This window comes from Acinonyx jubatus, chromosome B1 (genome assembly GCF_027475565.1).
Source record: "Acinonyx jubatus isolate Ajub_Pintada_27869175 chromosome B1, VMU_Ajub_asm_v1.0, whole genome shotgun sequence".
Taxonomy (NCBI): Eukaryota; Metazoa; Chordata; class Mammalia; order Carnivora; family Felidae; genus Acinonyx; species Acinonyx jubatus.
In genome coordinates, this window is record NC_069382.1 from 162,616,375 (window position 1) to 162,904,732 (window position 288,358).

Genomic DNA, 288,358 nt, shown 5'->3' on the forward strand with positions numbered 1-288,358 from the left:
GTTGGTGAAATCCAAATCCCAGCAGGAAGCGGGGGGGGGGGGGGGGGAGGGAAAAGTGGAGGCTAGGCACTGCTGTGGGCGGGGACCCGCTTAGGGTTGGGGGCGGAGGACGCCAGGAGGGGCGGAAATCCAGAGTTCAAGGTTGGGAAGAACTCGCTCAGCCTTTCCGTGCCAGCGCGCTGAGGTTAACCTCGGAGGCTCCACGGTGCGGGCACGAAAGGGTGTTGAGCGGTATACATAGCTCTCCATACACATTGAGAGCTCAGCGAGAAAAGGAGGGGGCGAGGAAAGGCAGGTTCCGCCTCCCCCTGGCCCGCGTGCACACACGCGCCCACCGCGGCTCGGGCTGGCTGAGCGCGGGCGAGTGTGAGCGCGGGCGAGTGTGAGCGCGAGTGTGCGCACGCCGCGGAGAGCCTCTGCCCTCGCCTCGCACCCTGCTCAGGGCATCTTGAGAGCCTGGAAACGTGAACAGGCTTAAAGTATGGCATGTTGCAAAGATGGTTTCTGCCAAGAAGGTACCCGCGATCGCCACGTCCTCCCGGGTCAGTTTCGCCCTCCTGCACTTCCTTTGCCTGGCGGCTTGGTGAGTTCTTTGGGGTCCTGAGGGGCAAGGGTGGAGAAGTGGCCAGCTCCGAGCCCCCTCCGGCCGCCGCCCCTCCCAGGGCAAACCAGACCCTCCTGTTTCCGCTGTAAGGTCAGGGACCGAAGCTAGGCTTTTCTGTGACCGCGTAGACGCGGAGAGCAGAAGGGGCACCGGGTGCAAGAAGAGTGTGGGTTTGGGGGTGCGTGTGCTCAGGGTGCGCCTTTCCCGACCATTTCTCTGTCCCCCCATCCTTCAGACCTGCCTCTTGTAGCTTGGGGCAAAAGTCTCTTTCCCTAGAAGATAAACCTGTTTCCACCTGTTCTGTAATCGATTCTTAAAACAACCCCTTACGCCGTTTTCTTTTTTCTTTTTTTTCTTTCTTTTTTTTCTTTTTTTTTTTTTTTTTTTTTTTTTGCGTTTGCAGTTTAAACGAATCCCCAGGACAAAACCAAAAGGAGGAGAAATTATGCCCGGAAAATTTTACCCGCATCCTGGACAGCTTACTCGATGGTTATGACAACAGGCTGCGTCCTGGATTTGGGGGTATGAAAGATTTCAAACGCTCAAGTGTGTCCTGTCTGTCCCTCTCTCGGTCTGCCTGTCTGTCTGTCTGTGGGAATATCATTAGGTATGCCTCGAGTGCAAAAATGGAAAATCTCTTCCCCTCTCTCTCTCTCTCTCTCCCTCCCTCCCTTCCTCTCTCTCCCCGCCCCCCCACCTTGATGAGACCTCTGACAAGAAGACCGCCTCCACCCTTACTTTCCCATCTCCCTGCAGACTCAGAAGCTTTGCTCTGAGTCTCCCCCACACTAATTACCTTCCGGGACCTGACTGCTGGGTGGGGGAGGTTGGAGAGAAAGAGTCAAAAACGGGAACGTGGGGCTCGGCTGCCCAGCTGCGCTGTGCCCTGAGAACGGACTTCCCCTGCACCTGGCCGCTTCGCTCAGAGCTGGTTGCACTTGAGGCAACTGATCCGAAGTCCCTTGTCCTCCCACGTGGTATTTGTTCCTCTGCCAAAACCTCGCCACCGTGCTCTACCTAGGACAAGAATCTGGGGCACGAAGCTGCCTGCTCTGCTAGAGAACCCAGTCCTTTCCTGTTCTCTTACACAGTGGGATCAATTTTTACTTCATTTGGGGAGAGGTCATTTACTTCCCTCCCAAGACTTTGGAGTTAGAGGTGTTTCAGCTTTATTTCTTCCTTAAGTATTTTACAGTAGCTCTAATTAACCCTACTGCGCATCCATTAACCCTACGGTTGCTCCTTTTCATATTCATATTCCATTTGCTTATATAATGAGAATTTATGTGGCAAGCATTTTGCTAGGCACTGTGTTCACAGAATCTGAAGATACAATTCTTAACCTCAGACACCCGCTGGGTCCAGTTCAGGGAGAACACGTGACTTCATCCCAAGTGTCAGTTCAGGACCCGACCACCAAGTCCCTCTTCTTTCCAACTACTCTGAGCCTACTGGGAAATGAGTTGATCAAGACCTAAGCTGTGTCTTAAAAGAGCCTCGAGTAGGAGTAGGAGTAGGAGTAACAATAATAAGCACTAATATTGTATTTATTTATTTATTTATTTGAATTGGCATATACACCAGGCATTTTATAGGCATTACTGAGAGTAAGTTATTACCATCCCCATTTTATAGATGAAGAAATTTAGGCTTGGGAGGCTAAGTAACCAGTTCAAGTTCACAGTTGGTAAGTGGCATGGGCAGGATGTGAACCCAGGTCAGGTTGTATATTTATAAGAGACAAACCCATGACGATGGAGATGATATCAGATGCTATGTGGTGAGCATCACATGATGTTAGCAGCACAGGGGACTTCAAGCTTCCTCCTGAGAGTGTATAAGAGATAGGATGATGAGAGAATAGAGAAAGTGAACGGGAGTAGGACATTCCTGGGAATGAAGACAGAATTAGACACTGTCTGTGGTTTGAAAGAATTATCAGAAGTAAAACAGAATTGGATAGAGTGGAGCTGGATGATTCTTTGGAGTCTGACTAGTCTGGTTCTCCTCATTTGACAAATGGGGACACTGAAGATTAGAAATGGAAAGTGATTTTACAGCGACACATAGCATATTAATGGTTGTCTGGAATCAGGCTTTCTGATCCCCAACTTTTTTTCTGGATTTTATTGAGAAGGTGCTAGGGGGCCATTGAAGGTATTAATTGATTTTTTGGCGTGTTGACAGTGACAAATATGGATGAGAAGGATGAAAGGTTCTCCTCACATTGCCTCAGCAGTAGGATGCTCCGCACTGCATTTGCCTCCGTGCAAATCTGGAAAGAGGCTTCCTTACAGAAGTGAATCATTTGCCAGCGCATGATCTTTCACAAGTGATGGGGAAGTTATCACTATATATCCCACCCCCCAAGAAAAAAATTTGCCGAGAATATTTCAGACAATGTGATACCATTAAAGACTATATTGTCTCAATAAAAGAGGATTTATCTGCCCGTAAAAGTTTTAAACCTGACATTTGAAGTAAGGGGGAAAAATAACAGAAATACGAAATCACAGGAGTTTAAATATTTATTGGAGAATTGATGTACCTGCACATAAATTAAAGTGAAAAGTTACAACTGAAATGGTATGGTTTTATTATTAAATGGCAAAAGTTACAATAGTGTCTCCCCCGTTGGTTATAATGCAAGTATAACTCAAAAAGAAGAAGGTGTCCGTTGCGGATGAATCCTTTTGAACCATCTATCCTCTCCCATGATATTATATAGACAATAAAATGAATGAAATCAGTCAACATGAGCCATTACTGGATTTTGGCCAGCTGCAATATGGCTGAAACGTCTCAAGGGCATTATTAGTCATCTTACTTGTCACTGCTAGGTGATGTACATTACCCACCTGGAGATACTTTTATAGCTTTATGGGAAGAGGTGGAATTCATGTTACTTCAAGTGTTAGCAGTTGATTAATCATTAAAAATGTACGGTGTCACACAATTTTTGGGCTATGCTCATAAATATTTGTGGTAAATGTGATTCATCTTTTTAGAAATGGGTCATTCTCTGTAAATTCACAGCATTCCAAACATGACAGAGGGATAGTAATTCTCACCTGCAGAAAACTGTGTAATCTGTTTACAGGATGTTATAAACAAGCATCGCTGAAAATAATAAGAAAACTCACACTTAGCACAGACTCTTGGATGTGCTGCAAGTTTGGTCCCTTCTTTGACATTTCAGTACTTTGTGGCAAGTTTGGCATTTTAAAAATAAAATGAAAACAATTCGGATTTTGACCGGTATGCTATAAATACAGATTTACTTCCTGGTTCCTTTAATCCCACTTCTGCTCTTTGTAGAGCGTTTACTTTATATCTGTTTATACAACTTAGCTGTGTTCCATTTAAAATAAAGCTAAAAGCAAAGATTTGAATTGAAATTGGATGGTTTGTGATTGCTCAGTAGGCCGGCAGGGGTTGGAATAGATTTGGAAACTAAATTACATATTTTTAATTCAGCAGCACAGCTTGCAACCGGGAAGTAAAAGGAACTGAAATGGTTCTCTTCTTTTCATCCCTCCAGGGTCTCCTCTCCCTTGTCTCCCACGTTCTCCCATTGGAGAAGAAAAGGGGAAAAGGTGAGAAGAGAAGGAAGGAGGCATGGTGAGAGAAGCCAGATTGGGACTTCTGAAGGGGTATAGTTCTTTTGGCCTCTGACAAATCAGTCTGCCATCATCCTGAAGTAGCTTGCACCTGCTTAGAAGTGGCTCACAAGTGAAGCTCTCCACAAAGAAGCTAGAAAATCAGTCCCCTGTGCTCTTAGCCACTTTCCACACTGTTACATGTGGTCTTAAAAATGCATAGCTAACCACCAGGAGATCGTTTAGGAAGTCAGCCCTTACCCACTTCCATTTTACTGCCGGATTACGCTACCTTTGTGCATTTCCATCTTTTGAGGCACGTGGTCTGGAATAATAAATGCTTCAATTGGAGACAGTTGCCTTAGATCCTCTTGCACAAACTCCCTGAAATGGGAACTGACCATTAGGTCAGTTTTGCAAGGTTGCTCACCAACATAGTAGAACTCCACATTAGTGGAGTCCTCTATAGTTTGGAATCATTTTTTTTAAGTTTATTTATTTATTTTGAGAAAGAGAGAGAGAAAGAGAGAGAGAGAGAGAGAGAGAGAGAGAGAGAATCCCAAGCAGGCTCCTCACTGTCAGCGCAGAGCCGGATGTGGGGCTCAGACTCACGTGAGATCATGACCCCAGTGAAAATCAAGGGTCCCACGCTTAACCAGCTGAGCCTCCTGGGTGCCCCAAAACCTTTTTGCATATAATGCTTAATAAGATTAGCAGAGATAAGCAGGGTGGGCATCCTCCCTATCTTAGAGGGGTGGCTGAGAAAAGTTCCAATGAATTGCTCTCAAGAACCCTAAAACTACTCATAGACAAGGCCACTAATACACCAGGCAGCTGGTCTGTTGCGACATCCACTTCTAAGGCTTTTTCAAAACATCCTCTGTTTACCAAGAATGGAATTTTCATTAACATACCTTCTTGTTTCTAATTAGGTTATTAAAATAAGCAAAACTACATTTCCCTCAAAGGAGTGAAATGAGAACTTTTATTCTAAAGCTTTAATAACATTTTAAAATGGGAAAGCAAATATGGAGAAGTATATATACTTTGGTATATTTGGAACATCTTTACTATAGAAATAAAAATATTCTTGCAATGTTTCACATGATCCATATCCTAACCTGAAAATTAAATTAATTCACTAACCTTGTGCTAGCTTTATTGAGTCTACAGAGAATATATTTTTGAAAGTATATAGATGAAAGAACACTTAAAATCCACAGGGTGACAGAAAAATAAAGCTTCATTCTCTTTTGATTTGTCACACCCACTTATGCATTCATTTGTTGAACCAATACCTATTGAGACCACTATGTATCAGGAACAATGTGAGCTTGTAAAGATGTAATTCTGAATCAGACACAGGCCCTCGTGAACTATATGGCTAAGCAGTGTAGTAGAGAGATAAAACTACAGAGAAACAACTAAATAATTAAAGATCTCCCCATGGGACAATCCAATAGCATGCTAAGATAGAGAATAAATTGGATAAGGGGTCTATTTCAGCACAGTGGTCAAGAAAGTCTCTTAAGCTGAGACCTAAGGGTGACAGATATAGAAAAGGTAAGCAATAGTTGTTCTCAGATAGAACAAAAAGGCAAGTTTAAGGATCCTAAGGTAGATAAGAATTTAGTGTGATATAGGCAATGAAGGGAGTCCGGGAAAGGGAGTTCCATGAAGGTAGTAAGAAAGCAAGAGGAAGATTCTCACAGTTCTAGCTTGTGATGGTAAACAAAGACCAGATCATGCAAGACCTTTAGTAAAAGAGTTTAGATCTTTCTTTTAGTGAACCCGGAAGCCATTGGAGTTTTTTAGGTGGAGAGAATGAATGACTTGGTGTGACTTTGTATCATGATTCCTCTGACTGCTGCTTAATAAAAGGAAGGATATAGAGGTTGGGCAATACTGGAAGCAAAGAGACCAATGAAGAAGGTTTGTGTGTGTGTGTGTGTGTGTGTGTGTGTGTGTGTGTGTGTGTGGTGAGGGATGGGAGGTTCTCTGAAGTTAGTGGTGGGTTGTAGTAAATGTAGATGTAGTAAAATGGAGTTAAGTGAAAAAAATTAAGATACATTTTGGAAATATAATCGAACTATTAATTGGTGCTGGATTTCATAGGGGTGGTAAAGGAAAGTGAGGAATCAAAAAATGACCCCTGGATTTTTATTTTGAGAAAATGGGCAGAGGAAGGTGTTATTTAAATTAGGGAGGTGGGGAGGAAGAAGAGAGATGGGCGTGAAATCAAGAAATCATGTGTGGATACGTTGAGTTTAGGATACATATATGGAGTCCTAGCGGTTGTACTTGTTTGGATATCAGACAAGAGTTTTGTTTAGAGATATGCAAGAGTCACCAGCATATAACACTGTGAGAATAGATGCTAAAGAAGAGTATGAAGGCACAAAGAGCCCTGAACCAAACCTCCAAGAGCATTAACAGTTGAGGAAAGGTAGAAAACAGAATTGCCAGAGAAGGATGTAAAAGAGGAGACTGTGATATGTAGGTGGGCACTAGGAGAGTGTGAATTTCTAGAAGTCAAGAGAATGGAATGTCTTAGGAAGGAGGGATGAGAAAAACCTTTTTCAAAACCTTCCAAGACGTAAGTAAGATAAGTCTGGCCACATGAAGATATTTCATTTGGTTCACTTTTCATTAACTACTTACTAATCATATAATATGTGCCAGGCATGATTCTAGGATGGCACTGGAATGCATTAGTGAACAAAAGAGATGCAGTTCCCTACCTTCATGAGCTGACACTTTAGTGAAAGGGACAGAAAATGAACAACAGAAATAAATAAAATATAGAGTGTCAGAAGTCGATAACTGCTATGGAGTAATATAAAGCAGGGAGGAGTTGCAGTTTTAACAAAGTTGGTAAGAAAGACTTCGTTGAGAAGGTGATTTTTAAAGTTTATTTATTTTGTGAGAGAGGGAGGGAGAGAGAGAGAAAGAGAATGAGTAGGAGAGGGCCAGAGAGAGAGCGAGAGAATCCCAAGCAGGCTCTATGCTGTCAGTGTAGAATCCCACGTGGGGCTTGAACCTAGGAGCCGTGAGATCATGACCTGAGCCAAAACCAAGAGTCAGGCACTTAACCGACTGAGCCACCCAGGCACCTGAGAAGGTGGTATTTGAACAGTGATTCTAAGTATAGGTAAAAGCATAAGCCACATTTGGGTTGAAGGAACTCTATGTGCCAAAGTGCTAAGCATGGAAATCAGTGTCGCTGCAGTAAAGTTTAGCAGGACTGAAGAGTAAGAAGGGGTTAGTGTGATACAAAGATGAGGTTGTGTAAAGCTTTGCAAGCTGGTAAGGACTTTGCTTTTACTGTGATTCACATCAGAAGTGATTAGAGAGATTCCAACAGGGGCAAAACCTGAACTGCCTAATTTTCAAAAGCCCACCTTGGATTTTGTATTGACAACAGGCACTCAGGGTCAAGGGCAAAGGCAGAGAGGTCTTCACAATTAACTAGGTGAGAGATGATGGATATTTTGACCAAGCTGGTGGCAGTGAAGCTTGTAAAGTTGGAAGAAATGATGGGTTTCTGGCTATGTTTCAAAGGTCTAGTCCACTGACGACAGCTAGGATGTGGGATGTGAGGAAAAGGGAGGGGTCAAATCTGACTCCAAAGTTTTTGACTTGAACGCCTGGAGAAATAGATTTGCCGACACTGCGGCAGAAGCAGATTTGGGGTGTGGATGAACAATTTGTATGTGGATATGTTAAATTTGAGATGCCGATTGGACATTAAGTGGAGGTAAGTCTGAAAAGCAGGGACGATTGGTATGTCACTATATATGGTATTTAAAGCCATAAGACTAAAGGAATCATCAAGAGATTAAGGATGATAGAGAAGAGGTACAAATATAGGACTCTGAAGTCTCCAGTGTTAAGAGGTGGGAGAGAAGAGGAATCTCTGTCTCAGGAAGACCAAGTGAGGAGTGGCCTTTGGGTAGGAGGAAAATCTCAGAGTATGCATACTGGATGTTAAATTAAAAATATATAAATATAAATAGATAGATATAGATATTTGTTTAGAATAGGAGGTGGGGGTGCATGGGTGTCTCAGTCGGTTAAGCCTCGGACTCTTGGTGTCATTCAGGTCATTATCTCAGAGTTCATAAGTTCCAGCCATCTTTGCTGATGGTGTGGAGTCTGCTTGGGATTCTGTATCTCCCCCTTTCACTGCCCCTCCCCACTCTCTCTTCTCTCAAAATAAATAAACTTAAAAGAAAAAGAGGACTCCCTCTCCCCCCCCTCAAAAATAAACATTTAAAAATTTTTAAAAAAAAGTGGTGGGGGGGGCCTGGGTGGCTCAGTCAGTTAGACGACTGACTTCAGCTCAGGTCATGATCTCAGCATTCGTGGGTTTGAGCCCTGCCTCAGGTTCTTTGCTGACAGCTCAGAGCCAGGAAACTGCTTAGGATTCTGTGTCTCCCTCTCTCTCTCTGCCCCTCCCCCACTCACACTCTGTCTCTCTCTCCCCAAAATAAATAAACATTAAAAATTAAAAAAAAAAGGAGGTGGGATTGATCATTTACTTCTTAATGCTCCTGACAGATTAAGAAAGATAAGAACATAAAATTGATCACTACATTCAGCAATATCTGCATGGTCAGTGATTTTGACAGGAGCAGTTTTGGTGCTGTGATGGGTGTGGAGGTCTGATTGGGAGGCATTGAAAGAATGGGAGGAGTCTTTGGACATTTGTATTAAATTATTGTACGGGGCAGCAGAGAAATGGGGTGGTAAATGGAAGGAGAAGTAGGATCAAGAGAGCCTTTCTATTTTCACTTATTTTTAATATTTCTAATGCTTATTTTTTTGAGAAAGAGAGAGAGAGAAAGAGAGACCGAGACAGAGTGCAAGCAGAGGAGGGTAGAGAGGGAGGGAGACACCGAATCCGAAGCAGGCTCCAGGCTCTGGGCTTCAGCACAGAGCCTGATGCCGGGCTTGAACTCACAAGCTGTGAGATCATGACCTGAGCCTGTTTAAAAGTGGGAGAGATTAGGGGCGCCTGGGTGGCGCAGTCGGATAAGTGTCTGACTTCAGCCAGGTCACGATCTCGCGGTCCGACTTCAACCAGGTCACGATCTCGCGGTCCGTGAGTTCGAGCCCCGTGTCGGGCTCTGGGCTGATGGCTCAGAGCCTGGAGCCTGTTTCCGATTCTGTGTCTCCCTCTCTCTCTGCCCCTCCCCCGTTCATGCTCTGTCTCTGTCTGTCCCAAAAATAAAATAAAAAAAAAAGTTGATAAAAGTGGGAGAGATTAAATTATTTTTTTAAATCTGTGGGAATTGTGTCAGAGATATGAATGATATTGACAAAAGGGATTTTCGTGGATCCTGGGCATGAAAACCAGGTTATGAGAGATGGTAGAGTGAATAGAAAAGGAAGAATGAGAGGCAATAATGGATTTGTTTTCCCCAGAAGTTCACGAGATGAAAAGCAAGAGGAAGAGGGAAGGTTGCCTTCTTTTCAGATGAGAAATATCAGAATACATCTGTAGGGGATCACCTAGTAGGGGGTACGTTAATATTACAATGGAGGGAAGGAATAACTGAGAGAAAGACAAGGGACTATAGAAACCAGAACAGGAATGTACTTTGTTCTCTCAGTTTAGCAAAAAAGATGTACTGCTGCTCTCTATCGTATATTTGCATTTTCTTTCGGGCAGGGCAAGGATACGCAACATGCCTTTGGTGTTTCCCAAAGTAGGCCCTGTAAACTCTAGATAGAGCCTATTTGCAACTTTATGGATATTTATTTAGATAATATTTCCCTGGGTTGTTAGTTTCCTTTTAGGTGAAAAATACATCAACCGGCATGATATTACTGCCTGGGCCTTTTTATTGTATTTATTTTTAAAAGCCTCTTTTGCACGGAATTGGATTCTGGATTAAAAGTACTTGGTTCACCAATAACATCCATTATCGGTCCACACATAACCTTATTTTTAACTACCCATCCATCTATGGACTCATTCACTGCGATAGAGTAGACACCAGTTCAATCATTAAACTGTACAACTTTGATAACTTCCATCCTGCTATGTAGTCTCCTTCATCTTTTCTCCCTGTCTGCCCCATCGGAAGCAACCACCGCTCCAAGTCCTTTTTAAATTATTTCATAGGTTTTCTTTGAATCTCATTTTGGCTCAATTTTTAAATTTTTAAATTAGGAAATGTATTGGCTTGGAACATGTTATATATGAGCTTTTGGTGTTTTTCTCCCCCCACTTAATTGTGTATGCTAAGGTTCATTCTTGCTGATGCATATTGCTATGGATCATTCATTTGACTGCTGTGTGATATTCCCACTTCATAGGAACTAGTTTATTCATCTTCTCTGTTGGCAGTAGGCATTTTGCTTGTTTCCAAGATTGTGTTGCTGTGAATATTCTGGCCCAAATTTCCTGCTGTAAATGTGCAAAAGTTTCTTTTGCATATACATCCAGGAATGGATTTTTCTGGATCTTAGTGTAAGTGGGAGTTCAACTTGATGAGATAATGCCAAACTGTTTTCTGTGGTAGTTTTACAAATTAAAACTCTCATTTACAATGAATATGAGATTCAGGATCCACAAACCCTTCAACCATACTTGAAATGGTCTTTGATTGTGAAATAATTAGAATTTTCTGGTTTCTAATGTGGTTGGATGTCTTCTCAAACCTTTAATGCCTACAAAGATTTTCTTTCTGTGAATTGCATTTTTCATCTTTGGCCCTGATTTCATTGGTTTTTTAAATGCTTTTCTTATTTATTTAAATACTTTAATTATTTAAAAAGGTGACCTGGGTTGATAGAAGGATCATAGGACATAGGAAGCACTAATCTTTAATGTCATTTAAGTAAAACTCTATAGCATTCTGTTTTCTCTGTGACATCAATGGATACCTTTTCTTTGTTTACCAGGCAGGAAGGCTAGCATTTCTGTATTTTTTGATGACAAACTAAATTATAGATTTCTTTAAATATATCACTCAAGATTCCTTGTTGTTATTGTACCTCCTAAATACGTTAAATCTCTTGAGTTTTGGAAATACATCAGCAGTGTTTTGTAAGATGTAGCTTGATGCATGAATTTAAGTGGCTGGAAAACCATAAATATGTCCTCAAATGCATAGCTGGGGACAAAATGTGAACAGGATTAACCATTTCCATAATCAGCCAGACACATTAGGTCTTTTTCCTGGTGTGACAGCAAATTGGACCCTGTTATTGGGCAAGAAATTAAATCGTTATATCCTTTGACCAGGTCTGTACAGCTGAAGTAAAGTTAATAGTGGAAAATTATCTCATATATTATTAATTGTCTTCCTACTTTGCACCCACGTTAGATTCATTAATAAGATGGGAATATTCCTTTGCATTTGATCTTAGTAGTCTTGGTTCTTTCTTTCAAAGACTATTGCAGATCACTTTGTTTGCCTTACAAAATGCCAACTACATTTTGCAGATTAAAAATCACTTCCCTATTACCAAAGAAGTCAGATTTTTTAAATAAAATATGTCTTTGATGTTACACAAATGCATGTAACATTATGAGAAGTCCTTCCAAGCTCAAAATTATCTGGTTTCTATGTAATTATGCTCTTAGTAAGGTTGATTTGAACATCCTAAACAGTAGTGTTAGAGGAAGCGTCTCTAAGAATTGCTCTTAATTACATAGCGACCATTATTCATAGAAAACTGATTTATTGGAAACCTATTACGTTTAAGGCCGGAGATTAGTTCTGGGAAAGGATACAAATATAAATAAGACACAGTTTCAGCTTTAATCAGGAAATATTTTTAGCTTAACTGGTGTAACACATGAATCCAAGTAATTTTTCTTTTTGGGAAGTTTTTGAATCACTAGTGCGGTGATACTAAGAACACGGACACATAGTTATTGACCACCTAGTATGTGCAATGTGCTATACTAGTTGGGAACTTCAAGGAGCATTAAGATTTCATTTTACTGTTAAGGGGAGAAAGAAAGAATCAAACAAGCTATGATAAGAGCAAAGACATAGAAAGAGATGCAAGAACACAGTTCAGAACTTAAGCATAAACAAAATTTAGGTGTAACATAAACAAAATTTAGGAAATTTAGGTATGGCATGTTATGTTGTAGATAGAAAATTATATAAGCAATTAATTATTGTTTCTTATTTAATGATGTCATTAGCATAGTAAAGCCAGAACATATTTTGGAGATCACTACAAGGGGGTTATAATTCTGGCTCTGGCTTATTATATTTAAATTCTGTGAGCTCAGTTTCCAGATCCATAAAATCCTCACGATAATATCACCCTGGGAGGGTATTGTGAAAATTAAATGAAATAGTATATGGAAAGAGGCTAGTATCCTGCCTGGCATGTAGTAGGCCTTCAATACATAGAATATTATATCTCTGTTTATTGCTCTTTGGAAAAAAACCCATTCCCGGTGAGTTAGTTTCACACCAGCATGCCCACTGATCTGTCCACACTCCATCCCCACTGCCATATTCCCAGTATAGACCACCATCATTTCTCGGCTAGGCTAGGCTGCTGTCAGCCTCTTATAAGAGCCCTTCTTCTACACTTGCCTCCCTATAATTTATTGTCCGTACAACTGCCAGAGGGATTTTATAAAAAATATAATTCAGGTCACATAATTTCCTTACTTCAGACTCTTGATGGCCTCCCAATGATGAAGGGATAAAAAACAAACTTCCTCACAGCCTAAGGCAGAGCTGTACTGAATATCAGAGGGAGAAAACGTTGGGAAAGAACAGGGAAAAATTGTTTCTTTTGCATTTCTGTATTCTTTTGTTTGGGCTGCCATAACAAAATACTACAGACAGGGTGGCTTAAACGGCAGCGAGTTCAAGATGTCAGCAGAGGGTTGGTTTCTTCTAAGTCCACTCTCCTTTGCTTGTGGATGGCTATCTTCTCTGTCTTCATTCACATGGTCTTTCTTCTGTGTGTTTCTGTGTCCTAATCTCCTCTTCTTAGAAGGACACCAGTCACATTGGATTAGAACCCATCTTAATGACCTCATTTTAACCTCATTCCCCCTTTTTTTAAATTTTTTTTTCAACGTTTTTATTTTTATTTTTGGGACAGAGAGAGACAGAGCATGAACGGGGGAGGGGCAGAGAGAGAGGGAGACACAGAATCGGAAACAGGCTCCAGGCTCCGAGCCATCAGCCCAGAGCCTGACGCGGGGCTTGAACTCACGGACCGCGAGATCGTGACCTGGCTGAAGCCGGACGCTTAACCGACTGCGCCACCCAGGCGCCGCAACCTCATTCCCTTTTTTAAAGACCCTAACTCCAAATACAGGTACATTCTGAGGTACTGGGGGTTAGGACTTCAACATATGAATTCGGAAAGAGCATAATTCAGCCCATAACAACCTCTTTATGTGTTGCCCATCTGTCACTGGGATCTCTAATAGTTCTTTTCCATGTAGTTTTAACAACTGTCACCATAATGTGTAGTATAAATATGTTGCTTAAAAGATGCCACTTTAGAATATCAGCTCAGGTGCGGATCTCTGTCCCCTGACTCTGGTTTTCATTCTGCTTATGCTTTCATTTCTTATCATTTTCTTCCTTACCTGCTTGGCCCCAGCCACACTGGCCTCTTTCCTAGTCCCCAAGCACACTAAGGCCTCTCCCGCCTCTAGGCTTTCTTCCCTGAAGTTCTTTATGGCCTGTGATGCAATTCTCTCAGTTCCTCCAATGCCTCATGCTTACCCTCCAGGTCTCAGTTTAAAAGTTACTGCTTTGAAGAAGGGCTACAACATCTAGGCTTTCCCAGTCTCTAACTCAATTACCAGCCTGTTTTATATCTCTTATGAATGACAAGATCCTCCCATGTAATTTATTTCTTGATTACTTATACTCAGACTTCTCTAATAGCACATTAACTCCCTGAGGCAGGAAGCTCTTAAGTCTTGTTTCCTACTGAAGCACCAGGGCCTAGTATGGAACCTGGCACACAGCAGGTGCTCACTCAATAGATGTTTATTGAATGAATGTCCAAATGAAATCTCTTTACCAATCATATCTTCAGAATCTAGCTTGTCTGAAAGACCTATGTGATCATATAAAGCAAATACTGAATAATGCCACAAACTAACTCAACAATACTAGGATTGTAATTCTGAAGGCAAACGTTTTTCAAGAATCATTAAGAAAGAATTATGTAAGAATTTGAAAATAGCCATTATTGGGGTGCCTGGGTGGCTCAGTCAGTTAGGCATCCAACTTCAGCTCTTGTCATGATCTTGCGGTTCATGGGTTTGAGCTCCACTTCAGGCTCTGTGCTGCCAGCTCAGAGCCTGGATCCTGCTTCAGATTCTGTGTCTCCCTCTCTCTCTGCCCCTTCCCCATTCACACACTCCTTCTCTCTCTCTCAAAAATAAAATAAACATTAAAAAATATTTAAAAAAAGAAAATACCCATTATTATCATGGAATCATTATAACTATAAGAATTAGTATAACCCCATGCACCTTAAAATAAATTTGTAAGTAAAAATTACGTTGGTCTAATTCCTCTCCTACGCTTCTCTCACTCCCATAGAACACTTACGGTCTTAATATTTTATAGGACATATTTTGGTAAATACTATTCTAGAAATCAGATGAGCATTGTCCGTAAACTAGAATAACGTGAACAGCATCACCTAGGAACCTGTTAGAGATGCAAATTACCAGGCTCCACTTTAGGTCAATCAGCAAGTGTAGGGTGGAGCCCAGCATTCTGTGCTCTAACAAACCTTCGAGGTGATTCTGATTCAGTTCCAATTTGAAAACCGCTGCCCTAAATTGATCTTTGAAGTAACTTTTAATTTCTCAAGAATCTTGTCAAACAACAGTTCAGTTGTCAGGACATATGCAACCTTAATTGTTCTAAGTAACTTACCTCCTTTGCTCTGACATGCAGCGACTTAATGCTTTTGATACTTTAGTGGCTCTTAAGAAACTAGCAGAATAACTTGTCCCACTCTTGAACCACTTTGAGTTAAAAGCTCTGTTTTCTAAAATTCAACACACATTATCAGCTTCTTGGATTGCCTATCTATTCCCGGAACATTTTGGCTTAATGAGCTTATTGCTACCATATTTTTGTTGTTGTTTATAATTGCTCATTCAAATGAAAATTCAGTTAACTTCTCACACTTATTTTCTCTGCTTTCCAAAGGTGTTAGTATTTTTTTTTTAATGCAAACTCATTGGGGCGCCTGGGTGGCTCAGTCAGTTGAGCGTCTGACTCTTGATTTTGGCTCAGGTCATGATCCCAGGGCCATGGGATTGAGCCCTGTGTCAGGCTCAGCGTGAGCATGGAGCCTGCTTAGGATTCTCTCTTTCCTTCTCTCCCTAGCTCATGCTCTCTGTCTCTAAAATAAAATTTAAAATAACCTATTTATAAATGAAAAAACCTCTGATAGATCAATCTGATCTGTACCTTTTCTTTCACTATACTTACAAAGGATATATTTTTCTTTTTTAAAAAATATATTTATTTATTCTTTGGCGCAGGTCACGATCTCACAGTTTGTGGGTTCGAACCCTGCGTCAGGCTCTGCGATGACAGCTTTGAGCCTGGAGCCTGCTTTGGATTCTGTGTCTCCCTCTCTCTTTGCCCCTTCTAACTTGTGCTCTGTCTCTCTGTCTCTCTCTCTCTCTCTCAAAAATAAATAAACATTAAAAAATTTTTAATTAATTAATTTATTTTGAGGGAGGCAAAGAGAGTGTGAGTGGGGGAGGAGGGGCAGAGAGAGAGGGAGAATCTCAAGGAGGCTCTGAACTGTTATCATAGAGCTGGATGTGGGGCCCAAACTCACGAAACTGTGAGATCATGACCTGAGCCAAAATCAAGAGTCAGAAGCTCAACCAACTGAGCCATTCAGATACCCCTATTTGTCTTAAGATAGTTATTCAAGAAAGAATTTCTAATTCTCCTTCAAACCATTTTTTTTTTCCTGTGGCTCAGTCTTCATCCTATACAGGGAGAAATATTCTGATTCATTTTTATGAGGATAACTTTAGACCTAGGGCATTAAGCTATACTAACTGTTATTTGTCTTTTTCTTTTTCTTTTCTTTTCTTTTTTTTTTTTTTTTTTTTGGCATAAATCCAATTGTCCAACCAGTATCCAAAGGAAATAGTGCATCTTGATAGCAATGTTATTCTTTCCAGTATACAGTATCTAGCTTCTGGCCATACCATGGTATAAACCATCATTTAAGGAAATGATGTTCAAGAGGGCAACAATTTTTTATTTTTGTTAGGAATAAAAAGGTATATATATCATAATGACTATCATTATTGAGAGCATTATGTTCTAGAGACTGGGGCAAGTCATTTACACTTATTATTTTACTTAATACTCATTAAAACCTTAACCTATTAGGATTCATGACTTGACTAAGATCGTATATTTAAAAAGAGCCAAATTTAAATTCCACAATTCCTGATGTTAAGCACCATGCTAAACCCAGATTGTAGGAATTTTCCTTTGTCTAAAATCTGTGTCAGCCCCATTATCATGATGCTCCCGCCTTTTCCCTTCTGCCAAACACACCCATGTATTTGTTTCTGAACCAATGCTATTTACACCTAGGAAAGAATCTCAGTAGTGGCGTTTATCAGAAGCCAAGAGAAACTACTACTTAATAAGTACTCTTATGAGAGAGTCACTGTGTTCAGGGTCTTATGTGAGCAATTTCACTTGATCCCTATAGGTAGTCTTGCTTGATATGTGCGATTGCTGCTTTTGAGAGGTTCAGTAGCCTGCCCTTGATCAAACAGCTAGTAGGTGGCAAGAGGTGAATAGGTCTGGCTTGTAGGAGAGTTTGTCTTTAATCTCAGTTACCGGTGGATGGTGTGCCTACTGTTAAAGGTGCCATGAATCATTTTTGTGCTCTTATTTAAGTAGAATCCTCAGCTTTCCAAAGACGACCATTATGGTTTTTCTCCTCCTCACTCTTGTGGCTAAGTTCCCTCTTTTTAACAGCTTGCTTCTTTACTAAGGGCCAATCAGATGACGGACTATAAAAAATTACAAAGGCTAAGAGTTTTTGTTCCCTGCACTGCCTTTCACAGTAGTGACTGGTAGGTGATGTATTTCTTTAAGAAACAATGTTACCCTAAGTAATTTTTTTTTTTGCCTGTAAATAAACACTGCTTTCTGGTTCTGTTATTCTTTTGTCTACATTTTTTTTTTTGTAGAGGTGCATTATCTCACTAAATATTTAAGATGCCAGTAAAAACATGATATATCTGTATTTGCTCTATTCTCCTTGCCTGTAATATTGGTATTTTTTTTTCACTCCTATTTACTTCATACCTACTAGGTCCTGTTACAGAAGTAAAAACTGACATATATGTCACCAGCTTTGGACCTGTTTCTGATGTGGAAATGGTAGGTATTTAGGAAACTTCATGTACTTTTTGTCTTTTGAAGAAAACATGCAGAAGAGAGGGCAAATGATATTTATCTTGTTAATCGCACACAGCTAGAAAGTCAAAGAGCCTCCTAATTAGACTTAAAGGTTTATAAGGATAAGACATTGAATTTACATTTCAGCTCTAATATTTGAGTATATTTTGGTTTGGAGTTATTCTCAACAAAGAAAAAAAAACCTTACTATTACTTGTGTCAGTGGTACAACCTTTTATGTAGTGATTTTTTTTCCTTAGAAAATTGTTGAAGTGGAGAAAATTGAAGAGTGTAATTAGTTTTTGTATAAAACTATATTGTAGTCCTAACTGCATTTAGTACTCCATGTTGGCCCAACTGCTCACAACTTGCCCCCCCCCGCCCCCCCATGCCTTCTCTTCCTGCCTCTTTCTCATGCTTAAAGAGGTTAGAACACCAAACACTGGTCAGGATGAATTCATCTATTCAGTTGTGCCCTCTAAAATTAAATATATGTAGTTTAAAGGTTAAAGGACCTACTTTACCTTTTTTCCTTGGCCTTAGGCTCCTAGGCTAATTTTAATAAATTTTGTGAATATAAAATTGCTTTTTACATATTTTACTTGTCTTAGAGATGCCTACAATTTTATGATTAATAATACAATGATATTTGTTACACTTTTACTAATTTTGCTACCTGGTCTAAAGCACAACTGTAATTACTTTGTGCTGGTAGTTTTATTAAATTATAGTAATTAGTCTTGAATGATTCATGTGTATGGTAATTTATTTACCTGATGAAGCAGAAGATTAAGGTATCAAGATGGACACAACATGCTTTAATTGCTGAGAATCATTTAGCTCCATTGATGTAAGAACATTTCTGCTCCTATTAATTTAGTTTTTATTTGGGTAGGTTTTTTTTTATGAGTGGGATAGAGGCTAGAATTTAATGCATATTTATGTGTAGTCATCTGTGATTTGAATGTCACAAACTAATTTCCCTAGGAATACACAATGGATGTGTTCTTCAGACAGACGTGGATTGACAAAAGACTAAAATATGATGGCCCCATTGAAATTTTGAGATTGAACAATATGATGGTAACAAAAGTGTGGACACCTGATACTTTCTTCAGGAATGGAAAGAAATCTGTTTCACATAATATGACAGCTCCAAACAAGCTTTTTAGAATTATGAGAAATGGCACTATTTTATACACAATGAGGTAGTCAATTTTTTCTTTTTCCGTCTTTCCTTTTTATGCTTTCTTCCATTTTTTCTTCCTTCTCTCTCTCCCTTCTTCTGTCCTTCCTTCCTTCTTTTCATCCTTCTCATTTTAGGTGTCTAAAAAATCATTTTTTAAAGTGAGAGTTAATTTTAATCGCATTTTTCCATCATAGACTCACCATAAGTGCGGAGTGTCCCATGAGATTGGTGGATTTCCCCATGGATGGTCATGCATGCCCTTTGAAATTTGGAAGTTGTAAGTTACAATAAAAGTATTGTTAGAATTTATTAATATCTAACGCAAGCTGATATTTATATGTGTGCACAATTTCCCATAATCCATAAATCATTGTTCATGACAATAACTGTCCAAGATTTGACTTTTAGGAGACTCTATTTTACCTAATATATTTAAATAAAGAAGTAAAAACAGCCCCTTTTCCAAAAACCAAAAATCAGTTTGGACAGATAGCCTGGGTAAGCTGACTCATAAATAATAGGTTGGTGGTCAGTGGTGAAATTAAGGACTTCTGAACTCCATGTGTTGGTGGTATAACAAAGAAAGTACAAAGGATTTTTAGGGGAGGGAGAGGGAGTAATTTAACATCGTCTGTTACAAGCAGAATTCTTTATGGCAGATTTGAAAAAAGGTCAGAGAGGTTTCAGGTCTTCTTGAAATGACCAGGTTAAAATAATATAAGCAGCACTGTTAGAACCAAAGTGGCTGAAGCATGATGAAAGCATCATAAGAGATATGGTCTGATATGTAGACAGATCCAGATCATGTAGCATCTTATAGACCACATTAAGGATTAGATTCTATTGTAAATGCTACAGAAAGACTTTGGAAGGTTTTACTAGGGGATTTGGCATTCTTTAACATTTTACAATTTCATTTCAGCTTTTCTATGGAGAATGGATTGTAGGGAGACTAGAGTAGAAGCAGAGAAGAGTGGGAGGCTATTGCTTTAGTACCATCAAAGATGGCAGTGGCTTAGACAAGGACGGTACTAGAGGCGAAGCTATGAAGTAGATGATTTGCAAATATTTTGTGGAGGTGAAGGCAAGAAGGTGAAATGAATGGGTAGTAAAGAATATGGAATCCCTTCCCCCAAGCTCCCTTTACCTGAGATGGTGGAAAAATGAGATTGCTTCTTCTAATGTGTGCCTCAAATATTTGATTCACTCAGAATCTACCAAAAACAGGTGCTGGCTTTTATTATTGCTTTGGATTCTTAGTGCACTGATTGTGAAACTGTTGCCTGCTCTTACCATTGTGCGTAACTTAATGAGAACTGGCATTCACCATTCTTTGACAACCCCTAGTAATCACAGTGTTTGGTGAGCTAGGTTAAAGCTAGAGAGTCATTTACTCACTGACCAGTGACTTAAAGAGAGAAAATTAAAAAGATACATAGACAGAAAGGGCGATCTCACTGGGGCATAATTAAAATCCATTTGTACTGTAATAATTTAAATTCCCCTACAGATCGTTCTTATCTATGGGAAGTTCTTTCCCACCCATCCACCTCTGCTGCCCATCCAGACGCACTCTTCAGAGCAACTTGAACATAGTTGGCACCAGTCAGGGTTTGTACTAGATAAAGAAATCACTCCTTGGAAGTTGGTTTGTTAGGTTGGGAATTAGAAAGAGACATTTTTTTATCGCTTTCACCCATTTTGCCCACGCCCCCACTTCCTGCCTCAAGTATCGAATCATTAAGAGAAAGGTTATTCTACCACGTTAGGATAGCCAAGAGAAGAATACCCGATTTAAAATATCATGGGCAGGAACATAGCATTCAGGGTCTTTTAAATGTATGTTGAAGCATGAATATACTTCAGGAGAGAAATGTTGACACATGACTCTATACTGCTAAATGACAACACAAGCCTCCTAGTTTGTTTTGAGAAGCTGTTTGTAAAAATAATCTCCCTAGGTATCAACTCGTGTAGAATTAAGCTTTCACTGAGGACCTACTGTGCTGTAGTCACTTCAGGAAGGTTTGTGGAGGGAACCGATTCATCTTGGTTCTTTTGAACTTATTTGTGCGTGAGCCAAGCTATCTGTTGTGGGTAGACTGGTCAGCAAGCAGCTGGTTTCCATTTGAGTTGAACACCAAATAATAGGAAATGGGCTTAAATTGCCTCTGGGAGGGATTTGTTGAAGATGGAAAGGAAAATGTCCTGATTGTAAGAGTTTAAAGGTAGTGGAACTGGTTGTGTAATTATATTCCCTGGAGAGCTCCGCAAAGAGCAGAGCCAGTTGTCACTGCCAAATTGTTCCCAGAAGGCACGGGGACTGCCCAGAGGCAGTGTGGAATAGGTGACCCCCGGAGAGCTCTCCCAACAGTAGGGTTTGTTTTTGTTTTTGTTGTATTATTATAGGCGGCATCTGGTACATTTCTAATTGGCAGAGTTGCCGTAGGATGGAAGGAGTCAGTGTTGGTCAAGCCCTGGAAGTGAGTGAGAATGGAAAGAAGTACTTTTTGGGGGGAGGGGTATTATTTCCGCTTTTCAACTGCTTCTCCTATTAGTATGGAAACGCATCCAAGTGCCCCTCCTCCAATTTTAATCTCTTCTCCAATTCTCTTTTTTTTTTTTCAACGTTTATTTATTTTTGGGACAGAGAGAGACAGAGCATGAACGGGGGAGGGGCAGAGAGAGAGGGAGACACAGAATCGGAAACAGGCTCCAGGCTCTGAGCCATCAGCCCAGAGCCTGACGCGGGGCTCGAACTCACGGACCGCGAGATGGTGACCTGGCTGAAGTCGGAGGCTTAACCGACTGCGCCACCCAGGCGCCCCTCTCCTCCAATTCTCAACATAAGAGCAAGAAACATGCTGAGTTGCAAGACTGTTTATTTAATCTCTACAGTTTTCTAAGTCTTAAACGTGTTTTAATAAATCATGATTATTGTTTACTTTTATTCCATCTTTCTTGAACATGTGTAATATTCTTAAATGTTGACCATCAGTGCTGATGGGAAAGGACCACTGACTTTAATCACATTCTGGGCTCTCATTCAGATGCATATCCGAAGAGTGAGATGATTTATACATGGACAAAAGGTCCTGAGAAATCAGTGGAAGTTCCAAAGGAGTCTTCCAGCTTAGTCCAGTATGACTTGATTGGGCAAACTGTGTCAAGTGAAACTATCAAGTCCATTACGGGTGAGATGTTTAATAATTAAAATCAATATGCTACTTGGCATTCATTCTCGAGCCTGCAAGTGGGACTGAAAACAGATTCTGGGATTTGAGTCTTCTGAATCCTGGGCTTCAGAGTCTGAGAATAAGTCTACTGCTTCCTAAGTAACTTTCTTAATTGTTGCTTTCAGATGTAATATTAAAAAGTACTCATCAACAGCCATTAGAAATCTTAGTTTGTTTCCCTTATTAGCTTGTCTAAATGCCCATAAAATATACCTGAACTCAGGGATGTTAACTATGGTTCTATGTTATATGTTTCTCTTTGTATTTTTCTTTATATATATATAACATTTAGAAATATAGCTGTTTCTGAAAACTAAGGCAGTATTTTCAAATGTGTGTGTGTTTCCATTTTTTTTCCTACTGACTTTCCATAAAAGTTCGGTCTAAATTCTGCTCTTAGAAAATGCTGAAATTGAATGGTAATTGCTTTTGCAGTACTGGACCTTTAATATAGACAGCGCTGCAAGAATTTTTTAAAAGTTATAGCTTAATGTATTAAATGGCTTCATCACTGTATAGAACAATAATTGTGTTCAGGGTCATTTTCCCCATAGTTAGGAACTATATATTTCTCAGTTTGCTTGCTATGCACAACAGATAATTCTTTGTCTAAAATGCTCTTTTTAGGCTGAAATATGATTATGAAGTTATTGACTAATTGCCTGCATAACCAATAATACATTTTCCTCATGTTTTATTTGTAGGTGAATATATTGTTATGACAGTTTACTTCCACCTGAGACGGAAGATGGGTTACTTTATGATTCAGACATATATTCCGTGTATTATGACAGTGATTCTTTCTCAAGTTTCATTCTGGATAAACAAGGAATCAGTTCCAGCTAGGACTGTGTTTGGTAATTGAGATTCATTTTCTTGGGTATTTTTTGTTCACATTATATTTTGATCACGATTCATGGGAATAGCTCGTAGACATAATTTTTTTTCTAAGAAAATATTAAGCGGTAATATATCAAGCTGTATTCAGAAAAGAATCACATAAGCTTTCCATTTTTCCCAGCCAAGACGAATAAGGCTTGAGGGGATATGGGCAGTCTATCCCTTCCTTTGGGGCCCCATCAGATTTCTCTTATTAAGACCCGGCAGATGAAGACCAAGTGTGAAACTGGATATGATTTCACTTTTGGTGACATTCTTGGGCCCCTACCTTAATGTTGTGTAATTGAATTAAAATCATATCTAGGTGTTAAAATGAAATGCACTGGGAACTTACAATAAAACAAATAAAAGTCATGGCCGAATAAATATGAAAGCCTTAGAAAAATCTGCGTTTTAATGAAGAGGAACAAAATGCAAGTGGTTTAAATGCATTGAGTTGGATGGTATTATACACCTAGTTTATTAGCTTATTGTTATATTCTAGTTAAATCTTTTTTTCTGAACACACCATATTTTCTTCTTTTCATTTTTATAGTGGCTTTCTATATATCATATTCTAAGCTATATGAGGTCCAGAACACATCAGTTTTAAATTTTATAGCTCTTCATAAGTCTTCTACATATCAGTCATGCTTTTAAATAATATAATTAGTTATAATGGTATTTATGTAACTTAACAAATTTCTCTATTCTTTTTCTATTGATTGTGAGTAGCACAAACATTCAGTAGCAGGATAAGAAAGAAAATGTTCCCAGTTGCTCTGGACTGGAGGTATAGTCCTCACAAGAGATGTCAATCTCCCTTTGCCTTTTCTAGTTACTAGGATTAAAGTCACGGGAGAATATTCCTTATCATACAAGAGCTGAGGGGATGAATGCTGGTGAGAAGAAACTGGGGGAAGTAGGAGCTTCTCATCTCACTTCCCCATCCTTATAGAGAACTCATAAGGTGTCTTAGTGTCCTCAGTGCACGTGAATGTGAGGACATTTTCCATAGACACTGCACCCACCCTCCTTTAGTCTTAGGTTTACTCAAGAACCCTACTGGGGAAACCACTGCATAAGGTCAATCCTGGGGGCAGGGTATGACCCCAGGAGGGTAGTGAGCAGGTATCATGGCACTGCCTTCTTCATAGAGTTGCAAAGGTTCAATTAAAGAATAAATCCATGTTGCAAGTGTTGAATAAATTTTACCTATTAAAAACGTATGTAAAAATGAAACAGAAAATAACAAATCTAAGCTTCGCACCATAACAGATTGGGGTTTGAAACTGGAATCTGGCACTTATTTACTCCATCCATATACATATCCATGCTAATACATCTCTCTTTCATAGACTAGTGAGGATGTGGATTTATGTGCGGTCCTCATCACAGGGCATATGGTGCACTTAGTACATATTAGTTACTCTCTCTCATACTTCTCTGACAGAGAGGAGATTTACTTTGTTGTGACTTGATTTCCTTGATTTTTAGTTGCTTTTTCAAGAGGACATATATTGTTCTGTTGTGTAATTCCAGGCACTCTGCTACGTCCTTTATGCTCATTATCTCATTTAGTGCCCATACTAATCTTGGGTGTTTCCATGTCATGTTGAGTCAGCCTGACTGGGCAGGAAGTACCTGCTGAGGCTGAGCATCAGACCAAAGTTCTTTAACTTTCCCTGGAACCAATAATATCAATATTTCAGGAACTATTTCATTGATAATAAAAGTAAAATCACTTATTTTTATCATCTTTTCTCTGTGGTCTTAAAGAACACCTAGAACAGAAAATACTGACCCATCATTTGTGCATCTGATGAAGGTATAATAGTATCTTAATACAGATGCTGCAGCCAAGGTTCTAACCACTAGGTCTGCCACTGATTTGCTGACAAACCATCAGTGAGTTGCTTCTGCTCTTTTCCGCATGTGTTACAACAGGATACATGGTTGTACCTACTTCACAGGGTTGCTATGAGGATTAAATAAATTAATTTGGATAAAGCACTTGAAGGAATGCCTATCACACAATGCATTTTATTTCAATGTTGATTATTATAAGTCTACCCTGCCACCTACCTCATTTGAGACCACCACTTGATACTATAATTAAAGCTTCTCTGTAGTTTATGTTTATTGTGATTGCTTGATAAGCTTTGGGTGCTTTTTCGGTTCAACACAAACTGGTAGCCACTGTCTCACTTGTCCCCAAATAATGGAAATCGCCAGTGGTGCGGAGAAGGATAACATTGATTACAGCTGTAGCCACCCAACATTTCCTACAGATTTCTTGATAACGCAGACACTGTGAGGAAATTAAGTAGCATGTAGTAAGGATAAGATGTGCCATCTTGTGTAACCTTCACAATAGCTCAGCAAGGTAGGTGTTATTAATTTTTCATGGAGAAGCAACAGAACCCAGAGAAATCAAGAAACTTGTATCAAGTCACCTACTTATAAGTGATGGACCCAGGACAGTTTCTGTCTAACGTTGAGAACTCTGCCATTTCTACTCTGTCATTCTGTCTTCACAGGAAGTATGATGTGGGCACTTGTGGAGTATTCCAGAGCTACTGAGTGAGATTGTATGGATGTGTGCTGAAGATAATTTGTGGGTAGCTTTTTCCATTTGAACTGTGACATTTGCCTGTCTTGAGCTTATGTGCCGAGATGTTGGTTTTGATTGACCAGGGAAATTATGCACAATAATGAAGTCTTGAAATGTCTAAGATGTGTCAGGATGGTAGTTATTAAATTGTTCATTGAGGCCCTGAGATGGTATTTTCCTAAGGAAGTTAAGTTTAAAGTGTTTGGGGGATCATTGGCAATCTATTTCATATGAGATCCAAGTAAAAAATTCATTCTGGATTAATATTTTTTCCCCTAATTTTCATTTCCCTCTTCATTCAGGGAGAGAATTTTCTGGGTCAGAGATATCACTGGAAATCATGCAAAAACAGACTCCCCCTTCAAAAAAATTAGTGTAACTATGAGAAGCAGAGTGTTCTACATTCTCTCCAAAGGCCTTCTATCTGCAAAGTTGCATGCCTTTAAGTCTTCTAATTATTCCAGTATAGTAAAATGTTAAACCAGAGTAAATGCCAGCTGGCATGTCTAAATCATTACTAGTTCATTTTCTTGGAGTGGCCGGCCAAAAATTTACTCTTGTGCACAGTCTTAGCCCACTCTTCCACGTCCTCTCCCAGCTCCCGGGCCAGCCAATATGGTACATATTCAGCATTATAAAAGCAGGTACTGGCATCAATACTTGAATGTGTCAAAAAAAATCCTGTGGTTGTTGAAGTGTTTTGAGGGTAGATGCCAGCAAAGCCATTTAGAGCAGATGCAATGTCTTCCTAGATGCAGAGGAAGCATGGCTTCTTATCCAAAGGGTTGGCTTCTGTTTGCAATTCTTTTAGTATTTATTGAACCAAATGCTCTGTCTAAAAACAGCTGTAATAAGCACATTCCTGTCATGCTAGTGCTTTCTTTAAATTTGATCACCAGGCAGACAGAACTTTTTAATGTCTAAAGAAAAGGATGGCAACTTCAAACACTTAGCCAATTGTTTATGCAGGCTACCTTTCCTAGCTTTGCCAATAGTCAGGAAAGATGAACCATAGTATCATATACCCTTCAATGGCTATTCTACAAACTTAAAACTAAATTGACTCAAGTCAGTGAAAAAGGAATGGAAAGTGGCCACATATCCAGGATTTTTTGCATTTATGTCCCTAGCATAATTTAACATCTTCATGAAACTGGGGATTTACCCTCCTTAATGATCGGAAAGTAATTTTGGGGTTCATGGCTCAATAATTGCATTAATATCCTACTTACATTAACAAAGGAATTTCTTTCTGTGATAGCAGGAGAAGACCATTACTTGAGGTCTGAGGGAGAAATTGTTCTAGTACAAGAAATAAATGTTCAAAGCAACATGGGAAATCCCAAATTGCTTATAGTTGGGTTTGAGTTTTCCTTTTTTGTTATCACATGCTCTGTGGAATTTTCTGAGTTCTGAGTAGTATTCTTATTTAGGCTGCACTGTTCATGTTTTATTCCCAAGTGTTTTCAGCATAGTTTTTCAGCAGAGTAGTTTTCAGCATAGTAGGGGAAGTAAGGAAGTTGTAGAACATTTTTGAATTCTTAATAGACCATTAAACTTAAATTTTTATGAATAAGAAGAAAAACTTTGTAGCTAAAACTATGTAGCTAAAAATGTTAAAATTTATTTACATTTCATAGGCAGCATGGGAAAGCTGCCATTTTTTCTGAGATTCAAAATGGAGGCCTAAAAGTTCTAAGGTCTCTTTCTGAAATGAAGTCCAATAAATTCCCAATACTCCATTTTCTAGCTATTTTCATATCTCCTTATTTCACCAAGCATACATTTTAAAATCTGTTCTAGACAAATAAAACCCTAAAAAAAAAAAATCACCATTATTTTTTTAAAAGGGAATACAACCAAATCCTCAAATTTCTTTCTCTGTTTATGGAATCTTTTTAAAAGATCTATAGTTTATATACTGCAAGTAGCTTTAACTTTTTTATGTTCTAAAATTGACAATTAAGAGGGGACTAGAGAAAAAAATGGGTTGGTGAGGAGGTGAAAAAATGAGTTTTTATTTCTTATGCATTCGTCATGTATCCAGCACTATATGAGGTATGGTCTGTCCTGAAGAAATGTTAGACATTTATGCCCTCAAGGAGGCTACACTAAATCAAGTTGTGGAAACAGGCTTCCATACATGGAATCATTAGGGAACAAGGAAGAATATAATTAAATGCTGAGTTGAGGAGACAATATAATTTCTCCCTAAACTCAAATATTATTATTCCTTTACTTGCATGGGGCTCACTTTTTCTTCAGTTTGACATGTATTGTTTGGCTTTCAACTAAGGATTGACATGGATTGGAATATATAGTTTAGGTGTCTCCATCATCATCATCATCATCATCACTATCTTCCTCCTCCTCATCCCCCGACATCTGGGTGTGTCAATTCATGAGCTATCCTGAGCATTATATAGAATGAGTTTAAATGGATATAGTAAATTCTCACAGAAATTTCCAAGCTTAACTAGATAACATAGATTAAATATACAGATAGACAAAGATGCAGAAAGAGTCAACTATTAGCATCTTTAAATAATGTATTTCTCTGTAGTTCTCGTGGCAAGTGGAATTTTTATACTGAGAATGGGGACTAACCTTTTTTTTAGGTTGAGGAGAAGGCTTCCCTGGAAATGATATGCTTTGGAAGCCTGTTGATGAAAGTGAAGTACTTCTATTCCTTTTGCAAAGATTTTCCTGCCTACCACGAACTGATGCATGGTAGATGTCCAATATTTAAAACAAAATTATTCTAGAAGTCAATTTTTTTCAGAAATCTACATGTACTGCCTTTTATAAATTAAGCTCTTTCACAACTAGATTATTATTATTTTATTATTATCTTAATTCAATAGGTAATATTCACTTAAGGATTGTAAATATCTATAATTCATGCTTTTTCTGGTAATGATTCTCAATAGCAATGGGCCATACCTATCCCAGAAATTTTGATGGTCCAAATTACAATGCTATCAACTTCTCACTTCTGGTTGAGAATAAGCACTTCAATAAGTCACACATCCTGTTAGATGGATGTGTTGACTTTCTCAGGTATGTTGGCTCAGATACTAATACCAATCCAATATATGACAGGTGCCTTATATATTTGTAATCTTTATAGCAACCCCAAAAGGTAAGTATCAAATGAAGCCCAGTGAGTTTTCCTTACTTAATCCAGGTGGCACTGAGCCAATGATTAATATAGAGGCAGGATTTTAGTTATATCTGTGTCTTACTCAAAAACCTGTGCTGGAGCGCCTGGGTGGCTTAGTCGTTTAACCATCTGACTTTGGCTCAGGTCATGATCTCACCGTTCGTGAGTTCAAGCCCCACATCGGGCTCTGTGCTGACAGCTCAGAGCCTGGAGCCTGCTTCAGATTCTGTGTCTCCCTCTCTCTGCCCCTTCCCTGCCCACGCTCTGTCTCTCAAAAAATAAACAAAACATTTAAAAAATTAACAAAAAAACCTGTGCTAATTTCCTGAACCACTAGGATTCAAATCTTCCACTAAAGATGGTTTGGTTTGAGATATTGAAAAATTTGTAACCCTTATCCCACCAAATCCCTAGGTTTGTTGGTTTGTTTTCATAGAAGTAATGGTAAAGTATTTTGTCTCTTTGCTCTTTTGCTTTTGAAGGGATAACCACAGTCCTCACCATGACCACACTGAGCATCAGTGCCCGGCATTCTTTGCCCAAAGTGTCCTATGCTACTGCCATGGATTGGTTTATAGCTGTCTGCTTTGCTTTCGTATTTTCCGCACTTATTGAGTTTGCTGCTGTCAATTATTTTACCAATATTCAAATGGAAAAAGCCAAAAGGAAGTCATCAAAAGCCCCCCAGGAGATCCCGGCTGCTCCAGTGCCGAGAGAAAAGCATCCTGAAACACCTCTACAGGTATTTGACTTAATCTCCTTCAGTTTAAGATTTCAACTTTTTGGGCAGATTTGCATTGCCAGGGGAAAAACTGAGAATTTGAAAATCCCAATAACAATTTGTGAGTTATTTAAAGTCTGGAAAAATATAAAAGGATAATTGTAAATTTCAACTTTAACACGGTGATTAGTGGCCTAAAAATTAAACAGATTTGGACGAGCTAGATTTACATGGAGCTAGTTGTTTGTAACTTGCTGCCAGAATTAAAAGATTTTTGACAGGCAACATCTTAGGTATACTCTTTTATTAATTTTTTTTCAACGTTTTTATTTATTTTTGGGACAGAGAGAGACAGAGCATGAACGGGGGAGGGGCAGAGAGGGAGACACAGAATCGGAAACAGGCTCCAGGCTCTGAGCCATCAGCCCAGAGCCCGACGCGGGGCTTGAACTCACGGACCGCGAGATCGTGACCTGGCTGAAGTCGGACGCTTAACCGACTGCGCCACCCAGGCGCCCCTAAATCTTAGGTATACTCTTAAGAGGAACCTATGGATATCTTTAAGTGGGTTGACAAAGCATTTTGGTAGAGTTCATTGAACAAAATAAAGCAGCGGTTCTTAACATGATCCCACATTAGCACTATCCCATGGGGCTGGATGGGGCCTGTGCCCTTGTATTAAACGAGAAAATAAAACCAATAAACAAAACACCCATAGTTGTAGTCGATGTACACCAAAGACTGAGAATTCTTATCCTAAGGGAACAGACCTAAAAGGATGTAAAAACCTAAGAGCTACTGTAATTTACATTGAGCACATTAGTGATTCTGCAATAAAAAATTCAACCACAAGTAATGGTTTAAAACTCTTTTGCCCAAATCACAGTATATATAATGATCGACTTTATTGTGTGTAGATAATAACTTATTCCCTGTATTTGTTAAATCATTCATTAATTCCTTCATTTTCTAACTCCAGCAAATACACATTCATTGCCAACCACGTGACAGACTCTGTTTTGGTCTGAGAATCAACAGTGTAGGTAACCCCCCTCCTAATCAAATATCCGGCTCTATGGAGCTTACATTTAAGTGTGTAGAATGAGGAGAGGGAGACAGATGGTTTAAAATCATCTGCATGAATAGGGGCACCTGGGTGGCTCAGTTGGTTAAGCATCAGACGTCTGCCTAGGTCACAATCTCTCTCAGTTCTCTTGCGGTCCATGAGTTCAAGCCCTGCCTCTGGGCTCTGTGCTGACAGCTCAGAGCCTAGAGCCTGCTTCGGATTCTGCCTCCCTCTCTCCCTGCCCTTCCCCCGCTCACTCTTTGTCCTTTTCTGTCTCTCAAAAATGAATAAATGTTAAAACTTTAAAAAACATGCGCATGTTAGATGCCGACAGTGCTGTGATAGTGCAGAAGCACCTAAGAGGAAGGAAGCGCTGCCGCATTGTGAGAGGGCTGGGGTGCCATTCAGAATACAAGTGGTTGGGGGAAGTCTTCTGCCGGAAGGTGCGTGGGGGGGGGGGGGTGGTGGCATGCAGGTGGTCGGGGAAGTCCTCCGCGGACACAGCGGTAGAACAAATCAGGTTCCATGCTCGCTCTAGCAGGGATTAACTGGTGAAGTGTCAACAACCTATAGCTCCTACGAGCTCCAGGCACTGGTTCTCTAAGAATAACACGTGAGTAGGTAGGAAAATTATTGCCCTTTCCATTAAGTCCATTTGAATTGACTTAATTTACATTTTCCTCTAGAGTAAACCGTTTCGAAAATTTTTCAAAATCATTAGAATGGATTTTGTACACTGTATTCAGTTAAAAAAAAACTGATTATCTGCCGTTTTAGCCCTTTCCCATTACCCACGGGTAGATTTATGCCCTCTCTGACTTTTATTGTGATTTTAGTTGTTTTGCTCTCTTGTAGGCCTTGGTAGAAAAATTCTATTTACTATTTCTTTCAAAAACAAGTTAAGTCTTGGATATTTGTTTATGTATGTATGTATTCATTTATTTAACTGTTTCTGTGTTCTAATTGTTGATTCATGATTTATTTTATTTCCATCTTTTTGTAGGTTAATTGTGTTACTCTTTTCTAGTTTTTTGGTTAATTCTTAGTAATTTGTTTTCACTGTTTCTTCTTTAATAATAGTTTCCTTTATTGCCATGAGCTATATTGCATACACCCTTATCCATAGTTAATAACTTTTGATATCTATTACCATAATTATTTGCAAAACATTCTACAATTACATGATTGTTTTTCTCTATGATATTTGGAAGATAAAATTTCCAAAGTGGAATTGGTTTATTTATTTAGCTCCACTGTCCATTTCTAGTTGTATCACATTGTGTTCAGAAATGTTACCTGTATAAATGTAAATGTTATCATACTTCCATTGTGTTCTGTATTATGTTAAAAACTTATAAATGTTTGATGGCAATTTGAAAGAAGTTGATTTTTAGTTATTAAATCAATTTTACTTAAAACATTATTATTTCATTTGTCTAACAAATCACCTCTTGTCTTCTTGATTTTTCAAATACCAAGAAAGACACAAAAAATTCTCCCACTAATATGAGCCTGTGTCAAATTTTTTTTTGCCTTTTAACTTTTTTTGTTTTATACACTTTGATACCCTGATATTCAACATGTAAAGATTCATATCTGCTCTATTTTCGTATCCTTATATATATTTAATTGTAAAATAACCTTTTTTTGGTCCCATATAATACGTTTTCCCTTGAATTCTATTTGGTCTGATTTTTATATTTTTTGAATTCTTTCTTAATATTAGCTTTTGTTATATCTTTCTCACAAAATTTCTTAGTGTTTATTTTTTCATGTACTTTGGAAGCTATATATATCTTTATATCACTAGTGGTTAATTTTAAGTATTGAAACAAGATATTTCTACTAATGATTTTCTAATAATGTTGAAAGCGTAAATCATTCTGACTCTCCCATGTAGCTGCTAACTTCCCCCAACCCCAGGATGCTCAAGTCCAGAGATTCTGGATTTGGAGACATATTTTATATACATATTTTTTCTATTTGTGATGAGTTGGCATAGTTCTTTTCATTTTTGCAAAGTGAACTTGCCCTAGTGCTATAATGGAATGTTATCAACACTTAAGTAATTTTGCAGAATTTCCAAAGGTGGGAAGAGAACCAATAATCTTCTATTTGTTCCCTTAAATATATCACTTGGTTGGAGTAGTTGCCATTGTCAGTAAATGCTTGGTTGAGCACATGCAATTGGCTAAGTCCACTCTGATTCAGTAACTCCTCTTGGCAGGCTGGGCCACAACCTGTGTGCAAATGACATACCCAGAGTCAAGAATTCATAGTATTTAAAGGTTGGGAAGGAAATCTGGTCAAAATATGCATCGTAGGCTTCCGGTCCTCTACAATATGTGATTGTTTGTGTATGATAACCCATATCTCCACAGCAGTTTACTTGACGAATATCTGTGTTCCAAAGACAGTGATTAATGGGTTAGCCCATCCTCCTAACTCCAGATTGCTGCCAGAGCATAGCTGACATTGCAATGTCAGTTGTCATTGAATGGCTTTAGTATCAAGTTCAACTTTGAAGGTTGAAAACACATTAAAATTGAGAGAAGGAGAGTGTGAGGAACAGAGAGAGAGAGAGAGAGAGAGAGGGAGAAGAAAATTTAGGAGGAGAAAGAATATCTTAAGAGTAACATTTTAAAATATGTTATTGGAAGGAAATATTCTAAAAATATATAAGGTTTGGAGTTTCAGTAGAAATTCTAATCAGACAGCTGAAATTTGCTTATTCAAATATGTATTCCAGCTTGTGTGACTGTTTACTTATTTGAATGAAGCTGCCTTTGTTTAAAATATGCTTAAACCCCTTATTTGGAATTGCCCTCAGAGACTACATGACATTTGGTAATTCTGTCTTTGGGTAAGGTCACTAGTGGTTTGATTCATTGTCACTATATGTGTCCTATGGCCAGTTAATGGCCTAGCAGAGGTGTATGGTGACCACTTCTATTCTTTGGGAATTGGAAAGCGTATGGTTTATGGAATATTCATGAAGCAAGGAGAAAAGGCCGATTGGCAGAATCCAAGGGCAGCTATGGGCAGCTTGAATATGTCTTTGGGCATCTCAAGAGGCAAAGCAGCTGTTATGCTTCTCTTACCTTAATTCTGCCTTTGATTCTGTCCTTCCAGTATTTGAGTTGATCTTCACTGTTGTGGTTGTACCCTTTCATATCCTCACTACTTCTTAGAGTATCTACTCTCTTACTGATGCAGGTGATTTGGATTAATAGGATGGTTTAGAGAATAACTATAAAAGGAGAAGATTTCTCAAAATCATATTTTAAAAACTCATTTGAAAATATATCCTGTAGTCATTGTTCAGTTAGAAAGTATGCATTTATGAGTATATGTGGTATCTTGTGAAAAAAATCCAATGATACAATGACTAAAATTACTTTGGCTTTTAAATTGTGTCAGGTACTATGTGATAGGCTTTACATGTGTTGCTTAATTTCAAGATCATGATAACTATTTTAAAAATGAAGAAACTGAGGCTTGCAATTGTTAGGTGATGTAGTCAAGAAATGGTAAACCAAGGGGCGCCTGGGTGGCGCAGTCGGTTAAGCGTCCGACTTCAGCCAGGTCACGATCTCGCGGTCCGTGAGTTCGAGCCCCGCGTCAGGCTCTGGCCTGATGGCTCAGAGCCTGGAGCCTGTTTCCGATTCTGTGTCTCCCTCTCTCTCTGCCCCTCCCCCGTTCGTGCTCTGTCTCTCTCTGTCCCAAAAATAAATAAACGTTGAAAAAAAATTAAAAAAAAAAAAGAAATGGTAAACCAATATTTAGATTAATTCAGCTGCATCTGAATGTAAAACTTGTTCTCTTTTATTAAAACTCTGTTTTGTACTATTTAATTTATGATATACTTATGAATAATAGTCATTAGAATGTATATATTATACACATGCATAAAATGATCAGCCCAATAATCTTTTGCTCATATTTCTATGAATAAATAACAATGGCAAAATATTCTGAATGGTTTTTACATGTCAGTGACAAGAACTTTTACAGACATTGTATATATAACTTAATTTTAAAAACTTACAAGATGTGTCCTGTTGGAATCCATGTTTTACCAATAAGGAAATTGATAGAGATCAAGTGATCTTCCCCAAATCATTTATCTGGTAGGTTGCAGGGCTGGGCCAACAAAACCCATACTTTTAAGCCTAAAGCTTTAACGATGGATTAGAAATGTTGAGTGACAGAAATGGAGGATGAGAAGGTGGTGGCATCATTCACTAGAATAGAGAAGAGCAGTGAACCACATTTAATGAAGAAGCTAAATTAGTTCAAGTTTAGATAGTGGCAATTCTGTAGCAGGGCATTGTCTCCCTTCACACGATAATGATTTCTGTTTTCAGACTGCAGCATACCTTTCCATTCCCATCCACTCAATTTCTTTGTCTGTTTCCTTTTCACCATAACTATTCTTCATGGACTTTTCATAGATTCTTACAAGGATATTTTTAAAATATGTTTTTTAATTTATTTATTTTGAGAGAGCAAGAGCGAGGGAGGGAGGGGCAGAGAGAGAGAGAGGGAGAATCCCATGCAGGCTCTGTGCTGTCAGTGCAGCTCTGCTGGACTGATGGGGCTCGATCCCACGAGCCAGGAGATCTTGACCCGAGATGAGACCAATACCCAGATGTTTAACTGACTGAGCCACCCAAGCGCCCCTTTTACAGAGATATTTACAAAAATTAAAGAGCTATTTGCTCTACTTAGAGTCTTTAATAAAAAGATGATATAAAAAATAAATAAAAAATTGAAGGTTCCTCTTGAATTCAGTAACTCAAGTGCACTCATGAGAATCTCCTTTTTTACTACCCACTGTTCAAAGTCAAACTCAAGCCATATTTCCCATGTATGTGTCTCATTCTGACTGAGCTCAGGAATCTCAAGGACATGGTCTCAAGGATCCACATTTACAAACTGGGGGTGATGAGAGAACCTACTGAAAAGGCTTATCATGAGGGTTTAATAACATCATACATGTAAAGTACATAGTGCAAGATTAATGCCCAGTAAATAATTGTGTGATTATTATTATCCTTTATTTCTTGAACCATCTTCAACATTTAAAATATATATCACAACATTTATCATTTATAATATCCTAAAGTATTTTGCATTACTAAATTGTTTCATATGTGATTGCTGTATTTACCTAGTTTAGATGGCTAGCTCCTTAATAACATTGATTGTGGCTTTATTCTGTTTTCTCACACAACACAGTGCATAGTGTTTAGAAATTACAGTTTATTGATGGATTATAAGGAGTCAACTATAGGAATCAGACAATGGGAAATGTGGTGCCTCTGAAATTATATATTTATCAACCATGTCCAAAAACATTTGTATTTTATGTAACATTCTTCTTGTCAGAGTAAATATGAACATCAAACAGATGTTAGTAGTGAGCTAGAGCCTGGTTACTGTGAGCAGCTATAACAACTGATATTCAGTCTTAGCATTCTGAGATGCACATGTCAACAGTGGAACTTACCTAGTGGGCAGCAATAGAGGACTGAGGAGGACACTTTGAAAAAAAAATAAAACAAAAAGCTCAGTAAATCTACAAGTGCCACTGTGCATTAAGGGGAAAGCATTGGGGCGCCTGGGTGGCTCAGTCAGTTACACACCTGACTTCGGCTGAGGTCATGATCTCACGGTTTGTGGGTTTGAGCCCCGCGTCGGACTCTGCGCTGACAGCTCAGAGTCTGGAGCCTGCTTCGGATTATTATGTCTCCCTCTCTCTCTGCCCCTCCCCCACTTGCGCTCTCTCTCTCTCTCTCTCTCTCTCTCTCTCTCAAAACTAAATAGAACATTTAAAAATTAAAAAAAGAGGAAAGCATTATTTGTTGTCCTTTGGTCAATTTAGTCATACCACTTACACACATGTCAATGACTGTTAGCAACATCAGTGTTAAATACAATGATTTCCTAGTGATTGGTAATACACAAGCATCATTTCATTGCAACAGGGTGTACAAACTAGGTCAGTTTCAGATTTTTGTTTTAATTATTCTCGAAACTCCACTTAGAAATGCTGTTCTTTAAATAGTTTAAGCTAACATGCAAGCAACTTTCATTTTTCCATTTGTCCATATTTCTTTCATTTCTTAACTTAAAGTTCCCTTGGCAGTTTGCAAAAGGACATGAAGCACTGCTGTCAGTTCACTTGACATTTACGTATGTTCGTGACACTAGTTTAATGACATTCTTTAAATCATATATAAATTGTACCTCCCCAAGCCCATACCTTGTTTGGTACAGGATGTTCTGTAGTTAGTAATTCTTTTTAGGCAATGAGTCATTGCTTAATCGCACAATTACTAAACTGTATGATTTATGTCAAGAATAACAGAATTTTGTCTCATTCCCAGCCGTATTTTTTATCTTTTTGTATTATTACGTGTCTTGTGCAGCTTCATGAGAAATTGTCTTGTTGCTAATCCTTGAAAACAAATCTAGTCATTTAACAAGAGTTTACCAAACAACTGCTATGCACAGTCACCATGCAGGGCACACAGGATTCAAAGGCAAAACCTAGGAGTGTTGTCTAGCGAAGGGGAGAGGCTGTTAGTCTTGTGAGTTAGTAGCATAGTTAGTATATAGAAGTGTCGTCTGAGTCCTGGTTTTAGATTAATACAAGCAAACTTTTAGTAGTGGGAACTCACTCTCAAATCTTTGCTGCTACCTTAGATCTATCTGCTGAAATACCAATCTCTATATTCAATTACATTTTGGGAACCTATTATATTTATGAACATATTTATGAAATACCTATTAAGTGTCAGTATGCTAGGAATACTGTACTCATTCCCTTCATAGATATGAGAATAGTACTGAAGGTCAACATTCAATGATTAATTTTGAATAATTAAATAACGATTAATGTACAAAATGCTGTGAAAGAGAAGCAGAGAGGGTAATAAGTTATCTCAGAGAGAATTAAGCTGAGACTTCACATTATTTTTTTGAAATGCAAAACGTGGCAAGTTAAGGGACATCATTCAAAATGACAAATGGAGGAGAAGCAATCAGTTTTAGTAGCTCATTGACACCATAATGTGCATATTTTGGTGACTATTGATAATAATCACATGGGTAGAAAAATGCCAACATTAGCAGCATGATTAAAAATTTAGTCTGTTTATTTCTACAGAATGGGAAATGCCATAATTTTAATGCTATTAGGAAGGCTAGATATATTAGCTGTATTAGTGTTCAAGGAAAGAGTAAGGTGTCTTATAAACGTAGTATAATACAGTGTAGGGTGTGTGTGTGTGTGTGTGTGTGTGTGTGTCTATGTGTGTGGTATAGATATAGATTAATAGTAAATCCATTTTTTTATTTTCATGTATTCTATGTTTACAAATATGGCAAAGGAAGAAGCTGTGAAGTGTATTTATATATTACATGGAATTTGGGGAGGTAGCATGTCATTACTATGATGATCATCATTTTTTTATTGTCTACAATGTACTATATAGATATGTACATATATGTATATATTTATATATATCCCATATATGTGTGTGTATATGTGTATAATACATAGGGCTAGTTACTTTACATACGCTATCTCTAATTTCTACAGTGAGCCCCAGGATGAATTGTCATGTTGTTATACACATAATTTTATGGTTGAGGGAAATAAGCCTTGGTGAAGTGTTTTTGGACACTTTCAGATGCATGGTGCTGCCTCTCAGTAGAGAAAACAAAGAGGCATAAAGGGATTTTGTCTCTACTCTCAGGTCTCCAATGGAGCTTTAATAACACAACGCAGTATTTGGGTTTGCACTTCTCTGTTAGATGCACGAGTTAGGCAAGGTAATATCTAAATTTCCTTCTAATTGAAAAATCTGTGCTACTACAGACTCATTCACTCTCTATAACCAATGCCAGCTTGCTTTATACTCTTCAACATGTGCTTGCTTCGGTAAAAAATGATTAGAAGGAGGATGAGTCTTTTTGGGTTCACTGAGTCAGATGCAATTAAATATTCAAGTTATTTTATGCTCACCTATATAGCAAAAACCATACTATTCCAGTGGCAATAAAAGCATCAACAGATACTATGTGACCAAGTGCCAGAGAGTATTTTAAGCATTTTACATATATTAACTCATATAATTGTCACAGCAGTCCTGTCTGATCTTCATCCTACCTGACAGATGAGGAAACTGAAGCGCTGAGAGGCCTGAGTGATTTGTTCAAAATCATACCGCTTGTAAGTAACCAGGCCAGGGTTTAAGCCCAGGTAGCCTGGCTCCAAAGGGTAGGTTTACAAGTGGGAATGAAGGCTGCAGTTACAACCCACCACCAGCACTACTGACCCTTTGCTCTGCCTACCGCCCCATACTCATGCCCCGCCCCATTTCCTGCTTTCCTGAGGGCTGTATTCATGCTCTCATTGTTCAAAGGGTAAGCCGTACTTTGAAACTCTGTCCCGATTATAACAAGCCCTATCCCTTAGCTAGTAGTTTAGGTTACATAGAAGCCAAAATCACAGAAAAGTAGGCACCCTCTCCAAATGCCCAGGTTTGCATAAAATACATAAAAATTTTGTCAAGGCTAAAAATGACAAATTGATTAGTGCACTCATGTCGACAGACTATAGAGCAGTCCCTAGTTTTACCACTTTTTGACATTTTAAACAGTTAAAAACATTCAACAGTATGACTGTTACTTTTATTTGAAATAACCTGTCTTACACGTTTATATCTTCAATTAACAATGTTTACTTAGAATATACGTTCAGAAGAATCGTTCTAAAGGTTGTAGGGAAAATTTTAAAGGAGTTCAAAAGAGACCTTTTTGCCCTAAATGAATTAATACTATTTCAGGTGGCAGAGTATAGTGATATAAATAATCAAGAGGAGCAAATATTCTGTAGGGATCAGGGCACGTTTTAAGAAGCATCCTGAACTTTGGGAGGGCATGGTGGGAGAACTCAGCCTACCAGTGAGGTGTATTTTACTGGTGGCCAGCAGATGCAGGAGAATAGCAAGGAAATGAGCTAGCTCATTACTATAAATATCATTAGTTTTGTTTGTGATATTTATGGACTAGCCTAAGGATCATTCTGGAGTTGCTGTATGATTAATAAACTATTCCTATATTCCTGGAATTTTTATGACTTCTCCATTTACTCCATTATTCCTCTAGCACATCTGGAACAAACTTGCTAAGTACCTAGCAAGTACTTGAGTAATACTTACTGGTTGATTTCATTCCTCATACAACTGAGACATGGGCTCAAGTGCCAGGGATAGCAATATATGAAGGAACCACATATTTCCATCAGTGACATTTTATTAAAAGGTTTTTAAATTTACTTTTTATTATTTTTAATGTTTATTTATTTTTGAGAGAGAGAGAGAGAGAGAGAGAGAGAGAGAGACAGAGCATGAGCAGGGTAGGGACAGAGAGAGGGAGACACAGAATCCGAAGCAGACTCTAGGCTCTGAGCTGTCAGCACAGAGCCCAAAGCGGGCTTGAACTCACGAACCATGAGATCATGAGCTGAGCTGATGTTGGACGCTCAACCGACTAAGCCACCCAGGTGCCCCTAGAAGTTTCTTTTTTTAAAGGCATTTCAAATTTTTATTAATTTGGTGATCTTTTTCCATCTCTGTTAGTAATGTGAGTGAACCAGCCCTTCTTCAAGAGTGAAAAAAAATCAGCTTCAAAAATTACAGCTGCTTGAAACAAATTCCCTCAATGTTTAGCTACATTTTCCAGCAAATTCTTTTCCCTAAGCTACTATGTAAGATTATTCATTCCTTCTGGTTTATTTAGCTAAGCTGCCAATTTCCCTTTTGCTATTTTGAGGGACTAATTTCTCACAACATAATATACATAGCTAAATCTCTAGCTTTTCACTCAGCCTCAGATGTTTCAGAAGTTTCAAGAATTATCAGTTTGCGTATTACTTATTTCATTTCACTTAAATGAATTAGAGGATATTCTGCGTAAAAATATCCTTGGTCAAAGATTATTATCTATTTTGGTCAACTTAAGGAGAGGGCACTTTCCACTAAGATATTATGGCAGGACATGGTTTTCTGTGTTCTAGGATTTCAGATTTCACGAGATTCTTCACCTGCCTAGCTTCATTGCCTGAATAACACATCTTATGCTTTCACAAAGCCTCTCTTATTAGTGACCCTCAATTTTCATATTCCTTAGTTATTCTGCAAGATTCTCTTCTTTCTCCATCTGTTTCTCTCTCTTGTACTTTGACTTCAATTTTTGTAACTCCAACATCTTCATATAGATGACTAGCATGGAGACTTATTTATTCTCTCCAGTCTCATGACTCCCAACCATGTAGTCCAGTGAATTTGGTTTCTCTCTCAAGCTCTTTCTCTCTCTTTTTTTGAGGGGGGCGGTGGAATTTGGCTAAAACAAAATTTTAAGGGTACTTGGGTGGCTCAGTGCATTGAGCATCTGATTCTTAACTTTGGCTCTGGTCATGATCCCAAGGGTTCATGGGATGGAACCCCTCATTGGGGTCTGTGCTGAGCATGGAGCCTGCTTAAGATTCTCTTTCCTGACCCTCTCCCCTGCTCACATGCTCTCTTTCTCTCTAATATATAAAAAAAACAAACCAAAACCTAAAAACTTAAAAAAAATTACTTTCACTTGTTTTTTTGTTTGACTTATTGAAAACAGTTGTGGGGCACCTGGGTGGCTCAGTTGGTTAAGTGCCTGACTTTGGCTCAGGTAATGATCTCGCGATTCACGAGTTTAAGCCCCACATCAGGCTCAGTGCTGACAGCTTGGAGCCTGGAGCCTGCTTCAGAGAGTCTCTCTCTCTCTACCCTTTCCCTGATCATGGTCTCTCTTTCTCTCTTTTTCTCTCTCCCTCTCTGAAAAAATAAACATAAAAAAAAAGAAAGATAACAGTTGTGGGCTCCAGAGTCAGAGAAAAGGCTGTCTTTAAGGGATTTAAAGAAAGAAATGGACAGGGCACCTGGGTGGCTCAGTTGGTTAAGCGTCCAACTTCGGCTCAGGTCATGATCTCACAGTTTGTGAGTTTGAGTCCTGCATCAGGCTCTGTGCTGACAGCTTTCTCAGAGCCTGGAGCCCACTCTGGATTGTGTCTCTCTTTCTCTCTGCCCCTCTCCTGCTCACACTCTGTCTCCATCTCTCTCAAAAATAAATAAACATTAAAAAAAAGAGAAAGGAATGGGGGTGTGAGGATGTGTGTGTGGTTTAGTTTCTCTGTTAGTGCTCTCTATTTTTGCCTCCCTGAAAAGATTGTTTAAGCCTAATCAGTTTAATGGGGACATCAAGGGGTCCCTTGAAAATGAAAAGTTGTACCATTAAAATAAAGGGAGGAGATATGAAGGAAGAAGGATCCCCATCACTTAGCACATGTGTACTTTCTCTTCAGCCGCATCGTTGGCACTTGAGGATTAACATTTTCAAAGAGAACTTGGCAAAATGTGGTATGGACTCTGTATCCAAATAGTGGAATGTCAACTCTTCACATACAAAATGGGTATAGTGTTGTTTTTAGTTTAATCAGCTATGTGCATATGTGAACATCTGGACAGATTTTTTAAAAAGTCTTTAAGAATATGAACTTTTGGACCACTGTTTAGCACAGAGCCTGGCACCCAGTAAATGCTCATCTAATACTGGCTGACTGAGTCAATGGATAAAAGAATGAATGAATGCAATGTGGTCTCTGCAATGCATTAATAATAATAATAATAATAATAATAATAATGACAGGAAAGAGAAGTCCTAGATGATCACAATAATAGAGAAAAACCCCAAATACCCATTCCAGTATTGCTTTTTCACTTTTTGAGGCCCACACCAAGTTTGGAGATTACTGAAGGAAATCTGCATGTCTCATTTCTTGACCCCAAACACCTGGTTTCTGTGGAAGTCTCCTGTATGAAGCAATTATTATCCCTTCCTTTTTCATGGGCCATGCCTTTGACTCTTAGTCTTGTTTGGGTTACTCTGGCTACTGATATAGACAGGCCACTAGATGGGAAGTGAGAGTCCTGCTCAACTATGCTGTTCAGACTATATGTGGAATGCAAGGAAACGTCCTCTGATTCTATGTGGGAGAAGGGTACAATCAATACCCTTCTGAGAGCTGGGTTTGAATGGAGAAGCTCTTAGAAAGGCATCCTGTTTGGAAGGTGAGAAAAGAAGGCATCATGGAGCTTCAAAGATGCTTCCACAGAAAGTAAGCAAGAGCTGGACAACCATATAGGAACTTGATAGTTATATTCTTAGGGCAGATCCACCACAAACACATGAGGACTGGGGTGCTTGAGTGGCTCAGTTGGTTAAGCGTCTGACCTTTGGTTTCAGCTCAGGTCATGATCTCATGGTTTGTGCATTGCTGACAGAGCAAAGCCTGCTTGGGATTCTCTCTCTCTCCCTCTCTCTCTCTCTGCCCCCCACTTCTCTCTCTCTCTCTTTCTCAAAATAAATAAACTTAAAAAACAAAGCAAAACATGGACAGCAGTGATGAATGGAGGGAGCATGGGCTGAGCACTTGACCTTCATGGCTTTCCCTTCCATGACCAAATGGGCCTGCAATTTGTTTTGACAAAAGTCAGTTTGTATTAAGTTGAACCATATGAAAACACCATTTGCACTGGTTAAAAATGGTTTAAAAAGTCAAAGGCAGTCTTTTGAGGTGAAGATGAGGCCTAGATCTGACTTAACAATTTCCTTTATCAACTTCTTCTTTTTGACAGCAAAATAGGTAATTAGAAATTATCCTGGTGATTACAGTGATTAGCATTTTTTAAGTTTATTTGTTGTCAAGACAAGAATTTAGGTTGGAGCCAAGAATGTCAAAACCTTGGACCGGTACTCAGTGTGCCTGGGGCCGATGGGAACATATCCTCTATGGGCATCATAATACTCTCAGTAGGACTGTGTTGTTAGTTTATTTATTTTATTTTGACTTGAAGAAGCTGAGGCTTATACAGACGCAGAGCATCAGCTCCCCTGTGGTTAGCTTACTATGCTGCTTCTGCAAGCAAGAAACCCACTTTGCCAAAGGCTTAGCTGATCCTAAAAAATGTTAACATGCTTTCTGCTTAATGTTTGCTGATGGGCTGATCTAAAAATGGCACCAAGGAGGTTACCTATTATCCACAAAGCAAGAATACATTTCGGGACTGAAATAGATTACGGTCAATGGGGACTTGATCTGCTGACAGAAAGTTATATCAGTATCCCTGAGCGATTCATAAAAATAGAATTAGATTTTATGTGGTGAATCCTGTTTGTTTTTGGTTAATTAAAAAAATGAATCTCTCCTTTAGTACTTCCAGTATTTAAGTTCTTTTTCTCTTCGACCTTTTTCCCACAGTGTTTCTTTATGGATTGTACTCATTTTTCAAAATTATGTAAATCATTCACTTTTGCACGTTTGCAATGGGTAATATCCTTTGTGCTGTAGCCAAATTTATTTTATCAATTTCATTACTAAAAATACCTTAAAGAAAGGTTTTGAAGCACATTGAGATAGAATATGGAAAAACCTAAAATCATATTTTGAATGAAACGTACATTTTTTCCCCCTGTGGTCTTCAAATTCCTAGCAAATTGAAAATTTTTATTGTTTTTTTTTTCAACTAATGTATAATGGGTAGGTTGACTTTGTCCTTGTGGTTTACCCAATTTAGCCTTTGTTTAGGACAAAAATATCCTGGCTTGACCAATAGACGAGATAGCCACCTTAACAACAGAGCAAATGTAAAAAGCAGTTTTCTAGCAATGAAAATTTGCAAAAGGATTTAAGTTAATTATTTAAAATTATAATCTAGATATTTATGACTTTAATAGGCATTGTATAATGGGGTTAAAGTTTAAAATTATAATCAAAAGGGGATTTCAGGACCTCATGAGACCATTTTAGATAATTATTGGCCACAATTAACTTCCTGGTTACTATCCAGACATTTTGCAGTCATTAAATGCAGCTAGACTGCTCACAGTATTGGAAATCATAGCATTATGAAGCTTCTAAGTTCCAAGGCACATAAAATTGAAGAAAACAGGGAAGTAAAAAGATCTCAAGTCTTTATTGTGCTGCAGTGTTGGTGGAAGGTACAGGCCAATTGTTCTATAATGTAAGACGGATCAATACTGCTGCTTTACTTTCAAGGATTTTGTTATTAGATGCTCTTTCTCATGGTGGAAAAACAAAACAGAACCAGATACAGAAAGATGTAAAATTGGGAGCTGAAACATGTGGGGTGAAATCAGAAGTATGAAAGTGAGAAGAGAAATCCTGAATAAGAAGTCTTTTTGTCCATGTCACTTGCTGGCATTGCCTTGTGTGTTACCCGAGCACTTCAATTTTCTTTTTCTTTCTTTCTTTTTTTTTTTTTTTTTTTGTCAAGCCCTAATTGAGGATATCCTAAGATTTCATCATATTATGTTGGGCTGATTGAGAGTAATGCCGGACTTATACGGCAAAGAAAGAACTCTGCTGTTTTTTGGGGATTATGGTACTCTGCTGTTTTTTGGGGATTATGGTATGCTTGTTAGACCTAATTTAGCATTGCGTGGTGCAGCCTGATTCATGATAGAGCTGGTCAGTTCAGAAATAGCTACATCAAATATGTACATTATATATGTTTATTCCAGATCAATCTGCTAGCACAGTAGAATAAGCACAATCGTATACTCTCAGCAATGCAAACAATGAGACAGAATTTGTTGCTTTTTCACTAGCTCACCATAATGTTCTTCCTCAGTTGGAAAGCTCTCCACAATCCGATTATTGTGCTCACTCCATGGTGTTCTTTCTTCATGTCATTAATATCTTATTTTCTGGCTGAGGTTCTCTTTATTTATGATAATAGTTTCATAGATTTCTAGAGGATAAACAAATTTGATTATTTTAATGGTTGAAATACAAATTCGATGTTCAATGGAGGGCTTATGGCTGTTTCGGATCAGCTGGGTGGTCTCATGATGTAAGGCCTAGCTAGGTTCACTCTTAGAACAATTTGAAAGAGTGCACAGAAGAGAAAGGCATTAGCCAGAAGGCTCCTGATACATTCATGGTTGGTTATAGATTAAAATGACAAGAACATAGCTCCACATAGACTGTTAGCCTTTGTAACAGCCATTCATTTGGTGCTACTATTTCCACATATGCGTGCCCCACGTGAGCAGGTATAACCTATAATTCATGTAGGAAACTCCCATTTATCTAGGGACAAAAAGAACCAAGAAGCTGAATTAGATGAAAGTGCTCTTTGATAATATTATATAGTGCTAACATATGTTTGAATCTACCACAATATAATTTTAGTGTAGAGTTAGTTTTTATGTTAACCAAATGCTTTGAAAATTGACAATGCATGAGTAAAAAGGGATTCTGCTAAGCACACAAAAAAATAATCAGGAACTCATTCCAAAGTTTAATTTCAATGTTCAGGTTTTTTTTTTTTTTTTTTCACAATTCATCAAGCTGACATTAAAAGTTGCTCCATTCCTCTTTCAAAACTGGTAATTTTAACTGTTCCCTCCCCCACTTAACTCTACCAACCACATAAAGAGATCCGTGAAGCCTGGATCTCAGGCTGTTTGAAGCATTTTGAGTATTGCAAGAAGTACATTGTGACAGAAAACATTTTTCAAGGTGGTTGTATTAAGGCTCCTTCCTCCACTGGTTATCTGACATGCATTTCTTACAATGTTGGTTAGAGTCTGTGTTACCTCAACCTTGAATCTAGTTGGCAAGGGGGTGGGTGGGCTCTGTGCCTAGTAGAAGTGATGCTATATGACATCGACGCTGGCTCGTTTGAGACTCCTTACTGGGACCCAGCCATCATGCTGTAAGGAAGCCCAGACCACATGGAGAGACCACAGGTAGGGTATTTTGGCTGACAGGCCCATCATCAACTGCCAGAAATGTGAGTGAGGACACCTTCAAGGTGACTCCAGTCCCAGCCACTCTGACTGAAACCACCTGAGAGACACTGAGTGACAGCTGCCTAGCTGAGTCCAGTCAACCTCCAAAGCCATGAAAGGGATTGTTTGGGGTGATTTGTTATGTAGTAGATAAGTGGGAAACACATTCTTTTTAAAAAGCAGACATACTCGAGTTCAAATACCGACTCTACCTCTTGCTAGTGGGATGGTGTCAGCCGAGATGTTTAATTTCTCTAATTCTGTTGGTTCATCTTATGGATGTTTAATCTGGAGTACTGTAAGTGCTCAGTAAACATGTTTTCCTGCTTTCCACCCACTCTTCTGCCTTCCCTCCGTCCTTTCCTTTCTCCCTTCCTTCCATCCATCTTTCCCTCCTTTCCTTGCTAGAACTCTTTTCCTTCTTTTCCTTCCTATGTAAATTCAACTGAGTACAGCTGCTTTTGTGGTAGGCCATTTCAAACTGGAATATGTTAGTGCCAGGTGTGGATTTAATTGAACCTTTACTTAGAATGCAAGCAGACAGAATTCAGGATGCATTTTTTTTTCCAGTGAAAACTGCTGAATCACTGGTTCCAAAATCAGCATAAAATATGCTCAGACCTTCCACAGACAGCATGTGTGATGCTATCAAGTGTCTTGGGGGAATGGGGTAAACACATTTTTAAAAAAGGAATGTTTCCATCAGTTCACAGGGAACGTTATCTGAATTCAGTTCAGGCGAAGAATATCTTAAAAAGCTAGATAAAGGAAATGAAGGCGTGAGCAACATGTTATTTGTAGGAATGACATACATTATCTCCTTGGCAACTGCAGGGTGGCATGCAATTTGGCAATCTATGTTGTGTCATCTCAGATGCCTGGAAGTCACTGTTTCCTATGGAAACAAAGGAAAGAACAACATGAGAAAAAAGTTCTGCTTTTAGTATGCTGGAAAATTACTTTAAAACCAAGGGACCCGCAGGTTTCCATAGCATAACAAAATCTCAAAATGGCATTAGCTTTTTACTTATTAATTCCACAATGCTTTAGAATATGGATCCGATCCCAATTTTCTTTGGTCCTGCTGAGCTTTATATCCGTGCTTTATGGTCAAATGATGATTCAAGACATTTGGGTGGAACTTTCAATACACCGGTGTTTGGTAAGTCTTTCTTAAACATCAGGACCTCAGCTTCTGCACATTCATTTATGTGTTCATTCAACAAATAGCTGTTGAGTGTTAATTTGTGCCAGGAATTGTGCTAGGTATTGAGGCTGTGTACATCCCTTACCTTATGTCTTATAATCATCCTGGCATATTCACGGGATAGTGTGTCATTTCATTATTTGAAGTGAATCAGTAATTTAGCAAGCATTCATTTGGCCCTGGCCTGGAGAGTCCATTATATTGGGGGTTCAGAGATGGCAGATGTGAACCACAGGGCTACGCAATACTTGATGGGGCACGGAACAATTCTTATCATGGGTTTCCTTTGGTCAGTGATTGCAGTGAACCTTTTAAGATATAGTGTCAGCGTGTTTTCATCAACAGCCTCCAAACAAATGGCTCCAAAATATTATAGTGACCAGTGCTCAATATAATTTCACTTGGTAGGCAATTTGATGAAATTGAATGCTTTAAGTGAAGGAAACTCAGACTGCAACGTGCTGGCTAGAGTCTAAAAGTTTCCACTATGGTGAAATTCAAAGAAGTATCAACACTATAAATAAAATACTATAATGGCAGCCTGAATGGCTTCAGTGGAATTATATGGCTGGTAATGGGAAATTAAAATGTGACATCAGTGTTGCCAGGATCACCAGAGGGGTACTGGGGATTCTTTGAGAATGGTGTGGCAGATAAGGACTTGAGATTTACTGAGGAGCAGGAAGTTGAGTTCAAGAGTCATTTCTTTCCAAGGATGATCTTGCCTCCTATTGATCAGTTTTGTGTCTCCAAAGCATTGCCTTCACTGCATATTCTACATCTACTTTTAACTTCACCATAGCACTAGGTGGGACATTTATCCACATTTCTGAAGTGTATTAAAGAATGGATGTGAGGCAGACGGGTAATGTCCATCAAAGAGTCTCACAAAAGAACCTTAAAGGCTGACCTTCCAAATAGTGATTTCAAGGGCTCTTCTGGGTTGGAGGAGTAGAAGCCATATGCCTGATTTTATAATTCCAATATTAAAATTAATGACCATATTTCACTTCTGGATTTTTCCCCCATAGGGTTTTATTTTAGTGTGTCCTCTCTAAGAGCAATATTTCAGCTTAGAATTTTCTTGGGTTTGTGGATATATTCATGGAAGATTTAAATAGCATTGCAGCTGTACAGAAAAGCTGTTCTAGTGTGTGCTTTGAAAATCAGCTTTTCAATAACTGATAGCTTTAGAACTATGATTGAGAGGAAAAATCCAGTCCTTGTTAAACAAGCTATTTCAGCCTCTGGCTACATGTTTCATGTGGTTTCAAGGAGAGACTCCCATTTCCCATTGCTTTGCTCTTGTACAGGCAGGTTGGTGCTCACCAGCCTCACGCTTTTCCTGTGTAGCAGCAGAGGGCAAGAGGAAGGTAGATGTTGATCTAGGAGGTGATGCTCTTCTATTCAATAGTAATCGTTCAGTCATATTTTTAAACAAGCAGATGTCTGAAACGGGAGAGGAAAGGCGTTTAATTCCAGTTATCGTTAATATTCCAGGATTGACTCATTAAACAGTTCATTAACTACTATAGTAGCCCAGGAAGTATAATCTGGATAGAATAAATGACTGTCATCTGGTTTTCAAGTGGATTTAAATGCTCTGCTTTTGGCTATATAGCTTTGCCAACTACTTATCTCCTGAGACACATTGTGTGAGACTCATTTTTGCTGTTCTGAGTGTACAGGAGGGAATGATTTTGTTGTTGATTTATTTCGATACAGTTTGCTCATCTTTTATTTATTACTCGTTTGACTTATTTTTATTGAAGATCTCTTAGTGCTTGGTACTGTGCTAGTTAGTGGGGAAAGGAATACATAAGAGCCCTGCAGCCCTAAGGAACCCATATTTGGGAGGGGCACTTACACAGTATGCTACATGGTAGGCTAGGAAAAAGCATAAAATGCTGTGTAAAGGTATAGCAGTTCAGATTAGCATGTCTGTGGTGGCGTATTCTGATAATTGTGGTGGGTGTGTCACATTAAATTTCTCAGAGAAATCAATAGCTGAGTACTGCCTTTGAAAGCATAAAAGGGAGGCAACGAAGATGGGGGAAAGAAGGCATGTGCAAGGATCCGGAGGCAAGACAATACAGCTGATGCTTGTAGAACTAAATGATGGTATCCTGCTAGAGTCCAGGTGTTTTAATTGGGTTTTTCCCAAAGCAGAGTTCTGCTGCAAGGATTTGTGTCCAAGCACTTTATTTTTTTTAGGCGATCCCCAGAAGCACTGTGAGGAAAGTAAGATGGAAAGGACAGAAATGCAATAAAGTATGATTAATGAGCAGATTTACCACTGTGTACTCATCATCCTAGAGGTTCTCTCAGAGTATGTGAGGAACACACGTCAGAACTGTCCCACCACTGACAAAGAAGTCAGGATACTTATTTACCAACTCTTGCCTCTTGTTAATTAGGGTTACTCAAGGGATGTTAGCTTTCTTGAACTTCTAGTCCAACCCTGCCCCCACATCAAGCTTCTGTAGACAGAGTGCCCCTTAGTCAGAGAAAAGCAGCAAGCCATCATCTTGTCTGGAGTAATATACTGGATAAACCAAGTAAATACAGTCACCAACAGCATACGCTACACGAGGGTACCCGGAGTGGTTAAGCAGAGGGTTTGAAAATAATGGGGAGATGAGACTGACGGGGGGGCAGGGCCCAGACCACGTAGAGTATTACGCTGCCATGTAAGTATTTTAAGGTTTTGGTTTTTTTTCCCCCCTGAAAACAGTAGAGTTCCAACTGAAAGAATATAAGCATGGAAATAATGTGATCAGATTTACAATGCATAAATACTATTTTAGTGGGGAGTAGAGAGAGGGAAGATTCATAAGCATGTGGGTCTGAGAATGTTAATAGCCTGTGCAGTAGCCAAGTGAGAAATGTTGATTGCCTTTATAAAGGCTGTGAAGAAGACTAGACAGATTGGACAAATATTGAAGATATTGGACACAAAAGAATAAAGCAGAAGTAGAAAGAATAGTAGAAGTTTTGTGGCTCGTATAGCTAACTGGATAGTGTGCCAGTCTTTAAAATGTAGGATACAGTTGGGGCGCCCGGGTGGCGCAGTCGGTTAAGCGTCCGACTTCAGCCAGGTCACGATCTCGCGGTCCGGGAGTTCGAGCCCCGCGTCAGGCTCTGGGCTGATGGCTCAGAGCCTGGAGCCTGTTTCCGATTCTGTGTCTCCCTCTCTCTCTGCCCCTCCCCCGTTCATGCTCTGTCTCTCTCTGTCCCAAAAATAAATAAACGTTGAAAAAAAAATTTTAAAAAAATGTAGGATACAGCAGGAGGGATGTATTTGTTAGGATAAATACATTGGGTTCATTGCATATGAACAAATTGGTATATAGATTAGACTTTGGTCAAAAATGTAGGTTCCATAAGGGTAAGAATTTGGGGCCTTTCTTCCACTTTTGTATCACCAGAGCCCAGAACAGTGTCTGACATATATATAAATGAGCATTCAATAAATATGTGCTAAATAATTAGATGAATAAGTGAGTGTATATATGAGTGAATAAATTAAAATTTTGGTATGCTTCTAGTATATCTGATTGATATCATCCTAGATATATGGGACTTCAGGTTGGAGAAAAATTTGGGATGTAGACATTGATTTTATAATATTGATATAAAGATGGTAATCCAAGCCACCGGACAGGTTTATTTACCCAAAGATTGAGAAAATTGAGATGTCTGAGAGTTGAACTGTATGGAAAGATAGCATTTTAGAATTAAGCAGAAGAAGAGACTGGAGACTGAGAAAGGAAAGGGGAGCATGACTTGATTGTGGAGTTTAGGGGAAAAATTTAAAGAATATAGAAGTGAGCAACAGTTTTAGATACTGCTGAGACCGTAGGTAAGATACATATTTTAAAAAGTTCCTTTTGGAATAATCCACAAAGAGTTTCAAGGGAAAGAAAGGAGGGGATAGAAAATAACAATGGGTTGAAGAGTAAATAACAGGTGAAGAAGCAGGAATAGTAAATGCAGACAATTTTCCCCTAAACTGGCAGTGATCGAAGAACAATAGCTGAAAGGGGTCAGAAGCTTGAGGAATTTTGGATGTTGACATTGTTTACTTCTTTATAATGCAAGAGAAATTTTAGTATGTTGTATGTTGGGAAAGTGCAAATATTTTTTAAATTACTAATATAATTCAGTAGAACAAAATCACAGGATTCCTGATTTTATGTCTCTGCAAGCATCCATCAGCCCAAAAGGAACCCTTTTAAACAGGAGCCTTTAATTATCTCTTCCTACAATTGCCAGATCTGGGCAAGTTGGGTTTTTGCTAGTTCTTAGCACTGCTGCAAGGAATGGAGCTGATTGTCTCCATCTAGAAATAGGAAATACGATGAATTTGGAACAGAGCACAAAATGTAGTGTTCCCGTACATTTCCAACCCTTTCTGAGGTGTTTAGTTACAGTATTCATTAAATATTTAGTTCTATTGAAAAAATATAGCAAATATCTGAGGACAGAAATAATGGAAACTTGCATTGTAATATTTTACCTCATAGGGACTATCCGCACTTCTGTCTTAGAATATGAAATAACAATATAATATTAATATTTAACAATTATTGATTTTTTACTATGTTCTAGGTAGTGTGTCAAGGGCTTCACAGCACTACCCATCAGTAACTCTAAGTACTTTTCGTTATTATCCTCATTTTACCCGGGAGAGAAATCGGAAGCCCAGAGGAACTAAATAACTCCCCCAAGGTCACATAAGTAGTATTTGGCAGAATCCGAAACTTCAATCAACTTGCTTTTAGAACCTATGGTTCTGCCTTTGGTTTTTAACTACTAACGTTCTACCAACAAGAATGATAACGAAGATAAATATTTGGTAGCTTTTGGTTTTAAGATTCATTTTATAGATGTGTGTGAAGGGCACATTTTTCTTGCTGCCTACCAGGTATTTGGGTCATGTAGTTTCTGGCCTGCTTGGTTGAAGTGGTTATCTTGGTGGTATACATTAATGTGCTGATGAGCCATTTACCATAAATTGCAACTCAGCTACTGGTTCAATTCATGCTAAATTTGCAATCCGCCTTTACTGAAGTGCAAAATTGTCTTTCTTGTCATAAAGTGGTAGAACATGCAAAATAGTCTAATACCTTATTTTCTAGCTCAAGTAAGATTATCTAGGCTCCAAGAAAGTTTTAAAATGTTCACTTTGGATGAACAGCTGTTTCAACATGAGAGCCTTGTTCGATGTTGAATGGTTTTGCTAACGCCCCATTGGAAACCATACATGGCACTTACTCTTTGAGGACAAGTCAAATTATTTCTGGAGAATATCTGAATGGCTTCAGCTGTTTGGGGGGGGGGGGGTTCATCTGTTTGACAATGTAAGACCTACCAACTAGGGTCATGGTGGAATATCAATTTGTTCTGGCCTAATGCATTGTTTTACTGTAGATGGAGTAGATTTGTAATGAATCGTGTTAAAAGGATAATTCAACATATGCTTTATGACCAATTGGCTGTGCTTCCAATTGTAAAGACTAGAGAAATGGATTGATTTTCAAAATATAAGAGCATACACAATAGGTGGCTTAATGAGTCCTTTTCTACTACATACACATATGTATACACATTAACTTTATACCTAATTTGGCACATGAATTGCTGAATTTCATTAACTTTAATTACTTGTAGATAACTACATGTTTGGAAAATCATTCTCAAATCAGGAACTAGAGCCACTGTTTATGTCGATACCTTATCTGGGTTACAATTAAAGTTGCAATTGCAGTGTCTTATGTGCTGGGGGTGGGGAGGATGTTTCAATTTTACCATATCATATATTTGAGTAGTATATTTTTAAACGTCTTTTGAAAGTGCTGTATTCCAACTTAAGAGAAAGTTTGTCAAAGAAGGTTGGGGCACAGCTTCCATCTTGCAGAAGATCATCATATAGAAGATAGTCTAATACCTTTGAGTGGTGTCAACTAGTCTAATAAGTTTTGAGTGGTGATGTTGATTCATTTTTAAAACAGTTCATTTCAAAACAGTTCAAAATCTACAGGGACAGTTGGTTAAGCACCTGACTTCAGCTCAGGTCATGATCTCACAGCTCATGAGTTTGAGCCCTGCGTCAGGCTCTGTGCTGACAGCTGAGAGCCTGGAGCCTGCCTTGGATTCTGTGTCTCCCTCTCTCTCTGCCCCTCCCTCACTCATGCTCTCTCTCTCTCTGTCTCAAAAATAAATAAACATTTAAAAAATCAAAATGTAGAGATACAAAGTACTATCTATAATCATGTTATGACAACCAAGCATCAAAGGAATAGGAAGAATATAAGGAAGAATGGGAGAGAGAGTAATCTGTAAAAACTCTAGAACAATTTTCACATTTCACTGGAAAGGCAGGACTAATCAGAGAGATTTTTTTGTGAGTCAAAGCATAGTACAGTGTTTAATTTATGATAGAAACCAAATAAATGTAAATAAAATTAAAAACCAAGCCATTTATAATGATTTGGGTTGTGGACATATTTCAGGTAAATTCTTTTCTGTTTTCCTTCAACCCCATTAACATATGCACTTATTATTATAGACAGTGTCCAGAAGTGGTTAAAAGTGTGGGTGGGTTTGGGATTCACATCATGACTCTAACCCATGTTAATTGTCTGACCTTAAGTGAAGTACCTAACTTTTCTAGGCTTCAGTGTCCTCATTGGAAAAAATAAGACTATTAATACTATCTCACAGGTGATTGCAGGAAATATGTGAGGTTATTTGTGAAAACCATTTAGTGTAGTACTGAGTCCTTAGTAAGCACTCAATACATTGTAGAGACATTGATGGATATTCATGATCTCTGTCTATCAAGTATTAGTATTAGACATTACTTATGTTAGAGTAGCCCTGAATGTAAAGCATTGCCTTAATTGCCCATTTCAAGACAATATAAAAGTAAGAAAAGAAAAGGAAGATTTTAGAACATCCTCAAAAGATCTCAAATTTTAATGACAAGGAAGTTTCTCAGCCTTCCTTATCTTGATGCTACTGAGAGAAATCTTCAGAATTTGTCCCCACTGCCATAAGGTACTTCCTTCCTTTCCCCTTCCTTCCTTACCTGGTTAAACCTCACTGATTCCTAAAGTTTCAGTTTATGTCTCTTTCTAAAAGTTACTTTCTCAGCAATCAGGAAAGGTAATGCACTTCCTAATTTCTTTAGTTTCCCTTTATAGCACTTACTGGTTATTATAATTTTTTTTTTTAATTCCTGAGAGAAGATGCCAGGGCTGTATTTTTTTCACCTCTGTACTCTCAGTGCTCAGCAAAATACCTTGAAAAATTGGACACTCAGTACACTCAATACAAATACGTTAGGCAAATTCATAATGGGGTAAATCAATGCTTTTAATAAGTCCTTTATTGCTTATGAGCTTAATCATGAATCTTCTACTACTCAGTTCCAGCAAGAGATGAAGCATGGCACTTGAGCTCTTTCTCCTAAAAATAAATCTATTGGAGCTATTATAAATGTTCAGATTCAATAGGCCAACATTGTCTAATATTGCAAAGAAACTCAGACTGTTTTAGGTAAGGTTCTTGGCTCATCAAAGGCTTTCTTACACTGCATAGCTATGATTTTACAAAGGGATGTGACTGACAATGCTTGAGCTTTGAAATGTTTCCTTCCAGTGGAAGTATACTGAGAATCTGGTCTTGATAAATTATTGCTTTTTGGATAGTGCCCCTGTTGCCTTTGCTAATGCAGATAAAACTGTGACTCAGACTACTTGGTATATCAGCCTCCCGGAGGGTTGGCGCGAACCTGAATCCTTCTGGGTGGCTATTTCTCAAAGCACGATTTTGTTATGATCAAATCATAACAAGTCCACATTAAGAGAAAAAGCATTGTCTGAATGATTTTGAAGTTCAAATGTAATTTTCTGAATATTTTGAAGCTGAAGCAGATCATTTCCACAGAATGATGAGCATGCTTTAAAAAATAAATTGATTTGGCCACCCAAGTTAGGGATTTAAAAATGTAGTGAGATTTCTTTTGCAGTGATTTGTCGGATATCTATGTAAATTAACTCTACTTTTAAGGTTTAAAGAAATCTGGAAATGTGGAAAATAAAGGTTCTAAATTATATTATTAATGACACTTTTTCAATATTTAAACAAATAAATGCTCTGAAATCCACAACACAGAGAGAGAAGGTGGTCTTCAGGGTCATACATTCAAGTTATAATATGAAAAGAGGCAAAAATACTTAGGGAGAAGTATTGTGTAGTTAAGAAGGATCTGGAGCTGGGGCGCCTGGGTGATTCAGTCGGTTAAGCATCTGACTTTGGCTCAGGTCATGATCTCGCAGTTTGTGGGTTCAAGCCCCGCGTTGGGCTCTGTGCTGACAGCTGGGAGCCTGGAGCCTGGATTCTGTGTCTCCCTCTCTCTCTGCCCTTCTCCTGCTTGTGTTCTATCACTCAAAAATTTAAATAAAGAAATTAATTAATTAATTAATTAATTAAGAAGGATCTGGATCTAAGTCCAAACTAGAAGATTTAAACCCTCAGTTAACCACCAAATTCCTCAGATGTGAGTGAAAAGAAGCTGAAAAGAAGAGAAGATGGAGGTATCTTATGTCTAGGCAATTAGGACAGTTTAGGAAGAGATTGTAGATGATCCGTGGTAGATATATATGCATTTTTATTCATCAAGAAAAATTAAGAAGATGACAAAGAAACCAATGCTTCCTTCCTGTCAAAGCCATCTCAGTTTCTTTGAATGTCCTGTATCTTAACTCTATCTAGGATTTGGGATTTTCAGAAAGTTATATTCAGTGTAAAAGAGAGAAGAGAACAGACTAGAAACAAAGAAAATATCTAAAAAGAGAGTTGCAAGTTTGTTTAGGTTTTACTTTTTTCTTATGAGGTCAGTTACTACTCACTGTTTTAAAAAATCTTAAAATATATGTGCCTCAAATTGAATTTTATTGAAGTTAGATAATTGTTTAGGCCATCATAACAAAACAACATAGGTTTAAACAACATTGGCTTAAACAACAGAAATGTGTTTTCTTATAGTTCTAAAGGCTAGAAAACCCAAGATCAAGGTTTCCATAGGTTTGGTTTTTGGTGAGAGCTCTCTTTCTGGCTTGCAGACGGCTGCCTTCTTGTTGTAGCCTCTTTTGTTAGAGAAAAAGAGTTCTCTGGTGCCTCTTCTTCTTTTGTAAGGATACCAGTGTTACCTGATCAGGGCTTGACCCTTGGGACCTGAATCAGCCTTGGTCACTTCATTAAAGATTCAGTCTCCAATACAGCCACACAGTGGGTGGTTAGGACTTCAACATACGAATTTTGAGGGGTCACCATTCAGTGTACAGTAATGATTAAAACCTCTTAATATTTTGATTATTTTACCTTCTTTGGCATTTGTTGCCTTCTAGTATCCCAAGTCTAGTGCCTTCACTGCCCTATTTCCTGCATCCAATTTCAACGCGGAAGAAAGTCCTTTTGACTGCTGTAATTAAAATAAGATGTAAAAGAGAGTGATACTATGGTGCCAGACCAATATATCCACAGATACAATGCTTTTTAATATTCCATTATATTTAGAAAGTGGGCCAGCCAAACGAGGTTGCCAATGTTCTGTGTATGTGGGTGTGGTAGGAATATCCTCCTCTAGGTTGGAATATAGTGGTTCCACAGTCTTTGCTGTTTCCCTGACCACTAGTTTCCAGACTTCACTAATACTTGGAAAGTTCCAGAAAGAGACCAGTGATCTGATATAATACAAGAAATACTTTTATGTACCCCACATCATTTTGGGACATTGAAATACTTGTGGCTATAGTTTTTCCTGCATGGAGCATGATGTATGATTGTGGTAGCTAATTAGTTAAAAGCATGTCAGCTGAACTCCAGTTGCAGAAGAACCACTCAGCAAAAGTTAACCATTGTTGCTATTCTTGCTATTGCCATTTACTTCCCAGAAGAGCTTTTTATATTTGTCTTACATCATACATTATGGGATTTACTATAGTGTTAATACTCCACATTTGCTGTGTCCAATATGTATTTTAACTTTGTAGTGCATTTTGTGTTTCCTCATATTTATTTCTCATTTCAGCCGGCAACATGCTTTTCATGACTTTCTCCTACACATACTTTCTCCTACACACCTACCCTTTGCTTCAGTGTTCTCCCACCTTTCTAGTTACTAGAAACGGTGGCCATGTTTTTATAGAAATACAGATAATATCTTCTAAAAGTTCATTTACTGTGGTGATTTATTTATGCGTGATATACCTTCTTGTGGGGACGACAATCTCATTATCTGCCTTCTCCTGGACTATTTCTATGTAATGTTCATTTGATGCCTACTAGGTGCTGGACATTGTAAGTGCCTTACATGTATTATTTTATTTATTCATTATAAGGAAGGTACCATTATAACTCCCGTTTTGGCAAAGATTTTGAGATCTTGAGGTTTTGAGAGGTTAAGTAACTTGCCAGATATCTCAACGCTAACAAATGGCAAATTCAGTGCTTGTGTCCAGGTCTGTCTGATATCAGAGGCACACAGTCCTAATTATTTAGCAAGTGTTTCCCGATTTCTGATCTCTGATGATTGGCAATAACATAACGAATAAATAAGACTCTCTGCAAATATGATCTGAGTTTTTAACTAGCTCCCAGATTATTCTTATAAACATTTAGAATGACTATAATGCTGCTTCTCGTTAACGAGCAAGAAAAAATTCATGCAGGTTAGTGTTTGCATTCGGATAAAATGAGTGGAGTGTCCTTTGCCCTCTACCCTCTCTAGGGTTATGTTGGGAGCATTGGTGGATGCACCTTCTGAAGCAATTCCAGGTAGCAGTTCTGGTCAAGTCCACTTGATCAAGCTGAGAACTTCTGCTCCAAGTAGTGAAATCTCTGGCAAAGAGATTTCCTCTGCTAGAGCAATATATTTAATAGACAAATCTTGACAAATAGGAAGAAGTACTGGGAATCACTAGGAAATAAAAGTAACCACCACCTTGCATGTCTTCAAGAAATCCTAATATTTTAAACTTTCAACGTCTAAATATGTAAAGAGAAAAAGAATGAATCCTTTAAGCTCTTGTTCTCTGGTAATTTCAAATTGAAGACATAATTTTTTTTTCCTTTATCCCAGTGCCTGATATTGAAAGTAGTATTTCCATAGCTTATGGAAATACAAACATTGAATTAAATGCTAACATGGGGAGAAAATGAAATACAATAAATAGAGTGCTCAGCATTTTCCTTTCTGCATTTTGCTGTTCAATGTATGATAGAGTCCCCTGGTAACTATTTATGAAATATTTAGCATGTTTGTTTGGAGGGGATGTTTTTCATTTCTACGCAGCAGCATTTTCTAAAAACGCTAATGATAGTCCTCAGTAAATCATTACCTTGGAGTTTAGTTTCAGCTGCTCTACCATACTTGTTTATTTCCTTATTAAATAAGATATGTGGCTCACCCCTGCAGCCCTGTCAGATGGCCTGGAATAAATGTCTTTCCGTTATTGGATTTTTTAAAAAATATTTGACTCATTGATATTCTGGAAGATAAACATGTTCATTACTAGCCTTGTTTGTTTTTAATTTAGAAGGGTTAAATTACATTTTATTAAACTTCATTAGCTTCTCAAGCGAGCCATATGAATGTAGCGTGTCTTCTGCAAAGCTCGCCTTAGTCACTTTATCTCATTGCTGCTAGAGTAATAAATTGAGATGAATTTTCTTTTTGCAGTTGATAATACTTCTCTAGAAATCATGTCAGATCACAGTCATGATTGATGAATGGCTTGGATTTGCTCCTGTTTGCCTGTTGCTGCTTGAATTTGTTGGTAATGTTTGAGTCTGCTGCCTCGCATCTCTGTCCCACCAGTTTCCTTGCTTTGGGCTGTTGTGACTAATGACAAAATGATTTCAAGCTAAACCATTTTTTAAAATTCAGATGAAGCCTAGGTGCTTTCTTGTTTGCAACCACTGTGTGTCTGCTGAATACTGACTGAACAGTGATGAGGCCACTCAAGTCTCAACCTTACATCACTCTGACACGTTAGTTGTTCCAAAGTTCGAAGACTGTGTGAATAGTATTCCTGGTGAATCCGGTGCCAGGTAGGTCAGTTGACTTCTCACTCTTTTTGTGGTTTGTCATCATGGAAAATGACAACTACTTTTTACGTAGTAGGCCATGAGAATCGGTACAAAATAACTTGAGTATCGTTTGGGTACTTGGCAGAAAGCAAAGATTTAAGCCCCAAATGAGTCTAATTCTGCTTTCCTTTATGTGTGTTCTGATATATGAATATTGAGACACCTTAGGCATTCTTAGTCAGACCTGGGGTTGCGTCAGGGTGACATGCACCTTAGGCAGTATCTGCAGTAGTCTAGAAATCTGCTCCATAAGCAATGGAATGATAATCTGGAGGTCAGAACATTTTTGATACTTTTCCTTCAATTACTTTCATTTGAAAAGAATCCTGATTCTGTAATATATCCATTTCAATAAAAATTATTAAAAAATGAAGTAGGTGCCTGCTGTGTGCATTTGCCTACAGTGATTAATAAGGTAGTCTTTATACTCTAAAAGCTCACTAATACTTTTAAACCGAGAAAAAACAGAAAGATTTGATCTTTGTTTTGGAGTGGAAATCCTAGTGGCACACTTCTTGCTGCTCCCTCCATTTTCATAAAGTCTCTTGCTTCTTTGATTCTTTTTTCTATTTGTTTTTTAATTTAAATTCAAGTTAGTTAACACTAACTAACTGTGTAGTTTTGGCTTCAGGAGTAGAACCCAGTGATTCATCTCTTCATTATGACACCCAGCGCGCATCCCGAAAAGTGCTCTCCTTAAAGCCCATCACACATTTAGCCCACCCCCCCACCCACCTCCCCTCCAGTCTCTTATGGTCTGCCTCCCCCTCTGGTTTTATCTTATTTTTCCTTCCTTTCCCCTATGTTCATCTGCTGTGTTTCTCAAATTCCACATATGAGTGAAATCCTATGATATCTGTCTTTCTCTGACTTATTTTGCTTGGCATAATACCCTCTAGTTCCATCCACATTGTTGCAAATGGCAAGATTTCATTCTTTTTCATCACTAAGTAGTATTCCATTGTGTATATATATACCACATTTTCTTTATCCGTTCACCAGTCCCTGGAAATTTGGGCTATTTCCATAATTTGGCTATTGTTGACATAAACATTGGGGTGCATGTGCCCCTTCGAATCAGCATTTTTGTATCCTTCAGATAAATACCCACACTTGGGTGAGGAATAAAACAATACTCTTAGCTTCTCCTGGAACAGGGTGGTTTGAATGTAGGTGAAGAACCAGATTGGTGAGTGGTGGTATCAGTCAAATGTCTACTTGTGTTTATGATTCTCTTTTTCCAGTCACTTTAGACTGATCCTATCTCTTTTGCTTTGGGTCAGTTCTTTTTTTCTAGGCATATTCTTCAAGTCTATGCTTAATTTCTGTGATATTTATAGTAGATGTCATGATAGTAGATGTCATGAGAATATAATAGTATATGTGGCCTGAATATAATTTTTAAACCATTGAAAATAGAACTCATACAAACATGAAATGGACATCTGTCAAAGTTTTGTCCAACTCGTTAAGTAATAAGGGAACCACATAAATAGTAAAACTGGTTTGAAATCTTTTTCAGGACTAAAAGTAGTCACTTTAAAGAAAAAGAGTGCTAGGATAAATACCAGGTTAGATATAGAAGTAATTAATATCATACCGGGCAACAGTGATCTTTTCTACTGGACTGGAGTCTACAAGTTAAAGTCCACAGTGTTTGCACTTGAATCCAATATTACACAGCAAAATCAAGGTCGAGTAAATTCCCCTACATGCTTAATAATCCTTGGGTGGGCTTATTAAACAATGCTCCATATGACATTGAAAGAATATGCTGTAGTCCTTTCTGATTTCCAAGTCTTGAATAAGCATTTTTTTAAGTTCATTTATTTATTTATTTTGAGAGAGAGAGAGAGAGAGAGAGAGAGCGAGCCAGGGAGGGGTAGAGAGAGGGAGAGAGAGAGAATCCCAAGCAGTCTTCGCACTGTCAGCGTGGAGCCCGACAAAGACTTGAACCCAGGAACTGTGAGATCATGACTTGAACTGAAACCAAGAGTCGGATGCTTAACCCACTGAGCCACCCAGGCACCCCTAAGTCTTGAATAAAATTTTAACAGTGTTTTTGGCTATTACAAGTACTTAACTGACTCAAATACATAGGTGTAGTTTGTTAAGTTTTTAATGCCTCCACATTTGTTTATTGAGGGGCTGTACAACATGGTAAAAACACTTCAGTAAGTCACTTACTGTATGACTTCCAGCAAGTTATAACCTCTCTGCTCTACTGTCTTCTACTGTAAAGTGAGGAACTGCAATTTTAGAATTTCTCCCAGTTTTAAAATACAGTTGTTTTTTAAGAATGGGATTATAAAGGGCAAAATATCTTGGTCCTTTAGCTGGTGTCTGTAGTTAGGCAACAGGGCCCCCTAATGGTCTTTGATGAATTCTGGGTAGGTTGGCCTTCCACTTATCCCAGAATGTCTGAGAAGTTCTCCTCACTAGAAGTTTGGCAATATCTTGTATTCGGACCCTTGATTTGATTGGTCTAAGCATGTTATCTAGTGCCACAATAATACTGCATAACAAATAAGTACAAAATTTCAGTGGCATACGTAAACATTATCTTTTAATCTCAGGCCTGTGAGTTAATTGAAAAGTTCTGTTGATCTTTATTAGGCTTGGTTGGGCAGTTCATCCTTTCTCAGCTGAGAAAATTCATGTGTCTAGTGGTCATCTAGCTGTTGGATGACCTGGGCTAGCCTCACTGGGGTGACTGGCTCTGCTCCAAAGGATCTTTTCAGCAGTCTAGTCCTAGCTTGTTGTTGACAAGTGGTGTTGATGACAGTGTTTTGAAAGAGAGTGGAAGCAAGAAGTCTTAAGGCTAAGACAGAAATGGCACACCATCATTTCTGCGACATACTGTTGGCCAGAAAAAAGTTATAAGGAAGACTGTGGGGGAAATAAACTCCATCTCTTGATGGGGGAGGAATGGGAAATTGATATCACATGGGGCATGACTATGGAGAAGGAGGAAAAATTGGTGCAGTTTTTGTATTTAGTCAAAGATACAGAACATGATTCACATTTGGGATTTCAGGAAGTTCCAGAAAGATACTGATCTGGAGGGAAAGAAGACAGAATCCTATAAATGTTCTTGTACTTTCTTCTGGGGCCCAGCTAAGTCACTTACAGTTAGTTTCATTCTTTCAGGTCTTACTTTTAAAATTCATTCAGCAGAACTAGAGTTTTGTGGGTTTGGGGCTAATTACTCCATATTACTGAGGCAAGGTCATTCTTAGTACTCTACCAAGCGCTCCGTGAATGGTGAGATTTTGCGGTCTGACTGGTGGGAACAGGCATTATTTCTGGCTTGTGTTTCAGGTACTTTCTTCTCATCCTTTTAGGGCATTCTTTTTATGGCCAGGTAGTACTTCACTCTCAAACTGATCTGTGCTTAGCAAAATAGTCAATGGCTACTCTCTGATTTTTGGAGTTCTATCTCTCTCTTATTACTTACTTATTATGTATGTATGTATGTATGTATGTATGTATGTATTTATTTATTTATGTACACTTCTCTGTTACTTTTTCCTGTGAATTCTAGCCATCTTGATTTCCCCAGATTTTCAGCTCCAACTCCTCAGTTCAGGGAATCTGTCATATTTCTCCTGGATTCTCCTCTCCTCTACCACAGCATGGAGACACTTTCAAGTTTGTTTCTTCTCTCTTGATGATTATGATTTTATGTCATCCAGGGCTCAGAGTCTTCAAAAAATAATTGTTTCACATATTTTGTCCAGATTTTCTTTCCTTTCCTTTTCTTTTCTTTTCTTTCTTTCTTTCTTTCTTTTTTTTTTTTTTTTGTCATTTATACAGGAGAGTAAATTCAGTCCCTCTTACTCCATTTTGACCAGAAGTAGAAATCTCTAATTCTTAGAATTTAGTTTTTGGATTAATATGAGTTTTTAAAGATTTGGGGCAACCTAACTTCTGGTGGAAGAAGACATTATGCAAATATCAGATTATACTTGAAAAATATGTTTCTTTCCTGTTTGTTTAATTGATCCTTTCTTACTCTCTTCCCTTCCCTTCTTAATATATTCAGCATTTTACTACAGTTTGATCTTCACTATATTTTACTTTTTGTTATATTTTTGATTGTATTGTGTGTGGGTATGCATCTTGTCAATGATAGGGTTAGCTCTCTTAATGTTGTGGATATAACTTATCCTTCCATATATTCTTCACTGTGTGTATGACATTTCAAAGTTAATGTTAATCAACTAACATTATTCCTTTACGTAAAAAGGGACTCAAAATCTGAGGATTAATTGACATTTACAATGTGCTTTGTAGAGGAAAAGTGTAAAAGTGCAGGGTAAACAATGATACCTTCAGCTTTTTTTTAAAGTTTATTTATTTTTGAGAGAGGCAGAGACAGCATGAGCAGGGGAGGGGCAGAGAACGAGGAGAAAGAGAGAATCCCAAGCAGACTCCGCACTGTCAGTACAGAGCCTCATGAGGGGCTCAAACTCATGAAACCATGGGATTGTGACTGAGCCGAAACTAAGAGGTGGACACTTAACCGACTGAGCCACTCAGGCTCCCCTGGTATCTTTAGCTTTTATGTTGATGTCGATTTTGGTTTCAATTTTCTCCACCAAAATTAGGTGTCATATGTTAGACTACAATTTCTCATGAGTTTGACTGCAACCTGCTTAGAAGAATACTCCAGCCTGACATGAAGAATACTTTGTAAACCTCTCAGATCTTTGACTCTACATTTTGTGAGGCTTTTACTCTTTCTCTACTTAGCAAATTCGCAGTCATAATTCACAAATATATTACATATGGATTAAACACATTCAACCTAGTTGATGGGTGTGGTATTGAAAAAGGATTCTATTTGTAGAATAAACATTTCTCCGTAAAATGAGCTCTCAGTTAATTGTATGTGATATTATCTGTGACATTTCTTGTATGCTGTCTCCTTCTAATCACCCACCTGTGAGCTGGTCTTCTTCCTCTCTCTCTCACCTCTCCTTCCTCCTCTTTTCACTCACCACCTATTTCATAAAATGGTAAGAGGAGAAGGTATAGAAAGTAATTACAATATACCCTTAATGTAGCTTAGAATAAACATAATTAAAGAGGAAACATTTTTGCAAAAAACTCATGGTATATTCTAAAGACAGACATGACTATTTTGGGAATCATTTGAGCAATTATTTTCCTTCATTAGCATGGACAGTCTATAGTTGGCTATCCAGTTACTTATCGTGCCTGTCAGAATATAAGGAGAATTAATTTTAAACTTTATCATGCATCTTTATTCAAATGTAGTCTTGTTCTACACATAAAATAAAGGGATGAGAAAATAAATGGATGAGTTCCATTTTGATTTAAATACTCTTTATTGGTAAATAGTTTGAATTCAGATATTTATGCAATGATATGGTGATGCTGTTTATATGTCTAATATAAAATTTTGTTTAAAACTAGTGTTCCTTTGTATATTCATTATTGTGGTGAAAAAATAAAACGCATTAGGCCTTCCAGATTTTATAATAATGTGTGTGTGTCCATGTAAGATTATGAAAATAAGTTTCAGGGATTTGGAAATTTAAGCTTTTGGAGTTTCCTTTTTTCAAGGAATGTCATGCACATATATATGGTTGTTATTGTTTTTCTGTGCACAAGAGTAAGTACAGTTCTTGCTGTTTATAAAACAGTCATATATAAAACTCATTAAAGTGTATACAACCTATCACAAATTATCATTTACAATAAAACTGAAGAAAGTTGTATCGCTATCTTCATGAACTTCTCAAATAAAATAAAGCATAACTCTAGTTTAGAGCTCTAATAGCCAAATCTTTCTATAGATTTGACTTCTGACCATTTATAAGACTGGAAATATTTTGAAATAGAAGATTTTGGATTCACTTTCAAATGTATTCATGTTTTTTTTTCCTTAGGTATTTTTAAGCTTTTACAGTAAGCTGAATGGATATCGTATATGAGTAAACATTTATATCATAGAAACAACTAATTTTAGTTATTTGTTCCCTTTAATTTTGTATTAATTTACATAGGATGACATAATCATTGTAATTTTTAATATACCTTTTCAGAACACAAATGCCAATCTGAATATGAGAAAAAGAACAAATGCCTTGGTTCACTCTGAATCTGATGCTGGCAACAGAACTGAGGTGGGAAACCATTCGAGCAAATCCTCCACAGTTATTCCAGGATCTTCTGAAGGCACATCGCAGTCTTACTTAGCTTCCAGTCCAAACCCATTCAGCCATGCGAATGCAGCCGAAACAATATCTGCTGCAAGAGCACCTCTCTCTGCTCCTCCCTCTACTCCTGGGAGAACTGGGGACGTGCCCCAACAGGCTTCTGCTGGACCTGCTTCTACCCAGCGTGTGTTTGGATCAAGACTGGAGCGAATTAAGACCACTGTTAATACCACAGGGGCTTCTGGGAAGTTGTCAGCAACTACTCCTCCTTCTGCCCCACCGCCGTCTGGGTCTGGCACAAGCAAAATAGACAAATATGCCCGTATTCTCTTTCCAGTAACATTCGGGGCATTTAACATGGTCTATTGGGTTGTTTATTTATCTAAGGACACTATGGAGAAATCAGAAAGTCTAATGTAATTTTGTTGCTAGAATAGTTTCCTAAAAGATGATGACCTTAATACAGAATGCCTTTTTACATGTTTTTAAAGATAAACCATTATTCTTTATTAAAATAAAAAGCCTATGTAATTTTTACATTCAAAAACAATCCAAGCCAGTTATTGGGAGAGTTAATCCATCCCTCAGTGAAGAGAGAGTGAGCCATCTTTCATTTCAGAAAAATGATTTGAATAGAATCAATTCAGCATTCAAATTAGATGAAATACAGACCATCCTGGAAAGTTGGGACAAGAGAAATAGGGCTATTAGAGATACATGGTTCATATTTATGCATTGGAATTTGAAAATAGACTATGACATTTTTAAATATACACTATGAATATCAACCAACAACCCTAAATTTCCCAGTGGCGCTGCCCTTAATCAGAATTGTTTGTTGGATATCCTATGCGGTGACCTTTGGAGATTCTTCTAGTATCAGCAAGAAAAGGACTTTCTCTGTTACATGAAACATTTTTTAAAAGGAAAATGGAACAAAACAAATACTGACTAATAGAGTGAAACCTCTGCTGCGTCAAAAAACAAAAACAAAGGCCAGCGAAGACATGTTCCCTGTCTTATGTTGGTCAAACAGGACTTAAAACACTTGACTTGAAAAATCTGTGCTTTGAGCCAAAGTTTAACTCCTTGTATGAATTCTTTTTGACAGTAGTTCATTCAGTTATGTATTATTTCAACATATAGTTATTCAGAGCCTACTGTGTTCCATGCACTATGCTAGACACTGTCTCTCTAGGAAAGCTCTTTCACCTTAACCTATGATATTACTTGAATTGTAGAACAGTCAATGCATGCTAACGAACCATAAACTAGCAGAGAACATTGCATTCTTTAATGGAAGAAATTTATTTAGAGTCTGACAACATATTGAAAACATCTGTTTCTCCTATACCGATAGAGGGTAACATGTTAGCACAACCTTAGCAATTGACTTCAAAATATAGGAAAATGTGTACAGATGGTTCTCTAAGTAAGAAGCACTGCCTACCAGAGAATAAAACTCTGGGCACTGTAAGATCCTATAAATTATCTGTCTCAAATTTGATCAGAATAGTAGGATAGAATTTGATCAGAATCATCACAATTAGGAACTCAATACAAGGCCTTTTAGATGCTTTTCCAAACATAGATCTATTTTGGCTGGTGAAATGCTAATCTTCTGGGAAGTTTTTGTGTCTGTAGTTTTGTATTTTTGGGAAGTTTAGGGTTTTGGGGGGGCAGGTTTTGTACAGTATCACAACTAGGGTGAGTATTTTAAAATTAAAAGAGTAGACGAGGAATGGAGTAAAGAAGAAAACTCATAGCCAAGGGGTAGGATTCTGCTGACTCTGTTAATGCAATTTATCAGGATTTTCATGCACTGACTTTTCTTTTTCATTAGGTAGGCTTAACAACTTAATTAAATTTCTTGCAGCTGTCTTATGACACTAAATCTAGGTCTAGTTTTTTGTTTTGTTGCTTCCAGATTTTTCTTCTATTCTTCTTTTTTTCCTGATCTAGGTTGTGTGAATGAATGTATTCTGGATGTTTGGGGGAACATTTTGATAAAAATGGCCACTTTCCAAGCAAAAATCTCTTATTTTTAGAAAAGAAATATTAATTAATTGACATTAGTCTTTCAGTTATTACATTGCCTTGGAATGATTGTATATGAGAACTGTAAAATGTGCAAATGCCAAATATTGTGAGTCATATCTGAGGATACCTTTTTTTGCTATCACTCTAGGTATATCCTAGAATCACTAACAATTTTAAGGCTGAAAGATGCTTTAGAATTCATCCAATCCAAGCCCTCATTTATAAATTGATACCAGTAATATGAGGCCAAATAAAATTTGTACATATGTAAATATTTAATGAAGAGTAGTACTTGTATAAAAAAGCTTATCACAAATTATTTTATGAATGTAAGTAGATTTCTAGCCTTGAGGACAATTCTTGAAATTGTGGTTGGAAGCTATGATTGTTTATTATTCCAATGAAAAGACCTTATTTCTTTAGTGAAGAATATACTCCTTACTTATTCATTGGCCTATTCTTAAGAAATATCTTATTGGCTTCCTTTTTAAAAAAGAAATTCTTCTATAAATTTTACAGATTTTAAAGGGATAAAAATCAATGATATTAGATTTGTAGACAAGGGATCCAGGTGAGCCTATGGTTTTTTGTCTTTGTTTGTGAAGAAGATTTTAGGACAAGTCAGGTGGCCCAACAAAGAGAAAGGGCAAAATTAACCAAGGATTACTTTTTTTTTTTAATTTTTTAATGTTTACTTATTTTTGAGAGACAGAGCAGGAGCAGGGGAGGGGCAGAGAAAGAAGAAGACACAGAATCCAAAGCAGGGTCCAGGTTCCAAGCTGTCAGCACAGAGCCCCACCAGGGGCTTGACCCCACAAGCTGTGAGATCATGACCCCAGCTGAAGTTGGACGCTTCACCGACTGAGCCACCCAGGAACCCCTAACCAAGGATTCTTAATTGTTAATTTGAAGAATAAATTGATCAGAAAGGAAGTCTAATGATTAGTACAAAAAGGGATTATTTCATTTGTACACAATGTTCATAACAATAACAATAATAATAATGCATATTTTATTTTCCCTAACTGCATTTCATCACATTAAGTCATAGTTAAATATTTTATTTTGGTCATCATTCCTATCTCTCTAATAACTCATAGCTACATTAAACAAAACACTTTTATGAAGGACCAGTCACTTTTCACCACGAGCAAATCTTGCAAGAGTCATTAGGAGCGCTCAGAGTCTTGGTAATTTGTGAAGAATTCTGGCTCAGAATGGTGACTTTGTATGGCTCTGTCTTTTAAAGATGAAATTCAGAATTTTCTTATTCAGAACCAATATCTATTTTCTAGCTTTCAACTCCAAGTTGGTTACTAACTCCTACATAATTACTTCCAATTTACTCCAGGCATGACTAGGTATAATAATATATTTATATGATTAATCTGCAGCTAAAAATGACTTGCCCTTGTTAATATACAGAGTATTTGAACAGTGTATATTTTAAATCGGACCCCACAAACCTTGAATTAGAGTAGGCAGAAAGTAGAGTCACTCTCTTACCGATGGAAATGAATCATAGAGAAGCCAGTGACAAAGACTACAGCAAGGGGCTGGAATTAACTTTGAAAGGTCATTTTTCAACCACATCACCTTAGCAGTGACCATGGTTCAAGCACTAAGTATGATATTGCTTGTGACTTATTTTACCCATGAACTGGTCAATTCTGCCTGACCTAGAAAAAAATCCCCACTCCCCACTCTCCCATTTTCCAATGGTCCCCTCTTCTAGATTTGTGAAAAAAACCTCCAGTGACAAAAACACCGGGTGGAGAAATGGATGACCTAATTTCAAGTTCTGACTCTATTGTGGTTTTAAACGAGTCACTTAACCTTGCTAGGCTTGATTCCTTATGTATAAGAGAATGGGAGGATTAAATAATATCTAAGCTTTCTTTTAATTTTAATATTTTCTGCTTCTCATAGTACACTAAATACAGGCATATTCTTAGAATGGATTACACTCAATATATTAGAATAGGTACACTCAATACTTTGTGCCACAAATAGATGTTTATGGGGGAAAAGAAACTGATTTGGTTTCACTGCTTAATTACTCCAAGTTCGTGACTTGAATTAAACGACAGTTCCCTGACCTTAAAAAAAGAACAAAAACAAAACAAACAAACAAACCAACCCCTCTCCATTTAGATTAGATATGTTCTTCTCCGTGGAAGATTTTACTCTTAAAAACTAAAAAAAAATTGGTCATTTCTCTTTTCTGGGTTGTTACTCATTTTTGCTAAATGGGTTCCTGCTCCATTTTAGGGACTGTGCTGATTTTTAGATATACATAGAGAAATGAAACTGGTTCCTTTCCTTTTATGTGGTCCCAGTCTGGTAGTGATAATAGATGTGTAGATGAGTAGCTATGGATTGTAGTAAGTGCTTCAGTAGTATAGAGGAGGGCTAAAACTAGGGTGATATGCATGAGCCCTCACCTGAAACAAAAAATATATAGAAATCAGTAATCAGGATAAATGCTATTTTGAAAGAGTATTTAAAAAAATCAAACTTGATGCAAAAACCTATGATTAACAAAATACCCAAATTTTAAGTAAATATAGGATCAGTATTAATATTTTTTTCCTTTTGCATCAGTCTTTACTATTGTGCAGCATGGTGCTGATACAGAGGGTGGAAAAGGATGCACATAATTTTTTAACTTGGTTCATAGTGTGGAAAAAAGAGTGATGGCAGGGAAGGCTTCACAGAGATGATATTGAACTGAATTGTGTGGAAAAATTTGGAGTTCCAGCCCCTTTGCCTACTTCTACAAACAAACAAACAAACAAACAAACAGCACATTTTTTCCCACCACCTGAAACATGAGGAACTCTTACCACAAGTGGTTCCAGGTAATAGGAAGAAGGTGAGTTAAGGGAAGTGAAAGATGTTCATGTAGGAAAGACCTGTTGGGACTGGATTAGAGAGTTTTGTGTAAATTAAACAGATCGGGTTTGATCCTGGATTAGTGGCAATTTATTGAAAATCTTGCAGTATAATAAGGTGAAAATGAATATGCCAGGCTTCTATTTTAGAGAAATCACTTGATTGCTGTACGAGCTGTGGAAGGAAGGGCCATGAATCTGGCAATAGTACAAGAATTGAGAAGTCTCATTTTTCTTTTCTCTCTCAGTTCATCTTTGCATTTCATTTCTTTTTTTAAATCCCAATGACTTCATTGTCATTTGTGGAAATGATACATAATTGTTAAAAGTGAAGGCAGGCATTGCAGAAATATACAGTCTCAACATTTCCACCACCAACAAAGTGTTAATATTTCATGAATATCATGCCAGCTACTTCTGTAGAGATAAGGGTTTGTATAGAAGAATAGAGTGATCAAAAGACAGAATTTCATAAATTTAGGAGTCAAGTATTTCACATGTGAAAGTTGTTAAATAATTTAAAAACCATTAAATTTATGTTATCTAAATATAAGATGGAAAAAACTATGGTAAACTGGAGAGGTTGTTGAAAGTTAGTGTTGAATCAAGCAACACATGTCTTTTTATTCCACATTTCAGTCTTTATTTCAGGAAAGTTTTTATCCTATAGTGTGTCTAAGTAATTTTTCTTTCCAAATGCTAATTGTGTTAAATCTCTTTTGCCTGTATAACTATTTATAATATTCTTTATCATCAATTTTGAATTTTTAAATTTGTTGTCAACTTTTGTCAACCCTAACCCAAGTGAGTATTCAGTTGTGTTTATTCTATTTTATGACCTCTTATGTAATTTTTAACTTCCTAATGGTTTTATTTTTTCCATTGCTTTCTTGGTCTGTGCCATTTCATTTTTTCATTTCTTTCTACTACTTTTACAATCTATTAAAATGTATCTTTTCTTTGAGCTTTTCACTCTAATATTAATGAGATCATGCCTATAATTTATTTGAGACTATAAATAAGTACTTATATAAACTTTTCCTCTGTTTCCTGAAAAAAAAAAATGGTCTCTGGTATGAACTTCCCTTTGCTTTTTCATTGCGTTTTTGCTTCCTTTGCCTATGTTTCAGGCTGATTTCTTTCTATTAATCACTGAATGAAGCCAGCTATTTACTGAACTCTATGTGGGCAGTGGTGGGAGAATGAATCAGAGCAGCCCACAGTAGCTATTTAAGTTTCAGGTTTCAAGCCCACCTCCCCAAATCTGTTTTAGTTTCTGCCCAGGGACCATATTTTTCTCTATTTTTGACATTCGGTGCTCCACGTGGCCCACAATGTAAAACTCCCTCAGTTTTACTTTCTCTGTGTTGTTAGCCCTCTAGTGATTGTCTCCTCTCCCACCCATCTCACACTTAAATGCTAGTCGTCTGGATTATCCAGCAGGCTGTTTCACAACTATCAAATGTAGTCTGTCAGCATTTTTTTCCTTATCCCCATATTCCACCATTTGGAGATATATAATTGGAATTCTCTGGAGACAGATTTTGTTTTTCTCTTGCCTGTCCACTTTCCATCTCACGGAGGCTTCAAACAGTCTTTGAAGAATGTCTCAGAACTATGACAGTTTGTGTAATCTACATTCTATCCAAGATATGTGCCAGTGAATGTCTTTTCTCCTGTTAGTGCAAAATATGTCCCTGTTTGAAAGCTATTTATCATAATTTGTTGCCAATTACTTATAATTACACATGTGGTTTCATTTTCTTTTTTTTCATTTTTTTTAATTATTTATGTTATTTTTGGAAGTATTTCATCGGAGAGCAGTAAATTATAAAGGCTTTTATTTCACCATCTTAAACTGAATCATCATCTATCATTTATATTTCCATTAGGCCAGGGTTGACCAGAGTGTCTTTTACTGATATTTTTTGGCTGACAACCAATGCTATGTGGTTTTCCCCTTTTGTATATCAGGTGTCACTGGAATCAGATAAGAAACCTGGATTAAATCTGTGATAACACAGTCAATAGAAAACACTTCCCTTTAAGGGAGGGAAAGGAAATTATAATAGTAAGAAATAAATATTATTGCAGTTAACCTTTGACTGACATATTCTCTTTTACTCTTTTGTATTTGTGAGCAGTATGCGGTATTCCATCCATGCGGATGTGTGCTGATAAAGTGGAACATGTATGTTTTCATTTTACTGATTATGTATACCGTTTTCTAGTTCAAATATACACTCAATCAGAACTTTCATATTTCTAGATATGTAAAATTATTGTTGGTTGATGAGATAGAGTTTTATAACTTTAAGGGAGTTTTATTGGAAAATGAATCAAAATCTAGTCTTCAGGTAAAGTCATACTTGATGCTATAAGACATTGAATGGACATAGTAAACAGGAGGTTAAATTGTCCGCTTGTTTATTCTTTAATGATGAAAGATCCTTAACAATGTTATGTTAAAAATGTTGAGAACTGAAGAAGAAAAAAATACTCTGTTTGGTTTTTCAATTGTAGTGTTGCACAAACAGGAAAAAAAATCTTAGCTGCTTGCTCTTTGAATAATTTTAAATTGTGTAGTTGCACAATTAAAAGTATTCCTCATTCTGGGAGTATAGAAAAATAATAATGCATATTTTATCATATCATGAAAACTAAATTTGTTATCCTTTGAGCTTCATTATTCTTTTAATAATAAAGTGCGATAGTTTAAACAGTTTAAAATTTGTCAAGAGACAGAGGTGTTTTGATTACATGGGAAGACAGTTTTCTTACAAAGTACACACTTTTTGAGCTTATAGAAATCACATTTGACCTGTGAAATTGATGATTTTATTTTATGTAAGAGTATTACATAGTCATTATGATTTTATTTTTGCAAATTTGTTTGTTTTTTATCATTTTATTTATTTTTTCATCATGATATGTATACTCTTTAATCCCCAGGTTTTTACACATTTGTTTTAAAAAGGGGGAAATATTGGCTTTGTATTTTAAAATAATTCATTAGGAAATTATTTTTTTTTTTTAATGTTTGAGAAAGAGAGAGCCAGAGCATGAGCAGGGAAGGGGCAGAGAGAGAAGGAGACACAGAATCCAAACCAGGCTCCAGGCTCTGAGCTGTCAGCACAAAGCCCAACACAGGGCTTGAACTCGCAAACTGTGAGATCATGACCTGAGCTGAAGTTGGAGGCCCAACTGGCTGAGCCACCCAGATGCCCCAGAAATGATTTTTAATGACCTTAAAGCAAACTTCTCTTGCTTCTCAAAGCTAAACTTAACTATTCATGGTAATAAACCTCCTTTGCTTGTTAAAACAAAATTGATATGTGAGCATAATATTCTGGAATAATTCAGGTTTTGATTTTCCACTAGAGGATGAGTATTTAAAAGAATAAGCATTTAAATTTCTATAAAATTTGATCATAGATACTTATATTTTAAGATAACTATGTTGGAGCTAAACTCTGGGATCATTAAAATGCAAACATTGTATCTAATGCATTTTTTTCTATTTAAATTTAAAACAATAAACATGAATATCTTTGGAATTGTTTTTTGCTTTAAGAACTTTTTTCTGTACATAAATATACTTTTTTTAAATTGGCCACAGTATTGTTTTGGCCATGATATTTCACTATTGAAGTCTTCCCTCATTCGTGAATATTCCTAGTTTTCACTTACCTCTAATTCCCTGCGTGACCGATAATGTTGTCTCGATTGTAGTTTTGCCAAGTTTTCATGGTCAGGAAAATTACTTGTGGGTGATATGGACCTGAAGAAAAGTTACAGGGCCCATGATATCTGATGTGGTGTAATAAAAACCTCACATATGTGGTTTTGATTGATTAAAGGGAGATCAAATGTATCTACATGTCATTTTTATTCTGATGCATCCAAATGAATACAGTATAGCAATCTATGACTTAATTCTAACTCGTGAGACCAAAGTAAATTTCTAAGAAACTGAATGAGGTTAACTTACAAAAATAAGTGAGCTTATGCTTTTCAATATCTAGCTCAGACTAATAGGTGTAATTATTTTGATGAGATGAAATGCTTTGAACATTCTGATGCTCTTAATGAAAGTTTTAGTTTTGTTTTTATATTTTATAATGTATCATGAAATATTTTGAATGTAACCCTCCTTGTTCTGAAACAATTGTTTTCTGAAGAAAAATTTAGGCTTTTCAATTTGTATTGTTTAAAAAAGAGAACGCACCTGAGAGGAAAAAAGGACCACAGATTTTCCACAACACATACAAACACACACATTCCTGTATGGATACATAACTAATAAAATACATAGTACATGTAGTATTCTTTTGTTGTTGTTCGCTTTTATGACATAGTAATTAAATCCCTTCCATATTTAACTGTATTTGTTCATTTATGGACTGAATGTTCGTGTCTCTCCAGCACTGCATATGTTGAACCCTGTCCCCATATGATGGTATTAGGAAATAGGGCCCCTGGGAGGTAATCAGGATGAGATGAGGTCATGAGGGTGGAGTCCTCATGAATAGGACTCATGTCTTTATAAGAGTCACTCGAGCCTGCTTCCTCTCTCTGCTCTCTGCCATGTGAAGATACACTGAGAAGTTGACTGTCTGCAGCCTGGAAGAACTTGACTGTGCTGGCTCCCGGATCTTGGGACTTCCAGCTTCGGAACTGTGAGAAATACATTTCTGTTGTTTAAACCACGTAGTCTATGGTGTTCTATCAGCCAAATCTAAAGGGAATTCTCTACTCCTAGGAGACCATTTCTATTAAAATTTTAATATTTAAAGTGTGTAGCACCTTTGTTGTGTAGTGATTTGTGCAATGCTTTTTCCCCCCATAGATCACACTGAGCACCAGATCCTGTTTCCAATGGAACTGAACACTAGATAGAAAGTGCCTGCCTTTTATTTTCAACATAATATTACTTTATAATATTCAATACTGATAATAGAGAATATAAAATAATGTAGAAGGAAGAGGAAGTCAAAATCAAACAGAACTATTCTCAAACACAAATATAAATAGAGATATAGGACAAATAAATTAATGGAACACATAGAGGTATTATTACTTTTCAAGATGGATTACTTCAATGTTTAAATTATCCTAATTTAATTCGTTCTTATCCTTTGTGAATAATTTCTACACAGTTCATTTTTGAAACAGAATAGTTGAGAGTTAATTTTCTTTCTGACTAATTGGAAGCTGGAGATCACTCCTGGCCGCTTGATTATGAAAAACACTGGGGTATTTCAGTAATCATGAACTTGGTTGCCATGTTTCCTAACTTATATTATCACCCCCTGTGCATTCTGAAAATTAATTTCTCTCACAAGAAATATGACATGAAAGTCTTACCTATATGCTAGCATGATTTCTTGAAGTCAAGTCTACACCCCTCATGTGAGTACTTAGATGCTATCCCTCTCTTTTGATTCTGGCAAATGTCAAATATTGTCATCTATTTCACATTGGTTTGGCTAATGTTCTCATTGGAAAACTCTTCAGGGTAACATTCATCAGCTTGGTATTCTAGGCAAATGGATTCATGAATTTGTATCATTAGTGTTAAGATAAATGGTAATCAGTGGCATTATTTATTAAGTAAGGACCATATGTCTGCTTGTGGAATAATATTATTGTCAAGATGCCCCACGTGCATTTATCACTTGAAAACTAAACAGACTGATACATGTGTACTCTTAACAGGGGAAGATATCTCCATTGGCACATTACTCCAGCATTCTGATACATTTCTATTTCTTCCTTGACTTCAGTTTCCTGCATTTTCCCTACTAGTCCATAGTGTAAACATAATATAGTATGATATCAAAACTCCTTCCCTTGTAGTTTATGGTATCCCTAGCAGTGCCATGGAGAGAACAAAAATCCCTTTTCTTCTGCATGCAAAATGGAAAAGGTAAAGGCATAATTCCATTTTTGTATATTTTCAAGTATATACTTTTCTAACCAATACATCATACAATATAAAACACTCTAACATAAATGAGAACAATATTTTTTTCACTCATAAGTAAGACTAAGTCTAATGTTTCTTTTAGTAGAAAAACAAATATGAGGTAAAAAGCTATTACTCTTTATTTTGGAAAAGGTTGCATTGTGAATAGAATAATACCTCTGGCCACTCTAAGAATAAACCATACATAGAATTGAAAATGCCCTGTAGAGATTGTGCTAACTGAATTATTCAAATACTCCCTCAAAGAGCAGACTTAAAATGCTGGCATTCCTCATAAAGGTTGAATGATACCTAATTCATTTTTCATTATACAACTACTCCTTGCATTTCTGCTCAAGTGGTGGCCTTATTTCTAGCTCCTTGGGCTCATCCCTTCAGCCCTGCCCATTTTACATGCAGATGCCAGGCTATTTCTGTTCATTTCACACTTGCCTTAGCGTCTCTATTGGCTCCCATCACCCTTGGGACAAAAAAGGAATTCCTTACCATGACATTCAGGGCCTAAAACAACCCAACTCTAATGTCACCTTCATCCTCTCCTTCTACCTGTTTTGTGATCTAGCCACCCAGGACTATATGAAATTCTCTAAACAAACATTCTCTGAAATTCCCTTTGTGCCTTTTCAAGCTAAATCCTTTTCCTCGATTGCCTTTCTCCTGCCCTTGTTGACAACCTCCTATAAACCACAGCACTAATATTTCCACTAACGGAGGCCGTCTCTGATTCTTCTTAGTGGAATTAATCCATTTCTCCTGCTTACTCCTTTATAGTATGTTTCGTATTAAATTACAATTTTTGATAACAGATCCATTTTTTATTTGTAAAATAAATAAAAATATGTATTGATTATATTTGGGCAAAAAATGAATAGGCCAGGCTCCTGGATCAAAAGTTTACAGTTTTATCTTGTAAGTATGACAAGATTAAAACCAATAAGCCCATTGTCTTCTGACAAACTGAGGTTCCTAACATAGTGTTTGTCAATTTGTAGGTTTAGTTTACTGGGTAATTTGAATTTAGTTGATTGCCAAAGAGGATGCCAACAGTATGCCAGCAGTAGCTTTCAGTTTATTCATGCATCTTGATAAAAATAATACTTAATTATTTAAAAGAAGCAAGCAAAAACAAATTACTTCATAGAATTTCAATTTAAGATTGTGTACTGCGGCCAAAACAACAATTTTTACTGCTCTCAACTAAAGGTATTATGATAGCTCTATAATCATAATTCTGATATTTACTTCACGAAAATGGGAGAGGGATTCAAATGTATATATTTCAAAGTTGTAAGATTGTATACCTTCTTTTTCTTAAATAACAAATATAACTTTAACTTTAACAAATATAGCTCTAACTTTCTTAAATAACAAACGTAACTTGCCTGTCTTTTCCTCACATACCACTTGGTAAGAGAATATATATGGAAAATAAAAAGGATCAATTTCACACTGTGCATCATGGTTAAAAACTCCTCTTTATACCCGTGAGAATTTTTGTTTGTCATTTAAGTGCTCAGATACATTTGTCATTCTTTGACAATGATCATGCTTTGAATTATAAAACATGTCTTCCTCAGACAATACAAATGGTTTTGAAATAAGAGCTCAGATAGGTAATTGTAGGATAGAATTGGTTCCACTGGTTTCATAATTGACATTACATTGTTGTTCTATGAAAACTTTATTTTAGTAATAGTATAGTAGTGCATTGCTAATGGCATGCTACCAGGTACCAAACTCCTCTCTGTAGTGCGAGCAGGAACAAAAGTATGGGATCAAGCAGGTAAAAGGGTGAGAAACAGTGAGAAACAGTGAAACACAAGTAAAAAGTAGTTTGAACAAAGTTCCACAATGGATTTTAAAGTTGGCCAGGAGTACAAGGAAATGACACACTTTAAAAGGCTGGGATGCTATGCCACTGTTTCTAGATCAATTTTCAAGTCTTGTACAACTGAAAGTTAACCTTGGGGCACAGAAAATAAGTTTAGATAATGGAGAGGACAGAATAATGAGTCTTTTTTAATTAATATAATGTGAACTATATTTAAACTTGTTGTCCTCGTTTCTGAATTGTTTTCACAGAAACACAGATACTTAGTATAATACTACTGTGCACACTAACTGCCACTGCTGCTCTAACTAGCCTTATTGAATGTTGTTGGTTTGCGGATATAAATACAATACTAATACCATTTCTCTTATCTGATGCCTGATTGGTAAGAAATGACTTCATTTGAATACAAATTGATCTTTATATTATTATGTAAGAATAATTTCAAGATAGAAAGGAAGCTGTGGAAGGAAAAAGAGAGTAAGAGCAGAAATGGTCTGAAGATATAAAGTGTGTAAAAGCAACTTTAACCCTTTTAATTTTGTATCCCTCATATTAACATGCCTTCCTCTTTGGGAATTCATAACTATTCCTGGCTATAAATGGATTACATGTAATCTAGTATTTTATTTTACCTTTGATGTTTCATTATTACTCTCAAACTTTTTTTTAATGTTTATTTATTTTAGAGAGACAGAGACAGAGTGCGAGTGGTGGGGAGCGGCAGAGAATGAGATGGAGACACAGAATCTGAACAGGCTCCAGACTCTGAGCTGTCAGCCCAGAGCCCGACACGGGGCTCGGGCTCATGAACCATGAGATCATGACCTGGGCCAAAGTTGGACGCTTAACGGACTGAGCTACTCCCATGTTCCCATTGTTACTCTTAAAACTACATTATACATGCTGGCAATATTGTATGGCTAGGAGATTATATACAAGTTGAATCTTTTTTAACAGTTAGTATTTCTTAATTGTCTCTTTTGATGGAAGAAGGCTGTCTGATATTATATAAGTGATCAAATCATATGTATATGATATAGATATATTTTTGTATTAATGGTATTGATTTTACTTTCAAATTTAATCTTTCTTTATAGTGTCTTCATAGTTTTAATACACATTGCCATCTGATATGATGAAGCTGAAAATATTTTTGATGAGTTTAATGGATGTGGGCATAAATTATTAGGCAGGCAAACACATGATACTGTAAATGGGAGACTACAAACTGAGACATGTAAGATGACTATATAGTGCCTCACTTACTACTGAAAGGTTAGGTTAGGAGAGATTGGTGGTCCAGGGGCTCTAGATTCATATGGCATTTTAATAATGTCTGACGTTGGGCACTATTATTTAATCTCGCTGCTCAGTTTTTTCACTAGTCAAATAAGGATAATTATCTCGAGTGGTTTTAATATTTAAGTTAATTGATTCAAGTGAATATGTTTTGAAAAGTACCTGGCACATAGTTAAGTGCTCAATTAACGTTGGGTGTTATCCCAGTTATCTATTGCTGCTTAACAAACTTCCTCAAATTTTGGTGGCTTAAAACAACTATTTATTTCTGTATTTATGTATGTATGTATTTATTTATTTATTAATTGTTCTGTTGACTCATCTGAGTGGCTTGCCCTTGGACTCTCTTATGCAGTTGCAGTCAATTAGCAGGTGACAATGGAGGCATAGGAACGTGATTTCACCCACAGGCCTGATGTCAGGACTGAGAGGGCCATGACCATGGTGGCTACTTGAGGATTTCTCTTTTTATGTGGCTATATTGGGCTTTCTCATGACATGAAGTTTCATAGGTCAGATTTCTTATAGGGCAGCTGGATTTTCCCAGAGTAAGCATTCCAAGATATAGGAAGTGGAAATAGTACGTCTTTTAATGACCATCCTACAAATTGGCAGAAATACGGCCCTGGCACCATATTCTATAGGTCAGAGTAGTTGCAGAATCCTCTCAGATTCAAGCAGAGGTAACATAGACCTTACCTCTCAATAGGAGGAATATCGAAGAATTGTAGCCATCTTTAATCTGCACTTGTATTAACATTACTAGTGGTCTATTTAATGAATGTCGACATTTCATGCCTTTTGGTGGTAGAAAACCACTGTGGAATTTGGATATATTGGCCCTAGATTGTCCACATTGTGATATTTACAAAAAGGTCTTTGAGTAAGTAGCTTTGTAGTCAGCACAGAGTTTCAGTTTATGAAAAATGGTTGAAGCTATTATTTCCCTTTCGTCTGTGTCATTTGGTGTGCTGTTGTGTCCACTGTTACAACCTAACAGTCAAACACCCATCCTGAGAAGAGGATATAGGAGAAGAATCATTTATCTTTTAATAAAAGCTATAGAGATTACATATCTCTACATTTATAACACATGAAACAAGACTCTGAAAAAACTGGGTCACATATGTTTCTGTCAGCAGGGTGTAAAAATTAGAGGTCATTCAGGTTCCAGGGAAAAGAATTACCCGGGCAAAGCAGCTTCTTCCTAATCCTTAGCTAAAGATAGCAATACAATTAAGTAAAGGGACTATGAGTTTTGGGATTGTGACAATGAAGATATTGTATCCTGCTAATTTGACACCATCCCCTTAACTGTCCCCTTGGTTAACCAATTAAGTAGAAATTTGAAACAAGGAAAATTTTAGTTTTTGGGGTGCAATTTCACAACTTTAGAGAATCTATATAAATGAGAATTTCTTAAGATATAAATAAATGGAGATGTCAGTTCCGTCAAATAACTTGCAAACCATTAGTTTAAATGAAAAAAGAAAACCAAAAACTTGCCAGGAAACATGAAGTAGAGCCTCTCAAAGAATCATGAAGATGGTCAAGTTATAGGGATGTGTAGCCCAGTGTCATAGATTAAACACATCTTATAGGCGCTAATGTAGCTAGAAAATTATTTTAGACGAACCATTTTTTGATCAGGACATATGATTTTATGAAATTTTATCCTAAATTCCATTGGTTCTATTTTTGTCCTGTTTAAATCAGAGGGTTACAGTATGGTGGTCATAGAATCATAACACAACAATAAAAAGTCAACTTCCAGGTAGATGATTAATGTAAACACTATGAAGTATATTAATATAATACAAATAAACACTTCTTAAACACTTTTATGTCCTATCCATTTCCCATATTCCACTGTCCACCTCCATATCTCTGCCTCCAAAAGTCTCCATAAACGACTCCCTGAAACCTATACCATGTGCCTCTCAGGTTTTCCCCTTCACTGCTGTTCCTCTTCTCGAGTTTAATTTTTCATCATATTCTATTATGGAGAAAAGAACCAACCTGACAACTGACAAAATCTTTTTTTGAGTGATCTAATCTCCCCTTCTTTCCAACTTGGATTTCTGGGTGGGATCAAAACTAAGAAGTGGGGTGTAGCAGTGACTATTCAGAGATATAGGAGACAGAGTTATGAGAAAAGAAGAGTGTTAAGCACAATGTGTCCCTTCTAACTTCTGAGATTAAGCTCTGTGAATGAACAAAACAAAATATATGCAATTAGATGTAACTACAAAGGGAGGGAGAAAGATTCCCAAGCAGGGTCCTCACTGGCCTGGGGGGGGAGATCCAGAGTTCGTTTCTTAACTGACTGAACCACTCAGACGCGCCCAAAATTTATAATTTTAATTAATCTTTTCTCCTTTTTAAGTGTCCTAGTTTGGACACTATATTATGTGGTTACCATAATTCATAACCTGGCATCTTTAGGAGAGGTGAGATACGCAGCCAACTTGTAGCTCGCTTTGCGGTTACAGGCAATCTCAAAGTTCCCTAGTGACCCAGTGGGATGAAGATGTCACCGAGAGAGCCACTGAGCTTGCCAAAAGGTTGCCGTGACGTGCAAGTTAAATCCTGTGCAAGAGAGGCTGTATTACACTGAGGAGCGGGAACACTTAACTCACAAAACCGTTTGCTGTACTGCGGAAGGACATATAGAAGAACAACACGCTTCACCATGCGCTTTTTTACTTCTTCTCGTGGTCTGATTGGTCAATTTGGAAAGAGAGCGTTGGCGTTGTGACCCGCCTCTTTCTTTCCTCTTAGGGAGAAGCCGCCCACAGGAAGTGCCCAGTTAGCTCCGCCCTCCAGGTTGTAAGGTTCCCGGGCGCCGGTTTTACCTCTGTGCCATCATTACCGTCGTCGCCGTCGTTGCGGAGTCGGTTGGGTGCTGCCCGTGGCATCGTTGGTAAGTCGAATGCTGGGGTTCCGAGTCAGTACGCCTGCAGTTTATAAGCCACGGTCTTCAATATTTTCTCCGGCGGTTACAACAGAATATTTTGGTTTTCCTGCCGCTTTACTTTTATTTCTAAAAGAGAGACGTTTACATGTCGGACTCTCCTCACACCCTGACATCCAAGATACAGAGTGGGAGTAAAGAGAAAATGAAAAAGAAGAATGCTGTGTTGGAAAGCGTGGAGTAGAGCTTCGGGCACGCTTCTGGCATGGCTACAGTGGGAGGTGTTAAAAACTTTGATGATCCCGGACTAGGCGCTCACCACGTATTTTCCGCGGTAGTGGGTTGTTACAGCTCATGGCGGTTTTTTCCACTGGGGAGCGGCTGATTGTATGAAAGTAAACACCCATTTGTTTGGAGTCAAGTCTACATGCTTTCGATTGTAAGTAAAGGCAGGCAAGCTTTGGGGGTGCTCAGCAAGCAAAATCGGACTAGAAGTGCAGACATCCTTAATCGATGCATCCTAGTCAAATTGGTAACTGCTGCTTGACCTTAAACGCGGATATATACTTTTTTTCTAAGTAGCCTTGTGTGAGACAAAGTTTTGGTAATAAAGCAAGCCCTTTTCATGTGCCAGCCTTTTTTAGGTGTCTGTGTTAGCTGTACGTGCTGGAAATGTTTAGGGCCAGGCCTCGGCTGGTGGCACAGAAAGTCTCCTCAGATTCTCATCCGCTTTTATGTTTTGACTCCTCTTCAGAGTCAAGGGAAGGAGTGTTGGAAGAACAAATCTAGGAATCATATGGCTTGTCTATAGGTTTATAAGTTGCTCTTACCTTTTGATTTCAGGTGGCTCTGAATTTGATCGTTCCGTACAGTTTGACTATGACTTTTGATTGCTGAGATTCAGACTGGGGCTCCATTCATAGGAGATTGATGGATATCAAATTAAGGAAGAATAGGGGTCTTTACTGTAAAGAGCATATACCTTCTCCTTAAATTGATGATCAAAAATAAAATGTTGCAAAAAAGGTGGCTTAGAAAGCCAGTAAAAAAAAAAAAAAAAAAAAAAAAAAAAAAAAAAAAAGAGCTGTGCTTGGAATGCTCTGGCTCTAATAATTGATCTTGCTTAGGAATTTAAGGGGTTAGAGTCACTTAAAACTTGTGCTTCAGTGTTAATGTAGAGTAACGGAAAGAATTGGAAACAAAAAAATCAGCTGGAGGAAAATAAAACTTTTTTAGGAAAAATCTAGAGAAATTAGGGGACGAACTTGACAAAGGTGACATAGGAAATAATTTGACATTCAAGTAGACATCTGTGAGAGAGAAATGGTGAGTCAGAGGGATGTAAATTTCTTCAAAAGAGTATTGGAAAAGGGAAAGGTGTTCGGTTGTTACCAGATTGAAATAGGGGGGTAGGTCTCCAGTTAATCAAAAAGGAAGAGGAAAGATCTCAAGTGGAAGGAGTCCCTCAAAAAGAGTCAGAAAAGTACTGAGAGATCACAGATAAGGGATGATGTAAAAGATATTATCAGAACAGCATCTTAAAGATTGGGAAAGACTAAGAAGACCTGTAGAATGCACAGAGTACCATTGGTTGACTTTTAAGGTAATATAGTAATTGTAGGTTTGTACAGAAGTACAGTTTGTGCTTAGAAGGAACGACCAAGAATTAGGTCTCGAGACAAGACTCAGCAAATAGGGCATATTGAAAGGAGTCAGGCAAGAGGATGAGTTAGATCCAAGCTTGGATGGGGATGATTCACGTTGGTGGGAGAAAAGATGCTGTGTGGAATTATGCATCCCAGGGAAGCGGAGGAGAAAAAAAAAATTTTTTTAAGAGTAGGTGTTTTTAGTAAACTCAGAATTGAATGGTTTCATCATTGCTTTTAGAGAAGATTCTGGAATTTAATAAATAGAGGCATATATTAGGAAACAAACCCTAACATCTAAAAAACATAAAAAGGAAGCCAAATACTCATTTCCAGCAATCAGCAGTAATCCTGTATGTTTTGAAGAGACCAAATTAATAGATTAAGCAGTTAGAAACTTGCCTTTCTAAACATATTAAACATACTAAAAAATTTAAACTGAAAAGTGTAGACAAGGATGGAAGAAAATGAACACTAGAGGCATATTTCATTGCTGCAGAAAAAAAAATGCTATTCAAGGTCTGAACAATTCGATGATGAAAGACAGTGCCTGGAGGAGCACATGGAAGAGGTATTGGTTCTTACTGGGCCTCTAGGGGTTCAGGCTTCAGAAGCATCGGTTGAAACCTCAGTTCCGGAATCTCAGTTGAGAGTGATTTGCCAGCCGAAACAAATGAGATGAGAGAAACCCTCTCTAAGAGGCAGGCCTCACTAGCTTTGCAATTCCAGAATGAGGTGGTGGAAAGTGCCCCTTGTAGTATAGGATTCAAAATATGTGTTTACTGAAGGTAGTAGCCCCTGTTTCATAATATAGAGTCCACTTCCAGCAGTTGCAGAGTGCCAGGGACAGGAGGTTAAAGGAAGGAAACGAAATGAAGAGATTTTTGCGGTAGGTTGCAGAGGAATATATTGTACTTCAAATACAATTTGGTGATTGGGGTTGAAAATGTTTAAAGTTTTCTGGAAGGCAGGAATGTCACAAATGTTATTCTGTGAGAGACAACAGTATGCTAAGTGCATTGTGTGACACCTAGATATGATGAATCTGTAGTGTCAGAATTAGTGCTTTAATAGAAATTTTATGGAATCTGCTACTCACACAAACTGACAAGCATCCTAATTGAGCTGAAACCGAGAATATTGCCAGGTTCGTTTTTCCTTGAGATGTTACTCAGTTCTGGTTTCTAGGAACACAGTGTAATCTGATCTGAGAATGGCTTGTATTTAAACTTGGATGTGGGGCCAGGTTTGTTAAGTTTATATTTTCATTTACTGTAATTTTTGAATCATACAAAATTCAAAAACTAATAGTTCAGAAACTAGAGTGATATAAAGAAAAGTATACATTGACAAGTCTTTTGTCCACTTTGCATTTTACTTATCTAGGTGTTTAACAAACAAGTCTATAATACTAAGTGCCCAATACTGACCTGTGTATTTTGCAAATGTTAGCTCATTTATTTTGTGTATCAACCCTATTATGGAAGAATTCCTATAATTCCTATTTTATAGATAGGCCTAAAAAAGTTAATTAATTTGTAAGTGGCAGAGACAGACCCAGGCAGTCTTGCTCAAGTTAGACTAGTTAGGTAGATGATTTAGTATGTTCTATACTATATATGCCTCTCGTGTCATTTTTTAAAATGCAATTACAAATATATTTTCTTAATTTTTCCTTTTCTTTACAAAAGAAAACAAACTTTATATACTGTCTGCACCTTGTTTTTTTTTTTTTTTTCTTCACTTAACTGCATATTCTGGAAATACTTCCATATCAGTATATAGAGGAGCTTTTCACTTGTTTTTACTGCTGCACAGTGTTAATATTGTATTATGTGAATTTGTCACAGTTTATTTTTTAATTTTTACTATATATCGTGTCATAGTTTATTTAAACAGTCTCTTGGTGGACATTTGGGTGATGTCTACTTTTCTGCAGTTACAAATAGTGTGGTAATAAATGTATATACTTGTCATTCTTGGCAGATGTATCATATGTAGTATAAATTCTTAGAAGTTGAACTGCTGAATCAGATAAATGAATATGTACTATTGTTTATATATTATCAAATTCCATGAGTCTCATTCTGCTTCATCGTAGCCTTATCAACAGAAATGTTCACATTTTTGTCAGTCTGATAGGTGAAAAATATTTTTTCAGGGTTGTTTTAATTTTTTATTTATTAATAATAAGATATGAATGAGTTGAGTGTATTTTCATTTGTTGAAAGGCCATTTGAATTTTTTTGTGTGAATTGGCCGTCATTTCTTTGCTCATTTTCTTTTTTTTTTTTTATTTTTCTTTTTTTAATTTTTTAACGTTTATTTATTTTTGAGACAGAGAGAGACAGAGCATGAACGGGGGAGGGGCAGAGAGAGAGGGAGACACAGAATCGGAAGCAGGCTCCAGGCTCTGAGCCATCAGCCCAGAGCCTGACGCGGGGCTCGAACTCATGGACCGTGAGATCTTGACCTGAGCTGAAGTCTGACGCTTAACCGACTGAGCCACCCGGGCGCCCCTCTTTGCTCATTTTCTATAGGGAGTTTTTAGTGTTTTACTTCTGTTAGATATTTACCTGCTCTTTATATATTGAGGGGAATGGACCTTTTGCCTGTGATGTGAGTTTTAATTTTTTTTCCCCCAAGTGGGTCATTTGTTTTTTGATCCTGGTTATTTTTTTTAATGTTATGTAATATGCAAGTATTTCTTTTATGGTTTTGAATCATGTTTAGAAGTATCTTTCTCCAATTTATAAAGGAATTTTTCTCTTCTAGAACTTTCATGGTTATATTTTTTTTTTCCTTTTTTCATTTAAATCTTTGATTCCTTTTGAATTTTTCAATGGTCATGGAATATGATATATAATTCAACGTCATATTTTTTTCCAGATGACTGTTTTTTAGATTCTTTAAAATGTAGTTAGTAAAAACTTGTCTTTGACATGATGCAATTTCTGAATCCCTGAAAGAACTGTACTTATCCTAGACATTGAGAATGACTTACTGAGAGGAAGTAGAAGAAATTTGTAAGGAAGGTATTTGTCTTGGACTTTGAACTAAGTAGTACGATTTTAACTTCATGGAGTTGTACCTTACAGGGGCATGAAAATTTGACTGTAGACATCAATTTCTTTGAACTTTGTTTTGTATTTGTATATAACTGTCAGGGTAATTTAATCTTTGGACTTTAATTTCTCTTTGGGAATTTAGTAGTTTAAGGAGGTTATTTTCAAATTTAGAATATCTATAATGTTAGACTTTTGTTCTTAGAATTTAAGCCATTTGATCTAATTGTAGCAAATCCTAGATAATAAGCTGTTCATAATTTGGGATGGGAAATAGAATTGAGAAAACATTTTCAGCTTTGGATATAGAATGGCTACACATTTAATTAATGTGTTTTTGGACTATTTTGAAGGATTCTGGGCTCAAAAATCTGCACTGCTAATAGTGGTCGTAGCAGGATACCCAAAATCACAGGTGGGGTAGGTTACTCAAAAAGATAGGAGCAGTAATGTCTTGATAGATTGCTGATCCTTTTCTCTGGGGGGACAATACCTTGGTTCAGCTGAAGCTTCATGATTAAGCACAGTGGTTTAGGAGAATAGAAAGCTGTAGAATATTGGCATGTAGGAGGGATTATTGAATGTTTTCTTCCTACTTCTGATGCTTCCTTTTATGTGTATGATCCATTGTCCTAACATGTTAGGCCTCTAACTTCTACTTGAGTAGTTCAGGGAGTTATTTGGTGAATTGAGAAGAGACTGGGAGTCTCTTCTCCCCTTGTTGGGATTGAGCTGTCGAAGCTGCTTCTGCTCTCCATTTTACCATGTTACAAGGGTAGGAGAATGACTGTCCCCATACTATCCTGCTGATACTGAATGAGAAAGTCTAATTTTGGATTCAGTACTAGAAAACACATTAATAGATAAACCTTCCCTAAATAGATAGTCTTCCCTATCGTCTCTCATCAGATACAGAAGTAAAATTTTGATCTCTCCATAAGCCAACTCCCCTGTATCTCTTAACTGTTAGAATTTGAGCAGGAGTACCAGTTATTGACTTTCCCTCTCCTGCCTTTATCAAGATGAGAAGTCAATGGTATGGACAATAGGGTGATTCATTTGAAATTTCAGAGACTTGATTATGCCTCCTAACTGAGGTGGGAATCAAATCAGCAAGGACATCACGATTTCACTATACACTCCAGTAACCTGTGTTTAATGTCTGTGTGGAGGGAACATATGACAAGTTATGTTGCCCTAAGATATGTGCAGAGAAATGAACAAGGATCAAGAGTTGCATACCACTCTTGATGCCTCAGTGTTACATATGGTTTTCTGAAACCAGAGTGAGAAATCACAGGAAAAATCTAAATTTAAAAACCAAGATTGAAGTTTTGTATTAGGCTAAGTTATCAGAGGCAGAAATTATAATGAGATGTGGAAATAAAGTAAGTTATGTGTTGTACGTGTGAATTTTCAGAACTGCCGAGACTGTAAGTTCACACTGTATTGGGTTTCAGGTTTTTAATATTTATATTTATTTTATTTTGAATGCACACATATGGTGTTTTATATCAGTGACAGATTTTCCTAAATAATAAAAGCCTCTGACCTTACATTTGTGGTGACATAATGCTACTTTGCAACGAAAGTAGCACAGCTGTCCATAGGTGAAGAACATGAAAAAAAAACATTTTTCTCTATTTATTGAGTGGTAAGGAGGCAGCTATCTTTCTCCCCTCCTGCAAGAGTCTCCTTGGAAACATTATGGGCCTGATTGCTAACTATAACACGTTGGTCTGTAAGTAAACTCTCCCCAAAACTCAGATAGCTCTGGGTGTCTCAGACCTAGAGAGGTCTCTAAGTCTTGGGTCTCATTCCTGCATGAAATGTAAATACCTAGAAATAGTCTCCCTAGCACTTTTAGCCAGTACCTAGGTACCTGTCCCAGGATGTAACCTTTTGTCTTTATGGAAGATAAGTTTTATTATTCTTTCAGATCAGAGCAGTTAGCACCATAATGTGGGGAAGAAATGGTTACAGATTTAATCCTGTAATATATGAAAATATTTTCAAGGATAAATGAAAAGATTCTCTAACTTTATAGTAAATACATTGGGACATTGAGAAATCCAGGAATGTTTTATTTTCTTATATATATGTTATATCATTGTTATCATTTCTGCTGAATAAAAGATGTTAATACTGTACCTGGGCATAGCAAGTACTCTACAAATGATTGACATTGTAATAATAACTAATGCTTATTATTTTAATATGTTAAAAATGCCTGTATTTATGTTGCAGACAGAATCAATAAAATGGAAATTACTTTTTATTTATTACATGTACGAAATGAATTCGTGGCTGAAATTTAGCTTGGGTGGTGTTTGTCAAGAGCCTTGAAATCTACAGAGAGGAGTCTGTATTTTCCTCATGGAAGACTATTTACCTCACAAGTCAGTAACCTTCCTTGGTGAAAGAGTTCCCCGCATTATGTATATGTACGTATATCACTTACACACATGGGCCTCCTTGAAGTGCTCTTAGGTTTCCATTCTCTTAGGAGCTTTATAAAAATGGGTTTTATGTCTACTAACACAGAGACTTCATTCTCTACTGGTAGCTAATTCTAGTAGTTAGAAGATAATCTCTTATTTGCCACATTTCTTAACTCATCTTTTAGATTCTAATTATAAAGGTTCAGATTTTAAAAAATTTCTGTTTAAAACTCTGATGGCTTTTCAAACAGGGTACTGTAATACCTAGCTGGAAATACAAAGTTACTTCACATGAAGTACAATACAGGATGTTGTGAATCTGTAGGAATCGATAAAGAAGGATCAGTACAGGTTGAAGTATTGATAATGTTTAGTGGAGGATATGGTATATGAGTTGGGCTTTGCTTTTCATAAGAAGATAGAAGACAGCATATCAGGTAGGGATACTAACGTGAACTAAGACCATTTTCTGAATGCATGTTAATTTTTTTTCTTTTTCTAGCGACATACAGTGGTAAACAAGAAGTGATGAAACAACCCATTACTTCATGATTTTATAGGATAATTTTAAAGTACACTGTGATTCATTATTGGTTACTTCTGTGATTAGGGGACAGAAAGAGATATGCTATTAGCAATGAACCTATCAGGTTAGACCAAAGAGTTTAAGATAATATGCTATGGGCAGTGTAGGGTCATCACAGTTTTTAAACAGGAAGGCAAAAGAATGAGAAACAGTATTTTAGGAAAATTTGTCATTGGTAGATTGAATGGAAAGAGATTTGTGTCAGGAAGACCAATTAGGGAAATACTGGAATAACCTAAGCAACAAATGATGAGAACATCTAATTTAATTTTGGCCTTTGGAACAGAGAATTCAAAAGGAGAATCAACAGCTTTTCCAGACTTAATTTATGAATGGAAGAAAGAGGTCATTTAGAGGTAACCTCAGGATTCTGAAAAAAGAATATAATTTTGGAAAGGAAAGCAGTAAATTAGTTTTTATGCATATTTGGGTATTGGCCAGTGACTAGATCCAGGAGAAAAATCTCTGTATAGACATTGAACATATGTTACCAGAATTCTAGTTAGGAGAATTCATCAATCTAAAGGTGGTAGCTTTTATGAGAGTGAGTACACCTTCTGAGTTATAAGGCCCAAAAAGTAGATTAAAAAAATTTTTTTAACGTTTATTTCTGAGACAGAGAGAGACAGAGCATGAGTGGGGGAGGGGCAGAGACAGAGGGAGACACAGAATCCGAAGCAGGCTCCAGGCTCTGAGCTGTCAGCACAGAGCCTGACATGGGGCTCGAACTCACAGACTGCGAAATCATGACCTGAGCCGAAGTCAGATGCTCAACTGACTGAGCCACCCAGGTGCCTCCCAAAAAATAGATGTTAGAGAGATAGCTCAAAGCGAGCTAGGAGGAAAAACAAAGAGATGAGGTTCAGAGAACGTAGCCAGTATACCTAGGGAAGCTGAAGAAATAGCGATACCAAATTAATGTGGTTTTGTGTGCCAGTCTCAGCCTATGGATAATGAGCATTGTGGTTGGACTGGAATAACCATCAAGAAACTTTGAAAAAAAGTTTACTACTTAGAATTCTTAGAAGTTACATGGCATACTTGGGGCCACACAACATGGTCCAGAGGGAGATGAGAGGGAAGAAGAGAGGGAGGGAGGGAAAAGGTGTGGACTTGGGGTTCTGCTTGTATTGGGATCCAGGGTAGAGGGTCTAGAGCTTTTTACTGGTGAATTTACAACATAAAAGTGAGAATTTAAAGTGCAGGAAGAGAAAAGACAAGCAGCCCAAGTGGACAGTTAGTGAAATCAACCAAGATCTCTGAAACAAAGAAGCCTGGGGCGTCACCTGACTCTTTATCTAGTTTCATAGCTAACAGTGTGTTTATTCAGTTTTTAAAAAGTGTACGGGGCGCCTGGGTGGCTCAGTCGGTTAAGCATCCGACTTCGGCTCAGGTTATGATCTCAGGTTTCGAGAGTTCAAGCCCCACATTGGGCTCTGTGCTGACAGAGCTCAGAGCCTGGAGACTGCTTCGGATTCTGTGTCTCCCTCTCTCTGCCCCTATCCTGCTCTCGCTTTCTCTCTCTCTTTCTCTCTCTTTCTGTCTCTCTCTCTCCCTCAAAAAGAGAGAGAGAGAGAGAGAGAGAATCCCAAGCAGGCTCTGCAGTGTTAGCATAGAGCCCAATGTGGGGCTTGAACTCAGGAGCCTAAGTCATGAATCGTGAGATCATGACTTGAGCCAAAATCAAGAGGAGGACACTTAACAGACTGAGCCACCCAGGCGCCCCTGACAATGTGTTTATTCAGGAGAGCCATCTTTGAAGGGGATGCCTGTTTGAAGCCAGTGCCTTAATAGTCAAAACTTAAGGGGCGCCTGGGTAGCTCAGTCACTTGGGCGTCCGACTTACACTCGGGTCATGATCTCATGGTTTGTGGGTTCAAGCCCTCCGTCAGGCTCTGTGCTGACAGCTCAGAGCCTGGACCCTGCTTTGGATTCTGTGTCTCCCTCTCTCTCTCTGCTCCTTCCCCACTCATGCTCTGTCTCTCTCAAAAGTAAATAAACATTAAAAACAAAAAATAAAAAACAAGAAAACTGAAGTCAGGCACTTGCATTACCAAAAACAGAAAACCCAACTGTCTGAGCTTATACAACTTGTGGTTAGCTGCATCAGATTTTGAAGTGAGTTAAAAGAAAATGAGGTCTGAGAAATCCTCATTAATTTCTTGGTTTAAAATATTATCCAGGATGAAGTGGGGTATGAAATGGGGGGAGACCTGAACTCTTATATTCATGTCAGTTTGCACATTAAACCACTGTCACCCATTATTGCAGAATGATGTGTCAGATAAATTGTGAATAAGCCATTAAATTTGAGCAGTGAGAGAGAAGAGAGGTTAAGAATGCATGTGGTGATGGGCGAGCAGTACAGAGATGGCAGCCATAGGGGTTATCCTGAGGGGTGCTTGAAGAAACAGAATACAGGGGGCAATAATGGTCTGGCTCCTAAATTGTGTCTTCTGTTAATGCAGGCAGTGACTATTCTGTTTCTTAGCAGATGCCCAGGTGATGTTTATCTGTTGAGTGGGGATCAAATAAAGATAACACCAAAAAATACAGCTTTTCCTAATACTCGAGAGGATGAGTGCTTGGCCGAGATGGTGTTGGATTGATAATTTTTATGTGGATAAAAATGAGATGAAATCTGGAGAGATACCAACTCTATTTCCACCTAAAGACCTGAAATAAGAGTGGTGGTAGGGGATAGAAGGGTTGAAACCTTAATTTTACAATAGAGCCAGCAGTTCACGATGGGGCTCACAGCCTGAGTGACCTGTATTTCCAGACACTTGCCCCTGTCTTGACCCTGTTTGTTTCTGGTTCTGTGGCCTGTACTCCTAGGGTGAAGCTAAGGACAAAGGACAATTGGGAAGCCAGCGATGGCCTACAAAAATAAGCCTTCATTTGTCATTTTTAATGGGTGTACCATTTCACCTTAATTTAATTTTCCTACCTCTAAGAATATATCTTATTTTGTAAGTTCACAAGCTGACACATCATCCAGAGAGACTATTTATTTTCCCTATATTCTTCACACAAAGGCTGAGATTATTCTTGCAATAGTAATCAAGATCTTCTGTCTTTGGGTTACAAAGAAAATGCATTCAACTGTACTTGAAAGAGAAAATTGAAATTTGGCTGCAAATAATAAAGCACTTTCAATTCTTTGAATTCTGTCTGTTCATATCAGCTGAGCTGCATTAATAAAAGCAAAAAGGTGCCTGTTGCTTGCTATTGGCAAAAAATAACAATGTTCAGTTGCCCTAACTGTGTATTAGGTGTGTTGAAGTTTATTCCTATTATAGAACCTTGTGCTTTTAGTCCATTTTTTTCCTTTGTTAGTGCTAGCATGGTACCAAATGAATTAGGAAAGTAGTCCCCAGAGAAAGGCTTTTCCACCAGCTTTAATAGCAAAGCAACGATGAATCTTCCCCCATCCCCCCGCCAAAAAAAATCAAATCTCAAAGTGTAATTGGCTTGTCTATCTGCCTGTTGTAACCTTTGTTTTATTGGTGTAATTGTTTTAGGAAATAATCCTGTAGACTTATTAGCATGCTTAATGCTAGTTTCAATTATTTATTTTATTAATTGGATGTGTAAGTCATGAAATTGCTGTTGAGTACATTTACCAATAGCACAACCACCATAATAATACAAGGCATCTGAAAATAAAGATAAAGAGATAAAGAGATAAAGATAAAGAGATAAAGATTTCTGTAAACAAAGGGTGTACTGCAGATTTTTCTTTTTCCATCAGACAATCTCATGGGCACGCCAATTGTGAAACCATAGTCAAATTTTTAGAAATGCAAGGGTACGGACAAAATAAAAGTGTGTACTCATGTACACTTAATTCTTTTTAGCTAGCACTATAACATGAGACCAGTAGCACAAGTCTAGGCAAAATTGTGAAGTAGGAATAGGTTATCTTTAGGTACCTCTAGCCTCTTCTTTGTGTGCCTAATAATATCCTTTTCTCTAAAATCCTCATTGATTTTTCTCTCCTCTTCACAATTATTTAGTCTCAAGAGAAGATGAAATTCATTAACACTGAGGTTTGAATGATGAAGGTGGTAATGGTGCTATAGAAAGAACTCTTTGAGACCAAACAGCCCAAAGCTTCAAAGTCCACTTATAATCATTTCCAGCTATGTGATTTTAATGAATACATTTTCCCTCAGGGAGCTGAGGGTTTGGTGCAGACTGGAGCTTACGTAATTTGGGGGAAAATACAAAACCATATATATAAATTTAAGTAAGAAAGTAAATAATTATATGTTAAAATGACAAATGCAACAAAATTTAGAAAAATAAATTTAGTCATTTCCCCAACCATATTTATTAATAAAAAAAATTATTTCCACAGCAACAATAAAATCTCAAAGCAGCTAGTGGTCTGGGGATACAGTGATCTATTTTGGTTCTTATTTTCTGAAGATGTGGGGGCTACTTTGATTTTATTTCCTTGCAATGAGTCATTTTTTCTAAGGAAATGGGATGTGGGGAAGAAAGCCAAAGAAGGAGGCAGGCACCACTGAAGTAAATCACCTTTTAAAATTCACTGAGCTCCACCTTCTGTACAAACTGATGGCAAGTCCCCAAAGTAACTCACAGGCAAGGAATGCATGACCTTGTGTGCTTCAGTTTCTCTATCATGGCCAAGCCAGTAAATACCAACTGTGAGATACATCATAAATGCTATCATGGATAACAGAAATAAAGATACGTGATATTGACTTAAAAGATGTACACTTCTGCTGTCTACCTGTATTAACTCATGTGACTGACATTCCTGATAGAGTTGTCCCACTAATATCAACAATATCAGTGATGTCTGATAAAGAACACTTGTGATGCTGTTCTTCTTTTTAGGCTATACTATAACCTATAACAGTAATACCAATAATCCCTGCAATTAATATCAAAGTCAGGAAGACTCACAAGCTGCTGGAGTTAACAAGAGGGAATCTGACTCTCCTAGGAGGAAAGGTGCTTTTTCTTTGACATTGATGTGTTAAGTAGACTGTTATTTGGAACCTTTAGGTTGTACTCAATTATAGTCCTTAGTATTTGCCTTTCCTGAAGGATGCCCAAGAATAGCTAAAAATAAATTTAACAGAATAGGGTGAAAGAATAAGAAAACAAACAAATACAGAAGAGGTCCATTGCACAGAGCTGGCACAAAAGAAACCTACTTATATCTAAGACTCATTTTCTCTTCACTGCGTTAGAATAATATGCCTGTAATTTAATTTTGCTTTACAATGCTCACAAACGTAGCTTTCAGGATGTGTGATTTTTGAAGAATCTGTGGTCTCTTTAGCTTGTGCTTAATCCAGTGTCATTACAGTGATACAGGCTGGAGAAGAAGGGGAAGAACCAAGAGGGCTAAACAAACTTAGCCATAATGGGATGGCCTGGTATTCACTACTCTACTACATACATTTCAAAGGCATGGGGGATACTTAAATTTGACATAAGCTAATGTTTTTCCTGCAGGGCACCGAGATCAGAGAGAAGACAAGGGAACTACATAGTTGTGTTACTCACTGTGTATTCTCTTAGACACTTTGTTCATTTGGCTTTGGGGGCATCTTTTTTCCTGATCTTTTTGTCTCTACTCCCTTTCAGTCCTCTGTTGGTTCCCTGTCTCATTCTGACCTTAATTGTTGAAGTGCCCCAGGACTCTGACTCTGGACACTTCCTTTTTTTCAGATGCATTCACTTCCTAGGTGGTCTTTAAATTACCATCCTTATATTAAAGATCACCCAGGTTCTATCTGTGATTTGAATCTTTCCCCTGAACTTCAGACCCATATCCAACTTTGTACCTAAACCTGGTATATCCAGATTGAATTCTTTATTCTTGTGTACCAAATCTGTTTTTCCTATAGTATTCCCCTTCAAGTAAATGCTAACAGGTCAAAAATTTTAATTTCATCCTGTCAATCCTCATTTCACATCCCACATCAACAAAACTGAATCTGACTGCCTCCCTCCATTTCTGTTGTCATCATCTTTCATTCAAGCCATCATCATTTCTAGCCTGGACCCAATTATGCATAAAAATTAATTTGCTGCTTTCCCTTTCAAATTTATATTCTTTTTTCCAATCCTGAAGTTGCCTTGATATTACCTCTTTCTTCTATTAATAAACCAAATCTAGAAAAACTTTTGATTCTTTTCTTTTTAATTCTCTGTTCCAAAGGCCAAAATTAAATGAAGAGATGTTCTCATCATTTATTGCTTAGATTGTTCTAGTATCTTATTCTCCTACCTCTTGTATCTATTCTTGTGGGAGATGCAGGAGAGAAGCATCAAAGGAGAAGACTTCAAAAGGGAAAGGCTGGAGAAGGTGCAAGGCCTTAGGCCATGTTTACACAGCTGAATGGGGCTGCAGCTCCTAAGGAATGCCTAGAGCCATTAACATTGTTCAGCCAGGGGTGTCTGGGTGGCTCAGTCAGTTAAGCATCCGACTTTGGCTTAGGTCATGATCTCGCGGTCTGTGAGTTTGAGCCCCGCGCTCTCAGCCTGTTTCAGATTCTGTGTCTCTCTCTCTGACCCTCCCCCGTTCATGCTCTTTCTCTCTCTGTCTCAAAAATAAATAAACATTAAAAAAATAATAAAAAAAATCATTGTCCAGGGCTGGATCCTCCCTCAGAGACCTGACCCTAGTGTTACAGAAACCAGTTAACTCAAAATTCAACCTTGAAAAGCCAAACCATTAGATTGATTAAAACACTTGCTTACCTGACTTTATGCACATAGTCTTTAGCAATTATCCTAATAAAAAGAAGCTTCATTCTGGAGTGGGGCCTCATTCCGTATGAGGACCTTCACTTAACTGCACTTTGTTTGTGGAATCATCCTTTGCGACTCTGGCCATACTCCCTGCAACATATTCTTGCTTCCATTTAGCTATACTTTACACATGGTCAGAAGCATCCATTTAAAGTGTAAATATGCAGTTACACTCTGAATAAAACCCTCTAATGATTTCCTATCACGCTCAATAAAATTAAAAATCTTAACTATGGCCTAAAGGCCATATATTATCTGATTCCAGACTAACTAGTTTCTGTCCCTGGTCACTCTTCTCCAGCTGCTTTGCTCTTCAATACAGGAAGGACTCTACCTCAGTCCTTGAACTTCTGTTGCCTCTGTCCAGAGTGGTCGTCACCCAAATGTTCACATGATTTTCTGTTGTATTTCTTTCAATCTCTGTTTAAGTGTCAGCTTGAGAGAAAACCTCATTGCTTGTCCTGTTCAAAGTAGCATCCTTCTCCTTTATTATTATTTCTTATATTTTTGTTTATTGCTGTATCTCCAAGTAGAATGTAAGATGGGTGTGTGACCTGACATGGTCTGATTTGTCCTCTCTTAAATTCCCTGAGTCTAAAATGCCTGTTAGGCACTAAGTAGATATTTACTGAATGAATGAATAAGGCATCATTAATGTCCTAGGGGCTCTGTTTGCTTTAGAGCAGCATCCTTCTGTTGGGATAGGTGTAGGGAGTATATCCATAGTCAAATTCATTATAGTTCCCAGCCAGACCCAGACCCAGCATTTAGCAGCTAATCTATACTAGAACAGAAGCCAAATCCTTGTGATTATGAAAATATGCCATGTACTAAGGAAGGCCTAGACTTAGGCGGTTTTTCTACTCAAGCACACTAGAATAACATAAAGCTTCAGGATTCATTCCAGATTCTATGTAGTAGGGGCTTAAGTCTGTCGTCCTACTGCCTTCAGCTAGATTCATTATTTCTAGAGCTGAGCTCCGCTGGCTGTGCAGGTCAGAGGTTTTAATGCTTAGGTGAATTTTCTAGTATTCATGCTGCTGGCATTTATTCATTTGTATAAATCATTTTTTCTAGTAACATATACTAGATTAATGAGGAAATATTGGAAAAACAGCAGTTGCAGAAAAAAGCAAAAAAGCCTTTTTTTTCAAAATTCCAGTTCTCAGAAAAATCCATTATTAAAATCTTGATATATTATCACTTTTATTTTAGTGTGTGTGTATCTGTGTATGTGCTTACATAGTTAGGATCAGCCAACAGTATTTATTGAGCAGTATTTGGATTCACAGCCCTTTGTTCTTGTCTTAAGTATCTTAATAAAAATAGATGGGGGTGGGGGTGCCTAGGTGGCTCAGTCAGTTAAGCATCCAGCTCTTGATTTTAGCTCAGGTCATGATCTCATTGTTCGTGGGATGGAGCCCTGCATCGGTCTCTGTGCTGTCAGTGGAGCGTGCTTGGGATTCTCTCTCTCTCTCTCTCTCTCTCTCTCTCTCTCTCTCTGCACCTGCCTCCCCCCAACAAATAAACAAAACTTGAAAAAACAACAACAAGAAGATGAGGGGATTTGACTTTTTGTCCTCATTAACTACTCCTCAGAAGGCATTCTTTTCACCTGAAATTAGACTTCACTCTTTCCATGTTCACCATTACCCTGTACTTTAATGTATATTCATCCTTTTGTCATACCTTTCTAATCTCTCTCTGTTCTCCCTCCATCTCTTCCTCTGTCTCTTTCTCTCTCTCTCTCTCTCTCTCTCTCTCTCTCTCTCTCTCTCTCTCTCTCTCTCTCTCTCTCTCTCTCTCTCTCTCTCTCTCACACACACACACACACACACACACACACGTAATACCCAGCCTGCTTGGATGCACAAAAACAGCATTGGAAAACAGAATTGAGTAGTCAGTAAAATGAGAGTTAAAGTGTGTGAGAGTATCTCTGACTTGAAGAAGAGTGATGTGGTGGTAGGCCTGGTGAATATGGGGAAGAATTCAATGCTGAGACTGTTTGTGATAGAACCTAAATCTAGGGAGCAGGTGGCAGGTCTCTAATAGGACTATACTTCAGGTCCACGGCCAGACCTAACAAGGAAGATGGTAAGTCCTTGCCAGTGAGAATGCAGATTATAAGCATAGTTGGTGATGGAAATATGAGAAATTTTTATAAGGGTAGTTTACTTTCTTCCTGGGTTTGTTGAGTTAATTAATAAATGATCATTATAGGAACACTAGAAAGTACAGGTAAGTAGCTGCCTTAAAAAAGCTTTTAGTGGGGTGTATCCAGGTGGCACAGTCAGTTAAGTGTCTGACTCTTGATTTCAGCTCAGATCATGATCTTATGGTTTCTGAGATCAAGCCCTGCATTGGGCTCTGAACTGACAGTGAGGAGCCTGATTGGGATTCTTTCTCTCTGTCTCTGCCCCTTCCCCATTCCCCCCCCCCCCAATAAAAACAAAACAAACAAACAAAAAACACTTAAAAAAAACCTTTTGGTACTTGCTTTGGAGTATTGGTGGTATCTAGAATGAGGGATTAGGGGAAGAGATAGAACTGGGAATTGAAGAAAGTATAAACGAGATGAATGGGGGAGAGCTATCTTTGCAATATAATTATTCAGGAAGAAATGTAGTAATCTGTCCTCTTTAGAAATACAGTAACCTGTCTATTACTGTTACTTGTTATGTATTACTTTTGTGATTTGAAACACATTTATTATTTAAAAATAATACTTAAATTCTTAAAGTGGCTTTAACAAGGTAGAAATATACCAGGATTTAAGTGTGGCGTGTTTCCTATAATTCTAAAAGAATTCATTGAAGTTTTGGTGGAATGCATTGTCTGTTACCTGAAGGCACCCCTCTGAGAACCAAAGTCTTTGCCTCAAAGGAAAACACTAAGTTCTTGTGGCACCTTCTAAGGGACATCACTTTGCCACTCCTGTTGTGCTTCTAATGCACGGTATGCAGCCTGTGAGTTATTGCTTCTCTGGGAAGTTCTGATAGTCACTGTGAAATGTTGTTTTCCAGATGTTTGAGTCATTAAGAGTAGTGTCAGCACAGCAAGCAGGCTTTTCATTTTGGGCATCAGTGCCTTCAGCAGGGATTGGCAGCCTACTGGTTCTGGCCTGATTAATAGCACCAAGTGGGAATGAGGCATGTCCAGGAGGTGGCAAAGCAGTCCCTGGGCTAGGCTAAGTCCTGCCTTTGTTTTCATTCTCCAAGCTGTCTGCAGGCTTCAGTCTCCTAATTCTGTGGGGGTGAGGGTGGGGAAGAGTCAAGTAGTAAGACGGCTTGCCTGCTTAGTATGAATTGTCAAATAAGGCTTCATTGTCTTCTGTGTTATGGGATATTTACTTTGTAAAGTCTTGCATACATGATCTTATATGAAACCTTTGAGCCCTATATAGTAGGTAGTGTGCAGATGAAGGACATAAGGCAGCCTTCCCTGGTTTTCACAGATGTCAGACGGGCTAGGAGTAGAATGAAGTTTTGCATCTTAAATGAGTCTGTCTGTCTGTTTGTTTGTTTGTTTGTTTCCTAATACCCTTTGGCTAGGAGGACATAGTATCTTTCTTTGGAAAATACACTTGAAAATCTATCCCTAAAATTCTTGTCAGAAAAAAAGTGAACAAAATGAAACAGGAAGATTAAGAAGAGATGGGGTTCATTCCGCACCCCACCCCCTCCCCCCCCCCGCCTTTTTCCCTTGCTTCTTTCCTTTCAATTGGTTTTGTATTAAGTCCTAGATGTGGCACACACTTAATGATAATAATGCTAATTGTTAAAAAAAATATGTTTTCATGTTGCTGAGATTTCTGCCTGGAGTATAAAACACCTGTTTGTGATTTTTTTCCATATCAATTAACAATTCTGTCCAGTAGGTGGACTCCTTCATATTCACATAGGAGTTTTCTTTATTCTTTAATCAAGTGTTCCTTAAGTCTATGGAAAGGCTTTTCCTCATACTGAACTTTGGTTTCACCAACTTATTATCTGAGGCTGAAAATAGATTCTGGGATACTGCCTATTCCTGTTTGAGAAATAACTTCATCTTTAGTTACTTTTTTTTCTTTTATTTCATTTTTGTTTTAATTTATATCTTGGCATTTTTATTTATAAATCAGAGTTCCTTTGCAGTAACTAAACTTACCATCTGATTGGATTTTTACAAAACAAACTGCATTTCTGAACTTAAATTCATCAGAATATACAAATATGTGAATAATTATAATTAATATAATATATTGACACCAAAGACTGATAATTATATTTGTACTGAGAATAAATCTTTTCATAGTCTCGGTAGTTGTTTTCTTTATATCATTCTATAGCAGATGATTTTTATAATGCGTTATATAACAAGAAATCTCGCATATGGGTTATTTTTAAATTAGTCCCTTGTCACAATACTCTAGGCTCACCTGAAGTCAAATAGTGTCTTTGGCAATTTCCCTATGTTCACTGGGACAACTGCAGATTCTTATTCTGTGTTATCAGTCTGCCTTTGTCCCTAAATTGTTACCTCTCACCCCTGTTCTTTGAAAATCTTATTTTACCATGGGCTTATAGAAACTGGGATGCCTGCATGGCAAAAATTCCAGTAGTTGATTCAATAAATTCTAATGTGAAAAATAAACCTCAACCTGGAACCCAATTCAGGAAAAGCCTCATTTAGGTAACCTTTGTGTGCTATTTTTCTGTGACAAGGCCAATGATGATAGCATGTGACTTGAAACCAAATTTCTCTAGTTCCACCTCTAGTGGAAGATATAAATGTGGAGACAAATGGAGGGGGAAAAAGGCAATCTTTTTTCTGTATAATCAAGTCAGGTTTTTGGTGATTTTATTCTAGATTGTAAATTTGGTGAAGGAAAGGGTTCACATCTTACTCATCTTTATATTATCTTAGTATCTGATATCAAACATGGAGGCATTGTTGAACAGAATATATGTATTACTTCAAAAAATGAGATAACTTGGATTAGAACCTTATATTTTTTTAATTTTATTTTTTATTTTTTTAAACTTACATCCAAATTAGTTAGCATATATAGTGCAACAATGATTTCAGGAGTAGAGTTCTTAGTGCCCCTTACCCATTTAGCCCATCCCCCCTCCCACACAACCCCTCCAGTAACCCTCAGTTTGTTCTCCATATTTATGAGTCTCTTCTGTTTTCCCCCTCCCTGTTTTTATATTATTTTTTCCCTTACCTTATGTTCATCTGTTTTTTATCTTAAAGTCCTCGTATGAGTGAAGCCATATGATTTTGTCTTTCTCTGACTAATTTTGCTTAGTATAATACCCTCTAGTTCCATCCATATAGTTGCAAATGGCAAGATTTCATTCTTTTTGATTGCCGAGTAATCCTCCATTGTATATATATACCACATCTTCTTTATCCATTCATCCATTGATGGACATTTGGGCTCTTTCCATACTTTGGCTATTGTTGATAGTGCTGCTATAAACATGGAGGTGCATGTGCCCCTTTGAAACAGCACACCTGTATCCCTAGGATAAATGCCTAGTAGTGTAATTGCTGGATCGTAGGGTAGTTCTATTTTTAGTGTTTTGAGGAACTTCCATACAGTTTTCCAGAGTGGCTGCACCAGCTTGTTTTCCCACCAGCAATGCAAAAGAGATCCTCTTTCTCTGCATCGTCGCCAACGTCTGATTTTGCCTGAGTTGTTAACGTGAGCCATTCTGACAGGTGTGAGGTGGTATCTCATTGTGGTTGTGATTTGTATTTCCCTGATGATGAGTGATGTGGAGCATTTTTTCATGCATTGGTTGGCCATCTAGATATCTTCTCTGGAGAAGTGTCTATTCATGTCTTTTGCCCATTTCTTTGCTGGATTATTTGTTTTTTGGGTGTTGAGTTTGATAAGTTCTCTATAGATTTTGGATACTAACCCTTTATCTGATATGTTATTTGCAAATATCTTCTCCCATTCTGTCGGTTGCTTTTTAGTTTTTCTTATTGTTTCCTTCCCTGTGCAGAAGCTTTTTATTTTGATGAGGTCCCAGTAGTTCATTTTTGCTTTTGTTTCCCTTGCCTCTGGAGAAGTGTTGAGTAAGAAGTTGCTGTGGCCGAGATCAAAGAGGTTTTTGCCTGCTTTCTCCTCGAGGATTTTGATGGCTTCCTGTCTTACGTTTAGGTCTTTCATCCATTTCGAATTTATTTTTGTGTGTGGTATAATAAAGTGGTTCAGGTTCATTCTTCTGCATGTCACTGTCTGGTTTTCCCAGCACCACTTGTTGAAGAGACTGTCTTTATTCCATTGGATATTCTTTCCTGCATTGTCAAAGATTAGTTGGCCATACTTTTGTGGGTCCATTTCTGGGTTCTCTGTTCTGTTCATTAATCTGAGTGTCTGTTGTTGTGCCAGTACCATACTGTCTTGATGATTACAGCTTTGCAGTATAGCTTGAAGTCTGGGATTGTGATGCCTCCTGCTTTGGTTTTCTTTTTCAAGATTGCTTTGGCTATTCAGGGTCTTTTCTGGTTCCATACAAATTTTAGGATTATTTGTTCTAGCTTTGTGAAGAATGCTGATGTTATTTTGATAGGGTTACATTGAATACGTAGATTGCATTGGGTAGTATCGACATTTTAACAATATTTGTTCTTCCTATCCAGGAGCATGGAATATTTTTCCATTTTTTTGTGTCTTCTTCAGTTTCTTTCATAAGCTTTCTATAGTTTTCAGTGTATAGATTTTTCACCTCTTTGTTTATATTTATTCCTAGGTATTTTATGGTTTTATATTTATTCCTAGGTATTTTATGTAAATGGGATCGATTCCTTGATTTCTCTTCTGTCACTTCATTGTTGGTGTATAGGAATGCGCCCGATTTCTGTGCATTCATTTTATATCCTGCAACTTTGCTGAATTCATGAATCAATCCTAGCAGTTTTTTGGTGGAATCTTTTGTGTTTTCCATATAGAGTATTATGTCATCTGCGAAGAGCGACAGTTTGACCTCCTCGTGGCCAATTTGGATGCCTTGTATTTCTTTGTGCTGTCTGATTGCAGAGGCTAAGACTTCCAATACTATGTAGAATAGCAGTGGCCAGGGTGGACATCCCTGTCTTGTTCCTGACCTTAGGGGGAAAGCTCTCAGTTTTTCCCCATTGAGGATGATATTAGCGTTGGGTTGTTCATATATGTCTTTTATGATCTCGAGGTATGCTCCTTCTATCCTTACTTTCTTGAGGGTTTATCAGGAAAGGATGCTCTATTTTGTCAAATGCTTTCTCTGCATCTATTGAGAGGATCATATAGTTCTTGTCCTTTCTTTTATTGATGTGATGAATCACGTTAATTGTTTTGTGGATATTGAACCAGCCCTGCATCCCAGGTATAAATCCCACTTGGTCGTGGTGAATAATTTTTTTAATGTATTGTTGGATCTGGTTGGCTAATATCTTGTTGAGGATTTTTGCATCCATGTTCATCAGGGAAATTGGTCTATAATTCTCCTTTTTAGCGGGGTCTCTGTCTGGTTTTGGAATCAGGGTAATGCTAGCTTCATAGAAAAAGTTTGGAAGTTTTCCTTCCATTTCTATTTTTTGGAAGAGTTTCAAGAGAATGGGTGTTAACTCTTCCTTAAATGTTTGGTAGAATTCCCCTGGAAAGCCATCTGACCTTGGACTCTTGTTTTATGGGAGACTTTTGATTACTAATTCAATTTCCTTACTGGTTATGGATCTGTTCAAATTTTCTATTTCTTCCTGTTTCAGTTTTGGTAGAGTATATGTTTCCAGGAATTTGTCCATTTCTTCCAGATTGCCCATTTTATTGGCATATAATTTCTCATAATATTCTCTTATTGTTTTTATTTCTGCTGTTGGTTGTAATCTCTCCTTTTTTCATTCTTGATTTTATTTATTTGGGTCCTTTCCTTTTTCTTTTTGATCAAACTGGCTAATGGTTTATCAATTTTGTGAATTCTTTCTAAGAACCAGCTTCTGGTTTCATTGATCTGTTCTACTGTTTTTTTGGTTTCGATAGCATTAATTTCTGCTCTAATCTTTATTATTTCCTGCCTTCTGCTGGTTTTGGGTTTTATTTGCTGTTCTTTTTCCAGCTCCTTAAGGCCTAAGGTTAGGTTGTGTATCTGACATCTTTCTTTCTTCTTTAAGAAGGCCTAGATTGCTATATACTTCCCTCTTATGACCACCTTTGCTACATCCCAGACGTTTTGGGTTGTGGTGTTATCATTTTCATTGACTTCCGTATACGTTTTAATTTCCTCTTTAACTTCTTGGTTAGCCCATTCATTCTTTAGTAGGATGTTCTTCAGTCTCCAAGTATTTGTTACCTTTCCAAATTTTTTCTTGTGGCTGATTTCAAGTTTCATAGCATATTGTCTGAAAATATGCACAGTATGATCTTGATCTTTTTGTACTTACTTAGGGCTGATTTGTGTCCCAGTATATGGTCTATTCTGGAGAACATTCCACGTGCACTGGAGAAGAATGTATATTCTGCTGCTTTAGGATGAAATGTTCTGAATATATCTGTTAAGTCCATCTGGTCCAGTGTGTCATTCAAAGCCATTGTTTCCTTGTTGATTTTTTGATTAGATGATCTGTCCATTGTTGTAAGTGGGTGTTGAAGTCTTCTACTATTATGGTATTATAATCGATGAGTTTCTTTATGTTTGTGATTAATTGATGTATATACATACAGGTGCTTCCACATTTGGCACATAAGTGTTTACAATTGTCAGGTCTTCTTGGTGGATAGACCCCTCGGTTATGATACAGTGCCCTTCTGCATCTCTTGATACAGTCTTTATTTTAAAGTCTAGATTGTCTGATATAAGTATGGCTACTCCAGCTTTCTTTTGTTGACCATTAGCATGATAGATAGTTCTCTATCCCCTTTCAATCTGAAGGTGTCTTTAGGTCTGAAGTGGGTCTCTTGGAAACAGCAATACGATGGATCTTGTTTTCTTATCCATTCTGTCACCCTGTGTCTTTTGATTGGAGCATTGAGTCCATTGATGTTTAGAGTGAGTACTAAAAGGTATGAATTTATTGCCATCATGATACTTATAGAGTTGGAGTTTTGGAGGTGTTCTCTGGTCCTTTCTAATCTTTATTGCTTTTGGTAGTTATTTATTTATTATTTTTATTTATTTATTTATATTTTCATCTTTTCTCCCCTCAGAGATTCCCCCTTGAAATTTCTTTCAGGGCTGGTTTAGTGGTCACAGACTCCTTTAATTTTCATTTGTCTGGGAAACTTTATCTCTCCTTCTATTTTGAATGATAGCCTTACTGGATAAAGAATTCTTGGCTGCATATTTTTCTGATTCAGCACATTGAATATATCCTGCCACTCCTTCCTGGCCTGCCAAGTTTCTGTGGACAGGTCTGCTGCAAACCTGATCTGTCTTCCCTTGTAGGTTAGGGACTTTTTTTCCCTTGCTGCTTTCATGATTTTCTCCTTGCCTGAGTATTTTGTGAATTTGACTATGATATGCCTTGTTGATGGTCGGTTTCTGTTGAATCTAATGGGGGTCCTCTTTGCTTCCTGGATTTTGATGATGTGTCTTTCCCCAGGTTAGGAATGTTTTCTGTTATGATTTGCTCACATAACTCTTCTACCCCCATTTTTCTCTCTTCCTCTTCTGGGACCCTTATGATTCTGATGTTGTTCCTTTTTCATGAGTCACTGATTTCTCTAATTCTTAAATCGTGCTCTTTTGCCTTAATCTCCCTCTTTTTTTCTGCTTTGTTATTCTCTATAAGTTTGTCCTCTGTATCACTGATTCTCTGTTCTGCCTCATCCATCCTTGCCGCTGTTGCATCCATCCATGACTGCAGCAGAGTTAAAGGATTTTTTATTTCATTCTGTTTTTTTCTTCCTTTATCTCTGCAGAAAGGGATGCTAATCTGTTTTCGACTCCAGCTAGTATTCTTATTATTGTGATTCTAAATTCTGGTGCAGACATCTTGCTTGTATCTGTGTTGGTTATTTCCCTGGCTGTTGTTTCTTCATGCTCTTTCTTTTGGGGTGAATTCCTTCATTTTGTCATTTTGAAGGGAGAAAAGGAATTAATGAGGTAGAAAAATTAAAATAAAAAGATTGAAATTTAAAAAATACTAAAATTTTAAACACAAATGGAATAAATGATACTAGATTCTAGGTGTATTTTGGTTTCGGTGTTGAAAGTGGTTTGACAGATTAGAGAAAAAAGGGGTGGGGAAAAAAGGAAATTGTTTGAGAATTTGAAAAAATGAATACGCTGAAGTAGACCAAAATGAGATGATTGGAGTAAAATAGAATTTGAAAAAAATTATACAAAAGTAAAGAATGTAGTAGAAAAAATTAAAATATTTTTAATAAAAATTAAAAATAAAAATGAATTTTTTCTCTTTCTGTATTCAAGAAAAAGAAAAGAAACAAAAGAGAAAAAGAAAAAAAAAGTCTGAAAATTGGAAAATGTGAATACACTGTAGTAGACTAAAATAAAATGATGGAAGTAAAATAGAAGTTAAAAAAATTACATGAAAGCAAAAAATATAGTAAAAAAATTAAAAATATTTTAATAGAAATTGAAAGTAAAAATGAGTATTTTCTTTCTGTATTCAAGGAAAAGAAAAGAAATGAAAAAGAAAAAAAAAAGAAAATTGAATAGATGGACCAGGTAACAGGTTGAAATAGGACTGAAATTACTTCGTTTTCCCATGGAAGTCAGACTGTGAAGTGCTTTATTGTCCATAAAGTAATCACGTGGTGAGACTTGTGTTCCTGAAGAGTGAGCAAGGTTGGCCTAGTTGGGTGGGGCTCAGTGTAATGGCTCCGTTCTCCACTAGATGTCGCTGCTAGCCTACTTGAGTGGAGTGTTGTGGCGCTCGTAGGTGCATATGCGCATGTGCGGGAGCGGTGAAAATGGCATCACCCTGCTCCCCAGTCTCTAGTGTGGGAACTCTGTTCTCCCGGATCAGCAATCGCTATCCGTCCTTTTCGGCTTTTGTCCACTCCCCACTTTTTCACTGTCCATGACCAAGCCCCAGGCAATACCTTTCTCCCGAGTTTTGTGTCAGATGTGGCTGTTTTCCCTGTCCCCTTACTTCCGAAGGACTGTGGCTTTGACCTGTTCTACCCCTCTGTGGGAAGGTCTCACTGAACAATGGCTGAATGTTGACTGCACCCAGGAACATTTGCTGGACCCTGATGCTGCCGGTGCCCTGAGACTGCGGCCAGGTGCTAGCCTGCCCCAGGAAAAGTTTGCGAGATAGTGTAGCAGCAGCTTTTCAGGGATTATGGAAAATCACCGCACCAGGCTTCACCCTTAATGACCTTGTTACAGCATCAGCGAATGTGGGCGGTTTTCTGGGGTCTGCTGGGACCCAGAGACTTCAACAGTCTCTACCAAATATCCTTCCAGCAGTGGAACCGCTTTTCCCTGTGTGGCCCAAGAACCTCCTGGACCCACTGTGCTCCTGGGGATTCGCCCTTCCCACCAGAGCACCGCCAGGTATTGAGCTTCAGAGTTGCAGACTCTGCGCTCCCCTTGTTTACAGTCTTAATGGAATTTAAACCCTCTCCTGTCTCCTTTATCCCTTTTTAGTTTAGTCCCTGTGGCTGTTTCCAATTTTCCACTTTCTTTCCAGCTGTTTTTGGGGAGGGGTGCTATTCCCGTATTCTCTCCCCCCCCCCCCCCCCCCGTCTCCGTCCTCTTTCCACCCACAAAAATACCTCCCTTACTGTGGCTTCTCGCTCCCCAAGTTCACCTCTCCGTGTCGCGTACCTGCTGAATTCTGTGGTTCAGGTTGTGCAGATTGTTGTGTTAATCCTCCAATCAGTTTTCTGGGTGTGCAGGATGGTTTATTGTTGGTCTGGCTGTATTTCACAGATGTGAGACACAGAAAAAACTTCCATGCTTTTTTGCCATCTCGGCTCCCCACCCCCATTAGAACCTTCTATGAAAAAGAAGAATTAAGGATGTCATTATAGAGAGGATTTTCTAAAAGCCCACACACAGATATTGAAGACAGGTATATATAGTTTTATATCATGACTTTTTATTAGCTGTCTGACCTTGGGCAAGTTATTGAACCTCTTAGAGCTTTTAAGTTTCTCAGTTTCTAAACTATAAGCAATACCTAGATATAACTGAGGACAATATCATATAATTTATCCATTAATGTGTTACAAAAACTGAAGACTTTAACCCAGCTCTTCTCATTTCTACTGTATAACACTGAAATTGCTGTTCTCTACATTAAGTACTTACAAAGCAAGGACACGAATTAGAACTCTCCATACTAGTTATGATCCATCCTGTTCCAGAATGATATAGGGAGAAGAAAAAAGTGTGCTAGAAACTTCATTCTGAAAACAGATTTAATTTTGAAACTTTGCTATCTTCTCAATCATCCCTTCCAAATTCATATGTTAAAATCCTAGTGCCTAATGTGAAGGTATTAGGAAGTGGGGACTTTGAAGGATGCTTAGGTCATTAGGGTGGAGCCTTCATGAAAGAGATTAATTGCTTTTATAAAAGAGACACCATGCAGCTCCCTAGCCCCTTCTGTCACATAAGGATACAACAGAAGTCAGCAGTCCATAAGAGAGCTTCCACCTGACTACACTGGCACTCTGATCTTAGACTTCCAGCTTCCAGAACTGTGAGAAATAAATGTTTATTGTTTATAAACCACCCAGTTTTTATGGTGTTCTCTTTTAGCAGCCTGAATGGATTAAGACACACCCTGACAAGAATTTTAAATTGATGTTCAGGCAATGTAATTAAATGTTTAATACCATATAAGTTGGTAGGTAAGAATTAATTTTAGAGAAAATTTTAGTGCCAAAAATAATGTGGAAAGATAGGGGATCCTGAAAGGACCAAACTGGAGAGATTATTTCCTAAATTAAGTCAAATAAATGATCGAGCCGTACACCATAATATTAAATTTACAAAGTAATTTAAGGAAGCATGAGGAAAATAAACAATTGGATTTTTTTTAAATAATTGAATTTGTTAAAGCAATTGAAAGGAATTGATAACGTTCTTCACATGGTTAAACATTTTCTTCTAGAATTGAAAAATTTAATCCAGATGTGATTTTTATTTAATTATACCCAAGATTGGTACTAGCCTTACCTAGGATTCAACCTTAAGGATGAAAATATAATGCACCTTGATTTTTTCTTTTTTTTAACTCAAAAGTTTAAGGTATAACAAGGTATGTGAAAAGATGTTCAACATCAGGCACCTGGGTGGCTCAGTCGGTTAACCATTTGACTCTTGATTTTGGCTCAGGTCATGATCTCACGATTTGGAAGCAGAGCCTGCTTAGGATTCTCTCTTTTTGCCCCTCTCTTGCTCTGTCTCTCTCAAAATAAAGAAATAAACATTAAAAGGTGTTCAACATCATTAATGATTAGGGAAATACAAATCAAATTCATAGTGAGATCACCTCCCTGATTAGAATGGCTGTTATCAAAAAGACAAATGATAAGTGTTGGAGAGGATGTGGAGAAAAGGGAACCCTCATATACTGTTGGTGGGAATGTAAATTCGTGCAGCCATGATGGAAAACAGTATGGAGATTCCTCAGAAAATTAAGAGTAGAGCTACCCTATGATCCAACTATTCCATTTCTGGATATTTATTTGAAGAATATAGAACTGCTGATTTGAAAAGATATATGCACTCCTGTGCTCATTGCAGCATCATTTACAATACCTAAGAAATGGAAACTACCTAAATATCCATTGATGATATATGTACACCACATCTTCTCTATCCGATAGAGAAGTGGAACACTGCTCAGGCGTAAAAAAATCTCGACATTTTATGACAACATGGATGGACCTTGAAAGTATTAAGCTAAGTAAAACTAGCTAGAACGACCAAGGTACCATATGATTTCACTCATGTATGGAATCTAAGTAACAAATTCATGAACAAAACAGAACACAAACTCATGGATACAGGAAACAGAGTGGAGAGGGAGGGGGTTACAAGAGGGCAGGGCAAAATGGATGAGAGTCAACTGTATGGTGATAGAAGGTAACTAGACTTAAACTGGTGGTCACTTTATGTGGATATTGAATTATAATGTAGTTTACCTGAAACTTACGTAATATTATACATCTAGTTTACCCCAATAAACAAAACCAAAAACCCAAAGCCAAAAAAATTTAGAGATTTTATTCCCATGTCTATCAAAAGTAAGATGAACCTGACTTTATATGTACAAAATTGAACCTTCAAATTAAGTTTCCCAAGACCCCAAGTGAAGGATATTGATTAAATGCCTCTTCCCAGTTCCAAAATTCATCACAGGTAATGAGGAATAGTACAGGTATATAGTAATAATGATGGTTGCAGACAGAAAAAGAGTTGAGAATTGTGGCTACGTTAGTATTCAAGAAAATAACCAGTTTGTTGATTCTATTTGATTTTTACCCTACCCTGCAGGCAACTATATCTAATGGCATTCAAAGGATTGCTTTCTTTGGGTATCTACCTAATATCTTTGGGCCTTTGCAAATCTGCATGCTACATTGGAAAAGCCTCAGCTTATAAAATGTCCTGTTCTTACAAAAGCAGAGGAAGTAGCAGCCTCAGACTCTCTTTGTCAGGACTCCTCTTGAGATATTAGTGTAAAAGTTGACTAAACTAAAATTTTAATTATAGCCCAGCTTCAGCTGGACCCATTAAAATTGTTTATGGTTCAGGGTAATATATTAGATTTACATATCTATTGGCATAATTTAGAGTGTCCTATAGACCACGTACAGGTGTAATTGAGGAAAAAAATCTTTGTCATTCCTTAGTCTCTTTTGTCTTTGAGATGTGACAGGAGTAGTAGAGAATAAAAGCAAAGCAAGCTGGAATCTATTCTTTATCTTAGATTTGGGATATGAACTCTGTTCTCACATAGGTGATACATATAATATACAGAGTTTAGAAGGAAGAGAGCTTTGGTTGTCAAAGAGATATTTTTGCTATTTTGGGATAAAGGCATAAAAAATTCTAGAACTTTCAGTGAAATATTTTTGCATAGCTTTCAGTCATTTGTACCAGCCACTTCTTCAGAGTGTCTTTTGATCAATGATACCCATGATACTGAAGGAGAGGAGAGGAACTTTCTAAATAGTAGGGTGAAATCTGTTAAGAGATGTCTGGTTGCTGGCTCAAATTTTTAACTGTTCCATCTTTTCTAATGTTTCTTGTTAAATCAAGAATGCATATTTTTATGGTAGTATTTTTATGTATTTAAACATTTTTTTAATGACTTCTTGTTAGCAAGGACTCAGTCCACTATATTTGGACTTAAGCCAGTCATTATTGGGCTAGTCCAACTGCCTATTTGAGATGATTTTTAAGAATTTTATTTGGAACGACCAAAGGTTTAGTCTTGTCATCAGTTGTATTCAGCACTGATTAGGTCTAACAACTCTTCACAGTACAAACAATGGCAGATGCATTTTCAGCTGTGATGCTGTACACTCCTTTTTGGTACTTGCATCAGCCTTTCCTGCTCTAGTTTATTTTATATACGTATGGGTTTACATTACCATTTTAACACACTTTAATAATTTTCAAAGTATTTGTTAATGATTTTCTTATGGAATTGCAAGCTTACAAATTGGAAGCACAATACAGAGAATGTTTTTTACTCCTGAATCATTTGTTGAGTAAGTTACTGGTTTGATTCCTTATAATTCCCAAATATTTGTGTTTAAACCCTATAAACAAGGCAATTCTCCCACATAATCATGATATTACCATCAAAACCAGGAAATCAGTTTTGATACATCCAGAGAAATCTCATTCCAGTCAAATTTTGCCAGTCACCCTACATGCATCCTTTATAGAAAAAGCATCCAGCTCAAAGTCACATAATGCATTTAGTTGTTTTGTCTCTTTTCACTTCTTCAGTTTGGAAGGTTTTCACCATTTTTTCTTTGGATTTGTATGACCTTGACACTCTTGAAGATTGCAGGCTATTTTGTAGAATGTTTCCTCAGTATGAATTTGTCTGATATTTCCTCATGATTACATTCAGATTAGGTATCTTTGTCAGGAAACTACAGAAGAAATGCTTTCTTCTCATGGCATCCTATGAAGGGGTGCATGATTTCAATTTGCCCCATTACTGATGATACTCACTTTGATTACTTGATTAAGGTGGAGTATTCTAGTTTCCTTACTGTAAAGTAACTCTTTTCTATGTTGTAATTAATGAATGTTTTGTGGGAAAGTACTTTGGAACTCTGTAAGTATCTGTTCCTCATAAATCTGTTTAATATGTGGGGTGCCTGGGTGGCTCAGTTGGTTAAGTGTCTGACTTCAACTCAGGTCTTGATCTCAGAGCTTGTGGGATCAAGCCCTGCGTCGGGCTCTGTGCTGACAGCTGGAGCTTGAAGCCTGCTTCGGATTCTGTGTCTCCCTCTCTCTCTGTCCCTCCCACACTCATGCTTTCTGTGTCTCTCTCAAAAATAAGTAAAAACATTAAAAAAATTAAAAAATATGTTTAATTTGTTAACTTTGCCTATATAAACTAAAGGTTTCTATTTTTGTGCTCAAATTGTTCCAAATTTGGCAAGCATTTGCCCACTTAAACTGACTTATTTGTTCTTAGGGTGTGTTCCATTATTTGAGTGCTTCCTTTCTTTGAGGCTTTTCTGTAATTTTTTTGCCAGCTTTATTGAAGTATGATTGGCAAATAAAAATTGCATATACTTAAGGTTGTATAATGTGATGATTTGATATGTGTGTACATTGCAAAGGAATTATTACTGTCAAGCTAATTAACATATTCATCACTTCACAGTTAACTTTTTTCCTGTGGTAAGAAGACTTAGATCTAATCTACTATTTTAGCAAGTTTCAAGTATACAGTACATTATTATTAACTGTAGTCATCCTGTACATTAGGTCACCAGAACTTACTCTTCTTGAAACTGAAAGCCTAAACCCTTTGACCACCGTCTCCCATTTCCCCTACCATCAGGCCCTGGTAACCACTTTCCATTGTGTTTCTACGGATTCAACTTTTTAAAATTCCACATATAAGTGAGATCATGCAGTATTTCTTTTTCTGTGTCTGGCTTATTTCACTTAGCATAGTGTCCTCAAGTTCATCTCTGTTGTCACAAATGAAATGATTTCCTTCTTTTTATGGCTAAATAATACTCCATTGTGTGTATCTTTATATATTATATATAAATTTTTGAATTATATATATATAAAGATACATAAATATAGGTATATAGGGATGGATAAAGAAAATTATATATATATGTAATTCTCCTTATCTGTTGATGGACACTTAAGTTGTTTTCATGCCTTAGTTATTGTAAATAATGTTGCAGTGAGCATTGGAGGGCAGGTATCTCTTTGAGATACTGATTTCAACTCCTCTTGATATACACACACACACACACACACACACACACACACACACACACACACCCAGAAGTAGAATTGCTGATGGTAAGGTAGTTCTGTTTTTAATTTTTTGATGAATCTCTATACTGTTTTCTATTTGGCTCTTCTAAATTATTTTTTTTCAACGTTTATTTATTTTTGGGACAGAGAGAGACAGAGCATGAACGGGGGAGGGGCAGAGAGAGAGGGAGACACAGAATCGGAAACAGGCTCCAGGCTCTGAGCCATCAGCCCAGAGCCTGATGCGGGGCTCGAACTCACTGACCGTGAGATCATGACCTGGCTGAAGTCAGACGCTTAACCGACTGCGCCACCCAGGCGCCCTTGGCTCTTCTAAATTACATTCCCACTAGAGTATTCTTTTTTCTCCACATAATTACCAACCCTTATCTTTTGACTTTTTGATAATAGTCATTCTAACATGTTAGAGGTGATACCTCATTTATTTTTGATTTGCATTTCCCTGATGATTAGTGATGCTGAGCACCTTTTCATATGTTCATTGGCCATTTGTATGTCTTTAGAAAAATGTTTGTTCAGGTCCTTTGACCATTTTTTAAATTGGGTGTTGCTCTTGATGTTGTTGTTATTGTTATTATTTTGCTATTAAGGTGTATGAGTGCCTTACATATTTTGGATATTAATATCTCCATGTCAGATACTTGTAGCTTATCTTATACTTTCTCTGTCTCAGGCCTAGAATCAGCCTTTTCTTCAAGTGGTCTGATTTCTTTTAATAGAGAATGGTAGAAGCTAAAACCCAAGAGTCAGGTATACCATTTGCTTTTGGAGTGTCACTGCTTCCAGACCTTACAGTGGATAGATCTAAGAAATATAAATAAATATAATACACCCCCCCCACACACAAATCCTGTCAATAATTATTTCTGTATAGTGAAATCCTTAAATTCTCATTAGTACAACCAGTAGCAGTCTAGAACCACAGGATTGTTCTAGTTTTCTCCCTTTTTTGCATGTGTAGTTTTCATCTGTGATTCTGAGAAACCAGTCTTCCAAGTTTCTCTCAGGAAATACATTATCCTAATATACCAATATCTTGTCTTCCCTTCCAGCTCCTCCCCCACACAGATGCCCCTCGTATCCTCTTCCAACTCTGACTCCTCATATGTGGATATTCACTCAAGATCCTATACACTATCCTCGTACCTCCTCCCCCTGCTTGGACTGTGACATCCATTCTTAGCCTTTTCCTCACTTACAAATATCCTTTTCACTCCATTTGAGCTCTTGATCTCCCTGATGGACCAGATTACATTCCTGAAGATCCTTCTCACCTGCTTTAACTCTGACACTTCAAAGCAGACTACATCCATGCATGGATGTTCTCATCGTGCATAGGGGCTGACATCTGACATCCAGCCACCTTTCCATAGGGATCACTTCTCCCTCTGCTTGTTCAGAGTACGTGTATTAGGCTTTCCCTCCTCTCTTGTTTAGATGCTTTCCCAACTCATGTCTCACTTCAGTTTGCTCTTCCATGAGGATGCCTTCTTTACCCAGTTCAGACTCTGACACTGTCACAGGGAGACTTGGAGACTTACTCTGTGAATACCCTCCTCCTTTAATTTGCGCCCTCATGTACTGTTCTAGGTTACTCTGTGTTCCCTCTCACAGTAGACAGATATGTCTGCTCTCCCCTGCCTGTTTATTTTTGTAATTCCTATTTTAGAAAATTGAAAAGCTTTTTTCTGAAAAGAGTAATACAGAAACCTGTGTTTGAAACTCCGAAAATCAGATGGTCTTCTTATCTTTATAAAGAGACTCACCAAAAGATTGTTTAAATCTCACTATCTAGTACATTTAACCTTTTATTTTAGTTATAGAAATTTGATCTTGATATTTTGCACCACACACAGATTTGCCCCATTCACATTTCTTAGACAATCATTAATGTATCCTTAGGTAATAGTGCAAGCACTAGAATTGCATTTTGTAAACTTTTTAAAAAAGATTATTATAATGAGTCCACTTTATGTTCTCGTGTATCTAATATGTTTCCGGCAATGAAAAAAGTACAGTGGATAATAGGAAGGAAATATAGAATAGAGAATTCCATGGCCTCAAGCAGTTTATGATCTACTTGGACCAGCAGTAGTTCAAAACAGAAGCGATGCAGTACAGCATATAAACTTCCCGTTATGTGGTTAGAGGGGGAGTATAGTGTAAGTTCGGAGAATAATATGACTTGAGGGTTGGAGCAGTTGAAATTTTTTATAGGATTTGTGACACTTTAGTTTGTCCTAGAGGACAGATAGGATTTGGATAGCTGTAGAGATGGAGGGAAAAAGAAGAGGTGAATATTTGGAAAATCACTGAGGCAGACTAAGCATCGACACATGGAGAATGAAAAGGAATTTATCCTGGTGGGAGCAACAGTAAATTGGGAAGTCATAGGAGGTTAAATTGATAACTAAAATGAGATACTATATCCTAGCACTGGGAACCTAACAGTGTAAGAAGTCTGGGCTTTTCCCCATAGTTACTAGAACCACAGAAGGCTCTTGAACAACACTGTGCCATGATGAAAGTGGTGTTTTAGAAAATTTAATCTAGAGGATGCTTGTAGTGTGGGTTGGAGGTGGGAAAAACTGTCATTTACGCAGTTAAAGATGAGCTGGAAGTGTTCATAGCCTAGGATTGAGGTACTATACTGAAGAGTGAAAATATGGAACAACTCTGAGCTCTTTTCCAAGGACAGCTGAGGACACAAGGAATAAAAAAAAAAAAAGGTTAAAAGTGACTCTAGAAGATGGCAGGCAACATTAGTGGGCAATGCATTCTCTGAAAGAAATATTAAATAAAATGTAATATTTTGCTCTTGCCATTGGATTTAAAATGCCTTTCATTGATCCCTGTTCAGTAATTGTTTTGTGACACCTCCTGAAAATCTAAAAGATGCCTACTGAAAAAGCAAAAGAGAAAAATGAAAAAGAATTAGTAATAAATGATTAGAAACACATGTGCAAAAGATATCATTATATGCAGTATGGTAGTTAACCCATTTGCAGGTACCTGTTCTAGACATGCTGTTCAGTCTTAGTTCCTAGCCACAGTCCTGGAAACAAAGGGAAGATATGAAACATTTTTAATATGCAGTTTGGGGAGACCGAAATGAGCATGTAATTTTCAGAGAATAGTTAGTAGAACAGCAGGTAACCAGAGATATCTCAGATAGGGAGCATTTTAGTTAAACAGTACTGCGGTTATGTCTGTGTACAAACAAACACATAACAGAAGAGAAGCAACCAGCATAGAATTTCATATGCCAGTCTTACCAAATACACAAAAATGTCAGTGTTGAGAGAAATTTCCATAAAACATCTGCTAGATTTGCAGTTATTTGGCCAAGTTTACATTTTAAGGATATTTTTAAAGCCTCATATATTTAGGTATACACAGACCAAAAAAACTACTGTGTACTTTTAGAACACATCAGGGACTATAAAACCTACATATCAAAGCATAAACTTGATTTTGAAATATGATTAATATACCTGAGAATATATTCTGCTCTTTGAACAAAAAAAAAATGCAGAAAAGAATCAATATGATGGGCTATATGTTCTTTGGTAGTTAAAGAAACGAAATATAAAATGAAGACCAGATAGCTTTCAGCTTGTCAGTTTGTTTTTTAGTTTTGCACATTAGATGTTGCAATTGAAACAGTATATCCCCAGTGAAGATTTCAGGGGTGAAATTCTACTCACCACTTCCTTCCTTTGGGATCTTCTTGCATCTTCACTGTAACTAAGAACACCTCAGCTTTGACTTTAATATATTGTGAATCTTCAAAGTATCATGAATTTAAGCAAATTCTGACCTTTCTCCCCCCCCAGCTGTGTTGCTCTTATTTTAATATAAAATAAAATTAAATATTGGATTTTGATTATATGTTGTAAATTATGCATTAGATTTAGTTTTCACAGAAGTCTAAGCTTTAAAAAAACATAGATTGGTAAGCTGAAGTTCACCGACTAAGAGAAAACTTGGTTTAATTTGATTCGAGACACAGAGTGAATTGTAATCCAAGAGCAAATATATTTTTCTCTTTATAGTTTATAGTATTTTAATCCATTTATCTACTGGATATCAATTTCAGTCTTCTGATAATTTAGCCAGCAAAATTGACTGTGGTTTAAATGAAGGGCATGATAATACCTTTACTAACAAATGGCAAAATGTTTTGAGCTCCTGCCATATTCCAAGTGCTTTCTACTTTATTTAATTTATATTTAATTAACACCAAAGCTCTATTGGGTAGGTAGCATTGCTGTCCCCATGTTAGATACAGAGTATTGTCCAATGTTACACACCTAGGAAGAGGTGAGGACTTGAACTGAGACTCCAACATTCTGACTTTGGTTCATTTTCTTAACGCAGTGCTATAGAACTGCTCTATACCTGAACTTGTAAATGTCAGATTCAGAATTTGAACTCAGATCTCTGACTTCTAAAATCCATGCACATTATTATTATTATTATTATTATTATTATTATTATTAATTTATTTTTAAGTTTTCACTTTAATCCCAGTTAACATTCAATGTTACATTAGTTTCAGGTATACAATATAGTGGTGTAACATTTCCATACATCAGTCACCCTGTGCACATCACAACAAGTGTACTCCAACATGTCTATTACCTACTTAACCCATTCCTCCATGCTCCTCACCTCTGGTAACCATCAGTTTGTTCTCTGTAGTTAAGAGTCTGTTATTTGGCTTTGTCTGTCTCTCTCTCTCTCTCTCTCTCTCTCTTTTTTCCTTTGCTCATTTGTTTTGTTTCTTAAATTCCACATATGACTGAAAGAAATCATTGGCTATTTGTCTTTCTCTGACTGACTTACTTCGCTTAGCACAATACTCTGGCTCAATCTGTGTCATTGTAAATGACAAGATTTTTCTCTTTTTTATGGTTGAATAACATTCTACTGTATATATATACACCACTTCTTTATCTATTAATCAATTGATGGACACTTGGGCTGCTTCTATATCTTGACTATTATAAATAATGCTGATATAAACATGGGGGCATATGTATCCTTTTGATTTTAGTGTTCTTGTATTCTTTGGGTAAATACCCAACAGTGCCATTGCTGGATCATAAGGTAGTTCTATATTTAACTTATTGAGAAACCTCCATACTGTTTTCCACAGTGGCTGCACCAGTTTGCATTCCCAATGACAATGTAAGAGGATTCCTTTTTCTCCATGTCCTTGTGAACACATGCTGTTTCTTGTGCTGTTGATTTTATCCATTCTAACAGGTGTGAAGTGATATATCATTTTAGTTTTGAGTTACATTTCCCTGACAATAAGTGATGATGAGAATCTTTTCATGTGTCTGTTGGCCATCCATGTATCTTCTTTGGAGAAATGTCTGTTCATGTCTTCTGCCTATTTTTAATTGGATTATTCATTTTTTGTGTGTTGACTTGTATAAGTTCTTTATATATTTTGGATATTAGTCCTTTATGAGATATATCATTTGTACATATCTTCTCCTGATTCTGTAGCTTGCCTTTTGGTTTTGTTGATTGTTTCCTTCACTGTGCAGAAGCTTTTTATTTTGATGTAAACCCAGTAGTTTATTTTTGCTCTTGTTTCCCTTGCCTCAGGAGACATATCTAGAAAGAAGTTGCTATGGCCAGTGTCAAAGGGGTTATTGCCTGTGTTCTCCTGTAGGATTTTTATGGTTTTGGGTCTCAAATTTAGGTCTTTCATCTATTTTGAATTTATTTTTATGTATGGTTTAAGAAAGTGGTCTAGTTTCATTCTTTTGCATGTTGCTGTCCAGTTTTCCCGGCACCATTTGTTGAAGAGACTGTCTTTTTTCCATTGGATATTCTTTCCTGCTTTGTCAAAGATTAACTGTCCACAAAATTGTGGTTTTATATCTGGGTTTTCTATTCTGTTTCATTGATCTGTGTGTCTGTTTTTGTGCCACTGTCATACTGTTTTGATCACTACAGCTTTGTAATGTAAGTTGAGGTCCAGAATTGTGATGCCTCCAGCTTTGCTTTTCCTTTTCCAGATTGCTTTGGCTATTCAATGTCTTTTGTGGATCCATACAAATTTTAGAACTATTTATTCTGGCTCTTTGAAAAATGCTGTTGGGGCTCCTGGGTGGCTGAGTTAGTTAAGCGTCACGATCTTGAGGTTCGTGAGTTTGAGCCCCTGTGCTGACAGCTCAGAGCCTGCAGCCTGCTGCAGATTCTGTGTCTCTCTCTCTTTCTGTCCCCGCCCTGCTTGCACTCTGTCAGCTTCTCAAAAATAAATAAACATTCAAAAAACCTTTTTTTTTTTTTTAAATGCTGTTGGTATTTTGATAGGGATTGCATTAAATGTGCAGATTGCTTTGGGTATCATAGAAATGTTAACAATATTTGTTCTTTCAAACCATGAGCATGGAATGTTTTCCATTTCTTTGTTGTTGTCTTCAATTTCTTTCATCAGTGTTTTGTAGTTTTCAGAGTACAGATCTGTCACGTTTTTGGCTAGGTTTATTCCTGGTATCTTATCATTTTTGGTGCAGTTGTAAATGGGATTGTTTTCTTATTTTCTCTTTTTGCTGCTTCATTATTGGTATATCAAAATCTGTACATTGATTTTTGTATCCTGGGATGTGACTGAATTCGTTTATCAATTCTAGCAGTTTTTTGGTGGAAGTTTTGGGTTTTGTATATATAATATCATGTCATCTGAAAATAGTGAAAGTTTTACTTCCTCCTTACTGATTCGGATGCCTGTTATTTCTTTTTGTTGTCTGATTGCTGTGGCTAGGACTTACATTACTATGTTGAATGAAAGCAGTGAGAGTGGACATCCTTGTCTTATTCCTGACCTTAGGGGAATAGCTCTCATTTTTTTCCCATTGAGGATGATACTAGCTGAAAGTATTACATAGATGGCCTTTATTATGTTGAAGAAGTATGTTGCCTTTGAACCTAATTTGTTGAGGGTTTTTGTTATGAATGGATGTTGTACTTTTTCAAATGCTTTTTCTGCATCTCTTGAAATGATCATATGTTTTGATCCTTTCTTTTATTGATGTGATGTATCACATTGATGGATTTGTGAACATTGAACCACCCTGGCAACCCAGGAATAAATCCCACTCAATCTCAGTGCGTAATTTTTTCATATATTGCTGAGTGCGCTTTCTTAGTATTTTGTTGAGGATTTTTGCATCTGTGTTCAATATCCAATATCAGTTATGTTTACCTATAGTTCTCTCTCTCTTTCTCTCTTTTTTTTCCCCGTAATATCTTTATCTAGTTTTGGTATCATAATGCTGGTCTGATTAAGATGAATTTGGAGGTTTTCCTTTCTCTTCTATTTTTTGGAATAGTTTGAGAATAGGTATGAACTCTTCTTTAAATATTGGGTAGAAGTTGCCTATAAAGCCATCTGGTCCTGGACCTGTGTTTTTGGGGAGGGTTTTGATTACTGACTCAGTTTTTTTGCTTGTTATCAGTCTGTTCAAATTTTCTATTTCTTCCGTTTCAATTTTAGTAGTTTATATGTTTCTAGGAATTTATTCATTTCTTCTAGGTTGTCTAGTTTGTTGGCATATGGCTTTTCATAATATTCTTTTATGATTATATTTCTGTGGTGTTGGTTGTATTTTTCCTCTCTCATCTGTGATTTTATTTGAGTTCTTTCTCTCTTTTTTTTCTTGATAAGTCTGGATAAATCTGGATAAGTCTGGATAAATCAATTTTATTGATTTTTTTCAAAGAACCAGCTTCTAGTTTCATTGATATGTTCCATTATTTCTTTAGTTTCTGTATCATTTATTTTTGCTTTAATCTTTATTATTTTCCTTCTTTCTGCTAACTTTAGGTTTTGTTTGTCGTTCTTTCTCTAGGTCCTTTAGGTACAAAGTTAGGTCATTTATTTGATATATCTCCTGCTGCTTGATGTAGGCCTATATTGCTATAAACTTTCCTCTTAGAAACACTTTTGCTGCATCCCAAATTAGTGGTTATTTCAAAAACCACTAATAAATATGCAAAGAACAAAGAGAAAGAGAAAGACAGTAAAGGATCAGAGAAAATCTTCAGAAACAACCACAAAACAAGTAATAAAATGGCAATAAATACATATCTATCAATAATTACTTTAAATGTAAATTGACTAAATTCCCCAATCAAAAGACATAGGGTGACAGAATGGATAAAAAAATGACTCATCTATATGCTGCCCACAAGAGACACATTTTAGACCTAAAGACACCTGCTGATTAAAAGAGAAGTTGAGGGGCATCTGGGTGGCTCAGTTGGTTAAACATCCGACTTCAGCTCAGGTCATGATCTCACAGTTCATGGGTTCGAGCCCCATGTTGGGCTCTGTGTTGACAGCTCAGAGCCTGGAACCTGCTGTGGATTCTGTGTCTCTCTTTCTCTCTGCCCCTCCCCTGATTGTTCTCTGTCTCTCTCTGTCTCTCAAAAATAAATAAACGTTAAAAAAAAATTAAAAGAGAAGATTTATGGGGTGTCTGGGTGCCTCAGTCAGTTAAGCGTCCAACTCTTGATTTCAGCTCAGGTCATGATCTCACAGTTTGTGGGATCGAGCCCCATATCGATTTCTGTGCTGACAGCACAGAGCCTGCTTAGGATTCTCTCTCTCTCTCTCTCTCTCTCTCTCTCTCTCTGTCTCTCTCTCTGTCTCTCTCAAAATAATCAAATGTGTTTTAAAAATAAATAAAGGTGAGAGAATTGAGAAACATCCATCATGCACATAGATGTCAGAAGACAGCTGGGGTAGCAATTCTTATGTCAGATAAACTAGACTTTCCTTTCTTGCCTTTCTGTGTTGCTGATTTTCTTTAGTGATTTGGATTTCTTTCTCTTTGTTCTTTGCATATTTATTAGTGTTTTTTGATGTTGGGTTACTATTAGGTTTGTATATAATCTCTTGTGTATATAGCAGTCTATGTTAAGTTGATGGTCGTTTTAAGTTTGAACCCATTTTTTTCTCTTCTCACATTTTAGGTATATGTTATGTTTTGTATCCTTGTGTGTGTGTGTGTGTGTGTGTGTGTGTGTGTGTGTGAAGTGCCTTGTTTTATTTCTAACAGCAATACACATTTTTAGTGGTTTTGTGTTTCCTACTTCTATACTGTCACTTTTGGTCTCTCCTTTCCAGTCAAAGAGTCCGTTTTAACATTTTTTTGCAGAGTTGGTTTAGAGGTGATAAGCCCCTTTATTTTTCATTTGTTTGACAAACTCTTATTCCTCCTCCTATTTTGAATGGTAACCTTGCTGGATAAAGTATTCTTGGCTTCAGATTTTTCCCATTCAGCACTTTGAATATATCATACCATTCCCTTTTGGCTTGCAAAGTTTCTAATTTTTGTTTTTACATTTATTTATTTTGAGAGACAGAGAGATGGAGCACAGTGGAGGAAGGGCAGAGAGAGAATGAGATACAGAATCTGAAGCAGGGTCCAGGCTCTGAGCTGTCAGCACAGAACCTGATGCAGGGCTTGAACTCAGAAACCGTGACGTCATGACCTGAGTGGAAGTCAGACACTTAACCTACTGAGCCTCCCAGGCACCCCTGGCTTGCAAAGTTTCTGTTGAAAAATCTACTGGTGTTCTTTTTAGTTTTCTTCTGTATTCTAATGACTTCTTTTGTCTTGCTGATTTAAAATTTTTTTCTGTATCACTATATTTTATAAATTTAATTACAACATGTCTTGGTGTGAATCTGCTTTTGATGGTTTTATAAGGGTTCTCTGTGCCTTCTAGATCTGGATAACTGTTTCTGTCCCCCAGATTAGGGAGTTTTTTAACCATGATTTTTTCAAATAGGTTTTCTGCCCTTTTTCTCTTTCTTTTTCTGGGACTCCTGTAATACAAATATAATTACATTCGATGTAGCCATTGAGTTCCCAGGTCTATTCTTGCTTCCTGTAATTCTTTTTCCCCTTTTGTTCAGCTTGATTACTTACCATTGCTCTGTCTCCTGGGTCATTAATTCATTCCTCTGCTTTTTCCATCTTGGTGTTCATTCTACTGATAAGCATGTTTCTAACTTTGTTTGTTGTACCTTTTATCTTGGTTATGTAACTCCTTATTTCTGTGTTATAGGTCCCAGTCATCTCTTCTACTTTTTTCTCAAGTCTGGTGAGAATCCTTATGATTATTGTTTTAAATTCTCTATCAGGCATGTTACTTGTATCTATTTTGCTTAGATCTCTGGCTGTGGCCTTGTTCTGTTTTTCATTTGGAATATTTCCCTGTCTCCTCATTTTGTCTGCCTCTCTGTGTCTGTTTCTGTTTTAAGAAAGTCACCTGTGTCTTTTGCTATTGAAAGTAGTGACTTTAATGAAGAAAAGGCCCTCAGTGGCTTGCAATTCCCTGTTCCCCGTTCACCAGAACCTGGCACTTCAGGAGAGTATTCTGTGTGTGTTGCTCATCTTTTGCTGTTGTGTCTGAGTCACTTTTCCTTTCAGTGCAGTTGTCTGCACTGACTCTCGGCCTGTTGTGAACTGTGCTTGCTCTGAGGTGTTAGTGAGAACCAGGCAAGCCAGTTATGAGGAGACATGCCCACTGGGGAACTTGGGAGCAGGGCAGTGGTGTTAGCAAAATTTTTGCTGGGCTACTAGTCCTGTGCCCGTCCCCTTTGAAGCACTATGGTGGCCGGGCCCTATGCATGATAGCGTTTGGGTGTGTGGCTGGGCGCAGTGTGGTGGTTTGGCCCTGTGGCTGGGCATTGTGCATGATAGCAGCAGGGGGTGCATGGCTGAGTGTAGTGTGGGTCAGTGCCTAGGGACACTTAGCTAGGCCCAGCATGGTGGATATGCCTGGTGGCATCTGTGTACCTGGTAGCTGGGTGGGGCACATGTGTGGCTTTCACAAAATTTTCCCAGAGCCTGGCACCGAGGCTAGCCAGCTTGGAGTGGGTGAGCCCTCAGAACTTGTGGGTATGGTGCTCTGCTATTGGGTTAGGTATCAAGTATCTATACATCCCTGGTTCTTTCAGGTGTCTGTGTATTTATGGCAAAGGGTGGGAAAGGAAAATGGGGCCTGCCAGTTCTCTTATTTTCAGAGAAAGGAAAATACTCATTCATCAATATGAATAGATCTGTCTCCCATTTGCTCCCAGAATTGTATAATCTGTGTAACCTGCCATTTTTATGTTGTCTCTCTGTGCAGCCTGCTGTCTCCTTAAGGATGCTGACCCAGCTGTCACTTGCCCTGGTTTGCCCACTTGCTGAGTCAGCTGACTTTTAAAGCTCCAGGTTCCAAGTCCCACTGGTTTTACGAACTCATGGAATTCAGCCCCTCTGGTTTTTAAAGCCAAATGTTATGGGGATTAGTCTTCCCCATGTGAGCTTTCTGGTGTAAGATCCCATTTCTCTTCCCTTTCCACATGAGTAGTTCCCTCCCTCTTGTGGGCAGCCTCCCTCAGCCTTTCTGAACTTCCTACCTTTTCAGATGCAGCTTCTTTATATTTGGTTGTGGAGTTTGTTCTGCCAGTACTGATTGTTCTCTGGATTATTGAGTTGGATGTGAATGATACCTATTTTGAAAACAATGGGATAGGGTGATGTCAGGCTCCTTTTACTGTGCCAACTTCACCCAGAGTCCTAAATCTGTGCTCTTTTGCTAGGAACCTGAGTCAAAAAAGAGGACATAGAAGGAACAGTTGAGTCAGGTTGAGTATAAATCAAAGAGGTTGTACCAGTGGCCATGGCAGTAAGAGAAAGGAGGATGCTTGGTAGGGCTGGGGTCTGGGTATTAAGATGGATAGCAGGAAGAGACCATACTTCTGACGAGAGACAGAGATTTCAACAATCTCAACCCTATTGTGGAGCCCATGGGTGAGGGCTTGTTCATTTATCCATGCATTTTTCATCAGACTTATCCAATGTTAAGGACCACACACAATTCCTGAAAGAATATTTTTTCCATCTTAAGTCAACAGACTTTGAGGTTCTAGTTCTGCCAGCTACTGGATAAATAGAGGAAAATCACACATAGCTTTTTTGAGTGGTAAGCAGCATTTCTCTCTCAAGGTTGTGGTAAGGAATATTCATTAATGTTTATGAAATGGATTTTTTTAAGTTTATTTATTTTGAGAGGGGAGAGAAAGAGAGAGAGAGAGAGAGAGAGAGAGAGAGAGAGACCGACCCAAGCAGGTTCACACTGTCAGTGCAGAGCCCGATGCAGGGCTGAAACTCATGAGCTATAAGATCATGATCTGAGCCAAAGATCAGAAGTTGGAGGCTTAACTGACTGAGGCACCCAGGTGTCCCTGAAATGGCTTTATGAAAGTGGTCAACCCTGTTTTATGTTAGTTACTATTATGACTAGTTACCTTTATTTCCAGCTTTAAATGCCTCAAGAATAAGACACTTCTCCATCATCTGCAGAAGGCTAGGGCTGTCATTGAGAATCTTTAAAACACCTGGAACCCAGACAAATATACACATGCATACACACACACACACACACGCACACGCACGCAGAGTCACTCACACTCGCATATGGTACCCATCAGAATCTTGAGCTGGGGAAATAAAGCTGTATTGTTGAAAAAAGTCTCCTGCCCTCAAGAAATTATTAAGTATTCCCCTGGAGTGTGTGAGCCTATACCAAACCAAATAATTAGGTCAGGTTTAACTTTGAAATGCAGTATATTGAACCACTAGAATAATCTGTATATATTTCCTCCTCCTTCTCTTGTATTTAATGCAGAGCGAATCGTTTCATGAATGAAAAGTGGCCTGAAACTCACTCACTTACTGCTTGAGTTAGTATACTAAGATATAAGTGATGCTACAATGTTTTCTTCACTTTATTGGGAAATTTGGGGGAAAGTGTGTAGTAAAGAAAGTCAATGAGTGACATTTATGTTTCCCCAATTTAATTAGCAGTATCTTTTCTCTTCACATTTGTATAAACCATTTCTTCTGTTTGAACATTGCCACCATTCTTTCCCACTCAGTCCCCAGCCCTGGCTAATTCCCACGTTTTCTTTAGGTCTCAATGTACAGGTTAATGGTCTTGGAAGGCCTTCCCTGTTCTTTAAGACTGAGAAAGTGACCCCACCAATTTCTTGTTCTCAAATCATCTTTTACAGTTTTAATATCTCAGCATTTTAACTGCCTAATAACATCTCTATATCTTTCACTAGATTTTGTCTTTGTGGGTAGGTCCTTGTGTTTTAATCCTATTATATCACTATTGTAGTCTTTATCTAGAGGTTACAAGCTGGGGAAGGAGGAGGGAGGTCTGCAGTTTTTAAATGTAAAAATTTTTTTAAACAGCCAAAGTTTAAAAAATTATCTTCAGCAAATTATGTTGGGAAACTGGACAGTGACATGCAGAAGAATGAAACTGGACCACTTTCTTACACCATACACAAAAATAAACTCAAAATGGATGAAAGACCTAAATGTAAGACAGGAAGCTATCAAAATCCTAGATGAGAATCAGGCAAAAACCTGTTTCACCTCAGGCACAGCAACTTCTTACTAGACACGTCTCCAGGCTCAAGAGAAGTAAAAGCAAAAATGAACTATTGGGACCTCATCAAAATAAAAAGCTTCTGCACAGTGAAGGAAACAATCAGCAAAACTAAAAGGCAACCAACAGAATGGGAGAAGATTTGCAAACGACATATCAGATAATGGGTTAGTATCCAAAGACTATAAAGAACTTATCAAACTCAACACCCAAAAAACAAATCAATCCAGTGAAGAAATGGGCAAAAGACATGAATAGACACTTCTCCAAAGAAGACAACCAGGTGGCCAACCGACACATGAAAAAATGCTCAACATCACTCATCATCAGGGAAATACAAATCACAACCACAACAAGATACCACCTCACACCTGTCAGTATAGCTCACATTAACAACTCAGGCAACAGCAGATGTTGGCGACGATGCGGAGAAAGAGGATCTCTTTTGCATTGTTGGTGGGAATGCAAGCTGGTGCAGCCACTCTGGAAAACAGTATGGAGGTTCCTCAAAAAATTAAAAATGGAAATACCCTACAACCCAGCAATTGCACTACTAGGTATTTATCCAAGGGATACAGGTATGCTGTTTCAAAGGGGCACATGCACCCCCATGTTTATAGCAGCACTATCAACAATAGCCAAAGTACAGAAAGAGTCCAAATGTCCATTGATGGATGAATGGATAGAGAAGATGTGGTGTGTGTGTGTATATATATAGACACACACACAATGGAGTATTACTCGGCAATCAGAAAGAATGAAATCTTGCCATTTGCAGCTACATTGATGGAACTAGAGGGTATTATGATAAGGAAAATTAGTCAGAGAAAGACAAAAATCGTATTACTTCACTCATATGAGGACTTGAAGGCACAAAACAGATGAACATAAGGGAAGGGAAACAAAAATAATATAAAAACAGGGAGGGGGACAAAATATAAGAGGCCTAAATATGGAGAACAAACAGAGGGTTACTGGAGGGGTTATGGGAGGGGGAATGGGCTAAATGGGTAAGGGGCATTAAGGAATCTACTTTGGAAATCATTGTTGCACTATATGCTAACTAATTTGGATGTAAATTAAAAAAATAAAAAAATTAAGGTACTTTACATTTAAAAAAATCCAGTTTCTTTTGAAGAAAATAAACATCAGAGGTTCTGGCAACACTGGTCTGTTTTTCAAGGCTGATTGTGAGATAAATAACCTCCTTTCTCATGTTTTATATTATTTCTGATTTTCCTATTAAAGAGAAGACTGTTTTAATGGGGATAGTACAATTTAGATTTTTAAAGGAATCAAAGTCTTCTTGTGAGTTTGAAACTAAGCAAATTATTTGTTTAAGAATGTAAATTACATTCTTTGCAGTGATCTTTGCAGTGATCAAGGAAGCTTTTTTCTTTGTAATGATCAAGGAAGCTTTTTAACTCCTTTGAGGATGAGATCATGCTCTCTGGGATGTCAGAGTAAGACATTTTAAGGGAAACTGAGTATCTTCAGGTGAACATAAAGAATGTAACTTATGAATAATTCATTTAGAAAGGACATAACGTTTTTTTCCAAATATGGGAATAACTTTATTTGGGGGTTGCTTTTGGTTATCTGATTTAGGAGGACAGTACATCAGATAATTTTGTTCATGTACATATGTCAGCATGATTTTCAAAATCTTTTTCTCTTAGGAAAATAGTAAAGACAATAAAGGATGTTGTTGATTGTTGCTTGACATTGGTAGTACATAAAAGCTAATAAGCTTAAGGAAATGTACTATTACCATTAAAACATGAATAGAAAAAGGCAGTGTCTTCAGCTTATTAGCTTTTAATGTTCTGTTTTGTGGTAAATGTTAAATTAAATATTTATGTTTTATATATGATCCACTTTCCCTGATTTTGCCAGTATGAAATATCTACTGTCACCAGGCCAGTTTCCAAGCTGTTCTTTAAAAATACCATGCTCATTCCTTCCCCTCAGTATTCACAAATTGGCTCTAACTAAAACCATTTGGTATCTCCCCCCTTGGTTGCTCAAGTCTTACCTACCATCCCGTGTCTAACATAAAGTTCTCTTTTTCACACATCCTTTTTCTTGATAGAGTTTTATAACAGAAAGGGACATTGGAGTTGGACAAATCTAGTTTTGAAACCAGATTTTCTACTTACTGGATATGTCACTATGTAGACATTATTTAGATTCCCTGATCCTCAATTTTCCCATAAAATTGTAAAAATTGGTATAATAATTAAGGTTTTTATGAGAAGAAAATGTTATAGCATGTTAAACATCTGAAGCATTATAAAGTGTCAACAAATATTTTTTCTGTAGTACTTAATAAAACTAAAGATTGTAAACTAGCAGCTCACAGGCTGCATATGCCTCAGAGATGTGTCTGCTTGATTTATACAATGTTTTAAAATTGGTTTGCAACACACACACACACACACACGCACCCACACACACACACACACAGAGAGATTTTACATTCACCTCTAGATTCTTGTTTCTGTTTAAAAAATGAGAAGACCTGGGAACCCTGGGCCTCCATTCATTCCCATTGGCAGTAGTCCACAGGCACTTGGTGAGCAGCTTTTCTGAGAAAGCATACTTCAGTTTGGCTCTGTATCTACTTTGCCCATTGTACTTATTTACTTGGCCTTCCTGGACCTGAAAATCATTTGAATTTATGATTCCACTGTTAAGTCATTTATTTGTCTACTTGAATGCATTCTACCTTTTACCTTTAACTGTGTATATATATCTTATTCTATGGTGCATAAAAACACCATATATTTTAATGCACCAAATTATATATAGCATATCTTATATATAGGCTTATTCTGTGAGATACACACACACACACATACATACATACATACATACATACATACATACATACATACAGGCTCTTAGAGGCCAGACATAAGATTTTTAAAAATTCTTCAAAATCCCCACCTGCTTTTAATAGTTAATAAGCTAACTAAATTAATTACAGGATAATACATACTAGTTAAATTAGATTGTGATATTGAAAGATACAACTGTGATAGTGGAATTTATCTGTTATCAGTATTCCTTCCACCTCTCTATGAGGCTATGAAGGAAAAGAGAAAAAATGCTTACTATATTGTTTCTTACTCCTCTGCTCTCACCAGCATTGGTTTTTCAGGGCTTTTCTTCTGTGCACTGAAATTTTACTACTGCATACATTCTGAAAACTCTATGTTTTGATCAGCTTTTACTTCTGTAGCTTTCCCACTGGGAAATTGTACTCGCTCTTTGTTTAATTTAGCTGTTACATAAATATGTTGAAATGCTCCACTATTTCAGTTCCTACTGTGAAAATATTTTGTAAGCAGCAGTATTAAAACACTTTTTTTCTCCCAGCTATATAGATCATAGGAATTTCAAAGCAGCAAGAGAATGTAAAGCTTACCCCAGTACACCTCCTCATGACACCACTGGGACTTAGAAAAGAAAATGGTGAGGCCGCAGTTCACTTCCAGGTAGAAGAACTGCAACTAGAGGCCAGTATTCATGACTTCAGTTCAAACTGGTCTTTAAATTTTAAATAGAAATTAGCATTTTATGGTGTTTGTAAGCCAACTAAAACAGATTCCACTGAAATAGTTATTCAGTGCCTCACAGTCCGAATCAGCTAGCACTTATTAAACTTACTATGTGGTATAATTTTATTCTCCTCAGGGCTGTGTGGGGTAGGTATTATTACTGCCTTCCTTTTATAGTAGGGAAATCTGAGGTATAAGAAAGGTTAAGTAACTTGTTGAAGGTTAGACAGCTCGTGATAGCTGAGATGGGATTTTGACTGTTGTTGTCAGGCTTCAGCTTCTGTGCCCTGAACCACTAGGCCACCTTTCTTGTCATTGTGTGCTTGTCCTCTCTATTCTGTTCTTCACTTGTCATGTCCGTGTGTATAATATTGACAACATTTTCAGTCTTTCTACCTGTGACCACTTGAACTTGAACTTTTACATTTAAAGATTTGTACCTTTGTTACTAGTTGTATCAAACCATATCACCATTGTTCCAACTACTTTTATTCCTAGTCACCATTTCATCTATCTATGAAATTTCGAAGTCATTATAGTTGTGATTTTCTTCCACTGCAAATATTCTCTCCTCTTTAAAAAATAAAAATAAATAATAAAAATAAAAACTTCAGCTGTGATGACTTTGGATGGGCACAAAAATTGTCATAATAGCTTTGCCCAAGGCTTTTTCTCAATTACTCAAAAAATGTCTTTTCCCCTAGAAGTAGTTTTAGTCTTCAACTATTAATTTTACCCTTTCTATGTAAAGAGAGACTGCTGGGATGAAAAACTGCATCTTCTATTCAAGAGAGAATATCTTGTTCAATTTAATATCTTTTTTTTTTTTTTTTTTTTTTTTTTTTTTTTTTTTGTAAATCTCCTTCCAGTGCTAGATGAAGTGCACTATGAGAGGAGACTAAAGGAGTGGAAACCAGACTTTGCAGTTGAGGAATAAAACAAAGGGACAGCATGGCAAATAAAATCCCATATAAGGTAGTCCTGAGAAGTAAAAGTCAATATCCAGTCCTCTAGTGCTGAGCTCAGGTGAGTGTGTGAAGTACAGCTGAGACAGGTGATGTTAGTGAAGGGCTTTTGAAGGAAATCGTACCCCATCCTGGTCCTGTAGTCATATCCTCTCCCTGGCTTTTATCCCTCACTGACCTGTAGGAACTTGGAGGAGCAGATAATTCCGAACTTGGATGTATGTATATCATTTTATTTTTATGATTATAAAACAAAACCAGACTTCATGATGAGCATTTTAAAACTATAAAAAAAAGTATGAAGAAAAAAATTGTTACCCAACACCCAGAGAAATCCATTTAAAACAGTTACTTGTCTGTCCTCTGGGTCCATGTATTTAACTGCCTAAACACCTTTCTGTTGCCTCTACATTATTTAAGTTCAATAAACTTAGGATCATATTATCTATATAGTTTTTAGCTTAGTTTTCTCACTCGACCCATAAATCAGAGTAGCATAATGTACTTGTCTGGTTTGCTGTATTTTTAATATTGTTCAAAAGCATGTTTTAATGCTTTATTATGTTTTCTTCTGTGATGATTGTCATATATTTTTGTTATTCTCTTTTCATATTTTATTAGGAGTAAATATTGAACACTCTTATATAGAAATCTTTATTTCTTTATAATGAAGTAAAACTTATATAATTATTTTTGATCAGTATATTTTGTTAATTTCTTTGGGAATAAATCCTAGATCTAGGCTGAAGTTAAATGTTTAAGCTTTACGAAACAAACAAGAAAAATCTTGATTTTTCCTATGACAAATTAAAAAACATTGTTTTAAAAATTTTAGGAAACATAAATTGACAAAATGAAAGTTAGAATATAATCTGACAACTAGGTTTCACTCTCTTTATAGTGTTTATTGTTTCATATTTATTTCCCATTAAAATGTTGCTGTGGCTTATTTTGCTTAACTATAGAACATGACTGTCTTTCCAAGTCATTAATTTTTCTAAATACCCCTTTTAGTGGCTTTATAATATTCCATTATAAAACTGTATTATTATTTTGATGACTGCATTTTATAGGATATACAAGTTAATTTCATTGTCTTATATTATAAAATTTCTGTAATAAATACCTCTTGTTACTTGTTGCTTTATTTTGTTCCTGATATTTTGCATTTAGTCATTGCTTTCACAAATATGTTTTGAGTGGCTATTATATTCCAGCCCCAGGAAACTAGCCTGTAGCCTCATGGAACTTATAGAGTAGAACAGTGCTGTCCGATAGAACATTCTGGAATGATAGAAATGTCTGACCTGTCAAATGGCAGTTATTATATTTTAACTAATTTCTATTTCATTTTCAATAACTCTTTATAGCTAGTGGCTACTGTCTTGGATAGAGCAACTGTAGAATTTACTTATTCATATTCTCAAGTCTGTCAGCTATCTTGACCTTTTGTGGGATTCATACTAAGAGTTCCTTTCATGTAGTCTGTAAGGAGAAATACCTTGAGTAATTCTATTTTAGAGGTTTTACTAACTTCTGTAACATTTGTTTAAAACTCAGGGTGTTAGGTAGCCAGTTAACTAAGGTAAATAAATGTGAAAGCTCTAAAAACAGTATGTTAATATATGTTGGTGCATGTATTTATATACATTGTACTGTATTTGTTCAATCTCAAAGGATTAAGAGTCACTAAAAGTTAATTAGTAAATCTAACTTAAAAATTACACTCTACTCAGTGTATCTTGTTGCTTTAATTTATAGAGTTAAAATATTTTGTTCTGATTAAAATAATTTTAAAGAAGCTGAGTTCACTTGAACTGTCTACAAGAAAGATATTTGATTCTTTTGCTTTTAGATTTTCTCATTCTACCTGTGTGAAAATCTGTAGTTATATAGAACTGCATGTAGCAAGTACAGGTTCTAGAGTTGAAGTGGAAAACATTTAAGTTCATGACTTGTAAATTAGAGTCCGTTGATTTAAAATACACCATTAATGACCCTTCTATTGGCATATCTTTTTGTACAATTCTGACTCTTGGAATAATAGTAAGATTTTACATATCCCCAATATAAACAAATATAAAATTAAATGAGAAAGTAGGGAAAAGCCAAAATAGGATATAAACTAAAAAATAAATCTAACTATATTACAAAAGAGTAATATAACCACATTGAAGAGAATAGGGAAGAAAATAATCAAAATTATTGTAGAAAACAGAATCTTAACTGGATATTGTATAGCCAAAGAGAAAAAAAAATGTATGTAAATGCTGTGATTTAATTAGTAAAAGTGTTTCTAACATGATTGGAATAGCAAGGCATATATTTTATATACATATTATACACACTAGAATTTTTATGTATATACTAGAATTGGACAAATAAATAAACTTTAGATAATGAGACCTGGGTTTTCTCACTATTGCAGAAAGAGGTTTAAATAAGGAAAGAGGGAAGGCTAAAATGACTCCTGTGATAATTGGATTGGAATCAAAGGTATCAATATAAACTCATTGTGGGTTTTTTTTTTTTCATTTAACTGATATATATCATTTTAATAATATCATGAAACACTGTTGAAAGAAAAAAATAATAGAAAGTTTAGAACAAAAAGCCATGTCAAAAACCCCAAAAGGTATAGAAATAACTTAACCACATAGTTTTGTAAGATACTAGAGACAATGAAAGAACCATGGAAAAGGAGTGAAGCAAATCAGACATGGGTTGAGAAAACACCCATTGTATCATGCTTGGAACCGTGTAAACTATTAACAAAAGCCTCTGGTACTCAGAAATCTAGTGCTTTCTTTTCTTTTCTTTTCTTTCTTTCTTTCTTTCTTTCTTTCTTTCTTTCTTTCTTTCTAAGTTTGGTTGACATATAATTATATTAGTTTCAGGTGTACAGTATAGTGATTTGACAATCATATACATTATAAAACTTTAATATATATTCAGGTAGATTCAGGGTATGTGGGGATAGTCAAAGTGGGTGAAGAGGAGTAGGAGATACAGACTTCCAGTTATGGAATAAATAATTCACAGGAATAAAAGGCACAGCATAGAGAATACAGTCGGTGGTGTTGTAATACTGTGGTGTGGTGACAGATGGTGGCTCCACTTGTGGTGAGCATAGCATAAGGTATAGGTTGTTGAATCACTATGTTGTGTACCTGAATTAATGTAACACTGTGTGGCAACTATACTAAAAAAAATATACAGTCTATTCTTGTTACTTACAATAGTTATGATCTGTGAAGTCACCACAAACACTGAGCTAGAGAATACCAAACCATTGTTCCTAAGATAAATACAGGATTAGGTTCCTGAAAGCCTCTCTTCACAATAAAAGTGAGTATCATAAGAGGGTGTGGAGAAAAGGGAACCCTTGTGCACTGTTGGTGGGAATGTTAAGTCGGTGTAACCACTGTGGAAAATAGTATTGAGGTTACTCAAAAAATTAAAAATAGAACTACCTTGTGATTCAGCAGTCCCACTTCTAGGTATATACTCTGAAGGAATGTAGTCATTTCCATAGGAAGAGATATCTTTACTCCCATGTTTGTTGAAGCATTATTTACGAAAGCCAAGATATGGAAACAAGTTTAAGTGTCTGTTGATAGATAAATGGATAGTGAAAATATGGTGTGTGTGTATGTATATATGGTATATGTATAATGGTATAATATATGGTATATGGTATAATGGTATATGGTATGGTATAATATATATAGTATATGGTATAATATGGTATACCATATGGTATAATATATATATGGTATAATATATAGTATGTGGTATAATATATATGATATATATATATGGTATAATAAATAAAATACTATTTACCCATAAAAAGGAAAGCAATCCTGCCATTTCAGCAACATGGATGGACCTTGAGGGCAATATGCTAAATTGAGTAAGTCAGACAGAAAGACAAATACCGTATGATCTCACTTATATATGGATTCTAAAATAAACCTGAACTTGCAGAAACATAGAGTGGATGGTTGTTGCTGGTGTGGGATGTGGGGAGAGGGGTGGGTGATGGTGGTCAAAGGGTACACACTTCCAGGTGCAGGATGAGTAAGTTCGACAGATCTAAAACATAGCATGGTGACTGTAGTTAACAATACTGTACTGTTTGCTTGAAAATTGCTGGGAGAGTAGATCTCAAGTGTTCTCCCCACCCCAAATTTCTCCACACACACAAAATGTTATTAACTATGTGAAGTGATGGTTGTGTTAACTGGCCTTATCTTGGTAACGATTTCACAGTACATATGTATATCAAATCACCAACTTATATACCTTTAACTTACACAGTGTTATATGTTAATTATATCTCAGTAAAGCTGGGGAAAAAGATAAAATTTTCTTATTTGAATACAGTTTGATTTGTATTGAACTGCAAAGCCAGTACTCTTCAGAGACCACTTACCATCTTGGATCCTATCATGGGCCAAAACACCTCTGATGGCAACTCTATTAATAGTCCTCTGCACATATATCCCCAAATAACTTGTGTCCTTTATCACCTTCAATTCTATCACTCCTTAATTTTCTTTGCATTACTTAGTTCAGATTCAAAGAGAAAGAAATAGATTGCCACCAGTAATTTTTTTCTAGTTGGACAAGCCCTCATCTAATATCACAAGCCAACCTAATGGATTCACTACCCTTGGATTAGATGCCTATCCTAGCTCTGGTGAGTTTTGATTCTGTAGGTGCATGGACACGTGATACACATTATCCCTTATTCATCAGGGATAATGGCTTCAGCAGCTTGCTATAGTATTGGCAGGCTATGTTTTAGGCCTTTCTAGAGTAACGATTTGTTCTCACTTGTATAACACTGGTAAATAACTATACTTCTTTACAGTGTTAGTAATCGATTTACATTTTGCAGTGCGTTACAGGCCAAAATTGTGTTCACATAACTTCATATGGTACTGTACATGAAAATGAAGTAAAGCCTTACCCTTTGGGAAGTGGGAAATAGATATTAATATTGAGGTATGTTTTTCATGTGGGTTATCAATACAGTGTGGATACACTGTGTATTTTGGAAAGTACAAGAAATTTATGTTCACTTAGCAGACTTTTTCTGGTCTTCAAAATGCTTACCAAATTGTCCTAAAAAATAAGTATCGACTGATATATGCATCAGTAACACAAAGAGTGATAGTAGAATCACAGTATAAATTCTGGATGGAGCCGTATATCTTGTTCAGTGCAACACTTTAATTTTAACAATTTCCAGTCAATTTTTCCATCTTGCTTAAGACCATTAAGGGAGATATGTGCTCTGATTTTTTCCTTAATGATCCTTGTAATAAATACTTAGAATTTACCACCCAGGAAAAATATTTTGTTTGTTTTTTAATAAAATGAAATACTTTCTTTTGTTGGAAATAAGGTTACAAAAATCTGTATTTCTCTGTAATAGCTGTGGGAAAGCAGAGACCTAGATTTAATTTTTAAATATAGTTATACATGAATATTTTTTAAAATAGTTATTGTGTCCAAATTATTAAACAAATTATTGAGCGAAAAGTATGGTTTAAACATTTTGCGGCCCCTTTTTATTTAGCTATAGTTTGTATATGTTTATCCAACAGTGTATTTCCATGTTTTTGTCTAAGTATATATTTCTGTTTTCACGCAGGCCACCTCAATCATTTTGGAAAGTAGCTAATCAGCTAAGTAATGCTTACTGATCACATACTATGTGCTAAAAGGTCTATTAGTAAAAAGTTAATAGGAATCTCTCCTAAGGAGAAGCTTACATTTCAAGTGAGGATAGGCAGAAAAAAAGGAGAATAGGAAAGCTGTCATTAAAAAAACAGGTTGAAATCTCCTTCATGACATGATCTAGTCTTACATTTCCCCTTGCCTCAGAGTGCCAAGTATGTTGAGAATAACAAAGACTACTAAATTGAACAGACTGGACCATAATGATTTAATCTTTGGGGCTTGATGATAGAACAAAACCTGGGGAAAAACGGATGGTTGCAAGGGACAGAGTTGTATTGCTAGATTAGGCAGGGTGTATATAGGCAAATAAACTATAAGTGTATAGCATATACACACACATACTATATAGTGTATATATAGATAGGCAAGGTGTATATAGACAAATATACTATAAGCCAGGCAGAGTAAATGTCGATAGATACACATATACACAAGTAAAGAATATTGAGGACATAAATGAAACACATTTTGGATAGTACCTTTCTTACAGAAGGAATTGTGAATACTTGTTAATCTAGTTTGCCCCTCTGTGTACTTTAGTAAGTGCTCAATACATCTTCACTGAATTAATAAATAGAGGAGAAATTGCTTTCAAAGCATTATAGAAAATGGAATGCTAGCTATAGATAAATATAGATAAAAGCTGAATACTAATCATATTAGGGCACATCATAGCCTTTGTGTGCCACTGCTCTGTACGTAGTAGGAGTGTGCATGTGAATTATAGTGTGTGCCAGTGCTCTATCCATAGTAGGGGTGTGCATACAAATTACACTGTGTGTCAGTGCTCTATACGTAGTAGGAATGTGCATACAACTTACACACTGTGTGCCAGTGCTCTATACTCAGTAGGAGTGTGCAAACCATACGTGTACAAAAGCAGGAGGGCATCTCATTTCACTGACTATAGCTGTTAATTCAGGGCCTTGCACATAATACATGTTCATTAGATTTGGTTGTATTGATTAAAAAAATAAATTACAAGCCAATCTAAGCATGTCTAATAACAATGCAAAGTTTAAAAATAGGTTATGTGAGCTACTTAGTAATTAACATGAGCTGACATTGATTGGTATTAAGTGTTAGCCAGTTTTGAAATACCAACTTTCAAAGTCTTACAAGCAGCGAAGTAGCACAACCCTGGCACTAATTGGGTCTTCTGGGGAGCCTGTTAAGACTGAATTTCATTTCATTTATTTGGTAGTGCGTTTTACCATTTTCTCCTCAGAAAGAGGCTAGAGCCAAGCAGCACCTGGCTTCTTGTGTCCCTTTCAATGGCGATTACCTGTGAGCCTCCAATAGGACAGCAGACTCACCTGTCCCATTGCTCTTTGTCTCAGATTTCTCTGAGGAAGCTGGGGATAAGCCTCTTGAAGAAATGCTTTTCTGTTGGTTTTCCTCCTACCTCACTGGCCTCTTTTATTTGGCTTTTTTTCCCTGGCTCTTTCATATCTCCTCACCTCTAAATGTTGTGGTAACTCAGGGCTTGCATTACTTTGCTCTTGGTGTATAAGAAATCACCACAAAATTAGTGGTTTAAAACCACACACATTATCTCTGTTTCTTTGGGTGAGAAGTCTGAGCACACCCTAACTAGGTCTTCCGCAAGACTACAGTCAAAGTGTCATCTGGTGCTTGAGGTAGCATCTGAATGCTTGACTAGAGAAGGATTTATTTCCAAGTTTACTCAAATTGTTGGCAGAATTTACTTCCTTGAGACGGCGACAGTGAGGGCTTCATTTTCTTGTTGGCTGGAGGCTGGAGACCTTACAAGATGCCAGCTAGAGGCTTCCCTCAGTTTTTATAGGCCACACTCGTTTCTTTGCCAAGTGGTTCCTCAGCATGGCTGTTTGCTTCATAAAAGTAAGCTAGCAGAGGGAAAATCTGCTATAATCTTACATAATGTGACAATGTAATCACACAGTATAATTCATATACACCCTGTCACATATATCAAGTTAGAAACAAGTTAGAGGTCCTGTCCACATTCTAAGGAATGAAAATCATACAAGGGCATGACCACCAAGAGGCACGGATGATGGAGCCACTTGAGTCTACCACGTTCCTGGCTAGTCTCTGTCTCTGTCCTCTCTTTCCTCTGTCTGCACCCACTTCCTTTTATATATCATGGCTTTAGATATTGTCAGTGAGTGAAAAAAAAAAAAAACCACCCTGGTTTATAGTTGAGAGCTTGGTCTTCTCTAAACTCTACACTGATTTGGTTAACTGCTTACTTTATATTGCTCCTCATGAGTCTGTCTGACAGACATATAAAAATTTACATATCCAAAGTCAAAATAATTATTTCCTCTAGTAACTGCTTTTCTTATTGTTTCCCAGTCCCACTAAATGGCAGCTCTATCCTTTCATTTGCTTAGATAAAAAAAGCTTTGTGACATCCTTAACTGTTTCCATTCTCTCATACCCACCAGCCGTTTCATCAAACTATTTTACAAATTTGTCATTTTTTGGCTATTATCCTTATCTTCAGGTGGCACTAGAACCTTATTTAAACTATAGGTCACTTGGTGGCTCTCTGGCAACCATTCCAGTTAAGTGGGGAATAAACTCTTCATTTTCTGGTAACTAAGGGCCCGCTTCTAACAGGATGGACCACATGGAACCCCAAATACCACTGCTTTTTTACTTTGCTGTTGGTAGAAAATCATGTGGCTTTACCATATGCCAGATTGGTTCATGTCAGCTGTTCCCTCTTACCAAACAAGGCTTCCTTTGTCTTGGTCAACAGTAATTGTTTCTTTCACTCCAAAGATCAAGAGGGAGTAACGTAGGTAAAAGTGGTCACTCGACTCCAAATGTACTTCTTTCTGGAGGGTTCTTTCCTTCATAGCCTGATCTCTTTTCGTCCTGTGTTCTTTTTTTTTTTTTTTTTTTTTTTAATTTTTTTAATGTTTGTTTATTTTCCAGAGGGGGCAGGCAGAGGATCCAAAGTGGGCTCTGTACTGACAGCAGAGAGCCCAGTGTGGGGCTCAAACCCATGAACTTGTGAAATTATGACCTGGGCTGAAGTCAGGTGCTTAACCTAGTGAGTCACCCAGACACCCCAGTCCTGTGTTGTTTTTTTTCTTCCATCCCCTCCATATACTCAAAAATTATATTAAAATCTACTTCTGGGTAGGTAGGACTTCCCATCATTCACATATACTTCGATCCAAAGTAATAAATAAATTTATCTTTTGTCTCCAGGTATATTTTTACTTTAAATCCTTACTTTTGTTCTAGAATGAAAAATTTGGTATTGTCAATAGGATTTGAAATATTAGTATTCTGATGAATTTCATGTAGGGTGCAAACAGTAGATAGGTCCATTCATGTTTCCTTGAACTCAGCATTTGTGGTAACAACCTTCTCTTCATTCATACTCTGTTAACCTTGGCCAGAACTCTTCCAGTTTAGGCACAGGTAGATGATGAGTCAGGGAGGCAGCTGGTAAAAAAAGGGGGTGATCTCAACTACATGGGTTGAGAAAAGTTTACAACTCTCTCTACTACATTGGAAGACCGGTAGTTATGTCCTCTTTCTTTCACAAACTTTGTGATTCAACTTTAAGTTGTGTCTTAAAGCTTATTTAATCAGATGTCATTTGTATAAAAATGTTTACTATTGATAGAGTAGTAAATGGTGATTTTCTCTGGGTAACATAGCCCAAACTTACTTTTTGCCTTTTTCTATTTTCTTGAAGCCTCACACTGATTTTCTAATTGTATTTTTAGAGGAGTCTGAATCTTGAACTTCCTGAGAAGAACGTCTGGGCTTCAACGTTCTTACCAGGTAATGAGAAAATACGGAAAAGTCCCATGCTGCCCAGATTAGAATTTCGCTGTATGTCAATTTTAGATGACCTCTTTTTTTGTGGTGGGAAGGGGGAAACTAGATGGGGATTTTGTAAAAAATAAAGTGGGCAGTGAAACCATTTTTAAAGTTTTATGAACTCTTAAGCAGTTTGTTGACTGTTGAGAACCTGCGTAACCACAGAAAGAATAAGAGACAGATGCCAGTCTAACTAGACAAATGTTTCCAAAATAAGATGTTTCGTATCAGCAGAAAATGTTTTTCTTGGTAGACTAACTTGATAGTCTTAACAACACAAACATTTTGGATGTAAAAAAAAAAATGTGTGTGTTGCCTGAAAACATTTTCAAGAGATAAGCACTTGTTGCAAGTACTATATGCCTAGAAAAAAATCTCATTTTGGCCAACTGAGACCACCATGTGTTTTAAAATATGTCATCCATCATTTCAGTGTTAAGAGCGCCCCCTGGTGTGGTTATGTAATTATAGATTCATGAGAAATTTATACATTATTTTTTAAAATTCTGTTCGCTATTAGATGGTGCTGGTCCTTTTTTTATACTAGGTTGATTTGGTCAGTATGGTGTGTAACTGTCTAGAAATATGCATTTGATTTTTTTCTTGCCCTAATTTATGGTTATATCTGGAGTCAGTGGTCAGTTTGAAAGTAGAATTTGGAAATATCTAGTCCCTAAACTTCTTCATCTCAAGATAATGACAAGTAATATATCATTTAGTAAGTGTGAAATTATACAGTGAGATAAATTTTTACATACTAATCAAATTCTTTGCTGGTAATAACTTTGTTAAGTGGAAAATTGCTATGGGCAGTTTCTTTTTGGTAAACTCATGGGTATTTTAATACTTAAACATGAAAATTCAGACATGCATTTTGTTTTTGAAATGTAAATCATGTGAAAGATAATATAGGTTTTAATATTCCCTTAAAATCCAGCAGCTCCCCAATAGCTACAGAACTTGCAAATATAAACATAGTATTTCATCCATGAATCATATATAGAGCTCTCATCTATCCCTTGAAATCACTCCCACCAGCACAAACTCTTACTCAAAATTGACAACAAAAAACTCATTTTTTTGTTACATTTAATTTTTAGTTTTTTGGGAATAGTTAAACCATCCTTGCAAACTGAAAGTGTGTATAATCTTTTAAATTACATTTCTGTAAATTTGATAGTTGCAGTTATATTTTCTCCTATTGTCTCTTCTCCAGACTAAATTATCTTGATTGTTTTAACCATTTCTCACAGGTTCTGTGTTCTAAACTTGATCATGCCCAGGGCTATAGTACGAGCTTTTTGCAGTAGACTGCTTTTGCTCTTATTTTATTCTGTATGTTCCTTTTCCCTCTTTGATTTAATTCTGAAGCCATAACCTCAGCACCGTATTTATGTTAAGTCCTGGCTTTTTGAAAGGATATCTTCTAAAATGTAGAATAAAAAAAAATCAGAGCAATCTGCTGTATACCACAGTTAATCTGTACTTGAATCCTTGTTCTGATATTTACTAGCATCGTGACCTTGGACAAGTCACTGACCCTCTCAGAGCCTCAGTCTCATCTCCTGTAAAAGAGAAATGCAAATCACTACTTCCCAAGATGCCGTTAATCCATCTTTTATGTTAATATCTATTTAAGACTTATTTATGCCAGGTATGGGACTGGGTGTCTCGTAAGCATTTATTTTTCTGTGAACTAGATGCTATTATGTCTATATTATTAATGAAACTTAGAGAGGCTAGGAAATTCTAATTCAGATCTTTTTGACTTAAAAGTGAGCTTACAACCACTATGCTATGCATTTGTTTTAATCACACTCATTTCTGCTAATTTGTTGATTTCATTGTCCTTAAGGTCAAATAGTCTCCCAAGGCATAAACGCAGAGGAGTGAAATCTTTTGAAAAACAAGAGATGGATTCTTTAATATGGATGCTCTTCTTGTCTGGAAGCCAGAATTACTTTGGGCATTATTCATTCTTCTATACATTTTTTTTTTTTTCAAACCAGAGAATGCATTAAGAGATTCCCTGTTATTAGCATGGTTGAGCTGGTAACAGCAGTGACAAGGCCTATTGGGTTAGTGAACCTTAAGGCACCTTTAATGCATAATATAAAGGCAGGATAATAGAATGCTAATTTTAGAAACTGTTGCATGCTTCCAACGCACCACTTGTGTTGGTTTTCTCTGGACCTGGGACTGTAATCTATTCCTATGTGTCTTGCTATTCTATTTAGGTATGGATTGGCTTTGTGAAGCCTGCATCATTTTCCTTATGGTTTAATAATTTTTACCTAATATTTTAGATAACAGATTTTATTTTTAATTGCTACAGAGGCCAGTTTAATAAGTTTCTCATTTCCTTTTTTTAATTTTATTTTTTTATTATTATTTTTTAATATATGAAATTTATTGTCAAATTGGTTTTCATACAACACCCAATGCTCATCCCAAAAGATGCCCTCTTCAATACCCATCACCTACCCTCCCTTCCCTCCCACCCACCAACCATCCTCAGTTTGTTCTCAGTTTTTAAGAGTCTCAGTGAAATAAGCCATACAGAGAAAGACAGATACCATATGTTTTCATTCTTATGTGGATCCTGAGAAACTTAACAGAAACCCATAGGGGAGGGGAAGGAAAAAATAAAAAAGGAGGTTAGAGTGAGAGAGAAAGCCAAAGCATAAGAGTCTCATTTCTGTAATAAGTTGTTTTGAAGGCTCCTAAGTAACTCACTATGGAAACATGGTATTGATCAGGACTGTGTTTTGTTTAATAACATCTGGTGTTTTATGTTATTCCCTTGGCCTTTGAGATTTACTTTAGGAGGTAGGCTGTTTATCCATGATTCAAGAGCACATTGTTAGGTTTCTCAGTGGCTGAATGACTGTTTTCTTGGTGAGGTGGTCTCAAGTTGTGCTTGTGTCAGATGTATAGACATTAATATGAAGAGGTGTGTGTATTTTTATTATGTCTTAGCCCAAACATATGCTATCTTTAGGAAAATTGGCTCAGTCATCATTATTGAATTAGTGAATGAGTGAAGAAATGGAAGTTGTCTTATTTTTCTACCCTCATTTCTGCCCTACCTCTGTACTTGTTTTTCCTGCCTGCCCTCCACCCCTTGCCATGAACACATGCACACACAGCATTTGGTGAATGTGTTTTTTGACTTTGACTTGTTTAATGTCTTTAGAATCAGTATCCTTTTTTTCCCCAATTCCTCTGGCATTGTTTTGAGATGGGCTTTCATATTTTTCACTTGAACAATTAGAATAGTCCTTTAACTGAATTCCCTCTTTCCAGTATTATCTGTTTCCAGTAAACTGTCTTCAGTAGAATCAGGATAACTTTCCTAAAGCATGAAACTAGTATCAGCTTAAAATGGTTGAGTGTCTCATTGTGTAAAAACACCCATCGTTTCTTGCATACCTCTCTTCTGATTTCTCTCACTACCATTGTCCTCACCCTTTGAATTCTGTGCTTTGCACCACTAAAAAAATAATTGCAAATCCCAGAATACTTTTTACTTGTCTTGCCTTCCTGGGCCTTTATGCGCTAATACTCTGTGCCAGCAGTCCCTTCTGCACGTCGATGGGCGAGCTTCACTTTCTCCTTCTGTAGCAGTTCTTCTCTGACTAAACTCCTGCTCCACAAGCACAGATCCATTTTGAGCTAAGTGCCTCTTCAGTGGACCACTGCATGACCCTGTGCTCACCGCTGATATTGAAAAGTTCATTTTAATTAAAGTTGGCAGCTGGAAGACAATTATTACATAATTTTACTCAATGTATCACAGTGCCAGATAAATAGAAGGTGCTCAGGAAAACGTTATTTATTTATTTATTTATTTTTGAGACAGAGAGAGACAGAGCACGAGTGGGGAAGGGGCAGAGGGAGAGGGAGACACAGAATCTGAAGCAGGCTCCAGGCTCTGCGCTGTCAGCGCAGAGCCCGATGTGGGGCTCAAACTCACAGACTGTGAGATCCTGACCTGAGCTGAAGTCGGACGCTTAACCAACTGAGCCACCCAGGCGCCCCAGGAAAACTTTATTTATGAATCCCATGAAGAGCTGAATGAAAAATAGAAAGACATTATGTTAGGATTCCCTTGAAACTTATGCCTCAGTAGGGCTTTAAAGCTTATAAATCAAAATGTTTGACTCCTGTCCTCCATTACTGGACAGGATGGAGAAGCAGCCATCAGTTGATTTCATGTGCTCTCTCTTTTATTTACATTGACTCTCTCCTGGCACCCATATACTCATCAATACCCTTCTGACAGAGGTTTCCTGTGACTTACTCAATATTTTTTCTCCTCTCCCTCTTACTTATGGAGTTCCAGTATTGCAGGCAAACAAAGGCAAAAAAGAAGAGGAAAAAAATACAAGCCCCCCCTCTTCTCACCCTTTTTGGTGTTTTGAGGAACAGTCTCCTATAATTCTGTCTAGTGAAATATAACCAAAAATCTGATGGTATTATCTGGAAAGGTTTTGCTTTCTTGATGCAGATGTTGCTTTGTCCCCCTTCTGGCCCATTCTTTCTTTCTCATTCACAGAAGACACACATGATGACAGGAAGTGGAACAGCCACCTTGTAACCTTAAGACCAGGAGTATTATTGATATTTTTAGACATGGCATCCTTGAACTTCCAAAACTATACCAGTAATGTGCTTCCTATAGAATTCTCATTGCATGAGAAAAATCCACCATGCTGCGTCAGCCATTGTTATTTAGATTTTCTGTTGTAGCCACTGACTCAGTTCTCTAACTGGTACTTATTAGCACTGCAGTTAAAATAAATGCATAGAGCCTTTAGGGACACCTGGCTGGCTCAGTCAGTAGAGCATGTGACTCTTCATCTGCTGGTTGTGAGTTCGAGCTTCACGTTGAGTATAAAGTTTACGAAAAGAAAAAAAAAAAAGTAAATACATTGGAATTTTCTCACCTTTCCACCTATATTTCATGTTTATCAGCTCCACAATTGTGTAGTTAGACCTGTCACCATGTGCTACCCGAAATACTGAGGATTGGAATACTATTCCTATGTAGATGGCTTAACAGTCTTCTTGGATGCACAGAAGCAAAATTAGTTACAATATATAATACAGTATAAGATAGAATATATAATATGGTGAGCGCCATAGTAGTTGATATAGAAAATCCTAAGGGTAGACAGAAAAGAGTATTTGAAATTTGCTAAAGTTCTCCTGAGAATATTAAAGTTTTGGAAATTGGAGAAATGAATCTGTCATCTGGGATTTTAGGCACCCTGGACAGGACTTAATCCTTGTGCTTTTTCAGTGACACAGTATAGGTGGTCACTTACTTTTATGTGTCAGCCTTGCTGCCTCATACTAATAATTAAAATGAACACAGTCTAAGAGACCACAGACAGAGTCCACACTTTGAACTGTTGACAGGCTATCTTTGGAAAATCAAATTGGTGAAAAGCAATCTGTGGAGAAGGAGAGGCAAGAAATGACACAGGAAGCTGCCAAGGATTCTATTGACACACAGACTGAAGCAGTAAGCCAAGAGCTGTAACAAGGAAGGCAGTAAACAAGAAACTGAAGCTCAAAGGCAAGAGTTAGTTAATGGAGAGAGACATCAAAACATCAGACAGCCGACAGCCTGGAACAAACTCACAATAAGGGAGGGCCAGGGAACAGGCCTCCTCAAGAGAACACAAAAATAGTCTGTTCTACTCTGGGACTCTCGGCAAATTCTGTGAGGAAAGCCAGAAGCAGACCATAATAAGGGCACTATTTATAAAATCACAGAGATTCAAAGGAGTTAAAATGAGAAAATGGTCTTAAAATAAAGCATAAAAATTATAATCAGTAGATGTTTTGAAAAAGAAGTGCTCAAGAACCTGAGTCAAAAAAGAAAGTCCAGGGACATTGGCATTGATTTCAGGGTTTGATCTTGAGGGTTTTTGTTTTTTGTTTTTTTTTGGTGCAGATTTTGAAATGAAAAAAAGCTCCAGGAAAGGGAAAATCAATGTGGAATAAAATGTCTGGGATTGAGCCAAATCCAAATGCCATTTAGAATTCTCATGTCTTAGGATAAGCTACAGAAAGATATTTGAGTACATTATCATTTCTTCTAACTGTGACACGCAGGATTTTCCCAGAAGATGAATGAGAGGAATGCTGCCAGTGACCCAGGTTTAAATAATAAGGACTGACCCTCTCCAGTCTCCCACACACTTGAGAGAAGCTATAAATACCAGTGAGGCATCTAGACATGTTTGTGCCATCACAAAATACTCCATAATTTTACTCTACCCAGGATTAATGGACCACATTGTGCTTTGATGCATGACCACAGGGTCTGATAGAGAATTAAATACTTTTCAGTGACACAAGTCCAGTCTTCCTGAAAAAACAAAGAACAACTAACATAGACAACAAGTATTTTGGCTTCTGTGACCGTGCTCCATCTGTACTCTTCATCTAATAAGGAATAATAACCACCTCAGCTAATGAAATTTGACAGTGGTTTTCTGAAATAGATATATATCCATATCCATATCCATATCCATATCCATATCCATATCCATATCCATATCCATGTCTATGTCTATGTCTATATCTATCTGTATGCATTTTATATATCTGATACATGAAATAGGTCACCTAAAATATTACAGATGTTCTAAATGATTTTCAGTGTAAGACATATAAGTAGTTTCTTCATGATTTTTTGTTGTTGTTGTTTTTACTTTGAAAGTGTTGCCTCTGAGGCCACATAATTATTTGGCATGATTTCAAGTGCTATAGAATAGGGATGAACCTAAACACCTTTTGATTCTCCTTCAAAATTTGATGCTTATCTAGAACATATAAATTCACCTGAATGTTTCTTGAAACTATTTTGCTTATGGTGGGGATGCTGCTTGCTTCATCTCAGAAGCAGTAGTATATTTTCAAAGAATATATTGTTTCCTAGATTTATGTTCTAGGCATCTAGGATTCAGTAAATACTCATGCTCACCTCGTCCATGTCTTCTTTGTTTACAGTTATTTCAGGTTTTCAGCCTCAGTCTTTTGAAGTGTAATAGTTCTGATTTTTTCTTTATTCATTTGTAAATCTGTTTTATAGTTCATTATTTTTCTTGTCCTTTTTTAAATCCTGCCTTGCTCTTTGGTGTTTCTGAATTGTGGCAACAAACAACATGAGATAGTATAAGAACACGTAAAGCAGAAATGTTACAAAAATCCCTTCATGGATATTTGTCATTACTTTTCTAAGAGCCTCGTCTCATCCTGATGATGAATCCTGTTCCAAAATTATGTACTCCTGATTTTTATAAACAAATGTATGATTATAGTGGGCCATTAATATGTAATGAATATGAATGGAAGATTGCATTACATTTCCACAAGAGATCAGGGGAATATAATAATCAAGAATTAGTTACGAATTTGCAAAGGAGTTGGATTTAAGGAGTTTTTTGTTTTAGCCTTCCAGTATCCTCCTTAGATTATCAATACAGGAAGAGATTGTTTTTTTGTTTTTTTTTTTTCCTGCTAACAGTTTTCATCTATAAAAAAGGGTAATTGTTTTATTAATTTATATCTTACACTTGCATGTTTGGGCTGGATCTTATTTTTATGTTGCACATGCTCCCCTACATGAGTCTGATGCACACTAGTTTATGTGGACATTCTAAAATATTCAAGAAAATGATGCAGAGTGACACTTTTTATAATGAGATGATACTTCAGAAATAGGTTTAAGGTTCTGTGTTGACTTCAAATTAGATACAATTACAAAGTATGTGCTATGGACTGTTTTCCCCCAAATTCAGTTGTTGCAACCCCAACTTGTAATGTGAAGATATTAGAAGATGGAAGTTTGGGGAGGTAAAGTTTAGATGAGGTCATGAGAGTGGAAGGGACCTTCATAATGGGATTAGCATCAGAAGTATAAGAATTATTGGTGCGCCTGGGTGGCCCAGTTGGTTAAGCGTCAGACTCTTGATTTCAGGCTGAAGTCATGATCTCATGGTTTCTGAGATCTAGCCTCACATCAGTTTCTGAGCTGACCGTGCGGAGCCTGCTTGGGGTTCTCTTTCCCTCTCTCTCTGCCCCTCCCCTGTTTGCTCTCGCTCACTCTGTCTCTCTCTGTCTCTCAAAATAAATAAACATTTAAGAAGTAGAAGAATTGTAAGTATAATTAGTATAAGGAGAGGAGGAGACCAGAACTCTATGTGAGGGCACAAGGAGTTAGGACACACTGCAAGCCAGGGAGAGGGCTCTTACCAGGAGCCAAATTTGCAAGCAGTTTGATCTTGGACTTCAGTCTCTAGAGCTGTGAGAAATAAATTTCTATTGTTTATGCCACCCAGTCAGTGGCATTTTGTTATAGCAGCCTGAGAAGATTAATACAGTATTAATTGGAAGCCAGGAACAATTTATAAAATTTCATATTTTTTTCTAACCAATTAAGGTTGACTACTAATACTAAACTCACAGCTGCCTTCAAGTATCAATAAAGAATGGTAACTAAATAACCATTAGTGGGCATTACTGAAAAGGTAATCTCTTAGGAAATAGAATGTTTGGAAAATATTGTGTGGATATTTTCTATACCTAAATTGCATATAGAAAAACTTGGTTAGACAGAATGCGTAGATAACAGCATTCTAATTTAATTGTATCTTTGATAAAAGTCCAGCTGAATGGTTTTTGTGACTCTGTTGTTGAAAATTTTCTTTAACTAATATTGTCCTTACCTTCTCCCTCTGATGCAGTGATAGCCAGATCTTTCTTTGCATTTGGAAACTTCTGTGAAGCATATTTCTCATTCTGTAGTATAGAGGGATAAAGACGAAGGAAGTATAAGCATTTGTTTGTAATGGAACTTTGTAATATCAGCTTTTGTGATTCCATTGTTACTAATGGAATACATGATATTCTAGCTATCTGAAGGTTCCAATTATGATTCTATTGAAAAAAAAGACTGTTTCAAATCTTAGTTGTTAAAAGTATTTTCAGTAGTTGAGTTTGTAATAAAGAGATTGACACAGTAGCCATTAGTTTGGACAAAGAATACAAAAGAAGGGCGCTTGGGTGTCTCAGTCACTTGAGCATCTGACTCTTGATTTTGACTCAGGTCATGATCCCTGGATCATGGGATCGACCCCTGCATTGGGTTCCATGCTGAATGGAGAGCCTGCTTAGAATTCATTCTCTCTCTCTCTCCCCCGCCTCCATTCCTCCCTCCCTCCCCCTCTTCTCCCTTCCCTGCTTACTCCCTCTCTCTCAAAAAAAAATGTAAAAGAGGGTTTAGGAAGTTGACATAGTCTAAAATAAAGTATTTAAAGCTTTATCCTGATTCTGCATACTACTTTTTAAAATTAATGTAGATCTGAACAGAGTTCTATCTATAGTTTATGTTCTCTATATATTGCTACGCAGTACTAAGTACTTATTCTCTGCTAGAGGTATACACCTATACAATCTCGTATGTTTTATATAACTTCATTTCTATAACAGACTTGTAAAATTAATATGTTGGTGAAATTAAAATGTGCTGCGCAATTAACATGTGTTAATATTTACAGTAATATTAAAAAATCTATTTTAGTATCAATCAGAATACATTTTCTATTATTTTTGTTAGTTAAAACTGTTTTAAAACTGGAGGAAATAGAACAAAAACTTAATTGGACTCTCTCAGAATTGAAATGTGTAAGACCGTCAGAAGAAGCATTTTAGGATGTTTTACAATCAAGTAGAGAAGTGAGTTAGGTAAATACAAATTAATTCTTTAAAATGGCAGTCAGTAGTTATAAAACACTTTCTGTACACTCTTTTTAAAACATTTTTTATTGTGGTTTTATATATATACACATACATACTTGTATGTATTTAATATATGCATATAAATATACATGTATGTGTGTTTAATATACATAAATATGTGTATGTATATTAAATATGTGTGTATGTATGCATGTATATTAAAACATCCCATATTTAAGTGTACGATTTGGTGGCATTAATTAAATTCACAGTGTTATGCAATCATCACCACTATTTTTCAAGCCTTTTGCATCACTCAAAAGAGAAACTCTGTACACCTTAAGCATGAACTGCCCATTCTCCCCTCCACTAAGACCCTGGTAACCTCTAATCTACTTTGTGTCTCTACGAATTTGCCTATTCTAAATATTTCATGTAAGTAAAGTCTTATAATATTTGTTCTTTTGTGTCTCGCCTATTTCACTTGGCATGCTGTCTTTGAGGGTCATCCATGTTCTTGTGACCGAATAATACTCCATTGTATGTATGTATTGCATTTTGTTTATTCACTGCTGATGGACACTTGGATTGTTTCCACCTTATTATTATTTTTAAAGTATCTGCATTTCTTGAACTAAGACCTTTTCATTTCTTAAACTGAGTCCCAGATCACTGTGAAGATCTTTAGGTCCTCTTTCTTTTGGAAACCCGGGCCTGAAGTGAAGTCAACATGTTAAAATGAACTTATATCTCAACTAAATATTGTTGTACCTAAATGTGAAGTGAGTTAAATTATTGTCTAATTGACATGAAAAAGTATATAGACATTTACTTAATTAATTCATTTTAATTGTGCCGTTTTCGTGCTTTAGAGTCAAAACACTTGGTTTTCACACCTCACACATTTTCAAAGATTTGATAAAGCTTATGCCCTAGATATAAATGTACTGGGTTAGTAGCTGAATTTTAAGAAGCTATGTCCTGGGTAGTCAGTTTCTTCAGTGAAGGCCTTTTTTTTTACTTCTTCTAAATCACTAACCACACTAGCCATGCTTACTATCCCAAAGTGCAGGTATCAAACTATTCTTCCACTTTCCAGAGGTCTGCTTTCTTAGTGTGAGTGAATGTGTGTGTGATGTGTCTGTGTATCTCAAACCAGTTACTGGGTATTTACTTATTTGGAAAGTAGCCTATTTTCATCATAGGATGTTTACAAACTAAACTAGAGGAACATTTGATATGCTAACTTTGCTATTATAAACAATGTTGCAACAGATAGCCTTCTGTGTACAGTTGTGTCTGTGTGTAAGTATACTTAAGGTAAAAATATGTACGTTTATAATTTTGATAGATGTTTCCACATTTCGTCTCTTTAAGTTACACTGTCACACACATTGCCATCAGCAATATGTGAGAACACCCGTTTCCTTATACCATTCTCGTTAACACAGTGATTTATTAAATTTTTGAGTCTTTACCAATCTATTAGGGAAGAATTTTTTTCAGTATACTTATGAATTTTATTCCTTTTATTATGGTTAAGAAATTTTTCATGTTTAAGAACCACTTGTATTTCCATTTTTATAAGTTAGCAGTTTATATACTTGGCCAGTTTTTCTTTTGAGGGATTTTTTTCAAAGAATTTGGACACTGGCATATTGTTTTTGACATTAGCTGCCATTATTTTTCTCAGATTACTTGTATTTTGATTTTATTCCTCCAGGATTTTGTCAGTCATATTTTTTTAAATTAAATCATTCAGCATTCTTGTTGCACACTCCTTTTTTATTATGTTGTTGTTATCTATAAGTATGTATACACACTGTAATATTACACAACCATAAAAAAGGATGTTATTGTGCCCTTTGTGACGACGTGGGTAGACCTATTGGGTATGATGCTAAGTGAAATAAGTCATACTGAGAATGATAAATACCATATGATTTCACTCATGTGGAAGCTAAAGAAACAAAATGAATAAACAAACAAAAAGGAGAATCAGACCTATAAATACAGAGAACAAACTGATAGTTGCCAAAGGGGAGAGGACGCAGGATGGGCAAATGGGTGAAGGGGAGTGGGAGATACAGGCTTCCAGCTGTAGAATGAATAAATCACGGGAATAAAAGGTGTAGCATATGAAATATTGTCAGTGATATAGTAATAACAATGTATGGTGACAGATGGCAGCTGCACTTGTGCTGAGCATAGTGTAATGTATAGAGAAGTTGAATCACTGTGTTGTACACCTGAAACTAATGACTATACTCAAATAAAATTTTAAAAAAATGAATTATCTACACGGACTGATGCTTCTCATCATTCACTGACTCTTTCATCCCTTTTCATTTCATTTCTTCTCTCAGAACTATTAAGTCCACATGATTATAAAGTGACATAATAGTCTAAGTCATTCATTCCCATCAGTTTTTCCCTGTGTTCATCTTCCTTGCCTGATTCGTGATTTGATACGTTTTATTGCCTCTTCTTTCTTAAAAACCTTCCACTAGGTTTAGTGACACTGAGTTTCTGGGTCTTACTTCTGAGTCTTTATTTCATAAATGAAGTTAAAAAAATACATGATTTTTAGGAGCTTCCAGTTTGATTCTACTGCTCCTGTATTTACTCTTTTGTATTGTCGTCTGCTATTATGCTTTCTACTTTAAGAATTTGCCTACCACTGCTCACAGAAAAGTGGAAGCCATATGTTAAGAATGGTAGAAAATTTTCAGCCAAGCCTCCTAAATTTCTGTGGAGCAGATTCCCTCCCCTCTTCTACACTCTTACTAGGCTTTACATGAGCAAGAAATAAACATTTATCGTGTTAAGCCACTTAAATGTCGAGGTTTTTATGGTACAACAGCTATAATTGCCTTGACTAATACAATTGCCCTTTGAACATTTCCCTTTAAAGGTATCTTGGAACTTCAAACTCATTATGTCTAGAATATATTTTCTTATATTCTACTAAACATGATGTCTGGAAAGGAAAAAACTCTAACATCTCTTGTCTACTACAGCTTTGCCCAACAAATGTGTAAAGTTTTTCCCCACACTAACCAATTCTCCAACATCACCGTTGGGTCCTGCAATTCAGTTTAATTTCAGCACTTACTAAAGTTAGCGCAGACCCCACAGGTTAAGAGCTTAGTCCCAGAAGATGCCTCCGTCCCTCAACTTCAGAAGCCCATTGCCAATAACAGGTTCCCAGGTTACTCACAACTTCTGTCCAACTTGGCTACAAATCAGAGGTTCCCAGATATCCTTGTGTTTGATAATTTGCTAGAGTGGCTGATAGAACCCAGGAAAGCAGTTTACTTATTACTGACAATTTACTATTATGAAGCATATTTTAAAGAATATAAATGAAGGGCCAGATAAAGAGATGCATAGCGTGAGCTCTGGAAGGGTTCCAAGTGCAGGAGTGTTGTCTCTGTGAAGTTGGGCTGTGCCATCGTCCCAGCCCTTTTGTGTTGACTAACCTGGAAGGTCTCTGAACCCTATATTTTTGGGATTTTTAGGGAGGTTTCCATCACCTGGAAATTCCAGGGGATTTAGGAGCTTTGTATTAGATCACTCAGATCACTCAGGACATTGTAAGTATTTCAGGAGCTCTTCCTAGATTAAAGATCAAATATTAACCGGAATCAGGGACAGATACAGATATAGATATACAGATATATAGTTATAGATATATAGATATCTGATCTATATAATATATCATTTCATACCTGATCTTGCTCCTCTTCCTTCATCCTAGTAATGAATAAAGTATACTACAAGACACTGAGACTAAAAAAAAATTAGTCATTTGATTTTCTCCCCCAATTGCTTCCCATTTCTAGAAAATTTTCTGTACATAAATTGTTCCTCTTCTCTCTGTTTTCATAGCATCTTTTCTATTTCAGGCTCTCATTATCTCTTGATAGGACAATTATTTTAACTTTCTAACCAAGTTCCCCATGTCATGTCATGTCATATCATGCCATTTCTTCTCCAGGCTCTTTGCTTGCAACTGATTAATACTCCTAACTTGTTTCTGATACACCATTACCTTTTACCCAAATTGCATGTAATAAAGTTCAAATCTTTTATCTTTGATCTGCCTTTTAACTTAATTTTGCTGTCTTATTTCATATGTCTTCCCTGTATGGTATAATAGATTGTGTGAACTAAAATACTCTTTGTTTTCTCACCTCCTTTTGTTCTCTTTATTTGGAACATCTTGCTTCTCCATCTTAGAATATCTGAATTTTCTCTAACTTCAGGTCTGGCTCTAATATTATTTCATCCACAAGGCTTCTCTGGTCTCCTTATTTTGTAATTTCTTCCTCTTCTCAAGGATGGAGTATCATTTATAACACATTGCTATTATAGTTATTCTATGTCCTTCACTACAAAAAAGAGCTTCATGGTGACATTCTTTCATAAAACTATTACTAATTGAATTTTACCTGAAAGTTTTGCATATGGAAATAAAGGTCTCAGAATTTTTTGCAAAAGAATAAAGTGGCTGCAGCTCAGGTAGAAAATAGATCTTGTATGGATTTTTAAGTAGATTATTCATAGACAACATAAGATATACTTACTCTACAATCACCAAATGATTGTTGTGAAATGAGAGACAATATTACTTTATAATGTTCAGCTAAACTGAATCATGGTTCTTGATACATTTTTCAATTTATTCATTAAAATAATTTTTTTTAATGTTTATTTTTGAAAGAGAGAGAGAGACAGAGTGTGAGCAGGGGAGGGACAGAGAGAGAGAGAGACACAGATCCAAAGCAGGCTCCAGGCTCCGAGTTGTCCACACAGAGCCGGACGTGGGGCTCAAACTTGCGGACCCTGAGATCGTGACCTGAGCTGAAGTCTGATGCTTAACTGACTGAGCCATCCAGGCGCCCTGTACATTTTTCAATTTAAAACAAGATTAGTCTTGGCAATATGACACACACCATGAAAAATATTTGTATTCTCTTTAAAGGGAGAAAAAGTAGTAAAAAAAATGATCCTTTGTTATTCCTCATGGAATGCTGTATGCATTTTTATATGAAGGAAGACAGTAATCTGACGCACATGCTTAGAACACTGCTGTTGTCTTCAGAGTTTAGGCTATCATTTGAGAAAGGAGTAATAGCTCAGATAAAAGAATATGGACATACCATTACAAAAGTATTGAGAAGAGTGAACATACATAAATACGTTTTTCCTTTATGTATGGATAATTAATGGTACTTCTCTGATGTCTATCTGTGTAAGACCTCTCTTGTGTTTTTATAATTGCCTTTCTTGATTCCCTATCTCCATTGGCATTCCTCTGTACTCATACTCATATTAGACTTTGAGTTAAATATATATTTGCAAATTATATGGTGTTACTCCGAATATGTGTGTGTTCATGTGTTTTTAGTTTATGTAAATCATTTTGAATCATAATAGTTTTGCTACTCAACACTTTTTTATTTTGATTTCTTAATTCTGTGTGTCTAATTTTATTCTCACTGTTGCCTTGAGTTCTGTCTCATGCATATGCCACATTTTACTTATCTTATCTTCTATGATTGACACTTAGTATTACCTGATGAGGATTTTGCAGGTCCCATGCGCATTTAATTTCACTAAGTATTTACTGATTGCTCTGTGGAATGGCCAAATCAGTTTATAAGCCTAGCAGCAACGCCTGGCAGCTTAAACCCTTATACTCTCTAATATTTGGCACTGTCCAACTTTCTGATTTTTGTCATTTTGAAAACTGCTAATTTTAACTTTGGTTATTTTGTAGTGAAGATGAACCTCTTTTTCTTAAATACTACCTTTGCCCACCTTTCCTTTGGGGTTTCCTTTCTTCCATGTTGATTTTCAGGAGTTCATTGTGTACGCTCGTATTAATATTTCGTTAATTGCAACATCGCAAACATTCCTACCTAGTCTTGAATCTTTTAACATTGCTTATGGTATTCTTCATTAAATGGAAATTCTCTACATTTTGCCAAATTCATTAGTTTTTTGCTTATGTGTTAAATTTAACAAAGTATAATTTATATAGAGTAAAATGCATCCATGTTAAGTGTACAGTTTGATGAGTTTTGATATGAATACACTTGGGTGCTCATCCCCACAATTAAAATATATAGAAAACTTACATCACCCCAAAAAGTCCCTGGTGCCTTTCAGTCAATTTCTGCCTTTGGTCCCAAACTCAGACAGGTAGTGATCTGTTTTCTGTCATCAAAGGTTACTTGTGTTTCTTGTAAAATGTCATCTAAATGGGATCATGCCACGTGTACCTTTTGTGTTTGGCTTCTTTTATCAGCAAAATGTTTTGAAAGAAAGGAAGAAATGTGTGTGTGTGTGTGTGTACACATAAATAAGTATGCAGGCACATATACCTATGTATATATACATACACAGTTGTGTATATATATATATATATATATACACACACACACACACACACACACACACACACACACACACACACTATACATATATGTACAGTTTATATGTCTTGCTATATAACTGAGTTAGTATGTGGTATCATTTCTCTTCAATCCTCCAGACTTCCTTTAACATCTCCTTTAGTGTGTATCCGCAACTAACAACTGACTTTTTTAAAGGTATTGTATTTCAAAGTCATTTGACAAAGTACAACATCCATTCATGATAAAAACCCTCAACAAGTAGGTTTAGAGGGAACATACCTCAACATAATAAAGGACGTGTATGAAAAACCCACAGCTAGTGTCACCCTCAGTGGGGAAAAAAAAGAGAACTTTTCCTTTCCAGTCAGGAGAAAGACGTGGATGTCTACTATCATTACTTTCATTTAACATAGTACTGGAAGTTTTAGCCACAGCAGCCAGACAAGAAAAATAAATAAAAGGTATCCATTTCAATAAGGAAGAAGTAAAACTTTCACTATTTGCAGGTGGCATGATATTATATATACAAAACCTGAAAGACCCCACCAAAAAGCTCCTAGAACTGAAACATGAGTCCAGTAAAGTCCCAGGATACAAAATCAATGTGCAAAAATTTGTTGCATGTCTATACACCAATAATGAAGTGGCAGAAAGAGAAATCAAGGAATCAACTCCATTTAAAATTGCACCCAGAACAGTAAGATACCTAAGAATAAGCCCAGTCAAAGAGGTGAAAGACCTGTGCTCTGAAAACTATAAAACACTGATGACAGAAATTGAAGACAACAAGAAAATGGAAAGATATTCCCATGCTCATGGATTGGAAGAGTAGATATTGTTAAAATGTCTATACTACCCAAAGCGGTCTACACATTTAATTCCATCATTATCAAAATACCAACAGCATTTTTTCACAGAGCTACAACAACAATCCTAAAACTTGTATAAAACCACAAAAGACCCCAAATAGCCAAGGCAGCCTTGAAAAAGCAAAGCAAAGCTGGAGGCATCACAATTCTGGACTTTACCTTACAGGTTTATATTATAAACCTGATCAGATCACCGCAGTGATCTGTGGTACTGGCACAGAAATAGACACATAAACCAATAGAAGAGAATAGAAAACCCAGAAATGAACCCACAACTATATGGCCAGTTGATCTTTGACAAAGCAGGAAAGAATATCCAGTGAGGAAAAGACAGTGACTTCAACAAAAGGTGTTGTGAAAACTGGACAGCAACATGCAAAAAGATGAAAATGAACCATATTCTTACACCATACATAAAAATAAATTCAAAATGGATTAAAGACCTAAATGTGAGAACTGAAACCATAAAAATCCTAGAGGAGAACACAGGCAATAATATCTTTCACATCAGCAGTAGCAATTTCTTTCTAGATGTTTCCTGAGGCAAGGGGAACAAAAGCAAAAATAAACTATTGGGACTTCATCACATTAAAAGGTTCTGCACAGCAAAGGAAAAGTCAACAAAACTAAAAGGCAGCCTATGGAATGAGAGAAGATATTTGCAAATGACATTTTTGGCAAATGGTTAGTATCCAAAATAAGGAGTGTATATAACTCAACACCCAAAAAATGAGTAATCCTATTAAAAATGGGCAGAGGACATGAATACATTTTTCTAACGAAGACACACATGTGCCCAACAGACACTTGAAAAGATGCCCAACATCACTCATCATCATGGATGTACAGATCAAAACTGTAATGAGACATCACCTCACACTTGTCAGAATGGCTAAAAACAACAGAAGAAACAACAGATGTTGGCAAGGATGTGGAGAAAAGGTATCCCTATTGCACTGTAGGTAGGAATGCAAAGTGGTGTAGCCACTGTGGAAAACAGTATGGAGGTTCCTCAAAACATTAAAAATAGAACTACCCTATGATCCAGCGTCATACCACTAGGTATTTACCCAAAGAGTACAAAAATACAAATTCAAAGGGATACATGCACCCTGATGCTTATAGCAGCATTATCTATAATAGCCAAATTATGGAAACAGTCCAAGTGCCCATCAATTGATGAATAAAGAAGAAGTGGTATATATATACAATGGAATATTATTCAGCAATAAAAAAGTGAAATCTTGCCATTTATAGTGACATAGATGTAGCTAGAGAGTATTATGCTAAAGTGAAGTAAGTCAGTGAGAGAAAGACACATTCCATATTAAATTTGTGGAATTTATGAAACAAAACAAGCATAGAAAAAAAAAGTCTTGAGAGAGAGGCAAACCAAGAAACAGATTCTTTTTTTAAATTTTTTTAAATGTTTTATTTATTTTTGAGACAGAGATAGAGCATGAGCAGGGAAGGGGCAGAGACAGAGGGAGACACAGAATCCGAAGCAGGCTCCAGGCTCTGAGCTGTCAGCACAGAGCCTGACGCGGGGCTCAAACTCACGAACCGCAGAAGTCGGACGCTTAACCGACTGAGCTACCCAGGCACCCCAAAACAGAGTTTTAATTATGGAGAACAAACTGATGGTTACCAGAGAAGAGGTATGTGGGGGGGGGGGGTCAGTAAAATAGATGATGGGGATTAAGGAGTGCACCTGCTGTGATGAGCACTGGGTGTTGTATGGAAGTATTGAATCACTGTGATGTACACCTGAAGCTAATATTACACTGTATGTTAACTAACTGGAATTTAAATAAAAACTTTAAAAAGTCAGTATCAATTTTGAAAGGTAGTGTCACTGGATATAGATTAATTTTTAGGTGAGCTTTTTTCTCCTGTACTTTGTGCCATTCTGTTGTCTTCTGTCCTCCACTGTTTGTGTTATAAAATCCATTATTGAATCATTGTTAATATCTATGTAGTGTCATTCCAGAGATTTCTCTTTATCTGTAGCTTTCAGAAGTTGACTATAAAGTATAGGAGTATGATTTTCTTTGTGTTTATCCTTCTTGATATTTGTAAAACTTCTTGGATCTGTAAGTTAATATTTCTGTTTTTCTTTTTTTTTCTTCGTACTGAATCTGGGAACAGTACAGCCCTTATTTTTTTAAATATTTTTTTCTTTCACTACTACTACTGGGACTCTTGTGACATGTACATTGAATCATTTGGTGTTACCCCACAAGTCTTTGAGCTTTTATTCATTTTTATTCAGTATTTTTTCTCTCTATTCTTCAAATTTTATTTTCACATTTCTGTATTTCTTTTTCTTTCATCTTAAAATTGATGTTGATCCCATATAGTAAATTTTACATTTTGGTTGTACTTTTCAGATCCAGAGTTTTTTTTTTCTTTTTAAGTTTTTATTTAAATTCCAGTTAGTAAACATATAGGGTAATAATTCGTTTTAGGTGTAGAATTTAGTGATTCACCACTCCTGTATGACGCCCAGTGCTCATCACAGGTGCCCTCATTTAATACTCATCATTTATTTAACCCATCCCCCACAGATCAAAAGTTTCTGTTTCATTCTTTGTTATGATTTCTGTTTCTCTGATGAGATTCCCTATCTGTTCCTTCATTGAACTCTGTTTTCCTTTAAGTTTTAAATAACTCTCTTTAATTTTTTGAACATACTTCTAGCTTCTTTGAATTCTTTGCCTGGTATATCCAGAATTGGTACCTAATCAGAGTCATATTTTATTATTTCATGAATAGGCATCAGAGTTTTCTGCTTTCACTTTTATTTTGTGCTTGCTTAGTAATTTTCAGTGGAAAAGTGGACATCATAAGTAATACGCTTTAACAACTTAGAAACTCGTGTTTGCTTTTGATGATGATGACGATTGATGATGATGATGATAATGATGGTTTTGTTCTTCTCCTTATAAATTAACTTGTCTGGACTCAAACTGTGAAATCTGTTTCTCCTGCACTATTCAACAGCTGATACTTTAGTAAGATTTTTTTTTAGCTCCCAGCTGCTGTTACCGTCTCCTCCTCCTCTTCTCTCCTCTTCCTTCTTCCTCTTTTGTGTAGCCTCTCAGACATCTTATATCCTGCAGTTTAGCAGTTAATCTGGTATTTTATGTGAAGAGTTTATACTCAGATTCTGAGGCTCATGCAGGCTGTTAGTTTATTCATTTATTGACATGAATTTTATTTTTCTTTTTTATGTTCTTATTACTGTGCATTACATTAGTTGGTTTCCAAATGTAAAACCAATTCCTCATTCTGAGGTAATCTATTTACATATGATTTATTTTCCTTTCTCTACATTTTTGGATTCAATTGACTAATATATTATTAGCATTTTAATGTTGATTTTTATGTATTTTTTTTCCCTAATAAGGTCTTACTCTGGTTTTGGTTTCAAGGTAATGTGGGGCTCAAAGAATGAGTTGTGATTAATTCTATCCTCTGTGTAAAAAATAAAATCATAATTGGTATTATTTCTTTCATATGTGTTTGGTAAAATTATCAGTAAAGCAGTTTGGCTTAGAGCAGTCTTTGTGGAAAGGTTTTAAGTTAGAAATGCAACTTCTCTAGTATATGTAGCTGTGGCTACTTAGTTTTACTGTCTCTTCTTGAATCAGTTTTGGTAATATGTGTTTCTTAGGAAATATTTCCATTTTACCTAAATTGTTGAATTTATTAGTATAAATTTAATAATATTCCTTATTCTTTTAATACCTGTACACTTTTATAGTGTTGCCTCACTTATGTTACTGTTATTAATAGTTTGCGTCTTCTATTTCATTAGCCAGTCTAGCTGGAAGTTTTACAATGCAATGTTACTGATTTTTTCAGTTAATCAGCTTTGGTTTCATTAATTTTGTCTTTTATTTTCTTATTTTATTTATTCCTACCCTGATTTTTTTTTTATTTCTATGCATCCAGTTACTTTGGGCTTAATTAGCAATTATTTCTGACTTCTTAAAATACAACCTTAGGTTATTGATGTTATACTTTATGAGTTATAATTTTTCTCTAATCTGCTTTAGGTATATCTGAAAAATTTTGACATGTCATTTTTTTAACTTGTGATTTTGGTTTAACCCAGTAGTGTATCACTGATTTTCAAATATCTTTTTGCTGTAATTTTTAAGTAAATTGTTTAGTTTTAGTCATAGAATATAATGTTTGTGATGTGAGCCCTTTAAATTTACTATGACTAGTTCACATGGTTCAATGTATGATTTGTCTCATTGAATGATGGGTGGAATGTTCCATAAATGTCAATTAAGTAAGGTTGACTAATATAGTATTTTATATCCTTAATGATATTTTGTTTATTTAGTCTGACACTTGCTGGGTCAATGATAACTATATGTTTAACTTTCTAAGAATATGCCAAACTGTTTTCTGAAGTGGCTACATCATTTTGAATTCTTACCCTCAATGAGTAAGAGTTACTATTGTTTTATATCTTCACCAGATTCTTATTATCAAGATTTGTTCATTTAATTTTAGCCATTCTAACAGTTACATAGCAATACCTTACTGTGTTCTAAATTTATATTTTTCTAATGCCTACGGATGTTGAGACTTTTTTCTGTGCTGATACACTACCTGTATATTGAGGTTGGTGAAATATCTGTTCAGATCTGTTGCTGCTGTTGCTGTTGCTTCTTCTTCTTCTTCTTCTACTTCTTTTTTTTTTTTTTTTTTTTTTGGTAGATTTTTGGTATTGAGGAGTTTTTTTTCCTTATTTTTATTGAGTTTTAAGAGGTTTTAGTATATTCTGCCTACAAGTGTTAATTAGCTACCTGATTCACAAATACCGTCTTCTAGTCTGTAACTGGTTTTTTCATCTTATTAACAACGTCCTTTGTAAAAACAAGTTTAAGACTTTAATTAAGTCCTAATTACCAAGTTTTTTCTTCTTGTTTTGTATCTTGCTTTTAGTGTCATATAAAAACACTTATTACCAAACCTGAAGTCTTAAAAGATTTTCTTTTCTTTTACATGTTTTTTTCTAGAAATTTTATTTTTACACTTTGCACTTATATGATCTATTATGAATTAATTTTTGAATAAAGTATGAGCTGTATGTTGAGGTTCATTTTTAGAAAATGTTCAGCTGTTGCAGCAATAATTGTTGAAAAGACTATGCTGGTTTTATTCATTTGCTTTTGTACCTTTATCAAAAATCCATTGACTCTATTCATCTGGGTTTACTTCTAGGCTGTATCTGTCTTTCTTCCAGTACCACCCTGTCATAATTTCTTTAGTTTTATAGTAAGTTTTGAAATGGGGAGTGTGAGTCTTCTAACCTTGTTCTTCTTCAAGAATGTTTGGTTAGCCTATTTTTTTGTCTTTACATGTAAATTAGTATTAACTTGGCAAAATCCATAAAAATACTTGCTGTGATTTTGGTTGTGATTGCATTGACTTTGTAGATCAATTTTGGTAGAACTTATACATATTAAGTTTTATATATTGGGTCTTTCAATCCATGTACATAGTATACTTCTCCATTTTTTAGATCTTCTTTGATAGTTTTCATTAGTATTTTGGAGTTTTCAGTTACAGATTGTGATGGTTAATTTGTTAACTTGACTAGGCCATGGGATTCAAAATACTTGATCAAACACCAGTCTGAATGTCACCGTGAAAGATATTTTATAGATAATATTAATATTTAAATCATTAGACTTTGATGAAAGCAGACTGTTCTCCATGGTGTGTGTGGGCTTCATTTAACCAATTTAAGTCCTTAAGAGAAAAAGGACTGAGGTTCCCAAGGAAGAGGAAAATATGTCTTTAGACTGCCTTCAGAGTTGAGCTGCAACATCAGATCTTGTCTGGATCTGCAGACTGCCAGCTTACTCTGCACATTTTGGACTTGCCAGCCTCTAAAAACAAGTGAGCTGGTTACTTAAAATCTATCAGTCAATGTTCTCTCTCTCTCTCTCTCTCTCTCTCTCTCTCTCTCTCTCTCTCTCTATGTGTTTGTATATAAAGAACAACCCTTGAGCAACATGGGTTTGAACTGTGTGGGTCCATTTTGTACATGGATATTTTTCAGTAAATGCAGAACAGCACTGCAAATATATTTTCTCTTCCTTGTGATTTTGTTAATAGCATTATACTTACTCTTGCTTACTTTATTATAAGAATATAGTGTATAATACATATAAAACGAAATACGTGGTAATTGACTATTGGTAAAGCTTCTGGTTAATAGTAGGCTATTACTAGTTAAATTTTGAGGGAGTCAAAAGTTATACATAGAGTTTCAACTGTGTGGGGGGCCAGTGACCTTAACCCATGTGTTGTTCAAGGCTCCACTTTACACACACACACACACACACACACACACACACACACATTCTGTTATGTTTCTCTGGAAAACATGGCTAATACACAGATCTTACATATATTTGGTTAATTTATATGTAAATATTTTTGGTGCTATTGGAATTGGGATTTTCTTTTAAACTTTCAGTTGCTCGTTAATGCTATACAGGTACTCAGTTCACTTTTGTATGTTGACCTTTACCCTGCAATCTTGAAATCACTGAATAGGACCTTTCTTTTTAGATTCTCTGGGGCTTTCTCCATAGATACCCATGTTATTTATGAATTGAGGTAATTTCATTTCCTCCTTTCTAATCTGTCTGCCTTTTATTATTCTTGGCATTTTGCATTGGCTAGAGCTTCCAGTAAAACATGGAAAAGGAGTGGTGAGAGAAGGTATGTTTTTGTCTTTTTCCTGATTTTAAGGGGAAAAAATTCAGCCTCATCATTTTCTATGATATTAACTGCAAGTTTTTTGTATATTTCTTTTATTGAATTAAAGAAACTCCCTTCTATTCCTAGTTTGGTGAGTCTCATTTGTTTGATTTTATCAAGAATGAATATCGAATTTGGTTGAGTGTTTTTTGGTATCTATTGAGATGATCATATGTTTTCCCTTACTTAATTTAGTAACATGATGAACTATAGTGATGGATATTTAATGTTAAATCAGCCTTGAATTCGTACAATGAACTTCATTTAGTTGTAATATATTAACTATTGTATGTATTGCTGGAATGGAAATTTGTTGATCATTTTTGCATCTGTTTATGAGGAATATTGGTCTATGATTTTATTTTCTTGAAATATCTTTGTCTTGTTTTGGTTGTTAGAATAAATCTGGTCTCATAGATTGAATTGGAAAGTGTTCCATCTTATTTTCTGGAAGAGATTGCATGTAATTATTAGTTCTTCCTTAAATGTGTGGTAGAATTTGCCAGTGGAAATTTCTGGGTCTGAGTTTTCTTTTTGGAAGACTTTTTTCTTATAAATTTAATTCTTTTAGTAGGTATAGGATTATTCGGGTTATCTGTTTTATAGTATTTCCTTATTGTCTTGTGTGTGTCTGTGGTATCAGTAATGATGCCCCTCTTTTCATTCCTGATACTGGTAATTTGTGCCTTCTGTTTTTCTTTGTGAGTCTTGCTATACGTTTGTTAGTTTTACTGATTTTCCAAAGAACCTGTGTTTGGTTAATTTTTATTTTTCCTGTTCTCATTGTATTGATTTCTGCTCACATCTTCGTACTTTCCTTTCTTCTGCTGGTTTTATATTTCATTTGCTCCTCTTTAGTTCTTAGGGTGAAGCTTAGATCTAATTTTACATCTTTTTAAATATAAGCATTTAAGCTAAAATTTCCCTCTAATCATTTCTTTTAACTGCATCCCACCTATTTTCATATTATATTTTTATTATGTTTTGGTTCATCATTTTAGAAATTTCTCTTGTGAATTCCTTTTTGGTTTATGAGTTTAGAATGTGTTTAATTTCTAAATATTTGAGGATTTTCCATATATCTTTCTGTTATTAATTCCTTTATGGTCTGAAATGTACTTTATTTATATCCTTTTTAAATTCATTAAAGTTTAACGTATGTCCCAGGTTGTGTTATAATTTTAAAGTATTTCATGTTCACTTGAGAAAAATGTATATTCTGCTCCTGTTAGGTGGATTATTTTATGAATGTCAGTTAAGACAAATAGTTCAGAGTGCTGTTTAAGTTATTTATATACTTAAAGCTTCTTTGCTTAATTTTTCTGTCAGTTACTGTGAGATGAATGTTGAAGTCTCCACCTATAATTGTGGATTTCTCATTTTCTCCTGTCAGATCATCAGTCTTTGCCTCATATATTTTAAAGTTCTTTTGTTAGGTTCATGCACATTTATAATTACCTTCTCAGTGAATTGACCACTTTATAATCATAAAATGCCCCTCTTTATATCATATAATCTCCCTTGTTCTTAAAACTACTTTGCCTGAAATTAATAAGGCTGCAACAGCTTTCTTTTGTGGTTTTTAATTTTTTTTTATTTTCATGGTATGCATTTCTCTATCCTTTTAGTTTTAGCGTATTTAATAGTTTATGTTTTAAAAAGTGAATTTGTTATAGACAACATGTACTTGGGTATTGCTTTTTTATCCAATCGGAGATTTTTGGTCATTTGAATGGTTGTTTGGACCATTCATATTTCAAGTGATTAAATTAAAATCTAACATCATACTAGTTGTCTTCTTTTTTAATTTTATTCTTTTTTCATTTTGCCTCTTATTTTTCTTTCCTCTCCTCTCTCTCCTTTGCAGTATCCCCCATTGCTCTTTCTCTCCCTCCCTCCGTTTCTCTTTCTCTCTCTTGCTCCCTCTCTCCTTTCTCTTGTTTCTTTCCTTCCCTCTATCCATCTTCCTTTTTCTCTTTCTTTCTTTCTTTCTTTCTTTCTTTCTTTCTTTCACAATATACATTTAAAAATAATTTATGTCTACCTTCAAGCAGACATGTAGAATGAGGACCTGATAACAGTATATTCTCAGTTCCTCCCTTCTGTCCCTTGTGCCATTTTTATCATGCATTTTACTTGTACATATATATTAAACACATAACTATATTGTTATTATCATTGATTTAAACAGCCAGTTATCTTTTAAAGCAAATAAAAACATGATAAATTTGCCATTATTTATTCCATTTACAGTGCTCTTCATGTCATTGTGTAGATCCAAGTTTCTGACCTATATCATATTTCTTCTAATTTAAGAACTTCTCTTATTCCTGTAGTAATCTGCTGGCAATCAGTGTCAACTTTTGTTAGTTTCAGAAATGCTTCCCTTCCTCCCCATTTTCATTTTTGAAATTTATTTTTGTTTGGGATAGAATTCTTGGTTGACAAGTTTTTGTCGGTTTTGTTTTCTTTTAATATTTTGAAGATACTGCTCGGTTTTCTTGTTTGGTTTCTGGTAAGAAGTCTGTTACAGTTTTTATCCTTGTTTTTCTGTAATGTATTTTATTTCCCTGTATTTAAGGTTTTCTGTTTATCTTTTGGTTTCAGCAGTTTGAAAAAGTGCTTTTTTTTTTTTTTTTTTTAAGATGGTTTCCTTCAAGATTTTTGGATGAGTAATTTGGTGTCTCACTAATTTTGGAAATTTCTCAGCCATTATTTCTTCAAATGTAAATATACTTTGTATCTCATTCTCACTTTTTTCTTCAGAGATTACAATTCTATATATAGATTGATATAGATATATCTATGTAGATATAGATCTACATAGATATATCTATGTATATCTATATATATAGATCTAGATATATATAGATTATATATCTCTATCTGTATATAGGTTATATATCTCTATCTATATATATAGATGTGTCTATATATATCTATATATACCTATGTATATCTATATCTATCTATCTAGATCTATCTATCTATCTATATATATATATCTGTATAGATCTATATCTGCTAAACCTGTAGTTTGTTTTAATTTAGTCAGGAGTGATACTGTATTCCAGTGTTATTTAACTCTATATTTAATAGCAGGATAGTGAGGATTAGAAAAACTGTCATGTTTTCATTATGCCTGTTTTAGACTGGCACTGTGAACCTAATTCTCTGGTGTGTGGCCTCCACAATTTTTCCTACCCCTTCTTATGATGTAATCCTAGAGATAGCACATATTGTCGTCTCACTCTAGGTCTCAGAGATTTTTTTTCTTCTTTTTTTTTTTTTTTTTTTTTTTGAGAGAGAGAGAGGAGGGGGGAAGTGTGAGCAGGAAGGGGGAGAGGGAGACAGAGAATCCTAGGCAGTCTCCACACCCAGCATGGAGCCCAACATGGGGCTCAGTCTCTCGACTGTGAGATCATGACCTGAGCTGAAATCAAGAGTTGGACGCTTAACAGACTGAGCCACCCAGGTGCCCCTAAATTTTTTCTTTTAAATCTTGTTGCCCTGCCTCAGCTTCACTGTCTTTCTACCAGGGCCTAATGGTTTAATGTTATTGTCTTTCCCCCTGTGTATTAAGGCTTTGTTTTCCTGAGGAGACATAACACAGGTGATGGAGTTTGGGTGTTGGCTACAGTTCTCTCCTTTAGCTTGTGGTGGGTTTCCAATGGTTTACTCAGGCTACAGTTTTTGTTGTTGTTTTAATCTTCCCCCTGCAGATAAAGGCTCTTGATATGTCTGGATAGAATTTAGTAACTGGCTTCTGTTTTCCCCAAGCTAGTACCATGGAGGAAGCTCTTTCAGGAATTTCCTTGATTTTCCCCAGTTTACATCCAGTAGATTTCCTGAAGCAAAAGCCTGTAAAATCATGGAACATCCCTATGTCTGCAGACCCTCAGGGGCTTCACAGTATTAAAACTGGCCCATATTGAGCCTTTCGAAATTATTTAAATTTTTCTAGCTGAAAATCTTACTAGCACTTATGGCATATAGTAATATCTGTACCAGGTAAGCAAGCGTTGGTCTTGTTTCTCCTTGGAGGCCATCTGTTCCCTTCCAGATTTTGAATTAGTTGTTTGTTTGAAACCTCATTTCTCTTATAGGTTAAAGAAAATTGTTAATTTGCTGTTTGTCTAATTTTTATTTTGTTTTTGTTATGTAAGAGTGAGTCTCTATTGATCTCTAAGCTATTTTTTTAATATATTAGTGTATTCAGTTATCTTATTATTTATGTCTACATTCATGAACACTCTTCTTACCTAGTTTTAGAGTCTGGGTTTTGCCAGGCCTATGAAATAAGTTGGTAGCATCATTTCTTTCTCTGTAGGAATTAATTGTAGGTATTATTTGTGTTTTTAAAAACTTGATACAATTATGAAACATCTAGGACTTTTTATGTTTTGGTAAAGGAAGACAGTTCTTTTAATAAAATTTTGTTTATTTCTTTTATTTAGTTAATTTTACTCTTTCTGAGCCAAATTGGCATGGTGCTATTATTTTTATGTCTGTGACAATGGGTGGGCAAAAATTCATCTAGCTCATGTGAGAGAGAAAAAAATACACAAACATACTTCTCCTTACTTTATGTACCATAGTCTTCTGCTGACCTCTACCTACTTTCTGTTATTTTTTGTCTCCCTATGGGTATCTCACAGTTTTTATATTGTATTCTGGGCTCTTTTAGTCATACCATCTCACTTTTGAAACATACCCATATGTTGGTTTTGTGGAAGGGATCCAATTCATGTTAGTGCATCGCTTTCAGAACAGGAATTCCCAGTATTTTCTATTAAAAGCAGTTGAATAAATTGAATTCTTAAAGTGTATTCAACACTTCGAAGCTATGTTGGCAATGTAAGAGAGACATTACAGCATGGTTTCTGTTTCCTAGGCTTATTTTATAGTATAGTTAATCAATAGAGACTCCTCTAATATTTCATTATAATCCGAAGTATTTGACAGTGATAATAAGTATTTGTGACAATGATTATTATTTAACTTATATACTTGAATAACACTTCAGAGTTTATACAGCTTATATTCATTATTCAATTTAAGTCTCCTTAAAAGTGTGATATAAGAATTGTGGTCCACATATCCAAGAGTAGGGAACTTGATGGTTAGAGGAATTAAAGGATGTGTTTAATACAAAAAAGTAAATGGTAGAGCTACCACTATGTCCGTGTATTCCAAATCCAGATCTTGTATCACTGAAAACACTGCCGCACATGATCACTCTTACTTGCCTGTTCTATTGTCTTGTGTCCTAATTCACAGCTAGGCTGTACCACATAGAGTCAGATATTTAAAGTTAATTTGGGATTCAGTGAAAACTTCAAAGAATATTACTGCCAAATAGAGTTTATGTTTTTTTTTTTCTGGAAAAGTAATTTCTGTCGGAAGCAATTATCTCTGCTATCTAATATTCTTTTCTTTGATGAGAGTGACTGAATTATTTCTGGTGCATTTTTCAAAATGCCGCTTATGGCTTTTACTTCATGACTTCCTACTGAATTTATATGGCACCTTGTTTAAAAATAATTAATTGAAAATCTATATTTGAGTTGAATTCAGAGTAGAAAAGCTTCAACTAGAACAACCAAGTGTGAAACTCAGGGGTGTGTTTTAACTAAGCAAAGTCAGCATAAGGTGGTAGGACTAATTTTAGTATGCGCAAAGCCCAACTGAAGAATCAGTTAAAACTCAAATGCCTAGGCTTCAACTGTAATAATTCCAAATTTTCAAATTTTTAACCTCTACTTTAGATTGGATTACTTTCTGAGATATACTGCCCAACTGCTGTTACATGTTAGCAATAGCAAGTCATGAGATTAGAGTTATTCCAGTCTGAATACTTAGTAGTAGTAATACCTTGCAGAAATGGTGCAGCTGCCTGTGGAAATGAAGACAGTTAATTGAAAAGTCTGAAATTTGGCCTTGATCATCCTAATCCCTATTTGGGAGTAGGGGGACTGTCACCACTCTGCTTTGCTTTAATATTTAACCATGGTTTGTAATTTTCATTCATTGCTTTTATTGATTTATCTGCTTCTGGACTGTAAGCTTCCTGAGAGTGAGGTGTTCGTGTGCTATTTTACTTCCAGCCTTTAGCATAGGTGCTCAATACATCTATGTAGAAAGAATGTAGTTGTGACCTTAAAGTGATAACATAAAAAGGATTTTGGTGAATAAAGGTGGATTGGAAAGTTCTCCAAATCAAATTTACCTTCATTTCACAATTTTTTTTTCCTGTGGAAGTTGGCCACTTAATAATCCCTGCTATATAAGAAACTCTATCTCTTGTTAGTCAAGAAATGCTAACATGTTTTTTTAAAGGCCTTGTTTTAACAAGGGCAAAATTTAAGGTGACTGTGAACATGTCAGCATGACTGGAAATATTGTATTTATTCAATCACTCATTAAAAAATATCTTGAGCACCTATAATATATAAAGCACCACATGTTACATTAATAAGTAGAAATAGTGATCCTTCATTCTTGAAATTTATCATATTTGGGAAGAAAGACAGTCAAAGGAGTACTTAAAGTGGGTACTTTCTGAAACTTTGGCATGTCTGAAGTAGCACAGGAACAGAGGCTCTGCATTTATGGCAGATAAGACAGATACACCATCTAGGGTACATTTCATACACGTGACAACACATATGTATGCCATGTCAAAGGCCACTGATCATAGTCATGAGCACATTCTGTGTATTTATTTCTTTACTACATTGAAAGATGCTTGAAGTCTAGGAGTCTGTCTTCTATGTTCATGTATTCTTTACAAAGTTCATTGCAATATTCTGAACAAGTGAACCTCTAATAAAAAAAAAATTGACAGACTGACCTTTCCAACCTCCTGCTGGATGTGCAAAAGATTAATAAGCTAGTTAATTCAATAATGGTTGCTGAGTATATACAGGAGCATTGAATAATTGAGAATTGACATGTGCTTTTTTTCTTTACTCGTCCTTTCTTGTCCATCCATCCTGGATATTTTTAACAGTCTATCCACTGGCATGGATGCCAGTGTGTTTCTCTTTGTAACCAGGGTATAATAAGACTCACTAGAAGCCACTGCACGATATTTTGGTAAGAAATCTCTCTTTTGCGATTTTGAATGTTTCTGAAATTTAAATTTCTAATCAGTTCATTTTCTAAGTTCTGCTGAGAAATGCGTAGGTTCAAAGAGTTATTCAGACGTCTCATATACAAAGCAAGTTCTGAAGCTGAGGGAGAAAATGTGTTTGAAGAGGGTCTCAATAGGGCGACCCTCCAACTCTTCTCAATAGCAACACTCTGATCTACTAAGATGATTAGAGAATCTGTTCTTCTTTCAGCTGCCCCAGTTTGAGGCTTTTCCCCATCTCCTGATTTCTTTAAATTTCATTGAGCCTGACTTTGCAACCAGACTCTTAAGTCTGTTTGTGCTATTTTTGCTTTAACTTCATCGTGTTTCCTCAAGAGGGAAAAGTATTTCAGAAAGTGCTATTTACTCCGTGACCTAGGATTATGCTTTCATTATGTAATTATTCAGAATGTTTAGAGCCAGTAGTTAGATAGCAAATTAAAGTTGTCCAATTAAAGAATGTCTGAGAAAGTAAGAAAAAAGGTATAGTGAAAATGTCAAAATTCAGATCATACTAGAGTTTATTCAGCATGTTATAATGGAGGTCTGGGGGGACCGATGGGCTAAAATGTGCACCTGGCTTGGCTGTTGACCCTATAGCTGTACTTAAATCCCCAGATCTTTAACTTTGTTATCAATAGAAAGAAGGATGATGATTCTGCCTCTATCACAAATTGTTGTTAGAATGGAATAAAGTAATCCATACAAATCATTTAGCAGATTGATAAACATTTCACTTGTTAGTTCTTTTCTAATTCTTTCTATCGTCCATCAGACAACAGAAAAAATAGGGATACAGTCGTGCTATTGTAATAGTGTTGTATGGTAACAGATGGTAACTACACTTATGAGCATAGCATAAGATAGAGAATTGTTGAATCACTATATTGTACACCTGAAACTAATGTAACATTGTTTTTCAGCTATACTAAAATAATAAAGAAAGAAAGAAAAAGAAAGAAAGAAAGAAAGAAAGAAAGAAAGAAAGAAAGAAAGAACGAACGAACTTTTTAGGACAAAAGATAAGCCTTTTTAGAACAGCAAAGAAGAGTAACATGTTGTCAGTTAACCACCTGGTCTGTATAAAAGAAGTTTAAAATTCACTTGCTTGCCCTCCCTTCCCTTTCTTGTCTGTCTCTTCTTTTGACTTCCCTCTCATACACTAACTGCTGCTTGAAAATACTGAGCTAAGATTGAATTACTCTTTCTCTCCATACTCTAAATCTAAAAGACAAAATGAGGCAAAATCCCTAATCTAACTCCCATTTAAAAAAAATTTCTGAGGTTCACAAACAAGCTACAGAGCATTCAAAGTAGGATCTCAGTCAATAAGTTGTGACAGTGCAGCAACTGCTTACTAACTAGATGCCTCTGACAGAGAGGTCTGCTTCTAGTCCACAGCCAGGGTTACAGTGTAAACAAATCCATGAGATCTGTAGTATTGTGCTCAAGTGAATACTATGAGATTTGTGAATTCTTTTCTATTATGCAGTAGATTACTTTCTACTAGTGGATAAAATATTCTAATACAAATAGGATATTATTTTTGAATTAAATATTTTTGAAATTAAATCATATTATCAACATTCATTTGAGTTCCTACTATGTACAAGACATTTGCTAGAAATTGCAGAAGATTTTAAAAAGATTCAGATACCAATCATGGTTATAAGGTGATTACAACATAGTAACAGGTATGATAACTATTAATTATAGTGCAGAGTAAGTCATTTTAAATGTTTCCCATAATGTGCTGTGAGAATTCAGAGAAGAACATGATCACTTCAGCTTGGATTTAAGGAAGGGTAGAAGTTTTGAAAAATGGTAGCATTTTAGATGCACATTAAAGTATAGAAGACAGAAGAATAAATAGAATAAAGAAAGGGCATTTAGGCAAAGAAACAGCCTAAGCCAAGAACTGGAGGCCAGAGAAGAGGTTGTATGTATTAATAATGCCAAATAAATCCAGTATGCATGAGACTTAAAGATAGAATATGGGTTAAGTTTTGACTGTATCATTAAGGGCATTGAAGACCAAACTATAATTTGTTTCTTTCAGATGTATTCATGAATACAACAATTTTACATGCTGTTGTAAGTTCAGGATATAATCCAAATCTTGTATTCAGTATATATTTTATATATATTTTTTATTGTCAGATGGGCTGAAGATAGGTGACATTTGTGGAAGATATAAGGAGAACCTACATGTCTATTTCTCTGGATATCATCACGTTTTTCTTTTCAGTGAAATAGACTCTCATATTTTTAATTTACATCAAACTCTAACAGTCACGAGTCTCACTTTATTCCCACACATGAGAGAAGAGGAAAGTGTTAAGATCTTCTTGTGGTTTGATAAATCTTAGAGAAGTATTAGTTGGAACCTCTCTAAAACAGAAATGTCAGTTTCACTATCACTATGAAATAAAGTGTTACCTACTTACGGCAACTAATCTATATTACAAACATTATAGAGGTTAAACTTACTTTCACAGGGCATTGCAGCATTCTGAGAAGCCCTGATATAATAATAATAATGCTTCATTACCAGCCAGACTCGGGGGCTCTGCTTGGCCGGCGAGCCACCCCTCTGCCCCGGCTCCCTCCCGCCAGTCCGTGGAGCCCGCACCGCCTCACCGCCCTTCCTACCCTCTTCCGTGGGCCTCTCTTCTGCGCTTGGCTCCGGCGACTCTGTTCTGCTAATCCTCTGGCCAAAATGAACAAATCAGGAGACTATAGATGCTGGAGAGGATGTGGAGAAACGGGAACCCTCTTGCACTGTTGGTGGGAATGCAAATTGGTGCAGCCACTCTGGAAAGCAGTGTGGAGGTTCCTCAAAAAATTAAAAATAGACCTACCCTATGACCCAGCAATAGCACTGCTAGGAATTTACCCAAGGGATACAGGAGTACTGATGCATAGGGGCACTTGTACTCCAATGTTCATAGCAGCACTCTCAACAATAGCCAAATTATGGAAAGAGCCTAAATGTCCATCAACTGATGAATGGATAAAGAAATTGTGGTTTATATACACAATGGAATACTACGTGGCAATGAGAAAAAATGAAATATGGCTCTTTGTAGCAACGTGGATGGAACTGGAGAGTGTGATGCTAAGTGAAATAAGCCATACAGAGAAAGCCAGATACCATATGGTTTCACTCTTATGTGGATCCTGAGAAACTTAACAGGAACCCATGGGGGAGGGGAAGAAAAAAAAAAAAAAAGAGGTTAGAGTGGGAGAGAGCCAAAGCATAAGAGACTGTTAAAAACTGAGAACAAACTGAGGGTTGATGGGGGGTGGGAGGGAGGGGAGGGTGGGTGATGGGTATTGAGGAGGGCACCTTTTGGGATGAGTACTGGGTGTTGTATGGAAACCAATTTGACAATAAATTTCATATATTAAAAAAAAATAAATAAATTCAGCAAGCACAAAAAAAAATAAAAATAAAAATAAATAATAATGCTTCATTGAAATAACACTTCCAAGGACAGTTTTAATAATAGAAAATAAAAGGATTATATGTTTCCTCCAACCTGAATAAGAAAGTAAGATCTGTAAACTTCTTAATTCATCAGTTGAGCCGAACTGAGTCTACATTTCTCTGGTTGCAGGGAAAGGCAGGCATTCTTCTTCTTAATATGCTGAGGTTTCTTTTACTAGCAGTTGGGGCAGCCTTTTATTTCCATGGCTAAGTTCTGGAATTTTTTTGGTTAGCACTGAAGAGAGGCATGAGGAAGACAGATCTAAGGTGCACAAAATGTACAATATAAAAAGGGAAAGTCTATATTAGAATTATTAATGAGAAGGGTTGTTTATCACATTGCAGGCCATAATGATGAATATGGCTATCATGAGTTCAACCTAAGTAGAGCCAACACAACATGAACTTAATAGACTTACAGATTTTGTTCATACTTACTTTATAACATTAATTGATAATAACTCTGTCATGTAGAAGAAGAGTTTAGCTTCAACCCCAACTGGAGATAATTTTTATTTACTGTCTGAATAATGTGTATGCTTCTGAATGACATTTTCTCAAACCAAATCTAATTTCTTGGAACATACCAACAAAATGAAAGAATAATAGGATTGCTAGAATTTATTTTACCAACACATACAAATTCACTAACATATAAAATATTATGAGCACTCTAAGCAACCAAAACTAATGCTAATGTTTATTCAACAAAAGTATCCAGTGACAGTCAACTCATCAGAATTATACAGACATAAAAATTGATGAATCTTGCAATATAATCTATGAAACCATTCATTGCCAAGAGCCTTATCATAACATATCATCATTCATTAGTATGAATTACAACTTTTACTTTATATACACACATATCTTTAAAAAAGTAAGGTTTTCTATGATGCTTTTATTAAAAAATAGCTTATAGGCTTAGTTCATTTCTTAAAGGAATTGTGTTGTTTTACAAATGTTCTGCAGTTTGCACTCAGGTCAACTGTGCATATAGTAATTTTTGTAAGAAGATGATTACATCTAGGAATGTCTACACTTAAAGAGACATTACAGACTACTTTTTCCAGGTTGATCCACCTAAAGGAAAGCAGATTCATGTATTAGCTTGCACAAGACAGCTTCTCCAGTGAATTGGGAAAAACAAAATGGAAGTCTGGTTCTGAAATTGCAGCGCTACAAGTTTGATATCCAGTCATAGATCAAGAATTAGACAAATAAGAAGCATTTTTTAAAAGTTTGTCACATGACTGAAGAGGTATAATCAAATTGACCTCAAAATTCAGGTTCAGCTAATTATGTTTTTATAGTGATTGCTGACTGCTGACCAAAATCTGTGTTCTACTTTTTCTGGTTATGGTGGTAGGCATTTGCCAACCTTTCTTGCAAATAGGAATTGGATATATCTGAATTCCAGCAAGTGGAATGAGAGCACAAGTGATACATGCCAGTTACAGACGTGAAAATGAAATAAAACTTCCATGTAAGTGCCTCTGTGCCCATTGACCCTTTCGGTGACCTGGAATTCAGACTTTATTTTGCTTGAGGAAGTTAGTCTCACCATTCACCTGCTTTTAAGTGAACAGAAGTAAATTTCTAATGCATTTAACTCATGATATTTTGGAGTATATTTGTTACAACCATTAGGTTATTCTAACTTATAAATGTGTATAAATTTTTTATAAATTATTATAATAATTGGGCAAAATGCTATCCTGATATTGAAAATAGGGAGGCCACACAGTATGTGTCCCCATTTATTAAAAAGAACAAAAATCAAAACTTACTTATAATAATTATACAAAGAGATGGAAGAGAATTCCTTTTTTTAATTTTGCATCATATGGAAAGTCAATCATTAGCATTGTGATTTTACCTTTCATAAGTCATGTTTATTGTTACTTGACTTGGTTGGTTATATGAACATTAAATATTAGAATGGGGGTGTTAAGGTATAGATACCTGTTACTATAAGCATGAATAAAAGGAGAAAGATTTAAAGGGTATATTTAGGACCAGTACATTAAAAGCCAAGATGAATCCATGTAACATACAGTAGCAGCATAAAGATAAGATGAATACACAGTGACAAGAAGATAAATGTGAATCAAACAAGTATTTCTTATGATGCAAATTAAACAGGCACAGACAATGCCTCTGAGATAGATGTGTCCGTATGTGCGTGCATGCACTCACACCTGTCCATATTGATTAAGCATATGTGGTCTGCCAAGAATTAGGAAGATGAAGAAAAAGAAAAAGACCTGGACCCAAGGTGATGAAATTGCAAGGATATTCAAGATATTTCAGTAAAGGGCTTGTATATCACCATCCCTTCAAATATTAGAGGTTACCTGGAGACATGGAAAGGTATTGTTTTTCCTTGTTTTAAAAGCAACATCTAATAGAAGCAGAAAGGAGTAAGAGTATATAAAAGATCATACTGATCTATGAAAATCCACAAAGTGGGGAGGAAAGGAGGACGTTGTAAGCAGAATCAAGTAGGACAAAAAGAAGAGGGATACAGAAATGTTATAAAAATATTAGATTTGAAAATTTTTAAAATCTGTATTCAACTTCTAGATCTGTCATTTGTTAGCCACTTAACCTTGTATTTTACAAGTATTTTTAATTTTTTTTAATGTTTGTTTATTTTTGAGAGAAAGACAGACAGACAGACATAGTACGAGCAGGGGAGGGGCAGAATGAGCAGGAGACACAGAATCCAAAGCAGGCTTCAGGCTCTGAGCTGTGAGCACAGAGCCAGATGCAGGGCTCAAACCCACAAACCATGAGATCATGACCTGAGCCAAAGTCAGATGCTTAACTGACTGAGCCACTCAAGCGCCCCTGTATTTTGCCAGTCTTAATTCTCATCTGTGAAAAAGGAATAAGAATTCTTTATGAATTTACCTTGCAGGATTGTAATATGGATAAACTAAGATAATAGATGTGAAAGAACTTTGCAATGTATAACATAGTCCCATACACATAGTTTTTCTATAGAATATTCTTCAATATAGTGTTTTGAGTCTTTTTGTAAGGACTCTATTGATATTTTCCTAACAGAGACCTCAAAAGTGCCACAAAGGTAAGATTAAGTAGGGAAGATAGCTTTAGAAAGTCTCATTCTGATATTTTCTTAAATGAGGGGATGGTGTAAGCTGTAATAAATACTTCACTTTCTTTGTGGACAGCCATATTTCTTGGAAAGTAGAAAATGCAATGATGTAAAAATCAGGCTGAATTTTTTCCACTGAGCGAGAACAGTTGTGCTGTAGAAGCACTACAAACATGTGTCCCGAGTTAGGAGAATAGACATGTACTGTGTTTGTAAGTACTAAACATATTTGAGTGGGTCAGTGGGAGAAATTGTGAAGTTATGATTGTATAGTCTGATACTCTTAAAGGAACATCATCTCAAGACATATGGGAATCTTAAAAATATTGACTCTAATGAAATAAAATATTTGACAGAGAAGTCAGTAGCGTGATAACTGGATCATGGTAACTGGACAGCAATCACTATTGAACTCAGATTTTTAGTAAAAGATCCAGAAAAAAAGCTGAAGGGAAGATCAGTTAACCACAGAGCATCTTGAAGGAATAACCAACAGAGCCCAGAATGAGCTATAATTTAATAAAAGTGCTAAATATAAGAAGGAGGGAATTTTATCTATAATAAAAAAGGTTGGACAGGATCCTACCAAGGTACAGCTTTCATGATGTTAATATTTAAAAGCAGGAAGTCAGGCACACTGTGGTCTTATTTAAATGAAACCTTAAAAAAATAAATTCCATCTTCTCTAAGAAGTAGAAAGTAGTTGAAACATAGAATCTCTTTAAATCCATATAGGACATTTCAAACCAGTAGGAAAAATTACCCCAAAGCAAATAAGCAGATATAGGCACAATGAAAGATGAGACATGCTGAAATAACTGAAAATGTTACAGTGTAGCTCAGAAGGTAATAAAACTTCCATCTCTACAAGTACTTAAGTAAAGGTTGTATTTTAGTCTCATTATTAATACTGTAGCTTTAATAATAAAATAGAAGCTTGAGTTAGATTAATTCTAAATTCCCTACCAATGCTAAGATTCTGCAGTTGAAATTGAGACTAGGGTCAGCTTATTATAGAGTTGCCAAATTTGACAAGTAAAAATACAGGACATCTAGTTAAATTTGAATTTTAGATAAACAATGAGTAAATTTTTAGCATAAATATATTCCAAATATTTTATCTGGCAACATGACACTTTTTTTCCAGTGAATCTCTTATTTGGTTTTTGCTTTTTCTGGGAATATAAGGAATAGGCAATGAAAAAATTACCACCACAGCCCAAAACTCAGAAACCTGACTTCAGGGGCTTTGCTAATAAGATTATTAAATGCCAGAATCCATAGACTTACAAAATTGAAAGGAAACCCTGTGTGACATCTGGTAAATCCCTTAATTTTAAGAGCAAAGTGAACAGTCTGGCTTTTCTAAGACAAAGTATGGCACAGAATTATTTGCCATAGTTACTAGTTGCTAAGCAAGTTTATGGCATCTCTTTTATTATAGGTGATTGAAAGCCATCTAAAGGTAATCCTTCCTATCTATGTGGGAGTGGAAGGTAGACTTCTCCAGGCACCATTTAGCTCTGGAAGCCTATTTTTAAGCCTTACCATAATTCCCCTCAGGTAAAATCCCTTCACAGTTTTATAGGACTAAGTTTTTCAGCTCATCAATTCTTGAAGTTCTAGTAACTTCCCTGCAGATAGTTGTGGGGATAATTTAAGCAAGTCCTATATCCCTCCAATTTCCTTTTCCACAACTTTTCTACAAGATAACCCAAGCATGAGACACTTTGCAAATGTGACAGCCTAGTTTTCAGCCTTTTCTGTATTTAGAAACTCTTGTGGCTAACCTTTGGAGAACTAACTCAAAGTAGGCATCTCTCAAATAGATTTCAGTACTGTAGTTCATTCTTTATTGCTTGAATAATTTATATGAAATAGCATTAATGTTACTAGGGGGTGATTCCATGGCCTATAATTAGAGTTGTGTGTCCCCAAAAGGGCATTTTTTAAAACCTGCAAAATTCCTTATTCATGATTTTCTGAAAATTAGCACTTCTATAAAACCAATGTTTATTTGACATTCCTTGAAAGAAACTAGACACTAGTTAAATAAACAAGTTGTTTTCATATTGAAGGACACCTTCCAAGACATTTCATTACATACAACCTGATTTTCTTGTCTAGTCTTCTTTAAACTAGTGGACCTGCCCATGTAACAAGTAACCGAAACCCAAGCAATTATTTGGGCTCCTGGGATTCTGCTCCTCACCTAAACACTGGCCCTTTAGACTGACATACCTTCCTGGTTTTTTTATAATCACACAAATAGAAACCACTGCAAACTGAATTCTCATTATAGAGGTACCTTCTATGCTGGTTGTTGCTATCAGGAGGTACTCTTAAAGTAGGAAAGAACTGTCTTTAGGAAAGGGCTGTTTCTTCTCATATTAACATTGTGTCTGGAGCTTACAGGCTGTAAAGCCCTGTGCTTACAAGGGATACATTCAGAGCTTGAAGGAAATTTTGTGTAAGTCCCTCGAGCTTCCTGGCAAAAATCCCTGTACTTTTATGTTAAGGAAACAAGTGGGGAACTCAGAGGCACCAAGAGTAGTAGGTACTTAATTTGGAACCTGGATTGTTCTTCAGCTTTTTTACATTTACTCATTCTTAACTTACGGTGTCAGTGGGGTGATGAAGATTAGAAAAATCACCAAACTAGACTTGCAAGGCGAATCTAACATGTTATGTGGGAGAACAATGACTCTTAGAGCATTTAAGATCTAATTTGGGTGACTTTGGTGCGAAATACTTCATTAAGGTTATATGATACTGTTGGAGATTGTCAATACCTAATGAATCATATTCTCCATGGTTTTCTTGAATCTGGAATGGGAGTAATTTATTTTCAGGGTATCTTATAAAAATATTTGGTTCAAATAATATAGAAGTTATTTCAAGGACATCTTCTCTGGGTCAGTGTAGACCATTTGATTCTTGTTTAAACATGAGGGTGAAAGTCTTAGGCAATCTAATTGAGGAACTGGAATATTCTAAACAAAGTCGTTTCCATCCTAAAAGATCCCTGATCTGTCAAGGACACAATAGAGATTCTTACTACACAGGTTGAAACCTACTTTTGGAAGTTAATTAGGCATCTTTGTGAATAAGATCTTAGGATCTTTGTAATAACTGAAATATTTGGGGGACTTAAGATGCTCTTTGGCTCTGTACCCATATGAACTATGTTACCGCATTTCACTGGTATACGCTAAAGGCAAAATTGAACACAGCTGTGAATTTTAATACCATATTTTCTTGTAGTGTATAGTAAAGAACTGGGTAGATACCAGTAAGCATCACTGGACAAGCTGGAACTCACAGTTAGGAGGATCCCTTGTTCTTTCAGCATCCTGTGGAAAGGAATGCTTGCATGAGACTGCAACTCTATGCTTCAAGGGTTTGGATTCCAGCAGAGACTCCCAACACCATTGTTTTCTTTAAATAGGTCAAATGTGAGAACACCCTTGCATGGAAAGAAATGCGCAGTTTGGGTTTAGGCACCAGCCATTTAGTTTGAGTGTTAGAAAACTAGCTGCCCAGCACTTTGAGATCTTGGGGGCCTTTGGGAGTTTAGTTTGGAAGAAAGAGAGCACTTGGTTCTAGCTAACTAACTGCAAATCAGCCTGGAGAAAGCTGCTGAGATTATTCGCTAGACAGTTTTATATAATATGAAGCAAAAAAGGACAAATGGAAACCTGAAGGCCAGTCAAGATTCATGTACAGATCTTCTTTGTGCAAAATAATATTATTTTGTTAGGATTAGAATTATAATGTCATAAATATTTTCTGTAACTATTTCTACTCAAAACTTGGGCAGTTAATGAGTACATAGTATTGGGCTACAGGCAGTAACTCACTAAGGCTAAAATGAAGTACCCTCATGAAATGGACTGAAGTTCACATGGAACTCCACTCTTACCAAGAGAGGTTTTGGAAAAAATCAGGTAAGTCAGAATAGGCTAGGGCTGGCAACGAGAATCCGCTCTTCTATCACTTGATAGAGGCATGTGATCAGGCACATGCCCAGAGCTCATCCAGTAGTGTTTACCCAGGAGACCCCAGTGAGACTGTTAATATGTTGCTTTCTTTGGACAGCTTGGTCTCAGGAATAGTAAGAGACTAAGCTTGAAAGTGCCAGGATGATGGAGGGAACTAGAATAGGGATGGGCTGAACATAATTAGAACATATTAAAAGTTGGGATACCAAAGGCAGGAATATGGTTTGGGGTGAGTTGGATTGTCTTTGTCCGAGATGGCACGGCCTGGAACCGGGATACTGGTAGTGACAATGAAAAAGGAGCAACAATAAGACAAACAGCAATAATAAAGGAATGAATTAACCTATGTACATAAATTTGAGTTTTGAAAACAAAGTGACCAAACTTACTGATCAAAAAATGTCATTCAAAATACTGCAAATGTTATACATATGAATAAAAAACTTAGGAGTCTGGCTTTCAGGGGCTATTTAGCTGCCTCCCTGCAAATGAAATAAAACCATACATTTAAGGTACAAACTGTCAGTCATCTGCAGAGCCTAGCCTTAGGTCAAGGCTTAATAAACATTTACGAATAAGTTAATAGAATCACAAAGAACACACTAGGGCAGATAAATTGTTTATTCTAGTCCTGAAATTTCCATTTCCTGATTGTAAGCAGATGTTGTATAAAGATGTGCTTAGATGACAGATACCAAATTACACACTGTATACAATATAAAAGTATACTTGCTTTTAAGATGTGTCATTGTCTAAACCAATATATTTTTTGCTCTCTGTTTTAAACCTTGTAAAAAAAAAGGTTTTTGGTGGAAAATGTACAATAACCTTTATTTCTTTTAGTTATTACTAAGTGGCAATTCCAGAGAGACTCTCACTTTTCTCATGTTATTTTTAAAATTTCAAGAAGTGTCACCTACATTGGAAACATTTGCTAAAATTAAACTTTCAGAATGCTAGTAGGATACACTTTAATTGGATCTATGAAAGTAATTCTCCAAAGAGCATACCTCTGACCAGTTTACAGAAACCGATTCCGGGTTTATGGAGGAAAAAGTGAAACATCGAAAAACTGGAAGTCTTCCCTTGCTCAGCTTAATGTTTGGAAAAAAGACTGAGAAATGAAGCTTTAGTAGTTCATTTGAGTGACAGTTTATTATTTTTTTTCCCTTGGGTTGGGTGAAATGTGATAATCCCAATGCATTGTATGTGGTTTTCTCTAGTGTTACAAGACCATGATACTATGAATGCCATGAACAGTAAAATGCCCACCAGAAATAGCTCACTTTAAGACTTCCATAGTAATGGTAAGCAGTGGTGGACCAATAAAATTGACACATAACTCAAAAGGATCTTTTCATTAAGTAAATAATTTCAACATTCCTAGAGAATATAATTTTTAAAATCTATTTCTGTTTTGAGATTATTTTTTTTAAGGGTTGTTTTTAACTAGCACTAACATTAACACGTTTGGAGAGGAACAGTATTGATCTGTTCTAGGATTCACTAGCCTTGTTTACTGTTTACTTTGGATTTTCCTATACTTGAGTTTTGTCTGGTAGAAATGCAGGTAAACAATTGAATAGTGAAAGGAGAGGCAATCAAAAGAAAAGTAAATGGCCTCAATAATCCATACCCTACCTAATCAACCTCCTAATTTTTGAGACTTGATTAGATTCACAGGCCGTGAAATGGAGTCCTGTTAAGTTTTTTAACTAAACCTCAATTTTGCTTCCTGGTAAAAAACTTTGTGAAGTTTAGAAACCAAATACTAAGTTAGAACACACCAGAGGTAACTTAGGACCCAAAGCAAAGAACAAGAAGATATTTTGGAAAACTAGCTGAGTAAGCATGATGCTTGTTACAAATGGTAGCCTTTACACCTAAGTCTCTCTACAATCCTGAGGATAAATAATTTTGTTTCACATCATTCATGTGCTGAGTTAAGTTAGGTCAGCAGTTTTCTGCTTTGCACTAAGGTTGATAAAATCGTGTTTTTCATAAATTTCTCATTTTCTGCAGTGTTTTATGAACCTGAAACAATATGAGCTTACTGTTAGTTTTGCTTTAATTATGTTTATCTTTTCTTAACTTTTAAAAATAAGTTTTATGTATTAATAATATATGTATATGTGTATAAATATATATACAAATAAACATATATGTATATATGTATATATGGCAAGAATGCGATGTTTTATTCATTCTGGTGATTACAAGGATTTTAAAATTATCATTAAGGTTGAAGTATGCTGGCTAGAATTTTTTTTAAATTTCTAACTTATTTCAAATTTCTGACTCCTTGAAAATAACCATTTAATTTGGTACAGAGTTTTAAAATGACACATGAGCCCTAGACATTAAAAAGTAGTGTGGTTTAACAAGGTAAATCTTTTCAAGGACATACAAATATTATCAGAACTCTCAAAAAGCAGTGTTTGCCTCGTATTGTCCTGTTATGTATAATGTTTTTATTCTGTCACAGAAATAAAATTGGTTTTTCAATTTAATTTTTTTAGTATTATATAATATTCATCATTATTTTTGGTTTTGTTGATTTAAATATAATTGTACTTTCTCTGACTGACTTAGCATAATACTGTATAGTTCCATTCACATTGTTGCATAAGACAAGATTTCATTCTTTTTTTATGGCTTAGTAATATTCCATTGTGTGTGTATGTATGTCTGTGTGTACCATGTCTTCTTTTTCCATTCATCAGTTGATGTGCACTTGGGCTATTTCCATATTTGGGATATTGTAGGTAATGCTGTTATAAACATCAGGGTTGCAGAGTCTGTATGTGGGATTTAAGAAACAAACAAATGAGCAAAGGGAAAAAAAAAGAGAGAGGGAGGCAAACCAAGAAATAGACTACCTATACAACAAACTGATAGTTACCAGAGGGGAGATGGATGGGGGGATGGTTATATAGATGACGGGCATTAAGGAACACACTTATGATGAACACCGGGTGTTGTATGGAAGTGTTGAATCACTATATTTATTGTATACCTGAAAGTAATAGTACACAGTGTATGTTACTCATTGGAATTTAAATACAGATTTTAAAAAATTAAAAAAATTACGAAGTAAATAAATATAGTTGGACTGAATGTAAGTGACCGATGTTGTAAACATATAAAACTATGAATTTGGGGGCTTCTCTCCTGATAGTTTGTTCTACAATGTTATTCTGTGACTTTTCCCTTCACATTTCTTTCCTGGACTTCAGTTCATGCCATTTTCAAATCCACATACTTGGCTCAATTTGTGGAAAGCCTTGTTCCCTGAAGTCTTGAGCTTCAAGCAAGATAGCCATAGAGTGAAGAGTTGGTGTCATATTTAATAATATTGTATGGTGCACTTAAAGATTTGCTAACAGGGTAGATCTCATGTAAAATGTTGTTACCACAATTAAAAGAAACAGGAGAGAGATATTGAAAAAAAAAAGAGTTGGGGATCACAGGCCGCATATTTCAGAACTAAAAGCCATCCAAGAGAAGTGGAGTGAGGGAGAAGACACTTCAGGTGGTGAGATTACATGGGTGTTCGGGAACTAGGTGAGTAGAAACCACCAAAACTTGAATTGACTGAAGCCCCAGGAAAGAAAATAGGGAGAACACAGAGTATTAAAACCAAGGCAGGGTGTGAGAGTAATTTCAGAATTCATCTGTAGCCTCCTCGCAGGTTAATGAAGTGCTGCCGAGCAGGTGCTGAGGTCTTCGTGTATCAGAGTCTGCCAGACCCTGATTCTCATCCTAGACATTTGGTCTTCAGTAAAGGCTCTTCATTGTCCTCCAAGCTACAATTAATATGTTCCCTCAATATTTTGCAGTATCCCCATTTTATTCTTACTTTCTAATTCCATTCAGTAAAGTGTGCCAAGCATTCTGCTAGGAAATTCCTTATCAGTCTTTATTAATCTCCTGTTCCCTCCTAAAATCACACAAGGACAATTGCAATGATTAAGAGGTGGAAGATGGCCCTGACTGTTTCCTCTGCCATGGTTGTTTGTGTGTTGTTGTTTTTTATATTAAATATAATTTATTATCAAATTGGTTTCCATACAACACCCAGTGTTCATCCCAACAGGTGCCCTCCTCAATGCCCATCACCCACTTTCCCCTTCCCCACCTCCCATCAACCCTCAGTTTGTTCTCAGTCCTTCAGAGTCTCTTGTGGTTTGCCTCCCTCCCTCTCTGTAATTTTTTTTCCTCTCCCCACTGGTCTTCTGTTAAGTTTCTTGGGGACCACATATGAGTGAGAACATATGGTATCTGTCTTTCTCTGCCTGACTTTTTTCACTTAGCATAATACCCTCCAGTTCCGTCGACATTGCTACAAATGGCCAGATTTCATTCTTTCTCATTACTGAGTAGTATTCCATTGTGTATATAAACCACAATTTCTTTATCCATTCATCATTTGATGGACGTTTAGGCTCTTTCCATAATTTGGCTGTTGTTGAAAGCACTGCTAAAAACATTGGGGTGCATGTGCCCCTATGCATCAGCACTCTCGTATCCCTTGGGTAAATTCCTAGCAGTGCTATTGCTGGGTCATAGGCTAGATGTATTTTTAATTTTTTGAGGAACCTCCACACTGTCTTCCAGAGCTGCTGCACCAGTTTGCATTCCTACCACCAGCGCCAAGAGGGTTCCCGTTTCTGCACATCCTCTCCAGCATCTATAGTCTCCTGATTTTTTCATTTTAGCCACTCTGACTGGCGTGAGGTGGTATCTCAGCATGGTTTTGATTTGTATTTCTCTTTTTGATTTGTATTTCCCTGATGAGGAGTGACATTGAGCATCTTTTCATGTGTCTGTTGGCCCTCTGGATGTCTTCTTTAGAAAAGTGTCTGTTCATGTCTTCTACCCATTTCTTCACTGGATTATTTGTTTTTCAGGTGTGGAGTTTGGTGAGTTCTTTATAGATTTTGGATAGTAGCCCTTTATCTGACATGTCATTTGCAAATACCTTTTCCCATTCTGTTGGTTGCCTTTTAGTTTTGTTGATTGTTTTCTTTGCAGTTCAGAAGCTTTTTAGCTTGATGAGGTCCCAGTAGTTCATTTTTGCTTTTAATCCCCTTGCCTTTGGAGATGTGTCGACTAAGAAACTGCTGCAGCTGAGGTCAGAGGTTTTTTTTTTTCCTGCTTTCTCCTAGGGTTTTGATGGTTTCCTGTCTCCCATTCAGGTCCTTCATCCATTTTGAGTTTATTTTTATGAATGGTGTAAGAAAGTGGTCTAGTTTCATTCTTCTGCATGTTGCTGTCCAGTTCTCCCAGCACCATTTGTTAAAGAGACTGCCTTTTTTCCATTGGATACTCTTTCCTGCTTTGTCAAAGATTAGTTGGCCATACATTTGTAGGTCCAATTCTGGGGTCTCTATTCTACTCCATTGGTCTATGTATCTGTTTTTGTGCCAACACCATACTGTCTTCATGATTACAGCTTTGTAGTAGAGGCTAACGTCTGGGATTGTGCTGCCTGCCGTTTTGGTTTTCTTCTTCAATATTTGGCTATTCGGGGTCTTTTGTGGTTCCATACAAGATTGCTTGTTCTAGCTTTGAGAAGAATGCTGGTGCAATTTTGATTGGGATTGCATCGAATATGTAGATTTCTTTGGGTAGTATTGACATTTTAACTATTTATTCTTCCAATCCATGAGCACGGAATGTTTTTCCATTTCTTTGTATCTTCTTTAATTTCCTTCATAAACTTTCTATAGTTTTCAGCATACAGATCTTTTACATCTTCGGTTAAGTTTATTCCTAGGTATTTTATGATTCTTGGTGCAGTTGTGAATAGGATCAGATTCTGTATTTCTCTTTCTGTTGCTTCATTATTGGTGTATAAAAATGCAACTGATTTCTGTGCATTGATTTTGTACCCTGCAACTCTGCTGAATTCATGTATCAGTTCTAGCAGACTTTTGGTGGAGTCTGTCGGGTTTTCCATGTAGAGTATCAGGTCGTCTGCGAATACTGAAAGTTTGATTTCATCTTTGCCAGCTTTGATGCCTTTGATTTCATTTTGTTGTCTGATTGCTGATGCTAGAACTTCCAACACTATGTTAAACAACAGCAGTGAGAGTGGACATCCCTGTCGTGTTCCCGATCTCAGTGGGAAAGATCTCACTTTTTCCCCATTGAGGATGATTTTAGCTGTGGGCTTTTCATAAATGGCTTTTATGATGTTTAAGTATATTCCTTCTATCCCGACTTTCTCGAGGGTTTTTATTAGGGAAGGATGCTGTATTTTGTCAAATATTTTTTCTGCATCTATTGACAGGATCATATAGTTCTTATCTTTTATTAATGTGATGTATCACATTGATTGATTTGTGATTATTGAACCAGCCCTGCAGTCCAGGAATAAATCCCACTTGATCATGGTGAATAATTCTTTTTATATGCTGTTGAATTCGATTTGCTAGTATCTTGTTGAGAATTTTTGCATCCATATTCATCAGGGATATTGGCCTGTAGTTCTCTTTTTTTCTGGGTCTCTGTCTGGTTTGGGAATCAAAGTAATGCTGGCTTTACAGAATGAGTCTGGAAGTTTTCCTTCCCTTTCTATTCTTTGGAACAGCTTGAGAAGGATAGGTATTATCTCTGCTTTAAATGTCTGGTAGAATTCCCCTGGGAAGCCATCTGGTCCTGGACTCTTATTTGTTGGGAAATTTTTGATAACTGATTCAGTTTCTTCACTAGTTATGGGTCTGTTCAAATTTTCTATTTCTGCCCGTTTGAATTTTGGTAGTGTGGGCTGTTTAGCCATTTGTTCATTTCTTCCATGTTGTCCAGTTTGCTGGCATGTAATTTTTTCATAGTATTCCCTGATAATTGCTTGTATTTCTGAGGGATTGGTTGTAATAAATCCATTTTCATTCATGATTTTATCTATTTGGGTCCTCTCTCTCTTCTTTTTGAGAAGCCTGGCTAGAGGTTTATCAATTTTGTTTATTTTTTCAAAAAACATCTTCTTGGTTTCATTGATCTGCTCTACTGTTTTTTTCTTTTTTTTTATTTCTATATTGTTTATTTCTGCTATGATCTTTATTATTTCCCTTCTTCTGCTGGGTTTGGGGTGTTTATGCTGTTCTGTTTCTACTTCCTTTAGGTATGCTGTTAGATTTTGTATTTGGGATTTTTCTTGTTTCTTGAGATAGGCCTGGAGTGCAATGTGGTTTCCTCTCATGACTGCCTTTGCTGCATCCCAAAGCATTTGGATTGTTGTATTTTCATTTTCATTTGCTTCCATGTATTTTTAAATTTCTTCTCTAATTGCCTGGTTGACCCATTCATTCTTTAGTAGGATGTTCTTTAACCTCTTTGGTTTTGGAGGTTTTCCAAACTTTTTCCTGTGGTTGATTTTAAGTTTCATAGCATTGTGATCTTAAATTGTGTATTGTATGATCTCAATTCTTTTATATTTATTAAGGGCTGTTTTGTGACCCAGTATGTGATCTATCTTGGAGAATGTTCCATGTGCACTCGAGAAGAAAGTGTATTCTGTTGCTTTGGGATGCAGAGTTCTAAATATATCTGTCAAGTCTATCTGGTCCAATGTATCATTCAGGGCCATTCTTTCTTTACTTATTCTGTGTCTAGATGATCTATCCATTGTTGTAAGTGGAATATTAAAGTCCCTGCAATTACCACATTCTTATCACTAAGGTTGCTTATGTTTGTGATTGTTTTATATATTTGGGTGCTTCTGTATTCGGCGCATAGACATTTATAATTGTTAGCTCTTCCTGATGGATAGACCCTGTAATTATTGTATAATGCCCTTTTTCATCTCTTGTTACAGCCTTTAATTTAAAGTCTAGTTTGTCTGATATAAGTATGGCTACTCCAGCTTTCTTTTGACTTCTAGTAGCATGATAGATATTTCTCCATCCCCTCACTTTCAATCTGAAGGTGTCCTCGGGTCTAAAACAAGTCTCTTGTAGACAGCAAATAGATGGGTCTTGGTTTTTTTTAATCCATTCTGATACCCTGTGTCTTTTGATTGGAGCATTTAGTCCATTTACATTCAGTGTTATTATTGAAAGGTATGGTTTTAGAGTCATTGTGTTATCTGTAGGTTTCATGCTTGTAGTGATGTCTCTGGTATTTTGTGTTCCTTTCGCCATTTCACTCAGAGTCCCCCTTAGGATCTCTTGTGGGGCTGGTAGAGTGGTGATGAATTTCTTCAGTTTTTGTTTGTTTGGGAAGACCTTTATCTCTCCTTCTATTCTGAATGACATACTTGTTGGGTAAAGGATTCTTGGCTGCATATTTTTCCTGTTCCTCACATTGAAGATTTCCTGCCATTCCTTTCTGGCCTGCCAAGTTTCAGTAGATAGGTATGCTACTACCCTTATGTGTCTAACTTTCTATGTTAAGACCTGTTTATCCCTAGCTGCTTTCAGAATTCTCTTTATCTTTGTATTTTGCCAGTTTCACTATAATATGTCATGCAGCAGATTGATTCAAGTTATGTCTGAAGGGAGTTCTCTGTGCCTCTTGGATTTCAATGTCTGTTTCCTTTCCCGGATCGGGGAAGTTCTTAGCTATGATTTGTTCAAGTACATCTTTATCCCCTTCTCTCTCTCTTTTCTTCTTCTGGAATTCCTATGATATGGATATTATTATGTTTGATTGCATCACTTAGTTCTCTACTTCTCCCCTAGTGCTCTTGGATTTTTTTATCTCTTTTTTTCTCAGCTTCCTCTTTTTCCATAATTTTATCTTCTAATTCACCTCTTCTCCCCTCTGCCTCTTCAATCCACACTGTGGCCGCCTCCGTTTTATTTTTAACCTCATTTATAGCATTTTTTAATTCATCATGACTATGTTTTAGTCCCTTGATCTCTGTAGCAATAGATTCTCTGCTGTCCTCTGATTTTTTCAAGCCCAGCAATTAATTTTATAAGTATTATTCTAAATTCTTGTTCACTTATATTGCTTAAGTCGGTTTTGATCAATTCATTAGCTATCGCTACTTCCTGGAGTTTCTTTTGAGGAGAATTCTTCCGTTTCATCATTTTGGCTGGTTCTTTATCCCTTGTGCCTTTTAAAAGCTTGTTGTGTGCTCTGCACCTGTGAGCACTGCTATATTAAAGAAGGGTCATACACTGTCCAGGGCCTGGCCCGTCAGGAGGTGTTTTTTTGGAGATTGTTACTTGTTCTCTGTTGTTATGACTTTGGTTATTTCATTACCCTACTTGCAGTGATATTTTGGACCCACCACCAGGTGTGCTTTGATTTGTTCCTCAAAGTAGCCCCGTAAAGGAAAACAGCACACAGACAAATAGGAGACAAAAACACACAAACAGATAACACAAACAAAAACAGAAAACTAAAAACAAAAAACCCCAAAACATCGACTACAAGTAAAGAACAAGGTGGAGGCGGTGTTGATGGAAGAGCACCGTACATAGAGAGAAATGACAGGAGTGGGGACAAAGAAAAAATAAACATTGACTAGGCAGAGAGACTAAAAGGCTGAATCTAGAGAGAGAGCAAGGAAAATAAGGAAGGAGGCGGGGAAAAAGACATGAAGATAAAGTTATCCAGACAGAGAAACTATATGGCTTGATTATTCCAGGGAGAAAGGAATGTAAAGAAGGAGGTGTAGAACATGAATCAAGAGAATGGATTAAATATGTCTAGACAAACCACTAACCAGCCTAGAGGAGGGAAGAGATAAGAAGGATAAATGGTGGTGGGGGGGTGGGGGGGAATATATCTATATATCCAGAATTGATCTAGAGTTAATCGAGACAGTGCTGCATCACTGATCTGGGGGAGCTGTCAGCAGGGTCTGTCCAGCTCTGGTAGATTCGCAGTTATCTGGTGGGAAGGGGCATGGTCTGGTGTAGACTGGACCCACCTCCACTATGGGCCACAGGAATGATCCCTGAGGCCCCGCCTTGGTGGAGGTGGTGGTTGGGGAAATGGTGATCCCCCAGTCTCTTCTCCACGGACCCAGACCCTGTGGAGTCCATTTGAGTTGTCCTCACTGTGCTGCAGGCACAGACGGGGTGGTGCTTCTTGCACCTCCAACTCCCCTGACCCTGCGCTTGGCTAGGATTCAAAGTCTTGCTCTGTGGGCTCTGGCACTGGGGAAGCACCTCTTGGTGCGGCCTGGTATGTGGTCCCGGCTGGCTTCATCTGTGCCACAGCACTTCAGGGAGCACCACCTTCTACTGCTGACTGTGCCACTAACCTCACCACAGAGCCCCCGGGGGTGGTGGACACAGGCAGATGTAGGCAGGCTTTGTCTTTTTCCACAGCACTCCAGGGAGGGGGCCACTTTTTCCTACTGTGGACTGCACCCTCGGCCCAGCCACTGAGCCCGAGGGTGGCGGGCGCAGGCAGGCTTTGTACTATTGTGCAGCCCTCTAGGGAGGGGACCACTTTCTCCAACTGCAACTGCACCCCTGACCTACCACGTAACCCAGGCCTAGCTCCCCTCCTCCCCAGGTGCGCAAACAGGGAGTTGGCCCCAATCCGAAGAAAGCCCCGCAGTTAGAGATTGGATCCCTCTCAGTCCCAGTCCAGGGTCTTTCTCCTGTCCAGATAAGGTCCTACACTTCCCTAGCTGCTCTTTCTCTTCCCTTTGTCTGTCTGCAGAAGGGGATCCCTCCCCTCCATGCCTACACAGCCTGTTTTATCTCCCCCAGTTCGCAATTACCCACCTATCTTTTCTCCAGTTGACCCATTTTCTTCCTGGTAGATTCAGTCTCTTTTCCTCCCAGACTCTGGGCTTCAAAATCTTTTGGCTTCAGCACTTCTCTGAGAGACACAGGAGGTATGGATCCCCCTACTTCTCCGCCATGTTGGCCCCTCCCTCTCTGCTATGGTTGTTTGTATCATTGTGTTTTGCAAGCCCACAACAGATGCTAGAAGTCCAGGTTTTCTCTGCTATCTTACATGTGGAGTGGCAGTTTTTTGCTAGGCTTCAAGTTTCTTAGAAGTGCTATTCTGCTACCATACTCTCTTGGGTCTGGCCACTTCCCTGGAGAAAATCAAAGCCTGTGTCACCAAAGGGACCTACAGATCTCTCTTTCTCCATGTAGGCATCCATACCTTACTGCTTTCTACTCCACAATATCTGACATAATCTCCTCTTTGATTTAAAGCTTTTTATAAATGACAGACTTCTTCAGCTGCTTCCACTTTCTCCCAGATGGTGAATTCTTGGGGAAAGAATTACTAAGCTAGATTATGTCAATAAAATAAGGAAAGGAAAAAAGAAAATATATTTGAACCTTTCAAAAATTTATTTGCCAGTCTAAAATGGAAGACAATGACTATTGAACAGGTGACTATTATTGATAAGAAAAATGATTGTAATTGTAGCTGCCAATTACACCTAAAGGATTTATTCCTTAAAAACAAGCTAGTAACTAATACTTAGCTACACTTATTCCTATCACAGTATCACTTTTTAGAGAAAATGAATGGAATCAACATTAGTGCTTAGCAATGGAAAGGTGGTTAAAACAAGTATGTTGCCTCTGTGCAAGGGTGTACTGCATGTGTACATGGGTGTCAAAGAGATGTTGATATGAGAAGATTTGCATGATATATATTTATGTACAAAATAAAGGCTACAAAGAACATGAACAACAGATACTTCCCAAAATTTTATCAGTGGTTATGACTAAGTGATCTAGTTGGTTGGGAATTCAAGAGTTTTCAGCCTTACTCTTTTTGTTCACTTGCATTTTTTCATTTTTTCCAAAGAATATTTCCTTTAACTATGAAAATAAAGCCAAAAGAACTATTTTGAATTTCAAAAAGATATAATTGCTTTCATCTACAAACTGTTTACTGTGTCAGTCACTTCAGTAGGCACTTTACATACATTATTTCTATTCCTCTCAACCAATCCTTAAAAATAGGTGTAAGTTTTTGTTTGTTTGTTTGTTTGTGTATTTTCCATCTTTGTCCTTAGAAGAACAAAACATTAATCAGACTGGCAGATAGAAGAGCCGTGGTCCCTACTTCACAGTATTGCTGTCTGGTGACAGGCTGCTTTCTCACGGGTCATTTGTCCTCTACCCTACCCATGTGGTTAGGTGAAGAAAATACCACCACCCCCCACCAAGTTTTTTTTCCCCCATTCTCTTTGGTTAATATCTTAGTATGCTTGTCATTGATGTTAATTTGGGTAGAATGTGGTGATGGAGTGAGAGCAAAAATACTTTAAGCTGGGGATGAGAAGAAATCTGAATTTTAATAAAGATAACTCTTGAGGAATTTCCACACAAATTGCTAGATCAGATTTTCTGGAATTCTTTTGCATTCATTTCCCAACAAAATTAGAGATTTCTCAGGAAAGCAGTATTATGTTAGATCCAAACCTTTGGCACTATGTTTCATACCATTGATGCTATAATGTTGTTTAAACAGGGTATCATTCACTTATTTAGTGTGCATATGAGTGAAGTTCTACTGATTTGGGACTCAAACAACTGCACACACAATGAGACTAGAGCGATATAAGTTTGTGCTTTATCTGCTGATTTTTAATGCCATTAAAATAGATTCTTAAAACTTGAAGTGATGAAATAGATTCTTTTTTAAGGTATATTTATCATATTTATTTTTGAGAGAGAGAGAGGAGAGACAGATAGAGAGGGACAGAGGATCCAAAGCAGGCTCTGTGCTGACAGCAGAGAGCCTGATGTGGGGCTCAAACTCACAAACCATGAGATCCTGACCTGAGCTGAAGTCTGACACTTAACTGACTGAGTCACTCGTGCCCCTGAAATAGTTTCTTAAAGTTTATTGAGATCCTTTTGCATTTCTTTTTCCTTGCAATTTGATGGCAGACTCTTTTCACATGCTTTGAGCATATTATATTACTATAATTGTTCCCCTTAATAAATACTTTTCAGTAATTAAATAAATAAGAAAATAACTTGTATGAATTTAAAGATAATCAGGATAATCAGGATCATCATTCCTGTTGAGATCAAGGAACTAAGGGTGCCTGGGTGGCTCATTTGGTTAGGTGTCTGACTTTAGCTCAGGTCACAATCTCCTGGTTTGTGAGTTCAAGCCCCGCTTTGGGAGCCAGTGCAGAGCCAGCTTTGGATCCTCCACCCCCTCTCTTTCTCCAACCCCCATCCCCCATTCTCACATGCTCCCTCTCTCTCTCTCTCTCTCTCTCTCTCTCTCTCTCTCTCTCTGTCTCTCTCTCAAAAATAAACAAACATTAAAAAAAAAAGATCAAGGAGCTAATAATAGCTGATGTCCTTTGATATTTTATAAACATAATACTGAGTATGAACAGTTCTTCTAGATAGCAGCAAGGATAAAGCTAAGCAGTCAACATTTATTGGTAAGGCATCCATTGAGTCATGAGAATTATCACCTGTTATGACAGAAGCATAGATCCTGAGGTTGAGAATTCTATTCAGTTGGTTTTCAATAATATAGAAGTAGACTATTCTACCTCTGTATTATTTACATAACTTCTTTTATTTCTCTGAAACTTTTCAGTCTTTGCTATCTAAGGCTAAATTTGTGTAGTACTTTAGGTTTTAGAAAATAGTGTTGTTGTTGTTGTTTTTGTTTTTATTAAGTGCAGTTTGATTTTTGTCTACCCGGTATCCATTTTACTAATAATAGCACCATCTTCTTTGTACTTTGACCCTTTTTTAGTCCATGAGGTTCTGATGGGACTGCTGTTCCCAAAAGTAACTGGGTTGTGCAGGAGGGTTGTAACATAACTTGTCTGGCTGTAATTGGGATGAACATATAACCTGAGATGAGTGAGTTGGAAGCTCTTGATGAAATGTTATATACACACACTGGGAAATAAAAGATAAGTTCATGATATTGTTTCAGTCATGTCCTCTGCCAAAGAGATGACTCCTACCTTTATTGGAAAAGAATGAGGAAACTATACAGAGAAGCAAAGCTGACAAATTTAGAGAACTGATAATGCTTGATTAGTTGATAGCTGATGTAGGTACCACCTCTAACCTTTCTGGGTAAGTAAATTAGATTCATTTTTTTTTTTCTTTTAGATGTTTTTTCTTTTATTTTTCTTCAGCTAATTTGAGTTTGATTCATATCATCTGTAAACAGAATGTGAACTGACCTCATGAAATGGGCCCAATATGTGTGGTTTTTCACTAGCAAGACCTTGCTTCAAAGAAGGCTCTAAGTAAATAGGTAAATAGAATGACCCACTTCGTAGGTGCAGTAATTCTTCTTTAGCCAACCCAGGGCTTATTCATTTACAGAGTGGCAGAATAGGGTGAGTACAGAAGTGATGGTATGTTCAACAATAGGGTTTTTTTTTCACCAAGACCGACATTGCTGTTGCCACAGCAGTTTTTCTCAGTAATTGGTGTGCATCGGGGCCCTGAGATGAAATGGTATTTCTAAGAGATCAGCCAGCTACATGGTTATAGGTCAGCTACATTGGGCTTTTTCTGTTTTACAAAAGTCAACAATCTCTAGTCTCCAAAATAATCTGTTTTGAATTTGTTTTTGTTTTCCTACCTGTATTGCTTCTGTTGGATCCGTTACTCATGGGCTTACTGCATATTCTGAATATTATCACAATTTTCCACACAAATCACCTCTCATCTTCTGACTTAGTTCACAGTAGAACATACAATACAATGGACCAATGTTAGATTTCCCTGGGTTTTTCATATACCTCACTTGTAATAGGTTATAATTTATAATTATAGTTACTTTAGTAGTGAGAGAAGAACTAAGTCAGACATAGGATATGTAGGAAAGGATTGAAGAGAAAGTTTGAAAATCAAGCCTTGAGATGGGCAGAAACCAGGGCGCTCTGGTTCTGTCTCTAGTAGGTGATGCTGACTGAATCTCTAATGTACTGTCATCAGAAACAGCTCTAACTAATTTTGGGTTCTGAGTGTGTTTGATTGTTTGTCTGTTTTTATCCTGAGACTAAAATTTCTGGAGGATAGAATCTGGTTGGTTTAGTTTTGGTCATGTGCGCACTTTTATGATCATGGTAGGGAGGAGTCCATTATCAGGAGAAAGAGTGTATTAAATATTAGCATCCAAGGACTGGACTGTGATAGCTACTACTTTTGCTTTCTCAGTATATTTCCTATGTGTCCCTTGTCATCTGTCCTGCCCACTCTCTCTGATATTGTATCTACTCTCCTAGCTATATGGTTGACTATATGATCCAACCCGTTGATAAACATATTTGGCTGCTACTAGGGTGATTTTTTCTCATGTCAAAATGGTAACAGTCATCTTGTCTGTCACATTGAAATCAATCACCAGGCATAAATTTTTTTCTGCAGGGATAATTATAATGAAAAATATAAGACATTGACTTTGCATAATGAAAATGACATAGTGTTGTGAATAATGCACTATTTTAATTTCATTAATTTTACGGAGATGATGAGTATGGACCAAGGCCAAATGTTACTTATGGTATAATGTATGAATAAAGATTTTGTAGTTGTTCAAATAGATTAAAAATGGGAGCAAAAGTGACTCTTTGTATGATACATAGAAACATAGGCATGCCAACCTGAAGTCAAACAAACAGACAAACAAAAACATAGCAATAGGGTTGTATTTGTATGTTTCATGTGTATGTAATCAGAGATCTGATGTTTTAAGTTCTTAGGGAACAAAATTCTGCCAGACACAGATATTATGCCTACCTCTGTTCTATACATTTTTCTTGAAGTAATTTATTATATCAGTTTTGAAATTTTTGGTTTTATAGTCTTATGTCCCCCAACCAGACTGTGAAAACTCTGAAGTCCCCCAACCAGACATTTAAAAAGGGACTGTGTCAATCATTTTTGCATCTCATAACCTGGGGAATCACACATGTAAAGTAAGGGGTTTGGGTTAGGGGCGGCCATGTTTGATTACTGGGTTTACCATATTCTAGCCATGTAACCATGGATAAGTCATTGAATCTAATCAAGCTTATTAAATTCTTTACTTGTGTTTTAGGAATAACATTGCCTCTTTAGGTGGTCGTGTATTTTACATGGGAATTACGTGTGACAATTTAAGTATATTTCTAATCATAGTCTCTGGCATATAAATTTTAAGTAAATTATGGCCAGTAACTTCAGTTATTTAGTGAATATTTGTGGATGGTTAGGTGAATTACTTGTAAGCTCTTCTTGGTAAACCCATGCTCTTTGTCAAAAGAATTGTATCAATGAATGTAGAAATTTCCAGTATCTACAGTGCAAAAGCAACATCTAATATGTGTTTGATACTGTGTTTTTTGAATGTACACAATTATGAAAACTCATTGTTTTATTGAATGAGAAAACATGCATACTACACAGAATATTTTTATTTGAAAGGAAGAGGAGCTCACAATTGAATAAACTAGGCAGAAGGAGTATCAAAATTTTTTAAAATTTTAATGTTTATTTTTGAGAGACTGAGAGAGAAACAGTGGGAGGGCAGCAGCAGAGAGAGAAGGAGACACAGAATCAGAAGCAGACTCCAGGCTCTGACCTGTCAGCACAGAGCCCAACGCTCTGTGAGAAACTGTGAGATCATGACCTGAGCCTAAGTCAGATGCTTAACCAACTGAGCCGCCTAGGAACCCAGGAACTATTGAATTGCTATACAGTGAAAATGTAGTTTCATTGATTATTCTGTTAACTGAATTAACAGATGTTCAAAATACTGGCAAATACTTTAATGCTGGTGGAGCTAATTGATATATTATTCAGTGCATCATCAATTGATGATTAAAATGCAAGATATATGCTATTTTTAAAAAATATATCCTGATTCTGTATGCTTCATCTCATGAATTAGCATCAAGTGTACATTTTTAAATTTGAGTGTAACAGTAGGAAACTGTTTAAGTCACCCATAATTGAATTTGATGTATGGTGTTTAGTTTTCTTGTTCTGCTAGTCAACGAACATTTTGGTTACATAGTCATGAAAAATAATGAAACTCAAAATCTGCATACATTTGCCTATATTTGAAGTGAAAATATAATAGTTTGGAGAATTCAGAAGGTAACCTGGTTTGCTGAATACGATTACTGTCATGGTTACTGTATATTGAGAAAGGAAACTTAATGAGAATAGAAGATTCTGCAACTCCTTTTAAGAAAAGTATAAATAGAAATGATAGTGATAAGAAAGGTTTTAGCCTGTTCACGGATACTTAGGAGAATCTGGAAGTTTTCAAAATAATTGTAACTTTGAAGTAAGAATCAAATAAGAATTTGATTTTCACATCACACCTCTATACCAACTCTTCCCCTAACTCTTATACCCACTCACATCCACCTCAGCAACAGGGAAATGTCCTATGTCTTTATTAAGGAAGGTATCATTTGTCTTTATTAAGATATCATTTTACTGTGAACAGCCAGTTAAGGTGTTAAAATCAGTAACTGGTGGTAATAATAATTGGTCACATTTATTAAGCACTTACTATATGCCAGGTACCATATACGTATTTTTCATATGTTGTTTATTCATCATTAGTTGTGTGCCTGTTAAGTCTCGAACACTTAAGCACTAGGGATATAATTTAAAAAAAAGGTGGAAATTCATGTCCTCATGGAGCTTATATTTTATTGAGGGAAGATAGATACATTATGTCATTTAATCCTTTCCAACTTTATTATGTTGGCACCAGTATTATCTCCATCTACCATTGAAGAAATTGAGGCATGGAGAATTTTGGTGATTTGCTTCAAGTCATATGGCTAGTTAAGGACTAAACCAGGATCTTAATACCCTGCAGTGTCTTTCTCTACCATGATACTCTGCTTTTCCTAGCCTATGGCTTCTTAATTTACAACGCTATGCATTTCTTGAGAAAAGTGGAGCTAATCTACCTGTCAGCATCTGTACCCACATACTCTGCCTTCATTATTTTAATACAGATGAATTCTCTGAGCACCACTCTGAGGCCAGCCCTTCCATTTGTACCCAGGATCCCTTTCTTCTTGTCTAGTCAAGGGCCTTGTTTTAGCAATTTTCCCCTTTTTCTTCTATTTTTTCCTCTCTCTTTATGGGATCATCTTCAATCAGAGGACATAAATGCTATTATTCACCATTATTTAAAATTTAAAACACACACACACACACACACAGACACACACACACACACCCTTTTTACCTTACTTTCCTCTTCAGTTACTGACTGGTTTATCTGCTTTTTGTTAAAAGCAGAATTCCTCATGAGTTATGTATACTGACTATATCCAGTTGTACTTCTTCCATTTTTCTTAAAACCATTGAATTCAGACTATTGCTCTCCAGTGAAATTTCTTTGTCTAAGTCCCAAGGCTTTCATATTACTAAAGCCAGTGGTCATTTGTGAGTTCACATTAACTTATTGACATTTGACACAAATAATAACTATCTTTTCCTTGAAATTCCTTCTGTAGTTGGCTTCCAGTTAACCACACTCGCCTGCTTTTCTGTTTTACTGGTAGCTTTTTCTCGGTCTCCTTTACCAGTTTTTTTCTCATCTAGTCAACCGTCTAATGACAGAATGATCCAGCACTCAGTCCTTGATAATTTTTCTTCTTTTTCTTTATTCACTTATTTGGTGATCTAATTTAGTCTTGGGGTTTTAAATACAATTGTATATCTGCAATAGATTATAGCATTGCACTCAGTCATTCATTCTCTGTTGTCTCTGTAACAAGAAGTGACAGTACACCACTTCTAAGCAGAAAATTTATACGTTAAATTCTTGCTATCTTGCTATACGTTATATCTTGCTATATAAAACAAGACTGATATATCCCAGAAAGAGATTCTTCTCTCGGCCAGAATACTGGAATAAGAAAACAGAAACAGAAGTGCAGCATGAAGCCCATAGAGCTACCAAGAAGTAATGTGAGAGAGAAATAAATATTTGGTGTTGTAACCCAATGAGGGTTGTTATGGGGAATGGAGTTGTTACTGCTGCAGAGCTAACTAAAATACCATCAGTGTGCTGATGACTGTGTAATTTTTATCTCTAAGTCATCTTTTTTTTTGTACTCCCAACCTACATATCCAAATGTTTACCCAGGATTTTTAATTAGATGACTAGTAGACATCTCAAATCTAACATTCTTGCCTTTTCCCCCAGCATACTCCCATCCCCTCCCCTGTGGATGCCACCCTTTCACTTGCTCTGACTGACAACACATGGAATCATCCTTGATTCTTCTCTTTATCATCATTCCCACATTCTAGTAAGGAAATCCTGTTAGCTCTGCTTTGAAAATATATCCATAATTCTGCCAGTTCTCACCACTTCCATTGCTACTTCCCACTCTAAGCCATAATTATTTATTGCCTGGATTTAAAAGAACCTCCTTCCTCCACCCTTATTCCTCCATAGCCTCTTTTCACACAGAAGTCATATTTTAAAATGACAATTGAGGGGTGCCTGGGTGCCTCAGTCGGCTGAGCTTCCGATTTAGGCTCAGGTCATGATCTCCTGGTCCATGAGTTCGAGCCCTGCGTCGGGCTCTGTGCTGACACCTCAGAGCCTGGAGCCTGCTTCGGATTCTGTGTCTCCCTCTCTCTCTGCCCCTCCCCCGCTCATGCTCTCTCTGTCTGTCAAAAATAAATAAACATTTAAAAAAATTTTTTTAAATGACAATTGATATTGTCTTTCTTTTGCTTATTACTTCTTATTAGCAGCCTATCTCATTCAGAAGTAGGCCAAAATCTTTAAAGTAGCTTTTAGGGTCCTTGCCTGATCTGGTCTCTTATTTCCTAATTCCTGCCTACTTTCTTTCTTGTTTACTTCATCCAGCCCCACTGGCCTCTTTATTTCTGGACTACATGAAGATAACTGTGCTCTGAGGATTTTTTTTTACTTGCTTTGCCTCTTGTCTGTTCTTTCAGTTAGCCACATGGTTTACTGTCTCATTTCTTTTAAGTCTTTGCTCAAATACTATCTTTTCAGTGAGGGCTTTTCTTCACTACCTGCTTCTAAATTACATACACTTATTATACAGCTCCTATGCCCATCCCTTTGTTTTGTCTCCTTAGCATTTACCATTTGTTACATTATAGGACTTGTTTTGTTGGTTGTTTCCTCCTCCCCCATGGTAACATATGCTATAACACTACAGAAATTTCTGTCTGTTTTGGTCTTTCCTATATCCACAGTATCTGGCATATAGTAGGTACAATAAATACCTGTTAAATTAATATGCTGAGGTTTTCTTGGATACTCTCATATATGTTGTTATGAACTAAATATTTGTATCCCCACCAAAACTCATATATTGAAATCTGAACACCTACTGTGATGATATTTGGAGGTGGAACCTTTGGAAGGTAATCACATTTATATGAGATAATGAGGGTGGGGCCCCCATGAAGGATGAATGTGTCCTAATGAGAACAGACTGGATCTTGCTCTCTCTCCCAACATGTGAAAAGGCAGCAGTCTGGTCTGAAAGCTAGGAAAAAAGCTCTCACCAGGAGCCAAATTGGCTAGCGCCTTGATCTTGGACTTCCCGGCCTCCAAAATTGTAAGAAATAAATGTCAGTTGTTAAGAAATAAATGTATGCCACTCAGTCTGTGGTATTGTATCACAGCACCTCAAGCTGACCAGGGTTTTTGGTATTAGGAGTGGGTTGCTGCTGTAACAAATAGTTTAACATGTGAAGCAGCTTCAGGACTGGGTAATGGGTAGAAGCTGGAAGAGTTTTGAGGTGCATACTAAAAATATGGACGTTAAGGGTAATTCTGGTGAAGTTTTAGATGGAAGTGAGGAATATGTTGTTGAACACTGGAGGCAAGGTGAGCCTTGTTATCAGGTGGCAGAGAATTTGCCTGAACTGTGTTCTAGTGTGTGGAAGATGAAACCTGTGAGGGATTAGATTGGGTATCTAGTTGGGAAGGTGCCTGAACAAAGTGTTGAAGCAGTGATTTGGTAAAATGCAAGGAGAGAGAGATTAATCGAAGAAGAAATTATTAAGCAATAGGGACCAGAAATGGAGGATATAGAAAATTCTCAGGCTGCTTTTATGCAGGAACTGAGAAAGCATGTACCAAAGCGAACACCAAAGGTATGGCTGGACTGTCACTGAATAAAGAGTTAATGGGATTATACAGGCAGAAACATCGCCAGTTTGAACTGAAGGGGATGAAGATGGCTGAAATGAAGGAAGACTCCTTGGGTTTGACAGGATGGGATGATCGAGTTACTCAGCTGTGGACATGTGCTATTCTTCAAGAAGAGGGAAAAATGACCTGGAAGGCGGTCCAGAGATTGACCACTGTTTTAGTATGAACAGACCAAATAGCTTCCAGTTGGAGCCTTGGAGGCATGATTATTACCTTGAAGAACCATGGGGCAGAGCCACAGAGACAAGATTTCCACCCCAGTGAGTCGTGAGCATCAAACCAAAGAAGATTATTCTTGAGCCTTAAGGTCTGATGGAATTTTGATGGAATTTACCTTGCTAAGTTTGGACTTTCTTGGGACCCATCACCCTTTCCTTTCCTATTTTTCTCTTTTAAAATGAGACTGTCTATTCAGTGCCTGTCCCACAATTATATTTAGAAGCACATAGTTATGTGTGCTTCTGTGTCTTGTTACATAGGTTCACAGCTGGAGAGGAATTTTACCTCAGGATAATTCCTACATCAAAACATACCCCTATCTAATTTGGATGATATTTAGATGAAACTTCTGGACTTCGGACTTTTGAGTTGATGCTGGAGTGAGTTAAGACTTTTAGGGTTGTTGGGATAGAATCAATGTATATTGCACAGAAGAAGGATACGAACTCTGGAGGGCCACGGGCAGAATGGACTAGGTGTTTATGTTCCCCCCAAATTTACATGTTGAAGCCTTGATCCCCAGTGTGATGGTGTTTGGAAGTGGGGCCTTTGGGAGGTAATTACTTTTAGATGAGACCATGAAAGTGGGGCCTCCATGATGGGATTAGTATCCTCAGAAGATGTGGAAGAGAGACCAGAGCTTGCTCTCTCTCTGACTTGTGAGGACACGGTGAGAAGGCAGCAGTCTGCAAGCCAGGAAGAGGGCTGTTCCCCTGAACCCAATCAGCCAACACCTTGATCTTGCACTTTCCAGTCTCCAGAACTGTAAGAAATAAATTTCTGTTGTTGAAGCCATCTAGTTGATGGTATTATGTTAGAGTGCCTTAAACTAAGACATATACCTTGTTAAACTCTAATGAAAGTACAGTCTTCTAGGTTACCAAAATGTTTGAATCTCAGTGAGAGATGACTTCCAAATCAGTGTATTTTGACACATCAAACAGAGATTTCCTGAAAACTCTTGATTTTCAGTCATGTAACATTAAATGAACTATTACATGACCTTGTGTTTCAGCCTGACAGATAGATTTCATTGTGTACATTTCCCCATGGAGTAAATTTTAAAAAAAAGAAAAGAAAGAAAGTATAAATTTCAGATCCAGAAAATGCATTTTTAAGCCAGTTTAATATCCTTAGTTCCATATAGGACTAGCTGTTTTCTATGGAATAAGCTTATTAACACATATATACATCATATTCACCCTGGATGATGCAGCAGTCTCTCTCTACCTTTAAAACATATGTTTTTCATATGCATCCAGTGAAAGGATATAAATGGTAAGAGGAAATGGGCATGCTGACTTAAAAATAAGGTTGACTAAGACTGCCTTGTTGCACGTCTTGCAGATTATTTGCTTTTTAACATGTAGGTTAAAAGGAGAAAAACAGTCTGTAGCACTTAACTTTAAACTAGCTAACTATTGGATGGTAATCAGGAGAAACCCTGGATATGTGGGACAGAATTCTTGGAAATTCTTTTGTACTTGTAAGATCTAGGTAAAGGGTGTGCTTCATATGTTTTCTGAGCTCCCCCTGAGTGCATGGAGAAGTCCAAGGGCTTATTTTATTATTCAGTCCCCAGCTGCTGAAGTAAAATCATTGAAAAAAGGCAGAAATCCAAGAGACATTATTCCTCTTATCTTTCTTTTCTAAAACTAATCAGTCACCACATTCAGGAAAGGCTGATATTTCTTGATCTTCTTCCCTTCTCTGCATTCCAATTGTTACTACCTTCAATTTTTAATCATTTCCCACTGAGTTTATTTCAGCAGTGCTCATCTTGCTACCAGGTCTGCCCCTTTACATACTGTACATACAGTTACTTTTCTGTAACATGTAGATCATCAGACTACTCTGTACCTTAAAATTCCTTAGTGGCCCCTCATTGCCGTCAGGACCTAGTTCAGACACCTTAGCAGAAAATGGGAAAATCATTCTGAAAAAGTTATGTTTTTGTCATCTTGTCATCATCACTTTCCTGTTTTATATCACATGCAAATTTCTTTAAAACCTAATCTTTTTTTAAGTTTCCTGCTTCTCTGATGCTGCAAGTGTGGGCTTTGGCGGTCTACTTAAGGTAGCCTTTCACTGCCCCATATATTTATAGAACCAAGGGCATATGCTTTTCAACCCATCTACAATTTTCTGTTGTCTGTTTTCTCCAATAGACTGGAAGCTTCATGAAGTCAGAAGTATGTCTTTTTAGCTATTGTATCTCCAGGACACAGGAAAACTTCTAATATACAACAAATACATGTTTAGATAAACTTTCTTCCATTTAAAGAAATATTCTGTCTTTTCTAAAATTGCCAATTATTAGCATTCTCACCTTTGACAGGGACTTGAAAATAATGTTAGCTACTGTTCTGCTTAGAATTTGAATTTTCCACCACCATTGGTCCTCATTGAACACCTCAGATAAAACAGGGATCTCACTACTTCCTAAGAAAGCCTGTTTCCTTATAAGATAGCTTTAATGTTTATAATTTTCTTCTTCACGTTGAGCCAGCATCTGCCTCTAAAGTTCTATTCTAATTTGTCTTACTTTTGTTCCATTGTACCCCATTCACTTTTCTTGAAGACATCATAAATAATGGAAAGTTTTGGCTCTCTTTGTTTCTTGCTGCTGTAACATATTTTACATTGTATGTGGAGAAAAAAGACATTACTCAGGAGCTTCCTCGTATGCATCCATACATAATGCTGGGGGTCGTTCATTACAATATGACCCAATTACACAAAAGCATGTAAATAACATATGTATTGAACAGTAAAAGATTATGCTAATAAAAGTAGTGCACAAAAATGCAATATACTTCAGGGAAATGTGAAATTCTAGGCATTGGGTATTATGCCTTCTATGATGAAAGATTTTAAAGTCATCCTAAGGTCCAGTGACTTTTTACAGTTGCATTAGAGCACCAAACTGAATAGAGAGGATTCTTGTGACAGTATATGACTATAATGCTAAAGTTTGGTTCCAGAAATCTTGAGACTCTGGTTTGCAGAATATAGTCTTAATAAGATATGCTTTTCATAACATACTGGAGGTCATATTTATACCTTTCCTATAAAGAATCTAACTTGTCTTTTCATAGTCATTATCTTAAGTAATACTAAAGAATCTGACTAACAAACCTGATACACTTGCAGTTTATTTTTAAATATCAAGCATTATCACATATAATATCCTCACCTAAGGTAATTATGTAGTTGAAGTAACAAATCAGAATGCTAAAACTTATAGAAACCTAATTTTATTTCAGCAATATGGGAACATCAGTTATATATTTGAAAATTAAATGGTGTATCTTTGTATTTAAAGAAAACATAAGCTGTCTTCTATGGTGCCTTAGTTTCTGAGTGAATGACTTGCTATGTGAATTGAACAGTGGAAATGTAAATTTTACATTTAATCAAAGCTCTGAAAAATTTAAATTGGTTCCCTTTTGGAGAATCAGAATCAGCCCTAGGAAAAATGTCCCTGTACCACTCCCAAGAGGGGTTATTATCACCTACCACCTTTATCCACCAACAATGAAATTTGAGGGGAAGGGAGGTCCAGGTAAAATATTTTGAGCTTTCAAAATGGATAGAGATAGGAAAGAGAAGCAGGGTGTAAACTACCTCCTGAGTAAACTACATATAGCCATTAATACCAACAAGTGATACTTTGCACGTGGAATTAGAGGAAGTAGACAAGTCTACCAGTGGAAAAAGAATAAGCGAGATATCACCTTCCCTTTCGTCAAGTACTTCGCTTTGTGCCATAGTAAGACTGCAAAATATATAGAGTGGTAATATGCATCAAAAGTTAATAAAATGAGGGCACTGGAGTACTAGTGAGTATAATCGGACAGGGAGTTAGTATAATTTATCTGAATTTGAGGACAAAGTCAGGTAAATTTAAAATCCAACCCTGAATCATTGAAAGTAGCCATGGATAGAAGAACCAGGTCCTAAGATAATAAGTTATAAATGTATTTGCTAGCTAAAGCGAGTCAGAAAGGTGGTATTTTCAAAGAGAATCACTTGCAAAAATTGGAAACACCTTCCAAGAACGGAATAACGCTTATTTGAAAACATTAAAAGTCTGAACCTCTTGACTGAAAAATAACCACGAAAAGCATAACTTAACCAACTCTGTATCTGATTTTCTAGAAAGAAACTGATAATGAGCCATCCATGGAATTGTGAGAACCAGAGCTTGAGAGCAAAAATCCACATCAGCCCAAAGAGAACAACAGAATGAGGGAATTATGAGAGCACAGATTTCTAGTTACTGTAGTAAATGTTCTCAGTTATATAGTCTCTGGATTGTAAAATTAAATTAGTCATTGTCTGACTGAAACATCTATCTTAGTACACTGACTGCTGTAACAAATCCTATTCAGTAAGTAGCTTATAAACAGTTTTGCAGGCCACAGGTCTGAGATCAGAGTGCCAGCATGGTGGTGTGCGAGCCTTTTTCTGGAGTACAGGCTGCTAGCTTCTCACTGTGTCTTACATAATGACCAGGGCCAGAGATCTCTTAGGAGCCTCTTTTATAAGGCACTAATCCCATTCATAAGGGTTCCACTTTCATGATTTAAGCACCTCCCAAAGGCTCCATCTCCAAATACCATTCAAGTATTGAGATCATAGCAACATTCCTCTAGATAACTTTTTTTTTTAATGTTTTTTTCTTCCTTCCTGCCTGCCTTCCTGCCTTCCTTTCAAGCGTGAAGGAGGGGCAGAGAGAGAGGCAGACAGAGAATCCCAAGTAGGCTCCATACTGTTAGCGTGGAGCCCAACGCTGGGCTCAAACCCACGGACCTTGAAATTATGACCTGAGCTAAAATCAACGGTTAGAAGTGTAACCAACTGAGCGACCCAGGTGCCCCTGTAGATAAAAGTCTTAAAGAAGCAGGCCATAGACTGAATATAGCTTCCAGATATGTTTTGTTTGCCCTGCACCTTATTTAGAAACTAAATCCACTCCAGGGGCACCTGGGTGGCTCAGTCAGTTAAGCGTAGGACTTCGGCTAAGGTCATGATCTTGTGGTTTGTGAGTTCAGGCCCTGTATCAGGCTCTGTACTGGCAGCTCAGAGTCTGGAGCCTGCTTTGGATTATTATGTCTCCCTCTCTCTCTGCCTCTCCCCAACTTGTGCTCACTCTCTCTCTCTCTCTCTGTCTCTCAAAAATAAATAAACATTGAAAAATTTTTAAAAAGGAAAGGAACTAAATCTCTTAAAAATCAGGATATTTCACATTCATAACTTAAATATTCAGCACCTCTTTAAAAATTAGATCTGGAGGGGCTCCTGGGTGGTTCAGTCAGTTACGCGTCCGACTTCAGCTCGGGTCATGATCTCACGGTTTGTGAGTTCGAGCCCCGCGTCGGGCTCTGTGCTGACAGCTCAGAGCCTGGAGCCTGCTTCCGATTCTGTGTCTTCCTCTCTCTCTGCCCCTCACCCACTCATGCTCTCCGCCTCCCTCCATCTCTCAAAAATGAATAAATGTTAAAAATTTTTTTTTTAATTAGATCTGGAAATCCAGCTCAAGTTCCAACATGGCACAAAAGTCAAGTACAGTTAAAGAACATTATTTCATTGTTAGTCCACCGTGGTTTCCAACTGTCCCCTGACACTAAAGCTTAGTGTTTGTTCTCATTTTTTATTATGCTTACACCATGGGTTTTCTTTGGAATAGTAGAGGAGTATTTCTCTGCGTCCCTGACTCAGAATGGAAAATCGAATCAGCTTCCAAATGGACATTGTATTTCATGTATTTTAAAGAAACAGAGAATACATACATTTTTATTGAAGTGTAAAAAATGCCTGATTCTTAGGGAAACCTTCAGCCTATTTGCCCCTTTTCTATTATTTTTCTAGCTTCTGTGGACATTTAAGTCATGCCTTGTGCTCTCGTATATCCAACAATCAATTTTTTTTAAATCTTATTTAAAGCTTACCACACAAACTCCTTAGGTAATTTGGTTTCCTGGATCTCTCCTTACAGGAGATAGGTACCCTGAACACACTAGGCAGTAGCAGTAAATCATCCTGGTGTCTAAGACTGTGGATTGGACAGTATGGTTTGAATATCTGAACCTAAACAACCTACATAAGTTGCTGGATAAAATCAGGAAGTTCTGTGAGGATGAAGATCAGGTACTGGATTGTGATCACTCCATTTAAACCCCTAAAGTAGCTGACTCTTTGGTTTCTTTTTCTTTTAAGTGAAAAATTCAGGGGCGCCTGGGTGGCTCAGTCAGTTGCGTGTCTGACTTCAGCTCAGGTCATGATCTCACCGTTTGTGAGTTCGGGCCCTGCATCGGACTCTGTGCTGGCAGCTCGGAGCCTGGAATGTGCTTCAGATTCTGTGTCTCCCTCTCTCTCTGCCCCTCTCCTGCTTATACTCTGTCTCTCTGTCTCTCAAAAATAAACATTAAATATATGTGTGTGTGTGTATTTTAAAAATGCATTTTATCGTTTCAAATTTTTTCATGTCAATATTTCTGAAATTTAATAATCAATGTATAAATTTCATGTGGTAGTATTTTATTTTTAAATCTCTAAACAAATGTTATTGAGTGGTAGCATCTATGCAAAGAGGAAATTAAGTAAAACTCACTGCCTTAATATACACACTTAAATATCCTAAATAGCAAACAAATATGCAAAAGAATTCTGGCATAATAGCAGTTTGAAAGAACAGTATTAAAAAGGTAATCTTTTCAGATCACTTCAGTTGAATCACATAGATGGTTGCCTACTCCCTGAGTGAAGCTTTCCTGAGTGTGTTGTCATTGGACATATTTTTAATTCAAAACTATTTTTTGTCTTCTCTAACATCCTATAGGAGTCTGAATTAATTTTCCTCATGGAGTCAACTTATCCTTATGGTGCATGGAGAGATTCAGAGATGCTTAAGTAAAACCTCTGTAGAGAGTCAGTTTGTTGCTGAAATCATTAGTTATTTGTTAGTTGGGTGTACATGTATAAATGCATATATGTTTACACATACACACATATATGGATATAACTTCAAATATAAATGATATTTGAATTCTCAGGTTTTTTCATCCTTAGTCCATATAATTGACACTTTGATTTTCAATTTAAGAAATCATATAGAACATAAACTACCTGCCTTGTGCTGAATCTCTTGCCTCTTAAGTTCATAAATATGACTTGGCAGGGGTGGGGAAATAATTATGTAAGTATATAAAGTCTGAATAAATAAGGACTAAATTTTGTTGGATTATGATCATGTTCATAAACTCTGGTAGAAATGTCAGGAGCATGGGGCGCCTGGGTGGCTCAGTTGGTTGAGTGTCCGACTTCGGCTCAGGTCATGATCTCACGGTTCGTGGGTTCCAGCCCCACGTCGGGCTCTGTGCTGACAGCTCAGAGTCTGGAGCCTGCTTCAGATTCTGTGTCTCACACTCTCTCTGCCCCTCCCTCACTCGCACTCGGTGTCTCTCTATCTCTGTCAAAGATAAATAAACATTAAAAAAAAAATTTAAAAAAGGAAGAAAAAAGAAAAAAAAATGTCAGGAGCAGGTTAAGAGACCTTATTTTGTACATGAAAGTTTAAATGTTGTATTCCTCTGGAAAATATATCAAGAAAATTTTAGGACCAGCTCCACCACATGGGTCACCATTGGTAGGAATAGGATTCTATCCTTAGGTCTAAGACCATCCAACATAGAGAACATACGTGCACGCACACCCACATCCACACGCCCACACCCCCCACACCCACATCCACACAAATAGGGAAATGGGAAATGTCCTTCCTTCTAAGTTCATGAAGTTATACCCTTTTAAAAAAAAAAGGAAAATTGAAACAAGCTATTCTTTATATTTGTAGATAATAGCTGGTTTCAGTTTTCAATATTTATATTGAAATATATTCAGTATATAAATATATTATATATAATATGTATATTTCCACTCAACTGATACAACATATAAAAACTGGGATGCATAACTCTCCTTACTCCCTCATTTCCTTATCTTCTCCAGTATGGCCCTGTGTCTGGATTCTTATCTTGACTTAGCTTTATCAGAATTCATTCATTCAGCAAAGTTTATTGAGAACTTTTATGTGTAAGATATTCCATAGGAACTAGGAATTCAAATATGGATAAAAGAATTCCTGTTCTCAATAAGTTTCGGGTAAGTGGGGGAAAAAAGAGAACAAGGATTTTTAATAAAGTTTGGTATATACAATGATAGAGCTAAGAGCCCTTTTACCTCTGCTGGGTACTATATTCCATTGTTACCTATTTCTTCTCTCATTAAACTTCCTATAAGTCATTTCTCCTTAGACCACAATAGGTATTTTTATCTGTATTTACATATGAGGAGAATGAAGCAAGGTAAGTTTGCAGCCTGTCCAAGGTCACAAAGTTAATCAAGTTGCAGATCTGAGGCCAGAATTTCCTGGATTTTTCACCCAGGATCATATTGTTCATATGATTATTTGCAGTGTCACCAATGTGGTTTTAAAAAATATAGACAATACACAGATAGATGACAGCTGTGATTAAAGGGATCAGTAAGATGCTTTAATGGATGATGGAATTTTGAGGCCTCTTATAAGTCACTCTGCTCAACAACTTCTGACCTACAGTTAGAATTTCTGATTTCTCCTGGGCTTTCTTGATTTTTAATCCTTAATATTTCCAAAGGTCTGAGAAGGGCATAACAAAAAACAATTCATCATGTTGGCCAGCAGAGATCCATATTTCCCTGGGGCAAAGCAATGAACCTTTGAGTTTCAAAGAGCTTGGGATATCCAGTCCAAACATTCAGATTCAGGCATAAAACCATTTAGTTTATTCCTTTATTCCTTTTAGAATAAAAAGCCTCTAAAAAATGTATTCTCAGCCTTAATTCTATTCTTACTTCTTCAGCCAGAAACAGTGTTACCATTAACACATACAGGAACAGTTCAGCTCTCTCCCCTGTCCTGGGACCAGGAGAACACAGTAGGAATGACTGAACAATTAAAGCAATATAATCTATATGTGGAAGGAAGAGGAGACTGTGTATTTAGTAAAGGCCATGTCTGATGTGCCTCTGGAAGCTGTTCCAGCTCTTTAATGGATACCTTGACTTCATGAAAACGGCAGGAGACTATACTTTACTCCAGATGCTACCATTTAGGCGGCCCCCTGCTACTGGTTCTGCTGACAAGTATACATAGAAGCAGGGGCTATTTTTCAGGGAGCCCTGGCTTCTGCTGGCATAGCATCCTTTTTAAAGCCTTTTCTACTCACTTAAAATGATTCTGATTAAGAAAGAGCTGAGGCCCTGCTAAGAGAACACTTAGCTTGATATGTAACTCACCTGCCTTCGGAGAAGTTTTCTTATGTTTGATTTGCAGGCAACTTAAGTGACTGAGAAATTAAGGGCCAGGGTGGTTTGGAGGATCAGAAGGAGGAATTCTCTAGCCCAGTTGGAAGACATATTTTACTATAATTTGCTTCTGTGTATACTCACCAGTGTGATTCTGAGTTCTCTTCCAGGCATTTGAACACATCAGAAACCTTTTTTTGTGTGTTTTTTCTTTGTTTCTCTCTGCTGAATTCCGAGTAACTTTCTCAGATTTATCTTCGTGTTCAGTAATTCTCTCTTCAGTTGTGATTGCCATTAAACCATTCATTGGATTTTTTAATTTTAATTAGATTTTTACAAATTCTTCTTGGTTTCTTTTCAAATCTTCTTAGTCATCCTTTATAATTTCCTATTCACAGAATATATTTTAAGACTTTAAAAAATTCTTTGAATGTAATAAGTGTTTATTATAGGTCTATCTCTGATAATTCCATTTTCTGAAACACTTCTGTTTTTTCTTCTGGATCTTATCCTTTGTGCCTTGTTCCTTTCCTTTGTGTTTGGTAATTTCTCTTTGAACTGCTCATTTTTCTTAGATTTTGAGTTGTGAGAATCCTCTGAGATCTGGGATAGAAGTGTGTTCTTCCAGAGAGAATTTACATTTACTTCTGTGACTTTAGTATCTCTAAATTATATTCTCAACTTGAGGGCTTTCAGACTACCCAGACAGTGTGAAATTGGACTGTAAAACCTGCAGGAGGTACAGTTGGTGGTTCCAAAATCTTAATCACCATTTTTAACCAATGTTCTCCAGGCACTTTCAGGGTTTAAGATAATTAGTTTTGTTGCAGTTTTCTACAGAATGTGTTATTTCTGGTCTATCCTTTTCCTGAAGATACAACCCTCTGAAATCTTAGTTATAAGAATATAGGTTTCCTGCCTTGGACAAGTTTGGGTTTTGGTTACTAGTTTCAACACACAGTGAAATCATGAAAACTGAAATTCAAGTTCAAGTTTTGAGGAAAAGATCTCAGAATAAATGCTGATTAAAACTCCTGTATTTGTCTGGGTTCCACCATCATTGAACCTCTTCTTCGAGAATGTATAGACTTCCATGTGTCCTGCCAAACTACTGTAAAAAGAAAGCTTAATCAGTAACACACTGGGAAGGAGATTTGGACCCATACATAGCTATTCTTCTCATTTACTCATTTTCTTTTGTTGTTGTTGTTGCTCAGGTAGAATGCCTTTTTATTTTTTTCTCCATGTAATTTCAGCTTTTTTATCTGCATTTCTCGAGATTGGAAGTGTATGAAACTTTCATCAGTTAAAATAACCGCACAGACTTATTTGCATGTTTAGGCACTTGACAGTGTGCAGAGACATGAATTGACTAGTATCTAACTACTGCCCAATATATGGCTAAGATAATGGCTAGTTGAGAAAGAGAAGGAGACTGACTTTGCAAGGGCCATGTGAGCCACCCACTTGTGTAGATTTTCTGTGCTCTGTGACTCTCAGTTTAGAACATTAAAAAGCAGTATATCTAAGGGCATCTGGGTGACTCAGTCGGTTAAGTGACAGACTTCAATTCAGGTCATGATCTCACGGTTTGTGAAGTTTGAGCACCGCATCGGGCTCTGTGTTGGCAGCTCAGAGCCTGGAACCTTTCTCGGATTCTGTGTCTCCCTGTCTCTCTGTCTCTCTCCTGTTCGTGCTCTGTCTCTGTCTCTCAAAAGTAAATTAACATTAAAAAAAATTAAAAAAAACAGTACATCTATGCTGGGTTATCTTAAATTGCTATCAACAGATTTAACTGAACTTTGAATAAATATTATCCCAGTTTCTATAAAACGGTACCATAAGAAATGATTATATAATGAAATTATAATGAAGTATTGTGCTTACAAATAAAACCCAAAATCCCTTTGAGGCACGCAAGATTCTGCTTTACTGGCTCTTGTCAACCTTTTCTAACTTACCTGCTGATAGCTTTCCTCTAGTTCACAATGCTTTGGTCACACTCAGCTACTTTGTTTCCACCTCAGGGCCTCCATGTGTGTTGCATCTTTTTCTTAGAATTTCCTTCCCCATCTTCTACTGGAATGTTTCATTCTGATCATTGTATTGCCTCACCCTGTCTTTTCCTCAAATAAGTCTTTTCTGCCTACAGAATATTAACATTGCTTTTCTATTCCCATTTTATAATACTTAGCATTTTTTATAGAATTTATAACATTGCATAATTATAAAAGATTGTGATTGTTCCATGATTTGCTCCCCACTGAGCTGTGTAAGCTCCACAAGGGCAAATAATACGTTTGTTTTTTTTTTTTAAAGCTGCTATTTCAATAAATACTTAGATTTACAGATAATAGCATAACATAAAATCTTCTCATTTTTGTTTGCTCTAAAATGAAGATAACTAATTTCCATGTTTTCTGATAGAAGGTAAAAGTGAATAAAATATTGATGTAAGAAGTGGATTCTAAAGTAGACATACAAATATTAAATGGTGTGCAATGCACTGCACCACCAACAGTAAAAAATTCATATGCCGAATCCCTCACTAAAATTCCAAATGATGCATGTCATAGAGTAAATTTATTGCTTTTGAGTAGTTGAAACAATAAATGAGGGAATATAAAGATGATCTCTCTGAGAACACTTTGAGCAAATAACAGAGGAATGAGTTAGAATTTACTATGTGAAGTCAGAGGAGAAAGAACAGCAGACTCGGTAGAGAGAAGGAATAAGTTTTCCAGAAACTAGTGGAAAGCCGCATGTAACCAGAATATAGAAAGTGAACAGATTTGTGTAAGATGCTGCTGGATAAGTGAATAAGGGTCAGAAAAGCCTTATAATTGATCGTTGTTATGGACTGAATGTTTCTATATCCCCAAAATTCGTATGTGGAAGCCCTAGTCCTCAGTGTGACTGATTTTGGAGATAGGGCATGTCAGGAGATGATAAAGGTTAAGTCAGCCATGTGGGTGGGGACCTTCTTCTAGGGCTGGTGCCTATATAAGAGAAAGAGGATACCAAGTTTGCTCAGTCTCCATGTGAAGACAACAAAGAGACAGCCATCTCCAAGCCAGGAAGAGAATTCTCAACAGAAACTGAACCCTGCCAGATCTTGATCCTGAGTTTTCCAGCCTCAGAACTGTGAGAAAATAGAATTCTGTTGTTCAAGCCATGCATGTCTATGCTTTTTTTTTTTTTTATGGTATCCCAAACAACCTGAGCAATCATATCAAAGATGTTAGTCTTTATCTTAAAAGCAGTACATTCCAATGTCTAGTGATTATGTGACCACTAAAGGCAAATCATTAAATATAATATATAAATACAAGTCATTTATTTTTATTCCTTAAACAAAAAAAAGAAACATGGAAACTATATTTTGTGGTACTTTGTCCTGACCAAAGACAATTTGGCTTTTCAGTCATTGTCAGGTTATTTTGGTAAATGTTTGTACACTCTAATAGTTTGAGTAGGTTGTGTGCACAGCAGACCTTGATGTTAGATCGTATTAGGATGAAAGAAATTCTTAGATATATGGAATTCAGTAGAAAAAAAGCACAAGAACACAGGTTCAGGCAATGTTCTAAGCTGCTTTAGCACACTTCTTACATTAAAACAAGGCCGATCATGTTCTAATGGCAGGGGCAGCCAGGCTGATAGTGGTATCGGATAACAGAATGCTGGGAAAGAACCCAAATGTCCATCAACTGATGAATGGATAAAGATGATGTGGTTTATATATACAATGGAGTACTACTTGTCAATGAGAAAGAATGAAATTCTGCCATTTTTAACAATGTGGATTGAACTGGAGGGTATTATGCTAAGTTAAATAAGTCAGTCAAAGAAAAGCAGATGTCATATGTTTTCACTCATATGTAGAACTTGAAAAACTTAACAGAACACCATGGGGAAAGGGAAGGGGAAAAAATGGTTACAAACAGAGAGGGAGGCACACTTGTAAGACACTCTTAAATACAGAGAACAAACTGAGGGTTGATGGGGGGGGAGGTGGGGGAGAGTGAAAATGAGTGATGGGCATTGAGGAGGGCACTTGTTGAGATGAGCACTGGGTGTTGTATGTAAGCGATGAATCACGGGAATCTACCCCAAAACAAAGAGCACATTGTATACACTATTAGCTAACTTGACAATAAATTATATTTTTAAAAAAAGGTGGGGGGGACCTGGGCGGCTCAGTCAGTTAAGTGTCCGACTTTGGCCCAGGTCATGATCTCATGGTTCGTGAGATCGAGCCCCACGTTGGGCTCTGTGCTGACAGCTTGGAGCTTGGAGCCTGCTTCGGATTCTGTGTCTCCCTCTCTCTCTGCCCCTCCCTAGCTCATGCTTGCACTCTGTCTCTGTCAAAAATAAATAAAGTTAATAAAAAAAAAGATAACAGAATTTTGTGTTCAGTGGAGAAACTTAGGACCAATAGAACTCTAGATCTAAAGTGCTGTTCCCAGTGTATCGGGCACCTCTGCTTACCAGATCCTCAATCTTTATTTATGCAAAAGCATTAGGCCTGTTACAACCCTTCTAGTTAACTGTGTGTCTTAAATACTAGTCATCCTATCAATAAAAAAATATTTCTCACATCCTCTAGGTTAATTAGCAAACCCTTCTGATTTATATTTCTATAATTAGGTTTCAGGTACATATGTAATCATTCCTGAAATGTGGATTTCTGGTTACTGTTTTTTAAATTCTAACAACTCTGTGACTGGAAACTAAGATTAATTTATTCACATGAATATCATACTATTTATATTGAAATCTTTTTAGAGTACATCAGAGATTATAACAAGGGTTTTTGAGTATAAATGTTATATAATCATGTTTCTGCATATAGAACATCAGTTGTGAAGAATGATTCAACATAAATGAATAAATGCAATAAATCACGTTAACAGAATGGAGGAAAATCATTGTCATCTCAATACATTTAGAAAAAGCATTTAGCAAAATTCAACATCTTTTCATGATTAAAAGAAAAAAATCAAGAAATTGTATATAGAGCGACTATACCTCAACATAATAAAGGCCATGTATGACAAGTGCATAGCTAACATATTCAACACTGAAGGGTTGAGATTTTCCTCCCAAGATAATGAAGAATACAGGAGTGTCCATTCTCATCTCTCCTGTTCAACATAGTACTAGAAGTCATAGCCAAAGCAATCAGGCAAGAAAAATAAAAGGCATCCAAGTGAGAAAGGAAGAAATAAAATTATCTCCATTTGCAAATGACATGATCATACAGACAGAAATCTTTAAAGACTCCATCAAAAAACTGTTAGAACTAATTAAGTAAATTTGCAGTATACAAAATCAATAAATGAAAATAATTTTCATTTCTATGCACTAACAATGAACATTTGGAAAGAAAAGTTAAGAAAACAGTTTTATTTACAATAATATCAAAAACAGGAAAATTTTTAGAAATGAATTTAACCAAGGGGTAAAAGACTGTAAAACAAAAGCTGTAAGACATTGATGAAAGAAACTGAAGAAGACATATATAAATGGAAGTATGTCCTTTGTTTATGGCTTAGAACAATTAATACTGTTAAATTGTCCATACCATCAAGACTATCTACAGATTCTGTGCAGTCCTTACCAAATTTTCACGTAAGTAGATAAAAGTAATCCTAAAATTCATATTAAATCACAAAAGATCACAATTAGCAAGGAATTTTGAGAAAAAAGAATAAAGGTGGAGGCTTTATACTTCCTGATTTAAAACTATATTACAAAGCTATTTTATTTAAAAAAATTTTTTATGTTTATTTATTTTTGAGACAGAGACAGAGCATGAACGGGGGAGGGTCAGAGAGAGAGGGAGACACAGAATCTGAAGCAGGCTCCAGGCTCCAAGCTGTCAGCACAGAGCCCAATGCAGGGCTCGAACTCATGGACTGCGAGATCATGACCTGAGCCAAAGCTGGACGCTTAACCAACAGAGCCACCCAGGTGCCCCTACAAAGCTGTTTTAATATGCACAGTAGGGAACTGGATGAAAACAGAACCAAGTAGAGAGCCCAGGAATATACCTGCATGTAGACAGTCAACTAATCTTTGACAAGGGAACCAAAATCATGCAGTAGGGAAAGAATAGTCTCTTCAATAGATGATATTGGGAAAACTGCATATCCACATACTGAAGAATAACACTGGATCCCTGTCTTACACTACTCATGAAAATTAACTTGAAATGGATTAAAGACTTAAATGTAAGACCTGAAATGATAAAACTTCTAGAAGAAAACACAGGTAAAAAGCTCTTAGGCATTGGTCTTGGCAATGATTTTTGGATTTGACACCAAAAGGCAAAGTAAACAAGTCAGAGTATATATCAAACTAAAAAGCTTCTGCACAGCAAAGGAAACAATCAACAAAATGAAAAGTCAGTCTACAGAATGGGAGAAAATATTTGAAAATGTATATCTGATAAGGGATTAATAATCCAAAATATATAAGAAACTTATACAACTCAGTTGGAAAAAAATCAACCTGATTAAAAAATGGGCAGATGACCTGGATAGATGACAGTTTACCAAAGAATACCTCCACATGGCCAACAGGTACATGAAGAGGTACTCAACATCACTAATCAACTTTGAAATGCAAGTGAAAACCACAGTGAGATATCACCTCACACCTGTTAAGATGGCTGTTAGCAAAAAGACCAGATAATAAGTGTTGCCAAGAATGTGGAGAAAAGAGAACCCTTGTGCACTCTTTGTGGGAATGTAAACTAGTATAGCTATTATGGGAAGAAGTGTAGAGGTTCCTCAAACAATTAAAAGTAGAACTACCGTATGATCCAGCAATCCCACTTCTGTACATATCCAAAGAAATGAAGTCAGTATCTTGAGATATCTGCACTCTTGTGTTCATTGCAGCGTTTTTCACAAGACTTGGAAAAACCCTATATTTGCTGACAAATAAATGGATAAAGAAAACCTGTTATATATATGGAATGAAGTGTAACTCAGCCATAAAAAAAAGAAGTAAATTCTGTCATTTGTGACAACATTAATGAATCTGGAAGGTATTATTATGTTAAAAGAAATGTCACTGGGACGCCTGGGTGGCTCAGTTGGTGGAGTGGCCCACTTTGGCTCAAGTCATATTCTCATGGTTTGTGGGTTTGGGCCCTTTGCAGGCTGTGTGCTGACAGCTTGCTTGGGGTCTGGAGCTTGCTTCGGATTCTGTGTCTCCTCTCTTTGCCCCTCCCCCACTTGGGCTCTGTCTCTCTCAAAAATAAATAGATGTAAAAAATAAATGTCAGATGGAGAAAGACAAATACTGTATGATCTCACTTATATGTGAAATATATAAAAAAACTGAACTCATAGAAACAGTAAAGTGGTAGTTTCCAGGGACTGGGGGCTAGAGGAAACGGGAAAATGTTGGTCAAAGGGTACAAACTTCCAGTTCTAATGAGGTTCTAATATGTGCCATAGTAACTATACCCATAGTCACTCTTGATTTTGTAGACATCACATTATCTTTGAATTATCTTTTGAATATCTTAGAATTTGAATTATCTTAGGAGAAATGTTATGAAGGAAGTTTCATGTAGTGTCCTTGATGAAGAATGAAGAAAATTATGTATATGTGGAGATATAACTTGGGAGTTATCTAATTGCGCATAATAATTACTATGGCTTGGAAGAGCTAGAGAGCATATAAAGTGAAAATAAAGGGGAAACTTGTGGCTGAGCCATTAAGAACTTTTACATTAAGGACCTGTTACAGGAAGAAGAGTTTGTAAAGAAGAAATAGCCATAGAGATAGAAAACTAAGAGAACATCATAGGAAGTAAAGGAAGAGAAGGCTTCCCGAGGAGGGATGCATCATTGGTGCTATTTTAGCTGAAAAGTTAAGACAAGTGATTTAACATGTCCACTTTAGAGACAGAGAAGCCATTAATGACCTTTGTATTACCTATTTATATAAAATGATGGGGTGGAAACTGGATGGAGTGTAAGAAGAATGAATGGTAGATGAGGAAATGGCCAGGGTTCATTTAGTAGTTGTCTGAAACTGGATCCCCTTTTTTTTCTTTCTTTTTTTTTTAATAATTAAGTGTATTTATTTTATTTTTTTACTCTGTTGATGTATTTAAGTATATATATGTGAAATTTTTGATTCCAGTGTAGTTAACATACAGTTTCATGTTTACTTTTTAGTGATTCAGCAGTTCCATGTATTATTCAGTGCTCATCAAACTAAAATCCTGTTTCACCCGTCTTGCTACCTACCTCCACTCTGGTAACCAACCATCTATTTGTTCCCTATAGTTAGGAGGAGTTTGTTTTTTGGTTTCTTACTCTTTTTTATTTTCTTTGTGTTTTTTTCCAAGTTTTTATTTAAATTACAGTTAGTTAATGTACAGTGTAACATTAGTTTCAGGTGTAGGATTTAGTGATTCATCACTTACAACCCCCAGTGTTCATCACAACATGTGCCCTCCTTAATACCCATTACCCATTTAACCCATCTGCCTGCTCACCTCCCCTCCAAAAACCCTCAGTGTGTTCTCTACAGTTAAGAGTCTGTTTTATGGTTTGCCTCTCTCTTTTATTTTCCCTTTTATGTTCATCTGTTACATTTTTTAAATTCTATATATGCATGAAATGATATGGTATTTGTCTTTCTGTCACTGATTTAGCTTGCTTAGTACTATGCCCTCTAGATCCATCTACGTCCTTACAAATGGCAAAATTTCTTTCTTTTTTATGGCTGAATAATATTCTGCTGTATATGTATACCATTTTTCTTTGTGCATTCATCTATCAATAGACACTGAGGTTGCTTCTATAATTTGTCTATTGTAAATAATGCTGCAATAAATATAGGGGTGCATGTATCTCTTTGAATTAGTGTTTTTGTATTCTTTGGGTAAATACCGAGTAGGGTAATTGTTGGATTATGGAGTAGTTCTATTTTTAACTTTTTGAGGAACCTCTGTACTGTCTTTCATCAAAACTGCACCAGTTTACATTCTCACCAGTAGTGCAGAAGGGCTCATTTTTCCCACATCCTCACCAATACCTGTTGTTTCTTGAGTTTTTTACTTTAGCCATTCTGATGACAAGTGTTAGGTGGTGTATCGTTTTGGTTTTGATTTGCACTTCCTTGTTGAGTGATGCTGAGTAGCCTTTCATTTTTCTGTTGGCCATCTATATGTCTTCTTTGGAGAAATGTCTGTTCATGTCTTCTGCCATTTTTAATTGGATTACTTTGTTTTTTAATGTTGAGTTGTATAAATTCTTTACATATTTGTTATAGTAAGCCTTTATTGGATATGTCATTTGCAGATATCTTCTCCCATTCAGTAGGTTGTCTTTTAGTTTTGTTGGTTGCTTCCTTTTATGTGCTGAAGCTTTTTCTTTTGATGTAGTGCCAAAGTTTATTTTTGCTTTTATTTACCTTGCCTCGGAGACATATCTAGAAAGATGTTGCTATGGCTTATGTGAGAGAAATTACTGCCTGTGCTCTCTTTTAGGACTTTTATGATTTCAGGTCTCACAGTTAGGTCTATAATCTATTTTGAGTTTATTTTTGTATATGGTGTAAGAAAGTGGTCAAATTTCATTTTTTTTGCATGTAGCCGACCAGTTTTTCCAACATCATTTGTTGAAAAGACTGTCTTTTTCCCACTGCATTCTTTCCTCCTCTGTTGAAGATTAATTGACCATATAATTTGGGGTTTATTTTGCACTTTATATTCTGTTCTGTTGATCTATGTGTCTGTTTTTGTGCTAGTATCATACTGTTTTGATTACTGAAGCTTTGTAATACAACTGGAAGTCTGGAATTGCGATACACCTCCAGTTTTGTTTTTCTTTTTCAAGATCACTTTGGCTATTTGGGGTGATTTGTGGTTCCATACAAATTTTCTTCTGGTTCTGTGAAAATTGCTGTTGGTATTTTGACAGAGATGGCATTAAATGTGTGGATTGTGGGGCAGCTGGGTGGCTCAGTTGCTTGAGCATCTGACTTTTGAGTTCGGTTTAGGTCATGATCTCAGGGTTGTGGGATTGAGCCCCACATCAAGCTCCATGCTGAGTATGGAACCTACTTAAATTCTCTTTCTCTCTCCCTCAAGCCTCTCTATTCTGCTTACTCTTTCTCTCTAAAAAAAAATTAAAAAATAAGTGTGTAGATTGCTCTGGGTAGTATAGAGATGTTAACAGTATTTGTTCTTCCAATCCATGAGCATGGGATGTCTTTCCATTTCTTTGTTGTCTCTAATTTCTTTCATCAGTGTTTTATAGTTTTCAGAGTACAGATCTTCCACCTCTTTGGTTAAGTTTATTCCTAGGTATTTTGTTATTTTTGGTGTATTTGTAAATGGGATTATTTTCTTAATTTCTTTGTCTGCTGCTTCATTATTAGTGTATAGAAATGCAGCAGATTTCTGTGTATTGATTTTGTATCCTGCCACCTTACTGAATTCATTTATCAGTTCTGACAGTTTTGTGGTGGAGTCTTAGGGTTTTCTATATATAGTATCATGTCATTTGCAAATAGTGAAAGTTTTCCATGTCCTTTACCAATTTCAATGTCTTTTATTTCATTTTTCTTCTTCTTATTTCTTTCTGATTGCTGTGGCTAGGACTTTCAGTACTATGTTGGATAAAAGTGGTGAGTATGGACATCCTTATCTTGTTTCTGACCTTAGAGGGAAAGCTTTCCATTTTTCCCCATTGACTATGATGTTAGCTGTAGGTTTTTCATATAAGGGCTTTATTATGTTGAGGTATGTTCCCTGTAAAGCTACTTTGTTGAAGGTTTTTATCATGAATGGATGTTATACTTTGTCAAATGCTTTTTTGCATCTATTAAAATGATCTTACTGTTTTTATCCTTTCTCTTATTGATGGAATGTATCTTGTTGATTGATTTGTGAATATTGAATTGCACTTGCATCCTGGGAATAAATCCCACTTGATGATGGTGAATACTTTTTAATGTGTTGTTTCATTCTGTTTGCTAATACTTTTTTGAGGATTTTTTTTTTTTTTTTGCATCTATGTTCATCATATATTGGCCTGTACTCTTTTTTTGCGGTGTCTTTATCTGGTTTTGGTATCAGGGGTAATGCTGGCCTCATAGAATTAATTTGGAAGTTTTCCTTCTATTTTTTGGAAAAGTTTGAGAAGAATGGATATTAACTCTTCTTTCAATATTTGGTAGAATTCCCCTGTGAAACCATCTGGTCCTGGACTTTTATTTGTTGGGAGTTTTTGATTACTGATTCAATTTCATTGCTGGTTATCAGTCTGTGCAAATTTTCTATTTCTTAAGCTTCAGTTTTGGTAGATATGATTTTAGGAATTTATCCATTTCTTCTAGGTTGTCCAATTTGTTGGCATATAGTTTTTCATAATATTCTCTTATAATTGTTCATTTTCCTGTGGTGTTCGTTGTTATTTCTCTTATGTTTCTGATTTTATTTTCATCCTCTCTCTCTCTCTCTCTCTCTTTTCTTTCTTTCTTTTTTTTTTTTTTGATGAGTTGGCTATAGGTTTATCAATTTTATTGATTTCTTTTAAAAAACCAGCTCTTGAGGCACCTTGTTGGCTCATTCAGTAGACCATGAGACTCTTGATCTTGGGGTTGTCAGTTCAAGCTCCACATTGGGTGTGGAGCCGACTTAGAAAAAAAAACAAGAACCATCTCATGGTTTCATTAATCTATTCTATTGGGTTTTTGTTTGTTTATTTCTATTTATTTATTTCTAATGTATTTGTTATTACTTCCTTCTTTCTGGTTTGGGATTTTGCTTGTTGCTTTTTTTAGCTCCTTTCAGTATAAGGTTAGGTTGTTTATTTGAGATTTTTCTTGCTTTTTGATGTAGGCCTGTATTGATCTAAACTTTCATCTTAGAACTGTTTTGCTTTTTCTCAGAGATTTTGGACCATTGTGTTTTCATTTTAATTTCTGTCCATGAAACTTTTGATTTCTTCTTGATTTCTTGATTGACCCATGCATTGCTTAGTAGCATGTTATTTAAACTCTTCCCAGATTTCTGTGCTCTTCCCAGATTTTTTCTTGTGTTTGATTTCTAGTTTCATAGAGTTGTGGCCAGAAAAATATGACTTCAGTCTTTTAAAATTTGTTGAGACTTGTTTTGTGGCCAATAAGTGATCTATCCTGGAGAATGTTCCATGTGCACTTAATAAGTGTGTATTCTGCTGTTTTAGGGTGGAATGTTCTGAGTATGTCTTTCAGTTAAATCCATTTGGTACAGTGTATCATTCAAAGCCAATATTTCCTTGTTGATTTTCTGTTTTTAATGATCTATTGATGTAACTTGGGTGTTAAAGTCCCCTACTATTATTTTATTACTATCAATTATTTCTTTTATGTTTATGTATTGGGATGCTTCCATGTTGGGTGCGTAAACATTTACAGTTGTTATATCTTCTTGAATTGTCCCCTTTATGATTACAGTGTCCTGCTTTGTATTTCTATACAGTCTTTGGTTTAAAGTCTATTTTGTCTAATACAAGTGTTACCACCCCAGCTTTCTTTTGATGTCTATTTGCATGGTAAATATTTCTCTATCCCCTCATTTTCATTTTACAGGTGTCTTCAGGTCTGAAATGAGTTTCCCGTGGGCAGATGGGTCTTTTTTTTTTTAATATATTTTGTTACTCTGTATCCTTTGATTGGAGCATTTTGCACATAAATGTTAAAAGCCATTTTGGTATCTATGTATTGTCATTTTGTTACTTGTTTTGTGGTTGTTTTGTAATTTTTCTTTGATCCTTTCTTCTCTGGGTCTCTTTCATGGTTTGCAGGCTTTTTTTAGTGATACATTTGGATTGCTTCTCTTTTATTCTTTGCATATCTACTACTGGTTGTTGATTTGTGGTAACCATTAGGTTTACATTTAATATCTTCCGCATATAGCAGTTTATATTAAGTTGATCGTCACTTAAGTTTGAAGCCATTCTTTATTCTTCCTGTCTCCACATTTTATGTATATGCTGTCATAATTTACATCCTTTTGTTTTGTGGCTCCTTTGACTGGTTTTTACAGACATATTCATTTTTACTGCGTTTGTGTTTTCTACTTTTCATACTTTTACTTATGGTCGTCTTTCCTTTCTACTCAAAAAGTCCCCTTAAACATTTCTTGTAAGGCTGGTTTAGTGGTCATGAACCTCTTTAGCTTTTGTTGCCTGAGAAACTCTACCTCTTCTTCTATTCTGAATGATAGCCTTGCTGGATAGAGTACTCTTGGCTGCAGATTTTTTTTTTAATTTTTTAATGTTTATTTTTGATATAGAGAGAGACAGAGCATGAGTGGGGGAGGGGCAGAGAGAGAGGGAGACACAGAATCTGAAGCAGACTCCAGGCTCTGAGCTGTCAGCACAGAGCCCAACACAGTGCTTGAACTCACGAACTGCGAGATCATGACCTGAGCTGAAGTAGAACACTTAACCGACTGAGCTACCCAGGTGCCCCCAGATTTTTTTCTGTTAGCACTTTGGATAGATCATGCCACTCCCTTCTGGTCTTCAACGTTCCTGCTGAAAAGTCCACTAATAGCTTTATAGGATTTTCCTTGTATGTAGCTGTGTTCTTTTCTCTTCTTGCTTTTAAAATTATCTCTTTATCACTACTTTCTGCCTTTTAATTACCGTGTCTTGGCTTGGGCCTCATTGGGTTGATATTGTTGGGGGATCTCCATGCCTCCTGGATCTAGTATCTGTTTCCTTCCTCAGATTAGGGAAGGTTTCAGCTGTTATTTCTTCAAATAAATTTTCTGCCTTTTCTCTCTCTTTTTCTTCTGAGATCCTTATAATACGAATGTTATTATGCTTGATGGAGTCGCTGAATTCTGTATGTCTATTCTTATTTTATATAATTTTGTTTCCTCTCACCACTCAGCTTGATTACTTGTCCATCACTGTTTCATTCCTCTGCTTTCTGTAGCCTGCTATTTATTCCATCTCGTATAGTTTTAATTTCATTTATTATTTTCTTCATCTCTGACTGGTTCTGTTTTATCTCTTTATTAAGGGTCTTACTGATGTCCTTCACTCTTTTCTCAAGTCCAGTGAGTATATTTATGATCTGTACTTTAAATTCGCTATTAGGCATGTCGTTTATATCCTTTTTGCTTAGGTCTCTTGCTATGGTTTTGTCCTGTTCTTTCATTTGGGACACATTCCTCTGTCTCCCCATGTTGTCTAACTCTCTGTGTCTGTTTCTGTGTATTAGGAAGTCAGGTATGTCTCCTGTTCCTGAAAGCAATGGCCTTATGAAGAAGAGGTCCCACAGTGCCCTGCAGTGCAGTATGTCCCCTATTACCCCGAACCTGGCATTTCAGGAGGTGTCTCTTAAATGTATTTTGTGTGCCCTGCTGTTGTGTCCTGGCCACTTTTTCCTTTAGTCCAATCATGTGCAGAGGCTTTCTTTGTAGTATTTGTTCCCTGGCTGGAGTGAGGCGTGCAGTTTTAACAAGGTGTTCAGCATTGGTCTGCTTTTGAAATGAGACCTGCAGCTGCAGTTGCAGGTGGAGCTGCATGTGGGCAGTGAAGGGTTGGGGGGTAGTGTGCAGTTTTGACAAGGTGTGCCTCAGGCTTCCACAGGGCCCTGCCACTGCTGCTGCTCCTGCTGCTACTGGCATTAAGACCCCACAAAGCACGCTACTTGAGAGATGCAGTGTTGGCAAGGTTTGTGCTGGTCTTCTGGGGAGGGGGACTGCAGCTCCAGCACCGAGGCACATATGACTGGAAAGGGCAGATCTGCCAAAACTGGGGGGTCAGGCTTGGTGTGGGCAAATTAGGTAATGAATGTCTGGTGTTGCTGTAGCAGGCAGCGTGTGTTTATGCTCTCTACTGAGGGACTGGTAGAGAAATGGCTCCTGCCAGCTCCTTTGTTCCTGAAGGGGTCTTCCTGTGATCCCTGCCTCTATAGGACAGGCCCAGAGATGAGTAAATAGCTTTCCTTCCAGTATGCCCTGGACATTTTTCAAACTGCTGCTTCTATACTGTGTCTCCCAGGGCTGTTTTGTCATGCTGTTTCTTTAAGGGTGGGGATTCAGCTTCCTCTTGCCCTTGGGGCTCTCCCAGAACAAAGCCACTGATTTTTAAAATTCCAGGCTTTAGGTCCCACTGGTTGTAAGAACTCCGTAAATTCAGTCTTTCTTACTTTCAAAGCCAAATGTTTTATGGGGATATGTCTTTGGGATCCCCAGTGTGACCGTCTCTTTCTTGCCCTTCTCCACACTCGTGGCTCCCTCCCTCCTCTGGACTACTGAGGTCCATTTTTTTCCCCACAGCATCTCCATCCTGCCTACACTCTTAATTGTGGCCTCTTCTCTACCTTTATCTGTGGAGTTTGTTCTGCCAGTCTTTAGGTGGTTTTCCGGGTTATTTACCAGAAATAATATTTAAACTACGTAATTTGATGTGAGTGTTTTCTTGTTGTATCCATGGGACAGGGTGAGCTCAAGGTCCTGTTACTCCATCATCTTTCCAGCCTCCCTTGATCTCTTTATGCTTGGGGCAATATCCTTCCATACATTCTCACACTGAGTACAGTTCACACATTATAAACTGATGTTTTGGCTTAAAGTGGTTGTTGTTGTTATGGGGCTATTTTTTCAGTCAAATAAATGAATGTTTTATATGGGGAATTCCTGGCATTATCTAGCTGCTGGGTGTATGTTTTACCAGTATTTTAGACTTTGCCAGTATTTTGACAGTTACCATTTGCAGGCTGTTAGATTACACGTGGCATTTTAGAGGAGTACCTTCATAACCTAGCTTCTGTTCAGTCCTTCATGAAGCATGGCTACTATTCATTTCCCAATATTAATCCCAAAATTTTCTTAGTTATTCTCTGTGGCTCTTTAAATTATAAAGTTATAGGGGATCCTGCAACATCATGAACTCAGAAGAAAATGGAGAAAATGGCTCCACCTTTGTTCAGATATTATTAATTCTGAACAAAATTAGATTCTAACTATCTTAACTCTGATTATTTTGTGTCTACTCAGTCTTATAAATTGCCTACATTTATTTTTAAGGAAGTCTTCCAAGCTTACTGCTATTATTTCTTAGTAACATTAAAAGCAAGTTTTTATGGTGATTATAATATAAGGTTCAATCAAGATGAAAATGTATTATAGAATAGGCAAAAAGCCAGAAGTTTTATTTCAATATGATGCTTATGTGCCACTGTTAACATGTGCTGTCGTTTTGAGCTTGACATTAAAGAAGACTGTCTTGATTTACATATGTTTTAACTTGAAGGTCTCCATCAAAGGAGAAGTATTAAAACTAAATTTTAGCATTGATAGTTGGAGAAAAGGCCTTAGTAAGTGTCTCCATTCCCATTCTTTGTGTCTGGTTGAGTGTATTTGAGAACTTAACTCATCCACCATTATTAATCCAGGAAGCTCCTCATGAATCTGGATGAGAAAGGTACCTTTCATTTTTGATGACATAGCATCCTGATCATATCTGTTATAACACTTTCCATATTGAAACCTTATGATTATCTGTCTCTTCCAATAACTGAGCATTCCTGAAAGAATGGGCCGTTCTTATCCATTTTTGTAACTCCAGTGTTGAGCAGGCTGTAGTCACATAAGAGGAGCTCAGTGTAAGCATGCTTAAGCAATAAAATAATCTCAGTATTATTTAGGGTTTCTAGAGGATCTTTTCATTATGCAAAAAAACTTTAGAGGGCAACTTTCAGTTATAGAAATAAATAGAAGAGTATGTATGGGCCCATTCTCACACAGTTGTAATTGCCCATAACAATGACTTCTCTGGGCCTGTGCAGCACATTTATTTGAAGCTTTTGACACAGAAACAAAATTTGGGAGATAGAACAAACTGTAGAGAAGCTAATTCCTGGTCCCTGTCATTTAATGAATAAATCTCTGGGTTTTTACCTCTACCCCCAATGGACCTTTGATTTGATCAAAATTTTCTTCCATTATAGTGGACTTTTTCTCTCTCTCTTATTTTAGTATGCATTCCACCTTCCTCTTTTAACAGCATTCTATTGCTTTTAGGAAGCCATCCATCTTCCATTCTCAGTCAATGTTCTTATTCTAAAGAGGGCAAAGGATTCAGGTCCCTCACCTATTTCTATACTTAGATCTTTGTGCCTTTTTCTCAGAATTAGCTTGCATTAGAAAAACACATACATGAGTTTGGTTCTCCACCTTTCTTTCAAATAGAATATAAGTCTAAGAAAGGCATAGTTAGAGTTATGTATTTACTATCTGCCCCCCATACTCTTATTTCTACCCATGTTCTTCCTTAACTATGTTTATAATATCAAGTCATGAATGTCCAGTGACCAATTACTGAAGACATTAAAGGACAATTTAAAGTGATGTCTGTGTCTTTAGATCTTATGATTTGGATTTGACAAATGTGATAAAATACATTATATAAACAAACCCACAATTTCATCATCAGCAATGGTTATAAGCCATATAAATGGCTTGCGTAATCAAAATTATGGCCTGTTTGTGTAGAAATCTTATTTTCCAATTAACAAATATTCAAATGGTTAAAGTATACTAATTTAAGAGTGCCATTTTTAGTCTGTGACATTTTAGACTCCATTAGATTAATGAAAGAGAAGCTGAAAGTAACCTCTTTGAAAATAGAATTCTAACTTGGAAGTCTTAGAATTTCAAAACAAGAATCTGTGTTCTGAATTTCTGTTGCATGTGTTTAGATGGGTAACCTCTTTTTTAGTGTCCTTCCCTCAGGAGCTTAAAAACTAAAATGAAATATCAGCTCACTAAAGCAGAATCCCTGCCCCAAGGTTTGGCAAAGTGCATCCTGTCTCACTGTTTCTTCTGAGGCATTTACAAGAAAGAAGAAAAAAAATCAGTTTACTAGAGTCAGCCCCTCTGGCCAAAGTCTTTCTCACTTCCAAATAATGGAGCCTAAATGGAAGAACAAAAGAAGAACAAAAGAACAACATCTTGTTAAAAGTTTTCAAAATTATATGAAAGTGAAAAGAAAAAAAAAGTATACTAAAAGAGAGAATGGGCCTGGAAAAACAACTTGGAGGGTTATCATAGTTACTACTTCAGGGCTGTGAAGTGCTCTTCTCATCAAATGGAATTTCTCTGCAAATGCTTCATAAGTTTCCCAGATGATGACAAGAACAAAAGCCTTACTCATAAAGGTTTTATTTACAGATGTATTTGAGCAGAGTTTAGGAGGGCAGAGATAGTCTAAATCGGAAATAAAAAAATCTGGAGATTTCAGAAACATGGAAGAAAGGATTATTTTGCAGCACTAAATGTTCCAATCTGAATTTGGGATTTGATCAAAATTAACCTCTGGAGTAGAACCTTACTGGCCTGATTTCAGGTTAGAAATCAAAGACAGTTTGCGTGAAAAATGGAAGCATTCAGTTAAATGCGTCTTTCAGATTTCAAATGTCTTTGATATCTAAAAGTTAAAATTTAAAATTTTATCAGTGACATATTTAGATTTATCAGTGACATATTTAGATTAAATGCAGGGATGGCTTGTACAGTTGCATTTCAATATTTAAATGGAAGTTTCAGATGATGCGATGAGGGGTTATTGATGTAATTCTAATGGCCACTGTAGAATCATGCTATCTTTCTAATCATAGAGCATTTAATGAATAAAGGTAGATGTAGAGAGGAGGGAAATATCTGCACAAATATTAAAACTGCAAAAGTTAGAATCACATAATGAAGGCTAGCGTTAATTACTCCTATGAGTGTTGTTAAGACACCCTGAGCTTAACACACACTCTAAACTCCTTCAGTCATATGTTAAAAGTCCCCACTAAAAAGTGATTTTGTTGTGAAATTTCCTTCTGGAACTATGAAACTATTGGAAATGAGTACAATGATGTAACAGCATTGAGAGCACAGAGACATTCGTTGGTGTTCCCTGAAGTGTGTTCTGAAAAACACTAATACAGAGATACGCTCCAGGGGGTGGGGGGGGGGGTTGGGGAGCATGACATGTTCTGCTAAGTTTGGAGAGCCCCACATGCCATTCCTCTCAGAGAATAGCCGTGCATGTTAGCACAATACAGGTTTAGAAAATACTTGAAAAAAAGAGTTTCACTTTATTACCTGTGTATTTCCTAAACTTAGATGACTTTGAAGCTCTTTTTAAAAGTAACACCTACTAACATCAAACAGAACTAGTAAAATAGGCACATCTTTTGGGAAATATTGATAATAAGGTTACTTTATGATTGAAATCAGTGTCAAGCTAGTAAAGCTAAGAGATAAATGATGCATTCCAGTCACTGGAATGGAATATTTTTCTTTTGAAGTTAAAAAATTAATTCCCACACTCTATACATCAAGTTCTGAGATTTCCAGTGGCATGAGATAGCTCCTCAGAGGCTGTCATCATTAGGTGCCTGTGCCAAAGAATTGTGTTCTGGCTCTGCAAAGCTGAGGATTAGATACAGAAATATGACTACAGAAAGAAGAGACTGGCGTATGCTGAGACCTTAATTGCGTGAACTGTCCAAGTTCAAGTCCTTATCATTACTCATTGAACATTTGCAGTATTCTTCTGTAAATCCTTCCCCATACTTGTACCAGAGTAATGTCTAAACTGCAAATCTGACCATGTAACTCACACCCCTCATGTCTCTCAGTGACTCCATATCATTTTCTGTACAAAATTTTCAAAGTTTCTAGAATTTATTATAACCATGATATTCTTATTTTCCAAGATTAAGTGGGAGAAATGCTGTGCATTTATCCAGATGTTTTGCCTTGCCGTATCCGCTGAAATAGCCTCTTCTAGAAGGACCTGACTATACAGCAGTCTATGAACTATGGAATGCAGTTAATATAAAATCTTTTTTTTAATTTATTTATTTAGTTTGAGAGAGAGAGAGCATGCCTGTGCAGAGGAAAGGGGCAGAGAAAGAAGGAGAGGGAGAGAATCCCAAGCAGGCTCCACATTGTTAGCATGGAACCCGATGTGGGGCTCGAATTAATCAACCATAAGATCATGACCTGAGCTGAAGTCAGACAGTTAACCGACTCAGCCACCCAGGCATGCCAGTATAAAATATTTTGAGAGTAACCACAGAAGCCCTTTAACACTTAATTATATTACCTAAAATAATAAGGTCCCTATTTCTAGTCTTTGAAATGGATTGAAATGAAAAATTAACATGGACACGTGGACATCCACTTTGAGGAAATTTGCTAGGCCTACCAAAGTTTAATAGATAACAAAATAAGAATTATTGCACAATCATGCCACTGACTCGAGGTGTGGCATGGAGAAAAGCCCTTAGTCTCTCTGTTACTGTTGTATTCTCTTACATATAGCTGTCACAAAGGGTGGAGATGAGTATAGTTGAAAGCACTTTGTGATTAAAAAAATATATATTGGGTACTTAATGGGTGAATCACATTAATGTGATCAGGTCCATAAAAGAAACTGTCTGAATGAGCACTATGACTATTCTCAGGATGGACTTTATTGAATACTTCTAGCATTCTAAATAAGATAGAATTGGTCTGTTTATTTAGATTTTGACTGTGAATAGAATTTGAAGGAGACTACATACTTTATATCCCTTCCTTTTTCAGGCAACATTTGCCATTTGAGGACATGAACTCATAAGTTGTACACTCTGTTACTTTTCCCTCCTGACATAACCGCTCAGTACTGTGATCCGCCTTTTTATTTGTTCAGGTAACATCCATTTATGTAACTTTTTAGGCTTAATGAAGTGACATAAAACACAGCCTTAAGCAAATGGTTGTACCGGCCATCAATTCAGTGACTCAGGAGATGATGCCATTACATATGAAATAGAATTGTTGTTCGGCATTTCTACCAGCAGCATCGCTGCTTGCAGGGCTTCCATACTTCTTAAGGAGTCGTGATGGGAGACGCTTTGCACTGTGTACCCTTAATCTTTCCCTGAGCAGCATAGTCTTCTGAGAAATACATCTATGAACAGAAGGCACCGCAGGTTATGTGCATTTTCATTTCAAGAAGATTGCCTTTTTTATCGTTTCTTATCGTGTGTCAATATTCTGACGCTGTAAAAAAGAGTAAAAATAAAAGCAGGTGGAAATGAAGGAGTTACAATTGAGTAATGTCATCTAGGAGCATCAGCTTTGAAAATACCATTCACTATACAGCATTACTAGTATTTTTCATGTTTTTAAATGCTGCCAAATGTCTCTGTTGACTAACTTATTCCCAAGGGCTCCCTATCAGTGAGGTCACTCAGGTGCTGCTTTTTAAATTACCATGGTGGTGATTCAATTACTACTCTACTCCTCCAGTGGCCTAAAAGAATAAATGGTCTTCCTAAAATGTTTTTCTCTTTGGAAAGGTCTAGTGTGTTAGGGCTGGATAGGACCTTAGAGATCCTCTGATTCAGTGTTCCATAAACTTGTCTGATGACAAGACTTCTGAGAACTTGCTTAAAAAAATATAGATTCTCCGGCTATTCCCCCGTATGCTCTGTTAGTCTAGGCATGTACATTTTGTAACAAAGATTCCAGATGACTCTTAGTATTAGGCCGGGTTGGGAAAAGCCAAATTAGTCCCACTTTTTTCTTTTATTTTATAGACGAGCAAGCAGATGCCCCCATAGACTAAGTGATTCATCTAAGTTGTATACTGCCCAACATTTTAAAAATTGAGATGAGTTTGAGAAAAAATGTTGGTAGGCAACCTTTATGCAGGCCATGGCAGGGAATGGGAGTATGTTTTTTCTTAGAATTTAAGCTTCTGTATTGAATAGAACAGTGCCATTTAGAAGATTATGGGAGAAGTGAGAGGAGACACTTTGTTCTGAACACAACAGTGGTTCTTAACTGGTGATGATTTTACTCTCTAAGTGACATTCGTCAATGTCAGGAGATATATTTGTGGTGTCACGAATGAGGGGAGGAAGATACTACTTACCGGTATGTTGTATACAGAGGCAAGGATGCTACTAAACACGCTGCAGTGCAAGAGTATCTTCCCCAACAAGAAAGAATTACTTGGCCCAAAATGTCAATAGTGCCCAGGTTGGGAAACCTTGGTATTCACTCAATCCCATCTTGAGCGCCATCTCTCTGTGAGATACTTGCTAGTAATACTTAGGCACATTTGAGAAATAGGACACAGTTTCTCATTTTCTTCCTAAAGTTAGATAGAAAACCTTAATATCAAAACTAAGCAGGACATTTATTGGTCTGTGTTATGCTTCCACCTAGACTGGATGAAGTTGATATTTTTTCCTCAAAACTATACAGTAAATCCTTTTAGGAGGCTCCCTCCTTCTACTCAGGTATCTCGACCTCCCTGTTCCTAGAGTACCTCAAGTATGTCTGATTTGACCTTGCTGCATTCTGTACCTAGATCACTCACACTCTAATTCTCTGGGGTCAGCTACAAGCTACAGTGTCAATGTCTGCGGATTTTTAACAGAAATAGAATTTGGGGCCAAAATCTTAAACCAGAGGCTAAGTGAAGGAACTTAGTCAGTTTACTTAGAATAACTTACTTTCCACATCAGACTGATTGTTTTCCCAGTATTTCTCAATTCTAGTTTCTTTCCATCTCTGTTATCAGTACTTAATTCAGATCCTCATCATCGTTTTCATGAGCCATTTGAAATAAACACTTAACTTTGAAATAACCTGTTACCTTTTCTGCTGCTTTTCCCATCTTCATACCCATTCTCCACCTCACAGTTATCTTTGTAAAGTGCTTCCCTTCCCCCAGATTTTCCGCCTCTTATAGGTGGTTTCTCCTCACCTGTGAGAATGTTTCTCAAACTTGGATTACATATGGAATCTTTTTAAAGGGGAAACAAATTCTTTCATATTACTTGTACCCTCTTCAATTATTTTATTTTAAAATCACTTATACATGTATAAACATAAAACCAAATTTGTCCTCTTTAATACAGCTATGAAACCAAAATATTTTCAAATTAAGAATGAACCAAACCATACAATAAAGAAAATTCAAAATTACAATATTATTTCAGTATGACCATCAATTAATATTGTCCAGAATCTGTAGCGGTGCTTGCTGTGGCCATAGTTCTTTTATTTTCAGATGACTGTACCATATAGTGAGCTGTGGCATAGCTTGCTTTGTCTAATTCTTCATTTTTTCCCTGGTGTGAACACATACTTAAATATAAAAGCTGCCTCCATTCTTTTCACATTAGCCCAGGATAAACAAATGTAAACGGTGCAAGCAAATTTGCAGAGCAAGATAAACACAGGAACCAAAAATATTGATAAGCCACATCATCTAGGTCTCATACTATTGTCTTACATTTCTTTAAATTATGAAAGTAAAAATACAGAACACAGAACTAAGAATTGTCATTGTTAACTCACAGTTAACTCACAGTGTGAGTTTGCACACTGTTTTCTCAACCGTGAGAAACACTGATCTATAGAATTGAGTCCAGATGTCATAGCCGGGCATATAAAGTCCTCATTGTACTGCTGTTCTTTCCTCAGCCCTCCAGGCTCATCTGCGGGCATTTACTTGACTTACTACCTGGTGTTACTGAGCTCACCAGATTGCCCTGTCTGCATACTATTTCGCCCCTCTCTGCTTTTACTTTTGCTAATGTATCTACACCCCACACTCCAGCTTTGTTTTTTATATCTTTTTTCTTAAGTTTATTTATTTATTTTGAGAGCGAGAGAGCAAGAGAGTGTGCCAGAGCAGGGGAGGGGCAGAAAGATAGGGACAGAGAGGATCCCCGTAAGGCTCCATGCTGTCGCGCACAGCCTGATGCGGGGCCTGATCTCACAAACCTAGTGAGGTCATGACCTGAGCCTGAAACCGAGAGTTGGACACTTACCTGACTGAGTCACCCAGGCGCCCCTGTTTTTTATGTATTCATCATTCTTCAAGATCTAGCCTAGGTGTCATTTCCTCTAAAACCGTTTCTAGAACTCCAGGTTGAAATGTAACTCCTCCTGTGGACCGAGGACATTCTGTGTTCATCTCTAGCCTGTCTCTCCCTTGTGACAGTGACTGTTCATTCCCTCACTCTCCTATAAGCTTCTTGAGAGTAGGCATGGTACCCTGGCACCCAGCCCAAATCCTGACACACCGATAGTCACGCAGTAAATATAGTAAAGGGAAGCAAACCGTTTTCAATTAAAGGGTCATCTCTAGCAACCACATTGGGGTTTTTTGTTTGTTTCCAATATTCAGAATTGGATATACTTTAAGAAAACATGATAGCTGAAAAACGTACCAGATTTAGAATCAGAGGACTTGAATTCATGTCTTGAATTCGTTTGTTCTCATGTATAAAATGGAGGTAAATATCACCATTGCAGCACTGTTTTTACAAATGTGCAAAATTCTGCGACAATGTCTGGCAAACAGGCATATATCCATTAAACATTGGTTTCCTTACTATATTACTGCTTTGCTTCTTTTTATGGCCTTTAGTGATTTGAAATTATTTTTGTTACCACTGAAGCTTCAAATATATATACTGCCTTATTGCACTTAGATTGAAGTCTAGTATTAGTTATTTTTCCTAAACTGAGTTTCAGCATTGCTGTATAAAATAGATGACATGATCATTTTTTCCTTTTTATCCTCATAGAATACTTCATTCTCTTTAACTATTTATATTTATTCAGAATGTATTTTTCTTTTATTGCCACAGGCATGAGAGAACCTCTGCTTTGTTCTTAATACCTAGAGAAATCTGTCTTCTCTTCCATCTCTTTGTAGTCTGTTTTCATCAGAAAGCATCTACTTTGAGAAGTATTTTCTTTACCTGCGTTACATTATTGAATTTTTTTTTTATGATTTCATATGGATATTAGACCCTGTAGCTTCAATTCTTTGGTAATAGGCTTAAGACTCTTGATAACATGAAATTTATCATAAAAATAAGTTATGTAGAGTTGAACAATATGGAAAATTTTTCTAATCCATGGGTTCGCAGCTCTTAACATGCATTTTTTAAGCAAAAAATAGATAAACGTAGATATGAAAGCAACCGAGACAGATGCCGCTGATGCTGACAAGGAAAAACAAAAAAGGAATGAAAGACTGCAGTTTGTTTATTACAGTATGAAATGCCAACTACAAACTACAGGAGTTCCTAAAAGGAAATCTTAACAGTGGATACTTACTAGTACAAGAAAATTCAGGCTAGATGGAAAAGAAAAGCTTCACAGATATGGGAATAACCAAAGGATGAATTAAACTACAAAGGGATGTGATCAGTGTCACTAGAGACAAAGTATCTGAGTTTCAACTTAATGTCTTGAAGATAGGAATAATGAAATCAGTTTGTCATAAACTAGCAGGAATACATGAATGACCTACAAGAAATCCGTTACCGCAATTATTCTCTGGTTTTGTGCCATCCTATGTGGTACAAGTATTTTTATATTGAATTAAGGCTGCACCTGTCATACCCTGACCCTTTTCACCTTCAGCCTACTTTCTGAATTCAATTCAAATTAAAACTTTAGTGCCTTTTGGTGGAGAGATTCGTGACTAACAGGAAAAGAAAAAAAAAAAACAAAACTGAGTATTTGGGACCTCAGAAGAAAGGCATTTGGTTCTCTTTTTGTCCCCTTCATCACAGTCATGAAGAGTACCACTTTACCATCTGGTAGGAAATAAAAGAGAACCTTAGGGTCTTGTTTTCTAAGTTGGGAATCAAGTCATTTGAGTTGGCAAATCTCAGTGAACAGTTACAAGTTTACAAGTACTGACCTCAGGCATTTTTGTGTCCATGTTGCCTGCATTTGGACCGCAGTTAACATACGTCATTGCTAGAGACGGAGCACTGTTTGACAGCTTGCACAAAGAAGAGAAATCGACAGAACTCCACGTTTCTGCTTCCAGATCTCTTGTTCAATATAGCTATCTGTTTAAAAAGTAAAATTATTAGGGCTATTATGACATGTTCATCTGATTTCATGATTTTTTGACTTGTGCAGGGCAGGAGTTACAGGTAGAGAAGGGGGAGATGAGGAAGGGGGTTAAAAGGGGAGGAAAAGGAGCAGCATGAGGAAGAGGTATGACATACTCTGTGAATGCCTTGTAATTCTGACTGAAACCTGAGTTTTGGTATCACTGGACTAGTGGGACATGTTGTGAATTGTCATTTTGTCAGTCATGCTGATTAGTTTGGAGTCTTTCTAGGGAGCAAGTCATTAGCTGTTTGTGAAGAACAGAGAAGATAACACTGTGTGCTTACTTTTGTTGTTGTTAGGGATTATCACATGTAATATTCATGTTACCAAACCCAAGTTCAGCTGCCCATTACCTGGAAGATCACCACTCAAGAGACAAGTTTTGTTTGGAAAGGAATTTGAACTTTATTCAGGAAGCCAGCAACCTAAGGAGAAGGTAGACTCTTGTCCAAAAGCCAGCTCAAGGGTTTCTGCCTGGCCCGAGGGTGTTTAAAGACGTTTAGGGTAGTTAATCAGCAAAGGGAGTGCAGTGGCCTGCAACATTTCTTGATTACATGTAGACTCGATGATGCCAGCTATAAAAGTTATCTCGGTGAGAGAGTGTTGTGCAAGGGGGTCCAATTCTTATTTCATGATGTGCCAGAGTACTCTGTTCTTTCTGCAAAGGAGGTCAAGGTCTACAGATGCACAAAGCGAGGTGGTAAAGTCATATGTGTGATTTAAAAAAGAAAAACATTTTGCTAAAGAACTGCTGGGCTAATCAGAAGGCCTAGGCGGCTTCAGACTTGTTGTTTTCTATGGCCTAGGAAAATTCTGTTCCTTCACTCCTTAAGGCCAGTGGTCTGCAAATCTCAAAGAAAGTGAATTAGTTATGTGATAGATCAAGGACCCTGAGGTCGGCAGGTAAGGAATGTGTTAACTTGAAGCAGGTTAACCTTTAAGACCAGCCAGAGTGCTGTTCCACTCACAGCACCCTTTGGAGCTAGACATTATTGTCTCCATATGCCATTGAAGAGATTAAAGCAATGAGAGGTTGAGTAACTGCCCAGGTTCATACAAGCTAATCTGTAGTAGAGCTGAGACTCAAATCCAGACATCATGTTATCAAAGCTACATGACTGGTCACTCCGTAAGGAGTAGTGGGAGTAAAATATTCGGAGGGAGGAGCTGAATGTGGATCAGATGTCATTGCTCATCTTTTGTTTTCGCAGGTCTCTTTGCAAGGAAGTAGACCAGCAGCTGCAATCAGCTGCAGTCCTATCACACCTTCATGATGTTTCCCTTGACCAGAAATGCACTAAGAAGGTTCAAGATTCGAAGCATTCAACAAATTAGACAAAGCCATGAAAAACACTCACCAGATTTTCATGACAAATATGGTAATACTGTGCTGGCCAGTGGAAGCGCTTTCTGTGTTGTTGCATGGGTGTTTACAGCCACACAGATTGGAATAGAATGGAACCTGTCTCCTGTTGGCAGAGTCACCCCAGAAGAGTGGAATGATAAATAACCATCCAAGTTACTGTAATACAAAATTGTTCCCAAGTCGACTTGTTGTTTAAGCACTCTGCTTCTCATTAAAATATAGCATAATTAAAGAAATAAAATACATTTGAAACCTTTAAAAAGCCATTGAAAATCATCATTATAGTGCCTAGAAGCAAGGTAGCAGCAGTCGGTATAGATTATAGGAGGTTATGAATAATAAATATTTGAAAGTGGAATTAATAAAGCATATATTCTTCTGGCTTAATGATTTACACTAGGTATCCTTCAGTGGATGTACGCACATATGTATCTTACAAATTAGTTTAATTATTTGGCAAATTCTATTGAATCTTTCTTGAAAACATATTCATAATCTGACCATTTTTCACATCCTTCATCTTTCCCACCATGATCCGAACCACCATACTCTCACTGGGGTTATTAGAAAAACTTTCTAGCCAGTCTCCTAGCTTCTACACATGATGGCCCCTGCCAAACCGGCACCTTCTGCCCCACCACACGCAATATTTTTAACACAGCAGACCCACTGATCATTTTAAAACATTAGTGATGTCATTCCTCTTTTCAAAACCCGGTGACTCCCTATTTCACTCCGGAGTTAAAGCAAAAGTCTTCTGAAGGATACACAGACCCGTTGGATGCTGCACTGGTCAGTTTTGCCCCTGCATCAGGACTTTTCCATTTGCTCTTTTCTCTGCTTGGAATGTACTTCCTGCGGATCTTGTATGACTCCTTTCATCATACTTTCCAGGGTTTCATTCGTATGTCATCTTTTCACAGGAGACCTCTGACTACCCTTTTTAAAGTTGCAACCTTTTTAAAATTTCAACTTAGATCGATCTTTGTCCTGTTTCCTTGCTTTATTTTTCTCCATAGCAATTACCATCATCTGACATAAGATATATTTTGTTTACTGTCTTTGTGCAAAACTCCATAAAAGCATAGTTTGGAAACTGGGTTTTTCATGACTTTATCCCTATAACAGGGCCTGATAGATTAGACTTTCGGTAATTATTGGTTGAATTTATGAATATTAGCCTGAAAACAATGAATTTGTTTACCACTCTGGGTTTGCAATGATTATTGGAGAGTGTATTGGTTATCTATTGCTATTTTATAAATTATCCTAAAACTCAGTGACTTAAAACAACGAACATTTATTATCTCATAGTTTCTGTGTGTCAAGAATCTCAGTATGACTTAGCTGGATGTGTCTGGCTCAGGTTCTCTCACTTCTGTAATCAGAGTGTCAGGGCTATAATCATTTTGAGGCATAAATAGGGGAGGATCTATATCCAAACACATATGGCTGCTTACTGGCCTTAGGACCTGGCTGAATGTCTCAGGCTCTGAGTCTGGAGTTCTCTCTTGTCCAGCAAGAGAGTGGACGCAGAATTGAATACGAGAGAGGCTAATGTCCAGGAGGAGACGAGCCCCAAACAGGGGTTTCATCTCTGTATTTATTGAGCTCACAAGATATTACCCACGTGGTGAATGTGAAGGAAACAAGATCTTATACATGTGAACATGGAGAAAACAATCAGACAGTAATCATTAACTTGTGTAAGAAGCAGAGGGTCTGGAAGCAAGTGGTGTTTTTGATCAAACTACAATAGTATAATTTCCTGCAGGTTATATAACAAGTTACTTGTGATCCCATTATGATATCTTGCTAGCTAACCTCTGGGGCTTTTGCCCCGTGCTGGCGGCTTTCCACCCTAAGCTTTTTTCTAACCCATTTATGTAAGTAGAACCTATTTCTGCACTGCTGATTATTGGCTGGAGACATCGTTTCCTTTTGTGTGGGTCTTTCCCTAGGGCAGCTTACAGTGTAACAGGGTAAGAGAGACAGAAGCCCTGTTCTTTTGTAACCTAATCTTGCAAGTGACATTCCATAACCTCTATCATACTTTTTGTTCACTAGAAGTGAGACACTAAATCAAGGCTATAAAAAATGGGAGGGGATTATGCAAGGGCATGATTACCTCAAGGCAGGGATCTTTGGGGGCTGCATACTATAGTTGACAATGGAGACCATCTTCTCCTGGATGACTAACCTCAAGATAAATATATTGTTTCTGAAGTTCAAGTATACGTTATTACTATTATTCTGTAGAAAAAGGACATTATGTGTTCCTTCCCAGTTTTACTATATGAGAATTCCTCTAGGGTCCTTCCTAGGTGTAGAATTGGTAGTTCTTAGGGAATGCTTTTTTAGCTTTATCAGTATTGCTGGATTATTTCCCGAAGTGGATAAATAGTTTACAATCTCACCAGTAATGTATACAGCTTCCTTTTGTTAATCCAAACTCACTCTTAAGACTTATCATACATTATAATTTTCACTGCTTTGCTGAGTGTGAAATAGTAGCTCATATTTTAATTTGCATTTCCTCAATCTAATTACTGATGAGGTCCAACATTGTGTGTGCGTGTGTTGTGTATGTTGTATGTGTGACTTTTCTGTTTCTTTTTCCATTTTTCTTTTTTTTATATAATTAAAAAAAATTGTTAATGTTTATTCTTGAGAGAGAAATAAACAGACCATAAGCAGGGGAGGGGCAGAGCAAGAGAGGGACACAGAATCTGAAGCAGGCTCCAGGCTCTAGGCTCTGAGCTGTCAGCACAGAGCCTGACGTGGGGCTCAAACTCACAAGCTATGAAATCATGACCTGAGCTGAAGTCAGGTGCTTAACTGACTGAGCCACCCAGGTGCCCCTCTTTCTCCATTTTTTCTATTTAGTTGTTTGTCTTGATCACTTTGTAGAAGTTTTTAAATAAATTCTCCATACTAATTCTATCAGTCAGGGTTTAATCAGAGAGACCGAACCAGTGTAAGTCATATAGAATATCAGATTAATTATGGGAATTAGAACTGATGCAATGGTGAGAGCTAGTGGAGGCTGTTGCCTTACCATTTGATAATAAGTTCTCAGTAAAGGAGGGAAGCTTGATGTGAAGTAGGGGAGAGCAAAAGCCAACTGAAATTGAAAAGTGATGCATTGGAATCATGACTGTGAACTAGAACCTGGGCACATTTGTCACTGCCTGTAACTAAGATGATGCGGATGACTTCTGGGAGAAGTCAGTGCCCTTCATGGTGTCAGTGCACATTCACCTGCCCCCGTTCTCAAAAAAGCTGAAAACTGGTAGAAGTTTAAATAGCTATAGGCCCTGGGGCTGTTCCTTATCAGTAAAGCAAGCCAGAAGATCAGCAATGGCATACACAACTTGCACAGTGCTCCGTGTTTTATGCCTGCCTTCCAAGGACAAAATGCTTGCTATTTTATGTCTGCCATCCTTCTATATTTCTCCCTTGTGGTTAACCCTAACCTGAAACCGCAGAGGGAAGGAATTCTGGAGAAAGTAGTTGAAGCCTAGCCAGGTTGACACTTAAAAAGGCCACAGTAGTCTACCCCTTGTCCATTTGACGTAAGTGCACATCTTTCCCAACCATATCTATATTTCAAGTAAAGACAACAAAAATAATGCTTTTACCTAACATGATGCAACTTTCCCTTATAAAACCAATACACTAGTCCTGTTTCTAAAAGAGGATATGAAGTCCCTCTACCTATGGCAGGGCGACACTGTCAACTTCTAGTTAAATGGAACCATTACTGTGATCCCTAGTAGAAGCCTAAGACTTCTAGACCAGCAAAACCCAAAGTTATGGAAATGAATATTTTTCTAGTAGATCACTAGAGGTAATTGTGGAGGACCCTCTCATCTCCATCTCTTGATTCCCAGTCCTGAAATTCCCAGCTCTGGGAAAATAGCACCATATATTGGTTATTTAGAGCATGGGAGACATTACGTCAGCCTGGCAAGGCAGTATTATCCAGCTGTTGCTATAACGAGTACTTCAAAAGGTGGTTGCAGCATTCTATCTATCAGTGATGGGAAACATAGTAAGATCAGTGAATTCCATAAGCATGAATTCACTTATGTATTCAATTTTCTATAAAGTCAGTTTCTTGGTCAGAATCAGTGCTTTGAACCAAGGTACTAAATAAGGCATTTAGCAAGTTCATGGATGATGATGGCATTCACAGAAAAGTTGCAGGGAAAGAAGGTAAATCTACATTGTCAGTTAAGTGTCCGCTAAAGTGGTAATAAATCACTGCCTTTTCCATGATTGAAGTGGCCCAATGAAGTCAACCTTGCACTGATGGCTAACTGATTCCCTACCCCCCCCCCACTTCAGCACCCAAGGAATGGTGCTAAATCTAGGTGCAGGGGTGGCCTGTCTGTTGGTAGATTGGGTGTACTCACTGGTTCCTGTAGCCATACTAGTCTCGATAAGTGTAAGTCCACATTGGGAGGCCACACATAGTCATCTCTGCTGTCATGGTCACTTTGTGTCAGAACCATTGAGAAGGCATATGGTGGCTGAGAAAGTAATAGCCATAAAATGGGTCATCTTGTCCATCTGATTATTAAGATAATACTCTGCTGACTATCCTTTCGATGAGTATTTATATGGGAACTGAGTATCATTTCACTCTATGCCCATTTAGAGAAGTCTGTTCACATAATCCACTCCTAAACTTGCTGTCACCAGTTTTCTAAGTGTTCCTTTTAATTCCTGATCAGCCTGTCAAGCCATTAACTGATCTCCGTGAGTTAGTACAGAATTGTACCTCTGGTAATTTCTCCTTCCAGGCAAAATGATCAACTATGTATGCTACTTAAAGTACTGCCTACCAGGAAGATTTCCAGTCTTCTTCAGTACCAGCTTGGGATTAAACTGTATTGCCAAAGCCCTCCACTTTCGGTTATGGCCAGCTTATTTTGCAGAACCAGATTTGAAATTCTTTCTTCCTAGGTCCACTGGTAATAGGAAACTCCACATAGGGCCATCGATTTACACACCTGTATACCCTAAGTTCAGAATGAATGAAACTTTCCCAAACACACGACTTGTAAACAGTGGTGTCAGAAGCCAAACTTCAGACCTGTTCTTTTACTTTCAAGTTAACACTGTTAGTCTTTTTTTTCAGGTATACAGGTTGGAAATTTTGGAAAGATTCAAGCTGAAACTGGAGAAGATAGGGAGCAAATAACAGATTGTTGTGAAAACCTTGGGAGTGAAAAACATTATGAAGAGAGTAGATCAATAAGGAAGTAGAGTTAAGGAATGCATGTGGCACGTAATGAGTATTTTTTAAAATGGCAGTTACTTTCTTTAGCTTCACCCTGAATATTTTATTATTTGAAATGAGGGTTAAAGCCTACCTCTTCAGGTTTATATACGTATATATAAGCCTGTGTGTGTGTGTGTGTGTGTGTGTGTGTGTGTGTGTGTGTGATGTATGTATGTGTAAAGAGACTGCATGTGTATACATCTCTCTCTATATATATTTATATATATAATATCTATATAGTATACTATATATATAATATTATATATATTATATTATATTTTATATATTATATATATTATATATAATATTATATATTATATATTATATATTTTATATATTATATTATATTATATATTATATATAATATATATTATATATTATATATAATATATTATATATTATATAAATATTATATATATATATATAAATCTATATAGTATACTATATATATTTATATATATAAATAAATATAACTAAATACATATATAGATAGATATATAGATTTATATATATATAGATTATATATATTATAGATTATATATATTTTATAGTTATAGATTTATATAGATTTATATATAAATAAATATAAATAAATAAATATATAGATATATATAAATAATATATAATATATAGATAATATAATCTATATTTATATATAGATACAGGCATAGACATATACACAAACCTATAGAGAGAATATATACACATACATATCCATGTATATTTTTTAAGAATACAAGTATTTTAAGGAATGTATATATACATATATATACTTAAAAATATTGTGGTATTAAAATTTGTGGCCACTGGTTTCTTATAATACAATTTAAATTTTTTTTTTTTAACGTTTATTTATTTTTGAGACAGAGAGAGACACAGCATGAACGGGGGAGGGGCAGAGAGAGAGGGAAACACAGAATCAGAAGCAGGCTCCAGGCTCCGAGCCATCAGCCCAGAGCCCGACGCGGGGCTCGAACTCGCGGACCACGAGATCATGACCTGAGCTGAAGTCGGACAGCCAACCGACTGAGCCACCCAGGCGCCCCCTTATAATACAATTTAGATATTGAATCTTTTACTGCTTCTAACCTTTCTCACTGGTTATTATATTTTGATCATATGTAAAACATTGGAGGCAAGCCATGTTGTTGTTTTCCATGTGCCTTAAAGCAAATTTTGGATGCATTTATAAAATTACAGCCACAACATAGTCCTTACATTGTCTCATGCCCTTCTTGGAAAATTACATTATTATATATTATCATTATAAGGAAAATATTACTTGGCAGTTATTGAATACATTTGCTTGCTGTCAGCAGAGTTGGATAACTTTGTTTTGATACATATTCTCCCTTTATTTGGAAAGACTGAGCTGCCAGGGCTATATTCTGCTATTAGGCTGTAAATAAGCATGAATAAGTGAAGAATGAATAATTGTTTTCCATATCTATGTGCTGTTACAGCTGTTAAATTATTGGATTTTTTTTTCATTTGAAATTATACTAATCCTGTAAAGTCTGTAAGCTGGTCATGTGTCTTGCTGAATAGATATATGCCCATGATTAGCCATGGATTGGCTAAGTGACATTGAAGTATATAAAATGAAGATGAGGGGTGACTGGGTGGCTCAGTCGGTTACGTGTCCAACTCTTGGTTTTGGTTCAGGTTATGATCTCATGGTTCTTGAGTTTGAGCTCTGCACCTGGCTCTGCACTGACAGCACAGAGCCTGCTTGGGATTCCTCTCTCCCTGTCTCTCCACCCCTCCTTGGCTTGTGCCCTCTCTATTTCTCTCTCTCTCTCTCTCTCTCCCTCCCTCCCTCCCTCCCTCCCTCCCTCAAAAAATAAATATGTAAACATAATTTAAAAAATTTTTTTTAATGAAGATGAAATAGAGTTCACATCTCTCTCTTTTGGTGTACTGCTCCATTAGGAATTTCACTGACTTCCTAAGAAAAGACAATCTTGATCTTATCCCAAGTGGTGATGGTGTGTTGATAAATACATGCTGTGGATGCATGCCAATTATTGAGAAGATTGGTAAGTAAGAGTCAGGCTGGAGAATAGGGCTAAAGGGGTGATATGTTTGATCAGTCTAATTATATGCACCACTTAATAGGATTTGAATATGAGGTCCACTGCTTGTTAGTTCTTGCTTCATAACACAACCTTACAGATAATAACAATGACAAGTATCTAAAAAAACTGCTAAATTCTGGTTTCAGTTATAAGCCATGAATAAAGAGCTATCTCTGTGTCAGTTTTCCCCTGCTCCTTAACTGATTTAGCAGATGCACTGTGTTCTGTCTTTAAAGATGTGATGCAAGAAAAGTGAACTAGATCGCAAGCCAGCTATTAGTACCCATTGTTAAAACAGTGAAACAATGAATTCAGCCCTTTTAAGAGAAGTTTCAGCTAATTTTGGAAGTTGTTTAAATATCATGATAGTCCGTCATTTGTTACCAGTATAGAAAAGTGCATGGATGGACAACATGCATCTTCAAAGCTTTCATGTTTTTTGGTAACAGCAGTTGCTTTCCTGGAAGGGGATGACATTAATTTGAGCAGTATCTCTTATTTTCCAATAACCTTTTACATGACAAAAAAATCTGCAAGTTCATTTTCTTCCCCTATCTGGAAACCATAGAAACCAATGTGAAATTATAGCTAAGAAGTTCGTCACTGGGCTATCTCAAGCTGATCTCCATGGAAACATTTCACATTTTCTTGAAATGAAAGATCTTCCAATCAGGCACACAACCATAACTGATGGCTGTCTGACAAATATAACAACAACAACAAAGAAGTAGACAGATATTTTATTAGCTAACACATGCAGGAGAGTTTTAAGACCACTTCATAAATGAGAACATTTAAATTGTAAGCATGATGCCAACTACAGAAATAAACATACAGTTTTGAAAACAACGTTCTGTCACTCTTTTTAAATGGTATCCTTTCTAGATTTTTGCATTAAAGGCAACTTCCGAAAATAGTGTGGACTTTGAATTCAGAAAGATCTATATTCAGAATCTAGTTCTGCCCCTTAGCTATCTGGCTCACTACTCCCATTTTCTTACTGTAAAGTTGAGGGAAATCATGCCTGATTTAGATTATTTGCAGATTAAATTGAGTTAAGTTAAATTCTTATTAATAAGCAATCATAAATTTTTACCTGGTAAAATGAATAAATGAGTGATGGAGGTATCGAGGAGGTAGAGGATTTCAAGCCTTTAATACATGGTTAAGTGATAGTACTGTTCTAGGTGGCATACTAAATATGAATGCTGCATTCTCTAATATCAAGAATTCTGTTAGTTAATCTTGGTAATACAAAGGCTGTTCCCAGTTCAAATCTTGGATAATTTCCAAAAGTTCATTTTTGAGATTGTTGCTTGGAACTTAGGTCACATGAACAGGGTGATTGGAGGAGGGGCTTCATCCCTCCTGTTGTAGGAATGACCTCTAAAACAGGCTTGTAACATAAAAATAATATTTTCAAAATCTCTTAAATTATAAAATTATAAATCTTAAATTACATAATCAAAACTAATGACAAAATATAGTTTATAATAAAGTTCAGTATTCACTTAATATAGTTTTCTGTCCATATATAGAGTGTATACAGTAGTACACATTTACCAAGACACGTACATGACTAATGGAATGGTGCAGTAGGCCGACACAGAATGTGAGGACATTCCCTTTTCCTTTTGTGAGAGCAAAGTGAAAACGAGAAACCACTCAGAACCATGGAGAGCTACTGAGCAGAACAGTAGATGGAATGTTCTGTGCTGTGTACATTTGTTTATCTTCTATTTGTCTCTGTCATCTGTATGTTTTAGTCTCTTAGTTTCTCCCAACTCTTCTCTCTGTTTGCCTTCCCTCAGTTCCTGTCCTTCTTTTTCTCCAAGCCTAATGTAATTGACCGTGTTTAAGTTAAGCACACACACACACACACATATATATCATATATATACATATATATCATATATATACACATATATATCATATATACACACATATTATGTATATACACATATATATGATATGACTCTATATTGCCATCAGAACAATATTAAAATTAAGTACTTGCTAAATGAAGGATATATGACAGATTTCTGTGGGGGTAATCAGAGTTTGATTTTTTTAAAAACTAGAGAAAGTAATAGGAACCTGCATATTTTGTGGGTTAAGTCAGGTATTAGGAGTACTTTAAGCATACATAATTGCATTGATTATAGAATCTCTCAAACTGTTTTTAAGGAAGTAACTAAAGTTTAATAAGCTATATGGTAATTTACCTCAAGTGTGTTAAAGAACTATATTGTAAACTTTTGCTTACCTTATGCTAAGATAGGCTTGCAGTTAAGTCACAATTTGAAGTACATTTTGTTTAGCCAATTGACCTTGTACTCTCAATGAAATACATTCAAATGCTTATATGTATGAGGGACATGTACTAGGAAAAAACTTAGATGCACTCCAATTTCTGTCTTTTTGCTATATACCTACCTCCCTACCTACTAAATAATTTATGAACTTGAGTTTTTAAGCTGTTATTACTGTAGTATTCAAGACATTGCATTATTATTTTTTTTTAACGTTTATTTATTTTGAGAGAAAGAGTCCCAAGCAGGCCCCTCACTGTCAGTACAGAGTCCAACATGGGGCTTGAACTCAATGAACAATGAGATATGACCTGAGCCAAAACCAAGAGTCAGACGCTTAACCGACTGAGGCACCCAGGCGTCCCAACATTGCATTATTATTACATCACTCGACTTTATGAGAATGGTGGTTAAAGTAATATACTACCCTACCAAAATCTGCTTACCTTGTAAGATCTCTGAATTGTGGTACCAGGAAAATTTTTGCAATTCTGGTAACTTTATAAATTACTCCCAAAGAATCCTGAATAAGGAATTGAAGCTGTTAGCCCCAATGAAATAGGATAAGACTTTGACCATGCACTCATTTCAAAAATGTTACTCATAAATTGTTTTTAAGTAAGCCACCCACTTCATATATGTGAAAATTCAATTTTCAACTTATTTTTGCAGTATTTTTATCTGAAATACAGATAAATTTGAGCTGTGCCTGTTATTTTCCTAATGTAACAACATAAAAAAAAAATAAAAACATTGTTGTACTTCATCTTGATGGAACAAACTGGATTGGAGGTTGGCCAGTTAAAGAATCTAACCAACTAAACATACATTTGTTAAATGTTACACAACTTCAAAGTGGTCATTTCTTCAATCATTACCTAAGAAATGAGGAAATTTAGGATGATTGCTTATGTAAAATGAAGCAATACTATTAATAACACCTAAAAGGAAGTTTCCAGGACAATTAGGAGAAGAGGAATTTTATATTCTTCACAACTAATGTATGGCATACAGTTTTTAAGTAGGTTGCTTGGTCTTTACTTATGTGTCACATGTTTATATAGTCATTTAAGTAATACAGTGTTGGTACAGATTGAGTGTTTGTGTCCCTTCAGAATTCATGTTGAAATTTAATCCCCAGTGTGATGGTATCTGGAGGCAGGACCTTTGGAAGGTGATTAAGTCATAATGGTGAAGTTCTAATAAATGGAATGTGTGCCCTAATAAAAGAGATCCCAGAGGACTCACTCACCCTTTCCACCATGTGAGGACACAGCAAGAAAATGGCCACCTATGAACCAGGATGTGGGCTCTCACTAGATGCCAAATTTGCTGGCATCCTGATCTTGAACTTTCTGGCCCCCAGAACTGTGAGAAATAGCCACTCAGTTATGGTATTCTGTTGTTACAGCAGCTCAAATGTAATAAGATAAATATTTTATACTATTTATTCAAAATTAATAACTTATTGTCTTGTGTTATAAATCTTTGGATGCAAGATCATTAATTAGTCTGTGGAATATAATTATTAGAATTTTAAGTAGTTGTAGGGAAGAGAGTGGCAAAATAATAGCATCTTTTATGAATTACTCCCAAATGTGTGCCACATTTTATTTGCATTAGTTAGAACTATTTTGTAAAGCTTCTTGTCACTGAGCCAGTCTCTCTTCAGAGCTACAGACTTGGTAAATTTGACTGTGGTCAGTTACATACAGTAAGGCAAGCTAAAGAAAGAGATCTAAAATGCAGTCTCAAGAAAATAGAAGTTGATTTCTCTCTGATTTAGTAGTTCAGGGTAGGCAAACAGTCCAGGGCAATAGGTTTCATCCCACAGCAATAACTTCCATAAAATAGTAGCCACAGGAGACACAAGGACAAATAGGAGACATCAATAACAGGAAGGAGAAATACACATTTCTCAAGCCAAAACAAGTTCCTCCTCCTCTCCAAAATAGGATGGTTATAGAAACAGTAAGGTTGTGTGTGTGTGTGTGTGTGTGTGTGTGTGTGTGTGTGATAGAAATAACATAAATAGCATAACCAGATTGCAATTAAAACCAGAAGCACTCCAAAGTTACAAAAGTACCTTCCACCTGGGATTTTAAAAATAAATCAATAAACAACTTGTATTAGGGTTATCCAGAAAAGCATATCTCATAGATTATTTTTTATGTATCTATATATCTATGTGTCTCCCTTCCTTCCTTCCTTCCTTCCTTCCTTCCTCCTCCCTCCCTCCTTCCTTCCCTTTCTTCCTTCCTTCCTTTCTTCCTTTCTCCATTCCTTCCTTTCTTCCTCCCTCCTTCCCTCCTTTCCTCCCTTCCTTCCTTCCTTCCTTCCTTCCTTCCTTCCTTCCTTCCTTCCTTCCTTCCTTCCTCTGTCTCTCTCTCTCTCTCTGCAGAGAGAGAGGGAAGGAGAGATATATTACAGAGAATAGGTTGGCATTTATGGAGGCTCACAAGTCTCAGGATCTGAAAAATGAGTCGACATACTGGAGACCCAAGAGAGCTGATGTGTAATTTCAATCTAAGTCTGATATGGAAGTCAGTAGTCTCAAGGCCCAAGAAGAGAAGATGTTTCAGTCTTAATTCAAGGGCCAGAGAAGACTAATAACTCATATCAAACAATCACAAAGAGGAATTCCCTTTTTATTTGCAAAAGGATTAACTTTTTAATTCTTTTCAGGCCTTTAACTGATCGGATGAGGCTCACCCACATTAGGGAGAGCAATCTGCTTTGCTTGGTCTACCACTTCAAATGTTTATCTCATCCTAAACATCCATACAGACACACCCAGAATAATGATTGACCAAATATCTGGGCACTTTCTGGCCCAGTCAAGTTGACACACAAAATCAGCTGTCACACAACTCTTGGGGTCAAAGAGGAAACCAAAACTTCAGATGTTCTTGAAAATAAAGTTTTATGAGAACACAACATATCAGAATTGATGAAACACAGCTAAATTAGGTACTAGAGGAAAATTTGTAGATTAAATACTTACAACAATAAAAATGAAAAGGGAATTAAACACCTAACTGCTTAGTAAAAGAAACTTTATGAAGAACTATATAAACCAAACAAAGCAGAAGAATTAAACCAGCTCCAAAATTGAAATGTATAACAAAACATTATTAAGAACTAATAAATTAAGCCAATAGTGAACTCATTTATTTGAAATTACCATGGAGCGCCTGGGTGGCTCAGTCGGTTAAGTGGCCGACTTTGGCTCAGGTCATGATCTCGCGGTCCGTGAGTTCGAACCCCACGTCGGGCTCTGTGCTGACAGCTCAGAGCCTGGAGCCTGTTTCAGATTCTGTGTCTCCCTCTCTCTGACCCTCCCCTGTTCATGTTCTGTCTCTCTGTCTCAAAAATAAATAAAACGTTAAAAAAATGAAATTATAATAAAAAACTAATAGCTAACCATATTAATTTTTTAAAAAGTGTAGGGAAAAACATGAATACATAAATTTAGAAATTTTATATATATGGGAAATATGTCATTAGTCTGCATACCTCTATGCAAATATGAAAATCCAGATAAGATGAATAATTGTCTAGCAAAATAGGATTTATCAAAATAAAAATTTATCCTTTAATCCTAAAAGGTAGTCTAAACAGATCAATTATCATGAAATAAATAGGGAAAGTAAGAGATTACTCCAATAATAATAATAATAATAATAATAAAAACTTTGAATGGATCGAGATGAGAATTTTGCCACACTCTGAAGATAAGAAAATCTTCAGTCTATTTACACTATTCTAGAACAGAGAAAAGAAGGAAAAATACAAATTCATATCCAGAATGAAATGGGTGAATTATTAACCCTAAACATAAAAGATTGTACCGAAAATAAAATTACAATCCAATCATATCAACATGGAATATGTGATGCTAGGAATGCAATGTGCAATGATAGTTAAATATCAACAAACACATTTACATAATCTGTTGTATTAATAGAGCTAAAGAGATAAATCATATGCTCATATTCAGATATTTAAGAGTATTTGAAATTTATTGTCCTTAAAGACAAAAATCTGATTTGTGCATGCACGTACACACACACAGACACACACACACACACACACACACACACACACACACACACACACCATTGCCCTAAAGTTGGTATCTTACCCAATGGGAAAACATTAGAAGCTTTCTGATTAATGTCAGACGTAAGGCAAATACATTTTGTCTTTCTATTACTATTTAGCATTTTTATTAGAGCTATTATTTATAAAAGCAGTCAAACACAAAGGCATAAGAATTAGAAAGTAAGAATTCTATTAGAAAGTAAAGATAGAATTATATATGTGGAAAATCAAAAAAATTGATGGGGAAACTTAAACAGAATTCCAGGGTGATATCAGATTATAAAATCATGAAATCAATATTTAAAAAGATGCTATGAATGAGACAATTCCATTTACAAAAGAAAAATCATAGCATACCTGTATATAAATTTATGTCCAACAAATGTGTGTGTCTATATAAACAAATGAAAGCACATACCATATTCTTAGAGAATGTTTTATAGAATTCATTCTTCCGTGCAATAATTTATAACATTAAAGCTTTTCCAGGAAAATATTAATAAGCTAGTTTTCTTTGGAGCTTGGCAAGTTAATTATAAAAGTCATTTAACAGAGCAAATAATAATCAGGACATAGATTCCAGAAGTAGTGACTAACTCTATTAAAACATTTTCCAGAGTTTCCATTTCTTAATCACTATGCTATGTGTACAAATGGAAACCAGGCCCGTATAATAGAATAGGTAAGCCATAAATCGATCTTACTGCATATGGAAATTTAGTAGACGATAAAAGCAGCATTTAAACATTGAGGAGAAAATGAACACTTAATATGTAGTGTTGGGATACCTAGTTAACCATAAAGAAAATAGATAAAATTATATGTATTTCTGACACTGTAGACAAGATAAATTCTAACAGAAAATGAAACTATAAAGCAAGAAGGAAACATGGGGGAATTCATTTATAACATGACAGGAAAATTTTCTAAACAGGAGTCGAAATGTAGATGCAGTAAGAAAAAATACTGATATATTACATTTAACCGTATTAAGAAATAACTTTCCATTGCAAAAAATCCAAAAGCAAAGTAAGAAACACAGTGACTAATAGGAAAAAGGTTTGAAAATTGCATCAGTTCAAAGAGTTATTACCTCTAATATATAAAAGCCTTCTGAAGGCAGAGAGATAAAACACAAATGGGCAATGTACAGATAGGAACAGATAGGTCACAGAAAAAGAAATGCAAGTAGCTCTTTATTACATGAAAATGTCCACGACTCTCCATAATAAGAGAAATGTGCTAATTAAAGCTGAACTACTGTTTCTCACCAATCACATTGGCAAAGGATCCCAAAGTATAACTATATTATGATGAGACTGAAGGAAAACCAGCACTGTCGAACCTTTCTGTTTGGAATACAAAGCGGTAAATCTCCCTGGAGGAGAATTTGGCAATATTCTACATTATTCTTTGACCCAGCAATCTCATCTCTAAGTATCTCAAAATGCACCAGCAAATCTATGAAAAAGCATGTGTGCAATGCGGTTAGTGGCAATTCTTCTATAAGAGCAGAAGACTGTAAACAACCAGTTGTTACACTCTTGTGTCTCCATTTCAAGACCTGCCCCTGCCTGTGTATAATTGACTAGATTTGCAGTCTGGGCCTCTACTAACCACATTTCTGTTCGTGCGCTGGCTTCAGTAAGTCTGCCTGATGGGGGTGCTGCTGCCAAGGCTGGATCTTGGAAGGGAAAATTAAGGATGCTTAGCCTCCCTGTTTTGCCTCACTTGCTCTGAGTGTCACAACAGCAGCACTTCTTCACTCCAGCAAGAATTTGTTCCCCACCGACTTAAATACTGCCTTTATCATGTATTCAGTGCTTTTGTCTGGGGCTTGACATGTTGATTATACAATACATTGAGAAGAACGAACAATATCCAAGAAAACCTGAGCTTTTCAATAAGTACTGTTGGACTAACTAGTTAAACCACAGGAAAAGTAGATGAAACTGATTCCATTTCTGGCACTATTCATAGGATTGATTCCAAATTGTTCTGGGATGTCAATATGTAAAAAAATGAAATGATACAACTCGAAGAAAATCATATAGGTAGGAACTATAGGGAACAACAACCACCTACGACCGGGAAAACAGGGAAAACGTTGCAATTATTAGCTCTTGGAAGCATGAAGAAGCAATCAACAGAACTGAGACCTCGACCTCGGAAGAAGGGGCACTGTTTGGCTGGGGGTCCTGCAGACCTGGCATACAGACCTCCAATGAGGGGCGACCAGCAGGCTTGTGCTAGAAGGTACGCGTGATAACATAAGTATCTCTCTGTAAGGATCAGCAAAACTCTAAGACGGAATCAACAGCTCCCTTCAAAGAATATTAGGAAACCAACTTATTGCAAAAATTGGAATATATAAAGAAAAGAAGCTAGCATTCATCCTGCTTCTTCCAAATGAATTCTAACAAAGGATAAACGGTGAGAAGTTCTTTTCATATTATTCTAGGTAATAAAGAATAAAATGAGAATTAGAATATTGCCATTCAAATGGTAGAACAGATCTAAGCAATGATAATTAGTGACTGCTTGCATAACACAAAAAAGAGAAAATCAAACATATATGCCTACTGGTGAAAGTACAAAAACAGCCTATGAATGACTCTTGCCAAAAAAAAAGCGAAGTTAGATATAAATTTAACTATCAATACACAGGAAATAAAGAGGAACATTTTGGGCAGCACCATGGGGCTGCAGTAAGCAAAATTGAGGCTGGAAACCCTTGGACAAATATCCCATTTCCTCCGCAAGTGGCAAAGAAAGAAAAGGAGTAGATGAGAACTCACGTATAAAACTTGAGACAAAAGTACTGTAACGTATGGACCTTCCTCGGGCCTGGATTCAAAGAAACAAAAAATATAGGAGACAATAGGGAAGGAACTTGAACCCTAACTGGGCTTTGTTGATTTTGCAGAATTGCTTTAGATGTGATGATAATATTGGGGTTATGTTAAAAATAAAAGGATGCTCATATTTTCAAGCTATCCCAGAGACATTTGTAAATAAAATACTGCCTAGAGTTTCCTTCAAAATAATCCAGTGCATGTGTTGAAGGTGGATGCATAAATGAAACAACAATGTCTATTTGTCAAAAACTATTAAAACTTAGAATTACATGCATGAGACTTCATTTTCTCATTACATCTATTTTTGTATTATATCTTTTTTGAAATTTGCTACAATAAAAATACATATATTTAGTATATTATTTTTTGTATATTTTGTTAATAATAATAATGACAATGTGCCTTTTATTTGAGTACTACAATGTTTTGGTACCCATAAATGCACTTTAAATGCATTATGTCTTTAAATCTCCCCTCAAAACAGGTAATCTTTGTTATTATTCCCATTCGTTTGATTTCAAAGCCTTTACTCTTTCCACTATTTACCTGCCATTCTATCTAGTTAGTGGTAGAAGGTGATAAAAATTTCAGTGGCAAATTTGCCAGTGAATAAGCTTTTAATATTATTATTAAATAATTATTTATTTATAATGGTTAATGTTTATTATTATAATGTCCAGGCACTGTTCTAAGGGTTTTGTGTGTATTTATTTGATATTCTTTTTAAATTTTTTTTCTAATTTTTATTTATTTTTGAGAGAGTGTAAATGGGGGAAGGGCAGAGAGAGAGGGAGACACAGAATCTGAAGCAGGCTCAGAGGTGTCAGCACAGTGCCTGACGTAGGGCTCAAACTCATGGACCATGAGATTATGGCCTGAGCCAAAGTCGGATGCTTAACCGACTGAGCCACCCAGGCTCCCCTATTTATTTGATATTTTTAACCACCCTATGAAGTAGGACATTTATTAGCTAAATGCATTTTTTTTTTATTCTTGGAAAACTTGCATGATGTGAGAGTCACCTATCCAGAATCTATTTAAGTCATTTCTCTTGTTAGACATATAAATTCTTCCTTTGCTGCTGGTATTAGAAATGATACTATTTTAAGCAGCCTTATACACAAATTTTGAGTCTTCACCTTAGGTATTTTTAAGTAGAGTAACTTTTTGAAGTGTATTTATTTACTTTGAGAGAGAGAGAGAGAGAGAGCGTGAGCCAGCGGAGGGGTGGAGGGAAAGAGGGAGAGAGAGAATCCCAAGCAATCCCAAAAATCCCAAGCTGACGGCACAGAGCCCGATGTGGGGCTTGAAATCATGAAACATGAGATCCTGACCTGAGCCAAAATCAAGAGTCAGACACTTAACCAGCTGAGCCACCCAGGTGCCCCAATTTTTAAGTGGAGTCTTACAAGAGAAATTAACTAGGTATAACCATTCTTAAACTTTGATATATATTATCCAAAATGCTGTTTAGAAAAATCTTGCCAGCTTCCACCAGTTGTACCAGTTAGCATTATATGGAGTTCAGTATACTTTACTCCTTCTTAGTAATCCGATCTTTAAGAAGCAAAATTGAAAACTGAGAGGTGAAGGACGCCTGGCTAGTTCAGTCAGTAGAGCATGAGACTCTTGATCTGGGGGTTGTAAGTTCAAGCCCCACGTTGGGTGTAGAGATTATTTAAAAATAAAAAATTATTTAAGGAGCACCTGGGTGGCTCAGTCTGTTAAGCATCTGACTTTTGATTTCAGCTCAGGTTGTGGTCTCACGATTGGTAAGATCGAGTCCCACATCCAACCTGCTTGGGATTCACTCTTTCCCTCTTTCTGTGCCCCTCCCCGGCTTGAGCTGTCTCTCACTTTCTCTCATTTTCTCAAAATAAATACATAAACTTAAAAAAAAAGATCTTTGAAACAAGAAAACTGAGAAAAAATGCGAAGTAATTTGAATATTAATCTTCATTTCTTTGATTATAGTATGTGATGTTTTCAAATGAGATCGTGTTACATGTGAATGTGTGTTTGTGTATGTATGGATTGTCCACTACTTTCCTTCATCTGTTTGTTTTTTTTTTTTTGTGACTGACATTCTTGTCTTATTAAACTGTAAGACTTCTTCATACAGTAAAATACTAGTTCTTTTCAGTCATATGTGCTGCATTTTCTTGTTTGCCTTTTAAGTTTGTTCACGATATTTTTGACAGGCGAATTTTCATTTTGATGTTGTCATTTAATCAATCATTTACTTTGACCTTTTCCACTGAACTTTTTTGCTAGGTGGGCAGTCTTTGGGGATCACAATATCAGAGAAGCCTCACAGACTTGTGCTTTAGTTGATTTGTTTTTGAGACTTTATTATTCCCTTTGGCCAAAATGCTGTAGTGAACTGATTTCCTTTCATATCCTTGCATCTACCACGCTCTTTGCCAACTTGAGTTGGGAAAGGCATGTTGTAGTGGCTGTTCTCTAGGCAATTCAAAGCAGGACCAAATTGTCCAAAGCTGTTTTGTAGTCTAAATTGGTGGAAGAATCCTGGCTGTCAAAGAACCTAATCTCAGCAGGGAATTTCTGGCATTGAGCTGAGGAGTATTATTAGTTTAAAAGCTAGGGAAGCCAGCTTGTATCAGAGAATCACCAATGTCTTATAATATGAACACATGGCTTTGATGCAAATAGGTCATGAGTAGAAAAGACATAGAGGGTAATTAATTGAAAGGCAATATTTTAAAGCAGGATTTAATGTTGTTGGCTGCACTTTAACTATGACATAGGAGATACTTAGCAAAATGCCTGAAGAATTTCATTCACGGACAGAGCTTATCTAAACCACAGAAATCTTGAAGTTTTCTCTCAATATTTGACTCATACAGAGTACACATTTGACCACAGAATCTCAATGACAACAACAAAATAAATCATTGTTACTACTTTAGAGATGAGTTTCTGTTTCTGTTTTCCATACTCAGCATTAAAGTGATAGAGGAAGGGTAAATTTGAAAATCTGACTTTTGTTCGGAAATCTTATTTTGAGAAGGAATGTTTTGAAACACATTTTTCTGCAATTTTTAACATTTAAATTTTGCAACAACGTAACAGAAATACACGGTTTTGAAAACTCAAGCAGTGTAGAAAGGCTTCAAGCAAAAACAGTGGTCTTCCAGACTACCTCTTTTTCTTCAGTCTTTCATTAGAACCATTTTACAGGGGCACCTGGGTGGCTCAGTTGGTTAGGTGTCCAACTTTGGTTCAGGTCATTATCTCATGGTTGTTGGGTTTGAATCCTGCATCAGGCTTTGTGCTGACTGCTTAGAACCTGGAACCTGCTTCAAATTTTATGTCTCCCTCTCTCCCTGTCCCTCCCCCACTTGCCCTCTATCTCTCTCTCAGAAATAAACATTAAGAAAAAAAAGAATGTATGAATTAAAGAACCACTTTACAATTTTCTAATTGTTTTCCTCGTTGTTCTTTTTGTATCTCTACATCGTTAAGTTGATTTTTCTTGATTAATCCATTTCAGTCATTGTCTATGGAAGTTTGTGTATAACAGAAGAATATTTAGCAATTCCTTTCTTACATCACCCTGTTCTCATTTTGGAGATTGCAAAACCTTTTCAAACTTCTGTGCATTAGGGTTAAATTCTTTATTAAAAATGTTCTATTAAATTCTCCAATAATTGATATTCCGACTGTGGTAATTTTTTTCTATTTGTTTATCGCGGTCTTTGTCTTGCTACAGATTTTTCTTCAATTTCTAGCAATGCTTGAATATCATTTTGTATGAGAATGCCTGGCAATATTGTGTGGATGGGTGGCACCTGTCAACTGGCAGAGTTCACTTTGAATAATTAAGCAGGAAACTGGAATGTTTCTGAAGACTAGAATTTGAACAATTTTGCTTTCGAGGCAAATGCCCAACTGTCCCAGTTTGTGCACAGACAGCCACTTCAGGTTCATTGGAAAGAAACTCCTAGCTCCACATCACACTGCATTGTGTGGGGTTTGCATTGCATAGAGGTGGGAGTAAATGGGGACTATTCCAGCCCTTTTAAAAATTAACACCGAGATGGTATATCTGGAAGGTCAACCCCCTCCACTTCTGGGCCCTTCTCCGTAAGTTCTAGAATGGCTGTCCTCTGTTTATTCATGTTTTATAAATGTTCTGTCTACTGAAAGCCTCTTTGTCACTCTTTTTTTACTTTTTTCTCTTTATTGTCCCTTTATGAGGATCTTGACGTAAGAGAAGAAAAATATTTGTTTTTAGTCAGCAGCCCTGGACCAGAAGCCACAAGTTACTTTTAAAAATAAGCTTTGGGGGCGCCTGGGTGGCCCAGTCGGTTGAGCCTCAGACGACTTCAGCTCAGGTCATGATCTCATGGTTCGTGGGTTTGAGCCCCACGTGGGGCTCTGTGCTGACAGCTCAGAGCCTGGAGCCTGCTTCGGATTCTGTGTCTTCCTCTCTCTCTGCCCCTCCCCCGCTCACACACTGTCTGTTTCTCTCACTCTCAAAAATAAATAAACATTGGGGTGCCTGGGTGGCTCAGTCGGTTAAGCGTCCGACTTCAGCTCAGGTCACGATCTTGCGGTCCGTGAGTTCGAGCCCCACGTCGGGCTCTCGGCTGATGCCTCAGAGCCTGGAGCCTGCTTCCGATTCTGTGTCTCCCTCTCTCTCTGCCCCTCCCCCTTTCATGCTCTGTCTCTCTCTGTCTCAAAAATAAATAAACGTTGGCACAAAAACAGACACATAGACCAATGGAATAGAATAGAAACCCCAGAACTAGACCCACAAACGTATGGCCAATTAATCTTTGACAAAGCAGGAAAGAACATCCAATGGAAAAAAGACAGTCTCTTTAACAAATGGTGCTGGGAGAACTGGACAGCAACATGCAGAAGGTTGAAACTAGACCACTTTCTCACACCATTCACAAAAATAAACTCAAAATGGATAAAGGACCTGAATGTGAGACAGGAAACCATCAAAACCCTAGAGGAGAAAGCAGGAAAAGACCTCTCTGACCTCAGCCGTAGCAATCTCTTACTCGACACATCCCCAAAGGCAAGGGAATTAAAAGCAAAAATGAACTACTGGCACCTTAAGAAGATAAAAAAGCTTCTGCACAGCAAAGGAAACAACCAACCAAACTAAAAGGCAACCAACGGAATGGGAAAAGATATTTGCAAATGACATATCGGACAAAGGGCTAGTATCCAAAATCTATAAAGAGCTCACCAAACTCCACACCCGAAAAACAAATAACCCAGTGAAGAAATGGGCAGAAAACATGAATAGACACTTCTCTAAAGAAGACATCCGGATGGCCAACAGGCACATGAAAAGATGTTCAGCGTCGCTCCTTATCAGGGAAATACAAATCAAAACCACACTCAGGTATCACCTCACGCCAGTCAGAGTGGCCAAAATGAACAAATCAGGAGACTATAGATGCTGGAGAGGATGTGGAGAAATGGGAACCCTCTTGCACTGTTGGTGGGAATGCAAATTGGTGCAGCCACTCTGGAAAGCAGTGTGGAGGTTCCTCAGAAAATTAAAAATAGACCTACCCTATGACCCAGCAATAGCACTGCTAGGAATTTACCCAAGGGATACAGGAGTACTGATGCATAGGGGCACTTGTACCCCAATGTTTATAGCAGCACTCTCAACAATAGCCAAATTATGGAAAGAGCCTAAATGTCCATCAACTGATGAATGGATAAAGATATTGTGGTTTATATACATAATGGAGTACTATGTGGCAATGAGAAAGAACGAAATATGGCTCTTTGTAGCAACGTGGATGGAACTGGAGAGTGTGATGCTAAGTGAAATAAATAAGCCATACAGAGAAAGACAGATACCGTATGTTTTCTCTCTTACGTGGATCCTGAGAAACTTAACAGAAACCCATGGGGGAGGGGAAGGAAAAAAAAAAAGAAAGAGGTTAGAGTGGGAGAGAGCCAAAGCATAAGAGACTCTTAAAAACTGAGAACAAACTGAGGGTTGATGGAGGGTGGAAGGGAGGGGAAAGTGGGTGATGGGCATTGAGGAGGGCACCTTTTGGGATGAGCACTGGGTGTTGTATGGAAACCAATTTGACAATAAATTTCATATATTGAAAACAATTAAAAAAAACCGTTAAAAAATTTTTTTAAAAAATAACTAAACATTAAATAAAAAAAGAAAAAAAAAAGAAGGAATTAACTATCAACTTCCACAGTATGGCCAGCGATATTAGCTAGCTCTCACTCTACTCTAACAGGGCAGCAGCCTACCAGAGACCGAACTGTATCTGCCTCTATGTCCAGCAGATTCACCTTCAACTTTTGTTCACAAAAAGCAAGCAAACAAACAAAAAAAGCTGGGAAGTGTTTATTAATCCTTTTTTTAAATTTAATATAAAATTATAGGAACCTGAACTTTAGTAACACAGCTGGAATGGTCTGCAGCAGCAGGGGCAGCAGTGGGAGAAGAGGTTTAATTTGGTTGATTTTTCTGTGGTTGTTGGTTGTTCGCAGTCTCATGGTGATGGAAGCTGCACCTTTCTTCGAGGGGACCAAGAAGCTGCGGGAGGTTTGGTTCTCCAGGCAACAGCCCGATGCAAACCAAGAATCTGAGGATCTTTACACCATCCCAAGATCCGAGGGAGACACACTTTTTTTTTTTTTTAAATTTTTAATGTGTATTCATTCTTTGAGAGAGATAGAGACAGAGCGTGAGCAGGAAGAGGCACAGAGAGGGAGACACCGAATATGAAGCAGGTTCCAAGCTCTGAGCTGTCAGCACAGAGCCCGATGTGGGACTCAAACCCACGAACCATGGGATCATGACCTGAGCTGAAGTCTGAGGCTCAACCGACTGGGCCAACCAGGCACCCCGAGTGGGACATACTTTTGAAAGATGTGCAGTGCTCACAGCTTGTTTGTCTCCAAAAGACGTTTCATTTTGAAGGCATGGTACCATCCCCTTGCTAGGGATTACAGTTGAGTTTCACTCAATTCAAAGCTTCTTTTATTCTTGTAAGAATTTCATGAAACCTTCTTACCAAGGGTACCCACACCGGAATTTCAAGGAAGAAATAAAGTTTCTTAATGCAATTCTCCCAAACAGAGCAGCATATTATATTGTATGGGACACATGCATTCTGCCTGTTGGTACGTGTATACTTTGTATTTCCCAGAGACTCAGGTAATCAGTCAGCCAGATCAAACCCTGGAAATTCAAGTGTGAGCTTTACCCAGCAGTTACGGACCAGTTCTATATGAAAGAATGTGCGACTGCAAAGGATGTCACTCTTGAGAGTAGAATTCGTGACCTGACCCCGGGTTCTGTCATTGATGCCACACTGTTCAATCCTTGTGGGTATTCAATGAATGGAATGAAATTGAATGGAACTCATTGGACTGTTCACATCACTCCACATCCAGAATTTTCTTATGTTAGCTTTGAAACGAACTTAAGTCAGACCTCCTATGATGACGTGACCTGGAAAGTTGCGGAAGTCTTCTAGCCAGGAAAAGCTGTGTCCACGCTGTTTGTAAATAAGAGTTCCAAATGTTGCACAGTGCTTTCTTTGCCCCAGAAAATTGAAGGTTTTAAACGTCTTGATTACCAGAGCTCTATGTTCAATGATTATAATTTTGTTTTTACCAGTTTTGCTAAGAAGCAGCAACAACAGCAGTGTTGATTAATAAAAATGAAGAAAAAACGTAAAAAGAGAACACACAGAGAAGAAGGTGATGGCTGCTTTTTAGATATCAATACCGGGGGCCATATGTTCCATTACCATCACCTTATAGCTGCAGAAAACCCTAGACGTAATGATAGTGTAATCATTTTGAATTGTATGCACTATTATAGCAAAGAGTTAGATATCTTGCATGAATGCTCTCTTCTGTGTTTAGGTATCCTATGCCACTCTTGCTGTGAAATTGAAGTGCATGTATAAAAAACCTTTTACTATATGTAACTTCACAACACTTGTGAAAACAACTTAATTTGGTTTACGCACAATGTAATATTTCTCTAGGTATCATCCAAAATTCCCACCAGACAGGGCTTTCGTCTTCATTAGGTGTTGGCCTCAGCCTAATCATCTGGGACTATTCTATTAAATTGCTGCCAGGATTTTGTATCCAGTTACCTCCGCTTTCTAGAACATATTCTCTACTAATATTACTGAAACCAATTTCTACTTCATACAGATGTTTCTTGCAGCAACAATTAAAGTTTATCTTCCACGAGTCGAGTCCTCTTAAAATGACTGCAGTTATCCATTTTATTACTATTTTAACATTATTGCTTCCTGTACCTGTACTTCCTTTAATTGATTTTGTTCCTTGCCATCATGTCTTGCCTCCTGACACCCCCTCAATAAAGCAATGCACTATTAAAAGCCAAAAAAAAAAAAAAGGAATTAACCATCAACAGCAGTCTCATCATTAATGGTAGTGGCATTTTGATATTTTTTTTTCAAAGCTACATCTATAGCTCTAGTATACCTTTGTATTGGACTTTAATCACAACATTGTGTAGTGAAAATTGTCCATGTGAATAATAATCACTCAAATAAATTTTAAAGGAAATGTAACTTTTCATTTTGTTCATGAGTTTATCATAACGTAATTTGCTATTCCCTCATAGCTACATTTTAAAATGTTTTGTCCCTTATCACTGTTATAAGTAATGCTACAATGAGAATTCTTTACAGAAATCTTTACCCCCATCCCTTGTTATTTCCTTGGAATTTTATCTTTAAAGTAAAATATTTGAATCAAAAGATGTAAAAATTTTAAATTTCACAATTCATGTGCTAAATTGCTTTACAAAAAATGTATCTGTTAGCAGTGTATAAGGGTCCCCTCTCACCAATGACCTTACAAAATATAATATTAACATTTAAAAAAATTTTTTTCTTATGTTTTATATTTGAGAGAGAGACATAGAGCAGGGAGCGGTGGGGCAGAGAGACAGAGACAGAATCCGAAGCAGCCTCCAGGCTCTGAGCTGTCAGCACAGAGCCCGATGCAGGACTCGAACTCACAAACCGTGAGATCGTGACCTGAGCAGAAGTCAGACACTTAACCGACTGAGGAATCCAGCCTCCCCTATAATATTAACATTTTTAAAAATTTCAACATTATACACAGAAATTCCATCTTGTTTTACTTGGCTTTCCTTTCATTATTAACAAGGTGGATGCTTTGAAATTTTATTTGGCTGTTTTTGCTTTTTCTTTCATGAATTACCCTGCTTTGGTCCTTTGATGATTTTTGCAATCCTGATATAATGGTTACATTTTAGAATGTTGTCACAAATCAAAACGTGTTCCCTATCAAAGATACTTATATACGGTACCAGTTTTGTTTTTGTAAATTTTGTAGTGTATAACCTGTCTTAGATGTCGAGTCAACTTTTAGGTTTTCTGTGGATATTGTCCTCATCTGCACATGGTTATGCATGTTGCCAAAATTTTAAAAATAAATCATAAACACAAGAGATGCATAAAGAAAAGAAACATGTAGCCAGAATTATAATAGTTCTATTCTTAGCACGGAGGAAATAATTGGAAGACAAGTGCAAAGAATGCAAAGAAGTGCGTATCCAGTATGACACCTGCTGAGAGGCAGTCACTCCGTAAATACTTGGTGAGTGGATGAGTCAAGGAATTATGAGCAAGCAGAGGACTGCAGACACAGCTGGTGATGAGATCCCCTCCTCCTTTCAGTCTTTCCCTGATTTGATAAGTAAGTGTGGCAGACCAGGCATTCTCTCTTTATTTTAGTTTTTCTGTGTTACAGAAAATAATCTTATCTACAACATTCCTTCAGGGCGGTGTTGTTTTTATTATCTCCTGCTGTCAAAAATGGTCTAAACTTTTCAAAATACAGTTGGACAGATAATTCTTATCAAGTTATCACACATAGTGGAAAGGTTACTGATTCACATTCAAGTCAGAGACAGTGGCAGAAGTTAGTGTTTCTTTAAATAGCAGGTACTATGCTTGTTTCTATGGTAATAGAAACAACCTTTAATATGTTTTAAAGTTACTCTCTTTTGGGCCAGAATTCTCTGTTTTTCAAAAATGTTAAATGTAAAAATAATATCAGAATCATATTAAAGATAATTTGGGGGGGAAGGAAACAAAATTGTTGCAGGGCAACAGCTGTTTGTTGCTAATTTACATTCCATTTTCTTAACTGTTAATGGATACATATTTGTTAGAGGTCATTGTGGACAGTTCAAACTAGGTATGAGAGTTAATAAATTTTCAGTGACTTTGAACTGTATGTGTAAAAAATAAGTATAGAAAAATTATAAGGTTAGGGGTAATTTCAGTTGCCTTTTCTGGTTGTCAAAATTCATTATTATGAACATTTTGGTGACTCTGCAATGTTACAAACCACAGAATTTACCTTTGGCCTTTATATCTTGTTCATGTACCTTACTTTGGTGGAGTCCCCTTTTCTGTATGTGAGACTCCTGCCTACAGGAGAAAGAACATAATCCAGGTTGACCTGTAAGAACAGTCCTTGCTCTTAGGAACAGTGACAACTCCAGAACTTTTCAAGGGATTGATAAGGGATTGATGTTACGAGAAAAGGAGTTATAATATTTTGTGGCATGAATATTTGGTATAAAGGAACAGTAAATCCAGAGCTCCCATCTTTATTAAGATGTGGATACTGTCTAAGAATGAAAAGACAGTAGCTTCTTCATAACACTTGAACCTTCGCTTCCAACCAAGCCTAAATCAAGAACTACCACGTGTATTTTCTTATTAAATGAGCCAGTACAGTTGCTTTTTAGTTTAAGCTGATTTGGGTAGGTGTTCTTTTTCTTGTTAGACACTGGGTATACAGCTTCCATCTTTAAGTGAAAAGAACAAAAATAAATACTTGTCACACAGTGTAGATTAGTATCGATGGTTGGTAGCCCGTGCACAGAAACCCAGCCAAGTAAAGCAACTTGTGTAAAGGCATTGAGGTAAGAGAGATACTAGGATCCATTAAGAAAACTGACAGTAGACCTGGAATTTTCTGGTCTGGCATCTAAGGAGCTTAGAAGTCTCCACTCTGTTCTAAAAACAAGTAAAAAGCAGAACAAACTACAAATCCACAACTCTTAGATCCATCAGAGAAGTGAGGTCACAGAGCAAAATCACTGCCCTCAAAGAGATAGACAGAAAGGCACAGAGAATCTCAAGGTACTGGAGGAGAAACCCAAATGGTAATTGACAAGTTGTTAGAGCCTCAGTGTGCACAAGTCCGGGATTTTAAAACTCTAGGGGCCTAGGATGGGGCGACCTCACACTAAACATATTCTTACAATATGATCCAGCGGTCACACTCCTTTGGTACTTACCTAAATGAGTTGAAAACATGTTTACAAAGAAACTTGCACTTGGATATTAATAGCACCTTTCATCATAATCGCCACAAACTGACAACAGCCAAAATGTCTGTCCTTCGTTAAGTGAATGGACAGATAACAATGATACACCCATAAAGTGGAATATTATTCAGTGCCAAAAAAGAAATAAGCTATTGAGCCATGAAAAGACACGGAACCATCTCAAATGCATATTTTTAAGTGAAAAGAGCCAATCGGAAAACGCTTTAACTGTATGACATTCTAGAAAGGCAAAACAGTGGAGACAGTAAAAAGATCAGTGGTCGCTGGTGATTAGGAAAGAGTGAGTGGTGATGAATAGGCAGAGCACAGAGGATTTCTTAGGCAGTGAGACTCTTCTGTATAAAAGACAATGGTGGACACATTCTACATTTGTAAAACCCATAGACTGTGCAACACCAAGCATGACTTTTAAACTATGGACTTAGGGTGATAATGATGTGTCAGTGTAGGTTTGTTGATGGTAACAAATATACCACTCTGGTGTTGATAGCTAGGGATGGTGACGTGCGTGTGAGGTCAGGGGGTATATGGGGACTGTCTGTGCTTTCTGCTTAGTATTACTGTGAAACTAAAACTGCTCTTAACAATAAAGCCTATTACAAAAATTTAGTATGACCAAGAATAAGGTATATGGAAAATGACAGATTTTTTTTTTTTTTTTGAGACAGAGAGAGAGAGAGCAGGGGAGGGGGAAGAAGGAAAGAAAGTGAGATTCTTGACAGGAGCCCGATCCCACAACCCTGGGATCATGACCTGAGTGGAAATCAAGACTTGGGCACTTAATCGACTGAGCCACCCAGGCACTCCTGACAGATGATTAAACACAGAAGTTATGCAGTGTCTTTGACTGTCATGATAACAAATTCAGATTTTATTCATAAAAGTCATTTGGGGGCTGATTATGCATTTATGTATTTGGGTTTTTTTTTATCTTTGAGATTCTGTGATTTCATTGAGAGTCTGACTCAATACTTATAGTGACTGAGATATTTTCAGTCTGATCATTCTATCCATCACCATCCTTACAACCACCACTGCAACTACCTCAGCAGGAACTGGCTTAGTTTTACACACTTTTTTCTTATGTTTATCTGTGCTGATTCCTAATAATCACCATATTCTTTTCTAAACATTTACCAACTTCACTTTATTTACTTAAAAAATTTATTTTATTGATATATAATTGACATATTAAATTGTAAGTTTAAAATGTAGAGTGTGTTGATTTGATCCAATTGTGTGTTGCAATCTGACCACCCCCATGTCATTGCATGACACCTCTGTCAGGTCACATGAGTATAATTTCTTTTTTGTGGTGGAAACAATTAAGATGTAGTCTCTTAGCAGCTTTGAAGTTTATCATACAGTATTGTCTATTATCACTTGTGTTAGACCTCTGGGTCTTATTTATCTATTAGCTGCAAGTTTATGGCATTAATATTATTTTTTAAGTGTTTATTTTTTATTTTTGAGAGAGAGGAGAGAGAGGGCAAGCAGGGGAGGGACGGAGGGGGGTGGTCAGAGGATCCAAAGCAAGCTCCGTGCTGACAGCAGGAACTCTCAAACCATGAGATCATGACCTGAGCTGAAGCCAAGCCAAATTCGGATGCTCAACCGACTGAGCCACCCAGGCACCCTGCAGGTGTGTGCCTTTAAACAACATCTCCCTAGTTCCCCTACTCCCTAGCCTCTGGTAACCACCATCCCACATCGTTTTTATGAGTTCACCTTTTTTAGATTCCACATGGAAGTGAGATCAGACAATATTTATCTTCTTTGACTTATCTCACTTAACATTCCTTCAGGGTATTTAAGTATTTAGGGGCCCCCCTGGGTGGCTCAGTCTGTTTGAGTGTCTGACTTTGGCTCAGGTCATGATCTCATGGTTTGTGAGTTCGAGCCCCGCATTGGGCTCTTTGCTGTCAGCCTGTCACTGCAGAGCCCGCTTCAGGTCCTCTGTCCCCCACTCTCTGCCCCTCCCCAACTTGCCCTCTCCCAAAAATAAAAATAAACACTTAAAAAAGGAGGTATTTGGGTCACCTGGGTGGCTCGGTTGAGTGGCCGACTTCAGCTCAGGTCATGATCTCACAGCTTGTGAGTTCAAGCCCCACATCGGGCGCTATGCAGACAGGTCAGATCCTGGAGCCTGCTTTGGATTCTGTGTCTCCCTCTCTCTCTGCCCGTCCCCTGCTCATGTTCTGTCTCTGTCTCTCAAAAATAAATAAACATTAAAAAATTTTTTTTAAATAAAAAAGAAGGTATTTAAGTATTTAAAGCAAGGCAGTAACATCATTTGTTTGATATGTAGAAAAACCACTCTTGATATTGTGAAAAATAGATTTGAGGACAGGGAGACTAGAAGAAATGGACCAGCCAGAGGACTATTGTTATTAATCAGGTTAAATCCATGAGAACATGGAAGAAAAAATATCAGAGGAGGAAAGATCCAAGAAGCACTTAGGAGCTGGATGAGCCAGAGGCAGTGGTGAGGGGTTGGCTGTGAGAGGCAAGGGAATGGGAGGGGATTGGAAAGAGCAGTCTGGCCCCTCACATTTTAAGGTCCCAGTGCGTGAGTCAGTGCAGGCCAACATACCATGAATGTTTAAAAGGTATAAATAAAGCTAACAACTCATTAAGTAAAGCATGTTCTATTCTAGCTTGAAAAATATAATTCTAATACTGACAGATTAACTATGATGTTCATCTATGATTTTCATATAACAATGCTGGCAAAGTATCAAAGGTAGCTAGATTGAATTATTATCGTACATATCAGTGTTCAGCAAGTTTTTTTTTATGAAAACAATGCCTAAAACATTAAAAACTAAAATGTAATTGTACTCAAAATACATATAATTTTTAATATATTTTCAATAAAATGGTGAATTTAAATAAACTTGAAAGATTACTTTTTCTAATTTTAGGAGAGATTTTCCTTCCAAAGCAAACCGAATTATCTATTATGTTCAGACGCAAAATGCAAATGACAGTGAATATCATAATTTCAAATATAATTCTAGCATTTATAATCCATCTGGTTGCCAATGTAAATAATTGATATCATACTTTATGTATGTTTTCTCTAGACCTTTATATATACAAATTTAAAATCTCTACGGATTGTTAATATTGCTAAATGTAGTACAGGCTCCCTTGAGCACTTGCTACTACACTACTCATTCTGGAATACCTCTGGAAATGCAAATTGAAGCACCAAGAGAACAAGAAAATGGATGCTTGGCACTAATGAGAAGTGATAATTATTACAAGAATCCATTGTGTTCATGCTATCTGAAGAAGCATTTGTCAAGTTCGTTAATTTCTCTTTTTATTTACCTAGACATATCTACCACTAAACCTTCCTCGTTCTTCACAGCAAGTTTCCTCTCTGAAGTCAGTAGTCACATAATCCCCACACCGTCCCCATATGGAGAAGTAGCTTCCTTTTGTTTCAAGGATATACAGCAAGAGATAGGAGAAACATTTTCGTGGAACCTGAAGGGTACTAATCAAGAGAAAAGATACTAGTATTTCACCTGGTGCCAGTCTGGATGCCAGATCCTGAATGACAGAGGTGCCCATAACTTCCCTGTAGTGTTAGTAAGTGTGTGTCTGTGTGTGCATGCGTGTGCATGTGTGTATGATATCCAGAGTTGTCTAAGGTGTGTGGTTCAATGCAGTTCAACGAGGCTCGGAGAAACATCATGGCATTTTTACCTTAAGTGTCTAGGTTATTGGTGGGCCCATAACTGAAACAGGGATTATCATAGTAAGAGGAACAGGTTTAGGGGAAAATTATAATTCAGTTTGGGACAAGTTAATTTTTAGATAATGATGAGATATCCAAATTAAGAGATTTAGTTGAGTTAGAAATATAGTCTCAGTCTCTAAATCCAGGACTCTAGGGGCGCCTGGGTGGCTTAGTTGGTTAAGCGTCCGACTTCGGCTCAGGTCATGATCTCACAGTCTGTGAGTTCAAGCCCCGCGTCGGGCTCTGTGCTGACAGCTCAGAACCTGGAGCCTGTTTCAGATTCTGTGTCTCCCTCTTTCTCTGAGCCTCCCCTGTTCATGCTCTCTCTCTCTCTCTCTCTCTCTGTCTCAAAAATAAATAAACGTTAAAAATTAAAAAAAAAATTTTATAAATTAATAAATCCAGGACTCAATTTCCCATATGGGCGTAAGAGTTGTTCACATTGTAGTTTATAGGAGGAAAGACAGATTTTAAGGTTCTACTCTCACATTCTCCTTATTTATCCCAAAGAAGAAATCCATTTATTGAATATCAAACACCAAATGGACTGTGTGAGCCAATGGGTGAAGTTAATCCATAGGTTAAATGCAAGCTTCACTTGAATTTCTCTCTCAGTGGCCTCTACTCTTACAGTTCGCTAACTTGGCTATCTCCACAGCCCTGGAGCCCACATTTTATCTTTCTATGCATATCTTCTCCCTCTTCCTGCCATGAAATTAGAATGTGATAATATTGAAAACCTGCTTTAGGTTGAGGAGGTAGATGAGAGAGGTGAATTTAAATGAAATAGAGAAAGTGCCAGCTCAAGCTCCAGAAGTCCCAGCTTCAAATGGTTACAAGCTTTGAGGTTTAGGGCCCCAAACTGCTTCTTTCTCCCCATTGCCACCGCTGTGTATAAATCTCTAAGAAGGGTGATATAGTGTAGGTTAAAATTTTAGTAGTCTTGGATAACCTGTCCACCTGAGATTAGTGAAAATGCCAGGATATTGGATAGTAAAAATCCTATTATGAATTGCATTACTATAAATTAAATAACAAGTTCAGGGGGTGCCTGGGTGGCTCAGTGTCTGATTCTTGGTTTCGGCTCAGGTCGTTATCTCACAGTTTCGTGAGTTTGAGCCCCACATTGGGCTCTGGGCTGGCAGCACAGAGCCTACTTGGGATCCTCTCTCTCTCCCCCCTCTCTGCCCCTCCCCTATGTGTACTGTCTCGGTCTGTCTTAAAATAAATAAATTTTAAAAGAATAAATAAAAAATTAATAAGTTGAAATGTAACACCTGAACATGTGTGCAATAAAAAGAAATGTTCTTTCTAGTCTGTGTCCCAGGTCCCAAATATCAATACAGGTAGGAGCATTCCTTACATATTTATTGACCACTGCTGCACTTTTCTCACTCAAAAAAAGCCATCAGACAGCATTGTTAATATGAGTGCATATACTTTTGGGCACATGCACACATAAGAATAAATTCCAAGGAGAAAAATTTCTAAATCAGAAAATATATCTTTTACATTTTCTGTCACCAAATTATTCTCCAAAGAGATGGAGCCAATTTATGTTCCTTTCACCAGGTGTGTGAGGATGCTGGATTAATATTAATTATTTTCAGTTTTGGAAACCAGGAAGGTAAAAAAGTTATCGAATTTTTGTTTTAAATTGCATTTTGTTGGTCGACATGGTGGAGGAACAGGGGGACCCGAAGTTCCCTCATCCCTCAAACACAGCAGTATTGAGGCCAGAAGACTTGGGGTTCCAGGAATCCGGGTTACAGAGTGACAGAAACATCTCCAGGGGCCCACGGGGACAAGGTGGCAGGCCATAGGTGCCTGATTGTGAACTGGGAGAGATAAAACGGGTGGCGTAGGCTTGGAGGGGAGGGGTCCCCTTCTGCAGAGAGACAAAAGGAAGAGAAAGAAAGGTTGTGGAATGTAGGATTGTATTTGGACAAGACAAAAACCATCAACCCGGGAACGGATACAATGGAGAAAGAACCAATTTCTAACTGCGGGGCTTTCTCCACCCTGTTTGAGCGCCTGGGGAGGAGGGGAGCCAGCCCCCCCTACCCCGGGCACAGTTGGAGAGAGCAGTCCTCTCCTTCGAGTGCTGTGGGAGAAAGGGAAATAGCCACTGCAAGGACAAAAGACCCTGCAGCAACCCCCACCCCCCCACCCCCCAGCCAGAGGCCCTTTGTCATCTGCCTGGCAGAGTGACAGTACCCCAGAACTGGGGCATGTGGAATGGGTTTTAAGACATTGGGTTTGAATCTCAGCAGAGTGCATGGGAGGTGCGGGAGACTGCGGAGAGGAACAGAACCAGCCCACTGGCACTTGTGTGGCACTGTGAGGACTGCCTGAACAGAGTGCTTTGGGACACCCGGTCCGTGGAAGAGAGATGGGGATGTTGCCATTTTTCTCCCCATCACCAACAAGGTGGGGATTCAGGGAATGGACAACAGGCACACAGTGGAGGCAGCCCGCCTACACCAAACCATGCCCCTCCGTGTCTGGTAACTGCATATCTACCAGACCAAGGTTGACACTGACGGAACCAGATGGTCCCCTCCTCCAGCCCAGTGCAGCCACCGGGTCCAAGGCACCGCCAGATATTTGCCCAGCGGTTTTGCAATCTCTGATTTGATTCTTGGTCAATTCTTATTTTATGTGTATAAAATTCATTTTTTTTCTTCCTTTTATTTCTTCCCTTCTCTTGTCTGGTTATTCTGGTTCTTGGTTTGTTTAAGCAGACATTTTTAATCTATTCTTTTTACACCTCTTCTGTATCTCCCTCGTTATTTTTTTTTCTCTCTGTCTCTGGACTAAGCTGTATAGTTTCTCTGATTCTCTGCATGGTCATTTTTTTTTTCTTTCCCTTTTCCCCACCCCTGTCATTTCTCTCCTTGCATGGGATAAAGCCTCTTCCACCACCAGTCCCCACTTTTTTAAAAAAAAACAAACTTTCCAGGGTTGCTTCAACGAACAAATCAGAGAACACGTGGTGGAGGTCCAAACCACCACAACGAGTAGGGAGATAAAGCAACCATAGTCTCAACAACAGAAAGCAGAAAACACACTCCAAAAACACTTCCTGAAGGGCCAGGCCCTGGACAGTGTTATGACCCCTTTTTGATAGAGTAGTGCTCACAGGTGCAGGATTCATAAAAGTTATTAAAACACATAAGGGACAGAAAACTAGCCAATATGACAAAATGGAAGAATTCTCCTCAAAAGAAATTCCAGGCAGAAATGACAGCTATAAGAATTGCTCAAAACAGATATAAACAATATGACTGAGCAAGAATTTAGAATAATAGTGAAAAGATTAATAGCTGGGCTTGAAAAAAGCATAGAAGACACAGAGAACCTATTGCTGCAGAGATTAAGGAACTAAGAAATAGTCACGACGAATTAAGAAATGTTGTAAATGAGGTACAAACGATGCAGAGATAGTAAGGACAGAGCAGGCAGAGGGGAGATTAAGTGAAATAGAAGATAAACTTATGGAAAATGATGAAGCCAAGAAAAAGAGAGATAAGAAAATACTAGACCACAATGGGAGAATTAGGGAACTAAGTGATTCAATGAAATGTAATAATATCTGTATCATAGGAGTTCTGGAAGAAGAAGAGAGAGAGAAAGGGGCATGTTTCCTTTAATAAATTACAGCTGAGAACTTCCCTAATCTGGGAAAGGAAATGGACATCCAAATCCAGGAGGCACAGACAATTCCCTTCAGATTTAACAAGAATAGATCTTCTCCACAGCATATCATAGTGAAACTGACAGAATACAAAGATAAAGAATTCTGAAAGCAGCTAGGGACAAACGGGCCTTAACCTACAAGGGTAGACACATAAGGGTAGTAGCAGATCTATTCACTGAAACTTGGCAGACCAGAAGGGAGTGGCAGGAAATATCCAATGTGCTGAACAAGAAAAATATGCAGCCAAGAATCCTTTATCCAGCAAACCTATCATTCAGAATATAAGGAGAGATCAAAGCTTTTCCAGACAAACAAAAACTGAAGGAGTTCATGACCACTAAACCAGTCCTACAAGAGATCCTAAGGGGACTCTGTGAGTAGAATGCTGCAAAGATTACAAAGAACCAGAGACACCACCACAAGCATGAAACCTACAGATAGCACAATGACACTAAATCTGTATCTTTCAATAATAACTCTGGATGAAAATGGACTGAATGCTCCAATCAAAATACATAAGGTATCAGAATGGAAAAAAAAAAACCCAAGATCCATCTATATGCTGTCTACAACAGACCCATTTTAGACCTGAGGACACTTTTACATTGAAAGTGAGGGGATGGAGAACCATCTATCATGCTACTGGAAGTCAAAAGAAAGCTAGAGTGCCCATACTTATATTAGACAAACTAGATTTTAAACTAAGGGCTGTAACAAGAGATGAAGAACAGCATTATATCATAATTACAGGGTCTATCAAGAAGAGCTACCAATTGTAAATGTTTATGCTGCCAACTTGAAGTACCCAAATACATAAATCAATTAATCACAAACATAAGAAATATTATTTATAGGAATGCTATACTTGCAGAGGATTGTAATACTCCACTTACAACAATGGACAGATCATCTGGGCAAAAAATCAATAAAGTAATAATGGCCATGAATGATACACTGGACCTGATGGACTTGACAGATACATTCAGAATTTTTCATCCAAAAGCAGCAGAATACACATTCTTTTTGAGTGCACATGGAACATTCTCCAAGATAAATCACGTACTGGGTCACAAAACAGACCTCAATAAATATAAAAGAATTGAGATCATACCACGCATATTTTCTTGTCACAACGTTATGAGACTTGAAATCAACCACAAGAAAACATTTGGAAAGCCTCCAAATGCATGGAGGTTAAAGAACATCCTACTAAAGGATGAATGGGTCACCAGGCAGTTAAGGAAGAAATTTAAAAATATATGGAAGCAAATGAAAATGAAAACACAACAGTCCAAACCCTTTGGGATGCAGCAAAGTCAGTCCTAAGAGGACAATACATTGCAATCCAGGCCTAACTCAAGAAACAAGAAAAATCCCAAATGCAAAATCTAACAGCACACCTAAAGGAACTAGAAGCAGAGCAGCAAAGAAACTCCAACACCAGCAGAAGAGAAATAATAAAGATTAGAGCAGAAATAAACAATATAGAATCTAAAACAAAAAACAAAACAAAACAAAACAAAAACCACAGTAGAACAGATCAATGAATCTAAGAGCTGGTTTTTTGAAAAAATAAACAAAATTGATAAACCCCTAGCCAGACTTCTCAAAAAGAAAAGAGAGAGGACCCAAATAGATAAAATCACAAATGAAAGAGGACAGATCACAACCAACATCACAGAAATACAATTATCAGAGAACACTATAAAAATTTATGACAACAAACAGGACAACCTGGAGGAAATGGACAATTTCCAAGACACCTACACACTACCAACCCTCAAACTAGAAGAAATAGAAAATTTGAACAGGCCCTAACCAGTGAAGAAATTGAATCAGTTTTCAGAAATCTCCCAACAAATAAGAGTCTTGGGCCAGAGGGCTTCCGAGGGGAATTCTACCAGACATTAAAGCTGAGTTAATACCTATCCTTCTCAAGCTGTTCCAAAAAAAATAGAAATAGAAAGAAAGTTTCTGGGCTCATTTTCTGAAGCCAGCATTACCTTGATTTCCAAACCAGACAGAGACCCCACTAAAAACAATTATAGGCCAATATCCCTGATGAACATGGATGTAAAAATTCCCAACAAGACACTAGCAAATAGAATTCAACAGTATCAAAAGAATTATTCACCATGATCAAGTGGGATTCATTCCTGGACTGCAGAGCTGGTTCAATATTTGCAAATCAATCAATGTGATACATCACATTAATGGAAGACAGTATAATAACTATATGATCCTGTCAAAGATGCAGAAAAAGCATTTGACAAAATACAGTATGCTTACTTAATAAAAACCCTCAGGAAAGTCAAGATGGAAGGAACATACCTTAACATCATAAAAGCCATATATGAAAAGGTCACACCTAATATCATCCTCAATGGGGAAAAACTGAGAACTTTCCCCCTGAGATCAGGAAAACAGCAGGGATGTCAACTCTCACCACTGTTGTTTGACATAGTGTTGGACATCATAGCCTAAGCAATCAGACAAGAAAATGAAATAAAAGTCATCCATGTTGACAAAGAAGAAGTCAAACATTCACTTCTCGAAGCTGAGATGATATTCTATGTGGAAAACCCAAAAGATTCCACCAAAAAGCTGCTAGAACTGATACATGAATTTATCAAAGTCTCAGGATATAAAATCAATGCACAGAAATCAGTTGTATTTCTACACCAATAATGAAGCATCAGAAAGAGAAATCAAGAAGTTAATCCCATTTACAATCACACTAACAACCATAATATGCCTAGGAATAAACCTAACCAAAGATGTAAAAGATCTGCATGCTGAGAACTATAGAAAACTTATGAAGGAAATTGAAGAAGACACAAAGAAATGGAAAAATATTCCATGCTCATGGATTAAAAGAATAAATATTGTTAAAATGTGAATATTTCCCAAAGCAATCTACACATTCAATGCAATCCCAATCAAAATTGCACTGGCATTCTTCTCAAAGCTAGAACAAACAATCTTAAAATTTGTATGGAACCACAGAAGATCCCGAATAGTCAGTTATGTTGAAAAAGAAAACCAAAGCAGGAGACATAACAATCCCAGACATTAGCCTCTACTAAAGGGCTATAATCATCAAGATAGTATGGTTCTGGGAGAACCTGAAAGCAACATGCAGAAGAATGAAACTGGACCACTTTCTTACACCATAAACAAAAATAAACTCAAAATGAATGAAAGACCTAAATGTGAGACAGGAAACCATTAAAACCCTAGAGGAGAAAACAGGCAACAATCTCTTTGACCTCAGCTGCAGCAATTTCTTACTCAACACATCTCCAAAGGCAAAGTAAATAGAAGCAAAAATGAACTATTGAGACCTCATCAAGATAAAAACTTCTGCACCGCAAAGGAAACAATCAACAAAACTAAAAGGCAACTGATGGAATGGGAGAAGATATTTGCAAATCACATATTGGATAAAGGGTTAGTATCCCAAATCTTTAAAGAACTTACCAAATCAATACCTGAAAAACAAATAATCCAGTGAAGAAATGGGCAGAAGACATGTATAGACACTTTTCCAAAGAAGACATCCAGATAGCCAACAGACACATGAAGAGATGCTCAAGATCACTCATCACCAGGAAAATACAAATCAAAACCACAATGAGATACCACTTCACACAAGTCAGATTGGTTAAAATTAACAACTCAGGCAACAACAGATGTTGGCAAGGATGTGGAGAAATGAGAACCCTTTTGAACTCTTGGTGGGAATGCAAACTGATGCAACCACTATGGAAAACAGTGTGGAGATTCCTCAAAAAATTAAAAATAGAACTATCCTACAACCCAACAACAGCACTACTAGGAATTTATCCAAAAGATACAGGAGTGCTGATTCGTAGGGGAACAAGTACCCCAATGTTTATAGCAGCACTTTCAGCAATAGCTAAATTATGGAAATGGCCATCAACTGATGAATGGATAAAGAATATGTGGTTTATATATACAATGGAATACTTACTTGGCAATGAAAAATAATCTTGCCATTTGCAACAACGTGGGTGGAACTGGAGGGCATTATGCTAAGTGAAATAAGTCATTCAGAGAAAGACAGATATCATATATTTTCACTCATATGTGGAAACTGAGAAACATAACAGAAGACCATGGGGGAAGGGAAGCAGAAAAAATAGTTTCAGAGAGGGAGGCAAACCATAAGAGACTTTTAAATACAGAGAAACTGAGGGTTGATGGGGAGTGAGGAGAAGGGAAATGGGTGATGGGTATTGAGGAGAGCACTTGTTGGGATGAGCACTGGGTGTTGTATGTAAGTGATGAATCATGGGGATCTACTTCCAATAGCACACTGTATGCACTGTATGTTAGCTAACTTGACAATAAATTATATATATATATGTGTGTGTGTGTGTGTGTGTGTGTGTGTGTGTGTATGTGTGTGTATATATATGTATATATATATAATAAATTGCATTTTATGATCTCGAGTGGTTTATAACTTGATAACATTTCTTATTTATATAATCTACCCATATTTTATTGGGTTATTGAGTTATTCTTTTAATGAGTAGAAAAGCTTATAGAAACATTATCCTATCATTAATTCATCATTTCCTATTTTTACTTTCTTATATTTTTTCTGCATTAACATTTAATAATTATGGTACATATAACTTCAGTAATACTTTTTTCTATAGTTTCTGGGATGTATGTCTCATGAAGAAACTCATACCTCACTCTACTCACTCTAAGATAATGAATAAATATACTATTTTTTCTATTTCTTATAAGATTAATTTTCACATCTACTTTGAACTCTCTAAAAGCATTCTGGTAAAAACAATGATAGTGGGACCACTTTATTTGTTTCTAGTGGCTAGCAGTCATTCTAAAAACTTTTAAGAAGAAAGAAATCCAGGGGTGCCTGGGTGTCTCAGTCAGTAAAACATGCAGCTCTTGGGGCGCCTGGGTGGCTCAGTCGGTTAAGCGTCCAACTTCGGCTCAGGTCATGATCTCACAGTTTGTGAGTTTGAGCCCCGTGTCGGGCTCTGTGCTGACAGCTCGGAGCCTGGTGCCTGCTTGGGATTTTGTGTCTTCCCGTCTCTCTGCCTCTCCCATGCTCAAACTCTGTCTCTGTCTCTCTCTCAATAATAAATAAATGTTAAAAGAAAAAAGCATGCAGCTCTTGATTTCAGCACAGGCCATGATCTCACAGTTCATAGGTTCAAGCCCCACATTGGGCTCTGTGAAGAGCCTGCTTGGGATTCTCTGTCTCTCCTTGTCTCTCTGTTTTGTGTACTCTCTCTCTCAAAAATAAATAAACTTTTTAAAAAATCCATCTTTTTGCTATTGAAGTGAAATGCCACATTTTGCTCTTTGCTAAATCCCAATATGCATTTGCTTCTATTTCTGGTCTCTATTCTGTTACTTTGATCTGTCTACCTTTCTCACACCAAAGAAGATCAAATGAACAATAATTATGAAATATAAAAGATGTAATTAAAACCAATGAGGTAGAACTTATTATATAAATGCACATACCTACACACAAAAACACATAAAAAACAGCAAATATAGAAGAAAAATTTCAAATGTCTTGTAAAAATCAAACTATGCCCAACTGCACTCAGAATCAAAGACATGCAAATTAACACTACAATGACATTCTATTTTTTGGTCTATTATGTTCACAAAAATTAAAATGTTTGATTAACACAGGTATTCCCTTACTGTTAATAGAATGTAAATTGACACTCTGGCTTTGAATTAACTACTTTATAATAACTATCAAGACTTAAACTGTGTATATCTTTCAACTCAATAATTTCCTTCAGGTATGCTGGTATACATTAATACACACACACACACACACACACACACACATACAATGTGTAACATTTTTATTTGTAATATCAGACCAGAAATAATTAATGGCAAGAGATCTTTTAAAAAAATTTATATACATACAAGGTGATGTTATTTGCCTTTAAAAAATGAATTAGGTGTGTATTGATAAGAAAAAAATCCTTAAAATGTACTGTAAATGAAAAAAATATGGAAGAGTTTCTAAGTTTCCCTGTATGTTAAATGGTACATCCCTTATATGAAAAAGTTAAAAATATATATGGTTGTATATGAATAGAACATTTCTGGAAGACTATGTAAAAGCATACTAATAAGTGGGGCTTATGATAAGTGGCAGGATGGAGTCTTTCCAACATAACTAAAGAGTTTACTTAACTATAAGATCTTTTTGTAAGTAATAGAGGATATCAACACCTCTTAAAAACGGGCACAGTGAACCAGTAAACATTTCATAGAGAAAACATTAAATATGGTTGGCCAAGCTTATTCCAAAATGTGCATTATTATAAGATTACATTTTTTGCCTATCAGATTAGAAATGTCTGGCAATATGAAATGCTAACAGTTTTTCTTCATAATTCGTACCTTGGGATCATTTTATTTCCAACGATAATTGAATACAGCCGTGTGTGTGTGTGTGTGTGTGTGCGTGTGTTTCTGCCAGTTGTAACTAGAAATCCTTTACTGTCTGTCTGCCTTCACCCCCAACCCAGATACTTTCTCTGATATCTTTGCACAGCTCTGGTCTTCAGGAGGCTGACCTTAATCCGTCTGCAATAAATGCATTCACTACTTGGCCTCTCTTCCATTGACTCCTCTCCTCTAGGGGCGTCAAGAACAGTTTCTTCCCCTTCCACCTTCTGGCCCAGAGGTGGTAATGTCTGTCTTCTCTGAGTTGTTGAGTATTCTATTTCTCCTGTTTGCTGTCGTTTCTTTTAAATATATATTTTCATTTAGAGGGGCGGGGGTGGCAGAGAAAGAGGGAGAGAGAGAATCCCAACCCCAACCTGGGGCTCAATCCCACGAACCATGAGATCATGACCTGAGCCGAAATCAAGAGTCTGATGCTTAACCTACTGAGCCACCCAAGCACCCCTCTCTTGTTTGTTGTCTTAACCCTTCTAATACATCTAAAAATATTCCCTCAATAAACTTTCTTTATTTCATTAATACAGGGAGCACTTGAAATTTGCAAATGAACAAATGCAGATAAAAGCAAAACTAAGAAAAAGCATTTATGCACAAAACAATGAAGAAATGAGTTTAAATTCCTAAGCATTTAGGGGTGCCTGGGTGGCTCAGTCAGTTAGGCATCCTACTTCGGCTCAGGTCATAATCTCATGGTTTGGGAGTTTGAGCCCCGCATCTGGCATTGTGCTGACAGCTCAGAGCCTGGAGCCTGCTTTGGGTTCTGTGTCTCCCTCTCTCTCTCTGCCCCTCTCCCCCACACATTCTGTCTCTGTCTCTCCCTGCCAAAAACTAAGATCGATCAACATTAAATTTTTTTTTAATTAAAAAAAAATTCCTAAGCATTTTAATGAGATCATATGTCAATGGCATCAATAAATAGTAAGTTCACATTCAGTATTAGAAGGACATTGGTGACTTGGTGGTCTTATTGTGGGTAATTTCAGCAAAGGATTAGGGACAGAAGCAATAGAAGGAGTAGATGAATATTGGAGTAAAGATGGTTCCTATAGATTATGTAGAAGCTTTAAAAAAAATCCTGTTGTATTTATTTCAGATAAAACTGGACAATTCAGCAAGCCCGATTAAAATACTATTTAATTGGCTCCTTTGGACATAGCACATTATAGTTTTTCATCTTTCTGAAATTAAAAACATGGTACCTGAAGGCTATAGCCAAAAGATTTGGAGTATTTTTCTTCAAGATTATTCTTAAGCCACTTGGTCACCAACCTGTTTCTTCAATATACCCAAAACTGCTTTTGTATAATCACTCCTATTCTCTAATATTACTCCAGGATAGAACAGTGCCTCCAAACATTTATTATTCCCCACTAGAAGATCATTCCTGTATTGCCTGTCATTATTATGAAATATTAATAACCACATATCTTAATATTTTAATGGGAAGATGTCAATATATAAAAATCAAACATCATTAGAACAATAGGTACATTAGAGTTGATAAATAAAACATAAATAAACCAGCTAATGGAACTTGCCAAAAAAAAACCCCTTGAAAACAAACAAAAAATAGTATATCTTAATGGAGAGTCATATATCCTTTGCAGTGTTCCCGAGAAGAAAATTTTGGGATAGCATCTTATTTTGTGGAATTGCAGCTGAGTCATGTCAATTTTGGTACAATTTTCAGTATGATATATCAGCTTATAAATGTAATTTTTTTCTGGAAAATTAAGCCCTAAAAAATTAAAATCAAACCTTTACTCAAGCTCTTATGCAATGTTGACAAGATACCATATTCTGGTATGTTTTTCAGGCATAAGTCAGAAGACTGTAGGTATTAATTAATATCAGACTTTTTAAAGCATTTGTAATTTCAATGAAGTCATTTCCATTTGTTTTAAAATGAGTATTGACTTTATATTAATGACAGTCAATATTATCAGAGTTAGTTGTGAAGAAAAGCATCCATCTTCAGAAGAGAGTCATTTTCCATACTGTTTAACTTGGACACAGGATCAGAACATTGTGTTTCTCACTGCGAAGTCACAAACATCATACCATTTTATGAAACTCGAGAGAGCACAGAATCCACAGGTAGAACCAGATGCAAAAATCACTTGATTAAAATGATACCAAGAGAGTCAGGTACAAAACAGAGCCCTGTTCCATGAGGAGAATAAAATACAAATGAAACTGAAGGAAACTTTTTCTGCATGATAAAGTAATTGGTTCATGGTCAACGGTCTAGTAATCCTGTTTTGCCATAATCTGCTTACCCAATATAGCTCCATGTGGCATAGCCAATTGTGTCAGGATAGAAAGTTGAGCTTTCTATAAGGATATAAGATTAAAACTTTTGATGGAACCTCATTTTTCTCTTCCACAGTCAGATTATTTCTCTGTCTAAAGACTTGGAAAAGAAGGTCATGGTTTCCATAGAGTACAGGAAGTCTAGATGGGAAAGAGCTTAATGACCTGTTCTGTGTTTGAGATTTGGAAACTGAAACGCAGAGGAACAGAACAGAAACACTATGTTACATAATTTACAGTAACACAGGGAGAAACTATTTTCCTTACCATGGGTCCATGTTTCAGCCTCACCATGGTGCTGATGCTTCTGAAATAAGTCTAACTGATAAATATTAACTGTATTTCTCTCAAGCCATCAAGCCGAGAGAGAGAGAAAGAGAGGGAGAGAGAGAAATGTTTTTCTCTCTTTGCCTCTTTCTAAATTATTGTGGGGGTGGGAGAATGTATGATAATTGATTCTTTTTGGGGGGTAATGTTCTAAAATAAGTCACACTGTAGGGCAGTATTTAGCTGAAATTATCCTAAAGCAGTACTGTCCAACTGACATACAATGTAAACTCCACATGTTGTTTTAAATATTTTAGTGGCCATATTTTTTAAAAAGTAAAAAGAGTGAAAATCATTTTAATAGTAGATTTTAGTTAGCTCAACATATCCAAACCATTACTGTTTCAATATGTATTCAATATAAAAATTGTTAATGAGATACTTCAGATTTTTTTTTCGTAGGAAGTCTTTGAAATGCAGTACTTTTTTTTATACTTGCAGAGTACCTAATTCAAACTGGCCACGTTTTGTGTGCTGAGCAGCTATAGGGAGCTACTGGCTGCTAGGTAGCACAGCACAGCACAGAAGGATCAGAGGCAGAGAGGGGACAGAGAGGTCGCCTGATGTCGGCAAAAGATGAGATTCTTGGACTGTGAGGATTGAGGGGTGTTAGAGCTCTGCTCCCTGTTTCCCTAATTATATACTCTACTATGTGGCAAGATTTCAAAGGGGCTGGCTGCAAAATGCTGTGGAGGTCTATGAGCCAGGATAATTTGGCTTAAACTATGACATATCTTGCGGGCTAAATTCTACCTCTAATTCTAAATTCTATGTCATAGAAGTCTAAATTCTATGACATATCCTTATGGCCTAAATTCTACCTCTAATACCCTGTTGAAATTATCCACACAAAGAGAAGGAATGAAGAGGGTTACTTAAATCAGAGCAAGTTTTATCATCAGAAATTGTCATGGAGAATTTGTGATACCATTATTATTTTCTTCTACAACAAAGTGAGGAAGCTGGTTGGCAGAATAAACTCTAGCTGCCACGTAACTTGATATTTATCTAGTACTAAATATTTTACTAAAGATTTACAGTGTACTCAGTATAATTATAAACCTGGGATAAAAGGCTGAGAGTAGACTGAGCATAGCAAACCCTCTTTCATTTTATATGTTAACTCTGAAGTTTCAGTAATGACCACCGTCAGTTCTTTGTGAATAAAAAAATCTGGGGCTAAATTTCTCTTTTTTCAGCTTTCTTGAGGTTATAATTGACAAATTAGTAAGATATTGAAAGTGCACGTCGTGATGGTTCAATACACATGACATTCAAAGGGAGACTTCTCATCTGGTTAATTAAGCTGAAGTTGATTAGCAATGTCGGCCATGGGTTCAGGAGGTAGACTAGATCAGATCATGTTTGAATGATATAACTGTATACATTTCCAGTGCATGTTTTACACTGTATGCCTTCAGAAATCAAGTTTGGAGAGTCAGACATACCCAAGAACTGTTTCTGCCTCATGTTAGTGTCCAGAGCCAATTCACGGCTCCCTGCTGTGAAAACCAGGAGCTGATGGCACCAAGCGTCAGTGTGGTGCCGTAAAATGAGAATGGCCTTTGGAATGAGA

At 36.9% G+C, this 288,358-nt stretch overlaps 2 protein-coding genes, 1 long non-coding RNA gene and 1 pseudogene across 10 annotated transcripts; 3 read left to right on the top strand and 1 right to left on the bottom strand.

Moving 5' to 3' along the window:
- Positions 1-442: 442 nt before the first annotated feature.
- On the top strand, positions 443-70,153 carry GABRA4 (gamma-aminobutyric acid type A receptor subunit alpha4). The gene is made up of 9 exons (XM_015072318.3): positions 443-583; positions 1,008-1,126; positions 17,539-17,606; positions 18,612-18,832; positions 19,008-19,090; positions 21,864-22,007; positions 22,754-22,906; positions 29,188-29,447; positions 65,860-70,153. Exons 1-9 carry the CDS (start codon positions 498-500, stop codon positions 66,391-66,393), a joined length of 1,668 nt encoding a protein of 555 aa, XP_014927804.1. The 5' UTR covers positions 443-497; the 3' UTR covers positions 66,394-70,153.
- LOC106975048 (uncharacterized) lies at positions 32,390-75,692 on the bottom strand. Of its 2 annotated transcripts, XR_008296332.1 has the most exons (9): positions 74,598-75,692; positions 64,731-64,791; positions 57,017-57,116; positions 48,956-49,075; positions 47,232-47,314; positions 45,237-45,374; positions 34,541-34,736; positions 33,594-33,742; positions 32,390-32,732 (listed from the first exon to the last, which is right to left on the bottom strand). It is a non-coding gene; the product is annotated as an uncharacterized LOC106975048 (long non-coding RNA). The 2 variants fall into 2 exon arrangements; XR_001430253.3 differs by lacking the exon at positions 57,017-57,116 and having other exon boundaries at positions 32,392-32,732; positions 74,598-75,683.
- Positions 75,693-82,420: 6,728 nt separating this feature from the next.
- Positions 82,421-242,396, top strand: LOC106986669 (cytochrome c oxidase subunit 7B2, mitochondrial). Of its 7 annotated transcripts, none has more exons than XM_027056330.2 (4): positions 82,975-83,382; positions 142,436-142,491; positions 235,424-235,529; positions 241,978-242,396. In XM_027056330.2, the coding sequence occupies exon 4, from the start codon at positions 242,037-242,039 to the stop codon at positions 242,274-242,276; it is 240 nt and encodes a 79-aa protein (XP_026912131.1). In that variant the 5' UTR covers positions 82,975-83,382; positions 142,436-142,491; positions 235,424-235,529; positions 241,978-242,036; the 3' UTR covers positions 242,277-242,396. The 7 variants fall into 7 exon arrangements, with proteins under 7 accessions (XP_026912132.1, XP_026912131.1, XP_053073374.1 ...); XM_053217402.1 differs by lacking the exon at positions 82,975-83,382 and adding an exon at positions 132,989-133,006; XM_027056331.2 differs by lacking the exons at positions 82,975-83,382; positions 235,424-235,529 and adding an exon at positions 82,421-82,952.
- A 22,573-nt stretch (positions 242,397-264,969) lies between these two features.
- LOC106986628 (S-adenosylmethionine decarboxylase proenzyme-like) lies at positions 264,970-267,236 on the top strand (annotated as a pseudogene).
- The last annotated feature ends 21,122 nt before the right edge of the window (positions 267,237-288,358 follow it).

Excerpts from the sequence above, each read along its gene's own strand:
- GABRA4 (XM_015072318.3), top strand. The coding sequence starts at position 498 with ATGGTTTCTGCCAAGAAGGTACCCGCGATCGCCACGTCCTCCCGGGTC. Across the intron at positions 17,607-18,611 it reads CTGTTTCTGATGTGGAAATG|GAATACACAATGGATGTGTT; the intron begins GTAGGTATTTAG and ends TAATTTCCCTAG. Across the intron at positions 19,091-21,863 it reads CCCTTTGAAATTTGGAAGTT|ATGCATATCCGAAGAGTGAG; the intron begins GTAAGTTACAAT and ends GCTCTCATTCAG.
- LOC106986669 (XM_027056331.2), top strand. The coding sequence starts at position 242,037 with ATGATGTTTCCCTTGACCAGAAATGCACTAAGAAGGTTCAAGATTCGA.